At 48.8% G+C, this 220,248-nt stretch overlaps 7 protein-coding genes, 1 long non-coding RNA gene and 1 other non-coding gene across 26 annotated transcripts; 5 read left to right on the forward strand and 4 right to left on the reverse strand.

The window, feature by feature from the left end:
* Positions 1–8,072: 8,072 nt before the first annotated feature.
* RASL10A (RAS like family 10 member A) lies at positions 8,073–10,859 on the forward strand. Of its 2 annotated transcripts, none has more exons than XM_059040252.2 (3): positions 8,073–8,726; positions 9,809–9,933; positions 10,230–10,859. In XM_059040252.2, the coding sequence occupies exons 1-3, from the start codon at positions 8,508–8,510 to the stop codon at positions 10,495–10,497; spliced, it is 612 nt and encodes a 203-aa protein (XP_058896235.1). In that variant the 5' UTR covers positions 8,073–8,507; the 3' UTR covers positions 10,498–10,859. The 2 variants fall into 2 exon arrangements, with proteins under 2 accessions (XP_058896235.1, XP_066871508.1); XM_067015407.1 differs by having other exon boundaries at positions 8,386–8,726; positions 10,462–10,859.
* Positions 10,860–11,021: 162 nt separating this feature from the next.
* On the reverse strand, positions 11,022–16,471 carry GAS2L1 (growth arrest specific 2 like 1). 2 transcript variants are annotated; one of them, XM_059040222.2, is made up of 6 exons: positions 16,321–16,471; positions 14,716–15,379; positions 13,278–13,385; positions 13,096–13,192; positions 12,837–13,008; positions 11,022–12,325 (listed from the first exon to the last, which is right to left on the reverse strand). In XM_059040222.2, exons 2-6 carry the CDS (start codon positions 15,358–15,360, stop codon positions 11,311–11,313), a joined length of 2,037 nt encoding a protein of 678 aa, XP_058896205.1. In that variant the 5' UTR covers positions 15,361–15,379; positions 16,321–16,471; the 3' UTR covers positions 11,022–11,310. The 2 variants fall into 2 exon arrangements, with proteins under 2 accessions (XP_058896205.1, XP_058896204.1); XM_059040221.2 differs by having other exon boundaries at positions 12,837–13,192; positions 16,321–16,438.
* A 6,545-nt stretch (positions 16,472–23,016) lies between these two features.
* Positions 23,017–52,155, reverse strand: EWSR1 (EWS RNA binding protein 1). Of its 6 annotated transcripts, none has more exons than XM_067015410.1 (18): positions 51,855–51,947; positions 47,544–47,580; positions 47,354–47,405; positions 45,985–46,108; positions 45,541–45,555; positions 40,495–40,681; positions 38,295–38,462; positions 35,740–35,951; positions 34,643–34,823; positions 31,839–31,876; positions 31,273–31,305; positions 30,845–30,963; positions 26,610–26,739; positions 25,474–25,596; positions 24,882–25,044; positions 24,379–24,476; positions 23,605–23,857; positions 23,017–23,421 (listed from the first exon to the last, which is right to left on the reverse strand). In XM_067015410.1, exons 1-18 carry the CDS (start codon positions 51,865–51,867, stop codon positions 23,382–23,384), a joined length of 1,986 nt encoding a protein of 661 aa, XP_066871511.1. In that variant the 5' UTR covers positions 51,868–51,947; the 3' UTR covers positions 23,017–23,381. The 6 variants fall into 6 exon arrangements, with proteins under 6 accessions (XP_066871511.1, XP_066871510.1, XP_066871509.1 ...); XM_067015409.1 differs by having other exon boundaries at positions 31,839–31,873; positions 45,541–45,558; XM_067015408.1 differs by having other exon boundaries at positions 45,541–45,558.
* Positions 23,621–32,647, forward strand: LOC136792717 (uncharacterized). Its single transcript, XR_010836959.1, has 3 exons — positions 23,621–23,862; positions 29,501–29,603; positions 30,718–32,647. It is a non-coding gene; the product is annotated as an uncharacterized lncRNA (long non-coding RNA).
* RHBDD3 (rhomboid domain containing 3) lies at positions 51,987–57,602 on the forward strand. Of its 4 annotated transcripts, none has more exons than XM_059040243.2 (6): positions 51,987–52,132; positions 54,466–54,655; positions 55,350–55,733; positions 56,652–56,814; positions 56,904–57,191; positions 57,279–57,602. In XM_059040243.2, the coding sequence occupies exons 2-6, from the start codon at positions 54,508–54,510 to the stop codon at positions 57,454–57,456; spliced, it is 1,161 nt and encodes a 386-aa protein (XP_058896226.1). In that variant the 5' UTR covers positions 51,987–52,132; positions 54,466–54,507; the 3' UTR covers positions 57,457–57,602. The 4 variants fall into 4 exon arrangements, with proteins under 4 accessions (XP_058896226.1, XP_066871522.1, XP_066871519.1 ...); XM_067015421.1 differs by having other exon boundaries at positions 52,109–52,167; XM_067015418.1 differs by lacking the exon at positions 51,987–52,132 and adding an exon at positions 52,172–52,467.
* A 1,055-nt stretch (positions 57,603–58,657) lies between these two features.
* Positions 58,658–134,393, reverse strand: EMID1 (EMI domain containing 1). Of its 7 annotated transcripts, XM_067015415.1 has the most exons (17): positions 134,145–134,393; positions 110,777–110,901; positions 92,292–92,405; positions 91,720–91,823; positions 83,631–83,714; positions 82,320–82,381; positions 80,523–80,643; positions 80,233–80,283; positions 80,060–80,149; positions 79,306–79,443; positions 78,180–78,269; positions 77,987–78,039; positions 77,426–77,488; positions 77,279–77,323; positions 69,143–69,187; positions 62,730–62,820; positions 58,658–59,493 (listed from the first exon to the last, which is right to left on the reverse strand). In XM_067015415.1, exons 2-17 carry the CDS (start codon positions 110,809–110,811, stop codon positions 59,369–59,371), a joined length of 1,311 nt encoding a protein of 436 aa, XP_066871516.1. In that variant the 5' UTR covers positions 110,812–110,901; positions 134,145–134,393; the 3' UTR covers positions 58,658–59,368. The 7 variants fall into 7 exon arrangements, with proteins under 7 accessions (XP_066871516.1, XP_058896219.1, XP_058896218.1 ...); XM_059040236.2 differs by lacking the exons at positions 110,777–110,901; positions 134,145–134,393 and adding an exon at positions 99,979–100,130; XM_059040235.2 differs by lacking the exons at positions 62,730–62,820; positions 110,777–110,901; positions 134,145–134,393 and adding exons at positions 63,728–63,812; positions 99,979–100,130.
* On the forward strand, positions 94,665–94,771 carry LOC131742968 (U6 spliceosomal RNA). The gene has a single exon (XR_009331625.1). It is a non-coding gene; the product is annotated as a U6 spliceosomal RNA (small nuclear RNA).
* Positions 134,394–140,633: 6,240 nt separating the features above from the next.
* Positions 140,634–206,544, reverse strand: KREMEN1 (kringle containing transmembrane protein 1). 2 transcript variants are annotated; one of them, XM_059040232.2, is made up of 9 exons: positions 206,323–206,544; positions 187,642–187,804; positions 182,011–182,102; positions 164,332–164,456; positions 157,839–157,992; positions 148,418–148,750; positions 147,208–147,366; positions 146,064–146,148; positions 140,634–144,229 (listed from the first exon to the last, which is right to left on the reverse strand). In XM_059040232.2, exons 1-9 carry the CDS (start codon positions 206,417–206,419, stop codon positions 144,061–144,063), a joined length of 1,377 nt encoding a protein of 458 aa, XP_058896215.2. In that variant the 5' UTR covers positions 206,420–206,544; the 3' UTR covers positions 140,634–144,060. The 2 variants fall into 2 exon arrangements, with proteins under 2 accessions (XP_058896215.2, XP_066871523.1); XM_067015422.1 differs by having other exon boundaries at positions 148,418–148,579; positions 206,323–206,514.
* A 6,409-nt stretch (positions 206,545–212,953) lies between these two features.
* C15H22orf31 (chromosome 15 C22orf31 homolog) lies at positions 212,954–217,055 on the forward strand. Its single transcript, XM_059039663.1, is given in 6 exon segments — positions 212,954–213,000; positions 213,627–213,678; positions 215,274–215,342; positions 215,344–215,724; positions 216,620–216,882; positions 216,884–217,055. Coding segments are annotated over 6 exon segments (984 nt in total).
* The last annotated feature ends 3,193 nt before the right edge of the window (positions 217,056–220,248 follow it).

Here is a 220,248-nt window from a genome sequence, read left to right on the forward strand (position 1 = left end):
TGTGGCTGGTGGGCCCTCAGCCCCTTCTTGCCATGGCCACTCCCTGCACCCTGCCCATGCTGGACATACTGCTGTCCCAGCTGCCAGGGCTGGAGGAAGGGCATTGGCAGGGGCGCCTGGCCTTCCACTGCCCCACCTCTGACCCTTGGAGTGTCACCATACTGCCCTGGGACCCCAGAATCTAGAACCAACCAAGGCCCCTGACTGCACAACCCCAGTTCTCGCCTCACCTGAAGGTCCCCGGCTCGGAAGGCCCCACACAAATGCAGCTGGAGTTCCCTCCGTCTGTGGACTCACCGCAGCCTGCCCTGTCGCCTGCCATCCTGACCTGCTGAGGCCCAATGCCCACCCAGCCTTGTGAGTGCACTGCTGTCCCCAGTGGGGCGATGATGAGGCCCAGGACTAAGCCCGTGAGGTGAGGGGGAAGTGCCAATGAGGAAGGCTGTCCCAGCCATACAGAGGCCCTTGGACTGTCATCAGACACCTTGGGTTCGTGTGCTTAGGCCTCAGGAGGTCGTGGGAGGAAACTTACCATGATGTTGTCCCTCTCCAGCTTTCCTGTCCCTCCCTCACCCCAGTGACACCCATCACGTGCCTCCTCCCCTTCACGTACTCTCCCTGGTCCCGGTGTGCTCAGGCGTCCTTATTCTCAGCTCCCAATGCTTCTCAGGGGACTTGGCACCTTGCAGAAGATTCTCCAGGGTCCTGAGCCTTCCCAGCCCGTTGGGGAATTCGACACAGCAACCAGTTATTTGAGAGGGTCCAACAAACACCCAGTGGCCTGATGGGTTCCCTGTGTGCCAGACACCCTGCCAAGGCCTGCAGTGTGACCTCATTGTACATTTTTTAAATCTTCAACTAGTGGTTTGTTTTATGGAGAGAGTGATTCTGGACTATGGTGAGATCAGTCACACAAAGGATAAAGTTCTCCCTTCCACACTTCCTCAGTTCTTATTTTCCTCCCTAGAGGCAAAGTTTGTTGCTACATATTGGTTTTCCAGGAATAATTCTGTGCTTGTATAAAGCAAATCCAGGGAGGTGTTTACTAAATAAATAGCAGCACACCCTAAGTGCTACCAGCACTTAGCTTTATTTACCTATCTGTACAAATAGAGCCACCTTGGAATTTCTTGTGCAAATGGGCTGGTGTCTGCAGACGGACATTCTGGCTGTTTCCATCTTCTGCGAGTCCAAGCAAAGGTGCAGTGAATATCTTTCTAGACATCCTTGCTCATAGACACAAATACAGCTATAGGATCTAGCCCAGAATTGCTGGACCAGAGGGTATAAGCATTTCACATTTTAAATTTTAGTTCTTATTTTGAAAAGGTAATGCATTCACATGGTTCAAAATCCAAAAGGCAAAAAGAATGTAGAAGTGAAATAATCCCCCTTCTCATTCCTCTCCCTAAAGGAACCAATGTTACCTTCCAAAGAGACTCAATGACATCTAATACAATTTTTTCCCTTTTTATACACAAAGAGTAGCATGGAATACACCCCGATCTGCATCGTACTTGTATCTTGGAGACTTTTCCATTATTAGCCCATTATAGAGAGCGGCCTCATGCCTTTATATAACAGCTGTGTGGTTTTCCATTGAATGGAGGCACCATGATGAACCAGTCCTCGCTGTGATGTCCTCTTAATTTTGTCTTTGGTGGTGGTGGTGCAACTGATACTGCAAAGAACATTCATTTTCATGTCGGTGAATTCCTCAGACTGAAATTGCTGGGTCGAAGGTAGGTGTGTTCATCAATTTGATAGCTACTGCTAAAACTTTTCTAGTTTACAGCCCCACCAACCAGGAATGCGACGCCTGTTTCCCCACACCCTCACACACACAGCGTATCGCGGTGTGTTTAAGTGACGGGCAAAAAATTGTACCTTACTGTGTTTTAAACATGCCTCCGTTCATGTGTTTTCGAGCCATTTGTGTGTCCCTTTTCTGTGAGCCATTTTCATATTTGTTGCCCTTTTTTGATATGGTTATTGGTCCTTTTCTTCCCGATTTGTTGTTATTTCTCCCCATTTTGTTACTGTTTTTACTTTTCCATGCTGAAATTGTGCTGGGCATTGTCTTCTTTTAATCTCTTCTTCTTTTTTTTTTTTTTTTAATAAATTTATTTATTTATTTTTGGCTGTGTTGGGTCTTCGTTGCTGTGCGCGGGCTTTCTCTAGTTGCGGCGAGCGGGGGCTGCTCTTCGTTGCGGTGCTCAGGCTTCTCATTGCAGTGGCTTCTCTTGTTGCAGAGCAGGGCTCTAGGAGTGCGGGCTTCAGTAGTTATGGCTCATGGGCTCCAGAGCGCAGGCTCAGTAGTTGTGGCGCACAGGCTTAGTTGCTCTGCAGCATGTGGCATCTTCCTGGACCAGGGCTTGAACCTGTGTCCCCTGCTTTGGCAGGTGGATTCTTAACCACTACACCACCAGGGAAGTCCTAATCTCTTCTTTCTTTCCAGTGCTTGTCTCATCTCAGTTTTTGCATTTTGAGGCTGTTCCATGTGGGCTTTATGTTAGGAACGAGGTAGGGATTCAACTTTCTTTTCCCAGATGGTTACCTAGTTGTTTCTACACCATTTACTGAATAATTCATCTTTTCCCCACAGATCTGAAATATCATTTGTATCATATACTAAATTTCCGCATATATATCAGTGCTTTTCTGGACTCTGTTCAGTACCAGAGAATTTGTCTATTCATCGGTCATTGCGTTTGTTTTTGCTTGTTTTTGTTTTTGTTTGGCTGTATCATGTGGCTTGCGGGATCTTCCCCAACCAGATATTGAACCCAGGCCATGGCAGTGAAAGTCCAGAATCCTAACCACTAGGCCACCAGAGAACTCCCCACAACTGAGTTTTTAAAAAAGTATTATATCTTTATATTTTCATAATTTATAGTATCCTCTTATTCACCTTTTTGGTCCCATTTGAACTTCAGAACTAAGTTTTTTTTTTAATGATGATATTATTTTTATTTGGATCACATCAAATGTTTATATTCACTTATGGAGAATTGACATCCTCAAAATGATGTGAGGATAATAACATTAATAATATTAATCTGGACTTCCCTGGTGGCGCAGTGGTTAAGAATCTGCCTGCCAATGCAAGGGACACAGGTTCGAGCCCTGGTCTGGGAAGATCCCACATGCTGCGGAACAACAAACAAATAAACAAAATAAATAAATTTTTTTTTAAAACCCAAACAAATAATAATATTAATCTGTACATCCGAATATAGGAGTAGATGCCTTTCCATTGGTTCATGCTTTCTTTTACGTCCCTATAACCTTTTTTTAAAAATAAATTTATTTATTTTATTTATTTTTGGCTGTGTTGGGTCTTTGTTGCTGCGCATGGGCTTTCTCTAGTTGTGGCGAGTGGGGGCTGCTCTTTATTGTGTGCACGGGCTTCTCAATGAGATGGCTTCTCTTGTTGTGGAGCACGGGCTCTAGAGCACAGGCTCAGTAGTTGTGGTTCATGGACTTAGTTCCTCCGCGGCATGTGGGATCTTCCTGGACCAGGGATTGAACCCGTGTCCCCTGCAATGGCAGGTGGATTCTTAACCACTGCACCACCAGGGAAGTCCTCTATAACCTTTTAAGTTTTCTTCATTTAAAAGTTCTTGCATGGAGGGGGCTTCCCTGGTGGCGCAGTGGTTGAGAGTCTGCCTGCTGATGCAGGGGACACGGGTTCGTGCCCCGGTCCAGGAAGATCCCACATGCCGCGGAGTGGCTGGGCCTGTGAGCCATGGCCGCTGAACCTGCGCGTCCAGAGCCTGTGCTCCGCAACGGGAGAGGCCACAACAGTGAGAGGCCCACGTACCGCAAAAAAAAAAAAAGAAAAAAAAAAGTTATGGCATGGGGAATTCCCTGGCACTCCAGTGGTTAGGACTCGGCTCTTTCACTGCCAGGGTCCGGGTTTGATCCCTGCAAGCTGTGGTGTGCCAGAAAAAAAAAAATTCTTGCATGCACATTTATTCTTCATAGATATATGAGTTTTTTCTATTGTTTTGTTCCTTTTGTAAATGGGATCTTTTCCATTCTTTTCTATATATATAATGTTTATGATGTAAATATGTTTATTAATATATAATACACAAGAATAATATATATAATATAAAATAAATAACAAATTATATAACATATAATTTTAAAACTAAACTCCAGACTTTATTCAGTTTTCACTAGTTTTCCCACTCATGTCCTTGTTCTGTTCCCGGATCCCACGTTCCATGTGGTTGTCATGTTTCCTGAGTCTCCTTAGGTCTGTGACAGTTTCTGAGACTTTCTTTGTTTGTCATGACCTTAACCATTCCGAGGAGTGCTGGTCAGGTATTTTGTAGACTGTCCCTCAACTTGGGTCTGTCTGATGTTTTTCTCACGGTTAGATTGGGGTTACAGGTTTTTAGGAAGGAGACCAGGGAGGCGCCCTTCTCGTCCCATCGCATCAGAGGTCCACGCTATCAACGTGAGTTATCGCCGGTGAGTTATCGCCGTCACATCAGCCTGGATCACTTGGCCGAGGTAGTGTTTCCAGTGGTCTCCACTGCGAAGTTACTTTCTCCCCTTTCCACACTCTGTTCTTCAGAAGCAAGTCACGAAGTGCAGCCTACACTCAGGAAAGAGCGTGGGGGCAGGGAGCAGCTACATAAAATGTTTGGAATTCTTCTGTAAGGAAAATTTGTTTCTTCTCCTGCATTTATGTATTAATTCAATCATTTTATATCGGTTTGGACTCATGGATATTTATTTTATAATTTGGGTTTAATCCAAAGGTGCATTATTTATTTTGTTGCTTAAATTTTTTAAGCTTTGGCTATTGGGAGCTCTTTCAAGTAGGCTGTGTCCCTTTAACATGCCCCCATCCTTTGGTTTCTTTTGAGCACTTCCTTACTTTCCAATACTATAAGATGCTCCAGGCTCATCTTTTATTCTTCCTGCTCCAACCCTAGCATCAGCCATTTTCCAGGAAGCCTGGAGAACAGAATTAGAAACCAAGATCTGGGTGCTGGGTGTATTTGTTGCTCTTGGGGTGGCACTTCTAGGCCCTTTCGGCAGACAGAACTAGGAAATATCTGTCTACATACTTACCTGTGTGTACACACATATGCCTCCATTATAGTTTGTAAACTAGCATATAAAATGAAATTATTTTATATGTACAAACTTAGTCCCCCCACCAGCCTTACTAAATTGTCTTGTTTTCCTCTTTGTATCATCTCATTTCATCCCACAACAACTATATGAAGTCAAGACCATTATTATTCCCTTTAGAGAAGGAAACTGAGGTTCAGAGAGTTTAAATAACTTGTACAGATGACACCCCTCCAGGGAGGAGGTTTCAAACCCTAGAGGTCTCACTCCAGAGGCCTGGAAGCCCTGCCCTGTGCTGCCTCCTTGAGTCCTGTTGGTTACAAAACCCCACGGCATTCAAGGGGCTGACGGGCTACAATCAATGGGCAGTCTTACGATGGCCACCAAGGACCCACCGTGCATGAGGCATCCAAGTGGTAAGGGCTTCCCCCATCAGGACTCTGGGGGAGTGAGTTAAGCTGGGACAAGTGATTAACAGGCAGGACAGACTATGATTAATGGTCAGTGGACTGATGCAGATGGCTGGGTGAGAGGAGTCCAGAGAAAATACCCCTGGGAGCTGGACGTGGTCCATGGTGCTCAACCCCAGAGAAGGGCTGGAATCAGGCCGGATGGGAAGAAACCTTTTGGGCAAATGTCAGGCAGCGGCTGACAGTCAGCCCGAGTTCTCTGGCTAGCTAGTCTTTGGGAAGCCTGGCCCTGGGCGGCCCACTCCTGTCTCAGCTCAGCTCCCACAGTGACAGGGGCTTCCTCAGAGTCCCTCCCTACAGGGCCACAGGCTCCATCTGACCTCCTCCTGAAGCCCTTTTGGTCTCTGAGCCCCAATGAAGTCGGGCTTCTCAGAAAGTCAGCTTCAGTGGCCTAAGGTCCTGGGTTCTGGTCCCTGTGCTGCCACTTCCCTGCTCATCCCTTTGAGCCTCAATGAGCACAGCTACAGTCAAGGCTTGGCACATCACAGGTCCTTTTTTTTTTTTTTGGCTGCACCTTGTGGCTTGTGGGATCTTAGTTCCCCGACCAGGGATCGAACCCATGCTCCCTGCAGTGGAAGCTTGGAGTCCTAACCACTGGACCACCAGGGAATTCCCCACAGGTCCTTGATAAATAGGAATGGCTGCTAGTGATACTGATGGGAGAGTTCCCTTGGGAATGTGTCACCCCTGTGGAGCGTGGACGACTTTGTGGGAGCTTTTGGACATACTCTGTCTAGAGTGTCTTCCATCATTCCAAAAACCACACGCTGGGGCCCAGAGATGCCTCACACACAGCCCTGTTTGTGGTTCCCAAAGAAGCCCTACCCAAGAAAAGGGTGCTCTATCAAAAAGTGAAGCAAGGAAGGTTTCCAGGGTAAGGACACCCAGAGCTGGCTCCCACGTGTGGGCGGGAGGGTGCTCCGGGCAGGGGTTGGTCCCGAGTGCCCCAAGGAAGACCATAATGATGTCAGCCCCACACCCTGCTGAGTGCCAACAGGGAAGGGGATGCCTAGTTTATTTACTCCCTGCCTTGTTCCCCAAAGGAAGTGAGGCAGCTTACAAAACCCAGATGCCTGAAAAGTCAGAGGGGAAATCTTGGGTGAAGGGAAAAATCACAGCAGAAAGTAAGATAAAGCCAAGGCTCCCCACTCACTGGGCCTGAAGACCTGGAACACCTGCCAGATGTAGCCACAACTCTGGCTCTGCGCTCCCTAGGGGCTGAGAAGAAGAGTGAAAGCAGACCCATATCCCTGATACAGGTACCATTGCCTGCTCCCAGGAGGATGAACCCCGCTCCCCACTTCAGAACTCAGCTCCTTCTCCCTCTCCCACTTCTCCCAGGCTGGGGTGGGCATGTTGTCTGTGCTCTTACAATTCCTGCATCCCATCCCTAGAACGTTCTCTCTTAAGGCAGGACTTTAAAAAAAATCTATCTCAGCATCCTAGCAAGCAGTAAGATTGGGGATGTTTGTTGAAGAGACAGATAAGAAAAACCCTTGTTCAGTGCAGAAACAGACATGCCTGTGCATTTCCCCCAGTACCTGGGCATCAGAGATGCGGGAGCCCCCCACTGTAGGGGGTAGGCAAGCAGAGGCAGAGGATGGGGCCGGTAAACCCAGACTTCCCAAGCCCTGATGGGGAAGGAGCTTCCCACCAGCTCCATGGAGGGATTTGGGCTCTGGGAATCTGGCATGGAGGCTGCAGAATTTGAGGGAAGCTACAGTGGAGACTTAGGCAGAAAACTTGGCCTTAGCTAGACGAAGGTGGTGTCGACCAATTTCTGGATCTTTCAGCATTATTGGGACAGGGATTTGGGGCTGAGCTGCTGGGACCTGGTGCATACCAGGTTCAGCACCCTCTGTCCCACACCCCCCTCCGTGATGCCATTTGACATGTTATTTAGTGCTGGTCATTCACCCTTGTGGGCAGGAGGGAGGTGGGAGAGCTCCTCAGAGGAGACTGCAGGACGGCAGGTCAGGGGCCACCCACTGCCCCCCAACCTCGGAGAGTCCCCTCTCCAGCCTTAGTTTTCTTTTCCTCTCAGAGACACCAGGTTGAGGCTTTGATTCAAGGATCACATCTTAGTATAGAGCTTGGCACGTAGTAGGTTCTCAAGAAACGGTATCTGCCTTTGATGGATGTGGAGCAGAGCCGGCGCAGTGCGGCAACTCGCCCAAGGTCACACAGCTGGGCCGGATCCGACCCGGGCGCCCTGACTCCAGCGGGCCGGATTTGTGAGGAGCCAGCTTGGGGGAGCGGTGTTTGGAGGAGGGGACAAGGATGTGGGCGGGAAGGGACTTCTATTTTGGAGCGGGTGACAGGAGTGCGGAACGCAGAGGGGGCTGGGTCCGGGCTGGGTCCCTCCCCGGGCTCCCCGAGTCCCAGTCACCTTCCCGCGACCCTTCCCGGGAGGGGCGTCCCAGGCGGGTAGGGGGGAGGTAGGAGGGGCGGGCGGGCAGGCGGTTACCTCATCGCCGCCTCCGGGAGGCTCCGCTCGCTCGCTATCTCGCGCCGCCGGCTGAGGCGGCGACTCCGGGCACCGGAGCTAGCGAAGGACAGGGACGGAGGCGCCGAGAGGCAGCGCCGCTCTCCGCCGCGGGACCCAAGCAGGGGGTCCGACCTCGGTGCCCCGAGCTGCGGGCGGCGCCTCAGTCGCGCTGCGGGAGGAGGCCGTGTCTGTGCGCGGCGCGCTCGGTCTGTTCTCTCCCAAGCTTGGCACCCGCCGGAGCTGCTCGCACGTCTTCCGTCGGCCTGCTCGGCTGTCTGTCTGCCCTCCCACAGCCAGTTGCGTCCTCCGGCCTGGCCTCCCCGGGCCCCGGGTGCTCCGAGGGGCGATGAGGAGCGCGACGGGGCCGGGGCGCACCGGGTAGGGCGCGCGGCGCGCGCCGAGCGGCGTCTGCCCATGAGGCTTCTCAGCGCGGGGCGCGGCAGCACGCGTGGGCCATGGGGGGCAGCCTGCGGGTGGCGGTGCTGGGCGCCCCGGGCGTGGGCAAGACAGCCATCATCCGCCAGTTCCTGTTCGGTGACTACCCCGAGTGCCACCGGCCCACGGACGGGCCGCGCCTCTACCGGCCCGCGGTACTGCTCGACGGCGCCGTCTACGACCTGAGCATCCGCGACGGCGACGGTGCTGGCCCCGGTCAGAGCCCCGGGGGGCTAGAGGTAGCAGCTCGAGGAGTGGGCAGGGGCGTGTGACAGCATGTTGTATAGGTGCTCGGTACACACGTGCGTGTCCGCGTGGACAGCCCAGGGGTGCCCGACTGTGTTCATGGGCCGAAGGATGAATGTGTGTCCTGGCGTTTGTGTGTCTCACCCCTTCTGCTGGCCTGAAGTTGCCCCAAATCAGGCCCGAGACCCGGCGCGTTTGCAAGGTGGCTTTTTCTTGCTCGCTTAAGTGCCTCTCTATTTGCCTGCCTCCGCTGGTGGGTGGGGAATCCGTGCGTGGGGAAGCATGGTCCTGCCTCCCTGAGGGGGAGCATTGTGGGTCTGGGGCCTTGAGCAGAGCCGCACTGGGAGAGGTTGAAGCCAGACATAGGGGTGTACTTTCTAGGGGGATCATTCTCTGCTCCCTCATTCCTGTGACCTGCAGCAAAGTCTCGTCTAGTAATTTTGCAAAGTCCAGGACAGACTTTGAATCCTTGGAGCTGATACCTTCGAGAGGTGAAGAGGAAAGAGCAGGCAGGATTAAGCAGGGCTTCCCGGAGGGGGTGGCATTTGGGCTAAACCTGCAAGGATGAGTGAAATTTTGATGAAAAGAAGTGGTGGAAGCATTCCAGGTGGAAAGAGCAGCATGTGCTTAGGCCTAAGGCCTAAAGCCTAAACGTGTACAGCTGTTGCTAATTAGTGGTCTCTGCGGGCTGGGGGAACACCAGCCGAGGGCTTCGTAATTAGGCTGAGGCATAACTACCAAGGAGGGGGTCTGGGGAGGGGCGGGGTTTGCCCCAGTTGAACTGTGGGAAACCGGAGGAGGAGGAGGAAGAAGATAGGAGTGAGGGGAGAGTAGATCCAGAGTGAAGGAGGGCTGGAGGCTGACCGGCTTCAGGCACGGTTTTAAAATTCATACCCCAGCAGCCGTGAGGACAGTAGGGCCCAGGGAGCTTGGGAGAGAGGGCGCACAGATGAGGATGAGGTTGGCCAAGGCCTGAGCATGAACTGTGGGTTTAGCGTCAAGGCCCCTGCTGGAGGCCTGGGCATGGGAGAGTGGGAAGAGGGGGCTCCGGCAAATTCTGGCCTCCCGCCCCCAGGAGTGGCCGGACCCTAAAGACTGGAGCTTGCAGGACACCGACGCCTTCGTGCTCGTCTATGATATCTGCAGCCCAGACAGCTTCGACTATGTGAAAGCGCTGCGGCAGCGCATTGCAGAGACCAGGTAGGTGAGCGGCGGGGCGGAGGGGAGTGTTTGCAGGTCTGGCCAGGCCTTTGCCCGAAGTGAGTGAGGGGGTTCTTCCGCCATCTTGGGCCTGGTCTCAGGCCTTCCGGGCCTGGCCTAGGCCTCTAGCCGTATGCGGTCTTTAGGCCTGGGTCTTTGTGTCTTTGTGGTTCTGGTATTTTCTGGGGGGTGGGGGGGTCTCTGGCTGCAAGAGGGGAATGTATATACCAACTTGGGGGGATTCTCCGGCTATGGGGTCCGTGGCACCGCGACCCTCTTCCCCATTTGGCCCCCAGGCCGGCGGGCGCACCTGAGGCGCCCATCCTTGTGGTGGGCAACAAGCGGGACCGGCAGCGGCTGCGGTTTGGGCCTCGGCGCGCACTGGCTGCGCTAGTGCGCAGGGGCTGGCGCTGTGGATACCTCGAGTGCTCAGCCAAGTACAATTGGCACGTGCTGCGTCTCTTCCGCGAGCTGCTGCGCTGCGCTTTGGTGCACGCACGCCCTGCACATCCGGCTCTGCGCCTGCAGGGGGCGCTGCATCCGGCGCGCTGCAGCCTCATGTGATCGAATTGGACGACACCGTCGATGGCGGGGAGGGGTCCTCCATTTGACTGGAACAACTGGGGACCAGGATTGGACGAGATTGCCCAACTTCTCTCGGATTGGACAGGACAGTCTCCTCCCTGATTGGCTGAGGAACGCTCCCACCCAGTCTCCTGGGCGACAGGCTTCTCTTTGAATCTCATTGGACCCAGCTAGGCCCCATTGGACCGTCCTTTCTGGGACCTCATTGGGTCACGATCCCATTGGATGGAAGGGACTTGGGTATGCATCTGATTGGAAGCTCTCAGACTGCTCTCGTAGTTTCATTGGACAAACAGTTAAATCCCGCCCTCTCAGGAGGAAATAAAGGGGGAAAAACTCAAGTGCATCTGGCACCTGTGGGATGGCAGGATAATCTTAAACCTAAAGGTCAGAGCTGCCAGGTATTGCCCCCTGGCAATTAACCCCAGAATCCCAACCTGAAATGAGGGCCCCCAAATGGGTGTGATGGCCCCAAGGCTGAGTCCCCAAGAAGCTGACACAAGTAGCTGGAACAAAACTTTACTGTCAGGCTCTGCAGGGCCACAGGACCTCAGGGAGGGTCCTTATTGGGCTGGCCCAGCCCCCTCTAAGGCATTCAATAATATTAGTAATTAAATAGCAATGCTCATCCCCCAACCGGAATGTACAACAGAGGTCCCATTGTGCCATGTGGTCCCAAGGGGTCTGGTCCCATGAGGTCTGGTCCCTAAGAGGCGGGGAGGGGGGCTCCCTGATGCAGAGGGGTTAAGGCCACAAAGGAAAAGGAGAAGGAATGGGGGCTGGGCTGGTCCATCACATCCAGGAATCCGGCTCAGCCCTTGGGCTGACTGAGTGCAAGGCATGCCACGCCCTGGACTCCATGGGTCCAGATGGGCGGCGGGGGCCCCTCGGTGTGGGGATGCGTGAGGGTTTTCGGTCTGGCTGTGTGTCCATCCGGCCTCGTGCCCAGGTCCTCAGGGGCTCTGGGCCGGCCATGGGGCTCCCAGGTGCATCTGGTGGGCCCCCTACACTGGGGCAGGGGTTGCCTTCATCGGAAGAGCTAGACAGAGCTGGGCCTCGGGGCCCGGGCAGCCCATTGGCCATCCTACCAGAGTCTGCGGGTTGGCCACACTTGCCACCCAGGACGCTGAGGGACGAAGAGGAGGAGCTGGAGGAACAGTAGGCTGAGTCAGGAGCTGGAAGGTCGGGGGCCCGAACCAGATCAGGAGCTGGTCCAGTGGGGGTCCTGCCAGCAGCAGCCTCAAGGGCTCGGGCATTGGCCAGGAACTCCTCTTCCAGGCGCCGGAATAGTTGCTGCTCCTGCTTTGGGTCAAGCTGCAGGGGGGTGCGGAAGACACTGGCCGGGGTGGTGCTCAACTCTGGACTGGGGCTGGGGACCCGGGGAGGCCGGGGGGCTGCGGGGCTGTGGGCACGGGGAGTCTGGGGGCTACTCCTGCCCCGTGGCATCCACGAGTGCTGCCCATCTCGGTCCCGACGCACCAGCAGCACAGCCTGCTCTTCACGGCTCTGGCTCCGGGCCCGCCGGGCAGGGCTGGGGCCCAACAGCTGGCCTCCCCTGCCTCCTGGGGCCCCACGCGGCCGCCCCCGATCCAGCCGGTCTCGGGACTGGCTGCGCGGGGTGGGGGGGCGTCTCGGGGAGGCCGGAGTGCCTGTGGTCACCCGACGGCTGGGCCGTTCCCGTCGGGGGCCAGTGCCTGAGTCTTCACTGCGGGCACCAAGGGGGCCGCTCTGGGCTGAGGAGGCTGAGGAATCGCTGTCCCCGGAGTAGCGGCGGGAGCGGGGATGCGGGGGCAGCTGGTCCCGGGCCCTGGGGCAGGGGAGTAAGAGATAGAGCTGAGGCAACGCGGAGGGGACTGGCGTGCAGAAAGAGCAGGGAGAGTAAGGAACCAGCAGCCGCGTGGTTGGGGGGGTGGGGGAGGCACCTGTGGTGTGGTGACGGGGGTGCCAAAGGTGTCTGTTGCCCCGGGGACTTCCAGGGAGAAGTGAGAGGCTCTGCCACAGCTTCCTGCAGCCAGGGCCACCTCCGCCGCCCCAAGGCAGCAGAAGTTAGGCCCTAAGCTCCCCCTCCCCGGGCCTCCGGTTTCCTGGGCAGGCCAGCGGGAAGCAGGGTTGGACTGGCTGCCACCCAGCCCCCAAGGCCCGCCCAGCTGTGTTGTTCGTTTGGTTGGGTTGCCATGGAGACGGGAAGCCAGGCCTGCCGCCACCCCACCCCCGGGAACTTTTCCCAGGGTGTGAGTCATGGAGCACAGTCATCCAGGCCAGGGCGGGCGCCCCCACCCCCACCCCCGGGACCCCTCACTCCGTGTCCTGCTTCTCACCTGAGCGGGGTCTCAGGCCCCTCCTTCGAGCTGCGTAAGCTAATGGGTGTCACCTCCGGGCGGGAGCCCCTGCGCTCACCCCCGGGGGCTGGGCTACCAGCTCGGGGGCTGCGGGTGGGCGACACCCGCTGTGGGGAGAAGGTGCGGGCCCTCGTCTGGGGTGGGCGGTGGGCTGCAGGGAGAGAGGACGGGCGACGCATGAGAGGTGGGGCCACAGAGGTGCCCGCCCCCGCCCCCCGCCCCCGCCGTGGGCACTGACCCGCGGAGGAGCAGCGGCAGGGGTCGTGCTTGTCCAGGTAGTGCTCCAGCGTGTCCCAGCCACCGCCCACGCGCACCATCACGTGGCTTCTCAGCACCTGTGGGAGCCCGGCGTGGGCAGGTCACGGCCTGTCCCCTCCACCTCCCAGGCTGCCACCTGCTCGGGTAGCCCGTGGCTCTCACCCGCACAAAGATGAGCAGACTGGAGTCTCCCACGCGGTACTTCCCCTCCGAGACTTTGATCATGGGAAACTGGTCTGGGCAGGTGCAGCGCCCCAAGATCTCTCTCACCTGAGGCCAGAGAGAGGCTGGAGGTCAGGGGTCAGGTCACTCCTCCCCCAGCCCGATGTCAGCAACTCCAGGGTCAGAAGGAAGTAAGTCCTTCTGGAAGCTCTCCTTCCCCGTTGGCTACCAGGGATCAGGGAGCTGACTAGGAAAAGATGGAGGGACTGTGGTCGGGCCAGGGCCTGGGACCCTAACAAGGCACATCCTTGAAGTCCCTGAGCCCTGGAGGAGTCCTCACTCCCCCTCGCTCACTTCACAGACATGAATGTTGAGACCCACAGAGAGGCCAGGTTTGGGGAGGAGGCAGGTCCCACACCCCATGGAGGCAGGAGTGCCACAGACATGTGGGGCACTCGCATACACAAACGTGCACACCAGGCCACCCGCCCAGCTAGCACACATCTGCCCACATGCTCCCCCAGGCCGGGAGCTGCCAGGCTGGCTGTGTGGGCGGCCGGCCCGCTTCCTTGCCCACAGCGGAGCTGCTGAGAAAATGAGCAGGTGGCTCCTCTGGTGACCCCGGCCCAGGATGGGGTGGGGTGGCAGCCTCTGCCCACAGCCATCTGGTTACCCGCCTCCAGGACGGGCACATCATGTCCTAACCTCCTGATAAGAAGGAAACTCTTGGCCCGGATGTGGGGGTGTTAGGGACACCTAGGTCCCGGGAAGAGGAGGAGGTAGCTGGGGTCATGGTCTGGCACCTCCTATGCTCAGGGTAGAACTAATCCTGCAGCTCCTAAAAGGACTTCAGCTCCCAGTAGCAGCAGCTACTCCAGGCTTAGGTTCCCAGATAAGTGACGTGTGCAGGGCCCTGGGGAGGAGAAGGGACCTGCAGAGCCCCTGGGAGCTTCCCTAGGCACTCACTGAGCACCTACTGTGTGCCAAGCGCCTTACCCAGGACCAAACAACACAGGCACCCATTCAACCTCGAGCTCAGTGATGGTGTGAATGCAAAAGTCTAGCAGCTGAGCGCAGGGAGGGCATACAGGAGGGGCTCAAATCACGCGGCCCCCAGAATAAAGGAACACCTAGCACTTATCTGGTGCATGGTTACCACAGAAAGGAAGCAGGGAGATCTTGCAATGGAGCCCGAGTTTTCTCCCAGGCCGTGCTGCGCCCTGAGACCTCACCCAGCACCTCTCCCTCTCTGGGCCTGCTCAACTCCTTGGGGCCAGGCATCCACTTGGTGCTCAACATAAGCACCCTTTCCAACGGGCAGGCTGTCCTGCAGATACAAGGATAGGCCCCCGGAGGTTGCGGGCACCACCCTGCTGTCTGGTCCCTGGGTAAAGGGAAAGTAAGCCAGGCCGCCGGGCATGTGCACTCGGGGACTCACCAGCTCGTCAAGGTTGCGCAGGTCGCTGGGTGTCATGCGGGGACCGCGGGCGGGAGCCCCTGGGGCGGTGGCCATATCAGCAGCGGCAGTGGCAGAGTCCTCCCCGGCACTGGGGGCGTTGGGGGCCGGGGGCGCGGCGCGCAACTCCTGCTCAATCTCCTGTTCGAACTGCACGAGGCGAGGGGCCAGCAGGCCGAGGCGGGCCCCGCGCCGCGCCACCTCCAGCAGGCACAGCACCACGCTTTTCTCGTTCTTTCGAAGCACCAAGTCCTCGGTCTCGAACATGAGCACTTCGGGCACACCCAGCTCTGCGCGGCACCAGCCGATGAAGGTGGCCACATTGTCTCGGGCCACGAAGGAGCCGGGTGCCACGCTGTGTGCCTGGAAGGCCACCCCACGGGCTGGGCGGGCGGTGGCCATCGCACGGGCGGCCTCCGTGACGGCATTGGCATGCTGGCACAGGGTGGTGCCTGTGGCCAGCCCCGTCAGGAAGCCATCGCCACCGCTGGGCAGACCCAGGCCGTACAAGGCGTTGAGCCACTCGGCCAGGTCCTCCTTCATGGCCTCCACGTAGGCCTCACTTGAGCGGAACGGCCGCACGCTCTTGGCTGCGGAGCCCGCGATGCCCACCACGGGGTCTGCCATGCCCAGGCCAGCCGAGTCACTGTGGGCAGGGACACGGGTGAGGATGGCTGTGAGGACCCAGCAGGCGCTCAGTACAGGCTATGCCGCTGACCACCTGTACCCGCCTGTCGTTTCAGACCAAATGCCTGGGTTTGAGCCCTGGCTGTGAGAAACTCTTCGCCTTAGTTTTCCCGTCTGCAAAATGGATACAATAATAGTACCTTCCTCATAGGAACTAATGGGATAATTTTTATAAATGACTTAGTGTCCATAAGTGTTTGCTGCTTGGTTCTTTGGGGGAGGGGGGGATTGAAGGACTTGGCCGAGTCCTCCTGCCCAGGCAGGGAGGCGCCCATCCTTACTGCCCCTGTGATAGGTGAAGAGATGAGCCCTAGAGAGATGTAGCCCACGGCCCTGGACTCACAGTAGGAACCCCGGTCCCGACCTCAGAGAGGGGTTAGGTCGACTGCTCAGGGCTAGTGGCGATCCCACTTCCTCCGGAAGGATCCCAGGTCCTCCCTCAGCCCCCCTTCCGTAAGGACTGTGTCATTCTAACGACAGAACAGCAGCAGTAGTAAAGTAATCGCAATGACTTTGGCCAGGTCTGAGCGTGCAGTGATATTATCTCCATTTTACAGATGAGGAAACTGAGGCGCAGAGCTCGCTCAAGGTCACAGAGCAGTGGGTGGCGGAGCCGGGCCGACCTGCCTGCGTTGCTGATCCGGCTGCCTCCGGCAGTCGTCTGGCCCGGGCCAGGCCCCGCCTCCTCCAAGGAGCCTCTCTAGCGCCCCAGGCTGGTGCCTGTGAGCGGGGACTCAGAAGGGCCTTCGCCAGTCCTGGCTGTCCTCTGGGCTTCGGCCCAGAGAGGGTGCGGGGCTGCCCAAGGTCACACAGCCCTGGGGAACAGAGGCCCGCGGCTGCCGCCGCCAGGTCCCCTTCAGTGGGCGCCGGGAAGTGGGTGCTGGGGGTCCCCGCGCTCACCTGGCTCATCCCGCGGCCTCGGGGAGCATCGCCCCGGCGGGGCCGGAGCCGGGCTGGGCCGCCGCAGGGAGGCGCCGCCGGAGCTACAGCGGATCCCAGTCCCACCACCGCGTCCTCCGCGCCAGCAGTCTCCGCCCCGCCTCTCTGGAATTCGGATCCGGCCCGGAGGGGGTGGGCGGGGCCGCGCTCTCTTAAAGGGGACGTGCTGTTCCCGGCCTGGGGAGGGGCTGGAGTCTCCAGGTGCGGGGCGGGCCAGGGACTCGGCCCAGCCCTGAGTGGAGGCGGGACCACAGCCCCCAGGCGACCCTTCCAGCCCAGAAGTCCCATCCCCAGCCAGGCTAGTCCACGGTCCCTTCCACCCTCCTTGGTCTCCTGGGGAGGGGTTTGGGTGTTTCTAGTTGCTGTGCCTCCCCAGATAGTGGCCTTCCCGGGTGAGCACAAACGGACAGTTCCCAAGGCGAACTCAGGAAGCGATAGGGGCCTGGGGATGCAAGTCACCTCCGGCCGGAGTGGACCTCCTTAGGTCAGATAAATGAGGCCATCCAGCCTTGGGTGGCGGGCTTCCTATCAGCAACGCCGGCCTTGGGGAGGGGGAGGATGGCTCCGTTTTACCCCCACTCAACCACTGGCTCCTTATCGAATGCTCTTTGTTAACCCTCAGTTTAGGGGAATCCTTTTCTCAGATGAGGACACTGAGGCTGGGGGTGGGTAGTTTGGTGGCTGAGGCCCACGTTTCTGACCCTGTGGCCCATAGCCTGCAGTGAGGACAGGCCAGTCCTGAACCACCTCTGGCCATTGGGGTGGGCCATGGAATAAACGTCAGAGGCTAGGCGGCAGGGCAGCCTGGCTCTGGAGAGTTAAGACTCGCTGGTTTCTTTTCAAACTGCAGAGGAGGGACCTAGCTGGGATCAGCGGGAAATCCTGCCCCTGCAGTGGCTGGGCGGGGACACCAGGCCTGGCTGGGCAGCAGCCTCACTGGCCAGGCAGGGCTGCTGCAGGGAAGCACCACCACCAACAGCCGATGCTCAGAGCTTTAATAAAGCTCCTACTGTGTGCCAGGCCAGCTGTGTGCCCTTGACCTGAAGGAACCAATGAGTCACCTCCATGAGGGACACTCATGCCCATACTTGGGCTGAGTCAGAAGAGTAGCTGGTGGCTCCGGGATTTGAACAATGACTATAATGGGAATACCCTCATTCAAGGATCGGGGCATTTGTTACTTACTATGTGCCTGACCTCCTGGTGGCAGGCTGCTCACATGTATCATCTCACTGAGTCCTCGTGACCTTTCAAAAGGTGGGCTCTTACCCCAATACCCAGGTCGTGCAGGTCCCACTCTACCCTCTCCACAGCCCCCTCCATCCACTGCAGAGTGAGGAAGGCGCGTGCCTAGAAGTAGTAACTAACGGCTCACATTGACATGGAGCCTACTGGGTGCTGTGTCTTTTGGCACTGCAAACCAAGAGCAAAAAGCAGGGAACAAAACAGAGCCAGCTCCCAGGCTCACAGTCTAGAGGTGGCTCCTGGGCTGCAACAGGGACAAGGCACTGGGGAGAAGAGAGCGGAGAGCAGGAGTGGGGGTGGGATGGGCCTGCAATTTTGTTTTAAATTTATTTATTTAGTATTTATTTTTGGCTGTGTTGGGTCTTCGTTGCTGTGTGAGAGCTTTCTCTAGTTGCTGCGCGCGGGGGCTACTCTTCATTGTGGTGCATGAGCTTCTCATTGCGGTGGCTTCTCTTGTTGCAGAGCATGGGCTCTAGGTGCGCGGGCTTCAGTAGTTGTGGCTCGCAGGCTCTAGAGCACAGGCTCAGTAGTTGTGGTGCACGGGCTTAGTTGCTCCACAGCATGTGGAATCTTCTGGGACCAGGGATTGAACCCGTGTCCCCTGCATTCGCAGGCGGATTTTTTTTTTTTTTTTGCAGTACGTGGGCCTCTCACTGTTGTGGCCTCTCCCGTTGCGGAGCACAGGCTCAGCGGACGAGCAGGCTCAGCCGCCATGGCTCAAGGGCCTAGCCGCTCTGCGGCATGTGGGATCTTCCTGGACAGGGGCACGAACCCGTGTCCCCGGCATCAGCAGGCGGACTCTCAACCACTGCGCCACCAGGAAAGCCCTGGCAGGCGGATTCTTAACCACTGTGCCACCAGGGAAGTCCCTGTTTGTTTTTTTAAAAATATTTATTTATTTGTTTGGCTGCACTGGGTCTTAGTTGCAGCAGGAGGGATCTTTGTTGCAGCATGCGGGATCTTTAGTTGCGGCATGGGGATCTAGTTCCTGACCAGGGATTGAACCCGGGCCCCCTGCATTGGGAGAATGGAGTCTTAGCCACTGGACCACCAGGGAAGGCCCGGGCCTGTAATTTTTGATCAGTGAACAGTAAAGGTGAGGGAGGGAGCTGTGTGGATATATGGAAGGAGAGTTTCAGGCTCAGAGAATAGCCAGGGCAAAGGTCAAGTTGGGCGTGTGTGTGTGTGTGTGTGTGTGTGTGTGTGTGTGTGTGTGTGTGTGTGTGTGTGTGTGTGTGTGTGTGTGTGTGTGTCGTGTTCAAGAAAGAGGGAGGGGGCCTGTGAGGCTGGGTGGAGGCAGATGGAGGCGGGGCTGAGGGGGGCCATGCCTCTTTTGAGGGACCTGGGAGCCATGGAGGGAATTAGAGCAGGGGAGGGGTGTGACCTGACTTAGGTCATAACAGGTTCCCTGTGGTACTGTGGTAGGCAGGGCAGGGGGCCCTGGAGGAAACCAGGTGGTGCCAGTGTTGAGAGGAGTTGGATTCTGGCTGTATTTTGAGGGGAAAGCGGATAGAATGTGGTGAATCGGGTGTGAAGGTGAGGACAGAGTCCCAGGTTTGGGGCTGCTGATACCTGGGGAGGACAGGATTGCTGCAGATGGGGCAGGGGAAGATCAGGGTGTGGAAACTAAGTAATTAAATTCTCAAAACAATCCTTTTTTGTGTTCTCCTTTTACAATTTTGGGAAACTGAGGCCCAGAGAGGGCAAGGATGTGTGTGGTCAGCAGCTGTGCAGGAATTTGACCCTTGCTCATATCTACCTCGTGTCACTGCAGGGCCCTGGACACAGGAGAGGTCAGACTGAACCTAGGCCCTGCTGTTGGTCATTGGGTGAGATGGTTAAGCTCCCTGAGTCAGTTGCAGTGTCTGTAAAATGGGACGACAGTAGTCACACCATGGAGTTGTGAAAATGTTATTACTCAGCCGAGTGCAGCCAGGGCATACATCCACTGCTCCTCTGAGGAGGAGTCGTCGAGGGGGGATTGTTCCTCTCTATCTCCAGTCCCCTGAACTGTGGCCTGACATCACAGAGGCCCACTGAAGACCAGAAACTCCAATATTCTGACTCTAGGACACATGGCAGGTGTGGTGCCCACTGGTGTGGCTAGATCCACAGTCCAGGCCATGGAGAGCCTTGGCTTTGACCCCCTCTATCGTAAGGCATCCTCTCCTCTTCCTGGCAGGACCGAGGGAAGCATAGACACTGCTGGTGGGACGAGAGGTTTGGGCTATGGTTGTCCTGAGCCCATCCCCACAGGCCACCTTCGAGTACAGAATGCGGTGGCTCCAGTGCAGGCTCGGGCTGGCCCTTGGGCAATGGGCACATGGCTGGCTTTCCAGCCTCGGCTGTTGGGTGCTAGGGCGCAGCCTGCTGGCCTTGGTTGCAGCCGGAGGTTGGATGATGGGCTTGCCGGCAGGCCCCAGCCCTGGCACTGGGCAGCTCAGGTCCTGGCTGGTTCCATCCGATGCCCTCCGGGCTAGACTGACCTGTGAGCATGGCCCAGGATGAGTTGGTGACCCGCCGGGGGCTTCAGGATGCTTTGTCCAGATGTGGGTCCAACCATGACGACTGCTCCTGCCTGGCTGCGGGGTGAGTGACCCCAAGCTCCCTTGAGCTGCCTCCTGTGCCCCGGAGAAGCAGGACCAGAAAGCCTGGAAGGCCCGCTTTCCCACCAGCCTCCATCTCTCTGTGCTCATGCTCACCCTGTGCCCGGCAGCTCTGTCAGGAGCGGGGCAGGATGGGGCACTCCAGGGCCCGTGGTTGGGCCTAGGGGCGTGGGGTTTGGCCCTGTCATTGCACTGTCCTTGGCTCCAATTTCCTCCCTTGGAGGTGAGCCACTCCCTGTGAGCCTTTGTCCACGCATAGGGGCAGAGATCGGTCTCCCACTGACCACTGAACCTTGGCCTGGGCCTGCGGGGTGTGGCCTTGTGGGACCACGAAGGTGTGCGGGAAATTTTATTCTAAGTGTGACTGACCAGGAGCTCTTGAGAATTGGGAGCAGCGTTGAGGAACCCAGTTTCCACTCCCCAGCCCATCCCCAGGCTTCAGCCAGCTCTGCGCAGCCCTTTGAGACAGGGCTTGGAACCCACGCTGCCTGAGGGCATCTGAGGTCAGTGCAGTCCAGACGTTTCTTTTGGCTGAGAGGACCTGGCCTGCCTGACGTAAGCACCTCCACCCTGGGCCTAGGCGCCAGGGATGCAAGGCTGCTCCTGCGGGGGGCCTCGAGCTCTGGGCAGGAGTTAGGCAACGCCTGTCACACTCGGTGGCTGTCCCTGCAGCAGCTGCTGGGAGGGCTGCTCGTGGTCCCCTAGCTTGGGCTGCAAGCTGGGGAGGGGGTGGACCGGGCACCCAGCCCTTTAGAAATAGGATGCCTGTGGGCGGCAGGTCAGGAGGGGGAGAGCGCAGGCTCCCCCTCGGGCCTGAAGGCAAGTCCCATCTCCTCACCTGAGCCATGGGGTGCTCACTCCTGCCTCAGGGGCTGAGCACTTGGCACGATGCAGGAGCCCGGTGATGGAGCCCGGTGATGTCGTGGGTGCGTTCGGGCCTCAGGAGTGTGAACTCTGGCTCTGACACCTGCCAAGACTGAAGTGGGAGCGTCCTTGGCCCCTTGTGAGAACAGCACTGGCCTGTGTGGCGGGACTGCGGGGAGGAAGGCAGAGGGCAGCTCGGGTCACGGGGGCCTGAGGGAGGCCTCACGGGTCATGGCCAGCGTGGCAGGAGCCTCCGGAGGGTTTCGATAATGGTGAGGTTGGTCAGCCTCTGTGGGGTAAGGGCTAGAGGGGTGGAGGGAAGCTAGGAGCCCTGCGAGAGGGCCGTGGGAGGCACGGGTGTTTGTGGTGCTGCATCTTGGAGAGCCTGATGGTTTGCTTTGGGGTCTGAGAGAACAGGAGTCAATGAGGAACTCCAAGTTCAGGATGAGGGGACAAACTCTTCCACTTGCTGAGAATGGGGTGCAGGGAGGTGCGGGGCAGGATCCAGCCCTTTCAGCCCATCAGATCCCGGGAAGAGCTGGCACTTGGGAGAAGGGTGGGTGGTCAGCCAAGCAGTGAGGGGTCAGAGGAGCCCTATCACAGCCTGGAAGCCCCTGTATTTAGAGATCAGGCAGAGAAGGAGCGCAGCAGAGGCTGGGAAGGCACCACCAGTGATTTGGTGACATGGAGGGCGCTACTGTCTCGGCAGAGGCAAGACTGGTTGGAAGTGGTTTCTAGAAAGGGAGAGGAAGTGGATGCCAAGGAAACAGTAAAATGGCTTGGTGATTGGAGGGGGATTAATGAGGGGCAAGGGAGGGTTTTCCAAAGGTGCAAGTGCAATGCGTATTCACTTGGGAAATGGGCTGGTAATGCAGAAAAAGAGGAAACAGGAAACCACAGAGTTGTATGTAAAGTATGTCCAGGTGGGCTGGGGAGAGAGCAGAAGACCCGGGGTGAATGGTCAGACCGTGGGGCCAGTAGGGTGCTGTGAGCAGTGTACCCGGCTTCCCCAGGCCCTGCTCCCACTGGGCAGGGGATGGAAGGGAAAATTCATTCCAAACCCTTGCCCCTTCCCCTGGCTAAAGGTGACAATCTCTCCTTGAGCCTTAGGACACTAGCTATCTTTGACTGGGTGGGTATGTTAAGGTCGAAGTTTGTTTCTTGAGCATCTGCCTGGGGACACATTTATGGACTAAGTTACAATTGCTTACCTGGAAAATGGCTTTTCCCAGATGGACATGTTAAGAGCCTTGGATCTCTGAATGACTGAAACCTACTGGCCTGCTTTGGATACTTATCTTCATGCAGCTCCAAAAAGAGACCAGACTGACCACAAGGCCAACAGGTGATGGGTCTGGGGCTCTTCACATCTCCTCCCCGACAACAGAAATGTGCTCTGACCCCACACAAGGCAACCAAGGCAATCTTAACCAAGGCCTCCACTTCAGTCTTAGGCTGTTTATCTAATTTTAAAACTCTAACCCCATAACATCAAGGAAGCACAATAACCACTACCACTTGAGTAGGAAATATAGAAACGGTTCCCCCCTCCTTAGCTGTCACTAAGGCAGACCTGGATCCTGAAGTGTATGGAGCCTCAGAGGCCCACCAACTCCACTGCTGGGAGGGGATTTAAACAGGGGGCCCTGTGACCCAAAGCTCCCTCAGAGGGCTCCCGGCCACGGATCCCCAACACAGTGCCCCCCCCCGCCACTGCAAATCCGACAGACCTGGGCTATGACGTCCCCTTGAGACACGGCTCAGGGTCAAAGTGACACTCGAACCCCCTTTCCTTGCCAGCAGCACCATGACCAACACCGCACTGTCCCATCTTGACTGTTCAGATTTCCTCACACATGACGCTTGAATGAGCTGTGATCTGGGGGGTGGGGGCATGCTCCAAGTAGATGTGCAGTGGCTGCAGAACAGAGGCCGAGAAGGATGACGGTTTATAAACATTTGGAATTTTATTTTAAAAAAAAAAAACATCACAACCATGAACATTGTTACAGTTAGAGAGGCCCTCTTGGTTCTCCACAATGATACTGAGCATGCTCACAAGGGATTCCCATTGTTTAGTCTTAGTTAAACAACCATCTTTTAAAAGAAGGGAAAAAAAGAAACTCGGCACACTACCATTTAACTTGTTTTAATGTTTCTTCACAAATGGTGAAAAATACTAAAGTACAGACAGGAATAATCATAATGTTGTGGCCAACATTATAAATATGGAATTATAAATTTAAAACATTTTCTGGTTTAAAAAATAAATCTGGTAGTCAATGCAGCTCTGCGGGGTCTCTGCGTCTAGTAGGGCCGGTCTCTGCGTTCCTGACGATGCTCGCCTCTGCAGGGCAAAAAGGAAAAAGGGGCAATGTGTTAAAATGGTGAGAGGAAAGGAAGCCCTTCCACAGCCCTGAGCTGAGCTTCCTGCCTCATTCCCAGAGCAGGGTGAGACCTGCTCCAAAGATGGGAATGGCCTGCCGCCCAATGGGCCCTGTGCTCCACAGCTGGTTCTACCACCACATACTTATCCATTTTTCCAGGTCCTCCACGCCCGCCTCTTCTTCCTCCCATCTGTTCCATCAAAGGTCCAGGGGGTCCCCCAGGGCCACCTCGTCTTCCTCCACCAAAGCCACCGCGGTCCATGCCCCGGGTGCCACGGAAGCCACCTCTGTCTCCACCACGGCCACCTCTGAACATTCCACCAGGACCACCTCGATCCATGAGGCCACCTCTTCCTCCCCGCATGCCACCAGGGCCACCTCTGCCACGGTCACCACCTAAGGTAAGGCAAAGTACAAGAGAGGACAGTGCTAAGACAGAATGGGTGAATGCAGAGGTCCCCTCAGGATCTGCTGTCTTCCCCCAGAGCAGAAACGGATACTTTACTCACCCAAACACCTGGGTCACAGTTTAGAACTGATGATAGAACTATACGTGACCCTTGAACAACAGGTTTGAGGTGCATGGGTCCACTTATAATAACATCAATTTTTTTCCCACTAAATATAAACTACAGTACTACATGATCTGAGGTTGGTAGAATCTGAGGATATGGAACCACAGATATGGAGGGAGGGCCGACTGTAAAGTTCTAAGTGGATTTTTTTTTTTTGACTGCACAGAGGCCCAGCGCCCCAACCCCACGTTGTTCAAGGGTCAACCGTGTAACTTAAAGAGCCCCAGTGTCCAGGGCTGTAGTTGCTGAAATCACCAACCTGGTCTGGGCAACTGAATTTTGTTTACCAAGCCCACCAAGTTAACACAAGAGGTTTAGTACCAAGAAGCTGAGGGTACCTACCCGGGGGTGGGAAAGGTGGTGGGAGGAAGCCTTCAGGCTTTGGGGCCTTACACTGGTTGCACTCTGTTCTCCATGCAAAGTTCTGGTTTCCACACCCCCTGCATAAAGTTACATCACAACAGTATCACTTATTGAACAAGAAGGCACCACCTGAGCAGAAACACCATAATCACTGAGTCCCGGGGTCCAACACCAGTAAGAGGATCAGTCCACAGAAAACGGCTTTTCAGCACCACACCATAGCACCAGAGTTTGATCCAGCAAAGTGTCTGTACAACCATGTGGGCCTGAGTCCAGTGGACTGTGACCTTCTCCCGAAGGCTCCAAAACAGCCGGTAAGGACCGACTAGGCCACCCCCCCCCCCGCCCCAGCAGAGCCATCAGGGTCATCATGAAGCTCCTCCGGATGAAAAGAATCCAGCAGGCCTCTCCAGATTGGGAATGGCACAAGATGTAGGGAGACTGCGCTAGTAGGCTATCAGTGTGCCCGGAGAAGTACATACGGATTGGGGCACTGCCAGTCTCCAGCTCGGTGCTGGACGTTTCCTCCTCCAGACGGGTTCCCTCGGGAACCGCGGGGCCCTCTTGGTGGGAAGCCTCCTCTGTCTCCTCCACGGCCTCCCATGCGACCCATAGGTCCTCCAGGACCTCCTGGGCCTCCTGGACCTGCAATAAAGCATAAACCACCTCTTTGCAGCACCAGATTTGCTACAGGCATACATCTCATGAAGGGAATCAGAGGTCACAGCTGTCGCTGCCCCATCACCTGGCCCATACTTTCCCACAGGCCCAAGGGCTAGTCACTATCATCACTGCTTAGCTCCACAAAAAACTTGAGGAGGGCAGATGAAGAGAACAGCCCAGGGCTAAACCCCAGGCAGTGTGGTTCCCACCTCCCTGACCAATCAACCCATCCTTTGACTCCCACAGACTTTTACCATCAGCATCCAATAGTCTAGTATCGATTCTACACACCTTTTCAGTATTGCTAATGGGCTTGCCTTCACTCTATAAACCAAGTTCCTCAAAGACAAGTGTACTAAAAAACTTCCAAAGCAACACAGAAACAGGCCAGACAGCATATCCAGTAAATACCTCCACGGAGCGGCGGCGGCATCCCTCTGCCCTCACGGGGGGGCATTCCTCCCCGCATGCTGTTCATTGGAGGCTTCTTCCGAGCAAGAGAAACTTTAAGTTTGCTCCCTTGAAAATCTTTCCCTGAAACAAGATAACAGAAAGCCAATTAATCCCACCTCCAACTCTTAGTCCCCTTGAGGGACCAGGCAAAGTTAGATGACTCCTTTTTCACCAACCCCACCCTATTATCAAACCAACCATTCCTGCTTCATCAAGTGTGCCCACCCATGATGTTCCCTGAGATTTTTACAGGCAAGGCCAGAAAAGCCTTTAAAAGAAACAAACATGCTTGCCGATGCAGGGGACACGGGTTCGTGCCCCGGTCTGGGGAAGATCCCACATGCCGTGGAGCGGCTGGGCCCGTGAGCCATGGCCGCTGAGCCTGCTCGTCCGGAGCCTGTGCTCCGCAATGGGAGAGGCCACAACAGTGAGAGGCCCGCAAAAAAAAAAAAAAAAAACAGAAAAACAAAAAAATAGGGTGAGAAGCAAGGACAAGTAGAGCAGGAAGTGGCCAATATAGGACAGGCAGAACTTTCTGACAGTTTAAAGTTGGTTTTGTGTGATGTGACATTCCAGGATCAATGTCAAAGCCACATATACATGTAAACGCAAATGTATATGGCTGAGGTGTCTGTGGGACTTTCTGCACCTCTTGACATGGGTGCTTAGAGAATAATTTACAACTTTAGCATGGGGCTTTGAACAACAATGACTGAAAGTAACGGATCTCTTAACCCATGGTCAGCGCCCGGGACCTCACGTGGCTGAGGGCAGCATGACAAGCACTTCCCAGCAGCCATCCAGTGCTCCTCCAGGAGCAGACAGAGGGTCTTCTTGCTCCTCTGGCTCTCGAGGTCCTCCTCCTTCCTGCCATGTCCTATAGCCACACAGGGAGAACCTATCTGTCCCCGCTCCCTAGAACCACTTTAAGAGAACAACATTCTAACAGCCAGAATTAAATACATCAGAGCAAGACCCTTTCTTTACCTACAAGTTGACACAGGAAAACACTTGCTATCAGACCCTCTGTGTGCCCCAGAGGCAGCAGAGCTAAGAAGGCTAGGGGCACACCCTTGTTGACCTAGGGTTCCTACCATCAAACCACTCGACGGCAGTTTTGGCAGTTGGCGGGTCTTCATAGGATACAGTAGCATCGCCTTTGGGCTTTCCTGTTTCCTTGTCCAAATAGATATGGATCATGGGTTGTCCAGTCCTCTTGTTTATCTAGGCATAAAATAGCATAATTAAGCTGTGACCAGAATATACTAGTTTTCAGGGGAAAAAAATCCATGTGAAATTCATCTTATTTTTTCCCATCCAAGTTCTTTAAACTGTCAAAAGCAGTAAATTTTCCAGACACACATTCAGAAGGATGTTGTTTTAGTTTATCTCTGAGTGGTGGAATTATGGGTGACTTGTTTCCTAAATAGCTACCACGAATCTGTACTTAGAAGACTTTCCCTCTTAGATGTGTTTTATCATAAAACCAAAATAGGTTTTATCATAAGACCAAAGTTCCAAATTGTGTAAATGAACAGTACAGGTCCCATTCCTTCCCCAGCCACCTTTTCCTCTGTCCCTGCACCTGCCCCAACACCCTGTAGGTCACACTAACAGGCACCCAGTGAGCAGCCACCTCTTAAGACTCAGTCAGGCTTTGATGCCATCATATAAGACACATCTCACATAAAGTAAAAATTACCCTGAAATCATTAAGTACAGCATACAGGGCTGTGAGTGTGCTAAAAGGAGTCTTGGTTATCTCAAGTTCAACACAGCCAGTTTTTCCTCCAGAGACAGAACAGATGACTAGTTTTTCAGCTCAACACCAGACGCAAGTGGCTTGAATTTAAGAGCCACATTGCACAAGTGTTTTTGCATATGATCAAACTCTTATCTGCATTTATAGATAAATTATGATATATATATATATGCTGATACCTATGTTTTTATAAAGGACATACACATAAACACTGAAAGGAAATGTGGCTAAATAATAGTATTACAAAACTTTGATAGTAAACACTGCTTTCTTAACTACGAATAAACCCCACATAACCAAATGAACAACATATAAATCACAAGTAGAGAGAAATCTCCTTATATGATTTAAGATTTACCAAAATCGCTGGATCAGAAAATGCCATTCAAAATAGACCATTAACTAAAAAATAATCTAAAAATAAAATAAAGATCTGCAAAACTTTTTAAGGAGATTGGCTTTATGAAAGACCTAATAAATGGAGAAATACAATGTTAAGGGGGAGTGTGGGGGGGAACTACTCAGTACTATAAAAATGTCAATTCTCCTCAAATTCTTATAGATTCAGTGACTTCCCCACAGTGGTTAAGAATCCGCCTGCCAATGCGGGGGACACAGGTTTGATCCCTGCTCCAGGAAGATCCCACGTGCCATGGAGCAACTAACCCCGTGTGCCACAACTACTGAGCCCTCACGTGTAGCAACGAAGACCCGAAGCAGCCAAAATAAATAAATAAAATTCTCACAGGTTCAGTAACATCCAGTAGGTTTTTGTGGGGTTTTCTGCTGCTCTGCACAGCATATGGGATCTCAGTTCCCTGACTAGGGATCAAACGAATGCCCCCTGCAGTGGAAGCGTGGAATCCTAACCACTGGACCGCCAGGGAATTCCTCCAATTGAGGAACTTCATAAACTGGTTCTAAAATGTGTATATATATACACATATATATATATAATGTATATATATAGAAGAGCAAGGAATAAACAACAAAACATTTCTGAAAAAAAAGAATAAAACAGAAGAATTTGCCTTACTAGGTATCAATATTGAGCATAGAGTGCTACTAGCATAGGATCACGCAAATTAACCAAGTATACAAAACAGCCAAGAAACAGCGCCAGATAGAGGTGTCCTTTCTATGTGAAAGCATTATATACCACCAGGGAGAAGATGGCTCTTTCAAAAGATGTTGCAGAATAAAAGGTCTTGCAAATGGAAAAAAATAAAGACACAAACCAGTAAGGTAATGACCTCTAAGTTCAACTACAGTAAAATTAAGAACTTCTACTCATCAAATAAAACTGACGGGGAATTCCCTAGCGGTCCAGTGGTTAGGACTCTGCCCTTTCATTGCTGAGGGCACAGGTTCAATCCCTGGTTGGGGAACTAGGATCCTGCAAGCTGTGTGGCACGGCCAAAAAAGGAAAAAAGTGAGCCACAAACTGGGAGACCTGTATTTGCAACAAAGACAAGAATCAGCATTCAGACAATAAAGAACCACTAATAAATCAACAAAGGACAAACAATCCAATGAAAAATGCATACAAAACACAAACAGGTATTTCAAAGAAGATAGCATGCCATTATAACATTATTAATGATCAGGGAAAAGCAAATTAAATTACATTTCCATTTTCTTCCACCAGATTAGTGGAAGTTAAAAAAAAAAGGTGATTCCAGGTGAGGCTGTGGCAGGTGTGCAGTGAGAGTGCCAGTGGGAGTCTAAGCTGGTCAGCCAGACAGTTATTTTATTTTATTTTTTATTTTATTTTTTTTTTGCGGTATGCGGGCCTCTCACTGTTGTGGCCTCTCCCGTTGCGGAGCACAGGCCCCGGACGCACAGGCTCAGCGGCCATGGCTCACGGGCCTAGTTGCTCCGCGGCTTGTGGGATCTTCCCGGACCAGGGCACGAACCCGTGTCTCCTGCATCGGCAGGCGGATTCTCAACCACTGCGCCACCAGGGAAGCCCCCATACAGTTATTTTGAGGTTAAACACTACACACATCTTAAGAACCAGCAGTTCTACACCTGGGCATAGTGGGTTCTCATTATCATAATTTGCTAATCTGCCTACTCATCAGTATTTGCCTACCAAAATCAATACTTGTGGCACTTTTTGTGGTTACTTGCAGACATGCACAGAGCATGAAACACATGTTGCCAGATGCACATGTTCCCAGCTGAGAAGGAACAAGATGACACTCTCCCCTCTCGTTCTAGCTCTCTCTAGAAGACCAGAGGACAGAGACTTGGAGGATGGGGCAGTGTTCTGTAAGAAGTTCTGGCTCTGAGACTAGATGGATGAATATGAATACCAACTTGGGCAAGTCACATTTCTCAATCTTTTTTTTTTTTTTGTAAAATGAAGTGAGTAGGATCTATCAGGATGAATTTTTTTAGAATTTATGATTATAATATATGTGAGATATGTGTATGTGTGCATACTTCCCCCAGGGACAGTGGCTCAGCATTCACGAAGTCAGTGTTTATAGTGATTTTATAGAACTTAACTACCATGAATAACAAGAATCAACTATACACACAATAGAGAAACTAGCACACCAGGAGACAGGTACAAGGACATTCACTGGAGCATGGCTTATAAACTAAAAAGTTAGAAACAGCCTGTTAAGAGAATTTATGAATAACTGTGTTATATTTATGAATGAAATACAAGATGCCCAGACTTTTGAAATTTTGACCTAGGGACCCCCCCTTCACTTCTCAAAATCCCAGTTTCTCTTAGTTTTCCTCATCTAATAACCCCACCACCATTACAGCAGCTCAGACCAAACCGTTCTAGCCACACTAGCTTCTTTGAGCTGCCTCACTATTCCCTCCACTATTCTGATATTATTTCCCTGCTCCTAGTGGCTCTGTTCCTCATTTTATCCCTGTTCTGTCTTGCTGTATTTATTTTCCTCCCTAACAATCAAGATCACTGAACACAGCACAACTATATTCCTTTTTACAATATGTTCCCCACTATATGTGAACTCCAAGGGTTCTTATCTGTTTGTTGCCAGTATACTGCTTTTACAGTAGTGTTTAATAAATACTCTTCAAAATTATGTAAAACAAAATATTACTGAGGACACATCTATAAAGTGAAGAAAGGGAATGATAAATTTCAGGATGGGAGTTGAGAGAAGGGGTAAAACTGGGAAGACATAATATATACCAGGTACTTCAAAGGTACTCATAAAGCCGTACTTCCTATGCTGGGATATGGATACGTAAGTGTTCATTATTTTTAAAACTATGTCATATTTCTATGTTTCACAATAATTCTATATTTCACAATAAGTAATGTTCATGTTAAGTATTCTTACAATTAACATGATAATTATAAAAATGACCCTGAGTTATCAAGTATGCTTAAATCATGTTTAGCATTTCTATAAAAAATTTTTGTTTTTTGCTTTTTGTATTTTAAGGAGCAAACCACAATATGGACAGTCCAGAGGAAAAGTCAAGCAACTTCAGAAACTCTCAAGTCAATTCTCTTTAAAATGCTCTGTGGTTGAAAGATCTGCCAGATCACATGGTCACGCCTTTACTTACCTTGACAACTCCACACTGCTTAAAGAAGTCTGCCAGATCATCTAGAGTCACATTGTCACTTAATCCTTGCACATAAATTGCACTGTTGTCACAGTCTTCATCTGGATCTACAGGTGGGCCTTCCAGAGAAAAGTAGACAAAGGGAGTTACTGTCATGTATCCGTAAGGCCTTATTAACCAATGGTCACTACTGCCCACCGGTATTCATCACAAAGCTAAGAGAACTACCAACCTTACTAATAAGAATGGTTTACTTTATTTTTGTTTAAGGTGGTTATGAGTAGTCACTCATGATAAAGGAAGCCCCAAACTGCCCTTGACACCAAGAGTATCCCATTGATTTACCAGGCTGTTGAACCCCAACATGCACTTGCTTTTGTGCTATTCATTTATAAAGCACAATATAAAAATCAGGAATTCCAAATTACCTAAATCAAGATCTGGTCCTTCGTCCATGGGTCCTGCCAACCAGGAAAGATCATATAAAATACTGTTAGTGCACGTCTTGCAAGCTACAAACCTTACAAACACACATAGCTATCTACTACACCACCATTTGATGGGGCTTCATTAAATTCAAAATGACCCGCACTGCTAAAATGGAGCAGTGCCCCTTTAACATTTGTGAAAGGTTTGCTAGGGTTTGCTTTTTCTTTGCTGGTTTGCTTTTAAACCATTAACCAAATACACTCTCAATGCTTATGTGCCAAATTAGTGTTAAATTTAAGTCAAATTTTTTCCTCCAAATAAACCAAATTTTAAAACTGTATTCTCCCCCATATTACAGAAGCAGTTGCTCAATACTTCAAGTTACCCTTTGTTTTGTAACCATAGGTTAACCTTATTACCCCTAAGACAATGCCGGCAGTACCCATTAGTCTCTTTTGTATAGATCATTTTTAAACCGCTTATGAAACTAATATAAAATTATAGTTTTCTAAAAACTGACTGTATTTTTTTTAAACACTATCCATGGTAATACTCAAAAACTTACCACCAGGCTTATTGAAGCCACCTCGCTCTCCAGCGCTGCTGGGGGGATAAACGAAGAAATGAAGGCCTTTCCCTTTAAAAGCCAGTACCGCTCTGAGCCTTGGGGGGGCTCGTGGGGAAGAAGGGCACTGGCTAAACACATCTCCAAACAATGCATCTCTCTCATCTTGTCACTATGCCTTTCTTCAGGGCAGCTCGCTCAAATTTCCTTTATATACAACCTTGCTCGTCTGATTGTACACACCACTGTGGTTGGTTCCTTTCATTTCAGGGGGCTGGTATTAATAGTGCAATACTTGGCAAATTGGGGGAAAAATACATCCCAAACACCCACCCGTCAGCTGAAAAACAGGGAGAGCTTGGTGTGGAGAGAAGTAGCAAGCTGGGGTAACTGCTGTGATGAATCTTTTCACGTTCATAAAGGTGCACCCTCAACCTCTCCCAGGGGAGAGCCAAGTGAGGCCCTGGGCTTCCTAACAAGTCACAGTATAATAAAGCAGGAGACACCAAAGTAAAGGCCTACAACACACACCAGAGGACGCATCCAGCCGATCTTCAGCATAAAGCCATACATTTCAGGGCACTAATGGGTTTAACAATTGCTGTGAAAGGAGAATTTACAACAAATACCAAGGCTCCACGGACTGGGGGTGCAACTTTATAGACATATCAGTTGAAAACAATGACAATGACAGTATAAAATCACCGCCTTATGTATTTTGAAGGGGGAAGAAATATGAATTGGGCCTTTTTTAAAAAAAATTAAATAAAGGCAGCTCCTCAGTGGGAGGCCCTGAGCTTTTTCTAACCAGTATTGCACCTTTAATACCTGAATATACAATTTCAAGCTGTTGCATGCAGCTTTGTTTCCTTTTTAAAAGTACACACCATAAAATGTTCTCTCTCTTTAAACACAAAAGTTTACACTTTAAATGTTACACAATTCTAGAGTAGTATACCTCCTCTGGTTCATTACCAAACAACAAGTATGCAGTTACCAAAGTTACAGAAGGATTCCATTTATACAATGAATACATTTTGTTAAAAATATTCTATGTATATTTTTCCTCTCCATATGGACACCGTGTCTAGTCCCACTTTTCATTATGCTGCCGGCTGAGTACTGAGTACGGGTACTTTTTAAGTATTGAAGTGTATACAAGGCTCTCACTTTGTAACCTGTAGCATATAAATGCGACAAAGCATGTTAAAAAGTTTCCACGTTTAACAGCCAACGAAAATATCAAAATACTGAGGCAATGAAAAAGGGCATGTTAACAACATTGAGTGCCTTACCTGCAGAAGACACTGAAAACCATCACCACACCACAATAAAAAAGAGGGGAGAGGGGAAAGCCCTTGTCCTGTCCCCAAAGGATCCAACCGACTGCTTCACAGTCTGTTGAAAAACCTATGAGGAAAGCCATGATGTGTTCTATGGCTTCAGGAGAGACTTCTCACCCAGAAAAGAGGGAACCCCTCTACTAGCAAAGTCTAGCAAAATTAGTAGAATTATTACTTCTGGAGAATTAAAATGAATAAACTTAAAATTGGTTTTGCAATCAAAAAATACTAAGGATTCTAGGTGATTGGAAACGTGATGATAGTGATTTCAAGTGTCTACATCTATTTAAAACATCCATAAAGAAGGTGAAACCTTTATAATGGAATGACATTCTTCAAATCAGAATATTAATTTTACTTTATACCAAATTATTCATAAGTTTTTGCATCTTGTAAAATGACTTTCTTCCAATAAAGATTTCACCGAAGACTTAAGTTATGCAGAATATGCAAAACAGTATTTTAAACCAGTATTGTTCAATAGTAAACAGATTGCTAATGTAAAAAATAAAGACCAACTTTTTAAATGTATTTAATCTTGAAGTACATTTCTAAAGAAATTCTATTCAGTTTTTCCTTGAACCTACAGTGGCACCAAATCCAATTTATACTTACATTAACATTCTGCATAACTTTTTTACTATTTATATAGGGACAGAACACACACAGAACTAAGCCTTCTGGATTATGTTAACCAACATTATACCTCACCTTCATCAAAGTATAGACACCAGAAAGGGAAGAGGGTATGGGAGAAGGGAGGGGAAGGGCAGGCACAGGTAGCAGGGTTATGTTACTGATCTAAACAAAGTTTTCTAAACCAGATTGTGCCATCAATTAAAATGGTTAAAACCGATTTAGACTTCTCAAAATCTCCAATGGGAAGAGTGATCCCATAATTATATACATTACTCTTCAAAAAGCTATTGGACTTCTTGTGTACCAGGTGCACCTCAGGCCATAGTTCAAGGGTTATGGGACCAAGATCTTCATCATTATGTTCAACAGTTCCGAGTACAAACAGAAGTTGGGGACAAACATTGTGGAAGACAGCTGCATTCCTTTTTTGCAGTATATATACCAGGGTATTTCAAGACAACCATTCAGAAGCAATTAGTTAAATACCTAGGGTTGTTATAAGAGTTGTGTGTGTTCCATCCCAAGTCTATTACCCACAGAGGCTTTTGACCTCTGGAAACCATGAAGGGAACTGAAAGCTCTAGTTTCAAAACCATTCTTTGTTCTCCCCATCCCAACCAAGTAGATTGGCACTGAAAAAAGCAACTGCCCCTAGATATGCCACAGAGATGACATTTCCATGTTTTGGAAGATGGCTTGGGCTCATCAGATTATCCATGGAAATGCAGAAATAAATTTCTTATGTCTTTCAGTCCCTTCTTTCCATTGAAAATCCTATGGATGAAACAAAATTAGGTAAAAGGAGAAAAGGTTTGCTCTTACCCCATTCCACCGCGTCCTCCTCCCCGCCCACCTCTGCTCATGCCTCCACGATCAAATCCCCCTCTTCCCCTGCCCCGGTTATCAGGGCCACTCATGCTCCGGTTCTCTCCTGGTCCGGAAAATCCTCCAGACTCCTGCCCATAAACACCCATGCTACTGGGGTGGTCCTGTCGGAATGAACCTGAGGAAAGAGTCACATCTGTAAGCCGTGGACCAGCATTTACACCACTGCCTGTTGTACTTTCTCCTGGAATCATAGAATTCTCAATTACAAAGCACAAACCAAGGTACCATCTTCTTTACACCTGATTAAGCACCCCTGATCAGTGGGCTTTTTAAAGTTCTACAAGAACAGCTAGCTGGCTCATTAAGGCTGAAGTAACCTCATATAGTTCATCTGGAATAAACCACTCCCAAACAAAAAAAGGACTCTGGTCAACAGTTTACAGGGTTCTGTATCCTAAGATGTCTTTAAAAAGTTGCTTCTTTAAACCACACTCAAGAAACAAAAATGGAGCCAGGTTTCTTGGGTTGCTAAGGGGTAGTCTCCATCAAGTAGCACTACTCATCTCATTGTCATAATGAGATATACTCAGGATGGAATTTAGTTAAAAGACAACAACAATCCAGGTAGAGATTAAACTGTGAAGACAGTTTTTTGAGTTTTTGGTTGCTTTTCCACGTAAAAGCATTCTGTGAAACTTTTTGTTTGTTTTATGAATGTAAACAAAAACAAAACAGCATTTTGTTAACTATCAAAATTGCAGTAGTCTTCAACAGCTACCTGCTCACTCTCTCTTAATAAGCTGGGGTGGGCAGGCCGTAAGAAATGCTGGCTTCACTCACTGCATATAACCTCCCCAAAGAGAGCAGGGCTGGCAGTCTATAACATTTTCTCTGGTCAGTTACAAACTCTCTTTTCTTGTAAGGCATACTAATAACAATTAAATTGGAGAAAAGCCAGGATATTAGCCAGGATATGATACCTTCAAGATGCATCCTGGAGTTCAAAAGTACACAATACTAAAGAGCATTTCCCCATTTCAGAAACTCCAAACATAACCGTTCTTATTTGGTTTTCTCTCTTAGCAACTCACTCTGCTGCCCGTAGCTGCTGCTCTGTTGGCTATATTGACTTGGAGCCTGGCTGTAGGATCCAGTTTGGGGGGGGTAACTAGTGGGCGGCTGCTGCCCATAGCTGCTTTGTTGACCATAGCTACTCTGTTGTCCATAGCTGCTCGGTTGCCCATAGGTGTTCTGCTGGGAGTAACTGCTCTGATCATAACTAGTCGGCTGTGTAGAAGAATAGCTGAAAGTAAAGGAAAAAAAAAAAAAAAAAAAAAAAAAAGAGCTTGTTAGGGAGGAGAGACTTGTTATTTCTTCTAGTCCCCTAAACATGAGACATAAATAATAGTACATGGCATAGAAATCCTTAAAAATGAAGTTACTTTCCACATATTAACATATAATGAATTTAAAATAAGCAAATTCTTTTGTATTCAGAATAAAGCTCTGAATGGAAAGGAGGGGATATTAGTAAAAACAACCCATCTATAAAATGTACAATCCTAGAGCCTCTCCTTTTCCTCCACCCTCATTAAAACAATAGTTATTCTCAACCAAATTCAAGGCAAATTTCGGAGTTTAGATGCTTCCTGTATTAAGGGAAGAATATGCAGATGTGCTGCCAGGGAAGGTTGCCCCAGCAAAAAGGCACTGAGAAAAATGAGGCAGTTAAGTGCGGTATTCAGTTCTAAGGCTGCCTCCAATAATTCCCTTGAGTGATGACAATTTTTCTGAAGCTAAAAGGCCACTTGGTGTGTGTTTGGCCACTTTTCTCTTGAGGATAAGTCTAAGTTTCAAACTGCTTTGGTATGTATACAGTTTCAAACTTTCAGACATGCCTGATCATCTACGAAATCCAGGCATTAATAAAGAAAAGACGGACAAGGAAACGTCAGTATCAAGGCACTATATGAAAGATGAATATTACATTGATATTCATCTTCACACATGTCAACTACAGGGCAGGGAAACTAAACAAAGATACATTCTTACACAGAAATAAAGCTTGAAAGAACTGGTATTAAACTCTGGATGAACCATGATAATGAAAACCAAAAAGACAACACATTTTTACAATTTTAATGCTAAGAACAACAATTTTAAGTATCACCACCTCCCTCACCACAGCTGTAAGGATTCAAAGGCCTCTCTTCACACCAAGTGCACCTATTCCACTAGCCAGATTAAGTGCTCTCAGCATGACAGCTGTGGGTGGGCCCTGTGGAAGAACTGCTAGAGCCCTGCCCACTGCTGCTTCAAGCTGCACAGAGACGCTTACCAGTCAGCTGTATTTGCTCATAAGCCTGCTCATGTCTGCTGTACTTTAATGTATAAACCAATGAAATGAGTACAAAAAGGGGAACTGTTAATTCTACCAAAACTGAGTTAACACTTTAGGACACAATTCAGACAATTCATTTGAAAACTTGCATCAAACTAAATGTGAGAACTTGCAGTTCTTCCTCTACTTTAAAGAAACCAAAACTGGGCATTGTAGCTGCTGGTGTGGTTAATGTACGACAAAATACAGAACAAGTAAACTCTTAGTCAAAAGGAAGGGTCTTGGCCTACCCGTTACAAGGCTGGTGCATGGACTTCCCTGGTGGCCCAGTGGTTAGGAATCCGCCTGCCAATGCAGGGGACACAGGTTTGATCCCTGGTCCGGGAAGATCCCACATGCCATGGAGCAACTAAGCCTGTGCTCCACAACTACTGAGCCTGTGCTCTAGAGCCCATGAGCCACAACTACTGAGCCCGTGTGCCACAACTACTAAAGCCTGCACGCCTTGAGCCTGTGCTCCACAACAATAGAAGCCACTGCAATGAGAAGCCCACGCACCGCAACTAAGAGCGGCCCTCACTCGCTGCAACTAGAGAAAGCCCGCGCACAGCAACGAAGACCCAATGTGGCCAAAAATAAATAAATAAATTTATTTTTTTTTAAAAAATGCCTGGGGCTTCCCTGGTGGTGCAGTGGTTGGGAGTCCGCCTGCCGATGCAGGAGACACGGGTTTGTGCCCTGGTCCGGGAGGGTCCCACATGCCGCGGAGCAACTGGGCCCGTGAGCCATGGCCGCTGGGCCTGTGCGTCCGGAGCCTGTGCTCCGCAACGGGAGAGGCCACAACAGTGAGGGGCCCGCATACCGCAAAAAAAAAAAAAAAAAAAAAAAAAATGCCTGGTGCATGAATGGACCTTTAAATATAAAATGATTAAGGTGAACTTTCTTTTTTTGAAAAAAAAATGCCCTGCACTTTACCCAGCTCAAATGCATTGGAGAATGTGGCTTCTGTGGTTGTTTACCTGCTTTCATTGTCTCTCATCTGAATAAACTAAAAGAAAAAAATTCAAAGAAAAAACCTAGAGTGATAAAAACGTATTTAGAGAGAAGAGTTTTTGACTGTCAGGCACTGCTAGCAGAACTTAGGACTGAGGTTTTCATGTACAATATGTGGTCAGGCTTATCACTGGGAGAGTCAGATAACATAGCCCACCTGAGGAAGCAGAAGCAAGCTGGTCAGCTTGAAAAAAATCTGTTTTGTTATTCTACTAGCTCACTGGCCACAGGAACAAGAATGAGAAGACTGACCTGGTAGGAGGATAGGATGGTGGTGCCGTGACTGGCTGCATGGGGTAGCTCCCAGGTACCTGGGGATAACTGTAGTTACTCTGTCCATATCCTAGGCTGGGCTGGTTGTAACCCCCTGTGCTAGATTGAGGTTGACTAGTCTCAGCGGGTTTGTTACCATCCTGTGGTCTAAAAGGAGAAATAAAAAAGTGAGACTTCTTTTTTCTCAACCACAAAACTCTTGGGTAAGAACTCTACAATCTATGAGCAATAAGCAATGTTAGTGTTGAGCTTGGAAATACATACAATTGCAAAGTGAACTACATCAAAACCCAAGGCCCAACTATTTCTGCTGGAAGACAACACTAAAGATGGGGGAGACTTAATCTCATCCACAGAAGAGACATCAACATGCTCCATTCATTCCATATCAGCAGCTACAAAAGGCAGTTACAATACTTTGTGCTGCCCATTTAAGAGATGTGGGAGGGGAGGTGGTTTGTTGGGGAAGAAAATGCCTTTTCTCAAAAAGGACCATTAAAGACAAACAAGAAACTTTGACAGTAATGCAAATTCTGGGTCAGAGTAACATTTACATAAGTCCATGGCATTTATAAGTTTGGACAATCTGTGGGTTTATGTCTCTTTTTATGTTTCTCATCTATTAAGAACAGACCTGAAAAAAACATTTCCTAACTTGAACTGCCATAAATTAATCTAACCCTGTCTCAGTCTCCATAATGGAAATACCAGAGTAGGGCAGGGACACACATAGGGATGGAGACAGACAATCACACACACTCCTCTCACGCTCAGGTGAACTGGAAAATATCCTTGTTAAATGACTAAAACCAATCTTAATCCCAAGGAAAAAAAAGGTTTCTATTATCCCTTTACCTTAACAGTTTATAACAGGGCTGTAGCAAAGTGAGCATATGCTATTTTAAGCAAAGCCCAAGAATCAGCAGGCAGACCAGGGAGGATGTGGAAGCACTGGTTTCTCCAAAGAGCTGAAATGGGTCACAAGCCCCCTCTTTCCAGGGGAAAAGGGAGTAGCTATCACTGATCACAAGACAGCTGTTATAAAGTGTTAAGGATCGAAAAATTAAGAAAAAGGAACCAAAAAGGATGATTTATTCAAAGACAAATTAGTATATACCCCCGCCCCCCAGCTATGGCTTGGATATACTGTTGCAATGGAGCATCAAATGGGACTTCAAACATCTGAGAACACTCTAGGTCAACTGAATTAGGACCCTACAGGAATCAGCTTAACACTAACCACTGCACAGGCTGTCTAGAAGAGGTAAACTACCAAGTAGCTCTGATTACTCACTGTGCATTTTAGAAGTAATCTCATGAGTGTTTGCCAGAGCTAATTTCTTACCTCTACGGCAGACAAAAAGTCTAGGTTACAAGTTGATCTCTTGTTTACTCCCTAAAAAGTCTTCTTTCAAACCAGAATTCAATGTTCCTTCAAGACTGTATGCAGAAGCCACCTAAGTGCATTGCCTAAAGCAAAGACCTGAAATCTTCTGTTAAGTAATAATTAATACTGTTTACTTACTAATCAGTCATGGAGTATGAACTTTGCTCAAATATTCACCCTATAGCAGGGCACCCAGTTAAGAATTTATACTTGCCTGGGATATTTAGATTACCAAGCCAATACATAATACAGAGAAAATCATGTCACCAACGTTTGACTTCTGGATATGGATATACCCTTTACTGACAACCGGATCGTGTGACTATTTCTTGAACCACATGATTCTACCCCCTACCCCAACGGTGAACTACAGTGTTTTTCCCAAAGAGAAAGGTGTTACCCATTTACAGGGTCAATAAAACCAAAGGTAAAAAGCATCAAAGTACAATTCTATCAGTTGTTCTGTTGTGAGGAAACCACACTCAATTTTCTTCTGGGTTTAGCAAAGTAAATAAACAGCTTCCTCCTACCCTACCGAAAAGTCCACTCTTCTGAAACTAGACAACCCACTCAGTGACATTCCTCATTTTGGCCCCTGGCTGGCACCATTTCTCTACTAAATGAAGAGTACTGTTTGTGGTGTGCCTGTACTGGGTGAAGAACAATTAGTTAACACCTAAGTATGTGAGTAAGCATTACAAAGGAACCAAGTCATACATTCTCTAAGTGAGACTTGCTTTCTTTTCTGAAAGCCAGAGGTTGCTGCGTTAGTAGTAGGTGAGGGGGCCTTACCTTGCAGGCGCGGTGGCTGCTGGCTGCTGCCCATAGGCTGGATAAGCAGGCTGAGTGCCATATGCAGACTGAGCTGCATAGGAGGCCTGGGTGGTAGTGACTGTAGCAGTGGTGGTATCATAAGCACCAGTGCCGTACCCCTGGACAGGCTGACTGTATGCCTGGGGGGCAGTTGGAGTAGAATATCCTGGAATAAAGGAGAGCTACGTCAAATTTCTGGCTCCTCAGAGACCTGCCTAGACACTCATTAACAGGACAATCTGTAAACCACCTACTTTCAACCATCATGATATTTAGCTCCTTTAAATATTTCCCCTTCAGTAAAAATAGCAACAAACCAATATTTAAAACCTAAGTTCTCTGAAAATACTCAGTTTTCAGCAAAGCACTGTCTCTTTTGCTCTAAACCACACCTAAAAGAAAGGAGGAGAAAGAGTAGGCCATAGAAAGTGCTGGTATAGAAAAAAGGGCTCCCTTTGCCCCCACCTCGAAAGCATTCAATAGGGGACAAGTCTGCTTTCACTAATTCTATACTCCAACAGGAATAAAATGTCCCAGAAAGGGAGGTAAAAAGCAAATGACACAACATCTTTAAGTAGCTATAAATTAATGATCCAGGTACAAGTTTTAGCATTAAAACCTATTATTTGGAATTATTTGCTTTCAGCCCCAAGCATCATGGGCAGTTCATGTTTAAGGAAACTGGAAATTGCAGAAAACATGTGTTTAATTTTCAGTGAGATGTTAACAATTGATTAAACACTCTAAGAACTGCTAATTTTGTTTCAGGTAACAAACAACTAAGAAAATGCTTGTTACCAGCACTAAGATTTGAAATGGCACATTAGTAATAAAGACATACTACAAATTATATTTGCTTACATACATATAACCAACAAAGCTTTTCCCTATTTAACTCTTCTGATAAATTATTTTAAATTAAAGTTAACATTTCCAAAATAAACATTGAAAACGTAAATGTTTTTCACATAATAAAACCATTTGAGATTCTAAGCCGGTCATCAAATTACCCACCCCATTTCCCTTATATACCCACCGCGAGCAAATGAGTCTTTTTCCTGCTCAGCAATACTGGAGATGGACTCTGCAGCCCCCTTGCTATTTCCCTAACCAAATGTTACAGACCTGCTCTCACAGGTGTGCAGAGACCAAGCTAGGCTCTTTCCCTAGTTCCTGCCTCCGCCAAACCAGGCAGGATCCATGCCCTTTCTTTTCTTTCTTTTTTTGCCATACTGCTCGGCTTGCAAGATCTTAGTTCCCTGATGAGGGACTGAACCCAGGCCCTGGAGTCCTAACCACTGGACTGCCAGGGAATTCCTGGGATCCATGCCCTTTCACCTGGAACTTGGGCTTGGAATGTGACAACTCCCACCCCTGGACCTGCAGCTCTTAACTTGCGTCCCTTTCCTATAAGAAGTATTATAACCTTTCCTGGTGCTTGGCTTCCCTCCCTCCTACTCCTCCCTCATGGTCCACGAGCACAAGTAAGCCATGCAATAAAAAGTTGGGTCTAGCTGTCAGCATTTATGTCCATCAAAGAAAAACCCAAATCTCACTAAAGTAAAAATGTTTCAGTACTTAAACCTCAGTTAGAAAAAAGTGTCCTCACTATATACACAAAAATAAATACAAATACCAACTTAGCCAAATACCAACAAATACCAACAAATAGCCAAAACACATACCAACTTCCCTTTGTACAATCTAAAGTGTCATCTTCTGTAGCACAGAGTATAATACTTTCTTCTCCATCCCAAACATTTTAGGGAAATTCTGAAATTAATTATACACATATTTCCTTCTCAAATACGTTGGGTTGAAGTGTATATGAAAGCGTATTTCACAGAACAGGGAGCCCCAAGCACTGGAAGTTTTTCGAGTTGGAATGTTATTCATCTGAAATGTTTATTTAATTTAAAAGTTCTTTGCAGAATCCTAATGTCAACCACATAAAGCATTCATTTATTTAACTGGAATCTAATTCCACCTACCCTATTACTCCTACACAGATTTTTCCCCCCCCTACATGACAGGCCATCTATAAGATTTACAAGAGGACTTCCCTGGTGGCGCAGTGGTTAAGAATCCGCCTGCCAATGCAGGGGACACGGGTTCAAGCCCCGGTCCGGCAAGATCCTACACGCCACAGAGCAATGAAGCCCATGTGCCACAACTATTGATCCTGTGCTCTAGAGCCCGCGAGCCACAACTACTGAAGCCCGTGCTCTACAACAAAAGAAGCCACCGCAATGAGAAGTCCACGCACCGGAACGAAGAGTAGCCCCTGCCTGCGGCAACTAGAGAAAGCCCGCGCGCAGCAACAAAGACCCAATGCAGCCAAAAATAAATAAATACAATTTTTAAAAAAAGATTTATAAGAAGAACAATTAAAAAACAAGAACAAAAAAAAGTGACAAGGGCAGTAACTTGTGCCATAAAAGAATCCAGCAAAAGAGCCTTTGCAGTGCTAAAGATTACACTAATAGACACTGGGTTAATTAATAATCTTTTTTTAAAATTTATTAATTTTAACTGTAGTACCCACACAAGCAGCCAATCAAAATGAGCAAAATGATTTAATGACAATAAAAAAGACCAACAGCAAAAAGACAACATATCTACTATGTATTGATAAATTTAAGGAAAAAGGTAGTAAGAAACATCACACAAACCAACCAGAATTTTTGTTCAACTTCAACGGTAAAAACTAAAGTCTCAGGGCTTCCCTGGTGGCGCAGTGGTTGAGAATCTGCCTGCCGATGCAGGGGACCCGGGTTCGTGCCCCGGTCTGGGAAGATCCCACATACCGCGGAGTGGCTGGGCCCGTGAGCCATGGCCCCTGAACCTGCGCGTCCAGAGCCTGTGCTCCGCAAAGGGAGAGGCCACAACAGTGAGGCCCGCATACCACACACACACACAAAAAAACTAAAGTCTCAGATTTCTATTCCAATTTAATGAGTTGAGATTTTTTTGCAGTACGCGCACCTCTCACTGTTGTGGCCTCTCCCTGGACGCGCAGGCTCAGTGGCCATGGCTCACGGGCCCAGCCGCTCCGCAGCATGTGGGATCTTCCCGGACCAGGGCACGAACCCGTGTCCCCTGCATCGGCAGGCAGACTCTCAACCACTGAGCCACCAGGGAAGCCCCCAATGACTTTTTAAAAAATAAATTTATTAGTTTTGGCTGTGTTGGGTCTTCATTGCTGTGTGCAGGCTTTCTCTAGTTGCAGCGAGCAGGGGCTACTCTTCGTTGTGGTGCGTGGGCTTCTCTTGTTGCAGAGCATGGGCTCTAGAGCGCGCGGGCTTTAGATGCGGCACGCGGGCTCAGTAGCTGTGGCACGTGGGCTCAGTAGTTGTGGCTCGTGGGCTCTAGAGCGCAGGCTCAGTAGTTGCGGCGCACAGGCTTCACTGCTCCGCGGCATGTGGGATCTTCCCGGACCAGGGCTCAAACCCATGTCCCCTGCATTGGCAGGCAGATTCTTAACCAATGCGCCAACAGGGAAGCCCTATCCAATGACTTTCATGTGTAAAGGCAGTAAGAGGTAAGAAAAAAAATATTAAGTGTTCCTGAACCTACTTACTACCGTCAGGGTCCTTCTTGGTTTGGTTCAGCCTCAATTTGCTCACTAGGTTTAATTTTAGTTCCTACGCACCAAAAGCTGATGGAGGAATTTGGGGAGATATGAAGGGTCTTCCATAAACTACAAAGCAAAAACATGGCTCCACAGAATCTAGAAGACTACTTTATTTCCTATAAATGACTTTATCATGTTCTTATAAAATGATCCAAAGGCTAGATCTAAGCTGTATTACTTCAGATGATACTTATTTTTTAAATAAGTTAAGGTCAAAAAGATACAAAACATCTAGTTATAATAAATCAGTCATGGGGATGTAACGTGCAGCAAGATGACTACAGTTAGCAATACTGTATAGTATATTTGAAAGTTGCTAAGAGAGACGATCCCAAAAGTTCTTATCAAAAGGATGTGTGGTAATTCATGTTAACTAGACTTACTGTGGTGATTTCACAACATACACAAATATTGAATCATGTTGTATACCTGAAACTAACGTTATATATGTCAATTACAACTCATTAAAAACATAATAGCTTGAATATGTAAAACTCATCTCACAACTTCAAAATTCTGTGCTAAAAATACAAACTGCAGAGTCTCAGTTCCAGCTCTTCCTACAGCTGCCAACACCCACAGAAAGTTTAAACATTTCCCATCCTATTCAATGATATGCATTAATGAGATAGATTAGGAAATACTTCCCATCAAATCCAGGACATTGTCATGAAGTGAGATAAATTACAGGTGGGTTTCTCCCTACGAATGACTCTGATAGACCATATATAACTTGCGGATTAGAGATAGTTTGAAAAATAAAAGTTTTTACATCTTTGAGGTAGGGATCCTGAAATGTCACACAGCACCAAACATAAAAAAGTTATTGTAAAATTTTCACAGGCTCTACTTTCAACCCCAGTATTAGGATACAATTTATTCTAATCCTTAAAATAATTTTTTTTGATCCCTGGAATGCTGTTACATATATATTTAAGACATACTATGGGTTAAAATAATTCATTAACACTTAAACAGAAAATAAAATGTGTCTGGACTGGAAGCCAACCAACAGACAAACATAATACATGCAAGGTGGCAATCTGTTCCTCTGAATAAATCTAACCATGCAATCTATCCTTCAGGGAATAGGGGGAAATCAGCTGGGGAGTAGTCACCTGAAATACCTTTGAGAAGGTGAACAACTATTATTAAGGCTTTACACAAAATAATGTAAAATAAAACAAAGCGAAACCTTTCCCAAAATCACATAAAGAAAAGGGACATGAATCTGCGAATGGCACCTGAAGCAGTTTTCCATTAGCACCTTATTGTGTGTGATGTTATAAAGTTTGAGGGTTAAACAAATGAAAACACCTAAAGGGTTAACATTACAGGGTTAGACAAGATGGAAAGCAATTCCCATGCAAGAATGAGCAGGATAGTCAAACCTGTACTGGTCCCTTCTACTGTGGAAAGCACAAAACAAAAAGTAGAGGGCACACTATCAGATGAAGCAAATAGATGTGAAAATCAGTTTGATTTTTAAGCAGCTCAGTTTAAGAAGGCTCATTCTTTCCCAGTATTAGCATTAGCACAATCTCTTATATATTCTCCATTTTGTCGTGAGATTACTCAATACACTGTATAAAATAGTTAGAAGGAAAAGTTCTTTTTTCCCTTGGAATTTATCCCACCCACATTCTATTAGAGATCCCTCAAGGAGAATATAAGGAAAAGGAAAAAAACAAAACAAAAACCCCCAGCTCCTCCTAAGAATAAAGGATTCCCAAACGCCAAGGTATCAACCAGAATATACACCCAAGAGCACAAATAACAAGCTTCTTAGCAAACATCCTAGCTAATGTAACCCCAAAGTCTCTCTAGAGTCTTACCAGTGGGAGGCTGTCCATAAGAAGTTGCATAGGCGGTCTGCCCATAGGTTGCAGTGGTCTGAGCCTGGGTATAGCTGACATCAGTGGGCTGTCCATAGGTTCCGTAACTTTGTTGCCCATATGCCTGCTCAAAGAAAATGGATTTAAGAACTTCATATATGAATCTTGTATTTTAGCAATAAAATGGACTGACTTCTAAGTTCCTAAATTGGAAAACCAAAGTCAAAAATATGCTTTCTAATAAAAAAGATTTTAAAAAAACAGACAAGTGATCGCAGTATCATGATGCTTGTTTCCCCTTATCTAATCCTCTCATATTTTCATAAACTACAAAAAAGTTCCTGAGATAATCAGGCAAAACTACAATTTAATGATACAGGAGATTAACAAGATGCCCTCAAATGATTAACAATGAGGGAACAGGAGTATAATTGCCAGCACTTAGAGTAGCAGTTTTAGCAAACGGAAACAAATGCTAGGAAGATAAAATGAACAACGAAAATGAAAATGGGACTAAAATCTGTCAGACAATTTTGAAAACTATATTTTCAGCTTGAAACAAAATTTTAAAAATTATCATACCACTTCAAAGAAAATGAACAAGAACACTGCATGTCTTCTTAAGACAGCAAGAGTGCTGTCTTTTGAACCTGGACATCAGTAATACTTAAAACCTGGCAAGGAATGAACTGTTTTTTCAGATATTAGCAAGATCACATTCTAGATGTGAATGACCAGTTACGTAAGATCAGCCAGAGACATCACATTCTGCCTGTCCCATAATGTTTCCATGGCAGAGCTACTGTATCCATTTTATGCCACAGACCATTTCAGAATTTGAGATGACATTGAGAACACTAGGTGGCTAATTTCTAGTATCTGTTGGCCTAGACTTTAGAATAGACTCATGTACTAGAAAGAGCTCAAAAGCCCTATAGTTAGGCAGCCATAAGAGCCAACCCATCACTTAATGTGTGACCAGTGGCGAATGGTGTAATATCTATACACTGCAATTTTTCATCTGCAAAATGTCATAATATCACCTTCCTCTGCAGAACTGCTGTATGATTAAGTTAAATAAATTTAAACACAAAATATGTAGAAGGAACAAGCATGGAGCAAAACACCTAACTTGAGAAACCATACTAGGAAGGAAAGGAGAGCTAGCAACTCCCAGTTTGAGGATGGTTTCATTACAATGGCACTCCCACTGTGAAAGTTTAAATGCCTGTGTATTTTATGATTACAAGCACATTATACTCTTCTACTACCTAATTTCTGAAAAAGATTCATGCTAGCTATTGTTTCAATCGCTGATGGAAATATTTTACTTGGGGATGCAGCCACAAATAATTATCTTAAAGATTACCTGGGTGGTCTGTGCATATCCTTGAGTGGGCTGGGCGGTGTAAGCACTGTAGCTGTAAGAGAAATTAAATGCAAGAACTGAATATAGAAATCCAGATTCCATTACTAAATCCTCTACAATTAAAGGAGGCTGTGTACTCTAAAAAAACAACCAATCACACCCAAAGTACTGCTGTAAAAGTCTGACTTACCCCTGCTGGGCTGCAGCTTGGCTGTAGGTACTGTAATCTAGAGAAAACAAGGAGAGAAAATAGTGTGAAGCCAACGTTTACAAGGAGAAAGGAAAAAAGGGGGGAAGGAATTCAGGTGGCAGGAAGCTGAATTTTAAAAACTGTATTGAGGGACTTCCCTGGTGACACAGTGGTTAAGAATCCGCCTGCCAATGCAGGGGACACGGGTTTGAGCCCTGGTCTGGGAAGATCCCACATGCCGCGGAGCAACTAAGCCCGTGAGCCACAATTGCTGAAGCCCGTGTGCCTAGAGCCCGTGCTCCGCAACAAGAGAAGCCCTCGCTTGCCATAACTAGAGAAAGCCCACACACAGCAGTTGAAGACCCAACACAGCCAAAAATAAATAAATAAATAAATTATATATATATATATATATATATATATATATATATAAAAGGTATTGAGAGGACCTACAGGACAACACAGGTCCAAATGAGTACCTCTTATCTTTCAACAGCAAACTAAAAAAATCTGAGCCAGTTAAACAGAAAATCTGAACAAAGTGCCAGCTAATGAGGTCGAGATCATCTGATTTGGCAAAGATACTTTGCACGTTCCCATGACTACAAACTTCCCTTAACTGTAGGCTGTCATTTCAAATATACAATCATCATCCTAAAACTAACAGGAGAACAAGATAAACTCAAGAGGATCTGAAGTTTCACCTTCATATAAAAAGGAGGCATGCAGCAATATAACAATGTTTAACACCATAATGGTTACATCAGTAGCTACATCTCCTCAAAAACTAGTTTAAAAAAAAAAAAATCACTCCCTCACTTTAGCAAGTTAGACCAACCATAATTCCCTAGGAGGACTGTGAAATGAAATGGCAGAAAACAAGAGGACAATCATCTCAATCCAGTGTTCTAAAGGGTTTGCTGACTGTATGAGGGCTACATCTGTAGAAAAATTAAAAAACTAGACACAGTGAAGTACCAGTGAAGCAGTCAAAGCAGAATCATGATAACTGGCAGAGGAGAAAGCATTTAATCTTTTGGGGAATAACTTGGCTTTAGGTAACATCATCTTTTTAAACTCAAGTGATTTCAACTTAAAACAACTTTTCTTCCCCTCTCCTCCCTAAGTAAAGCTTCCTACAACTTTCCTTTTCATAAGAAATTTATAACACACACAAAAAAGGACTAAAAACAAAACAAAAAACCCCCCCTCTGGTCCACTGAGGCGTCTGCAAGTAATGAAAACAGAAAATAAAATGGTTAAGAGGTTTTCATGGCACTACTGAATCAAACATATATTTTTAAAGAAGTTAATTATTTTTAAAAAATCCTGCCCAATTCTTTGCTCTCCACAAGAACTATGTATCTTATTCTATGTTAGAAGGCAACACTGTCATTAAGGCAGACCAAAGGGTCCTTTCTTCTACAATCAGAAAATAGTTCCTCATCTGAAAGCGATAGTTGACAGCTCTTCCTGGAGGGGTTTTTAACCCCACTCCATTCAAAGCCTGCTTCACAGTTCACCGGGCCTGCCCCCAGAGCATTTTGCTAAATCCATCTCTCTAACTTGGCTCATTTTTCATCTCTCTACACTTCACTTGACCACTTTCCTTCCTCTGTACACCCTTAACTCAGAACCCTGAATCATCAACATTAACAAACCAACGGCCAAAGGCTATGTATAATGAACAAATTGATTTGTTCAAGACAATCTTAGCTCTGTATGTGACATATAAAAAACTAAATGCAAATCACTTCTTCCATGTTGTAGTTACAAAATAAACATACCAATGAAGCATCAAAAATCAAATATTTCAAACTGGCTTCTGTAAGAGAAATGATTCTAAATAGCTGACAAGTAAGCTCAATGTCTGCAAGAGGACTGCTACACAAGCACAGTTATGTAAAACATCAAAGTGCGAAGCTGAGGTAAACAAGGAATGATCTCAGATCCAGGGGAAACCAGCTGATTTAGCCCCATACTGGTGGGCTACAGGAAGTAGCAAATGTGTTTCATGAGAACTTATGTTATCTACCTACAGCATACAAACATATGGCCTCAAAAATCTACAGTTACACATTGGTCAGATTATTTAGCAGCTATGTTTTTTTAACTCCCAAATCTACAGCTTAAGACTACACTAAAAATACAGAACAGGTTGAGGAGAGAAGGGGTTGTGACTGGGGCGGGGCGGGAGGGGGTGGACACACGACCTCCAGTGCTGACAATGTTCTATTTCTTGGTCTGAATGGTGGTTACTTGGGAGTTCGCATTGTAATTCTTCGTTAAAGTGGACATATACTCTAGGTACTCTTCTATATATGCTACACATGAGGAAAAACAACTAACATTACCCAAGGTGGTAGCTTTTAGATACTTTAAGGCAGTCACGATCGAAACTGCAGAGATTTAGAGCTTCAGACTACATCATGAGTTAAGTTAAAGTCACTATGGGACAACTTTGTGGGAGCCAAAATACTTTGCTGTAAGGTCAGAAGCTAAAGGCTGAAAAAGCTCTTAAACGGTCTAGCCTAACCCCTTCTTTTGGACTGAAAGGAAACCAAAGTCCAGATAAGTTAATGACCCCCCAAAGGGCCCCTAGCCAGGCCTACTACTGTGTGTCTACATGACCCACAATTGTCATTCTAATATAGTATGTGGTGGTTACCAGTAAACAGAGCTTGAGCAAAGTAGAACGAAAAAGGGGCAAGTTCAGCCACACACAAATTTGAACACACACATATTTACTCTCCAGACGTTAACAGGGAAGGGAGAGTAGCACTCCCCCTTACAAAATCCTAACACTGCAGGGAAGAGGAAGGTGGAAAGGGCTCTGAGGAAACCATTTCCCACCAAGATGTGTCTAAGACTGTGGTTATTTCATTGTTGTTTCTTCTAGGGGCACTCTGTACCCTGGCACTAACCGCCAGCATCTACCTGCTTGTTTACTGACCACATAGTTGCGGAGAGTTCTTAAACTATCATTCCGTTGCTGGATTCTGGACGCTTTTCAAATTAAAACTCTGAAGGACCCAGAGCTTTTCCCATCTTCCATCTTCTCCAACTGCCTCTTAAGGCCTGGAGTCAGGCTGCCTAAGAACACCCCCGGAGGCAAAAATGCCCCACTCGACCAATAACCACAAGTTAGTGCAGGAACAGGCTGCAAACTGCAGGTCGCGTTTAGGCTACTCTCTTACACACTCCGGGCGTCAAGGACCACCCCAGACATCATATGCCAGCTCCCACCCCCGGGCTTTCAAAGTCCAGTCCGCGCCTCCTTCCGCTCTCTTCTATCAGTCCACGAAATAAACAAGCCTCTCGGCTTAACCTAAACGAATAAACGTGCGAAACGATTACTTAAGTATAATTCAAACGCCGACTGGGGCCTTTTGTTTCCCCTAAGTCAAAGAGGCCAGAAATTTCTTTCGGTGGGGATTTCTGGCCACACGATCCGGGTTGGCCTTACACAAAAAAATCTCAGTACTTTGCTGAAAAATGGCCCTGGGAATTGCTTTTTGGGCCGGTAAGGAGAATTAATAATGGTAAAAAGCGAATCCCGAAGAGGCAGCCGATTGGGGGGCTGTAAAGGAGCGGGGGGGGGCACTCCGTCTAAAGCCCAGTTTGGGCAGAAGTTCGGCTTGGGGGTTGGAGCCCGCCGAGGACGCAGCTCGGCGGCCCCGGACGCCCCAGCCGACCCGGCTTTAAGAATGACGGGGCTCCCGCTCATAGGTCGGCGCCCCTCGGCTCACAAATCCGCGAAACCTTTTTTGTTTATTTGCTTTTTTCCCTCGTTTTCTCGGTGAGACAGAGGAGCGCTCAGGCTTAGGCTGCCGCCCTGGAAAAGGGGTTGGGGTGGGGAGAGTCAGAAGGTCAGCGGGCCTGCGACTTCTCGAGCCGCCGCCGCCCCCCCCTCCGGTTTCGGGGTGCCGGGCCCGAAGCCTAGCCGAGCCCTCCCCCCACCCGCACGCGGGGGCCCAGAGGCCACAGGCCCCGCCCACGTGGCGGGCTGCCCAGGGCGCGGGGCCCGACGGCCACCACACAATGGAGACCAAAGCAGGCCCCGCGCGTACCCGCCGCCTCGAGCCCCCCGCGCGCGGGGGGTGCCGGAAGGTTCCAGAATCGGCCTGCCCAGTTGGGGGAGGGGAGGGAGCGGAGGGGGACGCCGGCCGTCGAGCTTCTCGGGCCGCGAAAGGTACCTCACGCCCCTCTCGGCAGATCCACTCAGTCGTCCCAGCCACCCCGAGAAACGAGCAGCCCCCAATTTGGGCAACCCGGCCGTAGCCGGCGCGACCACAGTTCCACCACACTCACCCGTGGACGCCATTTTCTCTCTCCTTCCTCCTCGTTCTCTCAACGTCCGTCTCCCTCTCGCTTTCCCTCTAGGCGCCGCACTGCGCAGGCGCGAAACCCGCAACCTCGGGCGCTACCATCGGGCCAGGCCACGGGGGTGGGAGAGGGCGGGACGAACCACAGCTTTCTCGCCCTTCGCTCCCGCAACTCTAGTCCTAATCCTCTATAAAGAGCACCGGATGTGACGTGCGGGCCAAAATAGCACCGTAGGCGCGGGAGAGGCTGGCGAGCGGATCTTGGTAACAAGTCGGAGTGATTCTCCGGTCGATGCTAGGTTGTTTGGAATGGTTACTCCCGCTGGCTCTAGGGACCGTCTCTGAAGAGTCGGCCTTGGAGGGAAACGGAGGCCGGCGGGAGGGCTGGGGGAAGGGACCGGGGCCTAAAACAACTGCTGACTAATCGGCGGGCGGCGGCGGAGGAGGCGGGGGTGGCGTGCCGACCGGTCGGCCCGGGTCACGCGCCCGAGGGCGAGCAGAATGGGCTCGGGGCGCTCGGGTGTCGGCGGGAAGCTAGAGTACCGACTCCCAGCCAAGGGCTCCACTCGGCCTTCTGGGGGCGGGGGGCGCGCTGCGCTGTGAGTACCCCAGACACGTGGCCCGGTCCGCGGGGGAGGGGGCCAAGGCCGGTGGGCTGGATGGGAGGCTCCGAACGTAGCGCCCGGACCGAGAGCCCCCCGGTAACGGTCGAGGTTGAGAAGACCCTTTAATCACCTCTCATCCAACAACCTTGTTTTTACAGAAGGGGAAACTGAGGCCCAAGGACTTGGGGTACTTTTCCTAAAGTCACAAAGCTGAGCCCCCCCCCGCCCCCCCCCACACTCTCCATCACCCGGAAGAATTGTCCCCGTCCTGTCTTTCCATTCTGTTCTCCCGGCTTCCCAGTAAGGTAGGCAGGGCCTGATGCTGCACAGCCCCGTTTTATAAAGAGACTGAGACCCGGGGCGTTCAGATCCCAGTTCTGCTGGTCCATGGGCAAGTCTCTCACTCTTACTAAAGTACACGGAGTGGGGTGGGGGATGGTTGTGGGTGCAGGAGAAGGCTGGCAGTGGGTGCCTTGGCTCCCCGCAAGGCTGGCACCTGCCTGACTTCTTGGACTCAACCCAGTCTCCCTAGGCGGATGCCCAGGCCCAGCGAAGGGCAGGGCTCACCAAATCCTTCAGCGGGACCTGGAGCAAAGCTAGTGTCTTTCTTTCAGTGAAGACACATAAAGCACGAGCTATGTGCTAGGAGCACCCTGGGGAACTTGACCATGAGTAAGAGGAGCACCCCTCCTCCCCCAGTTCAGACCACCTGCCTAGAGAAAAACAGGCCAAGCGGTGCTCACTGGATAGGGTAGGCTCCAAGATGTGGAGGGACCAGAGGAGGGGAAGGGGACCTTTGAGCTGGGCTTCAAAGGGTGAACAGGAGTTTGCTGTTAGAGAGATGAAAGGAAGGACGTCGCAGGCAGAGGAGTTTTCTATATTTTTCCTGCAGGAAACTGGCAAGTGGGTTTTGATGCCAAGGATGCCCATGACAAGGGAGCAGATGAAGCAGCCTTCTTGTCTCTGGGATTTTGCTTCCTGCCCTATAAAATCAGCTCAGTGGGAGTCCTGAGACAGGCTAGGGTACAGGAGTGAGGGGATTCCAGCAGGGCCTAGAGGACAGGCTGAATGTGAGGAGGGAGAATGGGAGAGAAAGCCTTGCATCATGGGCAGGAAATTGGCACATTTGAGGGCTGGAGCAGCTGCTTCCATGTTCAGGCTTCCCCTTGTTGGGGACAGCCAGGATGGCTACAGTTTATCCAGCAGGAGCTGTGGGATTGCCTGAGTCCATTCCTTTTTCTCATCCTATGAGGAATGGATTTTCTTAATCCCCAATTTACAGATGAGGAAGGAGAGGCTCCAGATTTGCCCAGGGAGAGATACACAGCAGGAAGAAGTGGAGTGGATACTGAAACCTTTCTGTGAAAGGGAGGGTAGGGTCAGAGGGGCTGTGGTTGGGGCTCGAGGAAGGGGACGTCTCTGTCCAGTGTCACTGCACTCAGGGTGTGAGACTCCTGTTGCCTCTCCTCCAACCCTTCTGCTCCACCCCCTCCCTAATCTGCCTGCCCTTTGGCTGGCCTTACCCACTCTGTCAAGGGCAGCTCAGGCCACCTGGAGCTCTAAGTCAGTGGAGGGGAGGAGGGAGGGAGGAAGGTGGCTGGTCTGTAGCCTGAGGCAAGAGGGAGGCAGAGGAAAGCTGGAGATGGCCCTGAATTTGCCCTGGGGGGCTGCACAAATCCAGAAAATTTTGGGAGTCCAGGGCCCCCCGTTCAACTTCCCATTCCCTGTGCTTCCCACTCCAGGCTCTTTTCCAGGGCCCATCAGGGCTCAGGGACCTTTTGGCCTGGCCTCTTCCCATCCTTACACATCGGTGGGATGGCAAGATGGCTAAACACATGGTTAGGCTCTGAGGTCCTCTACGGCCAAGTTGCTGCACCCGCCTCTCCAGCCTCAGTTTTTATTTCTGTAAAATGGTGCTGTTGGTATGGTAGCCGAAAGGAAGTCAGATAAAAGCTGCAATAATAACTTGTTATTGTTTTCCTTTACCCCTAGCATACAGCCCCAAGATCACCTTTGATCACCTTCAGACAAGCTATGCATGCCAGAGGTCACCCTGGCCTACTGACCCCAGCGCTGCCTCTCGCCTCCTCCGTCCTGATGCTGCTCATGAGCAGCCTGTGGCTGCTGGGAGCCGGCCCCAGCCTTGTCCTGGCCCCAGAGCTGCTGCTGGACCCTTGGCAGGGTGAGGGCCGGCCTCATGGGCCTTGGAGGAGGCAGGAGACTTGCTGTAGGGCCTGAGACCAGTTGGCAGGAGCAGCATGCATCCTGCAGTTGTCAGGCAAGGACAGGACCCAGGGCCCCAGGGAAGGTCAGCCTTGGACGGGAGCATATGCCCAGCTCAACTACAGCCAAGAAGGGAGGGCCGAGGACCTGGGCAGAGGGGCCAGCACAGGGGTGGGAGCCTGTGAGTAGGAATTCTTTTCAGACGGCTCCCCTTTCTGGTGGCTTTCCCTTAAAATAAACTAAGACTTTCAGCTAAGCCCAAGAACAGGAAGGAGGCACTAGGGATTTGAAGAGTGACCCCAGCTGAACACCTGTTTCCCAAGAATGACAGCTTCCATTTACATTTGAGGAACCCAAATGATGCTCACAGAAGTGAAGTGACTTATCCATGGTTGGTTGTTCTTAAGAAGACCGAGTGTTGGGTCTGGCTTGTTCTACTTAAAGCAGCAGGGGGGCGGTCACAGTGTTTGGAAGCCCTTGGTCCCAACCACCAGTGATTAAACTACTGGCAGTGGGCAGACTTTGGCTCCCGGGGAGGGGAGGCTGGCTTAGTGGGTGGCCCTGGCGGAGGGTGTTTCCCCATCTGGCACACCTGGGCCAGCCTTGGGAGTTAGGGCCACTAACCTGGCACATAAGCCCATTCTCTCTCCCAGCGCACCGGCTGCTGACACACGCCCTGGGCCACAAGGCCCTCCCAGGGCTGCTGCTGAGCCTGCTGCTCCTGCCCACGCTGGGCTGGCGGCAGGAGTGCCACCTGGGCACACTGCGGTTCCTGCATGCCTCCACCCTCCTCGCCCTGGCCTCCGGGCTGATGGCTGTGCTGCTGGCAGGCCTCGGGCTGTCCAGTGCAGCCGGGGGCTGTGGATACATGCCTGTCCACCTGGCCATGCTGGCGGGGCAGGGTTACCACCCTAGGCGGCCCCGTGGGGCACTGCCACCATGGCTCCTGCCGTGGCTGCTGCTCGCCCTGACACCACTGCTCAGCTCCGAGCCACCCTTCCTGCAGCTCTTCTGCGGCCTCCTGGCTGGCCTGGCCTGTATCCTTTGCCTGGGCCCAGGGCTCGTGTGGACATGTGGGTTCTGTGGCTGGGCCCCCAGGGTGCCTGGGAAGGAATTGGCACAAGGGTTCGGGCCCCCACATTCACACACATCCCAGGAGCGTCTCCAAGTCCTCCTCTCGCCTGTCTCTGGGCTGGGGACTGGGGGCTTGTGGCTATGTAGAGTGCCAATTACAAGTTAAAGGAGAGCCTGGGAGCTGAGAGGCCCAAGGAGGCACTTAATCTGGACGTCCCAGTGGAGGTGGGTCTATGCCAAGTCCATGCAGAAGGAGGGGTTCAGCTGACGAGAAGTGGAAAAGGAGAGCATGGGCCCGGCAGACAGTACAGAGGGTGTAAGGACCAGGGTGAGCGTGAGCCTGCGGCTCTCCTGGCACCAAAAGGGGGAACGACCTGCGGCCGGTGGTGCAGGTGTGTTAAACAGGCTTTTGCTCCAAAGATGCTTAATGCCTGTCGGGGACAACAGTGCAGTCAGAGGGAACAGTGGGTGCAGGCTGACCCTGGAGTCATTTAGGATTGGGGACACCCGGCTGAATCCTGGAGAGGGGAGCATGTTGCCCTGGCTGGGACAGGGCCCAGGGGTGGGCCTGGTGTCACAGGCCTGAGCAGGCACACAGGCCTCAGGGGACAGTGGGCAGGGGGCAGCTGAATGGGGATGAGACAGGTTTTGGGATGAGGCACATCTGGCTCTGCCTCTTGTTGGCTTGTTCAGGCAGGGCCCTTTTCCTCTCTGAGCCTCCGCTGCTGACGAGGGTGATGACACTTCCCTGGCAGGGCCACAGTGAGGAGACAGGAGGGAATTCCCATCACACACTTGGCACAGGGCCTGGCATGTGGCGTGGGCTCACCCCTGGCTGGATGTGGTTTTCCTTGACCGGCCGCCCTGCCCTGGGCAGACAGACGCGGCTGGGGCCTTCCGGTGGCTGGAGATCTCTGAGCAGCGGCTGCAGGCACTGCAGGAGGGTGTCCTGTGCAGGGCCCTGGCGGGTTGCTGGCCGCTCCAGCTGCTTCCCACCCCAGGCAGCCTGGCTGAGCTGCCTGTCACCCATCCTGCCGGAGTGAGGTGAGGGTGATGCCGAGGACACTGGCCCCGGTGGTGGAAGCCATGCCGGTGGCTGGCAGTCAGGCCTTCTTCTGCTTCTGCCCCTCCAGGCCGCCCACCCCTGGACCTCCTTACATGGCCTCTCCTAGCCTCTGGCCCGTCAGTGAAGGCTCAGCCCCGCTCCCACCAGGCCTGGGGCCTGTGCAGCCGCTCTGGGAGGGCTCCTCAGAGGTGGAACTGGCCTGGTCTGGGTCCAGCTTCTCCCCAGGGACCCCACTGTGGGCAGCCCTAGACGAGCAGATGCTGCAGAAGGGGATCCAGGCCTCGCTCCTTGAGGGGCCAGTGCAGGGTCCCGAGAGCCCACTCCGGCTGCCTAAGTCCTCTGTCTCCTCCCTGCGGTAAGGTGGGGTAAGTAGGGGTGGGGTCCCCTGGTGTGGGGGCTGGAAGCGGCCCTAACACTCCCTCCCTGTCCCCCCTTCCCACAGGCTGCAGCAACTGGAGCGCATGGGCTTCCCCACGGAGCAGGCGGTGGTGGCCCTGGCAGCCACAGGCCGTGTGGAGGGTGCCGTGTCACTGCTGGTGGGCGGGGAGGTGGGCACCGAGGCGCTGGTGACTCAGGGGAGGGGTGGACCCACCCACCCTGAGGGTCCTGGGCCCCCCTAGCACAGGCAGGCTCTCAGGTGAGAAGAAGCCTGGCCTGTCAGAGCCCAGCCCTGTCTGCTGAGAGTCAGGGTGGGTTCAGGGGTGGCCCCCCAGCATCCTGCCCTGGTACTGTTTAGAATAAAAACCAGTTCACTTTTCAACCTGGACCTCCTTAGAGGCAGCAATTGTGTCTGACTCTTCTACGTTAACATCAGGGGGATGAATGAATGAATGAAAGAATGAACAAGCAGTGAATGAACAGCCAACTGCAGGAAAGCAGCTTCCTGATGTCCAGAGACACAGTGTTACCGAGCTTCTGCCTCAGGGTCTTTGTTGGGCTGGACCCTCTGCCAAGGAGCATTTGTCATCTGTTTCCCAGCTAATTTTTACCCATCCTTAGGTCTTGACCTACATGGAGACCTTCCTCCAGGAAGCCTTCCCTGATTCGCCAGGAACAGCATCCCTTCACTGCCCACAGCCCCCTGTGTCCCTGCTGGACAAGGGCCAGTTCAGTCAGTGTCCTCAGGCCTGTCCCAGGGCAGGCTCTGAGGCCGGTGGCTGGGCCCTGCGGGGGCCCCCAGGAGCAGGAAGCAATGTGGGCGTGCTGTGGGGGAGAAGCTTCCTCAGCTTTGAAGAAGCAGCTCCTCCCTCCTGGCCCCTCTCAGTCCTTGCCCCCTCCCAGGGAGGGGAGGTGTAGCCAGAGCCTAGAGGGCAGAGGGTGGGGCATGGGTGTGAGTTGCCAATGGGAACTCTGCAAGGCAGAAGGGCCGGGAAGCTGGACTTTGAGGGGCAGTACCGGGGGCTGTAGGTCCCGGATCGGCCTGTGCTCTGGTCCCCCATGAGGCTGTACCCCAGGCCAGAGCCAGAGTGGAGGGGCCGCAGAGACCGACCCTGCCATTGGTCACCAGCCAGGGGCCAGAGACAGACTGGGAAACCTGAGGACTACACCATCAGTCTCATTTTACAGGTGAGAAAACAGGCTCAGAGAAGGGAAGCTGCCCCGAGGTCTGGTAGCTCCTGCTGGACACCTGGCCAGGGGTGGGGATGGCCTGAGCCTCTGTTCTGCTCACCTACCCCCATTCCCCAGTTGCCCAGGTAATGGCCAGGGGAGCCCTGGCCTCACAGTCGTGCTTTGCAGGTGGACAGTGAAGGGCACTGAGAAGAGAGGCTGCTGGCCCTGCCCGGCTGCCCCTCATCTAAGCATACACTGAGACCAGGCCGGTGGGCAGTGAGGCTGGGGGCCTTTATTGGCTGATACACATCTACCTCCTAGTGTCTGTCACAAGCCGTTGTGGGAGTAGGGGGCCCCTCCCTCTCCATGCCCCCTCTGCCTGGGACATGAGAAGGACTGAGGGTTCAGGGGTCAGAACTGAGACAAGGAGCCCTGAATGTCCAGTCAGATCAGGTAGCTTGACCTCAGGGCCAGGAACCCAGCACCAGAAAACAAGGAGACGAGGGGTACAGGTGGGCCCCCCAGGTTTGGCTGGGGAGTGGGGAGGTGAGACTGCCTGCCCTCATCATCCCTGGGTGTGCTGAGGGCCGGGCAGAGCCCCAGCTTCCAACTCCCTCAGTTGCTTGGGGCCTGGATGGCCAGGCAGTTGATGAGAAGACAGAAGCTCCAAACTTGCTGCCCCTCCCCACAGGCCTGCATCACCCCATTTCACAGAGGGAAACAGGCCCAGGGCCCTGAGCAAGGCCTCACCTCTTGCCTGGACCACACCTCCCTCTCAGGCTCCAGTCCTGGCTCAGCCTCATAGGAGGCAGATGTGCACGGGCTGCCAGGACCAAGACATACCCACCCCAAAGGCCTAGGTGGCAGAAGGGACCCTGAGGATATTAATAAATACGGATGGCGGACCTCGGAGGCAGCTGGCCAAGTCCAGGCTGGGAAGGGAAGCCTGGCCTGGCCCTCCCCAAGGGGCCACCACCACACTCAGTCTCTCTCGTTTCGGCTCCTGGGGGCCACGATCCGGTAGCTGGTGGCGTGTCCTCCCCTCTTGCCCCGCAGGAGGCTGGGGGTGCCCATGCCGGCAGGGTCTGCCCCTGACCCCTCTGGTTCTGCGGGAGGGAAGGAAAGAGGCCGGGTTAGTGACGTCTGTGTGAGGTGCCCACCTTCCCTTGGCCCTCTGGGGGGTGGGGGGTGGGGCTCTCTGCCTAAGTCTGAGAGGCAAAGGTATGGGAAAGAAGGGGGTCTGCAAAGCTGGTTAGTGCCCCTCCCTCCAGGAGTTATTAGCCCCTAACCCAACTAGAACACTCAGGGCCTCTATTTGATTTTCTCTGCCAAGTGGGGATCAATGAACCCACCATGTTTCTGAAATGCTTAGCATGTAGTAGATGCTCCATAAACAGTATAGCTCTTTTTTTCGTTAACATATCTTGGAGTGGAGGTGTGCCCTGAATCATCCCCATTTCAGAGCTGGGTAAACTAAGGCCAGGCATCAGCCTCACTCTTCCTCTCTCTTCAGGTTAGGCCACCTGTAGTGGAGAAGGGTTTAGGAAGGCCGGGCTCTGCCACTGACCTACTGTGTGGCTTTGGACCTCTGTCAGGGCCTCAGTTGTCTCATCTCTAAAACCAGGGGGACAGTTCCACATACAGAGGCCCTGGCCAACTCCAGTAACTACTGAAGTCAGTTCCGATTTGGCTATGGTGAGATATGCCCCAACCTGCAAATAAGCTGGCCCCCGAGAGTAAAACTGGATAATTGGCATTCTTCCCACCTGGAAAACTACTCAACCTTCAAAATGCAGATCAGGACCTACCTCTTCCAGGAAGCCTTATGTAACTATCACCTCAGTCCCTCTCAAAGTTAAATGAGGGGTTAGGCAGCTCGGAAGGATGGGTTGTTTTTCCAGGGGGAGGGCCCCAGGATGGAGGACTTGGCTGAGCCTTCGAAACCCTGTTCACAGGAGAGACACTTTGACTCTGGTGAGCACCAGCTTCCCACTGAAGGCAATGCCAGGGAGGGAGCTATACCCTCATACTCATAACTGTCTAGCGCTCTGACCCTGTGTCCCATGCACCTCTGGGCTGAGATTTGGGGCCCTTGGGGCAGACAGGTATCTGCAATCACAGTCAAGGAACGTTTCATGCCCTAAAACAGGGAGCATAGGAGGAGGGTAGCTCAAAGCTCAGGTTCCAACATCAGCTCAGGCCAAGTCCTGGCCCCACCATGTCCCAGTTATGTGGCCTTGGGCAAGTCCCAGAACCTTTAAGCCTCATCTGGAATGTGGGGATGACACTCCTGTTGTCACATCCTTGCAGAGTGTTCAATGTGACCAAGAGTGGAAAGTAGTTTTCACAGTAAACGTTGGATTATTGTGGTCACTAGGTTGGTGTGTTTTCGACCCAGGGCTCCTGCAGGTCTGGTCACTGTGAGTCAGTCATGAAATGCTGTTCTGACATGATCAAATTCAGGGCCTTGGTTTCCCCCGGGCCCCACTCAGTGCCTAGCAAAGCAGAGGGGTCAGGGAACCTTTGCCCATGGAGCCCAAAGAGCTGGCGCTTTAGAGGCCTGACCTAGGGCGGACCCCTGGCCTCACCACTACTATCCCTGTGTCCCGGGGGAGTCACATGAGCCCTCTGAACCTGTGTTTCTTCAACTGTGAAGCAGGCACAGTATCACCCACCTAGAAAGCTTGTTGCAAGGACTGGAGATGATGGATGTAAATTTCGTGGCCCAGGTGGACTGGATGTGTGACAGCTGTTACTATTATCATCGTTATTGATTATAATCTAAACATGCCCCACCTGGGTCTTTTGTTAGCACCTGCTGTGTAGGATGGGCCAATGGGGAAGGCTCCATCTCCTCTACTCTCCTCCTCCTGGCCACACTGCCAGGTGCCTGGCACTTCCTCCCTGGGCTGCTGGAGACAGAGCCGGCTGAGGGGGGCAGAGCACAGATCCAAGGCCACAGTGTGTCCCTTCTGGCTCCCCTCCCAATCCTCCTGAGAGGGGAGTCGGGGGACATCTGACAAGGAGCTGAGCACCTGGGATATTTGGTCCTTGGTCCTTTCTCTGGGAGAGGGGAGGAGGTCTGGGAGATGGTCTGAGTTTTCAGAAGTTGGGGAAGCTCTGTGGCATGGCGAGAGCAGCTTTGGAAGCAGAACCCACACACCTTCCCACCTCTAGGCCTTTGTCCCCACGGGGGCTGCCCTCCCACCTCTTCCTCCTGGCACACTCATAGGGACCTTCCATGACTAACACAAGGGTCCCATATTCCAGGAAGGCTTCTCCTCACACACATCCTTTGGTGCTCCTGTACCCCATGGCCCTCATCTCTATAGATGCTGAGGATTGCCCACCACCCGATGGGCAGCTCCCCAAGGCGGGTACCCTGAGATCTGCCTCAGACCCAGCCTGCAGTAGGTGTGCCCTACAGTTTTGCCAAATGAAGGAGGCTTGGCTCTAACCTTGGCTCTCCTTCCTGCTGGGGGCCTCAATTTCCCCATCTGTAAAATAGATGGGAGGTTGGACGTGATGTCTGAGGCTGTGTGCACTGATGCGCTAGGACTGGGCTGAGAGATGGGGCAGCTGGGAGAAGGGCTGGGGCCTCTTCATGGGTAGGTTAGGAACGGGGTGGCTGATCTCCGACTCTCTCCAGGGCCAGCCACAGACTCCAGTTTAATGTGGAGAGACCTCCTTAGACCCACTGTGACAGCCAGGTGGTGTCTAACCTCCTTCTGTGCCTCCCTGACCTACCTTCGAGGACCTTCTGAAATGGGGCCCTGCCAGATCTTCTAGTCTCTGTTCTCACCCTCAGCAACCTCACGGAACTGTCCCTCTAGGTTCTCTCTGGTCTCCTGGCTTTTGTCCATGCTGTTCCTCTGCCTGTTCACTTGCCCCTGATCCTTGCCTTTTAGGTCTCCACTTAGATGCCTCCTCCTCCAGGAAGCCCTCCTGAGATGCCCTCTGTCACCCCCCAGCCTGCATCAGGAGCACTTGTGGGCTTTGATGGCCACCTGTACTCACTGTGGTATTCCTCACCCTAGGTTTAACGCCCAGTTCCAGGGCTTACCCCCAGCACCCTAAGCTCCATGAGAGCAGCACCTTGTCTGTCTTATCTGTTGGAGCCTGTGCCAGCGAGGTACCTGGCACAGAGGAGGTGCTCATTCACTCAAGAACTAGTTACCAGAACCTCCTCTGTGCCAGACACCGTCTGCTAGCCGGATGGAAGGGCCTAAGAGTGGCTGTCTGCTAGTCTGGATCCAGTATTGGGAGGCGCCTTCTGTGTCCCCAGGCCCTTCCCAGGCCCTTCCTGGCAGGGGCTGCCCCTGCCTGCCCACCCTGCCGTTACCTGGCCAGATGATGGCTTCCAGCAGGGTGACCCGTCTGGCCAGGAGCTCCAGCTGAGCCTGCTGCTGCAGGAAACTCTGTAAGCTAGGAGCCTGATGGGAGATCGAGAAGAGCAGACGGTGCGTGTCCGGCCTCCAGGGGCTGGGCTGGGCACCGAGGGTGGGGGGTGGGGCCAGTTCCCGCTGGCTTCTGGGCAGGAACCTGGGCATGAGTCTCTGTTGGGACCTTGGCTGCTCCTTCTAAGTGGGGACGGGGCTCGCTTGTCTCCTCAAGTGACCAGATAGGTGGAAAACTGGTGGGTGAATGCCTGGGGGAGGGTCTCTCAGGCCACTAAAGGGGGACCCTGGGGCCAGGATGGCCTGCCCAGTGAGAGCCTCTGGGGTCAGAACTGGTGGGTGGTACATTACCCAGAGTCCCCTGGAACCTGAGCCTGGCTCTGTCACCCACAGTCCCCTGCACTTCTGGAGTCTAGCCCCATGACCTGTTGTCCTGTGAGCCTGCAGACTGGCTCTGTTCCCCACAATTTCTCTTGAGCTGAGGCCTGACTGGGGTCTGGATTAATTACCTATAATCCTCCTGGGGGCCTGGGCTCTGACATTATTACCCACAAACCCCTGCACTGTTACAGTCTGGCTCTGTTACCCACAATCCCCTGCAGCTCTGGAGTTTGGCTCCATTGCCCATGATTCCTTTCAGACTTGAAATCTGTCACCTCTGGTTCCGCTGCAGGCCTGGAAACCACATTACCCACAATGTCTGGAGCCCCAGGTCTTACCACAGGGGTGGGGGCCTGGGTTTCTAGGGCCACCCCCTTCACCTGTGGACAAGGGACCAGTCATTGAGAGATGGGTGGTCTTGACCTTTCAGGTCCCCACCTGGAGAAGGGCAGGTACCTTATCCAGCCTCTTGACTGGACCCAGGCAGCTCCACCCTGCAGGGCCTGGGGAAGCCTAGCAGGCGGGGGCTGGGCTGTCTGTCCGTCTGTCTGTCTCTACTCACCATAGAGCCCAATCATTGTTTCCAAGATTAAAACCCTCTCAGCTAAAATCTTCAAAGCCTCGCGTAGTTGGTGCAACCCCTCCCCCTGTGGAGGAAAGAGACAGATGCAGCCGTGAAGGGGGCAGGGGAGAGGGCCCTGCAAAGCTTGTTGGAGGCCCATGCCCCACCCTGGACATGCACCTGCAGCTCCACACCACCTGCCACAGCCCAGGGCCCACGGACAGCCGGGACAAGACCAGGAGAGGATGGGAGGGGGACAAGGCAGGCAGAAGCAACCTCCTCAGTAGAATCCCACCCAGCTGGCTGCTCTTTCCTCACACCCCTGCAAATCCTGCTGCACTGGGGGTGGAGGGAGGCCAGTCTGCAGGGGCGGCACTGCTGTCCCAGAGCGGGCTACAGAACCTGCTCAGAGGTTGCCGCAGAGCCCCGGCCCCTCCTCCATCTCTGTTGCCTGAGACCAGTTGGTCTCACATCATCTGCATGATTCCTGCCACATCCCTGGGCCACTTGTACCCTTCTTTACTTAATAGTCTTTAAACTGACTCAATATTGCCTTAATACTGTATTTGTCTCACCCTAATTAACTCCATTGGTGGGAATCAGGCTACTTACCGATATCCTTCCCACTCATGTCCAAATGAACATGTAAGAGTAAAATCAGAAAATGTTTGTGTGGCATCGCCGTTGGGAAGCCAGGCTTAAAATGCCGGCAAAGCTGAAGTTCAGGCCCAGGTGCCCCCGCCCCAGCCCTTTTGAGCCCATCCCTCCCTGGGGTCTGACTACTCCAGGTCCCTATGCTGCACATCCCAGAGCCCAGCCCTCAGCCCCGCCCTCTCTTCTCAGCTGAGTCTCCAGCACCCAGGCCCAGGGATGCGGCAGCGGTCCTCAGACCCCTCCCCTAGACCTCCCTGCTCTGGGGTCTCCTGTCTCAAGTGGTGCTGGTGCTGGCCAGGGACCGCCAGCTGGCCCTCACCTTCACTTCTTCCCAGTGTCTGTCTGTCTGTCCTCTCCTCTCCCAGCATAGGGTCCACGGTCTTGCCAAAACTCCACACTCCCTCACTCCTTCCTCTTTCCAAGTCCAGATTAAAGCTATTTCTGGAATGTAGATATCTTAATTCTGACAGAGCACTGGGACAGCAATAGAACTATTCCAGCCCTGACACATCTGGGAGTCTCTCAGAGTGCTTTATTTAGAACAGATTAAATGAAGGGATGAGGTATAATATGCATCTTTTTACTATGCATACAATTACTACCTTCAAGGAAGCTGTTCCCACAAAAACATCTAACAATCAAGAGTCCTCCCAACATGTCTGTTCTGAGCGAGCTCACTGTGGCCATGCTGAGACTGTCCCTTATGATCTGGCTGTCCTGTCCACATCACATGGATGGGGCCACTGACTGGTCATTGGGCCTGAGGGTCACCGGGTCACACTAAAGTAATCTCTCTTCAAGTATTACACCCATCTAAATATGGATGACCCTCAAAAATTATATTAAGCCACTGCCAGCATCGACAATGGGACAAGCTGATGTCATGAGCCTCCTAATGAGATGCAATAAGAGGGTACCACATCCCCAGTTAGTGCACCTGCCAAGGGTATTTAACCTGCATCTCATCATGAGGGAACAGTCAGACAAATCTAGACAGTGGGACAGTCACAAAATGACAAAGTCAAGAGAAAGAAGAAAAGGTCAGGGGGCCTATTTTAGATTAAAAGAACCTAGAGGGCTTCCCTGGTGGCGCAGTCGTTGAGAGGCTACCTGCCGATGCAGGGGACACGGGTTCGTGCCCCGGTCCGGGAAGATCCCACATGCCGCAGAGCGGCTGGGCCCGTGAACCATGGCTGCTGAGCCTGAGCGTCCGGAGCCTGTGCTCCACAACCGGAGAGGCCACAACAGTGAGAGGCCCGCGTACCAAAAAAAAAAAAAAAAAAAAAAAAACAAAACAAAAAAAAAAAAATAAAAGAACCTAGAGACGTGATAACCAAATGCAACACATGAAGCTTGATTGATCTTGTTTTCTTTTTTTTTTTTAAACCAGCTACAAAAGGCATTTTGGGAACAACGGGTAAAATGTATATATAAGCTGTATATTAAGTGGCATCATTTCACTGAATTAATGTCAGCTTTCTCAGGTGTGACAGTGTTACTGTGGCTCTTTGGGAGAATATCCATATTCTTTCAAGACACATGCTGATGCGTTAGGGGAGATGTGGATGAGGTCTGCAACTTACTTTCAAATGGATTAGAGAAAGAAGATCTACAGATGTATAAAGAGCGAAATAACAAAGGCAGCAAAATACTAATAATTGGTCAGTCTAGAAGAAGGGTACAAGGAAATTTACTATATATTTGAAAATTTTCAAAGTAAAAATATGAAGGAAAATGCCAAAAAAAAATTCTGGGTGGGTGGCCTGCTGTTTGCACCAATGACGTCCCAGTGCCCTCCAATCCTGTCCTAAATGTCCAGGGCCTGTTGGACACCCACACTCGGCTGTCATGTAGACATTCCCCGTTCTCCATGGAGAAAACTCAGCAGGCCAGCTTCTCCTGGCTCTCTTCTCTCTTTTACTATTGTAAACGTCTCCCTTAACTTCTCGCTCCCCCCCCCCACAGCCAGACAAGCACCCAAGTGTCTCTCAGCTCCATTGACATCTGTCCCTCTTCACTGTCCCCCTTCCAGTTCCGGCCCCCACAGCCTCTTGCCAGGGTGACCAGGACAGCCTCCTGTCTAGTCTCTCTTTGTGCTCCCTTCTCCCATCCTTCCTCCACATGGCAATCAGAGGGATCTTTTGCAAACAAAAATCTGACCATTTCACTTCCCTACTTATAAATATTTCAGTGACTCCCCACTGCCCATAGAACAAAGTTCAAATTCCTCAGCATGGCCTCTTAAGTCCTAAAAGCCTCTATGACCTCTGTCTCACTCCTTGCCTGTCACACTCTGTCACTCCAAGTATTTGCAGCTCCTCAAACACCCTGGGCCCACTCTTGCCCCAGGGCCTTTGCATGTGATGTTTCCTCTCCTCTGCACGAACACCCTTTGCCAGGCTTCAGCCTGGGTCTCCTTATCCAAGAAGATGCTAAAATCACCCCTCCACAATCATAGCTGAGCTCCCCCTGTCCTGTCACTGCTGGTTACTGGTCTGTTTTCCTCCACCCCACTGTGACCACCCTGAGGATGGGGGACTGTGTCCAAATCACATCTATGTCCACAGTGCCCAGCCTGGGGCCTGGCACCCACCAAGGAGGTGCTTGGGGAAAGTTAGCTGGCTCCCCCAGTCCTGGGAGCTGAAAAGCCTGGGCTTCAGTTCAAGCTCTGCCAACAATTCACTCTGTGGAGTTGGGCCTCAGTTTTTCCTGTCTGAATAAGGGGTATGAGCTTTGGTCTAGATGGGCCAGCTGAGCCCCGTCACTCCCAGGCAGTGCCTGCAGTGCATCCTCATGACCACTAGGTGTCAATGCTGAGCCACAGCCAGGTCAGTGGCTCCAAAAGCTTCATTAAGTGGGGGTTCATAGGTGGAGTGTGTATAGGAGCCCTCAGGCCTCTTCCTCACACAGACCTCATCCCCACCTGCCCCCAACAGAGCTGGTCCCCCAGCCCCCAAAGCCTCATGCAGCCCCCAGCCCAGCGGGTCCCCTCCCAGGCAGGCGGCAAGCAGGGGCAGAATTGCAGGTGGGTGAGGGGAAAGCAGGTGGATGGACAGGGGCCTTGCTACCTCTTGGGGGGGCCTTGCTGCCTCTTGGGGGGGGGGCCCTCCCACAGGTGGTCCTGAGTTTGAAGTCTGTTCTGGGAGAGTTCAGGCATCTGTTCTCCTGTTGGGACCCCCATATAGGGATGGGGCTGCCCAGCCTAATTCAGCCTTCATCCCACCTCTCCCACCTCCTCTGGGATGGGTGAAAAATGTGTTTCCAAACGAAAGGTCTCTGGGAGAGGCCAGTGAAGGGGCCTAGAGGAGGCAGAGGGCTGGGATCACATGGGTCTAGCTGACCCCCAGCCCAGCTCATGCCCAAGCAGGCACTATGCTTAAGAGGCTCTGGAGCCACTAGGGGCTAGAGGGTGGGTAAGGGAGTGGGGTGGCAGTGAGGGGCTGGGAGAGGCTTGCCAGAGAGGTAGCAGGACCCCAGAAATCATGGAAAGACATGGGGGAGGGCTCGTGCAGGGTGGGGGGCTACCACGGCTGTATCCATCACTGACCCCACAATCAAGAGCAGAGAGGGCAGGGCAAGCGCTGGGTGCTTCCCATGTCTTCATTAACTAATGCCTGCCAGGAAGTAGGGTGTCCCAGCCAGACTGCACCAGGGAGCGGGGTGGAGGAGGGAGGGAGGCACAATACCAGCCTCCAAAAGAACTCCCCAGTTGCCTCTCCTGTCTGCCCCCATCCCATCCAGTTTTCCAAATGTCTCCTATGTCAGTGATGGTTTCCAGGTCCCTGCACCGTAGGGCTTTTAGTCCTCCCCCCATGTCTCCTGGGTGGGTGATTTCTAGGCCCTGAAATTCATTTACTGCAAGTCTCTCTCATGATTGTGAAGATTCTAGGATCCCACGTGTGGTTTCTAGGTCCCCTTTCCTATTTATTCTATGTCTGCTGTGTATGTGACAGTTTCTAGGCCTCCCTTCCCAGTCTTCATGGGCTTCCTTTGTGTACAGCAGTTTCTAGATCCCCCATCTCATTTTCCATGGTTCTCTGGTGCGTATGGCAGTTTCTAGGCCTCTCCTCCCACTCCTCATGGTTTCTCCTGTGTATGTGATGGTGTCTGGGACCTCAAGTTAATTATAGGTCTTTTGGGTACAATGGATCTAGGTCCCCTGACCTCATTTACCATGTACAATGTGTCCATGGTGGTTTCCAGGTCTCCCTTCCTGTGATTCACGGATTCCTATGTGTATGATGGTGTCTAGTGCCCTGTCCCTTTTATCGAAGCGCTCCTGTGTACCGCAGCGTTTCTACACCTCCCTTCCTCTGCTCCATGGCTCTCCTAAGGCCTCCTGTCCAGTTCTTCTGTGTGGATATTGTTTTCATGCTTCCCTTTCTTTTGCAGACAGGGGAGCAGAAGCCAAAGCCCTTGCTGAGAGGGGGCTATGGAGGCAGGGGATGCAGTCTGGACTGGGTCAGCCCAAACTGCCCAGGAGGAACTGGCAGGGTCACCCTGGCCTGGAAAGGCCGCAGAAGGAAGGCAGAGATAGGGATAAAGACAGAGACAGAGAATGTAGGGTCTGCTGATAAGGCTGGCCCTGCCCACTGGGGAGGGACCGGGTAGGGGAGGACGCTGGGGCTGAGAACTGGCAAGGCTCCCCACTTGGAGACCAGGTTGCAAAGGGGATGTGGATGGGGTGCCCCCACCCCCAAATAATCTCCTGAGTATCCAGGGCAGGGGGGCAGCAGGAGGTCAGTGCTGGCTAGAGCTTACCCAGTGGCTCTTCTCACCAGGGTCTCCTTTGGGGCCAGGTTCTCCCTGCAAGGAGAGAGAGGTAGGAACAGTGAGAGACGCAAGGAGAGAGAGAGGAAGAGAGGCTGAGCAAGGATGAGACAGAGAGTAGCTCGTTTGGGCGAGATAAAAATGCAAAAAAACAACTGTTTGAAGGCAATGGAAAGTGATAAAGAGCAGCCAGTAACTGAAGGATATCTGACCTTAGAAAGAAGGGAACCACACTGGGTAACATCAGTATATTTATGGCTTTTCCTCTGAGGGCTCATCCCAACCCCCTCTGCCTGGCAAACAGCTCAAGCAGGAAGCTTTAGTCTTATTGGCCTGAGGAGTCAGAGGTCGGGGTCAAGACTGCCAAAGAAGGAGGAACTTGAGAGGAAATGCTGGAAAGCAGGGAGCCACAGTAGGGGAGCAAAATCTGTATAAGTACTCCACTCTAATCCTTGGATGGTCTGTGAACTGCCCATCCTAAAGTCACAAAGCTGAGTTGGAGCCACACGGTAGAGCAAAACTCAACACTCTTCAGAGGAAGACAGTCTTCACTATATTGCCTATATTGTCCAGGATACAACACAAAATTATTAGACATGTGAAGAAATGGAAAAATGTGACCCATATGCCAAAGAAAAATCAGTCAGTAGAAACAGATCCATAGCCAACCCAGGTACTGGAATTACCAGACATGGAGATTAAAATATCTGTGACAACTATGTTAAAGGATATAGTGGAGGGATTTCCCTGGTGGTCCAGTGGTAAAGAATCCACCTTCCAATGCAGGGGATGTGGGGCAACTAAGCCTGCATGCCACAACTACTGAGCTCGCACGCCTCAACTAGAGAGCCTGCGTGCTGCAAACTACAGAGCCCATGTGACCCGGAGGCGGCATGCCACAACTAGAGAAGAGAAAATCCACACACCACAACTAGAGAAGAGAAAACCTGCACGCCACAACTAGAGAGAATCGCACACGCCACAGTGAAAAGCCTGTGTGCCGCAATAAAAGATCCTGCGTGCCTCAGTCCCTGCCACAACTAAGACCCAACGCAGCCAAAAATAAAAAATTTAAAAAAAGAAAGAATCTAGTGGAATTGATACAATGGGTGAGGTGATGGGGAATTTCAGGAGGGATGTGAAAATTATGAAAAAAGAATCAAATGGAAATCCTGGAAATGAAAATGATAATACTTGAAATAAAAAATTCATTAGCTGGGATTAAATGAAGATGTGCCATAACAGAAGAAAGAATCAATTAACTTGACAACAGGTCAATGCAATAATTCTAAGTGAAGCACAGAGAGAAGAACGATTTTTTTTTTTTTTAATTAACAGAACCTCAGACTTCCCTGGTGGCGCAGTGGTTAAGAATCAGCCTGCCAATCCAGGGGACATGGGTTCGAGCCCTGGTCCGGGAAGATCCCACATGCTGCAGAGCAACTAAGCCCGTGCACCACAACTACTGAGCCCACGCTCTACAGCCTACGAGCCACAACTACTGAGCCTGCGTGCCACAACTACTGAAGCCCACACACCTAGAGCCAGTCCTCCGCAACAAGAGAAGCCACGGCAATGAGAAGCCCGCGCACCACAACAAATAGTAGCTCCTGCTCGCCGCATCTAGAGAAAAGCCTATGCGGAGCAACAAAGACCCAATGCAGGGAAAAATTAAATAAAATAAATTAATTTTTTAACAAAAGTGGAAGTAGCTATATTAATTTCAAATAGAGCACACTTCAGAGCACGGAAAGTTATCATGGATATAGAGGGGTCAGCACTCCATGAAGGCATAACAATCCTTAATGTGTATGCACTTTACAACAGAACATCAAAATATGTGAGGCTAAAACCGAAAGAACTGCAAAGAGAAATAGATGAATCTGCCAATGCCATTAATCAACCACATAAAATTGACATCTATAGACCACTTCATCCAACAACAGCAGATTACACATTCTTCTCAAGCTCACATGGAACATTCACCAAGATAGACCATATTCTGGCCCATGAAATATAACTCAACAAATTACAAAGAATAAAAATCATACAATGTATGCTCTTAGACCACAATGGAATTAAACTAGAAATCCCTAACAAAAAGATAACTGGAGGGAATTCCCTGGAGGTCCTGTGGTTAGGACTCCAAGCTTCCATTGCAGGGGGCATGGGTTCGATCCTGGGTCGGGGTATTAAGATCCCACAAGCCGCGAGGCACAGCCCACCTCACAAAAAAAGATAACTGGAAACTCCCCCAATACTTGGAGGTTAAACAAAAGACTTCTAAATAACACGTGGGCCAAAGAACAAATCTCAAGAGAAATTTTAAAATACTTTGAACTACATGAAAATAAAAATGCAACTTAGCAAAATTTGTGGGAGATAGTGAAAGCAGTGCTTAGAGGGAAACTTAGTATAAATCTACACTAGTCAAGACAGTGTGGTATTGGCTAAAGTATAGTCAAATAGATTAATGGAACAGAATAAAGACCCCAGAAATAGACCCACATAAGTATAGTTGACTGATCTTTGACAAAGGAGCAAAGGCAATACAATGGAGCAAAGGTAGTCTTTTCCACAAATGATGCCGGAACAACTGGACATCTAAATGCAAAAACATGAATCTAAACACAGACCTCATACTCTTCACAAAAATTAACTCAAAATATATCACAGACCTAAATGTAAAATGCAAAACTATAAAATTCATAGAAGATAACATAGGAGAAAACCTTGATGACCTTGGGTTTGATGATGACTTTTTAGATACAACGCCAGAAGCACAATCCATGAAAGAAACCATTGATAAGCTGGACTTCACTAAAATTACAAACTTCTGCTCTGCAAAAGTGAATGTCAAGAGAATTAGAAGACAAGTTATAGACTTGGAGAAAATATTTGCAAAAGATACATCTGATAAAGGTGTACAAAGGTGTATCTCTGTATATGCAAAATATACAAAGAACTCTTAAAATTCAACAAGAAGAAAACAAACAACTCAATTTAAAAAGCTTTTGCACAGGAAAGGAAACCATCAACAAAATGAAAAGGCAACCTATGAAATCGGAGAAGATATCTGCAAGCCACATGTCCAATAAGGAGTTAATATCCAAAATATATAAGAAACTTATACAACTCAATAGCAAAACCCCCAAATAAGCCAATTAAAAAATGGGCTAAGGACCTGAATAGACATTTTTGCAAAGAAGACATACAAATGGCCAATAGGTATGTGAAAAGATGCTCAACATCACTAGTCATCAGGAATATGCAAATCAAAACCACAACTTGAGCTATCACTTCATACCTGTTAGGATGTCTGTTATCAAAAAGATGAGAGATAACAAATGCTGGTGAGAATGTGGGAAAAGGGGAACACTTGTATACTGCTGGTGGAAATGTAAACTGGTACTGCCATTATGGAAAACAGTATGGAGATTCCTCAAGAAATTAAAAATAGAACTACTATATGATCCAGCAATCCCACTTCTGGTTATCTGTCCAAAGGAAAGGAAATCACTGTCTTGAAGAGGTATGTTCATTGCAGCATTATTCATGATAGCCAAGATATGGAAAGAACCTGTGTCCATTGATTGATGAACAGATAAATACTATGTGGGTTATACACACACACACACACACACACAGAGGAATATTATTCAGCCTTAAAAAAGAAGGAAATCCTGGGCTTCCCTGGTGGCGCAGTGGTTGAGAATCCGCCTGCCAGTACAGGGGACACAGGTTTGTGCCCCGGTCCGGGAAGATCCCACATGCCGCGGAGTGGCTGGGCCCCGTGAGCCATGGCCTCTGAGCCTGCGTATCTGGAGCCTGTGCTCCGCAATGGGAGAGACCACAACAGTGAGAGGTCTGCGTACCGTAAAAAAAAAAAAAAAAAAAAAAGAAGGAAATCCTGCAATTTGTGACCACATGGATGAATCTGGAGGGCATTATGCTAAGTGAAATAAGCCAGACAGAGAAAGACAACTACCGTGTGGTATCCCTTATATGTGGAATGTGAAAAAAAAAAAAAAAAGAAAAGAAAAGTTGAACTCAGAGAAACAGTAGAACGGTGGTTGCCAGGGACTGGGTTGTGGGGAGGGAAGGAATGGAGAAAGGTTGGTAAAAGGTTACAAACTTTCAGCTATAAGATGACTAAGTTCTTTTTTTTTTTTCTTTTGGCTGCATCATGCAGCTTGAGGGATCTTAGTTCTCCGACCAGGGACTGAACCCATGGCAGTGAAAGTGCCAAGTCCTAACCACTAGACTGCCAGGGAACACCCAGATGACTAAGTTCTAATCTAAGGATCTAAGATATAGTATGGTGACCACAGTTTCTTACAAAAAAGTTTATAAAACTAAACATACTCTTACCATATGATCCGCAATTGCACTCATTGGTATTTAACCAAATTAATTGAAAAGTTATGTCCACACAAAGACCTACACTTGGATGTTTACAGCAGCTTTATTCACTATTGCCAAAACTTGGAAGCAATCAAGATATCCTTCAGTAGGTGAATGGATAAATGAACTGTGGTACATACAATGGAATATTATTCAAACCAAAAAAAAAAGGGGGGGCTATCAAGCCATGAAGGGACACGCTGGAACCTTAAATGTGTATTACTAAGTGAAAAAAGCCCATCTGAAAAGGCTACATACTGTATTATTCCAGCTATATGACATTCTGGAAAAAGCAAAAATGTGGAGACAATTAAAAGATCAGGGGTTAGAAGGGAGAGAGGGATGAATAAGCAGAGCACAGAGGGTTTTTAGGGCAGTGAAATCTACTAATGGTGTATACATGTCATTATACATCTATTAATACCCATAGAATGCACAACACCAAGAATGAATCCTAATGTAAACTATGGACTTTGGGGGATAATGACATGACAATGCGGGTTCATCAACTGTATCAAATGCACCGCTGTGATGTGAGATGTCGATGGTGGGGTAGGCTATCCATGTGTGGGGACAGGGAGTATATGAGAATTCTCTGTACTTTCTACTCAATTCTGCTGTGAACTCAAAAAATAAAAAAGAATTTTATTCATTAAACAAAACAACCAACGAAAAACACAAACCAGAAACCTTACAGATCCAGGAATCTCAGCCAACCCAAAGCAGGATAAACACAAAGAAAATCACAGCCAACCACATCATGATCAATCTGATGAAAACCAAGGGTAAAGAGAAAGTCTTAAATGCCAAAGGAAAAAAAGACATATTAGGTACAGGGGAAAAACAGTAAGAATGACAGTCAGTTTCTCATGAGAAATTGTAATTGTCTACGTAGGCCAGAGGACCACAGAACAACATCTTTAAAGTAATAAAGGGGGATAAAACTGCCAACCTATCATTTTATATCCAGTGAAAATATCTTTCAAAAATTAAGGTTAAATAAAGTTTTAGATAACAAAAGCAGTGAGGATTTGTTGCCAGCAGACCCACACTACAAAAAAGGCTAAAGGATGTTCTTTAGTCTCAAGAGAGACGATACTATATGAAAATATGGATCTACAGGAAGGTATAAAGAGTATAGAAATGATAAATACATCATGAGATGTAAAAGACTATTTTTCTTTGTTTTTTAAACTTCTTTAAAAGTCAACTGTTGGGCTTCCCTGGTGGCGCAGTGGTTGCGAGTCCGCCTGCCGATGCAGGAGACACGGGTTCGTGTCCCCGTCCGGGAAGATCCCACATGCCGCGGAGCAGCTGGGCCCGTGAGCCATGGCCGCTGAGCCTGCGCGTCCAGAGCCTGTGCTCCGCAACGGGAGAGGTCACATCAGTGAAAGCCCTGCGTACCACAAAAAAAAAAAAAAAAAAAAAAAAAAAAAAAAAAAAAAAGTCAACTGTTGGGGCTTCCCTGGTGGCGCAGTGGTTGGGAGCCCACCTGCCAATGCGGGGGGCGCGGGTTCGTGCCCTGGTCCGGGAGGATACCACGTGCCGCGGAGTGGCTGGTCCCGTGGGCCATGGCCGCTGGGCCTGTGCTCCGCAGCGGGAGAAGCCGCAGCGGTGAGAGGCCCGCATACCATTAAAAAAAAAAAAAAAAGTCAACTGTTTAGGGTTTCCCTGTTGGCACAGTGGTTGAGAGTCCGCCTGCCGATGCAGGGGACACAGGTTTGTGCCGCGGTCTGGGAAGATCCCACATGCTGCGGAGCGGCTGGGCCCGTGAGCCATGGCCGCTGAGACTGCGTCTCCAGAGCCTGTGCTCCGCAACGGGAGAGGCCACAACAGTGAGAGGCCCGTGTACCGCAAAAAAAAAAAAAAAAAGTCAACAGTTTAAAGCAATAACAACAATGTATTGAGGATTTATAACAAATATAGAAGTAAAATATATGATGGCAATAGCACAAGGACAGAAGGGAGTGGATTATACAGTTGTAACATTCTTACGTATACATGAAGAGGTATAATACTAATTCAAGTAAAAGGATGCCTTTTGTTATCCTTAGAGCAACCATGAAAAAAATAACACAAAGAGGTATAGTGAAAAAGTCATTAGTAGAGACAACAGAACAATTCTAAATCCAAAAGAAGGCAAGGAATCTAAAAAAGAAGGTACAAATGGACTTATTTACAAAGCAGAAGTAGAGTCACAGATGTAGAAAACAAACTTATGGTTAACAGGGAGGAAAGGGGGGAGGAGGGATAAATTGGGAGATTGGGATTGACATATACACATTACTGTATATAAAATAGATAACTAATAACGACCTACTGTATAGCACAGGGAACTCTACTCAATTCTCTGTAATGACCTATATGGGAAAAGAATCTTAAAAAGAGCAGGTATTTGTATATGTATAACCGATTCACTTTGCTGTACACCTGAAACACAACATTGTAAATCAACTATACTCCAATAAAAATTTTTTTAAAATCTAAAATTAAAAAAAAAGAAGGCAGGAAAAGAAGCGGAAAAAAAGAAATAAAGGAGAGATTGGGGTAAACAGAACACAAATAGCCAGATAGTTGACTCAAACAGAACCATATCAATAATAATATACATCACTAAATGTAAATGGAGGGACTTCCCTGGTGGCACAGTGTTAAGACTCCATGCTCCCAATGCAGGGGGCCCGGGATCAATCCTTACTCAGGGAACTAGATCCCACATGCATGCTGCGACTAAGGAGACCACAAACTGCAACTAAGGAGCCCACGAGCTGCAACTAAGGAGCCTGCCTGCTGCAACTAAGACCCCGCACAACCAAATAAATAAATAAATGTAAATAGGGAATTCCCTGGTGGTCCAGTGGTTAGGACTCCGTGCTTTCACTGCCGAGGGGGCAGGTTCAATCCCTTGTTGGGGAGCTAAGATCCTGCAAGCTGGGCAGTGTGGCCAAAAAAAAAAAAAAAGTAAATGAACTCAATAGTTAGGCTGTTTAAAAAAAAAAGCAAGACTCAAATATGTGTTTTTTCTTTTTTTGGCTGCACCACGCAGAATGCAGGATCCCAGTTCCCTGACCAGGGCTCAAACCCATGTCGCCTGCATTGGCAGGTGGATTCTTAACCACTGCGCCACCAGGGAAGCCCAAGATGCACTTTTAATAGAAAGACAAACAGGTTGAAAGTAAAAGGATTGGAAAAGATATATCACGCAAACACCAAGCATAAGAAAGCTGGTGTGGCTATTTTAATATCAAACAAAATAGAATTCAAGACAAGAAGTATTACCAGAGAGAAAGATATTCATTTCATAAAGATAAAAGGACAAAGAAGACATTAAAATCTTGAATGTGTATGCACCTAATAACAAAGCTTCAAAATACATGAAGTAAAAACTGACCAAACTAGAGCGAGAAATAGACAAATCTACAGTCATAGTTGGAGAGATGGAGGAAGAGAGAAATACAAAGAGTCAGAGAGATGGAGACACGGAGGGAAGACAGAGAAAGAGAAACAGGTACAGAGACACAGAGCCAGAGCGAGGGAGATGGAGGCAGCCTGATCCTAAGAGGCTGATGGGACCCTGAGACAGGGGGTGAGAAAGGAGATGGAGCTTGCTCTGGACCAGACAGGGAGGGACAGGGGCTCTGGCCATAGGAGATGGAGCCATAGCAGGGGTCTGGGCCTGTGGGATCCTGGATGGGGTGCTGCAGGGTGGGCAGCATCACTTACCTGCTGCCCCATGGAGCCCTGGGGGCCAGGCTCCCCACGCAGTCCCTGTAGGAGGGAGGAGAAGAATGGAGTGCGCTGTCAGAGGGTCTAACCCAGGGTGCCCAGGACTCCCCAGAATCCTCCACCCAGGGCCACCTCAGTACTCACTCTCTCGCCCTTCTCTCCTGGGTGGCCGGAGATTCCTTTGGGTCCAGTGGGGCCTGAGGGTCCCTGAGCAACAAGACAGGGCCTCAGCCTTGTGCTGGGACAGGGTAGAGGGTGCAGGGACTTAGGGGGCAGAGGGGTAGGGAAGGGCACCCCAGCTTGGCCTGGGTCTCTGGGCCCTTCACCACACACCCAATGCCTGGCACACAATAGGAAGTTCATACAGCTCAGTGTTCAGAGCGATGGCCTTGGAGTCAGACAGTCCCTGCATTGATCTGGAAACTGCCATGTGTTGGCCACAGCCCTAGGGCAAGAATCTCCACCTTTAGGTGATAACAATACTTGCTTCTTGTTACATGGACTGAATAAGAAGATTTATGGAAAGTATTTTGCACATTAAGTGCTCCATAAATGCTTGAATGAATGAGTGAAAGGATGGATGAATGGATGATGAATGGATGGGTGGTTGAGTGGGTGGGTGGATAGGTGAGTGGATGGATGGCTTGGGTTGGGGGGGGGTGGATGGACGGACAGAAGAGTGGGAGTACTTGGAGAAATACTCACTATATGTCCAGGATTCCCAGGGATGCCCATGGGACCAGGAGGTCCAGGAGGACCTGGAATAAGACATGATGTCCTCAGGTCCGAAACAGTACAATGTCGGGAAGTCCACCATCAGCTCCCTCCTGATAGCCAGCCCTAGTCTCTCTGCCATCCCTCAACCCTGCCCCTTACCCTAGACCTGGACTCAACTTACCCATGGGTCCTGGGGGGCCTGGAGGCCCAGCTGGTCCCTGGGGCCAGTAGCTGCTGGTCTCAGTGAAGGTGTTGGACAGAAATGGGTCCCCTGGGGGAGGAAACATGAGTGAGCAGGGCTGGGCTGGGCGGGGCAGAGTGTGGCAGTCAGTTTTAACCTGTCACTTCTGCCAAGCCAGCTTTGACTGCCCTGTGGGACAGCCTGCAGCATGGCTGGGGCCACCAGGCACCCACTCCAAGGTTGGGGAGTCAGAAGACTGTTGGCCATGCAGGACCAGGAAGCAGGGAGACACTGCCAGAGTCTAGCCAGTGACATCCAGCAAGTGTCTACCCTGCTGAGCCTGTACTGTCACATGCCTAATGGGAATAATAATAAAAGTTACCATTTTTGACACTTACTTTCTGCCAAGCTTCTGTGCATGGGTGTCATACAGATAAGGAAACTGAGGCTCCGAGATGGAGAATGTTTTGTTGGGTTTTTTTTGGCAATGCCCCGCCACAGGTGGGATCTTGGTTTCCTGAGCAGGGATCGAACCCATGCCCCCTGAGTTGGAAGGGCAGAGTCTTAATCACTGAACCACCAGGGAAGTCCCTTGGAGAGAGAGAGTGAATGAATGGTGCCTGGTCACGCACCAAAGGTATGATGCAGATGGGGTTGAACCTGGCACTCCAAGCACTGACCCCTGGCAGCGTGCACGTCAGGCAGTCAGGCTTCAGGGAAGGTGAAGGATGCGCATCAGAGAGGGCAGGGACTCTCTGAGCACAGAGGCAGGGCTGTGGCCTTGGGAGTTCAGGGCTCACGTCCTGCTGCTAGGCCTTGAGCTTCCCAGTGCTCTGAGGGCTGGATCCCGGCCAGCTCCAAGGCTTGGTGGGAGGGCCTGATGCTGGTGGTTCACAGCACAGGCTCTGGAGGCCTCGTGGCTCTGAAGCCGGCCCCCCTGTGCCCTGGCTGTGTGATCTCCCCTCTCTGGCCCTCAGTTTTCTTCATCAGTGACAACAGCGCCCATTGGAGGATCAGGTGACTTATGGCCCAAGGGCAAGCCTGGTATACAGAAGGTGCCTGGCAGATGGTCATGCCAGCCTCACCCCACCACCACCTGGACCTGCTGTGACCCCAAGAGACTCACCATGCTGGGAGATCGGGGTGTAGGGTGGTCCAAGTGGGGCTGGGGGGCCAGGAGGCCCTGGGGGGCCTGGAGGTCCCCTCTCTCCAGGGGTGCCCACAGCTCCAGCCTGGCCAGGGCTCCCTGGGGGGCCCTGCGGACCTGCAATGGAACCAGGGGGTTTGGTGGGTGTGCAAGAGGCAGGGAGGCCCAGGGTGGCTGCAAGAGGGAGGGATGAGGCAGCCAGGGGCAGCAGGTACGAGATGGCTCCAGAGGCCACAGGCCAGACTCTCTGGCCATCTATGAGGGGGATGAACACAGTGCTCCCCTGGGGCTTCAGGACAGTGGACACTTGGCACACAGCAGGTGCCTAGCAGATGCTGATTTCCAGAATGTTCTCTCCTCTCTCTTCTAGGCTTTTGCACGAGCTGCTCCCTCTAGCGGTCCTCCCCTGGCGCTGCCTGGTGTGCACTTCTGGTCATTCTGAGGCCTCACCTGAGGTGTAGCTCCCACTGGGAAGCCCTCCCCATCCCCCACTCCATCCAGGCTGGGTCTGGGCTTCCTTCCTTAGGGCTCCCTTAGCTGCAACGTCCCGCATAAGAACCCTGGTCACATGGGGTGGGCGCTGCTATTTCTCCCCTGCCTAGGCCCACCCCCACTAGCCTCCATGGTCTGGGAGCTCCAGGAGGGCAGGGTCTGGTAAGGAAGGCCCCAGCCTGGGCTCACCTGAGCGGGGCTGGCCAGGGGAGCTGGAAGGGCCGGTGTTGTGGGCACTCACCTGGAGGGCCTCTCATCCCCATTGGGCCCCGGCTGCCAGGGTCTCCCTTGGGGCCAGAGGGCCCAGGAAGCCCCCGGGCACCAACTCGATCTGGGGGAGAAAGTTCATCAGCTCCGCAGCTCCGGCCTTGCGCTTGGCCTGCCCCCGGCCCTGCCCGGCCCACCAGCACCTACCATCTCGGGGTAGCAGAGGGGCCCTCACGTTTTCTCTGGTTCCTGGTAGCCCTAGGGTAGAGGGGCAGGCAGGGGTCAGTGGTGTCTAGAGTTCCTACCCCTGCTCCACCAGCTGCTGGGCCTCCCAGGACTCCAGTGCTCAGGGGCCCCTGAAGACCATCCCCTCAGGCCCAAGGGAAAACTAAGAAGACTGAGGCCCACAAGGGGGTCAAGGTGGGAGTCAGCAGCAGGGAGGGGGCTGGATCCAACTCATTGCCACACGGGAGCATGTTCCCCACTGACCCACTCACCTTGGAGGCCTCCATCCCCGGGGCTGCCCTGGGCAGCTGGGGAACCCCAGAGCTGGGCGAGGTCCTCGGGGGCAGCTGGGGTTGGGGGCACTGCCTGCTCGGTGACAGTCAGCACCGCCACCTATGGAGGAAGAGGACAATAGGGAGGGGGTGGGTACCAGGGTCTTGCCAGGGTCAGGCCAGCTCGGGGCCGTGGTGTTGGGGGGCAGGAGGCCACGTGGCTGGCGGAACCCAGCCTGGAGTGGAGACCCGGACTCACAGGGGCCCAGAACTTCATCAGAAGTGACTATGGTTTTCAAAATGCACAATTCATCACATTCATTGTAGAAAAGTCATCACACACCATCACAGTCACCCACTTTGAGTTCTGAGACTGTCCTCGTGTTTGCTGGGCCGTGTGGTTTTTTCCTATGCTTACCTGCAGGTTAATAAGTACATTTATATACATTTATATGCATACATAATATTAAACTTCTCTTGTTCCATTAAAGCACCACAGGCTGCAACGATTTTTGCTAAATTTGAAGGGAAATTTGGGAGGGTCTGGCATGAAACAGAGGTGCCGAGGTGTGTACAAAACCACTTTTGGATCCAGTGGAGGGGAGAGCCTGAAGGGTCAGTGGTGTCCCCTGAGCCACTTACTGAGGATTAAGAGAGGCCAGAATGCCCGCAGACCAGGAAGTGGGGGGCTGTGTAGACCTGCCCAGAGAGAAGCTGACCCGGAACTGAGACCCAGCCCCCAGATCTGAGCTGAGCTGGCCCTCGTGCCGGCTTCCCCTAGGAGGGAGCTTGGGGAGCAGGCTGGGGTTCCTGGGGTGCTCACACCTCATAACGGGGGTTTTAACCCATGCTGTTTAGAAGCTTGGTTTTTCCACTTGATAGATAGATCAGGGGCATCTTTTCGTGTTGGAAAATGGAGGCGTTGTTAATGGCTGTCCAGTATTCCACTGAGCCACACTTGCTCATTTCACAACCACCCCTTCTGTAGTTTGGTTTTCAAATTTCCCTCTTAATTAACACTGGGATGAACATCTTTGCAACTAATCTTCCTAAGATAAATTCCCAGAGGAGGGAATGGATATGCAGATTAATGTAAATGCCTCTATGTGTGTTTAGAAAACCTGGAAGAAAAGATGCTTAAGTGTTGGCAAGTGCTCTCTCTGGGGGCACAGGTGACAGAGGCCAATGGTTTTCTGGTAGGTTTTTCATGGTGCTGAGTTATTCATGTTTCTAAATTTAGAATGTCTCCCCCCCCACACCCCCCACCGTACGTGGGCCTCTCACTGTTGTGTCCTCTCCCGTTGGGGAGCACAGGCTCCGGACGCGCAGGCTCAGCGGCCATGGCTCATGGGCCCAGCCGCTACGCGGCATGTGGGATCTTCCCGGACCAGGGCACGAACCCGTGTCCCCTGCATCGGCAGGCGGACTCTCAACCACTGCGCCACCAGGGAAGCCCGAATGTCTTACTTTTTAGTGGTGAAAAACTTTTTATCTTGAGATAATTTGAGACATGTAATAGATGTTTTTGCTTTCTGGAACTGGGAAGATAGCATTATGGGTGGGTGGGATAAAGGATGAAGGTGACGGGGCAATGACGGGACCCAGCCAAGAGCTCTGGGGGGGTGTCTAGGAGTCTCTGGGTGGGATGGGGATAGGAGAACCTCATGGATCTCCTGGAAGGAGAGCAGGCCAGGCTGTCTGACTGTGAGCAGGCTTCCTGGGGTGGGCACTGGAAGGGAGGCTGAGAAAGCTGGATGGGAGAGTGATGCCTGCCTGGCCTGGAAGCTGTTCACCCACCTTGGCCTCTAGAACCTTCAGCCTCTCCGTCAGCTCCAACACTTTGCTGCAGTTGAGACAACCTGCAGGGAGGAAGCAGGCTGGGCCAGGGCTCCCAGGTTCCCCTTGGAGCCCCTCAGCCCCTGGGGGCAGGATGGAGGGAGGGGACAGATATCTGATGACCCCAACCCATGAGATAGCCCATCACAGGAAAGGAGCTAAAGAGTCACAGCCTGTCCAAGGTGAGCCATGCCCTGTGAGTGTCCTTCGGCTCCAGAGCCTCCAAGGGGACTGTTTGTCTCAGAGCAGGACCAGGGATCTGACTCCTCATCCAAAACGACTGCATCCCACATGGGCGGGGCTGGCCTCGGCTTGAAGCTTTGGGGACCGACACATTACAGTCCAGACTGGGATAGCCTTAGGTGCCACGCTCTGACCCTTCTTCCAGAACCACCGTCCAGCTCCCTGGCCTCCTCAATGATACCCCAACGTTATTCATAACAGTGCCGGGCAGCCGCCGAGCACGATACAAGCTCGCCTCTCTGGTCCTCACCATGATCCTGCGTGTTACGACAAGCGTCACCCCGTTCACACTTGGGAAGGCTGAGCTCAGAGCAAGGGTGGAGTGAGTGTGTAACAGGCAAAAACCCTGGGTTGAGGCCCAGCGCTGCCCCTTCTTGGCTGCGGGGCCCCAGGCAGGGTATGTCCCCTCTCTGACCCTCAGCCTCCTCCTCTTTAAAGTGGAGACAATGATGCCTTCCTGGGGTGAGGTTTACACAAGTTGATTATGGAAAGCTCCTGGCACAGCGCCCCGCATCCTGCAGACACTCAGAAAAAGTGTCTTTTCTATTAAAAAAAAAAAGGAAACTGGGGGTTTGGACCCCTGTCTGCAAGACTTTGGGGGTCCTGGGTCTCAGGTGCCTGGGCCCAGGTCAGACTCCCCTTGGGGGCCCTTCCTCCACCTTCCAGTTTTCTTTCCAGCCTGCGGTGGACAAGCTCAGGGTGCTATCCCTGACCCTCCACTGCTGGGCCCAGCTGGCTTTTCTTTTCTTTTTTTTTTTTTTTTTTTTTGCAGTACGCGGGCCTCTCCCGTTTTGGAGCACGGGCTCCGGACGCGCAGGCTCAGCGGCCATGGCTCACGGGCCCAGCCGCTCCACGGCATGTGGGATCTTCCCGGACCAGGGCACGAACCCGTGTCCCCTGCATCGGCAGGCAGACTCTCAACCACTGCGCCGCCAGGGAAGCCCCCAGCTGGCTTTTAGGACAGTCACCACCAGCCCCTCCAGCCTCCCCTAGCCCAGGGGGACCCCAAGCAGCTGCCTCAGGACCCACCTGACAGGGCTGTGGGACGAAGTGCCATCCGCCACATGGTGTTGCCCGACCAACTGGGCTCCACGAAGCCAGAGGAGCCTACAACTGAGGGACAGTGAGGGTGAGAGCCCTGCTGGCTGTGACATTTTGTTCTGTGCCCCTCCCCCCCCACCTGCCACTGCAGCCACAGAGGGATCCCTGCTCCCCTTAGTGCAAAGGGAGACAGGCCCAGAGAGGTGGGGCAGTTTACCTGGGTCACACAGCATGAACTGGGCTGAGCTGGGACAAGGCTATCAACCTGACGGGGCTGGGGAGAGGGGCTGGCAATAGGTGGGGGCCACGGGTGAGGCTGGGGGCTTCACCAACAACCCCAGCAAGCTGCATGCGTTAAGAGCTTAGAGTCAACAGATGCAAGGTCAGGTCCCAGCCCTGCTACTTGCTGACCTGTGTGACTTGTCCTTCCTGGACCTGCTGATTTTCCCATCTGTAAAATGGGATCACAAGGTCTCTACACCTCCAGGGCTGTTGTGAGGCCTGAGGATGGCCATGCATGCAAAGGGCTCACTGAGCACATACAGGGCCTGGAATGCAGTAGGTGCTCAATAAACACAGCAACATCACCATCCACCCTCTCCCTGCCCCACTTGGTAAGAAGACACCGAAGTGGATCTCTGGCTTTAAATGAAAACCAGAGGGAGGCTGGCTGCCTGGGAGGGCACGGGGGGCCTGTTCAAGGAGGCCACCCCTGCCGCCACCCGTGAGGAGCAGGACATCATGGCTGGTCTGGCTTTGGGAACCTGGTTCTCTCCATAGCTGGAGGGTTGGGTTGGCCAAGCCAGGAGCGGGGGGGTGCAGCTGGAGGGGCTCTGAAGCCAGCAGTGGCAACTGCCCCCCCCCAGCCCGGGCCTGCCTATTAAGGCCACAAAGTGTCGCCTGGGGGGAGACAAGACCCAAATAAGGCACGGGCCTGGCAGCTCAGAGCCAGGCTGTGGGTTGGTGCAGGGAGTGAGAGGCGCCGGGAATTCAAACCAGACGGGTCCCTCTGGCCAACCCCCAGAAGGGTGGTTGCCAGACCCTCTCCAGGTCCCACCATGGGGCCTTCGCTCAGGCTGGGCCCTCATCCCCAGCATGCCCTCCCTGGGGGCCTGCGACTTGCCCTCTCACAGGGGTAAATCTCACCTGGGATAGAGGAAGGGGGTTGGCAGCCCACGACTGGGGCAGGGGTTGGGGGCTCTGTGGGCAGAACAACAGCAGTGGGGGGTGGTAATGCCACCATGAGCCACGCCCGGTGCTAAGCCCAGCTCCATCCTACAAGGTAGGTAATAATAATAACAGCCAATGCTTGTGCAGCACTTATGCTGGGCCCGGCACATTCTAAGCACTTCTCATAAACAGTCTTAACTCACTGTCCTCACAAAGCCCTGTGAGTGGGTGCTAGTAACCCCTCTGCTTTACAGATGGGAAAACTGGGGCACAGAGTACCTTGGTATTACCACTCCTCTGCCCCCCCCACCCCATGCTCAGATAAATGGATGAGTGAATACGAATATCTCCCTTTGGGGGGAAACAAGGCAGAGAGGTAAAGAGACTGGTCACCCAGCTGAAGGCTGGAGCCTGGACTGGAACCCAGGTTAGTCCAACTCCAGGGCCTGTCTTCCTCTCTCCTGGGCTACCTGGCACTGCAAGTCCCCCAGGTTCCCCTGGGCAGAGGCAGGGAGGCCCGGAGCCCATCAAGAATGCTGGTTCCTGAGAAGAACGGCCTCGGTAAGCCCTCCTCATCCCCTTTGCTCCCAGGTGAAGATGTAAAAGGCCACTGGATGACTGCTTCCAGGAAGTCGACCAAAAGAAGAGGCTGTCCCTCCAACCCCATGGAAGTTTGGGTTTTCTCTGGGATGAAGTTGGGCAGAGCGTCCGCCCTGCCCATCCTCCCCACCACCCTGCTGTCGTCTTCCATTTTTTTCCATGGCACTTTCCACCCTCTAACATGTTATCTGCTTGCCAGTTCCCCGGTCTGATCTTCCGCCCTCCTTGGCTGGAACGTGAACTCCACCGGGCAGGGACCTCCTCCATCTCGCGAGTGGCTGGGGAAAGTGCCTGGCACGCAGTAGGGCCTCAGGGCTTCACTAAACCTCTTGTCGAGGAATGCATGAATCACTGGCTGAAAATGAATTTAAAGCAAGCAAACAAAATAAAAGGCAAAATAATGTGGACGGCAGACATGACTGTCTTGAAAATGAACATAAGGGTTCTAGTGTCACGCCATGGGGTCCCTGAGTTTTTAATCTGTGAACATGGTTGGAAATTCTTTTTCAATCCACTTGCTTTGGGACATTTCACTGGGAGCCAGAGAGAACTAGAAAAACTAATGAAAGCATGGTCTGACCAGCAGTGCAGACATAACTGGCTCAAAGAAATAGTGAGTTAAAATTAAAAAAAAAAAAGTTTAAATAACAAAAACTGTCAAAAAGACCAGAAAATATTGGCTCTGGATTCAAGATTCACAAAAAATGGCCCCCCAACCTCCCCCCAAATTCTAATAAATGGACAAAAATACTTTAAGGGATGAACCAGGTTGTAAATGGCCCTATACCACACAAAATTCCAGTACGTAAAAAGCCTAGGGCTGGGGGAGGTCTCCTGTAGGATAAAAATGTCACATCCCTCCCACTGGTGTTGAGCCAGGGCCCCTGGAGTGGGCCCCAGTGAGCTGAGAGCCCCCATCACCCCAGCCTGCTGGTCCAACCTGAAGGGCCCCTCCCCAGCCCCAACCTCGCCCTCCAAGGAGCTACCCGCTAGTCCCAGGACCACAAACCCTGGCTCCACTCTGGGACCCTGACTGTGGGCCACTTCCCACCATCTGGGAGGTCCCGGCCAGCCCTACACACACACACACACACACACACACACACACACACACACACACACACACACGCACGTACACACACACACACACACACGCACGTACACACACACACACACGCACACACACACACACGCACGCATGCACGCAGCCTCCTTATCCTCACAGCCACTGCTCCCATGTCACCTCCTCCAGAAAGCCTTCCTGGACAGACCAGGGAACCCACCAAAGCCCCCCACCAACAAGCTCTCATCACTCCATCTTGACCTCCACAAGGCCAGTGCCATCTGCAGTTTCTAGCCCTGTGCCCCCCCCTAAGCAGCTGCCCTCCCCTCTGCCCAGTGTCTCATGTTCCTTCTCAATAGATCCTCATGAGAACACTGAGGCCCAGAGAGGAGAGGCTACCTGTCCAAACAGCAGGACCAGGGAAAGAGAAGAGGGGAGCAGAGCATATGGTGTTTAAATCCCACCCTCAGCTGGGATGGGGGTGTGAGACGTTGGCGGTGTTCCTGGGCTCAAGTTCTGACTTTCTCTCCGAGGGGCTTATTCCTTCATAACCCTCCCCCCAGGTCTGCTGGGTCCAGTGACCACAGACCACATGAGTGCAGCCTCCCCTGCCCCAGCCCAGATCCCCTCCTGGGAATTTACTTTGCAAATATAAATATTTGCTACTGTTGGCCTGAGCCAGGGTTTGGGGTCAGGGCTGGGGCTGGGAGCTCCAAGAACTCTCTCTCCAGCAGCCCTCTGGGAAGCCCTGGTCTGCGTCTGTCCTGGTCCCTCTGCGGTAAAATGAGGTTCCCACTCATTTCCCGTGCACCCACTTAACGCCAGACCCGTTCCAGGAACCAGAGAGACAGGATTAGTGATGAAAGGGTGGGGATCCTCGGAGCCAGGCAGGAGCGCCAAGAAGGTTACAGGCAGAGAGGACAGCCACTGGCCAGGCTCTGGGGTGGGAGAGAAGGCCATAGTGGGCCCCGGGCAAAACGGAGGGAGGGCGAGGCTGGGGCACCTCACTGGGGCAGCTGGGAGGGCAGAGGGGGAGCCTCCCAGCTTGGGGTAGAGGATACACTGGTGGGAGTTGGAGGTGGGGGCCACTGAGCCTCCCAGACAGGAGTGGAGTAGATGGGTGGCAGATATGGGCAAATTCCAACAGCATTTAACCTGCAGGATTCTGAATCCGCAGAGTAAGGCACAGGCCTGGCACTGCACCTGACATTTGGTTAGAGCACAAGAGCCATGTATGGGAAGGGCCCAGCCCTGGACAGTGGAGAGGCGGACGGGCCCAGGAAGTGCTGGGCTGGAATCTCCGTCTGTTTTTAAACTTTTTTACTGTGTGACCCTGGGCAAACTTCTTCCCTTGCTGTTCCCCACTGCAGAAGACAAGGGCTGTAGGGGTCCACGGATGGGGAAGGGACAGGTGTGAGGGACAGATGGGGACAGTGAGGGGGAAAGTGGAGGCTTCCCGGCTCTGGGGGAGCCCATGGGGAGGGGAAGGTGAGGGAGCCCCCTCTCTTCTATCTATCTGGGAGGAGCTGGGGCTGAGGCTGGCTTCCATCAGTCCCAGCTGTCTGAACACGTGCCCCACGAAGTCCTTGGCCAGCGCTGCTGCAGAGGAAAGACCTCGGCTCTGGTCAGACTGAAGGGCTTTGAATCCAGCTGTGACCCAGAGCAAGGCACTCCTCTCTCCCAGCCTCAGTTTCCACAGTTGGACCTTCTGTACCGTGACACGATGGCACGATGCAGGTTGAGTACAAATCATGGTGCCCAGCACAGAGGACAGTGGCAGCTTTCCTCCCCCTTTATATCAGTGGCAGTCATAAAGTCTACATCATTATGACTGCAGGAGGGTCTGAAGCAGGGCGACATTGCAGACCTCAGGTCAGAGCCCTTGGGAGAATCCCAGCCATGATGCTTACTTGCTGTGTGACCTTGTGTGAGACCTATACCCTCTCTGAGCCTCACTTTCATCATCTGGACAATGGGGTTGTTGGGTGAGAGATCAGTCTGCGGGGAGCCCCTAGAGGCAGGGTGATCACTACAGCCCTACCCTCAGCAGAGCCCAACAGCCCAGGCCACTCAGGGGATCAGGACCAGCCCATGTGATGCATTCTGGCCTTGGCCATTCCTTGCCCATTGTTTCTGGTGGTAGCAGGCAGCCAGGTGAGAGCCTGGGCCAGTCTCCTCCCTGCCATCCAGCCCCAAGGCCTGGAGGCACTGACAGATGGAGGCTTGGTCAGGCTGGTCCCAGTACCAGCTCTCACATACTGAGTGACCCCAGGCCAACCCCCTCACCACTCTGAGCCTCAGTTTCTCCAATTGTAAAAAGGGGCCCATTCTAGCCCCTTCCTCATGGTTGTCAAGAACATCAAAGAAACCATCCTCACTCATTATCACGGAGTGAATACTCCCACTGTACAGATGGGAAAACCAGAACTAAAAGTCATGAAGTCTGCTGGCCTCACAAACGTCAAGTCCAAAGAGTAGAGGCCTGTTTGCTGAGCAGCTGACTGAGAAATATGGTCTCAGAGCTGGGAGGCAGGGCAGACTCCCCAGCACAGGGGGCCAAAGGGGAGAGGAAGACATTTATTAAGTAGCTATGTTGGAGGCATGTCTCCGGTCCTCATAATAAGGTGTGAGGCAGGCACTTCTCTGTCTGAGGTGACTTTCAGATAGAGATGGGGTTCAGAGAGGTGAAGTGACTTGCCCCAGGTCACACAGCAGAGCACAGCTGATCCAAGGCTGGATTCTGGAATGATAGGTGTTTCCTTTCCCTCTTCAGCTCACTTCACCCTGTTGCCCCTAGTGACGCGGCTATTTGACCTCAGGTCATGTCACAACACCGGACAGACCGCGAGCGCAGTCACCAGCCGGGAAAGCAGCTGGGGGAGCCCAGCCTGAAGCTGGCTATCATAGGAAGGGCAGGGCCCAGCGTGGGTCAGCAATGTCCTCATGCTTCCCCGTCCCCATTCCCAGGGCCCCAGCAGAGCAGTTTTCTAGAATATCCAGGCCTTGGCATCCCTTTACTCGGCTCCAACCTCATGGGTGTGGAGAGGCCCTTCCTGTCCCATTGGGCATCATGCCACTTGCTTCCCTCCATGGGCTGCAGCGCCACCTGCTTCATTTCACCCTTGCAACATCCCTGGGAGGCCAACTGTATGATCCTGCCCATTTCACAGGTGAGGACACTGAGGCCCGGGGCAGGAGAGCACAATGCAGCTTGGTGCCCTTTAGAAAAAGTGCCCCTCCCTCTGAGTGGGCACAAGACAAGTGCTGCCTGAACTGCAGCCTCCCCTACCCCCGGCCCGATACTCCTGCACAGCGCCTCGCACAGTGCATGGGGAGTACCCGGCCCAAGGCCACACAGCTGGTGTGTGGCAGAGCTGGCCCGTCCCCAGGCTGGAACCCCAAGGCCCTGCCGAGGGAGACATCAGGGTTGGCCCGGCCCCAGTCCTTGTCTCACACCCCCACCTCACCCCCGCGGCAGAGCCCCAGCCCTTGGCTTGGTCGTGGATGCACAGCCTACAGCTGCTGCACTCAAGGGCATGCGTGCTGCCGCCACCTGCTCCACGATGGCCCCATAGACCTGGGAAGGTTTGCCCTTGGGAGGGGAGCCAGGGACAGAGTGGCCTATCTATGGGCAGGCGCTCTGAACCCAGGGGGCCCCTGCACCCTGGGGATTCGCCCCCTCCTTACCACCAGCTCCTCTGTGGCCTCCTTGGCAACAGTCCCTCGTGGATGGCTCCCCTCCTGCCCCTGGGGCCCTTCTGCCTCCCCCTCTTCCTCCCAGCATGCAGGGAAGAGCGCTGTTCCTGGCCCCCTCCCTTCCCTCCCTGTCTGCCCCTCCCAGCCTCCCACATCTGCCTTGGTGAGAGTCTCACCCAGTCTCCTTCCCTGCCATCCAGCCCCAAGGCCTGGAGGCACTGACACATGGACGCTTGGTCAGGCTGGTCCCAGTCCCAGCTCTCACATACTGCGTGGCCGCAGGTCAACCCCCTCACCTCTCTGAGCCTCAGTTTCTCCATCTGTAAAAAGGGCTGCCTCTCTGTACCGGACCCCTGCTGGACGTCGGGCAGCTCCCCCCTCCTTCTGGCCGCCCTGCTCCTCCCCCGCTGTGTTGGGGGCTCTCCCACCCCACATGGAAACCACCAGGCTCCCTCCCTGCCCCACTCCATGGGGAGTCTGTCCCCACCCCGTGTGACTTCACCTCTCTGGGCCTCCACTGCCCCATCTGTGAATTGGGGCTACTGTGGGGTCCCAGGGAGGTGAAGTGTGTAAATCTCTCAAGAAACACCTATGAATGGCGCTATAAGCATCACCTTCCCTTGATTCGGAGGCTGTGTTTCACACATCGGTGTTTCTGGAATCAGGATGCATCTTTCGACTGATAGTCACATTAATGTGCTACTTGGGGGCCCCGAATGCCTCTTTCTATTGAGGGGCCTATGGGCCTGGTTCTCAGGCTGGCTATAGGCCAGTCCATCCTCTTTCTGGACATTCTTCGGAGCACACTGGGTTCAGCCAGGCAGTGAGAGTGGATGCAGCCTGGACCCCTCAGCAGAGGTAGGCGCCCTCGAGGAGACGAGATGGCGCCGCCGGTAGCTGTGTGGCCAGGGGAGGGGTGGGCTGCCTCCTCTGCGCGCCTGCTGGGTGCTTGGCCCCAAACCACCGAGCTGCACGCAGAGAAGGTAGGGGGTGAGAGGGGGGCCTTTGCCCGGGACACACTCCACACACAGGGTGCCCAGCTGAGTCCTCCCATCCCCGAGGGCCTGGGGGAGGCCAGGCAGACCTGGGTTCGAATCCTGCTGCTTAGGAGCTGTGTGCCCATCTCACACCCTTGTGTGCCCATCACACAGCCTTGTTTTCCTCACCTGCACACTGGGTGTAGCCATCTCAACCTTGCTGACCCACTGCACTAAGTGGTGCTTTGCTTCCCTGCACCATTACCACCTCCCATGGAAATGTCCCCAACTTTGGAGGAAAGGCTTGCGATGTGTGACCTAAGACGTGAGCTACCCAGCATGTATGAAATTCCTCCAGGCGTCCTGACAGTGCCCCAAGAGGCAGGTGGTCAACACCCATGGGACAGCAGACACCCACTGTGGCCGAGCTGCGTCTGGCCAGCAGCTCTGTGAAGTAGCCCCAGTAAGTGTGGCGCTGCGCCCTTGAGCACCTACCGACTCAGCGACGGTTTATAGCTCCCTCCCACACACCTGAGGGGAGGCACCTGGCCTGTGCCTGGGGCAGTCCTACCTTCCTCACAGCTCGACCCCGAGCGCCCAGGGCAGCACCTCCACTCGCGGGCTGTCACCGTCTTGTACATCACCTTGTATGTGGGTCTCACCACGGTTCTGTAGCTGAAAGAGCATCCAGGTGGCCCGGTTCAGATGGGCCTTCCGCCACCCCTCCCACCATCCATGGGGACAAGCCCAGAGCCTCCAGGGTCCTCTGCCACCTCCAGGTCCCTCTGGAGCCTCCTTCCTCATGCATTCTGGGCCTCAGCCCTTCCATTCCCTCCCCAGCCCCCAGCCAGGGGGATCTAGAAACCAACTGGACAGGAAGCCTCTGCGAGCTGGGCTAGACTTGTCCCCAGTGGTGAACGCTCACTGAGCTAAGGCGTCCAGGTGAATGCTAGAATCCCTCCCCCCAGGAAGGCCCAAGAGCCAAGGGGAGGCGCTGGGAATGGGCAATGGTCCCTTTGTCTGCCCACCCTTGGGGTCCCAGGCATCTCCTGCACTGGGTCCCAGCCCCAGCACCAGCTCTTCGACCAGGCCATGCCCACAGCGGGAACGCCAGCAGCTCCTGCTCCACACAGTCTCGCTCACCTGTTCCCAGGGCAGCTCATGGGCCAGGGGCAATTCTGCAGCACGCGCTGCAGGTAGGTGCCATTCTGCACGTGGCACGAGATGGTGCGGGTCACCACGTATGAGCACCAGTTCCTGAAACAGACCAGCAGAGAGGAAGCTCAGGTGCCACGCGCAGTCCATGTTCTCTCTGGGAGCCCCGAGTCTCCAGGCAGGGAGACCCCTAAGCTCTCCGAGTTCTTTGGGCCCTGGTGGGAGTCTCTGAGCTGAAGTGGCTGAGCAGTGAATTCCAGAACCCTGGTGGGGACAGCTGTGCTGGGTGCTCTTGGAGGTCTTGGAGAATGAGCTGCAGGGGGCCAGACGGGAGCAGGGCATCTTCACTGGGGCTCTTCCTCCTCAGCATCTCCTTTCCAACACTGACCTGTCCAGGCCACCACTGCCTCCCACCTCCCACCTGCACAAGGGCAGTGAGTGAGTGTCTTTCCCCTCACTCTCTCCCCAGAGGGAGGGTCAGACAATGGAAACCTGGCGGTGTCCCTTGCCTAGCCCTACCCTCAGCCCTGCAAGTCTCCTGCTCCCACTCCTGCTGTGGATCCCTCACCTCCAGGCCTTTGCTCATGCTGGACTTGATGCCTGGAGCACCCTTCTCCCAATTCTCTTCCTGACACCTCCTACCTTCGAAGCCCCACTGTGCTGTCACCTCTTCCCTTGTCCTCTTCCACCTCCACCCCAATCTGAGTAGAAGTGATGGTTCCCTTCCTGGGATCCTAAGCGCTCTGTATCCCTGTCATGCTGAATTAAGCTGGTGATTCATGTCTGCCCCCTCTCTCCCTGAGGCATGTGAGAAAGAAGCTCTGTCTCACTTATCCTCAGGTCCCCTCTGTGTGACAGCTGGGATGCACAATCAATATCCCAAGCATGGAGGACTGACTTTTTCAACGAATAATCATCTTGCACTGCACATACTGAGCACCTACTGTATGCTAAAGGTATTTACATCATCTTCCCACAGTGAACCAGGAACGCCCCCCCATTTAACAGAGGGGTAAACTGAGGCTCAGGGAGGGGAAGACAATTGTTCATGTTAAAGAGCTGGTGCATGGTGGATCTGGATTTGAACCCAGAAATGTGGACGGCTCAGCCTGGCCCCCACATCCATCCCAGAGGCCCCGTCAGCTCCTGTCTCCTCCCCACCTCCTGAGCCACGGTCTGTGGCTCTGTGAAGGCCTCAGCCTGGGAACCTGCTGACCCTGGGCTCCAGGCCACAAAGGGAAGTCTGGTGGGGTGGGGGCTCAAGCTGAGAAGGGTCACCTGAAACGGTCACTCCTTTCCCAGCACCAGCAAAAAAACGCAGGCCAGTGACCCCGTGCACGGCTGAGGACCGGTGAGCACCTGGAATGTCCCAGCCATCACGGAGGTGCCTGCCACCTCGGAAACCCAGCCCTGCAGCTGCGGCCCCACTCCCACCCAGCCCACCTGAAGGAGAAAGTCTTTGGCGGGGACCAGTTGACAAACTCGCTATGGGACTCTGCCGAAGTCCCTTCACCATTCTGTGTTACGCCGAAATCAGTCCAGGAGGAGGAAACACCCTGGCCAACCGCACGGAGGTGGGAAAGCCAGAGAAGGGTGGCTCTGATCAGCCCAGTGATGGGGCAGGAGCTCAAAAGAGCCCTCGGCCAGGGAACCCACAGCAGAGGTGCCAGGTGCTTGTTACAGCACTGTCAGGAATGGCGCAAAACTGGAACAGCCTAAGTGGGACCCCTAGACACAGAGAACCAGGTGCTGTGACAGAGTCTGAGGTCTCCATGTGCCTGGTTAAGGGGGAAAAAGTATGTGTGGACCAAGAGAATGACATTTCTATTAATGCATGAAAAGCAGAGAAAGCCAAAAGACTGTAAATGTGTGTACATATAAAGCTATGTGTGTATGATTATTTTTTAAATTTTATTTGGCCATGCTATGAGGCTTGTGGGACCTTAGTTCCCCAACCAGGGATTGAACCCCGGCCCTTGGCAGTGAAAGCACGGAGTCCTAACCGCTGGACGCCAGGGAATTCCCTATGTGTGTATTAAGTGAAGAAAAATCACATGCCTAGATGAGTTCCATCCACTCAGTCCCCTGTGCTCACAGCAGCCTCCGTTTACCATGCCAGGAGCTGTGCCCAGGGCCTTCCACACACCTAATTATAAGTGCCATTTTACAGATGGGAAGACTGAGGCTCTGGGGTCTGGGATGTGCCCTGGGCACCCACGATGAGCAACACAGTCACGGTTGGAACTCAGCTTCTTCTAACCCCAGGGCTTGTGCTCTTAACCACAGGCTGGAAATGTTTCTCCTAATGAGCAAGTGGGGATTTTTTAAGTTTAAAAAGATGCATTTCAAAAAGGCCCCCCAGTGCTCACTTCGGCAGCACATATACTAAAATTGGAACGATACAGAGAAGATTAGCATGGCCCCTGCGCAAGGATGACACGCAAATTTGTGAAGCATTCCATATTTTTTAAAAAATGGTTCTGAAGAGCCTAGGGGCAGGACAGGAATAAAGACGCAGATGTAGAGAATGGACTTGAGGACACGGGGAGTGGGAGGTAAGCTGGGACGAAGTGAGAGAGTGGCATGGCCATATATACACTACCAAATGTAAAACAGCTAGTGGGAAGCAGCCGCATAGCACAGGGAGATGAGCTCCGTGTTTTGTGACCACCTAGAGGGGTGGGATAGGGAGGGTAGGAGGGAGACGCAACAGGGAGGGGATATGGGGATATATGTATATATATAGCTGATTCACTTTGTTATAAAGCAGAAACTAACACACCACTGTAAGCAATTATACTCCAATAAAGATGTTAAAAAAAAAAAAGGCCCCTCCACCCATGAGAGCCTCTGGGTCCCCAGAGCTGTGGTTTAAAACCCACTGGGATCTTGTTTGGGGGGGACATAAGCCCCTTTGGAGACTGATGTGAGTTGTCGCTCCTCCCCCCCAAAATGCGTAAAACTTGGGGTACAAGTTCAGGGGGACTCAGGGGCTCCCTGAGCCTGTGTGATGTCCCCCAGGCTAGCCCAGGGGCTCTGTGAGTGGAGGAAGAAGGGAGGGAGGGAGCAACCCGGGCAGAGGACAGCCAGAACATGGGACACAGGGGGAGGGCCCTGGGCACGGACTGAAGACTCCATGCCAGTGTACAGATTCACACACATGCATGCACATCAATATGCACACACACACGCAGACATGAAAGCACACAGACACACACATATACAACTTCCAGACACACGTGTCCATGTGCACACATAGACCCACATAAGCGTGTGCGCACGCACACACTACAACACACAATCAGACCAAGGTCAATCTGGCAGGACACATAACCACAGAAATGACTGTCCAACTTGCACTCGGGCCCACACCTGCAGACACAGGGCCGTGCACCCTCACGCACATGTGTGCACACACACCCCATGCCCAGCCGGCCCCTGGACTGGACGGGGGGAGGCGGGCCTGTGACTGCCCACAATTGCCCTAGCAATTCTTTTGACCACGGGGGAGCTAGAGAAAACAATTCTTTTCTTCTTCCTCCTTACTTAAAGTCTCCGCCATGTGAGCTGCCTGGTTCCCTGGTTTATTTCCCACCAGCCGGAGTTTGCTTGAATCCCCTGCTTAGGAGACACGGAGCTGATGGCCGGCTAGCAGACATTTTAGACAGGAGGGGACACTCTGGCCAGGTGGGGTTCAAGGTCAGCCCCTCGTGCCCTCCACCTGGGGGGTCACCAATAATTACACGCTGCCCCTCCCTGGCCTTAAAGACCCAGACCCACTGCTGCCAGGATAAGCCCGAGCTCCTCCACAGGGTCCTAGCCTGGCTCTGCCACCCACGCATCCCTCCGTCCACTTTCCAGGAGCGCTGCTGGCCTGAAGTCCACGGCCCACCATGCTGCCCGTCACCCTGCAAGCCCTGACCGCTGGGTCCTGCACACTTGGGCTGCTGCCCTTCCTCCTTCCTGCCCTCCCTCCCATGCGCGTCTTCTCCCCACCTCAGATCTTTGCGTAGGAGATTCCCTTTGCCTGGAAAGCCCTCTCCCTGCTCCAGCAAACTCCTATTCATCCTCTGGGTCTCAGTCCTGAGGCTCTGGGCACAGTTGGGCACCTGCAGGGGCCCCCCTCAGCCACTCACAGCAGCCCTGAGCTTTTTCCTCCCCCTATGGTACTGGGGGAGGGTGCTGGTGGGGACCAAGCCAGTATGGGGCTCAGCCCGGGGGCGCTCAGGGAGGTTTGCTGAATGACTGAATGACTGAGAACAGACAGTGGCCCTGGGCAGAGGAGCCAGGACCCAGGTTCCCAGAGATGGGCGCAGTCGTTGGAGGCCCCGACCCCATCCTGCTGTCCTTGGGAGCTTCTTTTCTGGGGCGTGGTTAGTGATAAGCCGCCCAGGAACCCGATAAGGCTGGGTTACCTCCTGTGGGATGGGACAATGGCAGGGGCTGGGAGGAGGCAGCACCCCTCTCCTGGGCCTGCCACTTCTGCCCACTCAGCACCTCCTGGGCCTCCAGAGGCTGCCGGGAGGAGAGAAAACAGGCCAGACCAGCTCGGCCTGGCATTGGCCGCCCCCACAAGGGCCCCCCCCCAATCTGCCCTCCACCCCCTGCCACGAGGAGCTCAGGGGACTTTGTCTCCACAGGGCCCAGGGCTGTGATCCGGAACAGTGATAGGGGCTAATTGCAGGAGGCAGCCAAGCGGGCTGGGGGCCAAGGGCCGCTATGAAAAGGAGAGGAGAGAAAGAAGACCCACAGCGTGGGGGTGGGGTGAACAGAGCCAGAACCCGACACCAGAGGCGAACCCCACACACTAGCTCTGCTGCTTCTTAAGTTGGTGACCTTGGACGAGGTCCTGACCCACTTGGGGCCTCATTTTGTCCATCTGCAAATGGGGACAGCAGACACTCCTCCTGCAAGGGAGGTTTCACGCAAAGCCCTTAGCGCAGCACTGACGGCTTTTGGTAGTTCTTGTTCCTGGACCATGACATAGGGCCCACACCAGGCGGCTGTGGTCCAGGGGCTTCCCTGAGGGACACCAGCACTGTACCTTCCGCACAAGGTCCTCCCCTTGACTTTGGGATAGGGATTGTCAGGCTCTGCATTTTACCAAGTGGAAACTGAGGCCCCAAGAGAAGTCACCTACCCAGGTCACCCCTGTGGGTAAAGAGCTGGGATCTGAGCTCCCAAGGGAGGGGGTGGGGAAGAAAATTCTCCACTCTCCTTGATTCCTGGATTTGCCCAAAGGAAGCCAGTACTGCAGGGGAAGAAGCCTGGACCAGGACACCGGTGACGGCTTCAACTCTAGAGCCACAGCGTTGAGACACTGAGATGGGTCATTAAAGGCTGGAAGGGCCCTCAGAGGGGCAGGAAGCACCCACAGCAGGGACTGGGCGGGCAGAAAGGGGCAAGGGCAAGACAAGGCAGCTGTGCACAGTCCCAGACACCCTGGTTCCGGGGGTCTCAAAGTCTTGCCACATTCTTGGGCCTGGGGGCAGCCCCTTGGATGCCTTCCCGGGCCTCCCCCTCCCCAGGCACAAAGCCTCTTTTCTCCCTCTGGTCTCTCGGCTGCCAAGGGGTGCCTGGGGCACCGGGATAGGGGTGGAGGAAGGGCTGATGGGGAGCAACATCCCCATCCCATCTCCAATGATGCTGGGACAGGGCCACAAGGGGGAGGTCCTGGCAGCCAAGAACCACAGATTCCTCTGGCTAGGGGTCCCTCCCCTCACTTAATGTTGGTCATAGCAGGAACCACTGTACATCAGGCCCTGCACTGGTTCCTCCCGTGGGGGACTGTCCTCAGAACAGGCCTGTGTGCAGGGGATGATGGGAGGGAAGAGGGGAACTGAGACCTGGGGCCCTGAAGAGACCTGCCTGAAGTCACACATTGAGTGGGTGACAGAGCCAGGAATAAAACCCTGCTCTATCTGAGACCAGAGCCCCTAATTCCTAACCACGACCTGCAGAGCTTTCTCAGCTCCCCAAGCTGACAAAAGCTCGCCCTCCTCCAGGAGAGCTGCTGGGGTGAAAAGTACACTGGATCTGGAAACTGACTGATTTAGATTGAGGTGCCTTTTCCTCTCTAGGCCTTGGTTTTCTTACCTGTAAAATGGGAGCGACAGCATTGCCTACAGAGCTTTTGTGATGCTCAGGCCACTGTGAGCCTTCTATGACCAGATGGGGTGACAGTCCCCAGTGACCACCAGGTACCTGCCCACAGACACCATCCTGCTCCCACATAGCAAGTCCTGGGGGGCCAAGGAGCCCAGGCTGGGAGGCAATGGACTGGCTGAAGGGCAGTCCAGGCCTTATGCCTTCTCAACCATCATCCTGAGCTTGACACTGGGGGCCCTGGGGGTTCACATCCTTGTCCTAGGCAGGTCATGTCCCCTCTCTGAGCCTCACCTTCCTCCTCTATGAAATGAGGACCATAAAAATGTGTGCCTCCCATGGCAGTCGGGAAGATTCTGGAGGGGATAGGTACAGGTGAAATGCCAGCCCAGGTCAGCATGCATGGTGGTGGCTGTGACATCGGCCAGCCATCAGTCCCTGTCTCAAGACAACTGCTCCTCTGGCCTCTGATGCCACGGCCACCTCTGCCCTCCAGCCCTGCCCATGTCACCTGCTCTTGCTAGCCCAGCGGGGGCACGCTGGCCCCTGACCACTGGGAAAAGGGAATTTCTGAAAAGAATTAAAGAATTGAGCCCGTAGGGGGTGGGGGCCGGGCAGGCCTTTGAATGGGATGAAAAGGCCTGGAGAGGCCTGGCTACTCCGTATTGTCTGCCTCAGACAACAGTGGCGGCTGGCCCTCGAAAGGGGACCCCAGCAGGGGCAGGGGCAGGGGCTACAGCCAGGATAGGGGACTGGGTAGGTTCAAACAGTGTCACCAAGGCCAGAAAGACACAGATTTGAATCCCAGTTCTTCTATTAATGGTCAATAAGCCTAGAAGACTATGTTAATTCTCTGTGGCCTCAATTTGCTCATCTGCTAAATGGGGACAAGTGTTCCTGACCTCATTCAATCCTTGAACACTGCACATAAGGAGCCCCCTCACTGGTACTGGGAGATGCTCCATAAACACCACCAGATAGAATGCTCCCTGCTCCTGAGAGAGCAGCAGGAAGACAGAGCACTTGCTCCTAGCGCAGTCCAAAATGCCAGGTCCCTGGGGGCCGACACTGACCCTCGGTCTGTGAAACTCCACCCCAGTCTTCTTCCTTTGAGGGAAATAAATAGCTGGGATACTAAAAAAAAGCCAGGAGCAGAGTAAAGTGGGGAGGGTCCCCCAAGTGTCAGCTAGAGGGTGTCCTGGGCTTCTCCTATGTGCAGGAAGGGGGCTCTAGGGAGAGGGTGGGGGAAGTCTTGGTGGTTTCCTCCCAAGGAGGAAACCACCCCCTGGGGCTCTGGAGGTGAAGTGGTGGGGGGTGGAGAAGGCTGTCAGGAGACTGCCGACTCCGTATACTTTAAGTAGGGGACCCCCGCAGGGCCTGGAGCTTCTGCCAGATAGCGGGGAGGCCCAGGGTTCCTGCCCCAACCCGGGCTGGCAATGAGGTGGGGAACCGGGTCCCTTTCCCAATCCCGGGCTTGCACGGAGTTTGGGGGGGGGGGTACCTGGAGTCCCTGTCCAACCCCGGGCTGGCAGGGCACAGAGGTGGTACGGGGGGTGGGGACAGCCCTTACCTGCGTGCAGAGAACGGGGCTCCCCCAACGCTCCACGCGGCGCTGCCTCCCGGGAGCAGGAGCCCGAAGCAAAGCAGCGCCCAGGCCCGCGGGCCGCCCATGTTGCGCCCGGCGCCCTCCGCGCGCGGCCCCTCGCCGTCGCCCCCAGCCTGGCGTCCCCGCCCGCGCAGCCAGCCGCCCAGGACGCGCGGATCCCGGTTCCCAGCGCAGCGGCGGGAGGGCGGGCGGGAGGCGGGCGCGGGGCGGGGGCGCGCGTTCCCGGCCTCGCCCGGCCCCTCCGCGCGGCCCCCCGCCCCTTGCGCCGCCGCTGCCAACCCGGAAGGAGCCCCGGGGGGCCGGGCGCCCCCGCCAGGAAGGCCACCGGGTGCCCACCTGAGCCTGGCGCCCTGCGCCGCGTGGCCCTTTTGGGGGCGCGGTGCCAGTTTCGAGGTGCCCTCCCACGTGTTGCAAAGTTGGGGAGCTGAGGCCGGGCCACGGTCTCAGACGCAGCCAGGACCCAAACCCAACAAGCCTGGGCTAATGATGCGGGGGCCTCATCCCCTCTCGACACTTTTGAGGGTTCCAGTTCCCGAGCCACGAGGAATGGTCCTTCCGTGAAACAAAGGCTTCCTGAGCAGTGAGCGCCACTGTGTGCAGGGCACCTCACCTCCGCTTCACATCCTCTTTCGGTTTAATCTTCAAACCACTCTGGGTGAGGTGGGCACAATTATCCCCATTTTAGAGAGAGAAAAAAGGAGGCCCAGGCACTCATAGTCCCCCTGGGAGAAGACCTGGGCTGACCCCAAAATGTCAGTGTCCACTCTTATCACCATTTTACAGATGGAGAAACAGAGGCAGAGAGGAGATGTCATCTGCCTAAAGCACCCCATCAGTGGCTGGAAGAGCTAGGATTCAAATCCAGGTCTCCTGACTTCAGAGGGGGTGTCAGCTCTTTAGCACAATTAAGGAAGAGTGCAGACATCAGTTGCTCTGGGCCTGGGTTTCCCCATCAGTGACAAGGAAAGGACTGGCTTACAGTGGAGTTACTTCATCTGGGGTACATGGAGTTACTTCATCTGGGGTACATGTGAATCCCACCAAAGTGTATGAAACTATGGTATGTGTGTGTGATACATATGTGTGCAGGTGTGATGGGGGCATGTGAAACGTGTGATGCCTGTGTGCATGTGTGTGATGTATGTGTCTGTGACAGGAGTGTGTGTTTATGTTCTCATCAGAGGGCACCCAGACCCTCTCCAAACTCCAGGACAGTCTCTGACCTCCCCCCCACCCCCTTCTGCCAGAACTGATGGGCAGCAGGCAGTCTAGGCTGGTGAAGCCCCTACCACCCTGGCAGTGCACCGGGGACCTGTCCTATGGGATCCTGCTGTGGCTTGTCCAGATCTAGGATCTCTGCTAGAAACACTCCAGCAAGAAGGGCATGCTGGCCCTGACCTCTGATTCCTGGGACTACCTCTCCTAGACTCACCAGAGCAGCACAGGGCCCTGGGCTGAGTCAGAGGGGGGAGGGTGTGCCAGTGGAGAGAGCCAACCCCTGTCCCCCGAGGGGGCAGGCAGTGAGAGTTGGGTTCAAACCCTCCATCTGCCCCCTCTGCCCTGTTATCTTGGGCAAGGCCTGCCCCTCTCTGAGCCTCAGTTTCTCTTTGTAAGGAGAACAGTTGCACGTTCCTTAAGGGGTGTGTGCAAGAATGAGATATGCCTTGGCCCCCACAGTCCCCTGCTTCACGTGGTTCCCCCAAGGGCTCCTCACATCCTCCAACAACATCATCATAGTGTCAACTTTGCCCCCCTAGGGGAGCTGCCTCCCTCCCTTCCATCTGTGATTTTTGGGCACCTCTATGTGCCATCTGTCTGACCCCCAAGAAAAGCAGCTTTGCACCTCTCTGGTTAGCTCTTATTTTTGACACAACTAGATCAGTTACTTAATCCTCTAGATAACTTGTCACTCTCAAGGGGCCCTCTCATGAGATGGTCCCAGGCCCATCTGAGGCCTGGTCAGGTGGCCACGATCAAAACCCAACACCCCAAAGGGCACTTTGGAGGGTATGCAGCTCTTTAGGAAGGGGAAGTGCTGGGCAGTGGCTTCTGTCCTGGGAAGGCCCAGGAGGGCCACAGAATAAGGAGGCACTACCACATCTGTTTGCAATGTGTCTGAGATGCTCCTGTGATGAATGGCATACATGTTCCTTTATCACCAGACTCGTGGGCGCTCCAGGCCACTGTGGATTTCTCCAGCAATGGATGCTCCCAGGAAAAGCTGTTATCAACATTTTGACATCAGAAAGGGTCCTATCCTTACTGAGGCTGGGGGTCCCTTGGTCCAGGGTATTTATTTAAAACTACAGCTAGACCCCCATGCCAGTGCAGCCTGGTGGTTATCACATAGGCTCAGCACCCCATAGGCCTAGGTGTCAATTCCAGAGCAACCACTGGACACTGTATGACCCGGGACAAGTCACCTCCCCTCTCGGAGCCTCATTTCCTTGCCTGAAAAAACAAGGCAGTTTTAAGACATGGAAGCAACCTAAGTGTCCATCGACAGATGAATGGATAAAGATGTGGTACATATATACTGTGGAATATTACTCAACCATAAAAAAGAATGAAATATTGCCATTTACAGAAACATGGATGGACCTAGAGATTATCATACTAAGGGAAGTAAGTCAGAGAGAGAAAGGCAAATACCATATGATATCACTTACATGTAGATTCTAAAAAAATGGTACAAATGAACTTATTTACAAAACAGAAAGACTCACAGACATAGAAAACAAACCTATGGTTACCAAAGGGGAAAGTGGGGGAGGGATAAATTAGGAGTTTGGGATTGACAGATACACACTACTTTATATAAGATAGATAAACAACAAGGTCCTACTGTATAGCATAGGGAACTATATTCAATATCTTGTAATAAGCTATAATGGAAAATAATCTGAAAAACAATATATATAACTGAATCACTTGCCTGTACACCAGAAACTAACACAACATTGTTAATCAACTATACTTCAATTAAACAAACAAAAAACAAGGCAGTTTTTAAAGCTTTGGGTCTCTACGCGGCGGTCCTGGGACACAGTATGAAGCCCCCTTTTGAGGGCGCACTCTCCTGGTGGATATCAGCCTATTTTCTGGTCCTCTTTCCCCTCTGAGCAGGAAGGGCAGGAAATGCTGCAGGGACCTGGGTTTGGTCATTTGAGGTTTCAGTGTTTGCTGAGATGGGGAGGAGAGGGGCCTGCTGGCTCAAGGCCCCTGTGGGTGGGGCCTCTTCCCTGGGGGGCTGATCTTCTCAGCTGCCAAGACCGAACCACAACCGCCAGTAACAACAGCAGCTTCCGGTCAGGCCTGAGCGCTGACCGTGTGCCAGGCGCTGTGCTAAGCATTTTGCTTGCATTGTCGCCTGCCCTCTTCTCCCACACATGGGAGGCCTCCATATTATCCCCAGGTGCAGGGCCCACGGCTGGTGAGTGATGGGTGCCGGCCTCTGCACTTACCCATTAGGCCACACTGCTGCCCTCTGACCCTGCAAGGGGGTTTCTTTGGACAAAAAGAGAACTCAGCTCAGATTTAGACTTCCGTCGGGAGGCTGGGAGGTGGAGGAGGTGAGAGGGAGCACACACCCCAACACACACACACCCCCACACACACCTCCCACTCACACTCCCCCACACACCCCCACACACACCTCCCCCCCACACACACACCACCGGGAGCAGGCCATGGGGTCTGGGAAACACAGCCCTTCTGGTGTGTATTCACTGACACATCCAGCCGGCCTAATCCAAACAGGAAATGCTGTTCTTCTAACAGCAAACAAACCTGGGTCGCAGCCTTCCTTCCCTGTGAACTGCCCCTGGAGCCTGTGCTAAGGGCCTCTTCCCTCTGCCTATGTCCCAAGGACAGTCTCCCCGGCTCGGGGTGGAGGGGCCCATAAAATTAGCCCTGCTTGTACACCAGCTTGTGTGAGCCCAGGTGCCCCAGTTGATCTGTACCCATGTCGTGCCCATTCTATAGGGGAGGGAGCAGCCCAAGAGGCCTGGGGGTACCAGAGTCTGTGGCGGCAGTCCCCAGGGGCCCAGTCAGCGCCAGCGCCCTAGAAGCCTCTACCCAGACAAAGGGCAGGGCCGGTGGGCCGGCCTTCCAGGTTAGGGAACAATGCCCGCTTTCTGTGCCTTTGATCTGGAGGCCTGGCCCTGCGGCCCCTCGCTGGGCCAGGGCGGGGATGCTGGGGGACCCGGAGAGCCTGCAGCTGCCCAGCCAAATTATTTATGCTCCATGGAGCTGCCGTTCTCACCCAGTTCATTCCTTCCTCATGGAGCTGGGACTGGAGCTGGAAGGGGTGATGGGAGGAAGGAAGCTGTCGGAAAATCATAAATTAGGGCTCTGAGAGAGGGCTTTCCTGCCTTCCACAGGAATCCTCAGGGGGAGAGACCGGCACTTTGGGTCAGGGGAGGACGACAGGGTGGCAGCCAGAGCACCTGTATTTGGAGTTAGGACACGGGGATGTCTGCATGATCTACAGTGAGTCTCTTCTCTCTGGGCCTCAGTGCCCCCATCTGGAAACCGGGGGAGGGAGGGATACAAGACTTGGGAACTTTCCTGTGACTCTGCTTTGTTGACTGTGAAGAAATGGACAGATAAGAGGCCTTCTCCTTAACAATGTTTGTCCCACTTCCCTTCCTCTGGTTCCTTGCCCACAAATCCCCTCCTTTCTGCCCCCCACCTTTGCCCTACCTCTCTTCTTTGGGTATCCCTGGCTCTGCTTCTTTTTCTACATCTCTCCTCCTACAAAAACAGACTAATGAGGTCTCCTTAGGCAACATCCACCTAGCTGGGCGGGGGGTGGGGGGGTAGAGGTTGGCTCATTTACACTAGAGTGTTAATGACTGATATATTGAATGTTGTTAAATGTTGGGGCCCAGTTAACAGGGATTCTTCCTCATTTAAACCCTAAATCACTAGTAGTGGGCTAGTAATCACTTCTAGGCTAGTAAGGGGGATGCTTGGTGACCAAGGATCTAGGAACAAGGTCTGCCAAGTGAAAGGGCCTTCTCTGTGGGAACATGTCCTTCTCCCGGCCACAATGAGGTGAAACCTACTCCCTGCTGGATGCATCTGGAGTGGTGGCCACAAGCCCCTGTGGTTTAGATGGACCTGGCAGGCACAAAGGACAGGCAAGAGGAACCACTCAGAGCGGAGACCCTGGAGCTGCCTGCCAGCCCTGCCAGTCCCAAGAGGTGCCTGCTGGGCCAGGAGCATGTGGGCCTGCCCCACCTGACACCCCCAGGATGAATGGGTTCCACTCTGAGGAAGTGATTCTGAGGAGGAAGAGGAGAGGGAGAGAGAAAGAGCCAGAGGGAGATATAGAGATATAGAGAGATACTCAGAAACAGAGAAAGAGAGCCAGCAAGCTGGAGACAGAGGGAGAGATGTCAGCCAGAGAGATATAGAGAGAGGCAGATGGAAAGACAGAGAGACAGAAAAAGAGACAGACAGACACAGAAAGAAGAGCACTTGGGGAAGAGGACCCCAGGTTGTTGGTCTCAGCTCCTGTGGGGACTGGGCAGAGGGGGCAGGACCAGGGTGCCAGCCCAGCACCATCCTCTGCATGACAGGCTCTGCCTCCCTCAGACCCACACTCCCACACCCCTAAGAGGCAGGAGCTGGTCCTTCTGCCATCTGCTGCCCTTGCCTGGCACTGGCTGACCAATGGGCTCTGGGCTGCCTGCATTGGTATAAATTGTGCCTGGGAAGCCCTGTTAGGCAGATGGAGCTGCTGGACCCAGAAGAGATGGATTTCTAGCCCATGGCTTGGCCCAGGGAGTCATAAGTGGATGGACAGCATATGGGGGATGTGCACCCCTGGAGCACCTGGACTCCTGGCTCTCCCTGCCTTGCCCTCTTGTCCAGCCCTGTGGGGCCAATCCTGGATCCTCTCCATCTGCCCACTCCTCTGTCCCTTCCAGCCTCCCCGCCCTCTATGGGATGTGGCCTCAGTTTCCTTGGTGGCTTCTTACCTCCTCTCTGACCTTTCCAGTCTTTTGGGATCTTCCCAAAGGTGACTGGAGGTATTTCCCTGTGAGGGAAACCTTCAGTGTCCCTGCTGCCCTCAGGGTGGGAACTGAATGTGGCCTGGCCTGCCCATCCTCCCTGTGTCCCAGACCCTGGGACACCAAAGCGAGTCTCCATCCTCCCAGCCAACCCTGTGCTCTCCAGCTGGACCTCAGGGCTTTCCCATCCCATCCCATCCCCTCTGCCTACCAATGTCCACTCCCCCTTCTGTCACAGCTCAGACATCACCCCCTCCCTGCCTCTAGGAAGGTGTCCCATAACCCAAGACTGGATCACATGTCCACTGGGCTTCTCCACTCACAGCGTTCTATGCAGGAGCCATCTGTTGATTTGTCTGAGTCCCCTGATGGATCATAAATAGATGTTGGGCCCTTTCCATAATCCTTCTAAGAGTACTAGGAAAACTACATTCCCCAGAAGCCATAAAGGATACACTGGGTACATAAAAATTTCTGCATTGAAAAAGAATAATATGGGCTTCCCTGGTGGTGCAGTGGTTGAGAGTCCGCCTGCCGATGCAGGGGACACGGGTTCGTGCCGCGGTCCGGGAAGATCCCACATGCCACGGAGCAGCTGGGCCCGTGAGCCATGGCCGCTGAGCCTGAGCGTCCGGAGCCTGTGCTCCACAACGGGAGAGCCCACAACAGTGAAAGGCCTGCGTACCGCAAAAATAATAATAATAATAATATGATTAACTGTGGAAAAATTTTTCAACATATCAATCAGAAAAAAGACTGTTTTCCTCCACATACAAAGAGCTCTTACAAATCAATAACATCAATCAATGACCCAATAGAGAAATAGACAATCGTTATGAACAGACAACTCAGAATGAAAAGGCATTCAATTTCACTCAAAAGAAAAAATTTCAGATGAAAACCACAGAGATAGCACCTTCCAAAACTGATGGTAAGGACTTAAAATCTTTGATAAAATGAGTTGGAAAGGATGTGGAGAAACTGTCACTTCACATATGCCCTCTTTGGAGCACAGTTGGTAATATGTAATAGAAGGTAAAATGTGTCTTCCTTTGACCTAGTAATTCCACAGTGAGGAAGTTACTTACATGTATATTTGCAAAGAACAGAAGGAAATTAACTGCAATACTATACCTAGTACCAAAAGACTAGAAACAACCTAAATGCCCTTTGCAGGAGACTAGTATATTAAGGTACACCCATCAATGGAATGCTGTATTGCCAGTAAAAAGAACAGAGATAAGTGAAATGTGGCATACATATACAGTGGAATATTATTAGTCAGCCATTGAAAGGAACACAGTACTGATACATGCTCCAACACGGATGAAACTTGAAAACATCATGCTGAGTGAAAGAAGCCAGACACAAAAGGCTACATATTGTATTTATATGAAATGTCTAGAATAAGCAAATCCCTAGAGACAAAAAAATAGATTAGTGGTTGCCAGGGGCTGGGGGCAGGGGATGGGGAGTGACTGCTAGTGGGTAAGGCGTTTCTTTTTAGGGTGATGAAAATGTTCTAAAATTAGTGGTGATGGTTACACAACTCTGAATGTACTAAAAACCACTGAATTGTTCATACTAAAGAATGAGTTTTGTGGCATGTGAATTATATATACATATACATATAAAGATGAGGCTTATATATATATTTATATATGTAAAGATGAGGTAGATTATGGAAATTTTTTTTTTTTGCTGCATTGGGTCTTTGTTGCTGCGCACGGGCTTTTCTCTAGTTGCAGCGAGTGGGGGCTACTTTTCTTTGTGGTGGTTTCTCTTGTTGCAGAGCACTGACTATAGGCACGCGGGCTTCAGTAGTTGTGGCACTCAGGCTCAGTAGTTGTGGCACATGGGCTTAGTTGCTCTGCGGCATGTGGGATCTTCCTGGACCAGGGCTCGAATGCATGTCCCCTGCATTGGCAGGCGGATTCTGTTTTTTTTTTTTTTTTTTCCTGTGGTACGCGGGCCTCTCACTGTTGTGGCCTCTCCCGTTGCGGAGCACAGGCTTTGGACGCACAGGCTCAGTGGCCATAGCTCACGGGCCCAGCCGCTCCGCAGCATGTGGGATCTTCCCGGACCGGGGCACAAACCCACGTCCCCTGCATCGGCAGGCAGATTCTCAACCACTGCGCCACCAGGGAAGCCCGGCAGGCGGATTCTTAACCACTGCATCACCAGGGAAGTCCCTAGATTATGGAACTTCTAAGATCAGTTGTTAAGTGAAAAAAGTAAGTGCAGCTGTGTGTAAAGGATGCTGCCATTGGGGGGAAATTGCAGGAATATCTACCCGTAAGTACTCAGATGATGCACTTACTTTCTTTAGAAGAATTCACAAGAAACTGCTAACTGGCTGCCTTTGGGAAGGTGAACTGAGGGACTGAGGGTGTTAGTTTTCACTGTGAATCCTTTTGCATGGTTTGAAAAAAGTTAATACCAAAACGTATACATATCATATTCACCCTCTGCCCTAAGAATTAAATTCATGTGTGTGTGCGCCCGCTCATGTACACATATGAAATGGCAACTCTTACAATTCCAGCTCTGGAAGCTGCTATTGCCTGCATCCTGGGAGGGCCCCTGGGTGCTGGGGTGAAGTTTCAACATGGATCTCCACCTCTGGGCAGGCAGAGGATCCACAAGGGCCAGGGCTGTATCAGGAGCTGCGTTTCTGAACCAGCTGTACCCTGGGAGGCGGCCCCTCCCTCCCCTCCCGGGAAGGACCCTGTGCCCCTGTCCTCAGCAGGCCTGGCCCAGGGATTCTGGTTACTCATGACACACCTGAGTGGAGGCTGTTCAGGGAGGTGATGGGGAGGTGGGGGCCCTGGCCAGAGGGAAGGACCTGGCAGAGGGCTGGAGCTGCCCCCCATGTCTTCCTGCTGGAGCCACGAGAAGCTGAAGTTGACTGTGTCCTCCCCTGATCCCAGGGAGAGAAGAAGAGGAAGAGAAGGGGAGGAGGGGAGGGAAGACAGAGATAGAGAAGAGGAGGGTGAGAGAGAGAGGGAGGATGAGAGAGAGAGGGAGGCTAAGAGAGAGAGAAAGAGAATGTTAGAGACAGAGATAAACACACAGAGACAGAGAGACTGAGCACTGCCATTAGCAGGGAGGAGCCGGGCCTGACATGGAAAGAGGTGGGGCTCAGAGTAGCCACACAGGCAGACAGCGATGTGGAAAGAGCAGAGAGACTGCAGGAGGACAAGATGGTGGAGGGGAGCATGGGGAGGGGGGTGGGCAGCAATGACCTGTCTTCTACTGAGTCAGCCCCGAGCCTTTATCTATGTGCCTGCAGACGGCATGCATCATCACAGCCGCCCATGCAGAGGTGTTCTGCCCAGGAAAGGGAGGCCAGGGAGGCTGATAAACTGCACAGCTAGTGACCACAGAGTGTGACTCAACTTCTTGCTGCAGAACCTTGGAGCAGGTGGTCGGGACAGTCCAGGTCCCAAATTGGCCCTGGGACCCTGCACTGTGCCCAGCCCCCTCCTGACGGGGCCCGTTGGCCCATCTGGGCTGCTCGTGCCCTGCTCTGGTGGGACATTCCCAGGAGCACAGCTGACCTGCTTAGACTCCTCCAGCAAGAAGGGCAGCCTGCTGTCAGGAAGGCGCTGACATTGTGGGGTCTGTAGCCCCAGCTTGGCCAGGAGGACGTTTCGATCCTGCCTGTATCTTCCTCACTGTGTGACCTTGGCCAAGTTGCTTCCCCTCTCTGAGCCTCAGTGTATTTGCCTGGAAAATGGGGATAGCAGCATTTGTCTCAGGGTAGGTTGCTAAGAGGAGAATTCAGATGAGCTCCTTATGCAGGGCCTGGCGTATTCTGCCCAGGAAAAAGTACCCACGTGACTCTGAGGCATGGTGTACGTAGTTTGCAGAACAAGAAATCTGGGCAGCTTGGGAACCTGACAGACAGAAGAGTCAGTCTTTGGCAAAGAGAATATTGGCAAAGAATTTGGGGTTTTCTAAAGGCCCTTTGTTGCTACTATTTGTTGCCTGACATTCTTTTATTGGCCAATCTCTTGGGCTAAAGCAAGGAAAACCCATGTTGAAATACAAAACTTTTCTCTAGGAGGGCTACTGTATTTGCTCAAGACTAGACTGAATAGTTTATTTACTGTCATTGTGACTGGTTTTGCTGGCCCAGGGATCCGGTTCTTTCTAAAACTGGGGATAGTTTGTTGTGCTCTGCCTGCAATTAGGAATCTCTGCCACTAGGTGGCGCCTTGGGTTTGTACTTGCACATTAATTAGTGTTTTTTTTGTTTTGTTTTGTTTTTTGCCCCCTCTGATTCACTGCTAGAAGTTACCTTTTGAAAAGAATAGATAGGGATACAGAGACAGTCTTTAGTTTGGTGGAAAAGAGTGCTGTGATCACTTAGCAATGTCTACCCTGGGTGAAGGAGTGGAAAGCAGCAGCTTCTGTGCCAGGCATCCAGCCGCCTCTAGACTGTGCTTCTGAGTAGACGAGAATGTGTTTCTGTTTAATGATACTTTTTAGAATAAGTGGAAATCTTTAAAACACTTGATCATGAATATTAGAATTACTAATCTCTGTTTAAGAAGGGATGCTTATAAGAATTATTTTTGTAATAACGAACATATAGTTTGGGAAAAGGTTTGCAGCAAGATATTTAAGAAAGCAAACATGAAGTTTCAGCCTTTCTTACCAGTCATGAATGGTTAAGAATTTCCATTTTTTTCCCCACAATCGTTTTAAAGAGAGACACCTTTAATGCCTTTTCTTACCTGCTTTTTCCTATGTGCTCACAGGCAACTCTCATTCTTGGAGTTGAGATGTTCACAGTTTCCCTCAAGTCTGCGGCTGTCTGCTCACTCGGCCTCTGTCTCAGTGAGCCCGTTCTTGGAAGAAACTATAAAAGAACAAAAAAGGCCTTTTTGGCCGCACTCTCCTTAAGAATTGCTGGGTTTTATAAAATCACTCTTTTTCATCAGTAATCCCTCAAAGCCTTCTTAGAATCTTTTTAGTGGTAAAACATTAGAATAATATAATATCATTAAATTTTTTCAAAAAGAAAATAAATCACTTGTAATCCATCTATCTTGATGTAATGATTCCCTAGATTTTTCTTTGGGGTTTGGGCTTCCCTTCTTTTTAGTGCTTTTTTTTGGCCAAAGAATGAGAAGTTCCAGCCCCATTGAAAATCTTTCCCCCACCTCCAGACAGCTGAAAATCCTCCTTCTTTCTTAGCTGTTAGCTAAACTCTTAGCTGTTTGTCCTTTGAAGTTAAAGTTGGTTTCATTTCTAATCTGCGCTGAATGGTTCTTTATTGATAGTCACACGAGAGATCAGAGGAAGCTGAATGCAAGCGCCAGGAGTTGTCACAGTTTCCACATACACGGCCTCCCGTTCACGATCCATATAAGTAAACAAGAGCAAAGGGATGTTTCCAGGGCAGGACACCAGATATCTTTGTTTGTAGGGATTATGGGTGTGTCTGTATTTTCATGTCTCTAATTTGTGGCTTTGGTGATCTCTCATGTTTTGCGCTTGTAATTTAAAATATAAATTATTTTTAATTAAGACAAACACATTCACCACACTTTGGTATAGACCCAAGAGAAATGAAAACATATATCCACACAGAAACTTGCACACAAAGGTTCACAGCATCACTATTCATCATAGCCCCAAAGCGGAAACAACCCAAATGTCCATCAGCTGATGAATGGATAGTGGTCTATCCATATAATGAAATATTATTCAGGCAATAAAAAGGAATGCAGCACTGACACATGCTACAACATGGCTGAATCTCGAAAACATTATGCTAAGTGAAAGAAGTCAGACACAAAAGGCCATGTACTGTAAGATTCTATTGGTATGAAATGTCCAGAATAGGGAACTCCATGGAGACAGAGAGATTAGTGGTTGCCTGAGGCTGGGGCTGGGAAAGGGGTACAGTCGTAGGGAAATGGGTTGTGACTGCTCATATGTATAGGATTTCTTTTTGGGATAATGAAAATGTTCTAAAGTTGATTGTAGCGATGCTTGCACAATTCTGAAAACACTGAAAACTATTGACTTGTACAGTTTGGGTGAATTGTACGGTATGTAAATTATATCTCAACAAAGCTATTATATAGAAAACACACATACATACATTCAAACAGAACTTAAGATTTTCAAGGTGGGAAAAAAGTGTTTCCGTAGACTCTGAGGAAGGAAGATGGGCAGGGGTGGGAGGTGGGAGGAAAGGTCCAGCCATGTCTGACCCCCACGCTCCCCCAGACACACTGCAGGACTCCAGCTGTGCCCTGCAGTGGGTGGCGGCCATTCTGCAGTGAGCAGGATGGATGTGGGTGAGCTGGGCTCTGCTCCGGCCGAGCTCGCGGTCCAGAGAGCAAAGACAGGTGAACCCACCTTATAACCCCCTGGGACGACTCGTGACAGGGACAGGCTGTGGGAACTCAGGCCCCTGATTCACTTGTCAAGGGGAGTGCAGGAAAATCTCTCTAAACAGACTTGGTAGACGAGCAAAAGTCATCCAGGTGAAGCCCACGGGAAGAGTCCCAGGCAGAGGGAGTGGCGGTAACCTCACGGGGGATGCCTGAAGGCAAGAGCACGCGTGGACCCTTTGCAGGAACCAAGGGCAGGTCAGTGTGGTGGGAACAGGGTGCGGGGAGGGGAGCAGGGAGACCCGAGGCCTAAGACGTCAGCAGGGCCCGGCCGAGGGAGCTTCCTGAGGCTCTGGGAGCCTGTGAGGCTTTAAGTTGGAAGGGCCTGGGGTCTGGTCTCTGCTTCTGAAATATTCCTCTGGCTGTGCGCCCTGGAGGCTAGGAGACGGGGTAGTTGCAGTGGTCCAGCTTGGATGATGGCAGCTGGGACCATAAGAAGGGGTTGAATGGTGACCCCCAAAACATATGTCCACGTCCTGGCAGCTGTGAATGTGTACTTATTTGGAAAAGACTCTCTGCAGATGTAATTAACGATTTTGAGGTGACATCGTCCTGGATTACCTGGGTGAGCCCTAAATCCAAGGACAAATGTCCTTATAAAGGACACTGGAGGAGAGACAGAGAAGAGGAGGCCATGTGGAGACAGAGGCAGAGATCAGAGAGGGATGCAGCCACAAGACAAGGAATGCCTGGAGCCACCAGAAGCTGCACGTGGCAGGGAAGGATCCCCCTCTAGAGGCTTCAGAGGGAGCCCTGCTGACATCTTGACTTCCGGCTTCCAGAAGTGTGAGAGAATAAACTTCTGTTGTTTTAAGCCACCAAGTCTATGGTCATTTGCTACAGCAGCCCCAGGACACAGATACAGGCAGGCACGTGGGGATGGAGAGAAGTCACCAGATCCGAAGATTTTTAGGAGGTAGAAATAACCTCCCCTCACACCTCCTCTCCTGCCCGAATTCCCAGGCATTGCCTTTTACTCCAACTGCAATGATCTAAGCTTCATTTCTTCAACTGAGGCCTCTGTCACCCACCTGTGAAATGGGATAGTAACAGCTGCCCTGCAGCTAAGGATGGGGGAATGTGTATGCCCAGTGCCTGGCACACGGTGAGCATTCAGTACATGTGATGATGGTTATAAATTCACAAAACCTTAGAGAGTATGTGAAATACCCTTTCACTTTGCAAACGTCGCCAACCCTCAGAACCTTCCCCACTGGCCTCCAGGGAGGCTGAGAGAAGTAAGGGCGTAGTGGAACAGAGTTATGGGTTGGATGGTGTCCCCCTAAAAGATGTTGAAGTCCCACCCCTTGAAATGTGACGTTATTTAGAAATAGAAAAAAAAAAAAGAAATAGAGTCTTTGTAGATGATCAAGTTAAGATGAGGTCATTGGGGTGGGTCCTCATCCACTACGGCTGTGTCCTTACGAAAGGGGAAATTTGGACACAGACAAATGGAGGGAAGATGATGTGAAGACACAGGGAGAAGGCTACCTATGAGCTAAGGAATGCCTGAGGCCACCAGAAGGTAGAGAGAGCAATGGAACAGATTCTCCCTCCCAACCCACAAAGGCACCTGCTGAGCCCTCAACTGCAGACTCCCAGACTCCCAGCCTCCAGAGCTGTGACACAATAAGTGTATTGTTTATACCCTCCAGTTGTGATACTTTGTTACTGCAGCCCCAGGGCACCAGCTCAGGTGAGGATAAGATGAGTCTCACAGTCCGAGGAAACTGGGCATTCCAGGGCCTGTAGGGGTACCTTGGGTTGGTGCCAACCCCTGTCGCCCACAACAGTCACCGTCCAGGCCAGTGGCCAGGCTCGGCTGCCTCTCTGCCCCCCATCATCCCAGCAAGAGGGCGCCAGGTGCTTCCAGGACAGAAATCTGGGATGCATTTGGAAACTCTGGAGGAGGGGTTTTCCAACTCGGCCCCATCCTGGTCAGCAGGGGAACCACCATCTGGATCCTGTCTGCAGCCCCTGGCAGGGGAATCAGAGCAGAGCTATAGCAAGTAATCAGGGAGCGACAGCTCCCTTTGTGGTCAGGGCTCCTGGTGGGAGACAGCAGGTCCTGCAGTCTGGCCCTGGGTCAAGCCCTGGCTCTACACTTACTTGCTGGGTGAACTCAGGCCACTCATGTCACCTCCCTCGTCTCTGTTTTCTTACCTATTAAATGAGAATAATAGTAGAAATTACTTCCAAATGTTGCTGCCAGCATTCAGTGGGAGAATGGGAATAGCAGGATGCTTGATGAAGGGAAATTTTAGATATTTTTTTTAACTTTTCAGGGGACACGGGTTCGATCCCTGGTCCAGGAAGATCCCACATGCCGTGGAGCAACTAAGCCTGTGCGCTACAACTACTGATCCTGCGCTCTAGAGCCCACGAGCCACAACTACTGAGCCCACGTGCCACAACTACTGAAGCCTGTGCGCCTAGAGCCTGTGCTCCGCAACAAGAGAAGCTACCGCAATGAGAAGCCCGGGAACCACAACAAAGAGTAGCCCTCACTCGCCTCAACCAGAGAAAAGCCCACATGCTGCAACGAAGACCCAACGCAGCCAGAAAAAATAAATAAATAAAATAAAATAATAAAATACATAAATTTACTAAAAAAATTGTGGTAAAATATACATCATTTAAATTTACCTTTTTAACCATTTTAAGTGTATGGTTCAGTGGCATTAAGTACATTCATATTTGTTGTGCAACCGTCAGCACCATCCATCTCCAGAGCTCTTTTCATCTTGCAAAACTGAAACCCCATCCTCATTAAACACTAACTCCCCACCCTTCCTCCCCTCCTGCCCCTGGCAACCACCACTCTACTTTCTGTCGCTACAAATTTGGCTGCTCTAGGGACCTCATATAAGTGGAATCATGCAGTATTTGTCTTTTTGTGACTGACTAATTTCACTCAGCATAATGTCCTCAACGTTCATCCATGTTGCAGCATGTATCGGAATTTCCTTTAGATTTTATTTTTCACAAGAAGAATATTGTGAGCGGCTTTGTGCGGTGGTGAGCTCCAGCCACCTTGGCAGGAGGTGCTGAGCAGCCCCTCTGCTCTAGGTAGGTGCCGTGGGCCCAGAGGAAGGAGGCCCTGGGATGGGTCTGCTCTCGGGGCTGCCTGTCTCCTGACCTCTCGTCTGGGGAGCTGGAAGGGAGCATTTTATTAGGGGGGCTGGAGCTCCTGATCCACTCCCTTGTGAGTTTCTAAAGTTTCTAGGAGGAGACCCCAGGGTTCCAGGCACTTGCACTGGACTGAGGGGAGGTGGGCACTAGTTCCCAGCCTGCCGGGGGCTGGGGTGGGGTAAGGAGATGGCTGGGTGCACACACATTATGTATATGAACCCGTGTGAACTAAAAACGAGGATTGACTAAAATACTGAGGGGACCCAGGTTAATGTGGGGTGGCTCAGCCAGAGTCTGACCCAGGCCCTAGAAATCTCCCCTCAAGGGCTGCATCTGAGTTCAGATTCTGCCATAAGTGCAGCCAGGCTGGACACTGCCTGAAAGAATCCCGAGGTTCCCAGACATGGGATGGAGACCCTGGCCTCTGGGTCACCCTCCGCCTCATACACAGCTGCACTTCCATGGCTCCCTCCCAGCATGTAAATGGCCCTGGGTACCATTCCACAATGGAATGGTTCTTAGGTGAATGGTGGACTCAAAAGGCCTTGCAGTCATCCTTCTGCACAGTGATCTTCACTGTCCAGGTAGTAGGGGATGCAGTGGAAAATGGGACCAAGCATGGAGCCTGGAGGTTACACAGACTTGGGCCACCATGGGCCTGAGCAAGGGTCCTCACCTCCCTTTACCAGCCACAGTCTCCTCATTTGTAAACTGGAGATAATAACAACTGTGTTCACCTGACAGGGCGGGCGTGGATTCGTGGGGTGATGTACAATGTCCAGCCTGGGCCTGGTGCCTTATGAGGAAATGGCCCTGTTACCGTTAGGAGAGAGGACAGCTGCCCGGGCTGAATGTGCATTGGGACGCCCCCTTGGATGCTTTTTTTTCTTTTTGGATGTGTCAGCTCACTTTCTAGCCACTGGCCTCTTCTAGAAGTTGCACACAGATAAAAGGTCCCAGTTAATGAGGATTCTAGTCAAAGTTTTAAAATTCACAGCAAGCCCACTCCGCATAATAATGTATTAGAAACACAACAATCCTTTAATCTAGAAGGAATTAATTGCTGGGCTCAGAAATTCAGGGCACGCTGACAGAATCCTTAATTTCTTGAGTTGATGGTTTCAAAAAGCGACTGATTTTAGACTGGCTTCTCTCTACGTGTAAGTAAGACTCCCACAGTTCTGACAAAGGGCGAGATTGTCTCAATGCCTCACTCAGTAAGAATCATGTATGTGGGGTCTGAATTAATGTCAGCTCTGAATTTTTCCTGCTGGGTGGAACGTGGCTGACTTGAATCCCCAGGAGATTCAATACTGGCTCTGTGGTCTGAGCATCCCGGGCCTGTACAGGGAATGGCCTCATTCGTCCCACACACGCGTTTGCTGACTGGCCACTCAGAGCCCGAGTTCAGGTTTGGTGTTGGATATGCAGGAGCATATAAATAAAAAATCTTTGCCTAACCTAAGGTTGCAAAGATTTTCTTTTCCTATCTTTTCTTCTAGAAGTTTTATAGTTTTAGGTTTTACATTTAGGTTTATGATCTATTTTTGAGTTAATTTTTATATACAGTACAAGGTGTGGATCAAAATTCTTTTTTAAAAAAAATTGCATATGGATGTCTACATTAGTTTCTTGAGGATGCCATGACAAATTACCACATACTTGGTGGCTTAAAACAACTCTCTAACAGCTCTGGAGTTCAGAAGTCTGAAAGCAAGATGTTGGCAGGGCCGTGCTCCCTCGGGGCCTCTGTGAGAAAATCTCTTCCTCATATCTTGTAGCTTCTGGTGGCTGCCTGGCATTCCTTGGTCACATCACTCCCATCTCTGCCTCTGACTTCATACCACCTTCTCCTTGTATGTCTCTCCTCTGTGTGTCTCTTATAAACATACTTGTAATTGGATTTAGGGCCCACTCAGATAATCCAGGATGATCTTCTCATTTCATGATCCTTAATGTAATTACATCTGCAAAGACCATTTTCCCAAATAAGGTAACATTCAGAGGTTCTGGGAATTAGGATGTGGACGTATCTTGGGGGTGGAGATTCAGCACACTATCATTGTTTTAGCACCATTTGTTGAAAATATCAATACTACCCTTTCTCTATGAAATTGCCTTTGCACCTTTGTTGAAAGTAAATTGACCATAGACATACACAAGCCTATTTCTGGATTCTTTGTTCTGTTCCATTAAATCACTTGTCTATTTTTATACCAATGCCACATTGTCTTCATTGCTGTAGCTTTATAATATCTTGAAGTCAGTTATTTAAATCCTCCAACTTTGTTCTTTTTAAAAGTTGTTGAAAGGACTATTCTAAGTCCCTTGCATTTCCATATAAATTTTAGAATCAGCTTGTCAATGTCTACCAAAAGCCCTGCTGGGATTTCGATTAGGATTATGTTGAATCTGTAGATTGATTTAGGGAGAATTGACATGTTTGACAATATTAAGTCTTTCGAGCCACAAACATGGCATACTTTTCCACTTACTTAGACTTTTTAAATTTCTCAGAACAATGTTCTGTACAATGCTTCATACTTTCTGTTGTATTTATCCCTAAGTATTTCATATTTTTGTACTATTGTAAATAATTCTTTTTAAATTTCCAATTGTTTGTTGCTAGTAATATATTGATTTTTGTATGTTGATCTTGTATCTTTCATCCTTATTACACTCATTTACTTGTTCTCATAGCTTTTTTGTAAATTCCATTAGATTTTCAATGTAGACATACATGTTACTTGCAAATAAAGGCAGTTTTCCCCCTTTCTCTCAAATACAGATGCCTTTTATTTCTTTTTCTTGCCAGATTATATTGGCTAGAACCTCTCGTACAATGCTGAATAGAAGTGGTGAGAGTAGACAGGCCTGTCTTGTTCATGATCTTAGGGGAAAGTATTCAGTCTTCCGTCATTAAATATGATGTTAGCTGTAGGATTTTTGTTGTTGTTTGGTGTTTTTTGTGTAGATGTCCTTTATTAGCTAAGAAATTTTCCTTCTATTCCTGGTTTGCTTTAAGTTTTTTTTTAACAGGAATGCATGTTTTTCTGCATTTATTGAAATGCTCTTACAGTTTTTATTTTTCAGGCTATTAATACAGTGAATCATACTGATTGATTTTCCAATATTAAAGCAACTTTGCATTCTTTAGAGAAATCTCACTTGGTTGTGATGTATTACTCTTTTTACATGTCATATATTCAGAGATGGCTTATGGAATAATGGTGTGAGGAACTCTGTGGCTCCCTCTCCGCAGATAAACAACTATAATTGATAACAATTATTTGTAAAACAAACAAACAAAAAACACACTAAAGTCTCTGGAAATTGCCTTAAGGGCATACAGCAAACAAAGAAACATGTATTCAAGAAAATCTAGTAAATCTCAGAACAGCAAGAGTCTGTAGCATTTGAGACATGGCCCATTCCCTCCCTCCCTAACCCATTTCAGATCAGAAAGAATCAGAAAACGAGGATAGACTGACAGAGATTATACAATCTGAAGAATGGAGAGAGAAAAGAATGCAGAAAAATGAACAGAGAGTTAGAGAAATGTGATACAGCATTACGTGCACCAACACACGTATAATGGGAGCACCAGAGGAGAGGAGAGAGAAAAGGGGGAAGAAAAACTATTTGAAGAAATAATGGCTGAAAACTCCTCAAATTTGATGAAAACATTAAACTACATATCCAAGAAGCTTAATGAACTCCAAGTAGGAAAAATGCAAACAGATCCACATCCAAACACATCATAATAAAAAAAAAGTTAAAGCACCACAACAAAGAGAGCCCCCATTTGCCACAACTGGAGAAAGCCTGCACGCAGCAACAAAGACCCAACACAGCCAAAAATAAATAGATAAATAAATAAATAAATTTATTTTTTTTAAAAAGAAAGAAACAATGGAGGCAAAGTGCTGAAAGGAAAAATATGCCAGCCAAGAATCTTATATCCAGCAAAAACTATTTTTCAAAGCTGAAGGTGAAATAAAGACATCCCCAGATAGACAAAAAACAAGAGAATTTAAAAAATAAATAAATAAATAAATAAAAAAATAAAATAAATAAAAAAAAAAAAAAAAAAAAAAAACAAGAGAATTTGCTGTATCCTATTGGATTCAATTTGCCAACATTTTGCTAAGAATTTTTGTTTCTATGTTCATGAGTGATATTGTAATTTTTTTATTCTTAAAATACTATTGTCTGGTTTTGGTATCAGTTGAATTAATCACCTCATAGAATGAATTGGGAAATATTTCTTCCTGTTCAATTTTCTGAAAGATTGTATGGAATTGGTATTATTTCTTCCTTAAATATTGAGGGGATTTGCAGGCCCAGTGAAGCCATTTAGGCCTCAAGTTTTGTTTGTAGGAAAGTTTTTAACTATAAATTCAAAGTCTTTAATAGATAAAGAGGTATTCAGGGTATTTCTTGGTTCTTGAATGATCTTTGGTAAATCATGTCTTTTCAAGGAATTTGTCTCTTTCATCTAAATTGCCAAAATTTTTGGCACAAAGTTGTTCAAAATATTCCCTTTTTGTTTTTTAAATATCTATAAAATCTATAGTGATGTCACTTTTGTAGTGTGTCTTCTTTCTTTTTTTATTGGCCAATCTGGCTGGAGGTTAAATCAATTTTATTGCTCTCAGAGAATCAGTTTTTTTTTTTCCAGCGATTTTCTCTATTATTTTTCTGGTTTCCATTTGTTTGATTTCCATGTTGATTTTTATGCCTTTCTTCTACTTACTTGGGGTCTCACTAATCTCCTCCTTCTCCTCCCCCACCCCCCCACTTCTTCATCTCCTCCTGCTCTTCTCCTTTTTCTTCTTGCCTTTTAGTTTCTTAAGGTGAAAGCTCATTCCAATCCTTTAAAATTCACTGAGGTCTGTTTTATAGCCCAGAATATGGTCTATCTTGGTAAACATTCCATGTGCATTCTGCAGTTTTGGGGTAGGAAGTTGTATAAATGTCAATTAAGTTGAAAAGAATGTGGAAAAACCCTGAATGAGTCTAGGCAGTGAAGGAGAAGGTCAAGGGTTGTTGCAGAAACTGCAGGAATATTTCTCAGTCACAGCGAAGGCTGAGGCTGTACAGAGATGGTCTGTCCAGGGTCTGTGGGTAAACACCTGGTTCTGGCAAGAAGAGGTCCGGGAGGAAGGTGCAGGTTCAATGTCATCTTGGCCCTGGGCCTGTCTGCATTGTGGCCCTCATGGCTGCCTCCCTGGCTATCTCCTTCAAAGGTCCCCTCTGCTGGGCTGGGCTGATACCCAAGTTCCAATTTCCACCCTCATCAAGGCCCCAGGCCTTGACGTGGCCACTGGGCCTACCGATGAAACTCTGGCCACAGAGAGACCCCCCACTGGATTCTGTGTCCACTCAGGTGGGGTACAGGCACTATATGTTTGGGTCCTGGCTCCTCTATTTCCCAGAAAGTTATCTGTGGCAGGCAGCCTACCCTGAGCCTCACTCTTCCTCCTCAGATCATGGGTCCTGTTCCCACACCCAGTTCTTTTACGCTCCTCCCCACTGCCAGCAGCCCCTTGGCTCAGACAAAACTAAGCTCTCAGCACCTGTATCAGGTGAACCGTGCCCACCCTCAAACTCATATGTTGATGTCCTAACTCCCAGTATCTCAAAAAGTAACCATATTTGGACCTAAGGTCTTTAAAGAGGTAATTAAGTTAAAAGAAGGTCATTAGGGTAGACCCGAATCTGATATGACTGGAGTCCTTTTGAGAAGAGGAAATTTGGATACGCAAAGAGATACCAGGGATGCACATGCACACAGGGGCAACTATGTGAAGAGGCAGAAAGAGGGTGGCCATCTGCAAGCCAAGGATAGGGGTCTCAGGAGAAACCAAACCTGCCAGCACTCTGATCTTGGACTTTCAGCCTTCAGGACTATGAGAAAATACATTTCTGTTATTTAAACCATCTAGTTTGTGATATTTTATTATGGTAGCCCTAGCAAATTAATCATCACCCCTCATCCCCTCATCACACACACAACAAGCTTTTCTACCCATTGAGGGAGGTGGCCCAGGCATACCCTCAGCCAGTCTGCAGAGCTGGGTGCAGATCTTTTTGGTTCCTGGCAGAGCCAAGAGGCCACAGCCCGAGGATCTGAGGGCTGAAGAATCCAACCACCAACAAAGGTTGGAGCAGAACCTGTTTCCTCCACACCTAGATCCTCCAAATTCTGAGGAACTCTTTATTAGTTATCTGTTGCTCTTGTGGGTAAAGAGTTCAGGAGCAGCTTAGCTGAGCTGTTCTGGCTCAGGTCATTCATGAGACTGAGGTCAAGATATTGGCTAAGGTTACTATCACCTGAAGACTTGACTGGAGCTGAAAGACCCACTTCCAAGATGGCTTGCTCACATGGCTCTTGGCTGGAAGTCTCAGTTCCTCATCACACAGGCCTCCCATGGGGCTGCTTCAGTGTCCTCACAATATGGCGGCTGGCTTTCCCCAGAGCAAGTGATCCAAAAGAGAGAAAGGCCGGCACTGCAATGCCTTTTATGGCCAACCCTTGGAAACCACGGGTCGTCTGACCCATCTCCCTTCTGACCTCCCCTTTTTAGTTCAGTAGAGATCCATGGGGCTGCCCTGGCTCCCCTGTCCACCTCCCTGTGCCAGGGGCAGAACTGCCCCTTTGGGCAAAACCACCATGCCTCAGAGACCCCTTCCCGCAAGTCTGCAGCTGAGGGTGGCATTCCACCACCAGGGAAGGTTAGGGTTCTCTTTCCCTTAAGATGCAAAGGCTGGATAGAAGAAACCAGCACTCTGCCGATTGTCCCCAAAGTCTGTAGAAAGGGCAGGAGGTCCCATCCCCATCTCTGTCTCCATCCCTCCCCTCTCCCCCACACGCTTGGGAGGTTTCAAGGAGACTTCCCTCCTCTCCTCTGACTCAGCCTCTGACTCAGGTGGGGTGGGGAGGGGTCTGCTAAGGAGGGAGGTGTGACATATGTGCCACTGGCTGCACATTCCCTTCCTAACTAGAGGCTCCTCCAGTCCTTTGTGGGAAGTCTTGAGACTGGGAAGGGTGAGGGGCTCACCTGGACCACCCAGAAAGACCCAGGCCCCTTGGCAGGCTCCCCGAGGGCAGCTCAGAGACCCCAGATCTGAGAGCAGGTTATAAGAGCTTGTTCTCAGGAAGGCAGGCTTGGGAAGGGGGAGCTGGCCGGCCACTGGGACTCTGCTGCTGGTATGGACCTATGGACTTGTGTAAAGTGAGCCACTGAAGGTAGACCAGGTCGCCCAAGGGAGGACAAAGAGGACATCCAGCCACGTGTTCTCACTTCCTGGGGCGGGCTGCTGGGACAAGCTCTGGGCTACTGGGATGAGCTCTGGGTGCCCCGGCCTGGAAGAGGGATTTGGACAGTCCCCCTCAGAGTGTCCACCACAAGCTTCAAGTTTGTGGGACAAGTGTGCTGCCTCCTTGACCTGCTCCCCTCCTCCCCCTGGCCTCCCAGATCCTATCCTTCTGGAAGCAGCTGCAGTGGTTCTGGGCTCTGCAGGAAGAGGAAATGGAAAAGTTGCTTGTGTTTGAGACATTTCCTTGTATTCCTCTGATAAAAGAAATGTTCACATATTGAGGTCTGGGGAAGTCATTCTGGCTTATACATGAGTTAACTTGAATTTTATGCTAGCTAGTACAGCCCGTTTGTGGCCTATTAAACATACATTGTACATCTGCTTTGATTAAAGAAAAGGGTGCTTTGACCAGAAGTAAAGAATGCACATGTTAAAAATAAAGATTAAATGCCTCCCTTCCTGGGATGGCACTCCTCTGATGCTAAGACTCCCTTCCCAGGTGCCAAGGCCATACTGACCTGTGTACATGCTGATCTGTTTTTTTGTTTTTTGTTTTTTAAACTTGAAGGAATGTATCCCTGACTTGTTTGATGTTCTTTGTTCTGACAAGACATAAAACTGTGCTGAAAACCATGCTTCTATGGAGCAGTTTCTCAGAGTTATCTGAGAGGCTGTCTTCCTGGCTATAGTCCTTAGTTTGGCTCAAATAAAACTCTTTGCTATTCCTATTATAGATTGTTTGTTGATTATTTTCATCAACACCTCCATCCCCAGCCCTGAGGCATCCAGGGAAACCCTAGGTTATGGAGCTGTGGAGAGAGTGGGCAGTTCAGCCGACCTCACTAAGCCCTGGGCACTGGCTGAAAGATCTGGGCTGCAGGAGCCAGTTGAAGGCACCTGAAAGGTCACTTGCATTCCTGCAATAATAACAGCACACTTGAGCTTGCACTCACCAGGCGCTGGCTAAAATGCCTCACAAGCCTCATCTCAGGGTCCTCACAACCCTGGTGGACAGGTGTTAAGATGCCTGCTGTACAGAGGAGGACACTGAGGGCCACAGGCCTAGTGCAAAGCAGGACCTGCACTCATACTCAGTTTGTCTTAACTCCCAGCAGGCTGGATATCCAAGGACCAGAGCAAATAGCAGAGATGGGCTTTGACAAACTTAGCCAGAATCTGGCTAGAAGATAGCAGAAGATTTAGAAAGAAGTTATTTTAATTCCAACATGCACGAAGGTTTGGAGCTTATGGTTAGTTTTGTTTGAGTTGTAATTGGCTATGGGGAGGGGATGGGGCAGTGTCAGCTTTTCATTGGCAGCTTCTAAAGGTCTCAGCTGGCTGTGTCCAATGCCACTGTCCTGAACTGCTCTGCCACTTCCACCCCATTGTCACCTCTGTCCTTTCCCTGGCCCAGCTCCTACTAGGGCTGAGTCACCTTCAGCATTTTCCTGAGCTCCCCAGCAAGGGGACTGTCAGCTCCTCTGTGTAGCAAAGGGGCATCAAGGCCAGAATCATTCAAAGGCCGTCATAATAAAGACCATTGATAGGGTTTCAGATTCCACACTGCAACTAACCTTTGAAACACTGCCAATTTTGTGTTTTAGTTTATATCAAAGAAGAATAGCCATTGTTGTATGAAAAAGCTATTGAAATACTCCTCTTTTTTTCCACCTTCCTATCTGTATGAGGTTGAATTTTCTTCATATTTTCAACCAAAACAACAGACAGAATGCAAGAGCAGACATGGGAATCCAGCTATCATCTGTGGAGCCAGACATGAAAAGATTTACAAAAATATTTTTTAAAAAGCCATCTTCTCACTAATGTTTTTTAAAATATAGTTACTTTAAAATAAAAATATTTTTATGCTAACAAAAAATATACTTACTGTTATTTTTAAACAAATTAATAGATTTTTTAAGTTCTCAATTTAAATTTCTAATAGGAGTATTAGTTTTCTATGACTGCTGTAACAAATTACCACAAACTTTGTGTGGCTTAAAATAACACTAATTCATTCTCTTAACATTCTAAAGGTCAGAAGTTGGAAATGGGTCTCATTGAGCCAAAACCAAGGTGTCACCAGGGCAGTTTGGGGCATTTAAACAGTGCCTGGAGCTCAGTAGGTGCTAAGTGTTGGCAATCATCATCACCTTCTCCTTCTCCTTCTCCTTCTCCTTCTCCTTCTCCTTCTCCTTCTCCTTCTCCTTCTCCTTCTCCTTCTCCTTCTCCTTCTCCTTCTCCTTCTCCTTCTCCTTCTCCTTCTCCTTCTCCTTCTCCTTCTCCTTCTCCTTCTCCTTCTCCTTCTCCTTCTCCTTCTCCTTCTCCTTCTTCTTCTTCATAAGGTTAGAGAGGTCAGTTGAAGCCAGATCATAAAAGCCCAGGAAGCCCCGTTATCCTGGGAGCACTGGGGTTCTTAGGGCTGGTGTTCGGTTATGGAAGGGTTTAGGCAGGAAGGAGCTGGTCAGCCCTGGGTTCAGGAGGGCTCCCCTGTAGGAGGGTGGAGAATGGATAGGAGGGGGAAGACCACCAAGGATACTACTGCTGTCACCCAGCAAGGGGTGGTTATGGCTTGACCTCAGCAATGGCAAAGGGATAAAGGGCAGTAGATGGGATTGAGAGAAAGGTTGGGGCAAGGCCCATGTTTCTGGGCCAACAAGAGTCCAAGGGCCGGACAGGTAAGAGTCACACCTGTCAAATGCAGGAGCGGCTGCCTGCAGAGGTACAAGCTTCCTGCCGCAGGAAGGTGAACGCAGGGGTAAAGGGCCACCTGCTGAGGATGCTACAGGGGGTGCCTGCACTTGGACGGAGCACGACCTCCAGATCTGACAGACATACATTCCAGATTGTGACTTAAATTACTTGGTCCTGGCATATAGGAAAGCACCTGTAACCAGAGGTAAATTAGGCAGGCCTGGGCCACAGATGGGGTGGTCAGCCTCCCTCAAAGTCTCAACGTGCTGCCTGAGGGCCTCCAGGCTCTCTTACATGCATGCATGGGCCTGCCCACCAGGTGCACACTCCACCTGTTATCACCTACTACCCTTGTCTTCTGCTGGGTGCCCAGGCTGCCCACTGGTGCCAAAAGCCTGTGGCTGAAGTCATGGTGGGACTGTGGTCCTCAGGGCTGGTGTCCGGATGGGAGGTCCGGGGTGCCCAAATCCTGCTTCCCGTGAGGTTGCCCAATGAAATATACACACCAAATATACACACCATTGACAAACAGAAAAATGATGTACAACTTGGTTCTGGAACAGTCTCAGAGGAGCCCGCACTGGTCTTGGGGACCTTTGATGTCACCAAGTGACAAGTCCCGCTTTGCCATTAAATGATTATGGCCATTGATCCTAAGCAAGCCACACAAGGCTTTATGTGCTTGTCCAGATGATAAAACATGTTGCGACCAGGGCTGGATTCCTTTGGGGCAGCCCTCCTTCTGTCTGCTCTGGCATTTGTGGCTTGCTGTGTGCTGTTTCACTGAGAGAACACAGTGGGACCTCCAGGGGTCCCAGATGAGGTAAGAAAGTTGTGACCTGCCTCAAGCAAGTCAGATGGTTGTGGGACATCTGTTATAGTCAATGAACCTACACTGACATGTCATTATCACCCAAAGTCCAAAGTTCACACTACAGTTCACTCTTGGTGTTGTACATTCTATGGGCTTTGGCAAATGTATAATGACATGTACCCACAAGCAAAGTATCATACAGAGTATTTTCACCATCTTCTGTGCTCTGCCTACTCATCCCTCCCTCCCCACTAATCCCTGCTGTCTTTTTGCTGGATCTTTTTGCTGTCTCCATAGTTTTGCCTTTTCCAGAATGTCATATAGTTGGCATCATACAGTATGTAGCCTTTTCAGATTGGCTTCTTTCACGTAGTAAAACACTTTTAAGTTTCCTCCACATCTTTTCATGGCTTGATGGATTATTCCTTTTCAGTGCTGAATAATATTCCATTGCCTGGATGTAGCACAGTTTATTTATACATTCACCTCCTGAAGGACATTTTGGTTTCTTCCAAGTTTTGGCAGTTATGAATAAAGCTGCCATACTCATTTGAGTGTGGGTTTTTAATGTGGACATGTTTTCAGTTCCTTTTGGTAAATACCAAGGAGCATGACTGCAGGATCATATAGTAAGAGTATGTTTAGTTTTGTAAGAAACCACCAAACTGTCTTCCAAAGTGGCTGTACCATTTTGCATTCCCACCAGCAATGAATGAGAGCTCCTATTGCTCCTCACCAGCATTTGGTGTTGTCAGTATTCTAGATTTGGTTCATTCTAATAGGTGTGTAGTGGTATCTAATTGTTGTTTTAATTTGCATTTCCCTGATGACATATGACATGGAGCATATTTTCACATGCTATTTGTCATCTGTATATCTTTTTTGGTGAGATGTATGTTAAGGTCTTTGGCCCATTTTAAGAATCAGGTCATTTATTTTCTTATGGTTGTTTTAAGAGTTCTTTGTAAATATATTTTGGATAACAGTCTTTGTCAGATGTATCTTTTGCAAATATTTTCCCCCAGTGTGTGGCTTGTCTTCTCATTCTCCTGATATGTCTTTGCAGAGCAGAAGTTTTACATTTTAATGAAGTCCAGCTTATCAATGATTTCTTTCATGGATCATGCCTTTGGTGTTGTATCTAAAAAAGTCATTACCATACACAAGGTCATCCAGGTTTTCTCCTTTATTATCTTCTAGAAGTTTTATAGTTTCAGATTTTACATTTATGTCTGTGATTCATTTCAAGTTAAGTTTTGTTAGAGGTGTAAGGTCTGTGGTTAGATTTTTTTTTTTTTTACATGTGGATGTCCAGTTGTTCCAATACCATTTGCTGAAAAGACTATCTTTGCTCCATTATATTGCCTTTGTTTCTTTGTTAAAGATAAGTTGACTATATTTATGGGGATCTTTTTCTGGGTTCTCTATTCTGTTCCACTGATTGATTTGTCTGTTCTTTCACTGATACCATACTGTCTTGATTACCGTAACTTTATAGTAAGTTTTGACATCAGGTAGTGTCATTCCTCCAACTTTATTCTTCTCCTTCAATATCATGTTGGCTATTCTGGGTCTTTTGCATTTCCGTATAAACTTTAGAGTCAGTTTTTCAATATCCAAAAATAACTTGCTGAGACTTCAGTTGCAATCGCATTGGATCTATAAATCAAGTTGGGAAGAACTGACATCTTGACAATATTGAGTCCTTCTATTCATGAACATGAAATATCTCTCCATTTATTTAGTTATTCTTTGATAACCTTTCATCAGAGTTTTCTGGTTTTCTTCATATAGATTTCGTACATATTTTGTTAGGTTTATACCTAAGTATTCCATTTTGGGTGTACTCATGTAAACAGTACTATTTCTCTAATTTCAAATGCCACTTGTGCATTGCTAGTATATAGGAAACTAATTAACTTTTGTATATTAATCTTGTATCCTGCAACTTTGCTATAATCACTAATTAGTTCTGGGAGGTTTTTTTTACTGATTCTTTCAGATTTTCTATATGGATGATCATGTCATCTGTGAACAAAGAGAGTTTTATTTCTTCCTTCCCACTCTGTATACCTTTAATTTCCTTCTCTTGTCTTACTGCATTAGCTAGGAGAGACCACACCTATTTTTAATGCCACTGTATCCTTTGTACCCAGCACCATGCCAGGCATAAGTAGGTGCTCAATAAATATTTATGGAAAAAAATGAACCACATGGTCACTTAGAGGCAGAAAGCCTAAGAGAAGAATGTGTGGTGTGTGTGCATGTGTGTGTGTCACATGTGCACCTGCACGATAAGCACATTTGTATGACAGTGTGGGCATGCTTGTGCACATGTGGTTGTGTGCATGTATGTGGTATGTGTGTATGGAGAGACAGTGTGTGTGTGTGCATGTGTGTAGTGTATGTGTATGTGAAGGATTTTCTAACAGTGACTAGTAAACTCTGCTCAGTCACTGTTCTGGAATCAGACTCATTTGAAGTAGCAGCCCCCTCTCTTGGGGAGAAGTGAGGAGGGGTTGGAGAGATGCAGCCCCTTTCTCCACCTCTTATTCACTGGTGCCCTCCCGGGGCCAAATCTCCCAATGGGGCTTCCCTGGTGGTGTAGTGGTTGAGAATCTGCCTGCCAATGCAGGGGACACGGGTTCGAGCCCTGGTCTGAGAAAATCCCACATGCCGCGGAGCACCTAGGCCTGTGAGCCACAACTACTGAGCCTGTGTGTCTGGAGCCTGTGCTCCGCAACAAGAGAGGCCGCGACAGTGAGAAGACCTGCGCACTGCAATGAAGAGTGGCCCCCGCTCGCCACAACTAGAGAAAGCCCTCGCACAGAAACGAAGACCCAACACACCCCAAAATAAATAAATAAATAAATAAATTAATTTTAAAAGATAGATTTGCTTAAAAAAAAAAAAGCTCCCAATGGCCTGTGGGAGAGTCGGGGAGAAGATGCCATTCCTACTTGAGACTCTCCAAAGGAGAGAAATGCAACATCTTCCTGCTTGGAGTCCAGGGTCTAACAGGGTTTGCAAGCATTTCTGTCAGTCCTCGCTTACATCATCCCTGCTCACCATAGAGCTCAGACATATCCAAGGGACAGCTGGGTTCAAATCCCAGCTCTGCTATTAGTTCTTTGATATTGAACAAACTTTCTTCCTCTGAGTAGGGGAAAATATTATTACCAACTCTGTTGTCATGATTAAATGAGATAATGCAAGCAACATGCTATAGTAGGCAGCCCCCACAGTGGCCACCAATGATCCTCACCTCCTGGTATGCACACCCTTGTGTAGTTGCCTCCCACACCAAATAGGTCTGATCTTTGTACCAGCAGGACACTGCAGAAATGACCAAGTGTGATTTCTCAGGCTACATCATAAAAGACATTGAGGCTTCCATCCTCCTCTCTCTTGCATCACATGATCCAGTAGCCAGCTACCATGTCTTGAGGATGCTTAAGAAGTACCATGCAGAGGTTTAAGAGGCAAGGCACTGAGGGGGCCAGGACCGTCTTGCCAGCTGCATGAGTGCACCATCCTGGACATGGATCCTCCAGCCCCAGACAAGCCCTCAGATGACAGCCTCCCTGGCTGACATCTTGATTATAACCTTGTGGGAGACCCTAAAGCAAAACCACTCTGCTAAACTGCTCCTGAATCCTGACCCGGAGAAACTGACAATAATACATTTTCATTGTTTTAAGCTGCTAAACTGTGGGGTACGTTACACACCAGAGTATAACTCATACATGTGTGCAGCAGTGTCTGGCACTGCGTGTACTCAACAAATGATAGGAAGGCGCGGTTATTAATCACTCCTCTCCTTTGGAATCAAGCTTTGTATCTAGGTTGAGCTCACTGTACTAGGTTCCCTCTTCCCTTAGGCTGTGGGCTGTTCTAGGTAATGCAATGGAGGGCTGGTCCCATCAGTTTGCCAGCTGCGTCTGAATCCGTCTTTGACTTGAAGAGGATCCCCACCACCACCATCCACAGCCATTTCCATTTTGGACTAGTTAACCTATTTCCTGATTTTGTGATGTCTCCAACATCAGGACTGGTTTTAAAAAAACATACAGGCAGGCCTCCTAGAACGTCTCTTTGTCTGTGAAGGTAGAGGCTCCTAAAGTTAGGATGAACCTCAAGTCTCCTAGGCTGACGGCCTTCCCTCTCACTTTAATCCAATGTCCCCATTTCCTCATTTGGGCACCTGGACTTCATCTATCATCTGTCATTCTCAACATCCCATCTCTTACAGAGCTCATCCTTCTCAATTTTTTAAAAAAATCTCTCACCGGCAAGTACCTGTTTCCTCCCAATCTGGCTCCTTGAGCAAGTGGAATCTGAAACCAGTCCCTCCTAAATACTTATACCTGAGAACACTAAGGAACAAGACACACCTGAGCTGACCAGCCCCCACTCCCCATCTTCCTCTACATCTATATCCTGTTGCCTTGCTATCCCATCCGGCTGGAAAGCAGCCTCTGTCAGCAGCACCCCTGCCCTGGAGGCAGGGTCGTCATGCCAATACCGCTAGACATAGGGCTGGCTGCATAATTTGTGGGGCCCAATGCACAGTGAAAACGTGGGGCCCCTTCTTTGACAATTACTAAGAATTTCAAGATGGTGACAGCAGAGCTGAGCACGGGATCCTTCTGAACGTGTGGCCCTGTGTCACCACAGAGGTAGCCTTTGTGTGACACGGGCCCTGCTGGCACCAGTCCCTGTTGTCTTAGAACTCCCCGGTGCCCTGTGTTTGTTTTTCTCCTCTGTTCTTTATTTTCATTTTCCAGCTCCCCCTTGCATCCTCTTCTTTTCTGGAAAGCTGGCCAGGACTCTTGGCTGGTGTGGCCTCCTCTGGACATCTTCAGGGCTATTGGGTTTCCCTTAACAGTCATCTGCCTCTTGCTCTGGCACCTTTTTTTTTTTTTTTTTTAACATCTTTATTGGAGTATAATTGCTTTACAATGGTTAGTTTCTGCTGTATAACAAAGTGAATCAGCTATACATATACATATATCCCCATATCCCCTCCCTCTTGCATCTCCCTCCCACCCTCTCTATCCCACCCGTCTAGGTGGTCACAAAGCACCGAGCTGATCTCCCTGTGCTATGTGGCTGCTTCCCCCTAGCTACCTATTTTACATTTGGTAGTATATTTAAGTCCATGCCACTCTCTCACTTTGTCCCAGCTTACCCTTCCCCCTCCCCGTGTCCTCAAGTCCATTCTCTACGTCTGTGTCTTTATTCCTGTCCTGCCCCTAGGTTCTTCAGAACCAGTTTTGTTGTTGTTGTTGTTGTTTTTAGATTCCATATATATGTTAGCATATGGTATTTATTTTTCTTTTTCTGACTTACTTCACTCTGTATGACTATCTCTAGGTCCATCCACCTCACTACAAATAACTCAGTTTTGTTTCTTTTTATGGCTGAGTAATATTCCATTGTATATATGTGTCTGGCACCATCGTGTCCCTCTCCTGCCGTGGCTGAATTGATGTCAGGGACTTGAGCCACGTGGGGCTTGGTTGCAAATCAGTATCCTCTCTCCCTGCTACTTTTCCACTGGTGTTTCTCAAGCTGGGCCAGCCCACTTCTCCAGCCTCACCCACTTGCTCCTCCTACATGCTATGCTGAACAGCACTCACACTGGACCTCCCTCAGATCTTGAGGCATTTCAGGCCCTGACACAACTGTGAGATTTTGAATAGTCATGGCAGAGACAGTGCTGTGGATTCACCAATTTCATTTCCCACACCGCCTCCCCTGCAGGAGGACTATATTTCCCAGAAGTCCTTGTATCCAGCCCAGCCCATGTGACTGGTTACAGCCAATGGGATGTGGGAGGAAGTGAAGTACAGTGAAGGAGTATACTCCTGGGTCCTGCCCCTAAAATCTCCTGGAGACCCTCTGCCCACTCACTCCCCACCCTGCCTGTTTGTGACACTAAGGATGCCTTGAATCCACAAGATGCTGGAGCTAAAGATGGAAGCAGTCCACGGCTGACTTTGCATTAAGGAAGAAACACCCTTACCAACTGGGTGATGCCCTCCATCTAAACCGAGGGCCCAGGGAACATGCCAGATCAGCCCTCTCCCCATCTTCCCAGCCTAGTGCTTGCCACCACCTTCAGTTTTTTTTCAGGAAGCTCCATGCAGCCGTGGAAAGGGCAAAGACTGTGGAGGCAAAGTCATAGTGGCAACTTGGGCATGAATTCTGCCTTCTGAGCCTCAGTTTCCCCATTGGAAAGATGGAGGAGGAGGATCCTTTGAGATCCCCCAGCCTCTCATGATGGGCTTCGGGACCTGGGGGCTGACAGCTGCCCCTCTCACTCCCTCTGGGTACCCCCAAGGGGCGAGCTTGTCTGTGCACTCAGCTCCCACAGGTAGCTCCTTTGAGTTCAGCATTGCTTCTGGAAGTCTGAAAGGTGATAACCGTCGTTCGTGTTAGTGAACACAAATGGACAGGGATGGCCGGAGGTGACTTTGAAGTTGCAAAGCCCTGGGTTTCAGTCCCAGCTCTGCCACCACTCACCAGGTCGATGACCTCGGGCAAGAGACACCTATCATCTGAAGAGGAGGACCTAACCAGCCAGGATTAAATGAGACTAAAAAAAAAATAAAGCAGACTTTACTTCTCTGAGACTCAATTTCCTCATCTGTGAAATGTGAATATAACCATACCCACCCTACTGGGTGGCTGGGAGGATCAAATGAAATAATATGAAGTGTGTGAGTTTAGCAGGGAGTCTGGTCCTCGGGCATTTTATCAATGTCCACCACTGATATGACAAAGTACCTGCTCTTCAGCAAGTGTTAGCCCTGTGGTGGGTAGGCCTTGCTCCCCCCGACTCTGTGTACACACCCATCATCAGGGGGTCTTGCCCCAAGTGGTTTTAATGCTGTAGCTGCTCACAACCCTTCACCTGGAGCAGGTGCTGTGGTGTTAGGCGCTTTCTCAGGGTGAGTCTCTAGTGCCTAATTCAGAGTTTTAAAGATGTAGCCGGCATCATTTCTAGAGAGCATTCCAAGGCCTCAAAAGCCCATCAATAGCAAAGCTATAGCAGAAGCCCAGATCAGCCACCCCCCTCAAACTGCTGCAGACCCATTGGCAGAAGACCAGACACCCCGATTGCTAAGGGTTAATTACAAACTTGGCGCCCATCTGCTCCAGAACTCGCAACAAGAGTCTTTCTTTTTTCTCTTTCCAAAGGCATAAACATTTGTACTGCAAGTAGCCCAGGGGGCTGGAGTTGTTTATTTTGTAGTTAACAAAGAGAAGAACCTTTTGGCTTGTGGCCCAAGTGTTCTGCAGGCCCCAGGGAGAAGCTTTTGGGAGGCCCCCCTAGGTGCCTCTGGGGGTGGCTCAGATTGGGGTGGGGCAGGCTAGCAGCTTCAGCCCGGCCCTGGGAGCCCAGGTGACTTCCCCAGGCAGGGGAAGTGCTGCTTCTCAGGCTTAGTCTGTCTTGGAAACACACACCGCAGCATTTTGACTCTTCGACAGAAGAAAGAACTGCTTTCTTCTGAGTGGTGTGCCAGTGAGAGGCAAATGTTGCTCTTTGTTTTTACACTTTCCATTTAAAAAAAAATAATCAATGTGCTTCCCCCCCCCCCCAAATTGCACATGTAATTCAATAATATAAAAGATTCAAGCTACGTATAAACACATCAAACAAAATGTGTTGAACGGTGACTTAGAATTTCATAGTATGGAAGTAGAATAATTCATCTGCTCACGTACCTGCTGATGGGATGTGTTCTTTTTATAAGCAGACAAAAAGGATGCTCTTAAATAAAGATCTTCCTGTTGCTGGGTCCCGTGGGGTCAGGGTGCAGAGGACTCGCCTTCCGAGCAGTTTGAGAATCCGAGAGCTCCTAGGTGTCATGGTGAGAGAGAGTGCCCTGGGTTAGTCAACAGGGTTAGGGCCCAGAGCAATGGAGGTGGCGGTTCAGGGCTGACGTTCTGCCGCAGCACTCTGATATTACCACTGAGCAGCGCTGGTGAGCCAAGGCTGCGCAGGGGCGGCTCCTGCCATGAAAGCAAGGGCGCGGGAGGCAGGGTCGGGGCGAGCGGAGAGAGAGCTGGAGAGAGCTGGGCCTGGGGTTTTAGCCTGCCTGTTTGCCCACCTGGGGCCAGGAGGGAAATAAAAAGCACATCAAAATTCTGAGTTTGTTCCTGACCTGAAGCAACAGATGAAGAAATCCACTGCAGGCAGGACGCCAGCAGAGAAGGGTATTTTCACCCAATAGATAACGTTACTGAGAAGGTGATGATCAGTAGATATTTTTATAAAATAGGGCCATATATTGAACATATTGGGGGAAATTAGCTACTTAAAGGAACCGAGTCAGGAATTATTTTTCTAAGGAGTGAACTGCCCTTTGTGCATCGTGTGCTTGGAATTTGATAAACAGAGTTTCAATCCCAAAGGCAGGGTGCATCTGAGGTCCCATGCTCTTGGTGGTCCCCAGGAGGTCTGGCTGCAGAACCGTGTGATTCCTCTCCTGTTTGGGACTGTGGACCAGGCCCTAGACATGCTGACCCTCTCCAGACCTGTGTGGTTAGAGTGTCACCACCCTTAGTTTACTGATGAAAATCATTAAAATACCAGTGCCAGAGATGAACACTTTACCTTTATTATTTAATCTTCACAACAACTCTATGAGAAAACTACTGTTAGACCTATTTTATAGATGAGTCAACTGAGGATAGAAAGGTAAAATAACTTGCCTGAGGTCTGGGAGCTGGTGACAGCAGAGCCTGCATTAAACCCAGTCCCCACAAGTTCAGAGCTCACAGTATTAATGCTCCTCTTTTGAGGAATCAAGGCTTCCTCAGAAGCCAGGTGGCTTGGCTAGGGTTACTTACACAGGTGTGTTGGCAAGCCCGCCTCCTTCCCCCACCCCTCAGCAGCGGCTGCCTTCCTCAGCCCTAGCTTCCAGTTCCCTGTTACCACAAACAAGACAGAGAGGCACAGCCTGGAGTGTTTCTGGGGTAGAGGGTTCCCAAGACTTGGGTCCAAGTTGCAAATGACTCAGTGGGAATGGAGAAAAGGTGAACAGCACCAAAGAGAAAGGCCACCCATGCAGTCAGCCTTCTGGGGAGGCAAGGGGTTGGAGAAAGTTAAGCAGATTCTTTGCTAAGCCCCTTTGCTGAGAGATTTGATGGCAAATCTCAGCCAAGCAAGGACACATGCAAAAGGGCCGTCCTGCCCGCCTTGCGGCACTAAGTCCAGTTTCTAAGAGACTGGGGCTCCCTACGTGGGAAAGGGAAGTGATTTTTGCCCAACATTTGGCTGGGAGTCTGGCTCATAGCTCCAACTCATGGGTATTAGCAAAGGAGAACAAGGCGTTGCTGAGGGTGGCAAATTAGTTATAATTAAGAGAACCTGGGAGACGCAAAACAACGTGAGGGCCACCAGCTGTCCTGGATCTGGGGCCTCTGGAGGAAACCAGCTGCCATCCCTGCAGTGCAGCCCATTCAAGCAAAAAGCCTCCCCCATCCCCACCCCGCCCTCCCTTGTGCTTGGGGGGGGGGCGGGCAAGCGCTGCTATGCGCTAGGGTCTCCCTTTCTGCCCCACCAGCACCTTTTCCTTCCCTTTCTCCACAATTTAAACTCACCCAGCTTGTCTCTCAGGAAAGCAAACAGGCTTGGGGGGTGGGTTCAAGTCCCGATTCCTATGTTTCTTGAGTGAGTTATTTAACCTCTCTGAGCCTCAGTGTCCTCATCTGACACATGGGGATAATAACGAGGCCTAACCCATCCAGCTTTTGTGAGCATTCAAAAGGATGAAAAGCAGGGGCTGGCCTGTGGGCGTGCCCCCTTGTTTTCCTACAGCCTGTGAGCTGAGAATGGTATTTACATGTTTTAATTATTGGGGGAGAGTCAAAAGCGGAAGAATACTTTGGTGACATGTGAAAGTTATACAAAATCCAGGTCTCAGTGTCTATAAATGAAGTGTTATTGGCATACAAGCTGCCGTGTGTTTATATATTGTCTGTGGCGGTTTAGGGGGGGCGTTGGTGCCCACCTCCCACTGCCAATCCCCAACCCCCCACAGCCACCCGAAGGCTTGATGACTTGAGGTGATGGGGGGGTCCTTGGGGGTCCCTGGGAATGGGCTGTGGTTCGAGTGGATGCTGCCCCCAACCACTGCAGGCAGAGTTGAGAGGTTGTGATAGAGACTGGAGACCATAGGACCCACAAAATGTAAAACAGTTAGTATTTAGCCCTTGGCAGAAAAAGTTTGCTAAATCCTGGTGTGAGTACCTGACACTGGATAAGTGATCAGTAAAGTGTATGCGTGGTTACTATTTTGATTATTACTCTTTTGGTCTAGTTTTAACTTTCAAGTACCCCTGTTTTGGCTTAATGGAGAGATTCTGAACCTGAAGTCCATGGAAGGGTTTCTGGGGCTAGGTGGGGAGCGTCTCTGAATCTCCACAATTTCTATGTAGCTTTTGCAGGTGAGGTCTTTTGGGGACGGGCTTCATGACATTCCTCTGATTCCCAAAGGAGTCTGGGTTGCCAAAGAGGTAAAGAAGTATAGGTTTGATGTCTTCCTCACCCTAGGCAAATTGATCTGTATTTTCCCTGGGCTGTCTGGAGGCAACAGGGATGATATTTGGGGGAGACATTTGGGGGCCACAGGGTTTCCCCTCAGAGCCCAACCCCCTTCCCAAGTGGGAGGGGCTTGCAGAACAACAGGAACCAGGAGCCCTGGCTTTGGAGCCAGCAGACTCGGGCTCAGTCCTGGCCTTGCCCTCCACTGGCTGGACTGATTCTCTGAGCCTTGGTTCCCAGACTGGGTTGACCCAGGGATGACTTTGAGGGTTGAACACAGTGTCTGGCACACAAAGGTAACGCAGAAATGGTAGCTATTGTTATTATCATCATCATCAGCATCCTTGCACATTCAGATTTCCTCAGCTCACCTGGGACCTATAAAAAGCTGCCCCACATTTGGTAATATGAGGTTTGAATTCCCACTGAGTGCTCTTGATCCTATTTTATCTTTGGTACCAGCAACTAAGGCGAGTTCATTACACGTATTATCACCATCAGTGTGCAAAACAGCAGGTCCCCAATTAAGTTTTTAGAAGTACAGTGGCTTCACTTGAACAGGGACAATGGTAAACGTTCCTGAGAGCTAAATAAGAGATCTGAAGCTTCTCTGTTTCAAGAACCTTGTTTGTTTCAGATCCTGCCATCCTTTTTCCCAAGGAGTTACTCTGGACCTCAAGCTTGGATCTGTTTTCCCCCTAAAATGCTTCCCTGTGGAACCTGGTTCCCCAGCCCAGTCATCCACAGTGGGCAGGTTCATTCCAGAGCCTGGTAACCACCACTTAGAGGGCTGAGGGCATCCCTGCCACCGGGATGTCCTGGAGACAGGCCTCCTGGACACAGGCTGGTCCACGGCCAGCCCACCCTGGTGCTGTCTGCACCCAGTTGCCGGGTGTAGTCCCATTCAGCAGGGATCTGGTGGCTCCAGACAACAGCTGGAGACCAGGACGGGAGATTTCCAGCTGCAAGCAAATGTTGCTGCTTCTTGAGGTTGAAATATTCTATCCCCAAAGTGTCCCTTTCAGCCAAGCAAAAACAATCCCCCATGGGGACCCGACCCCGCCAGAGGAACAAAAGCTTCCCAGTTCTCTGCATCCCAGAGACCATCTGCAGCTTCAGGCATGCACAGCCCAGTGGGGAGAGGAGATGATCACATGACCCCCAAGATTGGAGACAAGGTCACCCTTGTCCAGCCCTTTCATCTCCATAGGAAGAAGGGCCTTCGTTGCCTGACAGAGGATGGTGCTGATGCTGCCCTGGTGCTGGCTCCCGGGTGGGCAGGTTTTAGTGTCCCATCTTGTAGGTTCGGAACAAGGAGATGAGGTCAAGGTCAGTGATCTCCAGAGTCCACTCAGATGGGTTTTGGGGGCTCCTCCTGGCACTGCTTTAGGCAAGACAGTGGTGTGCATCCTGGCTGCATGTATTTATTTTTCTGTTGCAGGCGGATCCATCTCTAAGAAGTTCACCAGCTAGGCTGTCCCAATTGTCTTCCAACAGCCATTAAAAATATTTTCCTTCAGGGAAGGAAAGCGCATATGGGAAAGAGAGGAGAGCTCAGAGAAGATAAACACTCAAGTGAAGCTGGCCTGTGCATCATGTGGCAACGGCCACAGCAGGTTAGGGCTGACTGCCTGGGCGCAAGCTGAGGTCAGGAAGGGAGGGGACAGCGGGAGGGGGGCACAAACCCCACGTCAAGGCAGCACTTTCTGGAGAAGTGTCTGGAATGACTGCTGTGCTGTGCAGCTCTCCTCTCCTGCCCCTCTCTGTTCCGCAATGAATCTCTGGAGTGATACGGCCTTCAAAGTCGAGTAACCAATACACTGTGGATGGTGGAGGAAGCAGCCAGTGGAACTTAAGGCCACTGCCTATGAGTGGATGATTCGTTTTAGAGGAAAAGGTGACTACCGACCAAACGTCTCAAACAAGAGGGCTGTTACAGTTCAGTGAGCATCGGCATCACTCAGAAGCTTCCCAGGGATTCTGGCAGGTCTGGGGTGGGACCCAGGAACCTGCATTTCGAACAAGCATACCAGGAATTCTGAGGCAAGTGGTCCAGGCACTGCTCTGAGGAACACGTCTGCATCTGAGGTGGTGGTAACGTGCCCCCTTTTCTCCTTGCCATAACCGGCTGGAGCAGGGAGACCTCCCCCAGCAAACTGCCTCCTGAGAATTTGGACCCAGGGCTCCCAGAACCAGCAGTGGCTGTGTGACTGAACCAGGCAGGTCCGAAGCTTGGCTTCTGGGGCTGCCCCCTCTCCTTCCCCACGAGCTAGCTCCCCTCACCCCACTCCTGCCCAGGCTCCCCCTCATCTGCCCGAGTGTGTCCGTGACACTGTCCTCAGCAGCCTCCTGGGTGGCCCCAGACACACCCCGGAGATGTCATCTGTGTCCCCATTTCCATGGGCTGTGGAACCCAGGCCTGACCCTCCCTGGGTCTCAGGCTGCCTGTCCGGGCCTGACAGCTCTGCCTCCATGTCCCGCAGGACCTCACTCGACTCAGCCCAAACAGAACTCAGTGTGTCTTCTCTCTCTTCCGGTGCCTTTTACGTCCTTTACCGAAAAGACTGGCCTCTCTCTCTCTCTCCTCAGCACCCAAGTCAGGATACTTGGGCATCACCCTAGACACCCCCCAGCTCCATTCTAAAGTAACAAGGAATAGCCACCACTTACTAAAAACATACCACAGGTAATAACTCATCACAACTGGATGAGGTGAATAAGTACCGTAATTGCCCTCACCTGACAGGTGAGAAAACAGGCGCCTGGGGGGGGCACATGCCTGAGGTCATTTGGTGGTGGGGTTGGGGGATGAGCCAGGCCCCTGGCCTGCAGAGGTGGCCAGCTCTCTCTCAGGCCCTCCCCTCCCTCCACGGCGCTGGTGTGGGGGCCTCGGCATCTCCTGACTGGCCTCCTCGTCCTCGGTCTTATGCCTCTCCGACCTGTTTTCCAAATGCAAGTAGGAAATCCTTCTCACTGGGAATCTGGCGTCACTCCTCCACTGAAACCCCTCAAAGTCTCCCTGTTTTACAACCCCAGCCTCACTGCGAACCAACGGTGGGAGCTGAATCCTGCAGGCTGACTCAGCCGTACTCTTAGTTTACTGCCCTGCACTCCTATCTGAGCCTCAGCTTCCTCATTGTCAAAACGGGGACCACAGGACCCACTGAAAGGGTCACTGGAGTGCACGGCTCCTCACGGGAGAGGGCAACTCACACCCGAGCTTCTTCCGTGTTATAAAAAGGAAGGGGTGGGGGGAAAGGGGAGAGGAAGAGCTGGCTGCTCTGAAAGGCAGGGAAACCCATGTGGACGATAATCATGCAGCATGCTAGCCTTCTTGACCTTCTGAGATGTAGATGCTGTGCATCTTACAGGAGGGGAAGCTGGACCGACTGACCTGAGGCAACTTTGGACCCAGGTTTTCTGAGTGCAGAGCCCTCTACCCTTGCCCGTGGCCACCCTGTGTCCACCGTGCACCATGTGAGTTTGGAATCCCAACTCTTCAGACCTTACCGGCCGGAGATCGGCTGTGGGTCAGAGATGCGATGAGAGCTGAGTGACTGGAAGACGCTGACCCAGGGAGAGCCCGAGGTCCTCCCAGCGCGACACCTTCCTGGCCTCGGGCTTGGGAGCCTCCCGTAAACACGACAACCCAGGGCCCATCGTGATTTCTACAACAATGAGAATATTTATTTTCTCCAGATGGTAAAAATAACATTTTTCTCTCTTTTGTAAAAGTTAAGTACCATTACATTCCATTTTCTTAAATAACAATCCTAAAAATATATATTAAATTGTATACAGTGCGTCACACTTCATATTTTAAAATACATGATGTTTCTATTTTATTCTCAAAGTTGTGTATTAAGAGCATATTTACAAATAAAGCCTTGTCATCCAAAGTCAGGATCCCTGCGGGAAGGTGAGTCTGGATGTGGGCAGGTCCTGACGCTGTGTGGACCCCTCAGCGGCAGCCCCCCAACTGTGTGCTCCTGACAACACGTCCTTTCTGAAGCAGTAGATTGACCTCAGACTTCCCTCCACACCCCACTGCTGCCTCCTTAAATATGTTCAACTTGGCAAGACAGGAACCTGGGAGATGGGCCCCCTGGGGTCTGCAAACAGAGGGTGAGGCCCCATCCCCGGGGCCAACCAGCCTGAGGGAAGGCAGCTGGGCTGGAAGGTCTGAAAAACACCCTGCGCCAGGGTAGCTAAGCTGAGAGCCCTGGCCAGGAGGTAGAACAGTGAGGAGGGTAAACAAAGACACCAGAGGAAAACAATCAAAAGGTTAAACATTCCCAAGGTGGTAGCAAAAGCAGACATCAAACAGCAAGGAGAAGACTGGAAACCCAAGAGGACAGCAGTTGACAGGGCTACAGAGTAGGGGCCGCCCGGCTCTGCGGGAGGCCTGGGGTGCTCATCAGACAAGGGGATGGGACCTCGGAGGCCGTCCCCCTCTAAGTGCTAGGGAAGATGAAGTGCCAGGAAGCATGGGGGCTTGGTGACAGGATGCATGCCCTGCTGGTGTCAGGACGACCTGGCCAGACACTGAGCAGGTCAGGCCACTCCTGCCTGGGGCTGACAATGGGCCATGCGGGTGGGGCCATGCCCACCCATGGGTTTGGCCTAAGGGCTAGGACAGCTGTGCTTGCAAGTGCTTTGAGCCAGAGCCCCCACTTCAGAAGTTACAGCAACCTGGTTACCTCGCTCATGCCCAGAAAGGGGGTGCCTCACCCTTTTCTCAGGGTCACCCTTTCCAGTCCGCTCCAACCCCCACTTTCTCGCCTCTAAAGTGGTTTTTTAGCAGATCAAGTGCTTCCTCCTTCAGTGCTCCTGGGTGTGCATCTCCCCTCTTCTGGGACAATTTATGTCTCCAGTGTTTACTTAGCCGCAGGGGGCCCTCTGGGGGAATCACGCTTACAGAGGTCAGCCTGGGACAATTTATGGCCCTCTCCCTGCATGCTGTCCAGAGGCCGGTTTGGGATTCCTGGGGCTGCTCCCGGGATGGGAAGTGGGTCCCAGGGTGCTGGACTGCCTGGGGTGGCAAGAAGGACAACACTGGAGTCACAGCCCTTCTGGGATCTCTGAAAAAGGGCTGCTCCAGGTGCTCAGACACACCGTGACGTGAAGTCACAAAGTGTGAAGAGGGCAGGCGGGCCCACAGGATGCACCAAGGCCAGTGATCAGAGGGAGCCCACAGCTGCAAGCAACTGCCCCTGGCCGGGTGGACTGCCCCTGCCTGGGTGGACCCCTCTCGGGTGGGATTCCACATTCCCTCTGTGCTCCGTGAACCTATTCACAGCACAGGGCCCTCTGTGACTGCACACACCTGACACTTGTGTTTGAAAGGAGATCCCATAAAGGCCAGGAATAGCTGGGAGGGGAGACTACACACATCAGTATATTCCAGTGGTCCTTGCACTCCGCAGGACTGTCTCCAGACCCTGAGGCCGGCAGACAGCTGCTCAGGGTAACCGCCCTTTCCAGATCAAAGCCTCAGCCGGTGCCTGGGGCAGCGCCCCAGCTCTCACGACGACATGTGGTGTTTCCCCCTCCAAATGCCCCTCGCCCACCCTGCCAGCTCCCAGTGTCTCTCCTGGTTGCCGGTGTTGCCTCCCAGCTGGCCCCACGCAGCCCTCTGTCTTTCTGGGAGCTGGGCACAAATGCCTGCCGGTGTGGCAGACCCCTAGGGAAGGCCACAGCAGGCAGTAGCTCAGGGGCTCGGCGAGGGGGGGCAAAGTGCCCCAAACAAGGAACCTGTGAGGCCAGAGGCACAACGAGGCCCAAGGCTCAAGTGCCTGCGGGAGAGCCACACTCCGACAGAGGCCAGGCCCGGCCTTTGGGGTCCCATGTGCTCCTCCCGGCTGCTGTGGACGAGGCTGCTCTCCGACGACGACGGGGACGGCAGGGCTTCTGGGGCTTCTGGGGCTTCTGGACAGGATGGCACTGACTCCCACCGCCTGAGGCACAGCTCTCAATCTTCGGAGGCCTTTCCTCAGTGGGGCTCCTGTTCCCACACCTTCCCCCTCCCCACTCCGCATGCCACTCTCTGCGGCTCCCCTCCCCTTCCGGGGGGCAGAGGGTGTGGGAGCAGGGACAAGAGGCCTCTCCTTCCTCACTGAGCCATTCCGAAGCCCACCCTGTCCCCATAAGAAGAGGCATGAAGGCCACAGAGAGCACAGGCCATGGGAAATTTTTCATCCTCTTTTAAAATAAGGGACACTTAAAGGAGGGACTGCTGGCACCCTGTGTCACACGTTGCTTCCTGGATGCTCAACCACGTTTACACTCCCTGCTCTGAACTGAGAGTCAGCTTAGGAATCCCGAGATGGGGCCTGGCTCAGACTCCACAGGATGAGCTGCTTGGGGGAGAGGTCACCAAATCCAGCTCAACAAGGAGCTACTGAGCACCTAGAAAAGCTTTTGGTAAAGTCTACTGCATGAATAAATGAATGGATGTTTCCTATGACCACCCCTCAAACTTGTCTGCTGGTCACCAAGCTGCAGAAGAAGCCATAGAAAGAAGCCCATGGGTGAAGGTGTCAGGTTTGACATGACAGGCCCTCCCAGGCTGGAGGCGGCCCATTCTCGCCCGGAGCCCACAGAGCAAAGCCCCAGAGTCAGCACAGAGCGTGGGTTTCCGTCATGCTTTGGCGGGCCAATCCCCAGGACAGCCTCAGAACTCTCTCTACCTGGCCTGTTCCAAACCATAAAGACCAGGAGAAAGCAATCTGTGTGTGGATAAAACTGAGAAGAAGCACTACCTACCCACTACCTGACAGTCATCTAGAACGTACCTGAGCCCAGTGCTGGACACAACCATCTCTACCATCTCAGCCCCACTGTCCCAACACCCTGTTTCTAGATCAGAGACAGAGAGATGCAGGAGGCACGGACCATGGGACTGTGAGTCTCTCTCCTAAGTGCAATGATGAAGCAGGTCGAATCCAGGCTATGCTGCCCCTGTGGCCAGTGCCCCAGAAGAGGCCGAGGGAGAGGCAGGAAGAGTCAGTCAAAGGAAACCACGGGAGAAGTGGTCCCCAAGGGCCTCGAGCTCAGAGGGATCTCGTGTCCTGGGCACGGAGGGGGGAGGTTTTAGTCACTCACAAGAGGATTACGGTCATCTTGTTGACTCTGACCCTTGAGCTTCTTCTTAAAGATGGAAATCGAAGTAGAAGGCTTATAAAAAATGCTCCAGATTTCCCCCGACGTCCCTGGTTGACGACAGTCCCTAAGGTCCCCTAAGGCAGGAACACGATGGGATCTGTCGAACAAAAATAACTTAATTTTTCAAGTAGAATAGAACAAAGCGTCCGAAACAACCTACCATCTCATGAGATACCTGCACCTATGAAATGGGACATTCGGTGAGGCGAGGCCTCAGGAAACCTCATAGCTGCCTTTAGAGACCCAAGGGACCTCCTTGTGGATGACCTGCATGCCCTGTGGGATGGCAGTGCAGTGGGGCAGGCTCCAGCTCAGTGTAATGAAGAACCTTCTAGTTGGCAGGATTATTCAAATCTGGAAAGGGCTGGCCTGAGAGATTATGACTTTTCAAAATACTTCTTTCTGTTTAAGAAGAACTGTTTTCAAGTGACACTCATTCAGAAGCCCACCTAGCTAAACAGGATGAAGGCAAGCCTGCTCTTCTTGGACTGGGACCTGCCTTTCTGCCCACACCTGACCTGCCCCCGTGCCAGCCCCTGGCACTGCTTGACAGGGAAGCTGCAGAGGCGCTCGGTGTCAGATGGAAGTCAGACACGGGTTTTGGGGCCTCAGCGTGTGGTGAAGTGCTGGGCCCTAGAGAGAGTGTCCTGTGCTCTCTGTGCTGTGGGGGACACGCAGGCAGGACTGTGCCTGAGAGGCTTCCCCAGAACATGTGAACTGGGACTTAAAAAAAAAAAAAAGAAAGAGAAACATAGATATAGAAGCTCAGTAAACAATAACAAGGCCATTGTTTCCACTGAAAAATGTAAAGTGCAGGGTGGAGAGGCCTATGGGTGGTGCCAAAGAGGCCAAGGGCAGCCTTTACAGGGCAATAGAGGAGACGGCATTTAATGTACAAAGAAGTCTATGGCAGAGAGCAAGCCAGAAGGTCAGGGAAAAGGTAGCTTTTACAGAACACTAATGCTCAGGAAGGCCTTGAAATGGAGAGAGCCCTTATGTCAATTATATCTCAGTAAAACTGAGAAAAATGTTTTACTGAGGGAAAAAAAAGAAATGGAGAGAGCCTGGACTGGGAACCACAGGAAAGACAGAGCAGCCCCCCTCTGTAGGCACACAAACATCAGTGCATGAACAATCGCCCCTTTCCTGGAAGGCAGAACAGTTAAACCTGAACAGCAGAAGTAAGGGGAGGAAATATATCTTTCCAAATTGGTTGGAACTGAAGGATGAAGCTCTTTTTTTTTTTTTTTTTTTTTTTTTGCGGTACGCGGGCCTCTCATTGTTGGGGCCCCTCCCGTTGCGGAGAACAGGCCCCGGACGCACAGGCTCAGCGGCCATGGCTCACGGGCCCAGCCGCTCCGCAGCATGTGGGATCTTCCCGGACCGGGGCACGAACCCGTGTTCCCTGCATCGGCAGGTGGACTCTCAACCACTGCGCCACCAGGGAAGCCCTGAAGGATGAAGCTTTTAAAAGCTTCTTAAATAATTGTTTTAAAATAATTATTAAGCAATAGCTAAAAAAATGTTGGAATTCTCTTCCTAAGAATGTCTCACAGTTTCTAGAAGGCATCAGGAAATATGCCTGGTATTGTCCTAGGAATCTTTGCTCTTATGTAAAGATCTCTTCAGGGGGCCAGCACAAGCCAAAAAATGGAAATTGTCCTGTTTTATGCCCAGACTATTTCAATCCTCCTTGAAATCGTATCCTTTAGACCCAGGAGCACACACACAATCCCTCAAACCTAGTGAGATTTGTCCAGTTGTACATTTCACTCTACAGAGAATGAGGAATGTCTATGGCCTCACGCTGCCCAGCACTGAGGGCTTTGGAATCATGTTCTGATATTACAAGTGTTCTCAGACAACTGAAGCGTAGCAGAAAAGGAGCCCTGAGCCTTCCCCTCCTGGAGTTGGGCGACTCTCATACTCACTTGAAAGTGATGTGCAGAAGTATCTTTGCTATGATGGCTGTGACTGTGAGGATAAGGAGCGTTGCCAGGCCATACACTGTCCATCCTGCAAGTGCAAAAGACAGGGGTGATCGGACTGGGTGTGTGAGCTCACTTTTCAGAAGGAGGTCTCAGTGAGCCCTACAGGTGGGGGTAGCCATGCAACACAGCTTGAGCTGGGCTGGCCCGGAGTCCCAGGTCTTCTGAGCACCTCGCCTTGCTCTAGACTCCCTCCTGGAGAGAGGCAGGCGGTGTGGTCCAAAGCACACTCAACTTGGAGTTGAAAGGGGTGGTGCACATTCTGTCTCTACCACTGGAATCACTGTGCGACCGCAGACGAATTACATAAACTCTCTGGGCCTCATTTCCTCATCTGAGGAATGGGATGTGTGACTTGTGAAATCCTACAGATACACAAACAACAGGATACACAGGAAGGGGCTCTCCTCGCTGACTTCCTACTGTGAGTCCTGCAGGGGAAAACCTCTAGTCCAGGGAATCGTGAATGGTATCTGCAGCTCTACCAGCTTGTATAGGCTCCAACTTCCCTGGCAGAAAAGAGAGAATGACAGTCCGTACCCGACCAAGTTAGCCAGCTTGAACCATAAGATCACCACCCTCTCTCCACCCATCTCCTGCAGGACCTGCCTTCACAGCTCTGGTGACTATCTGACTTCTTCTTTTGCTTTTTGTCTTTCTCCTTCCACTTGTCAGCCACAGGAGGGCAGGGATTTTGTGTGGTTCACTGTACAATCCAGTGCCTAAGACAGAGCCTGACACCATCAAAGCACTTACACATCTTCCGAATGACCAAATAAACACAGCTCTGGCAACTGCCGATGCACTCAGAGAGCTACAACTTGGGGCCGTAGGAAACACTGGGTTAGCTGATTAATCACCATGTTATTAAAGGCAGCCATGTTGGATCTTGGAGGTAAGGACTAAGGAATCAAGCTAACAAGAAAATGTCCCTCCAAGGCCAGGACAAACAGAGTCATGGAGCCAGGACCCCCAGTCCGCCTCGGAAAGAGAAACACCTGAGAGAGCTCTGTTTCTGTAACCACCAAGGGCACTACCCCCAAGCTCTGTGGCTCCCACCCCTTTGATGGTGTCTGGGAAGTGCTACCTGGCATGGTCTGGGGTGGGTGGCTGGGGCTGGTGGTGATGACGTAGAGGACTTTGGAGGACCGGGCAGCGCTGACACTGAGGTTGGTCTGCTCCGTGATCACCTCAGTCAACGTCTGGTTGGCAGTGGGCCTCTCCTGTGGTGGGTCTTCCTTGATGGCTGGAAGATCAAAAGGAATTAGCTGGGTGGAAGCTGGTGGAGACAACGAAGAGGAGGAGGCACTGGTCATGAAGAGAAGGCGGTTTTCTATGGTTCAGTGATGGGGGCAATTCTTGGCCCCGCTGGCCCCAAAGCAGAACCTGCCAGGCTCTGGCTCCGAAGGAGCCATTTGACGTGTCTCTGATGGACACCTGAACGTGCTTTAGGATTTTCCTGCCCTTGTGCCTCTGCAGCTATGGTCCCTCTGCCCCGAAGGCCCTCTTCCTTCCTATCTGTCCACCCCAATCCTACCTGTTCTTTCAGCCTGTCCCACCCGTGAGGAGGCCTCCTCCTCCTTCCTGTAGCCGCACACTGACTGAACTCTTCTTGAGGCCCTTGACATTCAGGACAGAGACTAGGTCGTGGACACCTGCTGTGTTCTCATGTGCGGGCAAGGAGGGGTGCCTAGCACACGTGTGTTCACATTACAGGGGCAGGAGTGCAGCTCCATGTCAGGAGGGTCTGAAGATAGTAAACCAGGCTTTGGGGATTGGCTAGGATGTTCAGAGGCAGAAGGATGGACCAAATCACCTCTCTGGAACCTTCCGATTCTACCAATCTCAGCTCTTTCTTTTTTTTTTTTTGGTGCTACGCGGGCCTCTCACTACTGTGGCCTCTCCCGTTGCGGGGCACAGGCTCCGGTCGCGCAGGCTCAGCGGCCCAGCCGCTCCGCGGCATGTGGGATCTTCCCGGACCGGGGCACGAACCCGTGTCCCCTGCATCCGCAGGCGGACTCTCACCCACTGCGCCACCAGGGAAGCCCCAGCTCTTTCTTTTAGTTAGTCTTTTAACTCTCCCATGAAAACTATCATGAGAACGACTAAGACAGCAGAACTCACAGGTGGCACCTCGTTTCTGTATCATGAAATGGGTACAAGTTATAAAATAGGAGGTGGGAAAACCTGCAAGTTGAGTGGGCAGATCCTGATGCACAGTTCTTCCAGCAAGAAGCACCCGAGGTCCACACGTCACAATGAGGTTCAAGGGGAGCTCAAGGAGGCCGGGGTCTTACCTTGGTACAAGACAGCAAATCCCTGGGCCTGATTGATGCGATCAGAGAAGAAATACAAGATGACAAAGTCCAGAGAGATGTTAAAGGACAAAGGTGGGCGGTTCCTCCCATTGAAACGGACCAGGACGCGGTGTGTGTAGCCGTCCAGCAGCTCCACCATGTCTGCGGAATCCCGGATGTCAAATAAGGCGAAGTTGAAGTAGATGTGGGAGGCTCCCGGGACCCGGATGGTCCAGTAGCAGACCCTCCCTGTGGCGTATGCATCGGGAAAGTCGGGGGAATAGACCACGGAAGTCATGGCCGAGTAATTCCCACCACAGGCACCGACCAGAGCTGCAGGAGACAAAAGGACACCAGCCCTCAGGCTGGGGCTCAGCCACAGGGCTTGCTTTTCAACCTGTTACAAACAAAACTTCCTAGCTGATGGGATCCAGTTTGGGATGTTGTTTTTTGTCTGCAAAACCAGACTGTCTTATGTTTCAGGACTGAATCACAGAATGAATCGCTTAAACCCTGAACAAATGACTGGAGGCTTTTTTTTTCTTCCCAGGAGACCTTAAAGTTAGCACACAGCATAGCAGTGCGGCCCCGGCGGGGGCCAGGCTGGAGTCAGAGAGTCTGGGTTCGGAACCAGCTGGGCCATTGATCCCAGGGGCCATACTTCACATCCAGGCCTCTAGCTTCTCACAGCTTTGAGGGTGGAGAGACCACCACCTACCTGCTCTCGTATCACATAAATGTGTGAGGACAGATGAGACAAAACACATGAAAACACAGGACCTCTCTGCAGGGGGCACTGGATGAGGTAAGGTCGTAAAAAGCCGAGGGCACCCAAGTACCTTAGGGGTGCGAGGTTCCCACTTGTTTTTCAAGTGGGAAACTGTGGCACAAGAAATGACTTTCTGGGCTTCCCTGGTGGCGCAGTTGTTGAGAATCTGCCTGCCAATGCAGGGGACGCGGGTTCGTGCCCCGGTCCGGGAAGATCCCACATGCCGCGGAGCGGCTGGGCCCGTGAGCCATGGCCGCTGAGCCTGCGCGTCCGGAGCCTGTGCTCCGCAACAGGAGAGGCCACAACAGTGACAGGCCCGCGTACCACAAAAAAAAAAAAAAAAAAAAAGAAATGACTTTCTGCTGAGGGGAAGCTCACTGATCACTCTGCAGCAGCACATTTGATGTCTCTGGACTCCCAGTTCTGAGTGGCAGGTTCTGAGTGGCAGATACACTTCACTGTATCTTACGTGCTGAAGTGCAAATAAGATCCTGGAAATGAAAGTCCTCAAGAGGGAGAGTAGAGCCAGGATTTAAAAAGCAGGCTTTGGGGGAGTTCTGCTTCCCTTTAGGATGTAGAAAGCTGCTTTCATCCTAACAATGAGAAAAAGCTCAGAACTTTTCTTCAACGCGTTAGAAAGCTGAGGTCTCAAGACAGCGAAGGCAATTTAATTCTAAAAAGTAAGAAGCTCCTCTGAGGAGAGTCAGGCCACACAAAGTGTTTCATCGTTGACGGAGCACAAGAGGAAGAGGGGGTCGCCATGTAAGTAAGTAAGAAGAAAGCAGCTAAAATTTTTTTTTTAACATCTTTATTTGGCAGCTAAAATTTTAACAAATTTCTAAAGGGTGAATGTGAGCAAGCCTCTCAGTCCAGGATGCCCAGGGACCCCAGACACAACAGGAGTCTGCACTCACTTGCAAGCAATTCTGTGCAGGCCTCCACCCAGGGCCCACGAGAATAACCAGGGTAGGGCAGGAGACCAAAGGGTCCCCATTGGTGGCACCAGTGAGCCGGAGGTGACGGGTAGGAGGTGATGAGCCACTGCTAGGGGACAGGCCTGAAACCCTGCCCTCTTCCAGGACCCTTCTCTCAAAGGAAACAAAAGCCTTAAGCTGCAAGGGGAGGGGCAGCAAACCCTCCTGTTCCCAAGGCCAGCGTAGAAGCCTCTGGGGAGGGAGCAGGAGACTCTCTCGTTCCTGTCAAAGTAACCAGGCAAAGACTCATTGCTTCTGGGGGAAGAGCAGAGGCAAAAGCCATCAGCCCCTGGTTGCCTTGAGCCCCAAGATCCTGCACCAATGCAAAGCAGAGGTCTGCTACCCAATGGAGGGGCAGGAGACCCTCTTCTTCCTGGAAGCCCCCACAGATACAAGGCAGTGCTTGGCTTCCGGGAGAGGGGTATTTGGGGATGCTGGAAAGACCCCATCCCTGAGGCCCAGTGACACGACGTGACTGAGATGGAGGATGGGGTAGGAGAATCAAGGACCCCCAACCACACCACGAGCACAGCACCAAGTAACAAGCAGCAGAAGTCTACCATCGAGGGAGGGGAAAGGTCACGGGCATGGAGGGACTGCTCAAAGCTGAGGGTAGAATGGGAACGATGAAAAAACCCCACTGGCATCCCAGGCTCCACACTGAGCACGAGGTAACAGCAGCCATCATGGGAGGAATCTGAAGGCTGACATGCACTGCAGGTGATAAAAGGAACAGGGAAACCCAAACCCAGCTCGACCACTGATAGAAAGGCTCAATCAATCCCCACACTGAGCAGGCCTGCCTATTTCCAGGTGTAAATACACTTCCTCAGCCTCTACTATCCTTCTACGTATAGTGTACGGTATTCAATACAATATTACAACAAACAAAACACAAAAGCAAGCAAGAAAGGAAAATAAAAGACACTGTCGGGACTTCCCTGGTGGTGCAATAGTTAAGAATCCGCCTGCCAATGCAGGGGACACAAGTTCAATCCCTGGTCAGGGAAGATCCCACAAGCCGCGAAGCAACTAAGCCTGTGCGCCGAGCTTGCAAGCCACAACTACTGAGCCTGCGTGCCACAATCACTGAAGCCCGTGTGCCTAGAGCCCGTGCTCTGCAACAAGAGAAGCCAGCGCAATGAGAAGCCCATGTGCCGCAACAAAGACCCAAAGCAGCCAAAAATAAATAAATTAATTAATTTATATTAAAAGAGACACTATCAAGAGATAAAACATCTGGTAATCATTTCACAATATATATACATATTGAGTGATTATGTTTTATACCTAAAACTAATACAGTGTTATACGTCAATTATATCTCAGTTTTTAAAAAAGGAGATAAAACAATCCACAGAACCAGACTCAATAATGACCCAGACATTAGAACTACCAGACAGAAAATATCTAGGGGAAAAGATGGACAACATGCTTGAACAGATTGGAAATTTCAGCAGAGATATGGAAACTACAAAAAAGAGTCAGATGTAAATGCTAGAAATAAAACAAACAATATTGGAGATGAATAATTCCTTTGATGGGCTTAGAAACAGATTACACACACTGAGGAAAGAATCAACACGTTTGAAAATAGGTCAGTAGAAATTATCCAAAATGAAACACAGAGAAAAAAATAAATGAAAAAAGCAGAACAGAGCATCCAACAGCTGGGACACAATATCAAACGGTCTAACAATATATAATTGGAGTCCCAGAAAGAGAAGAAAAAGAGAATAAGGTAGGAGAAATAGTTGAAGAGATAATGGCTAAGAATGCCCCAAAGTTGATGAAAGGTTATTTAAGAATCTCAGCAACCTTCAGGCAAATAAAACAAAAATTTAAAAAACAAAGGGAATTCCCAGGCAGTCCAGTGGTTAGGACTAGGCGCTTTCACTGTCGAGGGCCCAGGTTCGATCATTGGTAGGGGAACTAAGATCCCACATGCTGTGTGGCATGGCCAAAAAAAAAAAAAAAGAAGGTGAAATAAGGCTTTCTCAAACAAAAGCTGAGAGAAGCCACTGACAGCAGACCTGCATTAGAGAAAATGCTAAAGGAACTTCTTTAGGCCAAAAGAATATGATACCAGATGGCAAACAAGAACACGAAAAGATGTTCAACATCATTAGAAATTATGGAAATGCAAAGTAAAACCATGAGTTACCACAACACACATGATAGAATGGTTAACATTAAAAAAGAGACGATACAAAAGTACAGGTGAGGATGAGGAGCAACTGGAAATCTTGTATCTTGTCAGCCAGAGTGCAAAATGGTATAACCACTTCAAAAAACAGCTGGCAGTGTCTTATAAATGCTGAATATGCACTTAGTGTATGGCCCAGAAATGCTATAACTCCTAGGTACTCACCCAAGAGAAATACAAACACATGCTCACACAAACACCTGTACATGTGTGTGTACAGCAGCTGTACAGCACCTTTATCATAGACTGATGTTTATCAATTGGTAAATGATGAATGAGTTGTGATACATTTGTACAAAGGCATGTTTCTTAGCAATAAAAAGGAACTACTGACACAAGACAAGTGAATCTCAAAAGTATTTTTCTAAGTAAAAGAAGCCAGACGCAAATGTTTAAGTACTGTATAATTCCATTTATATGACTTTGTTCAGAACACAAAACCATACAGATGGAACACGGGATCAGTGGCTGCTGAGGGCTGGGGGTGGTGACCACAAAGGGGCACAAAAGAGCTTTCTGAGGTGACAAAAATGTCCTACATTTCGACTGTGTACATATTTGTCGAATCTTACTGGACTATGCAACTAAAAGGGTGACTTTACTGTATGTAATTTCACCTCAATAAACCTAAATTTAAAAAATAAAGATTCCTGGGTTCTAATCTTGACTTTACCATGTACTAACTATGAATTTGAGCAAGATACTTATCTTCTGTATACCTCAGTTTCCTCATCTATAAAATGAAATTAGTAATAGTTTCTCCCTCATGAGGTTATAAGAATCAAAATGAGTTGATGCATATAAAGTGTTTAGTATGAGATCTGGCACAGAGTACAAGCTCAGTTACGTGTTAGTTATTTTATTATTATTATTATTATTTGAAAAGAAAAAAGTGTCCAGGTTAAACTGATATTTCAACAGCAAAGGCAGACAAATTCAGAAATTTTGATTCCTAGATGCGTACCATGCTGACAGTACATCCAATTCAGCAATTTTGAGAATAAGTACATGACATCTATGATGGATTATTAAAGTTCAGTGATAATTCAGGAAAAAAGGAAACTTACATTTTGGATAATAAGGAAACTTAAAACTTACGAATATATTCAAGATCTTATTTTTTGAAGGGGACATTGACCTGACACACAACCTAGGATGTGTCTTTCAGTCCGTGCATGTCTTGTTTAATTGGAAGCATTTTTTTTCCCTTCAGTGGCATATAAAATAATGTTATATCTCACAACTGATGGCATCTTGGAATCTATGAAATACAATTACTAATATAGTCCCAGCTGTCAGATCCTACATGTCCTTAGGCCCTCAATCTTTTTCACCATTAATCTCCTCCCTTCCCACCAAAATGTAAGTTCCATGAGGGCAGGATCTCTATCTGTGGGACTCTGCGCAAGTTACTAAACTTTTATGAGCCTCAGTTTTCTTGTGGGGCAAGTAAGGATAACAGTACCTGCTTCACAGTATTATGAGAAATAAGGGAGGGAATGCCTGGGAAATGGATAGCACAGTGCCCTGTAAATATAAGTGCTCCACTAGTTACCAAGTAAGACCCAACCTATATGACTCACTTCTCCCTTCAGTGCCTAGAAGCTGAGGGAGGCCAAGAGGGCTGCTTGGGCAGTCCCTGTGACCTGTTGCTGACGCCAGCCTATCTGATCTTCTGCTTGGTTCTGTTAATTCAATACATTTAACTCTGGGGGCAGCAGAGGCTCTGAAGCCTTCATCAGTGCCACATTTACACACAGAACACAACAACCTACTTCAGCAACCTCCCTAAGCTCATGAGAGCTTGCTGGAAAATCAGCCACAGAGCCTGTGACAAGTCACTGGATGTGGCAACAACCACTGAGCAGACAGCTTCCGCCCGCTGCCTGAGTAGTCTCTCTCCCGAGGTTGTTGTTCTGGGACACAGAGATTGCAACCTGGTCCCTTTCTCACATCTAACTCTCCTCCAATCTCTTTGAAGAGGCACCTTTGCCCTCCCAAATTACGGGATAGTCTGCAGTCACCATCTCTGAAATGCTCAGCCTCATCCAGTGGATCATAAGGATCTCCATGAGGCAGTACTTAAGCTCTTTAAACTATTTTACTCCTAACAGATGAAACTTTACAGATTATTTCTACAGTGCTGCATTTTGTACTTTTCTTTACAAAGCTGTAGGGTGTGAAGTACGAGTTGGCTGCTGTCAGGGGCCCCTGCCAGTCAACACACATTGGGGGGGCCTCTGAAGACTGGAATAGGCAGCCTCTCAGTGCCATTGTTTTTAGTCCTCGAGGGCATGGAAGCCAGAGGGGGCAGTTTCTAGAGACCTGTAGAAGGGGCCAGTTTGATCATAATCTGAACAACCGGGCAAACTTTGTTCACATACTTTTAAAGCATTAAACTGGATCTGGTATTATGATCTATTTTGTTATTGTTAATAAAAGGGATTTTTAGCTGCTGAAAATAGAAAAATAAAAAACTGTGGCAAACCTGAGTATGAATCCTCGCTCTGGCACTTATTGGCTTGAACAAATTATTTAATCTTTTGATCCACAGCTTCCTTATCAACTGGGCTGTTGCAAGGATTAAATAAAAAAATAAACAAGTGCCCCAGCATCAAGTCTAGCATGAAGCAAGCACTCAATAGAGAGCAATTATTTTCATCATAATTAATTTGTCTTAGGGCACTTTTGTGTGAGGCCCAGTGCTATCTCCTAGATATATTTCTAGTACCAAAGATGATACTTGGTACAAAGACTTTAAACCAAATTATTTCCATTTGACGCTCCAGTAGAGGCACTGTGCAAATAAAACATAATTTATCTGCCACACTGCAGATACCCAATAAAGATGTGCTAAATGAATGAAAGAGTATCATATAAAAACTACACTTATTTTTATTGATATGAAATGCACCATTTTAACTATTTAAAAGAGTACAATTCAGTGGTATTTAGTATTGTCACAATGTTGTGCATCCACCACTACTATCTAATTCCAGGATATTTTCATCACCCCAAAAAGAAAACCCATACCTCCTAAGCAATCACTTCTCATTCCTCCCCTTTCCCCACCCCTTGGCAACCATTAATCTGTTTTCTGTCTGTATGGATTTGCCTATTCTGGACATTTCTTATCAATAGAATCATTAAATATGCGCCCCGTGTGTCTGGTTTCTTTCACTGTGCATCATGTTTTCAAGGTTCCTCATGTTGTGGAAGGGGTCGGTAATTCATTTCCTTTTGGGGCTAAATAATATTCCCTTGTATGGACACACCACATTTTGTTCATCCATTCGTCAGCTGATGGACATCTGGGCTGTCGCTACTTTTTGGCTGTTACGAATAACACTGCTATGAACATACATGTACAAGCTTTTGTGTGAACATATGTTTTCAGCTCTCTCGGGTATATACGTAGGAGTGGAATTACTGGGTCATAAGATGATTCTGTTTCACGTTTTGAGGAACTGCCAGACTACTGCAAAGGAGCTGCACCATTAACATTTATACCAACAACGTACAGGGTTTCAATTTCTCCATATTCTCACCAACACTTATTTTCCGTTAAAAAAAATTAACACTATATTCTGTTTAAAGTAGAAAAACAGGTAGTGAACCCACACACCCTGCTTCTGTTTACTGTCTACGCCCACGGCTTGTTGGTGGTGTGAGTCCTGGCAAGTTATTTATCCTCTCTACAACCTAGGACTCTCTTCCGTAAAATGAGAGGGATAATAATAATGCCTTCCGCAGATGGCTCCCAGGAGGGCCCAACGTGACAATTCTTATAAAGCCTTACATACTAGGGACTCAGTGTTTATCTCCTTATTTTTTTTACTTAAGAGTATACCAGGCACTCTGTAAGGTCAGCCAACATACTCTCCTGGGTTGGGGTGTTGAGGCAGAGGATTTTATAACAATGAACTCTGCAGATGAAAGGCTAAATGGACGTGCAGCACATATTATTTGCCAACTATTCTCCCTTAAACATTAGCTAAGGTGCAGCCTTTAACAGAGGTACTAACACTGAGCAAAACAGGATGTATAGGAAGCCACTGGCAGTCTTCAATGGGTACACAACTAAAAAGACCAACAATTAACCACGTGAGTTCTGCTCGCCAATCCTCCCGCTGTCCTCCCCGCACAAAAAACACATGTTTGACAGTGTCTAAGCTGTAACCTGCGAAAGCATCAGTTATAAACTCGGGCTAGGTTTTACAGACACCATATGTAGTGGCTGAATCATGTCCTCCAAAAAGATATGTTTAAGTCCTAATGCCTGGTGTCTGTGATGGTGACCTTATTTGAAAACAGGGTCTTTACAGATGTTATCAAGTTAACTGAGGCTGTACTAGATTAGGGTAGGCCTAATCCAATGACTAGTATCCTTGTAAGGAGGCACAGAGGGAAGTCAGTCACGTAAAGAAGACAGAGACTGGAGTGATGCAGCTACAAGTCAAGGAATGCCGAAGACTGCCAGCAATGACCGGAAAGTAAGAAGAGGCAAAGGAAGATTCTTCCCTGGAGGCTTCATAGGGAACATGGCCCTGACAACGCCTTGATTTTGGACTTCTAGGCTCCCAAACTATGAGAGAAGAAATTTCTGTTGTTTGAAGCCACCCAGTTGGTGATAATTTGCTATGGCAGCAGTCCCAGGACACTGACACACCACATGACATTCTGGCTTAAAACTGGGCCACTCAGCCTAGTCAAGATGTCAGCATCTACTCTAGCCTGGGGACTAACAACACTGTAGACTCTACAGTATATCTCAGTAAGCTCAAGCCTTTCCCTTCGTCTGCCTCATCTGTGACTATCTCCTTTCTGCCATCTTAAAATCTGGCGCTGCATTGGTACGAGGGTGCTTGAAAAGTCTCATACCACCACATAGATGTGGGTGGATTATGGGGGATCAAGTGGGCCAGCAGTTGAAGAGGTCAAGGCCCCAGGCCATACCCCGTTTAGATGCTCTGCCCTGGCCAGCATCTCACGGCGTGGCAGGTCAGGGAGGAGACGGGCGGGTCAGGGCACACTCAGTACCAGGCCTGGAAAGATAACTCGAAGCTTTGCATCTCTTCTCTGCTCTATCACAGTAAGATATAAATCTCAGATGCCTCAGAAAACACTAAAAGGGCTTGCAAATTACATTAAACAAAAGCATCTTAAAACTGATACTGAACCATTACATCAGTGTCCCTATTACCTTTTCTAGGTTGTTTGAGCATCTCACAATAGGCCAGGGCACAACTGTAAGTAATTACTTGTTAAAGGTCTGTGCTCCCTTCTAGAGTCTTCTGGTTCAGTGCTGTATCCCCAGGATCTGGTCAGCGCCTGCCTGGCCTGCAGTAGGTGCTTAATAAGTATTGCCAAGTGAGTGAATGGATAATGGGGAGGGAGGAAGCAGGGGCAGGCCGGTTCCCCTAGCCCAGGGTTCCCGTGCCTTGGACAGTGCCGGGCACAGGGCATACTCACTGTCAAAGACGATGATCCTGCCATCGCCCCCACAGGGCTGGGTGTGATCCCCGAAGCAGACGCTGTTGCACTCAGTACTGGCTGCCTCCCCGTACTTCCAGTAATCAGGACTGTTTCCACAGAAGCAAGCATAGCCTGACTCCATCCCGGCAAACTGCCACAACAGAGAAGCAGCACTTGGTAAGTGTCAGTCAGGGGTGTCGGGGGCCTGAAGGAGCCTGGCAGGTTCGGCCCCCAGCAAGCAAGCACTTGTCTTCCCAGCCCACGTTTCCCAGGGACCTCTGCCTCATCCCACCCTCATCACACTTCATTACATGCAGACCGGTAACTACAAACCACCACGGTCCTTCCCCTTCAGTAAGCATCCCTTATTAATGTTTGCATTTCTACTGTATTTAAGTAAGTTAAAGGCAGGGGGGAATCTCATTAACTTGAAACATTAATAATAATAACAGCTAAACATTTTATTGAATGTTTACTATGTGCCAGGTGGTAAATGCTTTAAAATTAGTCCTCACAGAAAACTTACTGTAGGCCCCATTTAACATTTTTATTTTTTATATTACCATACAGTACAACTATTTATATGGTACACAGTCCTATGAATTTTAACCCATGTATAGATTTGTACACCCACCACTACAATCAGGATGCAGAACAGGTGCATCACCCCAGGAACCTTCCTTGTGCTATCGCTTTATATAATAGTTCTCCCTCTATAACCCCTGGCAACCACTAATTAGTTTTCTACACTATAGTTTTATCTTTTCGAGTATTCCATATGCTATAGACTGAATGCCCGTGTCCCCCCCAACCCCCGAAATTTATATGTTGAAAGCTAATTCCCAATGGGATGGTACTTAGTGGTGAGACCTTTGGGAAGTAAGGGCTTGCTCTCATGAATGGGATTAGGGCCTTTATAAAAGAGACCCCCTTGCCCCTTCTGCCATGTGAGGACACAGTGAGAAGATGGCCATCTATGAACCAGGAAACGGGCCATCACCAGACACTAAATCTGCCAAAGACTTGATCTTGGACTTCTCAGCGTTTAGAACCATGAGAAATGAATGCTTGGTTTAAGCCAACCATTTTGTAACAGCAGCCAGAATGGACTAAGACATTGTATACTGTACATGGAATCATATAGTATGTTATGTTTTGAGACTGGCTTCTTTCACTCAGCATAATGTCTCTGAGGTTCATCCAAATTGATGCATGTATTTTATAATTTGCTGAGTAGTAGTCTGTTGTACGAATGTACCACAGTTTGTTAATCCATTGCATTGTTTTTATAATTCTAAAATAGAGCTGCTATAAACATTTGTGTAGATTTTTGCGTGAACATAAGTTTTCCTTTCTCTAGGGTAAATACCAAGAAATCGGATTTCTGGGTTGTAATTTCTCTACAACCTCACTAACACTTGCTTCTGTTGTTTAAAAAAAATTACAGCTGTCCTAGGTTATTTATTGTATGAAGTGGTATCTCATTGGTTTTGATTTGCATTTCCCTAAAGACTAGTAATGTTCAGCATCTTTTCATGTGCTTATTGGCCATTTGTACATCTTCTATGGAGAAACGTCTATTCAAATCCTTTGCTCATCAGGGCTTCCCTGGTGGCACAGTGGTTAAGAATCCACCTGCCAATGCAGGGGACAAGGGTTTGAGCCTTGGTCTGGGAAGATCCCACATGCCTGGAGCAACTAAGCCCATGAGCCACAACTACTGAGCCTGCGTTCTACAGCCTGCGAGCCACAACTACTGAGCCCGTGTGCCACAACTACTGAAGCCTGCGTGCCTAGAGCCCATGCTCTGCAACACGAGAAGCCACCACAATGAGAAGCCTGTGCACCGCAACAAAGAGTAGCCCCCGCTAGCCACAACTATGCCGTGGAGCAACTAAGCCCATGCACCACAACTACTGAGCCTGCACTCTACAGCCTGAAAGCCACAACTACTGAGCCCGTATTCCACAACTACTGAAGCCCACGTGCCTATAGCCCGTGCTCCACAACAAGAGAAGCCACCGCAATGAGAAGCCTGTGCACTGGCAATGAAGAGTAGCCCCTGCTAGCCGCAACTAGAGAAAGCTCATGTGCAGCAACAAACACCCAATGCAGCCAAAAAAATAAAAGTAAATAAATAAAAATTAAAAACAAAATCTACAAATCGTTTGCTCATTTTTTAGTTGGGTTGTTTGTCTTTTTATTGTCACATTGTAAGAGTTCTTTATATATTCTGGGCATTAGATTTTTATTCAGATATATGTTTTGCAAATATTTTCTCTATTCTGTGAGTTGCTTTTTCACTTTCTTAATAGTGTCCCTGATACACAGAGGTTTTAAATTTTGATGAAGTCCCATTTATCTATTTTTTCTTTGATTGTTTGTGCTTTTGGTATCATAACTTAAAAAAACCACTGCCTAATCCAAGGTCATGTATATTTGTACCCATACTTCTTTCTAAACTTTTATAGTTTTAGCTATTACATGTAGGCCTGTGATCCATTTTTAATTAATTTTCATACGTAATATGAGGTAGGGGTCCAAATTCATTCTTTTCCATGTGGATATCCAGTTGTCCCAGCATTATTTGTTGAAAGGACTATTCTTTTCCCATTGAATGATATGGCACCCTTGTCAAATATCAATTGGCCTTGGGACTTCCCTGGCGGCCCAGTGGTTAAGACTTTGCCTTCCAATGCAGCGGGTGTGGGTTCGATCCCTGTTCTGGGAGCTAAGATCCCACGTGCTTCAGGGCCAAAAAACCAAAACATAAAACAGGAGCAATATTGTAACAAATTTAATAAAGACTTTAAAAAAATGGTCCACATAAAAAAAAACTTAAAAAAAATCAATTGGCCTTAAATAAATGTATGGGTTTATCTCTGGACTCTAAACTCGATTCCATTGGCTTATATGTCCATCTTTATGTCAGTACTATAGCTATTTTTTCAGTAGTATAATTTGAAGCTATGATGTGATGTAAGGACGGGGGTTCATTCTTTTCATAAAGAGCTCCACTTCTCCAGAACCATTTGTTGAAAGACTATCCTCTCTCCCACTGAATTACCTTGGCATCTCTGTTGAAAATCAATTGTCCATCTAAGTGCAGGTCTATTTCTGGACTCTCTATCCAGTTCCATTGATCTATAACAAAGGTTGGAAAACTCCTTCTATAAAAGGTCATACAGTAAATGTTTTCAGTTTTGTGGGTCACACGGTCTCTTCTCAACAACTCAACATGAAAGCAGGCCTGGACAATATATACAGGAATGGGTGTGGCTGTGTGTCAATAAAACTTTTTTTTTTTTTTTTTACAGAAATATGTGGGTGGTAGGATTTGGCCGACACGCCAAATCTGACTCATGATCTATGTGACTATTTGTATGCCAATATTACTGTCTTGATTACTGTAGCTTTACAGAAAGTCTTGAGATTGTGCAGGGCAAGCCCTCCTAGGATGATCTCTTTAAAAATTATTTTGGTTATTCTAAGTTCTTTGCCTTTCCATATAAATTCTAGGATCAGCTTGTCAATTAAAAAAATCTGCTATGATTTTGATTAGGATTGTATTGAATCTATAGATCAATTTGGGGAAAACTGACATTATAACAATATTGAGCCTTCTGATCTATGAACGATGTCTATGTCTCCATTCATTTAGGTCATCTTTAATTTTCCCTTGCCATGTAGTATTCAGTGTATAGGTCTTCAATATCTTTTGTTAAATTTATTTCTGTTATTTATGCTACTGTAAATGGCATTTAAATTTTTGTTTTAAATTTTAAAATAAAACTTTAATTAAAAATTATTTTTAAAATTAATTTTTAATTTTTAAATTGAAAATTTATATTTAATTGTTCACTTTTAGTATATAGAAATGCAACTAATTTTTGTATATGACCTTATAAACTGCAACTCTGCTAAATCTACTTATTAGTTCTAATAGATTTTTTATAGATTCCTTATGTCTACATACATGATCATCTTGTCCATAAATAAAGAAAATTTTACTTCTCCCTTTCCAACCTACATGCCTTTTATTTACTTTTCTTTCCTTATTTTATTGGAAAGGACCTCCAGTACAATGCTGATCAGAAGAGGTGGCAGTGGGCCTCACTGTCTGTTCCTGATCGTATGTGTAGAGCACTGAACCTTTCACCACTGAATATAAATTTAGCTTTAGGGTTTTTGGTAGATGCTCATAATCAAACTGAGGAAGTTCCCTTCTCTTCCTAGTTTGCTTATGACTTTTCTCATTAATGGGTGCTGTGTTTTCTCAAATACTTATGCTGTATTTTCATTTTGAAATAATCCCAAACCTACAGAAAAATTGCAAGAATAATACAAAGAACTGCCCTTTCCCTCTCACCTAGAGACCCACATTCAAGTTGGCAACTGCCTGCACCGTATGCTTTGTAGAAAAGGATCCAATCCAACATCACAGACATACTTAGCTGTCGGGTCTCCTCAGTCTCCTTCAATCTGGAATAGCTGCAGGCCTTCCTTGACCTTTGTGACCTTAACATTTTTGAAGAATAAAGGCTATTTTGTAGAATGTCCCTCGTTTCAGATTTACCTAGTGTTTCATGCTTAGATTCATATTATGCATCTTTGGCAGACAAGCACCAAAGTGATGTTATGCTCTTGACAGGTCAGGCGGGACACAATGTCTAGTGGTCCCATCACTGGTGATACTAACTTTGATCACCTGCATACGGTAGTGTACGCCAGTTTTCTTCACTGTAGAATTACTTGTTTTCCCTTTATGGTAGTATTTTGTGGGGAGATCTCTGAAGCTATATAAATATCCTGTTCCTCACGCAACTTTCACTCACTAGTAAAACTTTTACTCATCATCCATGAGGATGTGGAATATTTACATACCTTGATATTTGTTCTCTGAATCAATTATTACTATGATGGTGGCCAAATGGTGAATTTTCTAATTCCATCATTTCTTCTACATTTATTAGTTGGCATTCTCCTTTAAGGAAATGCTTTTCTTCTCCTCATTTATTTATTCACTTTTTTTTTAACATCTTTATTGGAGTATAATTGCTTTACAATGGTGTGTTAGTTTCTGCTCTATAACAAAGTGAATCAGTTATACATATACATATGTTCCCATATCTCTTCCCTCTTGCGTCTCCCTCCCTCCCACTCTCCCTATCCCACCCCTCTAAGTGGTCACAAAGCACTGAGCTGATCTTCCTGTGCTATGTGGCTGCTTCCCACTAGCTATCTATTTTACATTTGGTAGTATTCAGTTATTTTTTTATATCAGCGTGAATTTGCGGATTCTTATTTTATTTAATGGAGTATATTTATTATTCTTATTATTTGTTTTGAAGCTCAAATTATGTTAGATTTAGCCAGTGGGAGTCCCTCCAAGTGGGTTCCTGTGTCCTTTTGACAATTCCCTCACATTCCTTACCTTCTTGTACAAGATGTTTCAGGATCACCTTGTGCTTTCTCAGAAAAAAAACCCCAACAACCTTATCTTGCAATTTCTCTAGAATCAGCAATTTTCTCCAAGGAGCCCTAGTTCTTTTTAATGGAGAACAGTATTTATAAACCAAGATATGAGTGCTAAATGTGACCTTTACTAACAGTGTGTCACTGTTCCCAGGCCTTCTCAGTGGACAGAGCTAGGAAATATACATGTATATACATACATACACATACACACGCACTTCTATACTTAAATTTATTTCTATCTCTCTCTATATGTATCTATACCATGCACTATACTAATAACTTTAATCCCTGTCCAACACTATAGACTTCATTCCAGTTTTCCCTGGCTTTCTTCTCTAACAGTGAGAAACCTGGCTTCCATTATCCTCAATATAGTTACTTATGTGCTCAATCATTTGCAAGCAACCAATCGCTTGATCACATTGGGCCAACTGCGTTGCTCAGCTACCTGCCCCACAGAGAGAGAGAGAGAAAGAGAGAGAGAGAGAGAAAGAGATAAAGAAGGGAGGGAGGGAGGGGGGTAAGACTTTTCTTTTTTTTGATATAATAAATAAGAGCATTACTGAACCTTAATGGCCGACGAATGAGTTTCAGATAGAAGAATGGATAGGAAGGAAGGAAAATATTTTGGACTGGTGTCCAGGCTAGGGCCCCCTAATGTATAAAAGAAGTAACCACTACCTTGGCTTACTCCCAGATCCCCCATGGAGCCAGAGATGTCTCTGCTCATAATATGCAGGGGCTTAAGGACACATGTAACTGTGTTGGAGGTCAAACTGGGACGCAGATATTGGTGCTTTTCCTCCCCTTTTCTCACAGCCTTTGGACGGAGTGCTGCCTCACGCCCCTGAATCCCAAGCCTCATTCTTCCTCCAACTTCTCCTTGGCAGAAAAGTATACAGTCATATAGCTTCACAGGTTGTTTTTTAAAATTTATATGTTTTAAAGGTATCTTAGCAGAATGTACTTACACCTTTATCTTTTTATAGATACACAGCCACAGAACCGTTACCTTGAACCTTTGACTCCGACAAAAACTGATGCAGGTTTGTATGGTAAGTCTGTTAGACGTTTTACTGGCGCCAGTTAGAGGAGGTGGGTTTCCATGGTCCTTGTAGCAGCCGAGGTTTCCAGGCACTGAAGAAAGAAGAAAAACAAAAGAAATTTACAACATCTGGCTGTGAACACCAAGAGGGAAAAGCGTGTTGTGCCAGGTACTCTCATCTCAGCCAACATTTCCACTCCTAAGGTGCAAATGAATAACAAGCAACAAGCTTTAAAAATGGAAGCCTTAGTGTCCTCTGCTAGCTGCTATGTTTTTGTTTTATTTTGACGAGTGAGGCCCATATAACTAAGCCTAAGAAATTTTTCACCTGTTCAATACTGATAGAATTTAGTATTGACGAGAACTAGGAATAACTTCCTAAAAACAGAGAAGCTACAATATGTAAATTATGTTTCAGAGTCACTGGACAGCAAAAAAAGTCCTTGGAAGCCCACCATCCTATGCCTTGTGCCTCCCCTTGTTTCTTTAAAAGCCTTGCAAGTTGCTTTAATCAGGTCCTTTGGTGAATGTATTAGTTTCCTATTGCTACTGGAATACATGACCACAAATCTAGTGGCTTAAAGTAGCATAAATTCATTGTCTTAACAGTTCTGGAGGTCAGATGTACTAAATGGGTCTTTTGGGGCTAAAATCAAGGTGTCAGCAGAGCTGTGTTCCTTCGCAGGCTTGAGGGGACAACCTGTTCCTTGCCTTTTCCGTCTCCTAGAAGCTGCCCCTATTCCTTGGCTGTGACTGCCCCATCCCAGCCTTTGCTTGCCTCCCTCTGCTTCTATCATCACATCACCTTCTCTGACTCTAATCCTCCCGTCTCTCTGTTACAAGGACCTGTGTGGTTACACTGGCCCACATGGGTAATTCAGGATAATCCTCCCCATCTCAAAATTCTTAACTTGATCACATGTGCCACATAAGGTAACATATTTAAAGATTCTGGGGGTTACAAAATAGACATTTTGGGGAAGGAGATTATTCTGTTTACCACAGTGAACATATTAGTGTTTCACAACCATACAATCAGATGGTCTGGTCTAGTAAAAAAAGCTGCAACTGAGAATAAGGAAACCTAAATATATATACCAACTGTGGTAGAGACCTTTCAAAGACGGCCCTCCATGACCTCTACCCTCCTGGTGTTCATGCCCTTGTGTGATCCCCTCCCCTTGAGTGTGGGCTGGAAGAGTGACTTGCTTTCCTCCAACAGAACATGGCAAAGTTGATGGGATGCCACTTCTGTGATTGGGTTACAAGAGACTGTGACTTCAGTCTTGCTAGTAGACTCTCTCTATCGCCCTCTCAGCTTATATACTTTGATAAAGCAACATATCGTGCCCAAGATGTCATGCAGCAAGGAACTGAGAATGGCCTTCAGCCAACAGCCAGCAAGGAACTGAGACTTTCAGTTTCTGCACAGGCTGAATCCCACCAACAACTATGTATGCTTGAAGTAGATCCTTCCCAGGGGAAAATTCAGAGGAGATCCCAGCCCTGGCAGACACATGAGAGACCTTGAAGCTGAGGACCCAGCTAAGCCATGCCCAGATTTCCTGACCCACAGAAAGTGTGAGATAATAAATGTGTGCTGGGGCTTTCCTGGTGGTGCAGTGGTTAAGAATCCGCCTGCCAATGCAGGGGACATGGGTTCAAGCCCTGGTCTGGGAAGAGCCCACATGCCGCGGAGCAACTACGCCCATGTGCCACAGCTACTGAGCCTGTGCTCTAGAGCCCACGAGCCACAACTACTGAGCCCGCATGCCGCAACCACTGAAGCCTGCGTGCCTAGAGCCAGTGCTCTGCAACAAGAGAAGCCACCACAATGAGAAGCCTATGAGCTGCAACGAAGAGTAGCCCCCGCTCACTGCAACTAGAGAAAGCCCACGGGTAGCAACGAAGACCCAACACAGCCAAATAAATAAATAAATACAAATAATTTTTTTAAAAGTCATTTAAAAATGTGTGTTGCTTTAATTCATTAAATTTTAGAGTAATTTGTCATATAGCAATAGACAACTAACACACCTATATAACACATACTAAATATATGCTCATTGAATGAAGGAATGAATTTATTGTGAGCCATGGACAAATCAACCTCTCTGCCCCTTAGTTTTCCATCTGTGTTATTAATTTATGAATCACTTCACCATCAGATGAAGCCCTTTCCCTACTTTCTCTGTTTGGCTCCTCACAGTTTACATAATTACAGCTATAATAAGATATGAATGAGGCCTGATCGTAGAAGCACTTCTAGGTCAGTCAAGAGTTATATATTATCCAATTCCAAAGTGAGACATATAGATTCTTAGGAAGCACTTTTCCTTTATGTTTAAGACTGGAGAACAGCATGGTCCGGTTTAGTAAGCTTTATATCGAAACTAGTTTTTGGCATATAAAAATATACATATATATACATATGTATGTATATAGGTATATGTGTTCATAATATATATATGTACACATACACACTTTTAAATTTCTGTCACCATCCTCATTTTAAATTGGCAGGAAGTTAACCCAAAGAGTCACCCTTCCCCCCTAAGCCAAGTGGTTACCTTCCTCCTCTGCATCACACATGGTTCAAATATAACAAATGTGGCTCACCACACAAATGTTAAAATGCATCTTTCGGAAACAAACCAAATCTCTATAGAAGCAAATGTAAACAGAAAAGCTCTAGGCAGTAGGAGTTCACAGTGTTCAGTGGGGGCCTAGCTTGGGAATGGCTGGATTTTAGAGTTTAAACAAATGCAGTGAGTTAAGTAAGCATCTCTAGTCGGAGGAATATCATATAAACCAAGTTTGTTAAAGGGGCTTTACATATGGAAACCTGAGCCATGCGTTTAATGGTTTTTAATAAGAGCTACTTGATCATGATCGTCTTGGTCATTTACTCTGATTTCTCTCTCATTTATTCCATTATGCTCACAAATAAGCATGATATTATGTATTCATTTATAGACAGCCCAAGGCACATAATCATAAATGTTAAGCTTAGACATAAACAGGGTCATAGTTTGCATTGATGCAGCTGGAACCTATAAGCTTTATTCACAATAATTCGGTGAGCAAATCCAGGCAGCTCATGTTCTAGTCGGGCAGTGAGGTCCCAAAGCACACCGGGAGGTGGATCACTGGAAATCAGACCACACCATGCTGCTGCTCCACCCCTCTGAATACCCATGGCCTTAGGTATCATCTTTGACACCCAAGTCAATCGCTTGCCAGACACTGTCAATTCTACCTCCTAAAATATTGCAGACACCTGTCCACATCTCTATCCAGCCTGCCATTTCCCCAGCTTAGGCCACTGTTCCCTCCCACTCAGACTATTCCATCGGTCTCCTATTCCATTTCCCTGCTCCTAGGCTCACCCTATTCTAATCTAGTTAGTACACTGCAAGCAGAGTAATCTTTACAGTCCATTCCAGGCAGAGGAAGGCCAAGGGCAAAGGCCTAAGGCAAGAACCTTAGCCTTTGCAGGAACACAAAGAAGTAAGTATGACCAGTGAAAGAGAGGGAAAAGCAGCAGGAGCTGCAGAGGTATATGCAGGAGCCCTGCCTAAAACCCTCAAAGCTCCCAGGCTGCCCTTCAGGATAAAGTCCAAACTCTCTCACATGGTACACAAGGCCCTGCCTGATCTGTGCTGTTCCCCTACCCCACCCCCTCAGCATGACCCCCTTCTCTATCCCTCCCTCAGCTCACATTCTATATGAAAGCCAAGATAAATTATAGTGCATCTACAAATTTCCCACCTGTACATTGCTCTATGGCCTCTGGACTTTCTTACAAAAGTCTGTTTCTTCTGCTTAGAATGCTCTTCCCTGCTTAAGATGGCAGCCTGAGCATCATTTCCCTTGGGAAGCCCCATGGGCCTCCCATCATCCTCCCATCCCACAAAACAGGTTACATGCCCCTGCTGTGTAGTACTACAGCAGCCTATGCTAAGCTTGATTCTAAACACTTGTTTATGTGTCTCTCTCCCCAATTAACCATGAACAACTTAAGGGTAGGACTGTACCTTCTGCCCACTTGTATTCTCAGGACCTGGCATGGTCCTAGCCATACAGCAGGTGCTCTAAAACTGTGTGCTGAATGAACAAATGTGTCCCACATTGCCAGCTGAACTCATGGAGAGAGAGAGGTACCTATTAGGCAGCAGGGAGTCGAGAGAGCAGAGCAGACTGAAAGGCAGCGCTGATCTGCATCACGACGTCCACTTATAGCCAGTACCCATTGGTTTTGACTCCTCTCTGTCCTCTTTGACTATCTAGAAACACCATTCCAGATAACCAAGTTCTCCATTAAAGGTTAACTTTAAAACTTAAAATTCTATCTTTATCATTTTGGATGAAACTTTTCTAAAATGCATTAGCTATTTTTAAAAAAAAACTTAGTTTAACTTACGTACTTTAAGTTTTTCTTGGTGGCTTGAGGTCACCAGATGTACGTCACCAAATGGTCCCAGACTGGTGTGCTTTTCTGTGTTCCTGTGTCTGACTTTAATAGTTAATCTGTCTCCGTGGTTACTGTTGGGGCAGCTGAACCCTCAGAACATTAGAACTGGAAGGAGTCTTAGCGTCTACTTGCTACCGTTCGTGCCTGTGGTCTTTGCTTATCCTCTTCTTAATTTTCTGCTTCTTAGGCTTAGAAGAAAACTATCGAGCTTATTAGAACTGTGTGGAAAATTATAGTTTCTGAAAGTGGGAAGGCCTTTACCACTTCCCACTTTCGGCTGTCCATACTGTAGCTCAGGGGTTGTTTTTTGCTTGCTCACTTCCCAGTTCTTGGCAATGTTCTGAAGAGCACTGGTGCTACCATCACCTGTCCAGAAGCAGCCAGCATTTTGCAGCATTCACAAATGTGGGCTTTCGAGTCAGAAGGACCCCAGGCTGAACTCTGGCCCCCCAACATGGACTTTCTAAGCTGAGGTTTGTCCACAGTGGCATGAGGAACAATATGGGCCTCAAAGGGTTCTTGTGAGAATTAAAATTAGATAATGTAAATAAAGTAAGCACCACAAGGCCTGGCAATATAGTATGTGCTGAATAAACAGTGTTCGTTATCATTATATACAACAAGGCTTTCATCATTTACCACACCGACAAGAATAACCTGCTCGGGGCTTCCCTGGTGGCGCAGTGGTTGAGAATCCCCCCACCGATGCAGGGGACACGGGTTCGTGCCCCGGTCTGGGAAGATCCCACATGCCGCGGAGCGGCTGGGCCTGTGAGCCATGGCCGCTGAGCCTGTGCATCCGGAGCCTGTGCTCCGCAACGGGAGAGGCCACAACAGTGAGAGGCCCGCGTACAGCAAAAAAATAATAAAAATTAAAAAAAATAACCTGCTCGGTTAACAGAAGAGTAAAATAGGACTTCCCTGGTGGCGCAGTGGTTAAGAACCTGCCTGCCAATGCAGGGGACACAAGTTCAAGCCCCAGTTTGGGAAGATCCCACATGCCATGGAGCAACTAAGCCCCAGTGCCACAGCTACTGAGCCTGAACCCTGGAGCCCGCAAGCCACAACTACTGAGCCTGCATACCACAACTACGGAAGCCGGTGTGCCTAGAGCCCATGCTCCGCAACAAGAGAAGCCACCACAATGAAAAGCCCACGCACCGCAACAAAGAGTAGCCCCCGCTCGCCTCAACTAGAGAAAGCCCGTGTGCAGCAACGAAGACCCAACACAGCCAAAAATAAATACATTTTTTTAAAAAAAGAAGAGTAAAATAGCATTGAATTAAAAGATAAAGTCAAAGGCAGCCACCTTGGAAAACTGGGTTTGATTCTAGATATTAAAATATTAACCTCTTATATCTGGCTAGATACAGTGCAATGCCATGAGAGCCTTTCACATGAAACTCAGGTCCCTTTCAAGAAGGTGGGACAGGTGATGTGCTTCCTAGGTGACTGAGAAGCCTCAGTTCAGCAAGGTTAAGGGCCTTGTGTGGGGACACACAAGATGGAACTAACTGGAGAGCAGAGGTCAGCTCTAGAGTGGCAGATTCTCACTCCACGGTATTTTTCTTGGTGTCCCTGCCCCCCCCCTTTCCTCATGGGGACAGTCTGGGAGCTAAATGAAAGTGACTTCCTGAGAATAAAGACTGAATCTGCAAACAAGCAGTCCCTCAGTGCCCTGTGTCCCACAAGGCCGGCCTCTGAGGGCTGTCACTGCCTCTGACTCGCACTGGAAAGTGTGGCTCGAAGTCTCGCCAGAGAAGACACGTCATTGTCGTCTTCAAAAGCATGACTGGTCAACTGAGTGGATTTCCAGACTGTGTCCCACCCTTAGCTCTTCCCAGAAGCAGGGAGGAAAAGTCAATTTGAAAAAGGATATTTGTCCTCAGATTCCTTTTCACTTTCAAGACCACTTTAAAGTCCTTGGTCATGCATTTTTTTCTTCGTCATGTATTTTTTTCCTACCAAAGAGGCTCCAACGCATTCCATTTTTAAAAAACATCTTAAAATATAAATGGACCCCTTGTTTATCATACTTGATGCTTTAAAACGTGATAGTTAATTACCAACATCCTCTTCAGATGTTCAGAGTTCCTGACAGAGATAAAAGTTTTAGAGGTGGATGAGGGAAGATGGTTCTCTCTTCGGATTAATCCAGGAACTACTGTTCTGTTACTACCACAAGGAACTGTTGGGAAGCAACCAGGCAGGCTTCCTAAATAGCCATTACATTTGGATATAACTGTGGCCTCACTGTGAAGGTGCTAAACACACCTCCATGCGGGCCTCCACAGCCAACAGCCATTTTCTGAGAACCACTGTCTCAGAGGACCTGCTACCTGCTACCGTAACTGCTGGTGGGTGGGGACAGGCCAAAGAACCCCACCCATCCTCTGGCCACAGCTGACTCCCACTGGGGCCACCAGATCCTCTCTCCCAGGAAGGTGGAAGGTTAGGATTCCAGTAAGTGAATTACAGGCACTGGACTTGTAGGGTTCAGTCAAGTAGGGATTAAGGCAACCAGCCACGTTTGGAGCATGTGAGTGGATGAGTGAGCTGATTCTGTCGGTCCACAGAGGAAGAAGAATGGACACCATACTGAGAGAGAAGCAGAGACGGGAGGCCATGTAGCCCCAAAGAAAAATGGCAAGAATGGGTACTTCCTTCCCAGGTTCTTGGGACACAGGTATTGGCTTCTGCAATATACTCCCAGTGTCCTTCCAATACATAAATCTCTTTTGCTCAAGTTAGCTTGAGTGAGTTCTATTCCTCATAGTCCTCACAATCTAACAATTCCTGACAAACACAGAAAACATGGCTTTTATTGTAAAAGCTCAATCTGAATAAAAATCTTCAGATGGTAATTCGCTTAAGAAGTCCTGGGCTTCCCTGGTGGCGCAGTGGTTGAGAATCCGCCTTCCGATGCAGGAATCATGGGTTTGTGCCCCGGTCCGGGAAGATCCCACATGCCGCGGAGCGGCTGGGCCCGTGAGCCATGGCCGCTGAGCCTGCACGTCCGGAGCCTGTGCTCCGCAAAGGGAGAGGCCACAACAGTGAGAGGCCCGCGTACCGAAAAAAAAGAAGAAGAAGAAGTCCTGACCCATTACTGTGTTTTCTATTCCAGTGCTCTGACCAAATCTGAGATATTTGTTTAAGAAACCAGAAGCAAAGTTCTACATTTTAGAAAACCCTTCCCTGGCTCTACAGAACTCCTCTTACTTTTTCTTACAAATAAAAATCTGGTTCTTCAGAAAACATGCAGTGACTGCTTATTTTATTTTTTTATACTACAAGAATAAATATTTTTATTAAGCATTGTAAGCTGCATTCAATAGCCTTCAGATACACCATACCACAACCCATATACAATCAGTCAAACCCAACAGCAGTTCATTCTTGCACGATCCATGAGTTAAGGCAAAACTCCCTTCAAGTTACAGTAAGATCCTACTCAGGTCTTGCAGGCAGCGACTGGGGAATTGCATCTTATTTCCGATCACTGATGTGTGATGAAGAGCATCAGGAGAATTATATAAAAATGAATAAGAAGGGATCTGATTTCAAAGTACATTGTTTGGAAACATTGACAAAAACATCAAAATGATATAAGTATACCTGCTTCTATTAAATTCTTGATGGGAAAGTTCTCAAGAACAAGCAATTTATTTCCTGCTACAGAAGGGGGAGTGGTGACTGCTTATTTTAAATGTCATTTAACCTTGTGTAGCAGAGACTATCTTCTGCCTCAGGGACTCCACATTGGTGCCTCAGTAGCTGAATTCTCCCTTCCGTGGGAATAAGGACTAAGTACACATGAGATGATACCACTGGTGTCCTATCAGAGGACCAGTCAATTCAAATACCTCCTTCAGAGCATCAGTAGGTTAAGCGTGGATTATCCCACACTCTCAGCCCATGACTATGAGCACAATGTACCCCATCCTGTCCATCTATAACTTCCGTTCCAAACCTGACAGCTACAAATTTGGTCCAAGTCCTATCATAATATGGCCCCTTTCTACCTCTGTAACTTCTTTTTTTTTTAAGTTTTTTTTTTTCTTTTTTTGGCCATGCTGTGTGGCATGCGGGATCTTAGTTCCCCCACCAGGGATTGAACCTGTGCCCCCTGCAGTGGAAGCATGGAGTCTTAACCACTGGACCACCAGGGAATCCCTCTACCTCTCTAACTTTATTTCTAAACATCAATTCTCATTTTCAGTCACTCTGATTCTTCAAGCAGCCCTACTTATGTCTCTGAGTCTCATCATCGACTCACCCAAATAAATAAGTAAACACCACATTTTCTTCCCCTTTGAAATTTTACCTTTAGGGGAAGGTAGTCTTGAGTTCCTAAGGATCCTGACCCCCATATAACCCTGATGTATCACAGAGATAGTTCTCCTCTGGCAGGAGTTCCTTCTTTGAAACTTAATTTCTGGTGATATAATGCGGTAGACAGTCTCCAAAGGAGGGTCTAATCATTTCTCCCCTCCCCACTCATGTCATTCATGTGTGTGACTCCCCACTTTAAACTTGAAATCAAATTTCTTCTCCTCTTGAATCTGGACTGACCTTGTGACTTGCTTTGATTAACAGAATATGGTGGACTTCTGAGTTCACTTCTTAAGAGGACTAGAAGTTTCTCTTGGAAGCCGGCCACCCTATAAGAGGTCTAAGTATGCTGTTGGAAAGAGAGGTTGCCCAGGTAGAGGCCTGAAGCTGTCTTGGATGCCCCAGCTCCAGGAGAGCCCCCAGGTGGATGCAGCCACCCAACTGAGCCCAGATAAGAGCAGTAGAAGCACGGCCGAGCTGAAACTCAGCCAACCCCCAGAGTCAGGAGAAATGACAAGTTGTTGTTGTTTTTTTTTTTTTTTTTTTTTTTTTTTTTTTTTTTTTTTTTTTTGTGTGTGTGTGGTTTTTTTTTGTGGTATGCGGGCCTCTCACTGTTGTGGCCCCTCCCGTTGCGGGGCACAGGCTCCGGACGCGCAGGCTCAGCGGCCATGGCCCACGGGCCCAGCCGCTCCGCGGCACGTGGGATCCTCCCGGACCGGGGCACGAACCCGTATCCCCTGCATCGTCAGGCGGACCCTCAACCACTGCGCCACCAGGGAAGCCCTAGTTGTTGTTGTTTTAAGTCACTGGGGTTTGGGGTGGTTTCTGATGCAGTAACAGACAACTGAAACACCTTACTCGACAAAAGTTCAGTCCAAGTTCAAGAGGAATGATACAGCTGTGTCTCTGGGAAGAAGAGCTCAGTTTGACTTGAACTTTTTTTCTGGGACACCACAAATATCCCAGGCAAAGAACCACAGAGGCATCTTTTACTCTTCCTGATGTTTCATCCCTTATATATTCCACTTGTCAAGTTCTGACTTCTTCCTAAACGCAACTTGGATTAACCCTTCCTGCACAATCTCACTGCTGCCACCACCGCCCAGGCCCTCCTCCCCAACGTTTAGAAATCTACACCCATTCTCTCCTCCCCAAACGTCCCTCCCCCGATCTATCCTCTAAGGGACACTGGGCTCATCTTCCTGAATGAGGGCTTTCACCGTGTCAGCTGCCAACTAATCAGCCCTGGCTTTCAAGGTTCTGACCCGGTTCCTCTCTGTCTGCTCCTTTCCTCAGGCATCTTGGCTCCCACCAGCATGCATGGCCATCCGTGTCCTTCCTCCAAGTTTCTGTCCAGCTGTTCCCTGACCTGCTGTGCCCTGACCCATCCAGCCCCACCAGCCTTACTCCATAATGATGCCTCCAGCTCCCCAACCCTCATGGAGCCCTCTCATCTTCAAAAACTCACAGCTCTCTACCTCACAATTCAATCTTATTTATATAATTGGTGGGCTGGTCTCCAATTTTCTCCTGTGTTTATAACTCAGATTCCTAATTACATCATAAGATTGAGGGTAGGGACTATTTCTTATATTTATGTATACTCCTTACAGGCAAGTGCTGGTGTAAAGATTTCCAGTACAATTGTCCTTATTGATCTGAATGATTTTCCCTTTTTAAGTTATTAGTATGCTTTACACAAGTTTGCTTTAGAACATTTTGGAAATGTGATATATATAACTGTCGCTGAGGAAAATGTTCATTTGATTCAGAAAGTCTGTATTTTTTTTAGTGAAAAATTAAATAATATCCACTGCCAAAAACAATGAGTAATCGAGTATATGCCAGATCTGAAACCATAAAACTGCACTGTCAGAACGAATGTGGGGCCTCCTGTGCTCCCTGAGTGCAGTGTCACATCAGGCCCCAGGGGAATGGCTTCCGAGCAGCTGAGGCACAGCTCCGGGGCCCCGGGGCCAATCATATAAAGCAGGAACAGACAGAAATAAAATGCAGGTTAGGAATAACCTGTTTAGGAATTAGATGACAGGAGCATGCCAATGGTAGTTTATGCCTTGGAGAAAGCACAGGCCACCACAATCCACGCTGTTACTTTCATGCCTTCCCTCTGCTAGGTCCTGGACCCAGAGTCATGTGTATTTTACTCATCTAATCTTCAAAATAACCGTGAAAGGTAGAGATGTGGAAACCAAGGCTCAGAGGAGAGTCATTTGGCCGTGAGCTATTAAGCAAGTAATGATTACAACCTAAGCCGGTATGACTCTGGAGGCCACATTCTTTCCACTAGACTGTGTTGTCTCTCTTTTTGGGAGAGATATGACATCACATCAGCAAGAATATTTGGTGAGCACCTGTTACAGCCTCCACAGTGCTAGATGTTGTGGAAGATTATTAAAATATATGGCTCGAGGAGGGAAAGCCCCAATAAATTCCATCAGTACACCTCTGTAAATAAACATACAGTCCAAGTAAAATGAGGGGGCCGGCTGAGCAAACACAGCTTTCAGAGAAACCTTCGAGTACCCCTCCACCTTAAGTCTCTCCTTCACAGAGATTCCAGAGCTACCCCTGTGCTGATATTTGAACAGCTTAGTCCAGTTGGGAAAACAAAACTGCTCATGTCACGCAAGAATAAACAATCAAAAACAGGATTCTTCTGACCATGCTAATTTGGGTAGTCTAAAAGGGTTCAATTAGACAGAAACATTAAATAATTGTAGTGGAAAGAGAGAAAAGGTAAAAAATGAGTCGGCATAATTCATATTATTAATGTTCATCTTTTCTTTGGCTACCAGCTAAAGTTTAAGGTTTCATTTTAGCTGTAAAGTGTTAGTGATGTGCTGAGATGTGTCTTTTTCAAGGTGAGGTTCAGCCAGTGCAATGGAAACACGGTGCTGGGAGAGACCCTGAGGTCTGGACAAGGCTGCTAATGCAGGGTTTCAAACAAAAGGTCCACTTCTGGGGAGCCCCTTCCCAGCTGAGAACAGCTGAGCCAGGAACACCCGCGGAGATGGGCCCAACAGTCTCCAGAGCCGGCTTTGCCTGCAACAAATGCTTCCTGGATACCATCGCAGCCTGCTTACTCCCGGGGCTTGGGATTTCCCAAACTCGAAGAAAAGAAAATGACTTGGAGCTAACAGCTTGAACTGCAGACCCTCTGTCGCCACTGAGTTAATCCTTTGGTTTCTATTAGGCAATCCTAATAATTCAGCATACTATCAGAATTTCAAACTCTAATTCCCAAACAATCCACAAAGAAAAATTCTCAAGAATGACCTCAACAGTAGCCTGGACCCATCTCAAGGCTCCTGCTTTTAAGGAAATAAAGGAAATGGGGCTATTCTCAAGTACTGGACAGAAAGGGCACTGGTCTTGCCATTAGGAGTCGTAGATTCAAATCCTATTTGACTCAGAGGGTAATCCTCATCAAATCACTTAAGCACTCCAGCTTCATTTTCTCATCTGACTAAGGGGGGCAGAGCGGGAGAGGACATACCACCTGTTTCATAGAATTGTTGAAAAGGTTAATAAGATAATGTGAATATAAGTGCTGTACACGTACTAGGTACTCAATAATAACTGAAATAAAAGCTAAAATGTTTAAAAATCAGTGCTGACATTAAAATGCAGAAAGTGCTGACAAGAACAAAACATTTTCTATAATTGACAGACTGCTTTGACCACCACTGCTAAAGTGCCCTTGGCTTTTTACTCAAAGTCTGAATTTTAAAAACTCAAAGTCTGAACTTGAAAAACTCTTATTAGGGGGGCTTCCCTGGTGGCGCAGTGGTTGAGAATCCGCCTGCCGATGCAGGGGACACAGGTTCGTGCCCCGGTCTGGGAAGATCCCACATGCCTCGGAGCGGCTGGGCCCGTGAGCCATGGCCGCTGAGCCTGCGCATCCGGAGCCTGTGCTCCGCAATGGGAGAGGCCACAACAGTGAGAGGCCTGTGTACTACAAAAAAAAAAAAAAAAAAAAAAAAGAAAAACTCTTATTAGGGATCATAATCGGAAGGTTTCAAATCCTGTTTTGGGGGTTGCACTTTTTAAGGAACAACAAATCTGTTTTAACAAAGTCAGGGTATCATTTAAATAAAAGGAAATTGAGTCAGTGAGGTCACCGGCTGAGACTGACCAAAGGTCCCATATGGCAGAGGTGCTATTGCTGGCACCCTCTTAGGGCTGGTCTGGGAGAATATGATAAAATCACTAGAGAACTTCTCACAGATTAGGAGGGAGAAACCTCACCCCATATCCCTAATACAGAGGCTTAAGAAGTTATGTAGAAATGTTTCCTTCTGACCCTCCACACTCCCCTCAGCCTCATCACTATCTTCTTGGGTCAAGTCTGTATTCAGAACATTATCTGGCCCCATCTAGTTCTTCTTAGACCTCATCTCCTGTCCTTCCTTCTTAAAACTGATATCTCAGCAACACTGATTTTGCTTGGGAATTCACGTGTGCGTGTGTGTGTGTGTGTGTGTGTATGTATGCATGTAAACTGTTCCCTTTGCCCAACCCTAACATCTAGAACCTGGCTCCTTCAAGTGTGGTCCTGCAGTGCCAGCACCCCAGGGGTGTGTTAGAAATGCAGAGTTCCAGGTCTGTCCCAGAACTACTGAATCAGAATCTGCACTTTAATAAGATCCTTGGTGATGGTATGTACCTTACAGTGGGAGAAGCCCTGAACTAAGACCCCACTTCTTCCGGAAGCCCTCTGACAAAGAGCAGCCCTGCCACCCACCATGCCAGGGCAGATTCCCCCCTTCAGCGCTCCCATCCTTTTGCTCACCTCACTTATTACAGAGTATCTCACGTTTGCTGATCTGTTTATATGTCAGCCTTCAGTCCTAAACTAGGGGCTCCCCACAGGCTGCAGACCATGCCACCCTGTGTCCCCTACTTTGTACAAGGTCTGGTATATGGTTAGAGCTTAAATAATGTCATTTGTCACAGCTAATGACTTCTAAAGTCCTTGTGATTTTAAACTCTAATAACTAATTTAAAATAACTAACTCTAATAACTAATAGTTTTAATAACTTTAAATAACTAATAGTTTTAATAAGTTTAATAACTAAAACTTTAATAACTAACCTTAATAACTCAAATACCTGTGAGCTATATTTAAAAAGTACTACAATTTAGCTTAGTCATGCTACACATTTGAATCCAGATACTTTGTATTTACACATTCACTTTTAAATTTTTTAAATGTTATAAAATTTTTTAATATTACAAAAATTATTTTTATAATTGAAACTTTTAAGTATACACAAAAGCAGGAAAGAATATGAGGCCCTTACCCAGCATCAACAAATAGCCACTTTTAAAAAAAAATTCTTATTTCATCTATTTCCCTCCCCCCTCCCAACTCACTCTTTGGAAGGCTAGATCACTTTAAAACAAATCCCAGATATAACTTCAACTACAAATATTTCAGTATGTATCTGTAATTCAAAAGAACTCTCCGGCTCCCCTGATGGCGCAGTGGTTGAGAGTCCGCCTGCCGATGCAGGGGGATATGGGTTTGTGCCCCGGTCCAGGAAGATCCCACATGCCGTGGAGCGGCTAGGCCTGTGAGCCATGGCCGCTGAGCCTGCGCGTCCAGAGCCTGTGCTCCGCAACGGGAGAGGCCACAACAGTGAGAGGCCCACATACGGGGGGTGGGGGGGGTGGGAAGGACTCTCTGTATATGTAAACGACCATGCCATTACTGTCCCTAATAAAATTAAGAGTGATTTCTTAATATAATCTAATACTCAGCCTGTATTTAAATTTCCCTATTTCAAATATGAATTTTTATAGTTGAGTTTGTTGAAATCAGGTGAATATTTAACAGCAAACCAAAAATAGCTCTCGGAGCCAACATGATAACTATCTCACGCCTGCGGCCTCAGGCTCTAATCAGATATGTGAAAAAAATATTTGCTTTTAAGTGCCATTTGCAGGTTCTGCTCCCCCTCAACTAGATTACTTACTTTAAAAAACTGTACAAAACTTTTATAAGAATCTATAAGTAAAAGAGAACAAAACAAAAGCCATGCTGAGTACTACACAGCATATCTCTCAAAAGCAATAAAATAAAGAGGAATTGGACTGGTGAGGATGATTATTTAACAACAGACAGATGCGCAAGGGGTGGACATTAAGCCAAATGATTTCTCCCTCAGTAGCCAAACCAATAGGACTTAAGAGATTTAGAAGGCAGGACACAGAGGAGTGGTAAACTTGATGCTGTTGGAAATTCCTTTTGAAAATCTGTATTTCTTCTCTCTGCAATAAGAACGAGGTTTCTGAGAAACATACTGGCAGAAGCAGTTTAAACAGCAAATTCAATTACCTCGGAGTTGTTCTCCTTTTAACAGTAAGTTCTGATCCGTGTTCTGTAGATCAAGAGCACAGTTCAAATCTCTCTTTGCGCCCTTCTGAATCAGGCTTGTCTCTGCCTCCCTGCTCCTTTTAGCTCTCTATGTAACAGAGATTCCGGTCTCCACACAATGGCCCACCATTCAACCACGCTCAGCTTTGTCCCTAAACATTCACTCCCCCTGGCTCCTGCTGGGTCTGTTATATTCAGATATGAACTTTCCAGGAATCTGATCATGTCACAGGCCTTTTCCTGTATGACAAGTTCAATGCTAATCATGAATAGCAGGCTTCACACAGAGGGTTAGCATTATTCATGAAAATGATGACTCCACATCCAGAAATAGGGCAAAACTGGACTAAAATAGGCAGGCTGGATCTCAGTTGAGTCCACCAGGCAATTACCAAGGTCTCTTGCTGCAAACAGCACAGGAGTTTTTCTCAACTATGTTAATCTGACACATTAGAAGCACAATGTCCTTCCAGACTCAAGGTCTGAGGCTCAGCTTCATGGGAAGCACTGGTGCCCACAGGGTGAACAGAAGGGTTTTCCAAAGAACCAAAGCCAGACGCTGCTCATTCCTCCCACACCCCCAAACCAGGGGCTTCCCAGTTCTCATTCCCAACTTCTGTATGTCTCCCTACCCCGACCATTTCAAGGCTGGCTTTAGAAGCTTTGAGAGGGTTACCAAAGGGCCTTAAGAAAAATGGTATTTAATTTTTCGTTTTGGGGACAGTGAGGCACGTCTGACAAATATTACAAATTAGAGGGGAATTAGGTGGTTCATACTGTTTTGCTATAATTCTCTCCTCTGGAACTTAGTCTCAGTGACCACATGAGTCCACTCCCATTGGCCCAAATTATATTTTATAAATGCGAGTTGAGGATTATCTTTCCAAATAAAAGCGACCGGATTGAAATCCCCTCTTCGCCATTCCTGAGAGAATGACATAGGCTGGTACTAAAAGACTATCTTTGTGTAGAACAAATGGACCGAGGAAAATCTGCTTTCCTCTCCTCCTGCCCCTTCCTTTTTTACATAACTAGAGCCGAATGAGATGTTTTTCACTTTAAAAATTTGATTAAGCAGCCTGGGCAAAAGCCTATTCCTCTGGTCTCTACTGTTTTCTCAATTTGGGGGACTGAATCAAGGCATATCAGGTTGGAAGGATAGCAAAGTGAGGGCCTGACTGCCAGACAGTGGTGACATGTGGATGTTTAGTTCATGAAAGGTGAGCACTGGTCCCCTTGAGGCAGCAGAATTCAGACCGCTGTGGTGGGCAGGAGGGAGAGGGTCGCGGGTCCCACGTGGATCTCCATACCCTCTCCACACACACCCTCCTGCCCTAAGGAGTGGGAGAGGAGGCAGGGCGAGGGGTAGGTTTAAATCATAAGGAAAAAGAAAAAAAAAACAGGTAGAATTATTATGAATGAGCTGTCCTTTTCTTCAGCTCTAGGAACTGAAAAACCTTGTTCCTTTGGCATATTTAAGAAGATATTATAAACACTGCATTAGTAAACACCTTACAGTACCATGTTTGATTTTGGTTCCTGTACTCTAAATCTTCCCACAACAGTTTCCACCTTGTTTTAAAGTATCTTTCTAAGATCCCCTGCCACATCACATATCCCCTGAGGGTCAGGGTATCTTTCTGCCTTTGTACCTTATAGATAATAAACACTGAATGCAGGAATGAATGAATGAACCAGTTAGAAAACAGGTCTTGTGCTAAAAGACAGAAGAAAGTGGGTTTTCCAGTAGTAGAGAGTGACAAGTTGTGAGTTATCATAAAATAACAATAGAACATATGTATGCTAATGTGAGGAAAGGGACTATCACATTGGCTTTGGAGGGTTTCTAATTAGATATTTACTGAACACCATTTTTCAGGAGACAAATCACATCAAATCTAAACAGTAAGCAGTATCATAACTTAGTTTTACTGTCTATAAAGGGCTATTCATTCATTCTAAAAATAAATTTTTGGGGGGAGGCACCATGTGGCCTGAGAGATCTTAGTTTCCCGACTAGGGACTGAACTTGGGCCCCAGCAGTGAGAGTGCTGAGCCCTAACCACTGGACTACCAGGGAATTCCCTCATTCTAAAAAATTAATTCCACAAAGTGCAAGGTACTTTTGTTTTTTTCTGGACTGCTACTGAGCTGGTGCCATCTCTATCCATGAAAGAATCAGCATGAGGAAATCAAGCAGAAGCAGAAATTGTGGTTGGGCTTATCCATCAATGGAATGGGGTCCTGAGAGAAACTGAGAGTCCCGTTTCTGAAAAGCCTCCATAAGAGAAGTGAAAATCCTCAGCCCAGGTGGCTCCTCCTTTCACCTGCTTCAGGAAATCCACCTGCCTGCACTACCTGCCCCCCGGCAGTGGCCTCCACTCTGCACGCCTAGCGCTCAGGGTCCCGAAACCTGCCATGGGTGCATTAGAGCCTTACTCTGGCAGGCAGGAATCTCACAGTACTTCCAGTAGACACCGTCCTCGTGCTCTGCCACGTAGCACCAGGGGCTCACATCGCCGTCTGGGTTTCTGTGGAGGGAAAAGGACACACCTGGTAACACTCCCATTGTTTTAAGTCAACTGGCTCATTGCTTTTCAGTTTTACCAAACGCCCCTCACCAAAAACAAACAAAAAAACACTTCAGCTTCTGTGTTGTTTCTAATAATTTGTATATATCTTAATGCCACCTCTTATGAAGAAAAAAGTGGTAATACTACAAGAACAAAGCTATCCACTCCAACAGAAACTTCAGAGTTTGAGAGCGGGGGTAGGGAGTGAGCAAAGGTGAAATATGTTTACACAAATTCACTACAGTGTAACCGGGACAACTAACCACTGAACAGATGATGCCAAACAGCACTGGCACCTTAACCATGAACACGGTGGTCCCATGGCTGGGAGAACACAGGTGCTCGCAAAACTACGGATAAGAATGTGAATGGAGCAGGGACTTCCCTGGTGGCAAAGTGGTTAAGAATCCACCTGCTGTGGAGAAAAGGAACCCTCCTGCACTGTTGATGGGAATGTAAATTGATACAACCACTATGGAGAACAGTATGGAGGTTCCTTAAAAAACTAAAAATAGAATTATCATATGAGCCAGCAATCCCACTACTGGGCATATACCCAGAGAAAACCATAATTCAGAAAGACACATGCACCCCAAGGTTCACTGCAGCACTATTTACAATAGCCAGGTCATGGAAACAACCTAAATGCCCATCGACAGACAAATGGATAAAGAAGATGTGGTACATATATACAATGGAATATTACTCAGCCATTAAAAGGAATGAAACTGGGTCATTTGTAGAGATGTGGATGGACCTAGAGACTGTCATACAGGTGAAGTTAATTCAGAAAGAGAAAAACAAATAACGTATATTAATGCATATATGTGGAATCTAGAAAAATGGTACAGATGAACTGGTTTGCAAGGCAGAAATTGAGACACAGATTTAGAGAACAAACATATGGACACCAAGGGGGGAAAGTGTGGGGGTGGTGCGTGGTGGTGGTGGGATGAATTGGGAGATTGGGGTTGATATATATACACTAATATGTATAAAATAGATAACTAATAAGAACCTGCTGTATAAAAATAAATAAATTAAATTTAAAAAAAGGATCCACCTGTCAATGCAGGGGACACAGGTTTGAGCCCCGGTCCGGGAAGATCCCACATGCCATGCAGCAACTAAGCCCATGTGCCACAACTACTGAGCCACATGCCACAACTACTGAAGCCCGCACACCTAGAACCTATGCTCCGCAACAAGAGAAGCCACTGCTATGAGAAGCCCGCGCACTGCAATGAAGAGCAGCCCCTGCTCGCCGCAACTAGAGAAAGCCCGCGTGTAGCAACAAAGACCCAACGCAGCCAAAATAAATAAATAAATTTTTAAAATAATAATAATAATAATGTGAATGGAGCAAACGGTCAGGATAGAAACTTGATGATTAGAGTCAAAGGCCCTAAAGATACGCAAACCCCCTGTACTTGGCAATTTCTCCTTTAGTGCTATATTCTAAGGAAATATTTACTTACAAAGATGTTCACCACAGCATTTTCATAATGCAAAAAAGTTAGAAACAACAATTAAGGATTGGTTAAACAAATATGTCCATATAAGGGAATGCTAGGCAGCTGGTAAAAATGTGGTGTAGAGACACATTTATTAATATGGAAAGATCTTCACAATGTCTTGTTAGGTTTTTTTTAAAAGGCAGCTCTAAAACATGATGGATGACAACGATCCCATTTTTGAAAAGATATATTTAGGGAAGGATACGCACCACTCTTTTTTTTTTTTTTTTTTTTTTTTGCAGTACGCGGGCCTCTCACTGTTGTGGCCTTTCCCGTTACAGAGCTCTGGACGCGCAGGCTCAGCGGCCATGGCTCACGGGCCCAGCCGCTCCGCGGCATGTGGGATCTTCCCAGACCGGGACACGAACCTGTGTCCCCTGCATTGGCAGGCAGACTCTCAACCACTGCACCACCAGGGAAGCCCCGCACCAGACTCTTGAAGGTATTTATCACTGGATGATGGGACTACTGGTAATTTTTTTTTTGCGGTATGCGGGCCTCTCACTGTTGTGGCCTCTCCCATTGCGGAGCACAGGCTCCGGACACGCAGGCTCAGCGGCCATGGCTCACGAGCCCAGCCGCTACGCGGCATGTGGGATCTTCCCGGACCAGGGCACGAACCCGTGTCCCCTGCATCGGCAGGCGGACTCCCAACCACTGCGCCACCAGGGAAGCCCCACTACTGGTAATTTTACTTTTTTTCTTTTCCAATTCTCTTTATTTTCTCATTTCTTCACAATGAACATTGTGTAATTTTTAAGCAATAAAGTAAAATTCACATCATGTAGACTGCACTGACAAGCCTTCACCAGGATCAGGCCAATCAACTCATGTTTGATAGAAATGGGTCCTATTTCCATGTCAAAACACTAACTTCTCAGAGAATTCTGAAAAAAACTATGCCAAAGAGTTTCACTCAGAACATAAAGTCCTATAATCCTGGTACCAACTTCTGATATGGCAATAATAATTGCAAAAGACTTACTCCACATTTCTAAATGAGTGGCTTGGAATAAATGCCTTTAAGGTCTTTTCAACTCAGAGATGCCACAACAATAATGGGCAGTGCTGCTGAAACAGAGCAAAAGATGGCAGGGGTTACTGGACACACAGAAAAGCCTTGCCTCTCTTCACTGCTTTTCAAGCTCCTTTTATTTGGACTCAGAACACTGGAAACCTGACACTCCGGTTAGGCCGGAAATGGGCATAAAGACCCTGCAGCCAGAGCTCTGGAGCAGCCCCTATCAGGCCTGGGAGGGATCAGCCTATTGTGTGGCCCAGAAGATAAGCTGCCCTGAAGCACAAAGGGTCCTTTTATTTTTTGTGCCCAAAGGCAGGTACCAGTGCCAACCCTGCTGTCCCGGCCTCTCTTCCTCCCCCCAGTCCAGATACGTGGAGCCAGAGAAATGCGTTCCCATCACTAGCCATCTCGCTGACATCTCAACTGGGATGGGTCTGGAAACATCGCATAAGACAAACATGGTGTCGGATGTCAGCTGAGAAATCAAAGTCGGAGAATTTGTACAAAGCCCTTCTTTAAACAGTTTCACTGTCATTTTCCTCCCTCTATTCAGTGTTCGGCTTTGATGTAGTATTTGGTAAAGGCTTTCGAAAACAACTGTTTGTTATCAACGTCAAAACCATTTGAACAGCATCGGAATAGGTTAAAAAAAGAACAAGCAAATTCATCTTTGACTCTGCTGCAGTGCTAAAACGAAAGGCCCCAGCTCTCTGATGTTATAATAATCAACAATTTCAGTATCCCTCTTTTTGAAGGATAAATTGTTAGTTCAGGTCTGGTACATTCCATTAAATCAAAGGAGAGGACTGCAGCCAGCCAAGGCTCAGGAGGAAGGTGGTCCCCCGGTTCTCAGTGTTTCCTTTTTTTCTTTTTTTTTTTTTTTTTTTGTGGTTTTAACATCTTTATTGGAGTATAACTGTTTTACAATAGTGTGTTAGTTTTTCCTTTACAACAAAGTGAATCAGTTATACATATACATATGTTCCCATATCTCTTCCCTCTTGCATCACCCTCTCTCCCATCCTCCCTATCCCACCCCTCTAGGTGGTCACAAAGCACCCAGCTGATCTCCCTGTGCTATGCGGCAGCTTCCCACTAGCTATCTAATTTACATTTGGTAGTGTATATATGTCCCTGCCACTCTCTCACTTCGTCAGTGTTTTCTTAATGGATATTTACCGGTGCATTTCTGAGAGCCTAGTGGTAGAACTGGGTACTAATATATAAGAAAAGATTTTGTCAGATAAATTAAACCTCATTGGAAATTTAAAATTTACCTTAAAGTCAGGAGCACGTCTGAGAAGGTTTGCTTGATAGAAGGCAACAGAATAATAGAATAACAGAATAATATAATAGAATCAACCAACAGCCTAATACCAAGAGACACTTTAGAACAATAAGATAAGTAACTATGTAAAAATAAAAAACAAACACTGGTTTCTCTTCCTAAATACTCTTCCCAACCCAAGCCAACTATTCCCATGAATAGGAAAACTAGGGGAGGGAAATAAGCCAGAAGTGGAGTGGGGTTAATTTTTTTAATTATGCAAGAAAAAAATTAATGAACATGTATAACTCTGAAAATAAAACATCAAAGAATTATTTAATGAGCATGTGTAATGTTAACAATAAAATACAAATGATAGCGAAATGTGAAATAGCATATATACAAATTGTTACCTCTGGGAAGTAGGCCTTTTTGGAGAGGATTTGGGAGGTAAAATGGGGACTTTTATTTAAACAATATATATATCTGTTGTGTTTGAGAATTTTATTTTGGAAAAACTTTTAATACTTTTATAACAAACAAATAATACAATGTAACATATAAAATATAGCAATCAAATAACAAACTAAAAAATAGTGCAACAGCAATGATGGGGGAATGGCCAGTTGGTACACATTAGAACCAAGGTGAAGCAAAGAGCTGAAGGCACAGGGATAAAGATAACATGGACTACAGGTCTTGAGACTTCAAGATAAGCACAAGGGTCCTAGGGTGCTAGCAAAGGTACCTGGAGAGGGCAGTAGGTAAACACTGTGGCCCATGCAATGCAGGTATAAATATGTTGGCTCAGCTGGGTCAACAGTGCCATGGTTGAGATTCCAACATTCTGGTAGCACTGGGGGCACAGCGTATAGCTCAAAGAGTAGCTCGGTGATCATTTTTCCCTGTCCCAATGGCTCAAGAGGCTGCCTTTGCACCTGTCCTATTAATAATTAAATTCAACACATGGCTGACCCATGAGTCATGTTACCAGGATCCTGGGTATAAATAGCTAAAACATAGTGATAACCAAGGGTGCTCTGGTCACTACTGACCAGTGATTCTCAACTTGTTTTGGATCACTGACAACTTTGAGAATCTGATCAAAGCATGGATCCATCTCCCCAATCACAAGTACATGCTTGAAGCACCATGGGTCTCGGCCCCTGCGAGGGTCAGACAGGAGGTGAAAGAGCAAAGGAACACCTTAGTCTGTTGAAAAGAAGGAAACAGCACAAATCTGATGTCTACAGCTGCTCCCAGAGCAAGGTGGTCCTGGGCTGGCAGGTGGTGGTACAATGCAGGGCAGCTTCCTTTGCTCAGAAGCAGAGAGAGGTTTGGGTCACACATGGTGGTCTGCTTGCCCATGACATTCACAGCAGCTTAAGAAGCCGCACTGTTTGTGCACTGTCTTCCAGGCCAACTAAGAAAACCCTCCCAAAGAGACATGGAAGCTATCAGACAGGAAAGCAAAGCTCTGAAAACCAGTATCAAAGCAACCCAAGTTGAAAAGAGTGGGTAGATTGTGTGTGTGCGCATGCAGTTTTGCAAGAAAGATTTTTAAAATAGTAACAAGAAAGGCCCTGTGAGTTGGAAAAAAGAAGACAAAGAAGCTTTCCCTGTTGTGAGCAAGGACAGAAGAAATGGGAAGAGGAGACCAGAGATTTTAAGTACTGTGCAACCCCATCTTACCTGCAGTAGTTATGCTCGCCCAGGCCCCCCTCCCCGTTGGGGTATTTCAGAGTGTTGTATGGATGCTGGAAAGTCTCGTTCCAGAACAGACATGGCTTCCCGCCTTGCAGTGCTGTCCAGTTCTGCGTTCCCCTATAGTCTGCACCATTGGCTGTGAAACATTCTAGGAGAAAGAAAAGACAGAGCAAACTAATTTTCTGGCAACATCTATAGCTTCCTCCCTCTCTGCTTGATGTTGTATTTGTTTTGTTTGGACCAAGCTAGAAATGGATAGTGTCTTGCTAGATCCTGGACACAGTGGATTTAACATTGGTAGGGCTGAGGAAACCTGAAACGAGGTACCCTCCAAATGCTAGGCTCATCTTGGCACTCACTTGTCTAGAGACACTAGGACATTTTCCCCTGAAGTATACAGATCCCAACTAGGATATAAACAGGGAGCTGAACTGTAATGAAGCCTATGGAGTGAACCGGGAAACCCCCAAATATGGAAAGAGTTGGTAACAGCCATCCGTGAGGAACTCTGGGTGCTCGGAGGGGGTCACTGCTCTTGCCAGCATCTCTGTGTGGTAACTAGAACCAGGTCACCAGCTGTAACTGAGCTCTCCCCTACAGTCTGAAAGGCTGCACTGACACTTGGATTTAATAAGACCATCAGATACAGCAACGTTTTGGAATCCCAATCACACAAGTCTGGGAATGACTCACATTCCCTGGTAATGAAGAACAGTCCTCCCCACGCTGTTTGAGATAGAGGTGCCACAAAACAGACAGTCAACAGGAGGGAGCAGGGGCTGAGTTGGCATTTTCTCTCACCTCTTTCTGAAATTCGTTCCTACAGGACACATTCAACATGGTCTGAAGTCTGTTTAATAAAATGACAAAATCCTTGCAGGTGTAGCAATGTGCTTCTTAAAATCTGCCTCTCAGGGACTTCCCTGGTGGTGCAGTGGTTAAGAATCCTCCTGCCAATGCAGGGGACACGGGTTCAAGCCCTGGTCCGGGAAGATCCCACATGCCACGGAGCAATTAAGTCCATGTGCCACAACTACTGAGCCTGAGCTCTAGAGCCCGCGCGCTGCAACTACTGAGTCCACATGCTGCAACTACTGAAGCCCGCATGCCTAAAGCTCGTGCTCTGCAACAAGGGAAGTCACCGCAATGAGAAGCCCGCGCACCGCAACGAAGAGCAGCCCCTGCTCACCACAACTAGAGAAAACCCGCGCATAGCAACGAAGACCCAATGCAGCCAAATCAAATCAAATCAAATCAAATCTGCCTCTCAGACTTTGGGGGGGATGGGAACTTTAGCTGAGAGGATTTCCCCCCACATGTTGCATGCATTAAATTCACAGAGGTTCATGAGAAAGGCACAGTACAAAGAGCAATTTTTTTAAATTAGCTTAGTTGAAACTGACAGATAGAAGCACTTCAAACACTTTTTAAAGATGTATCACTAGGAACCTGACAATCTGGGGGAGTCACACTAACATTCTTAGCTTTATTTCTTTCCCTCTCCTGGCATGTGCTGACCCACAACTTCTGGTATGAAGGACGCTTACTGCCGGCTCCTGCTGCAGTGCATGTGCCTCCTCTGGCCTAAGCATGTGCACAACACAAGCACATCTATATTCTGAAAGATATTCCTTTTACTATTTGAAATCTACCAGCTAACCATCTCTCTTCCTGTACCCCCTTCCTCTCCCTATCTGGGCCCTGCGTTTTATCTGGAACAGCATGGTTTTATGAACAGCCAAAATAACCTGGACTCCCAGGCTGCAAAGGACACCCTAGCACTTTATCGTGCCTGGTGTGACATTTACATGTTACGAGAAGTGCAACTCATCATGTTCCAAGACAACCGAGCCCTCCACCAAGAGTCTGCATAAATAAAAAAGTTCAAAGGTAATTGAAGGAGGCAGCCCGGTGTAGCAGAAAATACACTGAACCAAGAGTCTAAGCCCAGGCTTCTTGTCCTGGACCTGCCGCTGACCAGTTGTGCAACCTTGGACAAATCACCACAGTCTGCATCACCGCTGATGTTTACCGAGTGTTCTACCATGTGCCAAGCTCTGCGCTAAGTGGTTTACATCAACTCACCACCAACACAGTGGGGAGGTCCTTTAATACTTCCATTTCACAGATGTGGCACCTGGGGCACTCGATCACACCCTATACTGCCTCCGAGAGAACCCTTCGGCATCATCCGTGCTTTCCCCATGCTCTTCCTTACTCCCTTTCTGCTCATCAGCAAGTCCTGTTGACTTTCTTCAAATATGTTCCCTGAAACCCCCCTCTCCTCTCCATCTTGGGTGCTGCCACCTTCTTCCTGTTCACCATCCGAGGACAATATGGTCCTGTTCAGGTCTCACAGCTTCGACTTTCGTGCTCCCACAACGCATTCTCTGCACAGGGCTCAAAGTTCCCAGGAAAACGTGAGCACTGGGAACAAAACCCAAAGCCGTCATCCTTGTCTGTGAAGCCCCCTCGATGTGGCCCCAGGCTCTCCCTCCACCGGCCCAAGCTCTTCCCCTCACCACGTGCTGTGCTCCAGCCACACTCGTCTGCTTTTAATTCTGTAAACACACCACGCTATTTCCTGCCCAAAACGTTCTTTCCCTAATACTTCCCATCACAGACTAAATATTACCTCCTCAGAAAACCCTTCCCCACCATCTCCACTCCTGTTTTTCTGCCCTTCATTTGCTTGCTCCATAGCACTTGTTATCACTAGGAATATATATGATCTGCTAGAGAGAAAGAGGGAGAGAGAGACCCGTGTGTGTGTGTGTGTGTGTGTGTGTGTATGTGTGTGCGTGTGCGTGTACCACACCAGAGCCCTACCCAATCCCAAGGTTAGAGTGGGACCTGGGAACCTATATTTCTAGACAGTTGCCCAGGTGATGATTCTAAGAACATCAAGCCAATTTTTGCCAATTGCTAGAATCTTCATTGCTATGTGTTAATACATCTTTTTCTCCTATCACAAGTGGTTGAGGAGTGGCTCGGGAGCCAGAAATGCTGGCCGACCACTGGAAAGACTTAGCAATAGACAACAACCTGCAGGGCAGTGGGGTCGGTGTTCTCAGAGACTCAGATGACTTGATTTGTAACACAAAATAATGTGGTAGCCATCTACACAAGCGTCAGCTCTCAGGAATGGAATGAGGTGGCATCTGAGAGAGGGAATGGGTAAGAGCAGGCCTGTTTGCTTTAGTCTATTCCTCCTAGACCCAGTCTTGTTCTTAGCTACGCTAGGGAAATGGAGGCAGTGTTACCAGATTTGGCAATTATTTTTTTTAACAGACTTGTCCAGTGCATGTCAATTGTGGGGGGGAAAAAAAACAAACTTGAACGTTCTGGATTAAAGTTATGTGTGCATCCTGATTTCATCAGAATACTGGGGTGTGCACTAGGTAATAAGGACCCTGACTCCCTTGTTTCCTACCACTATGAAACTAGCCTAAGCTTTGGCTAGACAAGCAAGGAGTGGCTTAAACCAATAAAAAATAAAATATCACATGGCTGGTTGTAATATTTATGCATTCAGTGAAAGAGAACAAGCAAAGGTGATAAATCTAATGTCTACGATATTATTCATTAATTCAACAAATATTTACTCAACACTTACTATGTGTCTGGCACTGTTCACAGCACTGAGACAGCAGTGGTGAACACTCTGTGTTCCTAGAGCACGCATGCTCACAGGGCTTCACGCTCATAATACACCAATCAAAATTAACACCAGCCAGTGAGAAGTGCTACAAGGGAAAATGGAGTTAGGGGACTGAGATGGAAGGGTAGGGGTTCTCTTTTAGAAGAGGTGGGTCAGGAAAGTTCTGGAGAGGAGACAAGGGGAGGACGAGGGGAGATGTGGACAAGGGGAGGAAGCGAACAACGGAAAGGATGTGGGAAGGGCATTCCAGGCAGAGGGCACAGCCAGTGCAAACCCCCTGCAAGCAGCAATGTGCTGGGGAAGGTTTGGGGAACTGTGAGGCAGCTCCTCTGATCCGACTAGGTAGGATGAGTGCAGGGGAGGGGGGTGGGAAATGAAGAGGAGGAGGAGGCAGGCAAGGCCAGGACATGTAAAGTCTTGAGGGTTGTATAAATTAGATTTTGGCTTTTGTTCTAAGAGTGACAGGACGTCATTGGAGGGCTTTGAGCAGAGAAATGACACGATCTGACTTATCTTTTAGTAGAACTATTAGCTGCTGGGTGAAGGAAGAGCTGTGTAGTGACAGCTAAGCACTCAGCAGGGAGACCAGTTAGGTGCCTACTGCAGAAGGATGAGCTGGAAAGGATGGCTTGGGCCAGGCTGGTAGCTGAAGGATAGGAAGAAGTGGCCAGATTCCAGATATATTTTGAAGGTAGAACCAAAAGTATTCGCTGGGGTCCCAGAGAAAGAGGAGTTAGGTACAACACCAAGCAGCTGGATGAGTGGTGCTGCCATTTACTATGATGGGGAGGACCCAATAGGCACAGAATATCTTGGGGTGGAATCAAGGCTTTGGTTTTGGATAGGAAAATTGGATGGAGATACAGAGTAAGCAGATGGCTACATGAGCCTAGAGTTGAGGAAAGAAGCCAAGGCTAGATCCAGGGTGTGGAGGTAACAGCACTTGTGTGGAGAGAGAAGACATCTGGGGCTGAGCCCTGGACCCTGCAATGTTTCAGGCCTGGGAAGAGAAGGGCCCAGCAATGATGTGCAGCCTGGGAGGTGGGAGAAAAGCTAAGGAAGCATGTGGGTCTTGGAAGGTAAGGGAGAAGGTGTTTTGAGAAAAGAGGAATAAGAAGCTGTGAAAGCACTTTTATTTCCTCCCTGTCTTCTCCAGTTGGAACCCATTCCATTCATCCCTGCTTGACCTTCCTCTCCATCAGAAAACTGCAAATCTTTTGCTTTGGGGATTGAATGAAAACAGCCATTAAGTTAGACACAAGCCTGATAAAAACTTAGTAAATACAGAAGAAATCTCCTTAATAAAAACTTCCAAGACTGGCATCAAAGCACTCAGGATTAATTTTACTTTTCTAAGTTGGCAATTCCTTACCTTTTTCTCCAGCACCAAAACCCTCCAAAATATGGCATATGGCATTTATTTTTAAAAACTGGAGATGCAGGCTTCCCTGGTGGTACAGTGATTAAGAATCCTCATGCCACAGAGTAAATAAGCCCGTGTGCCACAACTACTGAGTCTGCGCTCTAGAACCCATGAGCCACAACTACCGAGCCCATGCGTCTAGAGCCCGTGCTCCACAACATGAGAAGCCACTGCAATGAGAAGCCCGCGCACAGCAACAGAGTAGCCCCCGCTCGCCTCAACTAGAGAAAGCCCGCGCCCAGCAATAAAAGACCCAATGCAGCCAAAAAGAAATAAATAAAATAAATTTATTTTAAAAAAAAACTGGAGATGCTAATTTCATTGAAATTCTCTTGAGATATATGGAATCACATTAGGGTATACAAATCTTGGGTGAGAATCTCTGAGCAAATGGTGTGCAGACCAACTGTTTTCTGCAGGACCTGCTGCTGCATGAAGGCCTGGAGGTCATCCCCATGGTAGGAAGATCTGAGGACAAAGACCATGTCTGGGTGAAAGTTCAATACTCCCCATTGCTAATAAAAGCAAGCTTGAGTTTTCTCTCATAAAACTATTATTGTTTATTATGTTTGGAATTTAGAAAGGTTGGTATAAAGACTGATTGACTTGATGGCATATATATTCAAAACTTCGATATTTATCCCTCAAATTCCATAGGCTCTCATACTCGCATGCTGTATGTAACGTTATTTGAAGATTTCAGTTGATTTAGAGGCATGACCTGTACAGGACCTAGAAATATTCCCAGATACATTTTCCACAATACAATTCCCAAAGTCTGTCTACCTAGTGATTTAATGGGCAGTTATCAGGCTACCATCAGGATAGGAAAAATATATATGATTTAAACCCTATGTTGAATCCCAGAATTCAGTGGATAAAAAGTAAAGAAAAAAAGGTACATGTTTTTCTTAATCAAAATTTGAACTATGGGATGAAACACATCTTTGTTTATATATGCTACTGAAATCACATAATTCAATATCTGTACTTATTATAAGTGAGGAAAATGCCAAGTTAAGAGAACTAGGCAATTTAACTCCTGACAGGTTGCATGTGCACTGCGTTTTAAAAGTTCATGTTTAAAACTATAACAATGTGTTTTAAAATAATTAAAACTTGACATATATGAGATGGTGGTAGGAAAGCAAAAGACATTCTATTCCTTGATAACATTTAATAAGGTTGAAGAATAAGTTCTCAATGAAGCTCTGTAACTAGGTCATTCTTAACTACAGTTTGCCTGAAACCATACTATTGAGGTTTTTCTCATATTGAGTCTTGAATTTTCCTGGTTTTCTGGTAGCTAATTACTAGATAGATCTCTATTATATGATGTTTGTGAGAGTCACTGTTTTTAATCCATCAAAGCTGACTTTCTGTTCCATGTAGGACCACTCTGCATCTCCATTGATCCTATGTTGGAAGAATCTGGCTGGTTTTAGCCTAGTTTGAAATCAACATGAATCAAAAAGCATTAAATTAAATTATGGCATCTTAAAATAAGAAGGCAGAAACATTTTCCAGTGGGAACATCTGTTCTTTTAAAGACATCTATAAAAGTTGGTAGGTGGGTAGATTATAGAAATACAAGGCTTAGGTGGAAAAAGTTCCTTTTAATATTTAGAGGGCAATACAAGAGTGTCGTCAGATGTTTGCACAACACACCTGCTGCTCTATTGGGTTTCCAGTACAGACTGGTGTCCAGTGGGAACTCATGGGTAGGTCTTCAAAGCCTATGGTCCCTGGCAAAATCACCTTCTGCCCTCAGACACTCAAAAGCACTTCAGGAATGCTTATTTCAGTTATGTGGAACCCCATGGTAAAGAGGCACGTGGCCTTGGGAAGGCAGGGGTTCCCAGACTTTCCCATCCTAACACAGCTGAGCCTGTGAGAAGACACTCTGCATCTTTAATGCCAATGGCTCCCTAAGGTAAGAAATTCCCATGATTACATGGAGGCAGGCGATCAAGTCTAGATCACCTAGATTACTTAGAGAGACGGTAGGAGGGAGGGGCCTTCTATACACATGGTACATATTGAGAATCACTGGAAGAAAGGGGGAATGACACCAGACAAGTAGCTGACACTAAGGGTTTGAAGAAATCACCTGGATTTGGGGCTCCATTTCTTCACTGGTGAAACAAGGGGATTTGAGACACGTAGTCTCAATATCCCTTCACTCTAAACTCTAATTTCAAGATTCTAACAAAATAGAACTGAGGCTCAGAAGTCTGAGGGAGTGTGACAGGAAAGGATTGATGGCTAAAATCTCTACCAGGCTTAAAATTCTCTAATTCTACCCATTTCTCTAATGGAAGTGAGAATTCTATGGAAAAAAATAACTCACCTTCCATGTGGGCCCTCCTTCTGAAGAGGCACTTAAGCACTCTTTCTGTTTAGAAGAAACTACATCTTCAACAAATAAATTTCAAGAAAAAAACAGAAAAAGAGGAGAAACCTCTAGGTTAATAGAGACTCAAAAGTCACATCACCTAACTGTACCTGGCTTAGGTCCTGGTTTGAACGGTAAAAACACCGATGAGACAACCAGGGATATCTGAAAACTGATTACTGACTGGATATTTGACAATATTAAGAAATTACTGTTAAAATTTTAGTTGTGATAATGGTAGTGGTACTGTTACTACGATTGGTTTTTTTAAAATATTTATTCATTTATTTAGGTTGCGCCAGATCTTAGTTGTGGCATGTGGGATCTTTGCTGCAGCATGTGGGATCCTTTTTTTTTTTAGCTGCGGTGTGTGGACTTCTTAGTTGTAGCACGCGGACTCTTACTTGCAGCATGCATGCTGGATCTAGTTCCCCAAGCAGAGATCAAACCCAGGCACCCCCCACCCAGCGTTGGAAGCACTGAGTCTTACCCAGGGGACCACCAGGGAAGTCTCTGTTGCTATGTTTTTGAAAAGAGTTCTTATCCTTCAGGGATACATACTGAAATATTTACAGATAAGATGATATGATATCTGAGATTTGTTATGAAATAATCTAGTTGGGGGGATGAAAGAGGTAGAGATGAAATACTTTGGCCTTGGTTTATGATTGTGGAAGCTGGGAGATGGATACACATGACTTCCTTACATTTTTATTTTTGAATATGTTGTAAATTTCCCAAAGCAAAATTTTTTTTTTTTTTTTTTGCAGTACGCGGGCCTCTCACCGTTGTGGTCTCTCCCGTTGCGGAGCACAGGCTCCGGATGCACAGGCTCAGCGGCCATGGCTCACGGGCCCAGCCGCTCTGGGGCATGTGGGATCTTCCTGGCCCGGGGCACGAACCTGCGTCCCCTGCATCGGCAGGCGGACTCTCAACCACTGCGCCACTAGGGAAGCCCAAAGCAAAATTTTTTGAAAGGACCTCTTGAAAATACTTACTAACATGTTTTTTTACAATTAATCTACCTTAGTTTCTTTTCAAGAACGATAAACCAACTCAATCAGCCATAAATTCAGTCATCTAAAATCAAGACAGACATTTACCTACCATGTTCTTGGACTACGTATTCACAGTTCAAATGACCAGAGGACAAAGTACTTTTGTACTTTTGCCCAAAATAGAATTACCACAAAAATAATCACTGCAATTATTATTATTATTATTATTTTTTGCAGTACGCGGGCCTCTCACTGTTGTGGCCTCTCCCGTTGCGGAGCACAGGCTCCGGACACACAGGCTCAGCGGCCATGGCTCATGGGCCCAGCCGCTCCTCGGCATGTGGGATCTTCCCAGACCGGGGCACGAACCCGTGTCCCCTGCATCAGCAGGCAGACTCTCAACCAGGGAGCCACCAGGGAAGCCCACTGCAATTATTTATCAGTAGCTTTTCCATTAAATATCTTTTAGATCTTCCTTTTCATTCATGGGAACAATGTCAGAAGAAAAGGCCATACCTCTCAAAGTTATTTTAACTAAAGAATTCATTGGGACTTCCCTGGTGGCGCAGTGGCTGAGGGTCTGCCTGCCGGTGCAGGGGACACAGATTCGAGCCCTGGCCCGGGAGGATCCCACATGCTGCGGAGCGGCTGGGCCCCTGCGCCACAACTGCTGGGCAGCCCCCACTCTCCACAACTGGAGAAGACCCGCACACAACAACGAAGACCCAATGCAGCCAAAAATAAATAAATAAATTTATTTTTTTAAAAAAGAATTCATACTTTTGGAAGAAAGACCTGAGGTCTTCTATTTGAATCTCCAGTTTATTCATCTCTATTAACAGATAAATACTTAATTAAAAGACTATTTTAAGAAAAACTGAACATATCGTAAGCAACAGACAACAGGTTTAAATTCAGAAGACCCACGAAAACACTTCAGAGAGGGGTCCTTATTATTTGTTATATAAAAATTGGAAAAATAGGTAATTCTTGAGGCAGAGCAGGCCCAGAATGTGGTGCTGCTTGGGTACCACTCTTCCCATCTGGCTCTCATCTTGAATATGCTCCACTCCTACCCAGGCAGGACCCACTGGAAAGCATGCCGTGGCTGTCACTGTGAAGGACATGTGTTTTTGCCAGGAAGAGTCACCATGAACATGCAGTAGTGCTTGAGGAACTTACATTCATCATTTAGGATATTATATACAAGTACACTCATCAAATTGAAGACCAGGAGATAGTTCTTAAGAAAGAATGACCATTAACCTATCAACATCTAGCTCTGTAACATATACAGAGAGATTAGGCCAAGCCTCAGTGAAAGCATGGACTCACTCAGAAGTCACTAGCTCAGCAGAACTCTAAGAAAAACATTTCATTAATTAACCATGGACTTTACTGCCAATACCAACAGAACATATTCTAGCATGGTGTGGTGATGGCACCTCTCTCGGTGTAATGTTTGAGTATAAATGGATCTACTTTAGATGTTTATTTATAAATATCCTCTTCAATCTTGAAATAAAATTTCACACTAGAGTTTTCACATAAGGAAATGCAAAGCATAATAAGATGTTTTAAAGCTCAAAGTCCAGTTCTCTGATGGACAATAACTTAGTACATTATAAATCAACTTGAAAGGAAAAAAAAAGACAAAAGATGGAGAACTATTTGAAAGTTCAGGGTCTACAGGAGATAGCACTATACTCCTATGGAAACCAGAGGCTCTAAAACAAGTCCCATAGCACCTGCTGCCCCAGCTCTTCTAAGACTTGGTCAGCTTGACCTATAATTGCTCAAGAAGCACTAGCCCATAAGTTTCTTCACTCATCTTTGTATTCTCAGCAACTACAGACCACACAGAATGTGCCTGGCAAACTTTTGTTGAACGAGGGAATCAGGTGTATGGAGGGCTAGGGGGAAAACAAATGACAGACATGTTCAGAGTGCCCTGGTTTCCTCACCAATTTGTGCTTCCAGGCTAGCTATCATGGCGTACCTAGCAGTGACCTGGGAGAAGTTCCAGGAAAGCTTATATAAATCAAGTATTTGAAGATCAAATGCTTGCTATTTAAACCAGGGGAGTCTGCTATTTAAATGGAATCCATGGTACAGCTACTTGTAATAGGGAATAAGCAACCCCCTTTGTAATGAATACTCATGTTAATATTGTTTGCTTTCAATGGGAGACACCTGGCTCAAATCCACACCTTGCCTCACCATCACTTGAGCAACACTATTTCACGCTGTCTGAAGCTCTCAGTCAGACTAAAAAGGAGATAAAATAAACTGATATAATCCAGCTTTTGGACAACTTTCATCAGTATTGCCTGTACCCTATTTTTAATTTCAGAGGGCAAGAAAGTTCCCCAATAATGGAGCCCTGGAGGGCAGCCAATGCTCCATGGAAGCCAGGCTCTGAGCTATTCAGCTTCCCTTGGTTGACGTGGGATGGACAAATAATACAACAGTCCTTGAATGGGAGCTAGCTGACTGCCAGGTAGACAGCATATCTCTAGAGCACATCTTTAAAGTAAAACCCGAAGCAACAAAGTTGTCGTCTTCCAAGAACTGGTACAGGCACAAGTCCTAGTCGGAGATGCTGGGCATACAGTAGGCATTTGATAAGCGCTTGTTAGTTGGTCCCAAGATAAAAATATGACTCAAGTGACAAGTTTCAGAAGTTCTGGCCATGGAGACAGCTTGAGGCAGAAGGAAAGTCTCAGTGTAGCACTGACTTACAAACAAGAACAGACGTTGCTGTCACCTCTAGTCACCCAGAACAATAAGGGCAGATGGTGGCCAACAGACTGATTTGCTAGTCAAAGGTTTAAAGTTTCACATAATGTTTCATGAATCTAGAGTAGGGTTGTCAGATTTAGCAAATGAAAGTACAGAATGCCCAGTTAAATTTGAATTTCAGATAAACAACGAATGATTTTTAAAGATAAGTATTCCCAAATATTGCATGAGACAAACACAAAAAATTACTGTTTATCTGAAATTCAAATTTAATTGAGTGTCCTGTATTTAATCTGGCACTCTTACTCTAGAGAGAGTAGAAACATACGGTGACCCACAGACCTTACTCCATTACGATTTCTGAAACACTGTTCACAGAAATGCTTAAGGAGTTTAGATATGGACAATGAAGAATCTATTTTCTTAAGAGTGAAAAAAGATGTTCATCAGAGTTGCCTACTCTGAGGCCACAGTGAAGGGAAGGATAAAAGAATAATATAATTAGGACACGGTTTCTCAACCTCAGCACTACTGTCGTTTCAGGTTAGATAATTCTGGCGGGGGAAGGGGGCTGCTGTCCTGTGCATTCCAGGATCGTAAGCAGCATCCCTAGCCTCTCCACCTGCTAGATGCCAGTAGCACACCCCTCCCCATCGCACAGTGAGTTGTGACAAGCAAAAATGTCTCTAGATATTGCCATGTGTACCTTGGGGGCAAAATATCTCCTCTAGTTGAAACCACTGAATTAGAAGAAATGGTCAAATAAACAGAAAGTGTCATATCCATTAACCAACCAGTGGTCATACAACAAAAGATTCTTCTCAAGGGAGAAATTTTCAGCTAGCCCCAGGGCTGCCTCAAGCCCTTAACAAGGATGAGAGGACTAGTCATTTCAGCTAAGACAATCAGAAACCCTTCATCTGCCAGAAGCACTAAAGAATCTTTGGTGAGCCAAGCCGATGAAGCTCTGCATGGCAGTGCACACATCACAGCAAGCAGGGCATCGAACCCAGCCTTTGAAGATGTTCCTTTTAAGTTAACCTCCCTTCCAACTAAACTTTTTCCAAATCTCTTCCTGCCATTTGGAAGTTGAGTGATTCTCAGCTGAAAAGGCCTGTATATACGAGGTGCAGATGGCAGCAGTTACGGCCCTCACCAGATGCTGCAGTCTCTAATTTGATTGAAAGGATATAATTAGACAACAGAAACACTTTAATGAAAGAGCAAAACATGGAGGGAGGGAAGGATTGAAGGCCCTTAACTGATGCCAAAACACCCACCAGTAATAGAGGCTTTGAGTCTGGGGAAAAGGAAGGGGAAAGCCCCTTAAAAGGACAGTCCCCATCCTGTTTATTTCCCCATAGACATAGGAATAGGGATTTTATTATTGTAGATTTCCATCGTATTTTATGTGGGAACAATCTGATTAAAACCAGAAGAAGTCTTTGGAAGAACATCAAAGAAAAACAAATATGGCTTCTGTGGTCATTATTAAAAATATTTTTACCAGCCCAATAATTTTCTTTGAAGATGAATTTTTATAGATTTAACAGCAGCAAGTAATTTACATACTGTGATGACACTGGTTAACAATCCCTACTGTTCTAGAACTACTTGGTCGCCATGTTTTCATCCAACTTTAGGACACCAAGGAACATGGACAGCCATTTAACATTTCTGCTTAAAAGATATAAACTCTAACTCTGTTTACGGTTAGTCCTATAAGTCAATGCCACAACTGTTTTGTATCATCTTTAAAAGTTGCCTATGCTGTTTTTATTATTTCCGAGCTTTCAAACTTTGAGTGAGAATATACTGCTCTGGTTCTAACCAAGAATCTAACCAAACTGAAAGAAATCCAGCCCTCAAAGTCTGAAGTTGCTAATGTGGTGTGACACTGGGGTTTGGAAGCCTCCTCAGCCCACTAGAAGCAGGGCCCCGCCCTCGTGGTAAATTGAACAATAAAAGTTTAATGCTTTGGCTACTTGCCAGGGATTAAATCAGTGGCAAGAAAACTAGAAGCTGGGCCCAGCAGAGGGGCAGCCCTGACAGGGTACGGTTATTAAGTACCCTCTCATAACTGCAGGAGGGAGAGGCAGGCTTGCGTGTGAGGTGGCCTCAAATCTTTTGTCTGTAAAGTACTTCCTAGCCCCAACCTCATTCCTCTTCAAACTGTTGCGAGTCCAGGAGAGGGAGGTGTTTACCTAGAAAGAGGATTAAAAGGGGGATGAAAGGAATTTCTTTAGAGAACGAGAAGGCAGGTTTCTGTGGAGTGGCTATTTTTGAGGAGTATGGACACCCTTCTCATGTTTCTACAACGGCCTCTTTCCTTTCCCTGTTTAATCCGAATCCAGGATAATGTCCCAGAGGTGACGTCTGGGGAAGAAGCACTGCCGTCTTGAGAGAATGACACTGAAGACAACGGAGAGGGGGAAAAAACAGAGTGACCTCAGTCTCCTCTGTTAGACTAATGCTTCCGGGTTCCACCTGGATACTCAAGGTCAAAATGAATGTGGGAGAATGTCAGTCACCGTTCTCACCCATTCACTGTAAGCCAGCCAGAAACTAACCTGCCAGGTGACAAAAGGGGGCTTGAGGAGACCTCACCTCAAAACCTGCATAGGTAGTTTGCTAAGGAACACATTCACTTCCTCCTCTATTATCCTTATTCAGGAGGCAAAAACTAAGAAAAAATTACAGATCCAAATTTATGGCCTCTCCCAAGTGTTTCACATTAACTGTTCCACAGTACAAACTATGTTTGAGTGTTTCACTTTGTTTTTTTTTAAATGTTTTAATTAAAACAAAATAATTATCCATGCTAAGCACACTGTTGTTTTTTAAAGGCCCCTTTAAAAATGACAATAGAACCATTCAACTGTTTAGGAAAGTGATAGAAGTTTGTTTTCTTCTTTTTTTTCTCCTGTTTTTTTTTTTTTTTTTTTTAAATGTCTCAGGGCTGGTGCCACCTGCTGCCTGGGCTTTCCTCTGAGAAACAAATCTCTCAACAGTTTGATCCAAGCAACATCTGCATAGCTGAACAAACAATGGGCTGGTTCCGAGGAAGGCTATATTTTCTTTATGTAGTGCACACTGAACCATACTGAATTACTTTTTAAATTATTTTTTAAAGTCTTATTAAAGATCCAAATGTATGTGTATGAAATTTCCCCCCCTCGATGTTTTTTTTTAAATTGTGGTAAAATATACCTAACACAAAATTTACCTTTTTAACCATTTCTCCCATGTCTCTTAAAGTTAGTTTATAGTAAAAGGTAAAAGGTTCATTCAGCAAGCCTCCTTGTCACTTTTCCAGACCAGTGAACACTGGAAAAAAATCAACACATATGGACCTAGAGCAGGACTTGGTCAAGTCCAGCCTGCAGGTCAGCTCTGGCCCACTGCCTGTTTTTGTATGGCCCATGAGCTAAAAATGCTTTTTAAACTTTTAAACGGTTGAAAACAACCAAAGGAATAGTACTTTGTGACATATAAAAATCACATTAGACTTCCCTGGTGGTTAAGAATCCACCTGCCAATGCAGGGGACACGGGTTCGAGCTCTGGTCCGGGAAGATCCCACATGCCACAGAGCAACTAAGTCCGTGTGCCACAACTACTGAGTCTGTACTCTAGAGCCTGCAAGCCACAACTACTGAGCCCACGTGCCACAACTACTGAAGCCCGCATGCCTACAGCCCATGCTCCGCAATTAGAGAAGCCACCGCAATGAGAAGCCCGCGCACCACAACAAAGAGTTGCTCCCACTCACTGCAAATAGAGAACGCCCGCATGTACAACGAAGACCCAACACAGCCAAAAATAAATAAAATTTTTTTAAAACTGTTAAAAAAATCACATGAAATTCAAATATTGGTGTCCATGTAAGTTTTCTTGGAAGACAGCCACACCTATCCATTCAGTTTGTCTACGGCTGCTTTGCTCTACAAACATGACCTCCCTTCTCTTCATTCTTTGAGATTCTGCAGCTGTTGTACTGCAACAGACAGTACATGGCTCACAAAGCCCAAATTATTTACTGTCTAGCCCTTTACAAAAAATGTTTGCTCACACCTACCTGACCTACAGCCTAAGATGGCATTATAGGCTAAAAAATTCTAAACTAAAGATGGTATATTGCCCATCACCCAAAATTCCTAATCTGTATATTGTGAAGCAATTTAAAGCAATATATTTTACCTTCATCATTTATTGCTTTTGATCCAATATGCTAAATCATAAGTAAGTGTATCAATAATATCTATATTAAGTGTACCAACTTGCTGTTTATTAGCAGGGAGCCTAAATTGAACTTCTTTTTGCTCTAAGATTTATAAAAGGTCTCACTGCATATCTCAAACACTTAAACAGCTTTGTCGAGGGGCCAAAAATTTTCACAAAAAGATCAGAGTTCTTTGATGCCAGGTCAGTTTTGACAGTTTCCTGTTTCTTAAAATACATAAAAGTAACTGGTATGCACGTTAGTCCCCTTCACTCATCTCAGCCCCTGGGTTGTATACAGGTAATTCCATACAACATTAATGGACTCCCCAAGAGGGATAAGGTCCTGTACAGTATGAAGCTCTCACTGTTAACTGAACTCATAGGTTTTATGGCAAGACACACTGCTGTCTAATGGGACAAATTCTACAAGAGCTGGAGGAGAATGAGCATAAAAGGCTGTTCACAGCAAACATAACCAGAGTTGAGACACTCTGTTGACACACACCCGAAAGCCCCTAAATGTGGTGAAACACCCAAGCAGGTACATGCCTTAGGCGGAAAACTCAGAGCTGAAGTCCATGCAGTCTTCTCTGCTCTTCCTACCTCTTGGCTGTCCCCTGCAGGTCAGTAAATTCCAGATGGGAGTTCACTTCAGAAAGCCCATCAGCCCACGGCCCTGGCTGCCTTCCTCCTTGAAAAGGGAGTCTAGATTCCACCACTAACCTCTACCTTCCTCCTTATCAGTTGTGAAGGAAGGGGGAGAATCTCAAAGAATGAAGAGAAGGGAGGTCATCTGGGGTTGGCTACACACTGTAATTAGAAGTAGCACTGATAGGGAATGAGCTAACTTTTTATAAAGTCAGCATTCAAAAATGCAAACCACCAGTAATTTAAATATTACAAAATTATGCAGAATATAAGTATTGAAATAATTTTTTCCATCCACAAAATTTTAGAGAAAATTACAGTATCAAAAATATGAAATGTCAAGTTTGGCATATCCTCAGAGTAAAACGTGTTTTTTATTGGAAACGATTTTTAAAAACTAGTGGGTAGGCTCTAGACAGGATGTGATGCTGAAGACCATGTGGTACCTCCCTAAAACTGCCTCTGGAACCAAAGAGGAGACGTCACAAAGGCACTGATGTACTAGGATGGGAGGGAAAAAAGCTGGTGAGGCTCACTGAATTGGGAACATGGGCCACTTATCATAAATCATTTCACAATGGTTATTTATTTGTCCCTACCCCAGACTCCAATAAAAGCACACACCAAGGTTTGAGGTTCAAACTACATAAGAGCTGCTGCATTTGACCCTTCCAAGCAAAGCAAAGGTGCCTGAGGAGAGGGTCCCACCTTCCAACAAGCATAAGCACACAGCTGGCTCACTGAACACTTTTCAGAGCTATTACTCTGCCCTTTCCCGGAGAGGAAACAGTTTATTTCCACCCATACCTCTCTCTCCATAGAGAACATTAAATCCTGACCACACATATGGCAAAGTGGAGCTAAGGGGTTACTAGGTTACAGTTATGTTGACATATCCTGGCTCTCAGAAAGTCCCTCCTTCATTCCCCACATACAGCAAACAGTAGAAGTGATCAAACTTCTGCACAAGTTTTTGTAGTTGTCCCCTAGAAGGCCACTGATCACTCAGAAACCACTTCCTGAGCCTAAGGTTTATAGCACTTGGAGAGCCCCCTTCTACCACTCTAAAGCCAAGCTTTGCCTTTATCAGGGATTAATCAGACTGGAAGCTCATAGCATTCCCAGGGCAAAGGAGGTGTCCAGCACTTGGTGAACCGTAAAGCACTATAAAAAGAAGTATTAAATACGTTTAGTGACTGCCTGCTATATGTGGGTGTGTTACCTGCAGTACATCATTTAATCTTCACAACACCCTGCAAGGGAGTTATCATCATCCCTCCTTCACAGATGAGGAAACTGAGGCTCAGAGAGCTGAAGGTACAACCCAAAGTCACATAGTAAGTGACAACACTAAATCCTTATCTTTATCACAAATCCAAGCTGGTAAGTAAACAAAGCAACTTGGAGTTTTCTTTCATCAGCAAAATCCTGTCTCTCCAACATCACAGTCTGGGACTTTGGGTGGAGAACCCAGAGGCCGGTGTTCTTACTTCAGCAAACCTGGTAATGCACTTTTGCCGTCCCTTCCATTAATGCCGAACTCTCAACACCTGAACAACTTGCGGACAAATGTACCTGGGCCAGACAACGCCCCCTTGCCTGCTCTTCAACTTGGAGAGTTCTGTTACAAGGAAGGGTGTGCGGGCAAGCTAAGCAAAGTCCCAGCTTCCATCCTGGTCTAGGGCCCCACTTGGGGAAGACCTGGCCTTGACCTTGGCCTGGGGAGCGGGTTACCCTGTTTAAAGTGGGGGCCTACTGGGGAAACGAGTGCTCTGCACTGCACTCTCAGGATAAGCACCCTAAGCTCTGTAGGGGAGTTTCCCATCACCCCTTATTTTCTTCCCCTCTCCACGCTGGACCTGCACCGAGTCACGGGGAAGTTCAAAGCGGCCCCGGTGGGGTGGGGGATGGCTAGGGAGGGAACGTTCTGGCTGGGTAGAGCCGGTCGTCTCCGGACCCAGGTCTACCTCTAGCAGGGCGGGCAGGTCAACTTTACTCTTCTCGACTTGTACTCAGATATTAGTGTTGGGCAAGCGGGTGCAGCCGGGACCAGGCAGAGGGGCTGGGCGCCCGCTCCTGTCGCCTCCGCACCCGCTCGTGAGCGGGCAGACGCAGGGTTCGCGGGCGTGGGTGGGAGGGGGGACTGGGGGCGTTGTTGTGGGGCTTGCGGAGGGGATCCTGGCCCGGGATGTCGCTGAGGGGCTTGGGGAGGGGGGGCAGCGTCTTAAGGCGGGGTGGGGGAGCGTCCCGGCCCGGGGGGGAGTTGCTGAGGGACTTGAGCTGGAGGTGCCGGGTCCTGAGACAGAGGAGACATTCCCGGCCGGGGGCACGTCGCTGAGGAGCCTGGCCAAAGGGTCTGGGTTGTACTGAGGCAGACAGGGCGCCGGCCGAGGGCGTAGCTGAGGGGTCTGGGGGAGTCCCAAGTCCTGAGGAGAGGGGCCGCCCCGTCTGAGGGGCGTCGCTGAGGGGCTGGAGAAGGAGTCCCAGAAGGCAGGGGCGAGGGAGCTGGGCCCCCCGGGCGGGCTCCGCGCAGGACAAGCAGAGCGAGGGGTCGGGGGGGGGGGTCGCTCACTCACCGGGTCTGGGGCTGAGGCCGGGGCTGGGCGCGGGCCGGGCAGCCAGCGTGAGCGCGGCGGCGGAGAGCAGGGCGAGGCGGGCGGCGGGCGGCGCCATGGGCCGTCAGTGCGGGGCCCCGGGGCGCGGCCCGGGGGAGAAGGGGCAACGCAGGGAGCCGGGGGCGGCCATGGGAGCGGGACGCTAGGCTCGAGCGTGGCCCCTCCCCGGCCGCCCGGCCGCCCCGCCCCGGCCCGCCCTCCCCAGCGCCGCCACCGCCCCTGCAGCCTGCGGCCCGCCAGGCTCCGCCGCGAGGCCCGAGGGGCGGAGCCGACTGCGCACGCCCGCCTCGCCCCGCCCGCGCCTGCCACTCACGCTCCAGGCCCCGCCCACATCCCTCTGCACCTGGGCCCGCCCACCCGCGGACCACTTTCTTGGTCGGTTCGAGAGGCGGGGCCAGCAGGTGAGGGGCGTGGCCTGGGGCACAGCCTCCGAGTCCACAAGCGGAGGTTTGACCCGGCTGGACCGGGCCAGGCTCCCAGTGACGCCTGCTCCACTCTCACTCGGGTCGTGACCCACACGCGGGCTCAGCCGCAGCCGTAATAGAACAGCAGTTTGCAAACCGCTTTTCCCTGCTTGGCTCATCACAGCGGTTTAAAAAAGGGTGCTCTGGAGTCAGCCTGTCCGGGTTCATATCCCACTTGATCACCTGTAAAATCTTGGGCGAATTTAAAAGAAAAATAGGTCTCTTACTTCAATTTCCTTATCTGTTAAAATGGGGACGTTGACAGCAATTACTCCCAAAGAGGTTGTACCAAATGAGACAATGCATGGAAACTTTTACACACACACAGTAGGAGCTTAGAAAATGTTGAGTTCCTTTCACCATCCCAACTTTTGCAGCCACAAAAGAGGCAGCATACTGAGCCCCGGTTCCGAATCCTATCGCACATTTTTTGTCAGCTGGGACAAGTTTCCTGCTCTTTGTCATCTGCAAAATAGGAATATTAAAAGGTCTTGGGCTTCCCTGGTGGCGCAGTGGTTGAGTCCGCCTGCCGATGCAGGGGACACGGGTTCGTGCCCCGGTCCGGGAAGATCCCACATGCCGCGAAGCGGCTGGGCACATGAGCCACGGCCGCGGAGCCTGCGCGTGCGGAGCCTGTGCTCCACAACGGGTGAGGCCACAGCAGTGAGAAGCCCCCGTACCGCAAAATAATAATAATAAATGCAGTAAAGAGAATATTTTTTTTTAAGTCTTCACAAGATTAGATTAGATTAGATAGATGCAAGTAAACCGCCCGATACCAAGAAAATCCAGAAGTGGGTGGGGCAATGGTGCTTTCTTAGAAACCGCGATCCCGGGACGCAGAGAGCGCGTGGCTCGCTTAAACTCTCGGCCCAGCGTGGCCTCACTCCCCCACAAGGTCTTCCGTGCTCGCCCCCGGGGTCTGTGGTGGGCCTCTCTCCTCCCCCGCACTCCCCGAGGCAGAGATTTTCCTTCGGCTCCAGCCTAAACCGCCGCGGTGACGCCCCGCGGGGCAGGTCCGGGCAGTGTGCCGGGCGCTTTTAAGTCCCTGGTCCCAGACTTGCAAGTGCGGGCCTGTGCCCGGCGCGGCGGCGGAAACCTCAGCCCTCCTGTGCTGACTCGCCGCGCCCTGATTGGGGCTGGGCTGTCCCCTGCCCGTCTTAGGTGCACCGGCCCCTTCGCCCCCTTGCCATTCCCCTCGCCCGGTCCCAAGACCCGCTACCTCGCCCCCAACCATCCCCCCATCCCAGCTGCTCCCAGAGCTGGGCCCCAAAGGCGCAACTACTCCCAGGAGGCTTCTTGGCTCCATCACACCACCCACACGACCCAGTACCACGGCAAGAGTATGCTTGTTCAATCACAGTTTTCCCTGGGTCATTACCAAGGTCGAGAATCCTCTGGCTCCTTATTGGAGCAGGGGGATGCCCTCCACATCCCACCTGGTGTCTCCCACTCTTGCTTACCTTCTCCTGCACCATTTTGGGCCCTTCCCCACCTCCAAAATCACCTCCTCCAACATAACCTGGGAATGCTTCAACTCTTAACTTGCACCCTCCCAGGCAGGAGGTCCTAGAAGGAGAATAAAATGGGGAGATGCAGGTAAAACCATCAGCACAAAGCAAGTACTCAGTAAGCGTGATTCCCCCTCCATTCAACAAATATTCAGTGAGGAGCCTGTCAAGAGCACCCGCAAGACAAGAACTTACACTCCTAGATCTGACACTCAAACGGAGGGGAGAGGCCAGTCGACCAACAGGAAAATAATGTGAATTTCAGAGAGCAAACAGTACTACAAAAACAAGAAAATGATGATACTGACAGAGGGTACTCTGTGGACTGTTTTAAATAGAGTGCCGGGAAAGGTTTTAGCAAAGCGGGACACAGCTGTCTACAGTTTACAAGGTCCTTTCATATCTCATCCTAGTTTCAGAGGAGGAAGTAAGAAGAGGCAGATGGGGGGTGGGTTCGAAATCAGGTTTATTTGGCCAAGTCTGAGGATTTATGCCTCATGGTAGTAGCTCCCATCTGTCTTACTGCCCTGCAGAAAGGCACTCCTGTTGACTGGGTACCAGCCCCCTTCCTTTATTCTGCTCTCTTGGCCTTTTGTAACCAGAATGGGCTACAGTGAAAAATGAATGAAAATGTGGGGCCCGTTGTTCAAAATTTTTAAGAATTTCAAGATGGTGACAACAGAGCATTAAACCAAGCCTGAGGTCCTTCTAAGCTCGGGGGCCTGTGTCATTAACTACACACACCCCTGAAATGTTGCAAGCCCATGAAAGCTGGCTTGTACAACAGAGCTCAGAAATAGTGTGCAAGCTCCTGCCCCCACTGACTGCCATGAGAAACATCTCTCTAGCTGTCCCCAGCCCTCCCTCCCCTCTTTTCCAGCGTAAAGCCCAGCACAGGTGATGGAAACAGCACACAGAGGCTAAAAATACAACCGAGCAGGTCTAGGTCAGGGCACGTAATGGCTCAAGGTCTTTGCTCAGTTATGTGGTCCCTGGCCCTGGCAAGGAGCTGCCTGAGATATTCATTTCAATACTTCACATGCCTCAGTCCTTAAGCAGCTTTATTTCATGGAAAGAGTGAGGGCATTGACTGTAGCCCCTGGGCCTCCAGGAAGATATTGGTGTCTGTCTGTCTGTCTGCCGGCTCTGCAGTCAGGCCCTTGGATTCCTCTTGAGGGCAGCAGGATTTGCCAAGAAGCTGAGAGATCTCAGCTGGTGGAGTTTGGGCGATCCTGGTATCTTTGAAACTCCAGCTGGGGTGATTTCTGCTCAAAGGGCAGTCATGTTGTGGAGAGAGCACTGGATGAGGAGTCTGATTATAATAACAAGAATAGCAAACCTTTACTGAGGATTTTACTAAGCTTTCAGCAGTGTGCAATGTTTGTCATCACATTTCTCATGTGACGGTAGCCCTATGAGGGAGGCACTCTTACGAGCCCCCTCATACAGAGAGGTTAAATGGCTTGCTCAAAGGTTGCCTAGTGGTGGAGCTGGGCTATGAACCCAGGCAGTGGGACTTCAGGACCCTACTCCTCATCACCGTGGTGAATTGCCTTCTTATCTTTATGGGGTTCTAGCAACCAATGCCTACTGAGTGGTCCAGGGCTGGGATTAGGGTGAGGCAAGTGAGGCATTGGCCTCAGGCACAAGATTTAAGGAGGCCCCCCAAAACTCAGTACTCAAGACAAATATTTAATCAATTTTTAAATATATTTAATGGACAGTGTTTTAATGCAATATCTTTAAAAACTCTAAATGAATGTCAAAAAATTAATGATGAACAGAATCTCAAAACTTTAAATAAAAACAGGACCTAGATTCCTGATTTTCCTTTAGCCTCAGGCTCAGCACTGATCCTGTTTTCCAGGTTCTGGGTCAGGCAACTAGTGATGGAAAATTCAAGAGAAGCAGTAGTTAGTCTGTTCTGATGGGGGTGAAGGGAGAAAAAGAATTTGGTTTTGAACATAACAAGTTAGCAGTGTCTGTGGGGAATCCAGGTGGCCACATCTGAGAACTCAGAGCCAGGTGAGAAGAGGCGGCAGGATGGGCAGGATACATCATTTCACATACTTGGTCCGTGATAGGTGTGTATTCAGCACATGTGGTCTAAATCACTGGTCCTCCGAGTTTGCATCATGGTTCAGGAATCTTTTCAAGTTCTCTCATCCAAAGTTTTTCTCTTCTCTCCTAAAACTTCTACATAACAAACCTCAGACGTGTTCCCATATGGGTGTGGAAGTTTACTTGCTTGGGTGTTAAAATAAAAACATCTTCTGAGGAAATTAAAAACAACTAAATTCCACTAGAATTTGGGGGTGGGGCATGAAGGAGGACGATGAGAATTCATATAAATTGGCTCAATTTCCTCTCTTTTTTAAAACTTTTTTTTTTTTTAATTTTTGGCTGCATTGGGTCTTTACTGCTGCATGCAGGTTTTCTCTAGTTGTGGAGAGCGGGGCTGCTCTTCAGTGAGTGTGCGGGTTTCTCATCACGGTGGCTTCTCTCCTTGCAGAGCACGGGCTCCAGGCGTGCAGACTTCAGTAGCTGTGGCGCGTGGACTCGGTAGTTGTGGCTCGCCGGCTCTAGAGCACAGGCTCAGTAGTTGTGGCACACGGGCTTAGTTGCTTTGCAGCATGAGGGATCTTCCCTGACCGGGGCTCGAACCCGTGTTCCCTGCATTGGTAGGCGGATTCTTAACCACTGCTCCACCAGGGAAGCCCGGCTCAATTTCCTCTTTATTCACTGACCCTCCGGAAAGAGAACAGGAGCTCAGAGAAATTAAAGAGAAGAGTGGTAGTAGAGGAGAAAAAGAAAGAAGAAAGATTATCAGAGCTAAAAATACATTGAGCAGAGACTGGGTAAGCATCAGAGAAAGGCAGATGTGTTTCCAGATAGAAGCGGTGGTTTAGATATGTCAGGAAGAACAGCTCCAAAGGATGGGTGGAAAATAAAGGTTATTTAGACTGATCTCAGCAGAGTGAAAAAGGTTCATTGGCGAACCAAACTCAGGAACAGGACTTTCAGCAACATGGAAGCCCTACGACCTCAGCCCCAAGGTCTCTGGATCGAGTGTTGGCACCAACAATGGAAACCCTTGCCATGGTTTCAGGACCCTGGATCAAATAGAGTCTTTCCATCCTGACTTTATACTTCTGAACAACCTTCAACAGAACAACAACCTCTATTAAAGACTAATTACTTTCCTTAGTGTATCCTTAGGTACCCGCTTCCCTTTCCATCTAACAAAGCAGGGATATTCGGGACAACTTCTAAAACCAGGGGGAAATGTAGCTCCTGTAGATACATCACCTCTGTAAGGTTGATGAATCTGACAAATGTTTAGTGAAGATGGATCATGGGAAAAGAAATGTCATGATACCCAAGTCAGATCAGAATCATCCCCTGTTTCAAGAGGCTGATTGCTTGACAAAGATTTACTGCATGGCACAGGGAACTATATTCAATATCTTGTATTAACCTATAGTAGAAAAGAATCTGAAAAACTATACCTCAATTAAAAAAAAAAAAGAGGCTCATTGCTTGGCCTCATAAACCAGATGGCACACAACTAAGGACCTGGGATGAAGTTCCTATAAAATGTTAGGTTAAGTCACTCAGACCATGAGCAACAGAGGCTCAAGAAGGGGTCAGATGAGTGAATTGGCCATAATATTAATAACATTAGGGACTTCCCTGGTGGTCCAGTGTTTAAGACTCCGTGCTTCCACCACAGGGGGCGTGGGTTCAATCTTTGGTTCAAGAACTAAGGTCCTGCATGCCTCACAGCACAGCCAAAAAAAAAAAAAAAAAAAAAAAAAAAAAAAAAAAAAAAAACCAACATTAATTAGAACTTTATTTACTGAGCTCTTACTCTCTGCCAGGAGACATGCCAAGTGCTTCACATGCGTTGTCCCATTTCGTCCTCATAGTGATCCTGGGATAGGCACTCCTACTATCCGCATTTCACATATGAGGAAAGTAAGGCTCAGAGATGTGAATTCACTTGCCCATTGAGAAATGGATCTGGGATCCATCAATAGGACTTGATGTGGTCCGTGCCCAGGTGTGGCACATGGATGGGCCAACCAGATGCAAGGCAAAGTGTCATAGCGTAGCTCTGAGTGGGTAAGAGCAAAGGGGTTAGAGACCCTGGTTGGGTTGAGTCCAGCCTTTGTTGGTTACTAGCTTTTGGGCCTGAGGCATGGTCCTTGAGCAACTGGACCTTTAGTTTCTTTTCTTTTTAAAAAAATTTTAATTAATTTGTTTATTTATGTATTTATTTATGGCTGTGTCGGGTCTAAGTTGCAGCATGCAGGCTCTTGGTTGCGATATGGTATGGGCTTCTCTCTAGTTGTGGTGTGTGGGTTTTCTCTCTCTAGTTGTGGCACGTGGGCTCCAGAGCACGTGGGCTCTGTAGTTTGCAGCATTCGGGCTCTCTAGTTGAGGCACAAGAGCTCAGTAGTTGTGGCATGCAGGCTTAGTTGCCCTGCAGCATGTGGGACCTTAGTTCCCCAACCAGGGATTGAACCCACGTCCCCTGCATTGGAAGACAGATTCTCTACCACTGGACCACCAGAGAAGTCCCTGACCTTCAGTTTCTTCATCTATAAAGTAGGGATGGCAGCAGCACCCAAACTCATGCAGAAGACTGTCAGTAGCATTTGGTGAGATGATGTTGGTAAAGTGTTGTCTGGAACCATGTTTGGACTACAGTGAGCATTCAATCAACACAGATTTTACTGAAATAGGAGAAATAGCACAGGCCAAATTACCCTGAGTTATTTCTAAGGAACGTGAGGCTTACTACTAGGGCAGGATCAATGGAAGGGAGTTACACAGAAGGGAGAGAAGGTAGAATTGGTTAGAACCTGAAGAGTCTGTATCAGCTGCCATCTGTGTGAACAGCTCTGTGCTAGAAGGAGATACTGAGTGCTCCCTGAGTCAAAGGCCTAGGAAGGTAAATACATTTGAATGTCTGGAAAGAGGTGGTGTGGGAAAGCCAACCTCAAGATGGGGAAGGAGAGAAGGAAAGCAGAAGATCAGCTCCATGTACCATTCTTGCCCTTCTGTCCCTGCCATGTGGAGTAAAGGCAGACCGTAGCCCCAGAGCCTGGTGGCACTTCTCCAGGGTTCACTGGCTTTGAAAGGATGCCTGCCTACCCGGTCTCCAGATGTCTGCAAACCCTTCCCAAAGACAAACCCTTTCCAACGCCCAGCTCTAAAACTGACCCACCTCTTGGGAGGTGAGGCCAGAGCTTACCACTGAATGGACCCCACTGTCCTCCCAAAGGTCTGTGGGTCCAGATGCCGACGGCCTGGTGGTGGTTCCACGGCGGCCTGTGGTGCGGTCTGCCTGCGACTTTGATTCACTCCAGGGACAAAAAAATCAAACAGGCAACGCATGTGATTCCAGGAACTCCTGCCAGACTCATACTATGTTTTTCCACCATTTTGCTCTCCTCCCCCCGGAGAGGGAGCCTCCTTTGGCATTCTGTACATGAAAAATCAAAACCACCAACAGGGCAGGCACCTGATAAGGAGATAGGCATTGCCCAAGAGTTCCCAGGAAGAGGCGTCTTTGTTCTTGTTTCAAGCCCTTGACACCGCTAACAGCTCTAATTACTGCATTTGCCATGGGATGTAAAATAAAACCGCATTCCAGAAACCATGTATTCTCCCTGGGAGAGACATGCGGGCAGAGGTGCCCAGGGCTGCAGGAACGTGTTATTTCATTTCTGGTCCCTAACCTTGGCAGCTATTCTGAGAACTTAACAGTACCTTCTTTATGTGCACGGAGAAGGGCCCTTTCGCACCTGTAAGGATGCATCTCGCTACCTGTATCCACAAATCTGGTCTGCATATTTGACTACATTGCATGAAAAGTGTGCTTCTTAAGAATGTCAGAACCTTCAAAATTCACCCGCGCCATATTGGGGAAAATGAGGGCTTGAGAAGTTCCTGAGGCTGTAAGCACAAGAAAACAGAACTTCTTCCAACATAATTTAATTATAAAAATCTGATGATGTAACACCTACCCACACCCACATCACAAACCAAAGTGACATCACAAATACTAGAGATAATGGTTCAAAACTGCATGAGAGCCAAAATCTAAACAAACAGCAATTTGCCCATACATGACTGAGGCAGAGAAAGACAGGTGATAGAAGTATTAAAACAGAACAAAACAAAGCAGAAAAGAGAAAACGGGAAAAGAAAATACATATTTCTTCCCCCTACTAAGCTAACTAAAATAAAATTTAAGGCAACCGAAATATGGTAAGGTGATTTTATTTTATTATAGATGACATTTCCTAGAAAGCCAGGTCTCTTTTAAGTGTGTGATTCTAATCTATCCAAATTGTTCTCTTGTTCTTGGCTGGTCCCGAGAAATGGAGGCCAGCATCATATACATTGCGTTTTTGCCTTTTTAGACCCAAGAGTATATTTCCCTGCTTAGCAGCTTTTCTTGGCTCATGGCAGTCTGGTTAGAAAGTGATTTCAGGGCTGGGCATGATTTTACCTGCTGTCATTTCTGGGTTGCAGACTAGTTGAGGAGTGGCTACAGCTCCCATAGGAAGCTTGAGTGATCCCATCTCCCATTCCTTTCCTGACATGGGTTCCCTTGGCTTTCCAGGGGATAGAAATGGTCTTTAATTCCTTATAAATGCTACCTGACCCTCCCTCCACTTCCAGCCCAAGCATGCTATGTTCTTTGAGAACCTGACCATCACTGTGACCTTGCGAAGTTCTACTGCTTCTCTACTTGGTACAAAAGGTTTTGGTGAGCAGGAGAGAGGTTGTGCAGAAAGATTTCTAAGAGCTGTGTGGAAGGAATGGCCTAAAAAGATGTTAATGCTTTAACTCCAAAATAGACCTTCTAGTCTCTGCTTGAGAATTGGCCTTTTTTATTCCTTTTCTCCCTTTTATATTCTAGCATCCAATCTCTGTGAGACGAGATCCCAGCAACCCCACCTATGGACTCTGACAGTCTATCTTACTGACCAACCAGGCTTCAGGACTGCTATGTGGACTCGCCAGCTCTCACCAACATCTGGACAGCCAGAAAGTGTGCAAAGCAGAACATCAATGCTCCCGTACCAGGTACCACCTCTTCTTGGGAAGTTGTAAAGAACCCATTAACTGCCAGTTCCTTCTCCCTGGTTAAACTGTTGCTCAGGCAACAAATGAAGGAGAAATGCTGCCCAGTACCATGCAAGTTTGGAGATGCGAAATCTGCAAAGAGATTAAAGCCCAAGGACGATTCAGCAACGAAAGCCGCCCAGTGGGGTGGGATAAGAAACTCCATCAGTTCCAAGAGCAAGTGGCCCGTGGGGCAGTGGCCAGGCTCACCCAGGCACAGGAGGCCTGCAGGAGGCATCAACGAGGTAGGTGATGGCTGGTGGTGGAGAAAATGTGATGGGGTGGGGAGAGGGAAAGGTAAGCTAGGGCTTCATGCCAAGAGAAGGAAACCCTGAAGTTAAAGACAGGATTGTGGGGGGTCATGATGGGGCTGGGGGTGTGATTTAGTGGAGAGAGGACAGATCTGGGGTCCTACATATTTCTCCTTTGCTCAGTTTGAGAGGAGGATAAAGTGGCTTTCAGAAGTGGAGACAAAAGAAACTTGACGTGAAGCGAAAATGAGGATGGGAAAGGTTCAGATGCACATGCTTGAACCCCAGAGCTGAGCCACAGACCTGGCCATGATCTTCCACATGGAGAACTTGGCGTCCAGAGGCCTGATCTGAGTCCAGCTCCATTAGTCCATGGTGGCCAGCAGAGCTCAGAATGCACCTTGGAGCTAGGTGGTCAGTGTTCAAATCCCAGCTCTGACTGTAATTGAGGGGGACCGTGGGCTCAGTCTCTTTCTACCTTGGTTTTTGTCTATAGGATGTGGAGAAACAGCCCTTCCCTCACAGGGTTTCATGAGGATGAAATGAGTTAATGCATGCAAAGGGCTTTTGAGCAGAGCCTGGCACAGAGTAGATGTTTAAGGTCCTGGGTGGCACTCAGTAGGTGATAGCCGTGGTCCACCTTCTGGCTGTGTGGCCTTGGGCAAACCAATTCCAATTTCCTTGCCTTTAAAGCTGTCTCCTGCTGACCTTACAGGGCTGTGGGGAAACGCTTGCAGCGGTATCCCTGAAGGAATTCGGTAAACTAGAACATGCTAGACAAATGTTGGTTGTGGCTGTAACCAAGACGTGGGGACACAAATCCCAGATAATTATCCTGAGCTCCCTTCTCAAGTTTTAGCTTTGACTTCTCTGCTTTCTTCCTGGCTAGCGTAAAGAAAGTTCAAAGGAGAAAAAAGTAACACTCTGCCAAGATCCTGAGAGCAGATATGCTGAACAGATATGCTGAACTTGGGCTGCCACCCAAGTGCTACCCCGGGACATTGGGACAGTGTCCTGGAAGGGCCGAGCCTCACTTCCGGAAACCAGGAAGAGACAGCAGTTGTCGGAGGATGCATTAACCATCCATGGCCTCCGCATAGAGGGCCACCGGGCTCTGCACCACACAGTGGTGGAGCCAATGCTGTGGAATCCGGTACAGTTTGGAGCTGGGCAAGGCCATCAGAAAAAAGCCCTGGGAGGCTCTTTGCAGCCAGGCTGCCACCCCTGAAGGTGCTCAGAAGGACCCACTGCCAGGCAGGAAGAGGCCAGAGGTCCACGAGGAGCCTGCTCCCAAGAAATGGCCCAAGTTAAAGAGCGAGAAATAGGGACAGGAGCTCACAGGATTAGGGTATTCTCTGCTAGATGTCTGAAGAATAAACACCACTTTGCACCTTCCTCGCGACCTCAGAGTACTTTACAGATCAGTGACTACCCTCCCCGGGAAACAAGACAGATGGTACGAGATTCACATTAGACTCAGGGCCCCCCTCCACCTCCATGATTTGATCATTTCCAGGCTGGATGCTTAAGCTTTTTTCCTACAAGTCCCTATTCCTTAAAGAGGGCCTGGAGGGCCTCAGTCTTCCAGATAGGAAAAGGCTTGGCAGATGAAGTCGATGGTTATACCCAGTTTACAGTCCCTATGTTTGAAAAGTGGACTGCTGGGATTGAGCACCATTCCCCCCATAGGGCTGAGCAGAAAACCTATCGCCACCTCAGGGACATAATCTCAAACGCTGTCTCTCAGATGCTTTCCCAGACACCACCTGGATCCCCAATAACCTGAACTCTGTGTTAACAGGAGAGGAAATTACACAGATGCTCCCATGAGTGAGCTGATGTTATTAGGTACTGCTTCACGCAGACCTCTCCTTTGTGGAATCTGTAGACCTTTACCAAATAGAGCAATGACAATATATAACATGTACTTGATAAAATTGTATTTTTTTTACAGTCATTTGTACAATTTGTTACAAAACCATAGAAGACTACAACTTGTTTTAAATCATTTTTGGTCGGCAAATATGTAAAATCTGTGTGCAATTATCATGTATTTACAGGGCCTCATGTTAGTCATTTTCAATGATTATTCCAACGTCACACTCTCAACATAAGACATGGCTTAAGATAAATATATTAGTAAATAAATATTCTGAGAACATATTTCCATAAATGAAATGTGCTGCTATACATATACAGAATATACATAAGTTGTTTTCTAGCCTTTAAAACATTTTTTTTTAATGGTAATGTTGGAGAAGGAGCCCTTAGACCACTTTATTACAAAATCTTTACAGCAAAGTCTTTACAAAATATCTTTTAAGTGCTATGGGAGAAATTTTTTAAAAAACATTTAAAAATAGTGCCTTGTTAGACCAACACAATAAGAGTTTATATAAAGAATAGAAAAAGGCAGTTCTGTTTAAAAAATAATACTCTTGATTAGTAATTATTTTTTAGACCTCATTTAAAAAGCATTAGTCCTGCATGAGCTTTGAGTAGGAACTAGCAGCACATAAGGGAGGGTGTGAGTGGTGGACAGCAGAGTGGTAGACATGTCATAAAATGGAGTGGGTTAGGGTTAGGGTTAGGGTTAGGGTTAGGGTTAGGGAGAGGCAAAGAGACGGAGAGTGAAGGCCAGCATCCTGGGGCTGTGTCTACTACAAAGAGGTACCTTTGGACCTCTGTGGACCAGAACTCCCAAACCCCCATTTTTAACTGGTTCTAGCACTCTTCAGTCTACATGGCTGTCCTACACCCAAGGCTGGGCCATGACACCACGCCCAACGGTCACATTCCTGCGTGTGTGTGTGTGTGTGCGCGTGTGTCTCTCAATGGAAGATGTGATGCTCCCAGTTTCTATAGCTATATAACTCCCACATGCCACTGAGAGGCCACCGAGAAAAGGTCCTTGTCATCATTATTGGAGTCTTATGACTTCAAAGAAGACATTTCTTTTGATTTGAATGGTGAGGCGATATAGTTGGTCACCATACTCTGGTGACCCAACACAAATTTAAGACAACGGCTGAGGTTTAAAGTCTGAAAGTTTCATTTTTCTGTTTCTACCACCCTATAAACTATGAAAATTAAATGTGGTTTTTTTGGCCATCTGTAGTTACTGCACTTTCAAATGAAAATTGGACTCATTTATTTTAATAAGCCCAGTTGAAGCCACATGCTCTCCTCATCTATTTATTGCTTAAGGCTGCTGAGGAGTGGTTTTCCAGCCAGGGCTAAAGAAAGCCACTTTGGGGGTATGATTTCAGACAAGGAAGATAATATGCACTCAAAGGTATTAAAAACAAACAAACACAAAGCCACAAACGAACAAACAAAATCTCAACAATGAGAAGCTGCTTTTTGTAGTTCACGTTAGAAGCCATACCCCCCACCCCTTCCCTAAAACCACAAGATGCAAGCTGCTGTCCTCAGCAGCTGCTACTCCTGGCCCGAGGAATAAAGGCGGCCCAGATCACGTGTCATTCATGGGGCTCAGGCATTTCGCACACCCTCGCCAACAGGTGTGCTGGGCACAGGCGGTGCTGGGGGTGGGGGCAGCCCCCAAGGGACTGCACCTCAGAGGCTGGACGACAAATCTCACCACAGTGAGCTCCTTAATGGCAAACAGCTCTATCATTTGATGCTGGAATTTCTTTCTGACAAATATTGGCTGGAAGTAAGTAAATTTCCTCATCACAGGCTGGGGTTTTTAAGAAAAAGGGATTCAGTAAGATTCTCATTCAAAACGTGAGATGTGGACCCTGGGCTGACCTTCCCCTGGGCCTGACTGGAGAAGAGCCGTCACAGTCCCCTGGCAGCCCACGGTGGGTCTCTGTTTCCCCACCTACAGGGGGCCAGGACTCAAGGCTCCTATTCAGCAAATGAGCATTTCAGATGACAAGAAACACCAGCTGAATAAATGAATAAACAGAAGTGACCAGAAGACTTAGCGAACACAAGGGCTAACAGAAGTGACCAGAAGACTTAGCGAACACAAGGGCTAATGTAATTGCTTTCCTCTAAAAAACTTTTTTAATAACAAGAAATACATTGGACAAAAAGGATAACGATCCCTGATCTGAAATAGCTTTAAATAGATTCTCCCTTTTAAAATGGAAACATCTTTTAAAAAATGGTTTGGGTTTTTAAACTCTTCTTCCCTCTTAAAACAACAGCAACAACAAACAACAAAAGGTTGGAACAATATACAAAAACCTACCCTTTGGGTCTAAACTATCTGATAGTCTCTTTCACTCTGTCTCATGAAGAATCAATACAGAATAGTGCATTAGGTAGAAAGGATAGTAGACATTTGCAGGCGAGATGAGCAATTTCAGCCACGAGGCAGAGGGCTGAACAACCCTGAAGCAATGGGATGGGAAACGTTGTCATTCAAAGGGAGCTCAGACCCTATGGGGTCCCGGCGACCGGCCCAACGCCGGAAGCAGCCGGGGCGGGGGGTGTGGCCGGGCGCACTCGGACCGCATGCGCACAGGCCCGCTCCGGGGCGCCCTC

This window comes from Kogia breviceps, chromosome 15 (genome assembly GCF_026419965.1).
Source record: "Kogia breviceps isolate mKogBre1 chromosome 15, mKogBre1 haplotype 1, whole genome shotgun sequence".
Classification (NCBI taxonomy): Eukaryota; Metazoa; Chordata; class Mammalia; order Artiodactyla; family Physeteridae; genus Kogia; species Kogia breviceps.

Bases quoted from the DNA above. Each gene is read 5' to 3' on its own strand.
- EMID1 (XM_067015413.1), bottom strand. From the start codon at position 100,079: ATGGGCGGCCCGCGGGCCTGGGCGCTGCTTTGCTTCGGGCTCCTGCTC. The intron at 82,382-83,630 runs GTGGGTCCTGAG...TCCTCCCTGCAG, and splicing joins TCGTCCCACAGCCCTGTCAG to GTTGTCTCAACTGCAGCAAA. The intron at 78,270-79,305 runs GTGAGTCTCTTG...TTCCTCCCCCAG, and splicing joins CACCCCGATCTCCCAGCATG to GGGACCCATTTCTGTCCAAC.
- KREMEN1 (XM_059040232.2), bottom strand. From the start codon at position 206,419: ATGGCGCCGCCCGCCGCCCGCCTCGCCCTGCTCTCCGCCGCCGCGCTC. The intron at 148,751-157,838 runs GTGAGTATGCCC...TGTCTCCTGCAG, and splicing joins CAGGATCATCGTCTTTGACA to CTCTGGTCGGTGCCTGTGGT. The intron at 147,367-148,417 runs GTAAGACCCCGG...TTGATCTTCCAG, and splicing joins ATTTGCTGTCTTGTACCAAG to CCATCAAGGAAGACCCACCA.
- RASL10A (XM_059040252.2), top strand. From the start codon at position 8,508: ATGGGGGGCAGCCTGCGGGTGGCGGTGCTGGGCGCCCCGGGCGTGGGC. The intron at 8,727-9,808 runs GTAGCAGCTCGA...TCCCGCCCCCAG, and splicing joins AGAGCCCCGGGGGGCTAGAG to GAGTGGCCGGACCCTAAAGA. The intron at 9,934-10,229 runs GTAGGTGAGCGG...TTTGGCCCCCAG, and splicing joins CAGCGCATTGCAGAGACCAG to GCCGGCGGGCGCACCTGAGG.
- GAS2L1 (XM_059040221.2), bottom strand. From the start codon at position 15,360: ATGGCAGACCCCGTGGTGGGCATCGCGGGCTCCGCAGCCAAGAGCGTG. The intron at 13,386-14,715 runs GTGAGTCCCCGA...CTCTGGCCTCAG, and splicing joins TGCGCAACCTTGACGAGCTG to GTGAGAGAGATCTTGGGGCG. The intron at 13,193-13,277 runs GTGAGAGCCACG...GGGCTCCCACAG, and splicing joins GTCTGCTCATCTTTGTGCGG to GTGCTGAGAAGCCACGTGAT.
- RHBDD3 (XM_059040243.2), top strand. From the start codon at position 54,508: ATGCATGCCAGAGGTCACCCTGGCCTACTGACCCCAGCGCTGCCTCTC. The intron at 54,656-55,349 runs GTGAGGGCCGGC...TCTCTCTCCCAG, and splicing joins GCTGCTGGACCCTTGGCAGG to CGCACCGGCTGCTGACACAC. The intron at 55,734-56,651 runs GTATCCTTTGCC...CTGGGCAGACAG, and splicing joins CCTCCTGGCTGGCCTGGCCT to ACGCGGCTGGGGCCTTCCGG.
- EWSR1 (XM_067015408.1), bottom strand. The intron at 46,109-47,353 runs GTAATCTTTAAG...TTCTTTGAGCAG, and splicing joins GATATGCACAGACCACCCAG to GCATATGGGCAACAAAGTTA. The intron at 31,877-34,642 runs GTAAGAGCAAAC...TTATCCCCCCAG, and splicing joins GGAGGACGCGGTGGAATGGG to CAGCGCTGGAGAGCGAGGTG.